This window comes from Felis catus, chromosome X (genome assembly GCF_018350175.1).
Source record: "Felis catus isolate Fca126 chromosome X, F.catus_Fca126_mat1.0, whole genome shotgun sequence".
In the NCBI taxonomy this organism is placed as follows: Eukaryota; Metazoa; Chordata; class Mammalia; order Carnivora; family Felidae; genus Felis; species Felis catus.
Window position 1 is genome coordinate 60368507 of NC_058386.1, and position 265762 is coordinate 60634268.

The following is a 265762-nucleotide window of genomic DNA, read 5'->3' on the forward strand; positions in this document are numbered from 1 at the left end:
ATTTATTTTTGAGAGAGAGAGAGAGAGAGAGAGAGAGAGAGAGAGAGAAATCACTAGTGGCAGGGGTGGCAGAGAAAGAGAGAGAGAGAATCCCAAGCAGGCTCCATGCTGTCAGTGCAGAACCGGCTGTGGGTGCTCGATCCCACGAACTGTGAGATCATGACCTGAGCCGAAACCAAGAGTCAGACGCTTAACTGACTGAGCTACGCAGGCGCCCCAGGCTGAACATTCTCTTTTTCTCTATTAACACTTGCCATCATGTAATATATATTTTCAATATTATGTTGTTTTTCTGTTCCTCTGCCCTGTTATATAAATTCATGAGAGTTGAGATTTTTCTGTGTTTATTGCTTTATCTTTGTGTGTAGAGTAGGCCTGACACCAAGTAGTTACTCACCAATTTTATGCTGAATAATGAATATATTCTTACATATACAGATAAGCTATTTACATAATCATGTATCATGATATCCAAGCTAAATCCAGACTGAAAAAAAGCAGGGTACAGAACAGTATGCATAATATGGTACTTTTTGTGTGGGAGGGCAAAAGAAAAATATATAAAAGAGAAATTTACTTTTGTAAATGCTCAGAAAGTCATTGAGAGGATAAAGAAGAAATTTGACTCAGGGCAGAAGACTTTGATGACTGAAAGAACAGGCATAGTCTACATAGTTTTCATGAAGCATCTCTGCACATTTTGAATTTTGCACCGTTAACATGTATTACTTAGGGGCATGTGGGTGGCTCAGTCAGTTAAGCATCTGATGCTTGATTTTGGCTCAGGTCATGATGTCAGAGTTCATGAGCTCAAGCCCTGCATCAGGCCCCCCGCTTACAGTGCGAAACCTGCTTGGGATTCCCTCTGTCTCTCTCTCTCTTTCTCTGCCTCTCCCGCGTATTCTTTCTTTCTTAAAATAAATAAATAAACTTTACATGAAAAAACCCCAGGTATTACTTAAATGTTTTCATTAAGAATTTAAAGCTTAGAAGAATTTTACCCTCCCCCCCCCATAAAAGCCAACTCATTGGATCATTTCCAATAATCTCAGGTGCTACTGTTTGTCAGATTGCCAGACCCAATTCACATGGGCCTATGTCATGTGATCCCATAATTGCTGTTCTTTTAGGCAATGTATACTTATTTATAAATTATAACTGATAACATGCCCATGTCAAATTGTTATGTTTAAACAGCTAGCTCATATTAGAGGTATATGCCAAACACTTTCAGCTTCAGTAGTTGCAATAGGACCTCATGCTTTCCTACCAAAAGCTTACCAGTCTTTTCCTTTTCTGCAACATGAGGATATGGATGTCTTTGGTGAGATGAACCCTCTAATTCATTGCCTTTGGGAGCACAAATTAGTATGGTTTTTCCTGAAGTTGGTGTATCGATATGTACTAAAGCTTAAAAATATTCATCTTCATGAGCATCCACTTGTAGATACCATAAGGAAAATATTAGAAAAATGCATCATATTTTATACATAAGTATATTTGTCATGGTGTTGTCTACAATGGGAAAATATTTTAAATCATATAAATATCCAGCAAGAGGAAAATGGTATTAAAATAAATTTTGGCAAGGCTGTGTGATAGAATATCATGCAGCCATTAAAAACTATGTTTTCTGGAAAACTGAATTTAATTTTAATGAAGAATGTTTAAGGACGTGGTTAATTATATGTACCAGATACACGGTCAGGAGCAACTGTAGGAATTATGAAAAACAAAATGTCAGAACAAGCCTGGTAAAGCAGAATGCCAGAGTAAGCCTGAAGAATTATGAAAAATAAGACTTAGAATAAGCTCATTGTAACAAGTGATGTAAACTGAGTATCAGTTCATTATTCGCCAAAAGTAAGATGATGTATAACACCTATGGCTTTAATTCCTTATAAATGCAAATGAAAATCCACTAAACATTGTAGTCACTTGCTTGCTACATGCATGCATTCTAGACATTTGCTTTGTTCCATGACAAAATCTGCTAATTCTATATAAACTGGTGCTTTTCTTTGGGTCTTGCTTCCCCTCCCCCAATAATTCAGCAATGAGGATAGGATTTCTTGAATGAGTCCTTCTTCTAGATGAATTTTTCAGAGGATTTGTGGCCACCTTTGATCAGGTGAGACTCTGGCTGTTTGCTAAATAGTCTTCCTTTAATTATTTTAGCTAAGTTTAATTGGGTTCCCGGGGGAAAATTTCAAACCCCTACAGCAAAATTTGAGTTACTATTAAGCAAAATAGGCAATTCAGGTTCTAAGATCCCGTCTGGTTCACCATTAACTCCAATGGTAGAAAAATATGAGAAAACCAAAATGTTGCTGGTAGGTGTCTATATTGAAAGGCTGATTTCACTCTATCATGTTTGGAATGGGGATACTTATGAATACCCTGTATTTCAATGGCCAGAGGAAGGCTTTTTCAAGGTAGATAATTTGCTGTACTTATAAGAATATTTAGAAAAGTTCCACCCAACAAATGTATTATTGAGATGACTACTTCTCAGGAAATAAATGCAAGAATGAATTGGATAGCAATTGGATAAGCAATGAATTAATATACTAGAGGAAAAGATTAAGAGACTGAAAGCTCTTTGTATTTCTCCAGGTTTGCAGTGCTTCCCTACTGTTGCTCCTTCTGCTCCCTCTACTTTTTTTTTACTGTTATTTGCTTCAATCGGAGACCTAGGACAAGGAGGGGGTGATGACCTCTTGGATGGATGGTTCCCATTGGTTATGGGACCCAGAGATGACTTCCTTTGGTAAGGGAAGAATTGCCAGTTTTATTCAAATAAATGTCCTGATATGGGCTACCCAAATCTCAATTTCACTTCTGAGATTCTCTGAAAACCAAACATACAAAACATAGGGAAGCAGAAACAATTAAAAGGAAACAACAGGGAGTCATTGAGACTTTGGATAAGAGACTGTGTCTTACAATGAAGGTGGTGGATTGCAAGACAAAGAATTAAAAAAGCAGTCAGGCTACTAAATGGCCAAATGGGAATGGAAACTACAGTGCCTTTCAAATCTCCTTACTTTTCATCTCAACATGAGGAAAATCAATCCTACCCTCTTGGAGCTCCAAAGACTCGAAGGCCTCTTAGAAGTTATCCAGGACTACTGGGAAGACCAGAAATGGTAAGAGTTCATATGTTCTTTTACCAGCTGATATTACTATCTTAAGAGCTCTTTTACAGTGCTCCAGGAAGATGTGTAAAGTTTTGCTGAGGTCCTCTGCAGAATTTTTTCAGTCTATAGCCTTATTCATGAGGATGTGCCCTGGCTGCTTCATAAACTGTTGCTTCTAGTTGATTTTACTCAACTAATGGAACAAGCACAATGTAGCTGGCTGTATTAGATTCCTAGGGATGTTGTAACAAAGTACCACAAATCAGGTGGCTTCAAACAATAAAAATTTATTCTCTCACATTTCAGGAGGCTAGAAGTATGTAATAAAAGGGTCAGCAGGGTCATGTTCCCCCTGAAACTCTAAGTAAAGTCCTTCCTTGCCTCTTTTTACCTTCTGGTAGTGGCTGTCCTCCCATGGCACTCTTGGCTTGCAGCTGTAGCATTCCAATTTTTGCCTCTGTCCTCACATGTTTTCCCTGTGCGTCTCTGTTTTCGCATGGTGTTTTCCTCTTCTTAAAAGGACACCAACCAGGGCACCTGGGTGGCTCAGTCTGTTGAGAATCTGACTTCTGGGCTCAGATCATGATACTCAGGGTTCGTGAGTTCCAACCCCATATCAGGTTCACTGCTGTCAGCAAAAAGCCTACTTCAGATCCTGTCTCCCACTCTCTCTGCCCCTCCCCTGCTCATGTGCTCTCAAATATAAAAACATTAAAAATAAATAAAATAGACAAATAAATTTAAAAAGGGATACCACTCATATTGAATTAAAGCCTACCCTTTATTTGATGACATCTGCAAAAATTACAATTCCTAAAAGGTCACGTTTTCAAGTGTCATGGATTAGGACTTCAACATATCTTTTTGGGGGACATGATTCAACTCATAACAGGCACCAAGTAACTCATCAGAAAGTGCCATGGCTTCAGGAAGTCTACTGTTTACCTCTTCCAAAACTTAGGCTGCTCTTTGAGCCTTAGAAACTCAATGCAAGGGATTGATTATGGTAATCCTTGAAGCTTTTCTGCAGAGAGTGAGCTGGAAGAAAGTACAATGCTGCACCCAGAAGCTGGTGAATCCTCATTGATTTTCACCGTAGTTTACTAAGGCATTATCTAAATTTACAAGGATGGATCCAGGAGTGGATTATTCTCTACTTTTGTGGTAGCTTTTTGCCTGGAACTCAAGCAAAAGTAAGGGAAACGTAGTTATATTGCAAGGACAATTTATTAGGTATTGGCAATGGCAGCAACTCCATTTCGGAAAAAAAAATGTGGAGACAGATAACAACAAAAAGAAACCCAAGACCTCAGAGTTAACTTCTCAGAATTCTTCATGAAAGGAACAAACCATTATTGAAGCCCTCCACATATACGAGGGAGTCCCCTAATGTAAAGCCTACATGTCACTATTATTAAAAGAATAGGGCATTCGAAAATGTAATGCTAGAAGAGATTGAGGAAGATGGAAGAGATGGACACTAATTCTGAAGCTCAGAAAGATGGAAGGGATGGACACTAATTCTGACTCAAAAAGAGAAACCAGGATAAAGAGTCCTGCAGGAAACCACACAGGAAATAAATGCAAATAGTGCAAACTAGTAAGCAAAATTGGCACAATGGGGGAATCTTGGAGCTGAGAATGATGAAACACTTACATGTCTGTTATTTTTCCCTGCCTTAGTCTTTACCTGACAGTTCTTGTGGATACTGGAGGGATTTTCTGCATTTTATTTTTTATTATCTATCATCTATCTATCATCTATCTTAGTTCCAGTATAGTTAACATACAGTGTTATATTAGTTTCAGGTGTACAGTATAGTGATTAGCAAATAGACTTTATAGAGTGTCCTACTCCATTTGGGTAGGACAGAATATAACAGAATATCACATACTGGGTGTCTTATAAATAACAAAAACATATTTTTCATGGTTCTGGAGTCTAGAAAGTTTAAGATCAAGGTGCTGGCAGATTTAGTTTCAGGCAAAGGTCAAGTTCCTGTTGCATAAATGGCTGTCTTCTTGCCATATCCTTACATGGCAGAAGGGGTGAGAAAGCTCTCTAGGGTCTCTTTTATAAAGGCACTGATCTCATTCATGAGGGCTCTACCTTCATGACCTAATCATCTCCTACAGGCTCTACTTCCAAATACCATAACATTAGTGATTTGGTTTCAACATATCAATTTTTGAGGGAACATATTCAGTCTATAGCATAGAGTTCTCACCTTCAGAAGGTAAGAAGGATTGATTCATATTATTGTATATGATGTCTAGATTGCCAAAAGTGTTCTTAGCAGCTAAAGGAGATATTCAGTGTTTCATGGACTTATTGAATAATATCATCTCAACCTTTGGGATTCCTGAATATCTAGAACCTGATAGGGAAAGTTATTTCATTTCTGTGGTAACTCAGGAGCTCTGTAAAAACCTAAAGATACCAATAATGTACTCTACTCCTTATAATTCTCAGTCTTCTGGACAAGTGAAACAAATTAACCATACTCTAAAGAATTCTTTGGCTAAGTAATATCAAGTCACTGGCTTACAATGGCCCAGAGCTTCACCATTGGCTTTATTAAAAAATAAGGTCAACTTTCCTCTAGCAAGCGTGGTTATTTCTCCTTTTTTGTTATTGTTTGGAAGATTTATGAATTTAGAGTTTAAGCCTGCCTGCTTTAAAAATTCATGAAATTGCATCCAATATCTTCTAGACATAGATAAAACAACCCTGTAGCTATGAAAGAACTCAAGCTGATGCTGCCCATTGATGCTTTCTGACCAAGAGTTTCCTCATCTTGCTGCTTAGTGACACCACCGGCACACATAAACCCCCTCTTCAATTCCACTTTCTCTTGGGAGTTCTGTTGCCCTCTTCCCTTTCTGAGTGGTGGCCGGGTGTGGCTCTCTGGAAGGTTTCATGCTGTGAAGGACTTTTCTCATGCTACCTGTCCAGCTGCCATCCAAGTTACACTTGTTACATGCTACTGTCAACTCATGGTCATACCTTAAAATCTTTGTGCTCACTATGAGTGGTGATGAGAACAGGGTTTTCATTACAATCAAGGAATTGGCATAGGGTACACCCCACCAGTAGGACAAGCAATTGGCAAATTGATTACAGAAACCCTTAGGTGATTGGGACTCAGAATTTGGAATGCTTCTAAGTCAGTTTGACCATGTAATTAAACCATTGGCCATGGCATGAATATATCAATTTGTGGCATTTGGGCTATGACCTCATGTAACTTACTTGTGCTTTCAGGGTATGCTTGATCACAATATTGTATATACCACTTCTTTTTGATAATGGAGTGCTGCTGAACCTGGCCAAATTTGTGGCTTGGTGGGGCAGTTCATGATGGGCAGTTTAGGTTGCATGATTACTTGGTGACCTGTGGTTAAGTATTCCATCTCTACTAAAGTCCATTGGAAAGCCAAAACCTGTTTATTAAAAGAAAAGTAGTTATTCACGGAGGATGTTAGGGTATTGGTCCAAAATCCTAAGATCCAGCAATGCTATTCAGCTCTAGGAACCTCCTAAAGTCTCCAAACAGCATCTCTACCTGCCACTGACATGTCAAATGCCATCAAATTAGTTGGATTATATGGATCAAGTAACAAAGAAGCATTCATGGAAGCCTGAATCTGTAGTAGAGCCTTCTCTTGTTCTAGATCCCACTCAAAATTAGCAGATTTTCAGGTTACTTAGTAGGAAATTGCTATGGCCAATGTCAAAGAGGTTACTGCCTATGTTCTCCTCTAGGATTTTAATGGTTTTCTGTCTCACATTTAGGTCTTTCATCCATCTTGAATGTATTTTTGTGTACAATGTACAATGTAAGAAAGTGGTCCAGTTTCATTCTTTCACATGTTGCTGTCCTGTTTTCCCAATACCATTTGTTGAAGAGACTGTTTTTTCCCATTGGATATTCTTTCCTGCTTTGTGGAAGATTAATTGACCATATAGTCATGGGCTCATTTCTGGGCTTTCTATTCTGTTCCATTGATCTATGTGTCTGTTTTTGTACCAGTACCATACTGTTTTGATCACTACAGCTTTGTAATGTAATTTGAAGTCTGGTATTGTGATGCCTCCTTCTTTGTTTTTCTTTTTGCATGTTGCTTTGACTATTCAAGTTTTTTGTGGTTCCATACAAATTTTAGGATTGCTGGGTGGCTCAGTCAGTTAAGAGTCTGACTTCACTCAGGTCATGATCTTGTGGTCCGTGGGTTCCAGCCCTGCATCGGGCTCTGTGCTGACAGCTCAGAGTCTGAAGTCTGCTTGGGATTCTATGTCTCCCTCTCTATCCTTTCCTCTCTCACGCTTTCTCTCTCTCAAAATGAAATAAACATTAAAAAAATAAAAATAAATTTTAGGATTGCTTGTTCTAGCTCTGTGAAAAATGCTGTTGGTATTTTGATAGGGATTACATTAAATGTGTAGATTGCTTTGGAGAGTATAGACATTTTAACTACATTTGTTCTTCCAATCCATGAGTATGGAATGTCTTTCCCTTTCTTTGTGTCATCTTCAATTTCTTTCATCAATATTTTATAGTTTTCAGAGTACAGGCCTTTCACCTCTTTTATTAGGTTTATTCCTAGGTATGGCCAAGCAGTTTTATTTCAGAACCTGAGGGCATACATATAGGAACAAGCCCTATAGGGCTCTGTTTCCCTAGTAACTTCTCTCAGTTTTCAGTCCTCTGAAAGTGAAGAAAGAAGACAGATCTAAACACAAGAGGAAGTTAAGTTAGTGAAATACAAAGTAGCCTGTTTAATGTGTTTAGTCAAATCAAAATGTGACTAGGCCTGTCACATAGAAATAATTTTAAAATGTTAGCTATTATTGTGGTAATCAGAAGAAGCTGGATGCAGTGGGGCTATGAGCAAAAAGAATAGACTAATTTTTGCGGATAGTTCCTTCAAAGCCATGAAGGAGCCGCTCCATAACAGAATATACCTCAATAGGAACCATGATTTAGGTCTGCCACATATAGCACTCTCCTCACATAGAGCTAATCAACACTGACAAATTCTTGGGTTTGGGCCCTACTTTTAAAAAATTCTATGCAAATTTTCTTTTTGTTATGGAAACACAGCAGTTACCTCATCCCTGTTGATTGTGATGCCTTCCGTTTTGGTTTTCTTCTTCAATATTACTTTGGCTATTTGGGATCTTTTGTGATTCCATACTAATTTAAGGATTACTTGTTCTAGCTTTGAGAAGAATGCTGGTGCAATTTTGATTGGAATTGCATTAAAAGTGTAGATTGCTTTGGGTAGTATCAACATTTTAACAATATGTATTCTTCCAATCCATGAGCATGGAATGTTTTTCCATTTCTTTGTGCCTTTTTCAATTTGCCTCATAAGCTTTCTATAGTTTTCAGCTTACAGATCTTTTACATCTTTGGTTAGATTTATTCCTAGGTATTTTACGGTTCTTGGTGCAATTGTGAATGGGATCAGTTTCTTTATTTCTCTTTCTGGTGCTTCATTATTGGTGTATAAAAATGCAACCAATTTCTGTACATTGATTTTGTACCCTGAGACTTTGCTGAATTCATGTATCAGTTCTAGTAGGCTTTTGGTGGAGTCTGTCAGGTTTTCCATGTAGAGTATCATGTCATCTGCAAAAACGAAAGTTTGACTTCTTTGTTGCCAATTTGGATGCCTTTTATTTTATTTTGTTATCTGATTGCTGAGGCTAGGACTTCCAATACTATGTTAAACAATAGTGGTGAGAGTGGACATCCCTGTGGTGTTCCTGATCTCAGGGGGAAAGCTCTCAGTTTTTCCCCATTGAGGATGATATTAGCTGTGGGCTTTTCATAAATGGCTTTTATGATGTTTAAGTATGTTCCTTCTATCCCGACTTTCTTGAGGGCTATTATTAACAAAGGATGCTGTATTTTGACAAATGCTTTTTCTGCATCTATTGACAGGATCCTATGGTTCTTATCCCTTCTTTTATTAATGTTATTGTATCATATTGACTGATTTGTGAATACCGAACCAACCCTGCAGCCCAGGAATGAATCTCACTTGATCATGGTAAATAATTCTTTTTATACACTGTTGAATTCAATTTGATAATACCTTGTTGAGAATTTTTGCACCCATATTCGCCAGGGATATTGGCCTGTAGTTCTCTTTATTTGCTGGGTCTCTGTCTGGTTTGGGAATCCAAGTAATGTCGGCTTCATAGAATGAGTCTGGAAGTTTTCCTTCCCTTTCTATTTTTTGGAATAGCTTGAGAAGGATAGGTACTATCTCTGCTTTAAATGTCTGGTAGAATTCCCCAGGGAAACCATTTGGTCTAGGACTCTTATTTGTTGGGATATTTTTGATAACTGATTCAATTTCTTCACTAGTTATGGGTCTGGCCAAATTTTCTATTTCTTCCCAGTTGAGTTTTGGTAGTGTGTGGGTGTTTAGGAATTTGTCCAGTTGTTCCAGGTTGTCCAGTTTGTTGGCATATAATTTTTCCTAGTATTCCCTGATAATTGCTTGTATTTCTGAGGGATTGGTTTTAATAATTCTATTTTCATTCATGATTTTATCTATTGGGTCATCTCCCTTTTCTTTTTGAGAAGACTGGCTAGAGGTTTATCCATTTGGTTTATTTTTTCAAAAACCCAACTCTTGGTTTCATTGATATGTTCTACTTTTTTTTTTTTTTTGGATTCTATATTATTTCTGCTCTGATCTTCTCTTCTTCTTCTGGGTTTGGGGTGTCTTTGCTGTTCTGCTTCTATTTCCTTTAGGTGTGCTGTTAGATTTTGTATTTGGGATTTTTCTTGTTTGTTGAGATAGGCCTGGATTGCAATGTATTTTCCTCTCAGGACTGCCTTCACTGCATCCCAAAGCATTGGATTGTTTTATGTTCATTTTAATTTGTTTCCATATGTTTTTAAATTTTTTCTCTAATTGCCTGGTTGACCCATACATTATTTAGTAGGGAATTCTTTAACCTCCATGTTTTTGGAGGTTTTCCAGACTTTTTCCTGTGGTTGGTTTCAAGTTTCATAACATGGTGATCTGAAAGTGTGCATGGTATGATCTCAACTCTTTTATATTTATTGAGGGCTGTCTTGTGACCCAGTATGTGATCTGGGAGAATGTTCCATGTGCACTCGAGAAGAAAATATATTCTGTTGCTTTGGGATGTAGAGTTCTAAATATATCTGTGAAGTCCATCTGATCCAATGTATTGTTCAGGGCCCTTGTTTCTTACTGATTCTCTGTCTAGATGATCTGTCCATTGTTGTAAGTGGAGTATTAAAGTCCTCTGAAATTGCCACATTCTTATCAATAAGGTTGCTTATGTTTGTGATTGTTTTGTATATTTGGGGTATTCTGTGTTTGGAGCATAGACATTTGTAATTGTTAGCTCTTCCTGATGAATAGACCCTATAATTATTATATAATGCCCTTCTTCATCTCTTGTTACAGCCTTTAATTTAAAGTCTAGTTTGTCTGATGTAAGTATGGCTACTCAGGCTTTCTTTTGACTTCCAGTAGTGTGATAGATAATTCTCCATCCCCTCACTTTCAATCCGAAGGTGTCTTCAGGTCTAAAATGAGTGTCTTGTAGACCGGAAAGAGATGGGTCTTGCTTTTTTATCCATTTTGATACCCTATGTCTTTTGATTGGAGCATTTAGTTCATTTACATTCGGTGTTATTATTGAAAGATATAGGTTTAGAGTCATTATGTTATATGTAGGTTTCATGCTTGTAGTGATGTCTCTGGTACTTTGTGGTCCTTGCAACATTTCACTCACAGAGTCCCCCTTAATATCTCTTATAGGGCTGGTTTAGTGGTGATGAATTCCTTCAGTTTTTGTTTGGGAAAACCTTTATCTCTCCTTCTATTCTGAATGACAGACTTTCTGGATAAAGGATTCTCGGCTGCATATTTTTTTTCTGTTCAGCACATTGAAGATTTCCTGCCATTCCTTTCTGGACTGCCAAGTTTCAGTAGATAGGTGTGCTACTACCCTTATGTGTCTACCTTTGTATGTTAAGGCCCATTTGTCCCTAATTGCTTTCAGAATTTTCTCTTTATACCTCTATTTTGCGAGTTTCACTATGATATGTTGTGCAGAAGATCAATTCAAGTTATGTCTGAAGGGAGTAGTTTGTGCCTCTTGGATTTCAATGTCTGTTTCCTTCCCCAGATTGGGGAAGTTCTCAGCTATGATTTGTTCAGGTACACCATCAGCCCCTTTCTCTCTGTCTTCTTCTTCTGGAATTCCTATGATACAGATATTGTTCCATTTGATTGAATCACTTAGTTCTCTAAAATGTAAATAAATAAACCTAACTATACATCAAGTAATATTACTACACTGAAAAAATTACTTGGTGTGATATTATAATACTGAAATCTGTATATCCTCTAAGACAAAGAGGGTATATCTTCTAAGACAAATCTTTAACTTGATCCCATAGTTTCTTAGTAATAATAAGTATTATTATTTAAATACCATTTTAAGTACATTATAAGATAGAGCAAATAAATAATTATGGTACTATCATCAGGAACTGAGATTTTCAATGTAAGAGAAGGGAGATACAAGTAAAAATACTTTCATTTTACATTTTTCCAGTTCTATTGAGATATAATTAACATATAACATTATGTAAGTTTCAAACATTGTTAACAATAGTCACAGGGCCCCTGGATGGCTGAGTCAGTTAAGTGACTCTTCTCTTTTTTTTTTTTTTAATTTTTTAATGTTTATTTTTGAGAGAGAGAGAGAGATAGAGTGGGAGTGGAGAAGGACAGAGAGAGAGGGAGACACAGAATCAGAAGCAGGCCCCAGGCTCCGAGCTGTCAGCACAGAACCTGACGTGGAGCTAGAACACACAGACCACAAGATCATGACCTGAGCCAAGGTTGGACACTTAACCAACTGAGCCACCCAGGAGCCTCTCTTGGTTTTTTAGTGTTTATTTATTTATTTATTTTTAGGTTTTAAAAAATTAATTAATTAAATTTAATTTACATCCAAGTTAGGTAGCATGTAGTGCAGCAATGATTTCAGGAGTAGATTCTTTAATGCCCCTTACCCATTTAGCACACCCCCCCCACCCCTCCAGCAAACATCTGTTTGTTCTCTATATTTGAGTCTCTTATGTTTTGTCCCCCTCCATGTTTTTATATTATTTTTGATTCCCTTACCTTACGTTCATCTGTTTTGTATCTTAAATTCCTCATATGAGTAAAGTCATATGATATATGTCTTTCTGACTAATTTCGCTTAGGATAATATCCTTCAGTTCCACCCACATAGTTGCAAATGGCAAGATTTCATTAGTTTTGATCATTGATAGTCCGTTGCATATATATACCACATCTTCATTATCCATTCATCCATTTATGGACATTTGGGCTCTTTCTATACTTTGGCTATTGTCAATAGTGCTGCATTGGGGTGCATATGCCCCTTCGAAACAGAACACCTGTGTCCCTTGGATAAATACCTAGTACTGCAATTGCTGGGTTGTAGGGTAGTTCTAGTTTTAATTTTTTGAGGAACCTTCATACTGCTTTACAGAGTGACTGATCCAGTTTGCATTCCCACCAGCAGTGCAAAAGAGATCCTCTTTCTCTGTATCTTTGCCAACATCTGTTGTTGCCTGAGTTGTTAATGTTAGCCATTCTGACAGGTGTGAGGTGGTATCTCATCGTGGTTTTGATTTGTATTTCCCTGATGATGAATGATGTTGAGCATTTTTTCATGTCTGTTAGCCATCTGGATGTCTTCTTTGGAGAAGTGTGTATTCATGTCTCTTGCCCATTTCTTCACTGGATTGTTTGTTTTTTGAGTGTTGAGTTTGATAAGTTCTTTATAGATTTGGATACTAACTATCTGATATGTTGTTTGCAAATATCTTCTCCCATTCTGTCAGTTTCCTTTTAGTTTTGCTGATTGTTTCCTTTTGAAGCATTTTTATCATCGCTGCTTTAAAAGTTTTGTCAGATAATTTTAACAATTCTGTCATCTAGGTATTGACATCTATTGGTTGTCTTTTTCATTCACTTTGATTTCTATTTATTTTTTTTTAATTTAATGTTTGTTTATTTGATACATAGAGAGAGAGAGCAAGCCCAAGCAGGGGAGGAGCAGAGGGAAAGAGAGACAGATCTGAAGGAGGGTCCAGGCTCTGAGCTGTCAGCACAGAGCCTGATGTGGAGCTCAAACTCATGAGCCATGAAATCATGAGCTGAGCTGAAGTTGGATGCTTAACTGACTGAGCCACTCAGGTGCCCCAAAATCTTTCTATTTCTTAGTTTGGTGACTCATTTTAATTTGAAATCGACATTTTCACTTTATGTTATGAGACTCTGGATATTATTTAAAGCTTGCTGTTGTAAATCTGGCTTTCTCTGTCATCACTCTTGCACAGGAAGTAAGGAACTGTCTCATTACTTCCAGATGTATGTAAATAGGAGTCCCACTTCCCCACTTGGCCTCCATTGACAGAGAGTGAGGGATATCCTCATTAGTGATAGGTGGTGTTGATTGTTATCCCTCCTCATATCTTCTCTATAAGCGGGTGTTCTTATTACTTCTGGGTTATGATGAAAATCCTGACTCTTTCCTAGCTCTTTTCTGATACCACTCAAAAGGGGAAAGGGGGTAAACAAAAGCTAAAATGAATTATTGGGACTTTATCAAGATAAAAACTTCTGCACAGTGAAGGAAACAATTAACAAAACTAAAAGGCAGCCTACAGAATGGGAGAAGGTATTTGCAAATGACATATCAGGTAAAGGGTTAGTATTCAAAATCTATAAAGAACTTATCAAACTCAACACCCAAAACACAAATAATCAGGTGGAGAAATGGGAAGTAGACATGAATAGACATTTTGCCAAAGATATCCAGTGTCTAACAGACACATGAAATGATGCTCAATATCACTCATCATCAGGGAAATAGAAATCAAAGCCACGATGAGATCCACTTCACACTTGTCAGAATGGCTGAAATTAACAACTCAGGAAACAACAGATGTTGGTGAGGATGTGGAGGAAGGGGAACAGTCTTACACTATTGGTGGGAGTGCAATCTAGTGTAACCACTCTGGAAAACAGTATGCAGTTTCCTCAAGAAGTTAAAAAAAGAACTACCTTACAACCCAGCAGCTGCACTACTAGGTATTTACCCGAAGGACACAAAAATACAGTTTTGAAGGGGTACATGAACTCTGATGTTTATAGCAGCATTGTCAACATTAGCCAAACTATGGAAAAATCCCAAATGCCCATCGACTGATTAATGGATAAAGAATAGGTTGTGTATGTATATATAAATGGAGTATTACCCAGCCTTAAAAAGAATGAAATCTTGCCATTTGCAATGACATGGATGGAGTTAAGTGTATTACGCTAAGCAAAATAAGTCAGAGGAAAACAAATATACCATATGATTTCACTCATATGTGGAATTTAGGAAACAAAACAGATGAACATATGGGAAGGGGAAAAAAGAGAGAGGGAACCAAACCATAAGAGACTATTAACTATAGAGAGCAAACTGAGGGTTGCTGGAGGGGAGGTGGGTGGGGGGTGGGCTAAATCGGTGATGGATACAAGGAGGGCACTTGTGATGAGCACTGGGTGTCATATGAAAGCGATGAATCACTAAATTCTACTCCTGGAAAAAAAAACTGCAAAGCAGGATATAGAACAGTGTGTCTACCTAGAAAACCATACACCAAATGTTATTAGAGGTTATTTCTGGAAGCTGAGATTTGGGGAAATTTTTACTTAATTCTTATACCTTGATATATTGTTTTCAGTTCCTACAATGAGTCTGCAACTTTTTAATGTAAAGTCACAATTGTGATCACATATATTCCTTTTCTAATGTGGCTTTTTTTCCTTTCCATTTTTTCTTTCCATTTTTTTCCCTATCTTCCTCCCTTCCATGGCAGCATGACCTCCACCTTACCATATGTAACCTATATTAAAAATTTGCATACTCTTCCATGTTTTTCTCTATATTCCCCAAATCCTATCTAGATATACACACACATATTTGGGGAGTTTTTTTGATTATTGATTTACCAAAAAAGCAGAGAGGGGAGGACAGTATCCACATTGTCCCCACATATTTCTGTTTTTACTAAGCAATACTTTATGAAATATATCATTTTTATGATCAAAACTAACAATGAAGCTGTTTTCATTAGGAGAAGAAATAAAGTTCCCATTTGCTAACACTGACTAGTTCTAGGATTGCTCCATTGAGAAGTGTTAGGAGAACCTGAAATAATGTCAGAAATGCTCACCTCTCAAGCCAAGAATCCCCTCAGAATGAATCTAAGCCTTCTATTGGTCAAACTCAGAGAAGTTTGGCCTAGCTCAGAAGGAGGGAAGTCTAGTAAGAGAGGTGGTGTTAGTACTTGTGTTAGTCCTTTAAAATCAGCCAGCTCTCCTGAAGGAAGGGTGCAAGCATCACATCTTACCCATTTTATGTAACTGTCCAGGATTTTTCCCTCTTACTTTTCTGGATAATTTCCCTGGTCTTATGTTAGCGTTTCTGCTCTCTGCTTCTGTCCTCTCAGGATAGGTGATCTGTCTGGACTCTCCTCTTTGGATTACTGATCTCCACACTCTCAAATGGCACGTTTTCCAGCTCTAAACGTACCTAACAGATTTGATGAAAATGTCCCTGATCTTTGCAGAGAGAGGATTCTCATACTTCGGTCCTCTAATGGACCTAGTTCCTTGACACCTTTCATCCCAAGTGTCCCAATGTGAACAACCAGGACCCAATGACAGGCTCTGGATTCCAATTTTGCCACAGCAACCTGGAGCGCACAGGCCTCGGCACTAAAATTTGGTCCTCTCTGAAGATGCGCTCCCTCCAGGATGAAGGTCGCACTCCCCACTGCTTTATGACTGGCCTCCTCCTGATCAGATCCACCCAGAAGAACTATGCACTCCTCAGTGTCCGTTTCCTGCTGACCCAGAGCTCAGTCAGATAAAATTAGCCCATTGCTCACGTCTAACAAGTGTCAGAGTCCAGCTGTGGGGAGGGGAGGGTAGAGCTGAGCCCAGCAACACTCTTGCCTGGCCAGTAGGACATGTGGACTGACAGCACCTGTCCAGCGAGTGTCCCCAGCCCAGCGCCTACTTGTTCCCCAGGCCTAACTGCTCCAGGGATTGGAGACTAGAGACAGGCAATTGCTACCATCCTTTTCCCACTGCACACCCACGCTACACTGCCTTCAAAACGACTGGGCCCTGGGATCCGGGAATGGGGGTGCTAACAGGTATCCCTTCCCACCAGGTCTCCATGCCTACCCTACACTCAGGGAGTGCCTGGAGATGGAGATGGGGCTGTGGTCCCGCGGGTCCCGGGCATCGCTTGGTTCTGCCACCGTCCTCTGGCTACACTGGGCGGGAAAGGGCAAGGTTCCTGCCTCCTCCACCCTGTGGCCCTCCATCCACTTCCGCGCCTGGGGAGGGTAAGAACCCGGGAGACGCGCCACAGAGATGTATCTGACCCTGCTATACTCAGATGGGAATCAGGCCCGCCCAGGGGAAGGGGGCGGGAAGAAAGGCGAGAGAACCAAGCGCCAGGTCCTGCCTACTGCTCAGAGAGCCAGATGAATAGACCGCAACCGCCGCGTGTCCCGGGCTGCGCTCCTCCTCCATCCCCCTGCCCCCACTGCCCCGCCCAGACCACCACCACCGGGGACTGCAGTGTCGCTGCCCCCACCTAGCGCTTGGTCCCGAGCCCTGGAGGCGATCCGGGCCGGACCAGCGACAACTCTGTCCTACCTGAGACCCTCTTCTCTCTTCCCCTTACCTGATCTGGCCCCAAGGCCCCAAGGTTAGAGTCAGCCTGCAGCTGGTGAAGGATCTAAGCGGTTCTGCACAAGGGGCTCTCAGAGATGCGGGGACTGGGGGTGGGAATCGCCTCCAGGAAACGCTTGGGTCCAGAGCAGCCATCCCCCTCCGCCTGCCTCTCCAACCTCCAACCCTGGGCAGGGCCTGTGGGGCGCCTCCTCCACGCAAGTCAGCACAATGAGGCTGCTTCTTCCAAAGAATTGACCAACTCCTCAATCCCAAGAGTCCCCCACAATAGCTGTCCCCAGAACTCCTGGGGAGGGGTGGGCAACCACGTGGGTGAGAGCTCCCAGCTCAGGTCTGCTCCCTCACCACATGGTCCCTGGATACCACTCAGGGTGAAGGTGAGCCCCCACCAGCTGCCCTAGGTTCACACAGGTATACTAGTGGGATTTCCTAGGCTTGAGAAACCTCCCCCAAACATGAACGGACCAGATTGACTCTAAGAGCCCCGTCCTCAATTTGCTCCCCATCTGACACTCCTCCACCCTACTCTCCATCAACCTGCTTCCTTCAGCCATTTGCCCAAGTGGGAGTGAAAGAGAGGGAGAGGGTAACCACTCCCACTCCCCTCTCCCACTCAGCCACATACACTCTTCCTCCCCTAGGATGGAGTCTTCTGGGAGGCTCAGCCCTGCAGTTCCATCTACCTCAAAGCCTTGCAAAGGCCAGAGTTTCCTTCTGTCAGTGAGACATCTTTCAACTACTAGCCTCCTCATTCGCCCCACCCCCACCCCTCATGCACAGACACACTTCCTTCTTCCTTTGGCTCCATGAACACACAGAGACTCCCTTCAATGATAACAGGGTGCCCTCACCTTTGGGTGGGCAACTTACAGTTCACAGGTGCTCCAATATCCCTCATCACATTTTATCCACCTCCTGCAACCCTGAGAGGCAGCTGCTCTTATACCTGCTTTACAGATGGGGAAAGGGAGGCCCTGACAGGAACTAAGTGCCAGTTTTCCAGCCCTTCTCCAAGGATCTTTCCACCCTTCCTTACAGAAAGTAGGGAGATAAGTGAATCTCTCATTTCCCTCTGACTTCTCAGAAAGTCTGCTTGCTGCTCCTGGAGTCAGTACCTGCTGCCCCCAGGCCCCCTCTGTCCCCCAAGGAAAACTGGGCAGTAATGGCACCACAGTCCCAAAACGGAGGCATGAAGCCTGCAGAAGCTGAGCCAGAATCCTTGTGCACCCCCCATCCATCCACCCACCCCAGCTTCTCCTATGGAGGGAGAGGAATGAAGAGAGGAGTATGGAAGAATAATTAGGAGTCCCTAATCTGCCTTTCCCTGGGAATACACAACACTGTCTTCTGGGTTACTCTGTGCCTCAAAATGGAGGTAAAACTCCAAAGTGAGTTCTCCTGTGCCTTACTCCCTCAGTCCTCTTATTATTCAATAAAATTATTACCACTGAGGGCTAATTTCCAGGGCTTTGCTTGATGTCCAGAGGCCCTCAAAGTCTCTTTTTCTGGGCTGGTTATTGGAGGGGAAGTCAAAGTTACTCATTTTAAAGTAATTGTTATCACATACCCTCTGTCTGACAGCATGTATTTCCCCAGGTCTCTCATCCTTCCACATCTGGCTTATTGTTAGAACTTACATGACTTGCCCAGTTTCAAAACCATGCCAACTCAGATGTCTCCAAAAGGCTAACCAAACTTCCCAGGATATTTGCATGACTTTCTACTTAGGGGCCTACCTCCACAAAGAAGACCACTATGCATACTCACCTATGAGGGTTTCCTGTTCTCTAACAAGAACATGTGGAATAGATCTTAGACATCCTAAGCTTATATTCTTTGTCATTTATTTGTTCATAAGTTTAGACAGTTACTCTTTGGGCTTTAGTTTATTTCTAAAATTGCGTTAATAATAATTATTCCTCAGTGATAATATAAGACCTCACGCCAGTCAGGGTGGCTAAAATGAACAAATCAGGAGACTATAGATGCTGGAGAGGATGTGGAGAAACGGGAACCCTCTTGCACTGTTGGTGGGAATGCAAACTGGTGCAGCCACTCTGGGAAACAGTGTGGAGATTCCTCAAAAAATTAAAAATAGTTCTACCCTATGGCCCAGCAATAGCACTGCTAGGAATTTACCCAAGGGATACAGGAGTGCTGATGCATAGGGGCACTTGTACCCCAATGTTTGTAGCAGCACTTTCAACAATAGCCAAAGGATGGGAAGAGCCTAAGTGTCCATCAACTGATGATTGGATAAAGAAATTGTGGTTTACATACACAATGGAATACTACTTTGCAATGAGAAAGAATGAAATATGGCCTTTTGTAGCAATATGGATGGAACTGGAGAGTGTCATGCTAAGTGAAATGAGCCATACAGAGAAAGACAGATACCATATGTTTTCACTCTTATGTGTTGTTCCTGAGAAACTTGACAGAAGACTATGGAGGAGGGGAAGGGAAAAAAAAGAGAGAGTGAGGGAGGCAAACCATTAGAAACTCTTAAAAACTGAGAACAAACTGAGGGTTGATGGGGGGTGGGAGGGAGGGGAAAGTGGGTGATGGGCATTGAGGAGGGTACCTGTTGGGATGAGTACTGGTTGTTGTATGGAAACCAATTTGACAATAAATTTCATATTAAAAAAAAAGATCATAAAAGTGAGTCAGTGAATTTATATTGATTGTTCCAAAGTAGATGTGCAATAAATGTTCCTGTAAGGGAGCCCCAAAGCAACCTTTCTACTGTTTGGTTCTAAGACCCTGTCAGGCTTACATTGACTCCTCATGTTAGTTTTCTTTGTTGTAGGCACCAGTACCTTAGCCATTTTCCCTCCTTCTACCTTATGTCATATTCCACTATTTTATGCTCTTCCAGATCACTAGTGCTGGCTAAGTAGCCACACTTTTTTAACCACATGACTCAACCTGTTTTCCCTCCCCCACCACAGTAAATTTTTGTGGTGAGGAAGAAAGAAAGAAAGAAAGAAAGAAAGAAAGAAAGAAAGAGAGAAAGAAAGACGTTTCTATGGGTATAAACTGTCCTGTATGGGCTGCCTTGAAAGAACTAGCTGGGCTAATCAGATACTTCGTTTCTTAACTAAAAAATATGAAATAGAAAACTACAATAACAAAACAAATAGTGAATTATTATAGCTAAAAGATCATAAGGTATAGCTGGGGCTGAAGAAGCTATGATAGGCCTTGTACAGGGAGATTTGTGAGTAATAATGAGTAATTAGAGGCAGTCAAGTGGTGGTGGGATGGAAAGAAGAGCCACTTGGACACTAGAATGAAGACTCTAAACTCTTACTGAAATTCTCTAGGGCTAAATTAAAGCACAACTATCCCCCCACTCTAATCTTGGTGAGGTCTGTTCCTATTAGTGCTTATTCTTGGATTTATGTACTACTTCTATCCTGTTCTACTCATAGCCTTAGAATAAACTTCACTTTATATGAGTTAGCTTAAGTGGGTTTCTTGAAGCCAATTGAGCCTGAGTAAATACTCTGTTCTTTTTTGAATTTCTCATGGATTATAATAGAACATTTTTCCCTGGGATAAAATGACCAAATATAAAAATGGATTTCATTTATATTTAGATGTGTACAAAATAATGATAGATCTTAGTCAGAAGCACAGCTGTGATATATCTATAAATATTTTGCCTGAAAACAGGGATGGAGAGAAATGGAGACCTCTAATAGAATTCAGGATCAGTTGATGTAGGTTGAAGGGCTATTGTGGCAATTACAAAGGAGCTGATCCAAGTCATGTTGATATAATATAGTGGTGGGAGTGTAGTCTTGCAAAAATAATCAGGAAAGCCAAATCACTGCCTTGAAAGCTCTTGGCTCTGCTAGCTATATCAACACAACATGGAGCTACCTGTCTAGTTTGGCTAACCTCCAGATGAGTCAACTGGTTCCTGACTTAGTGCTTTTAGAATGCTCCAGTTTATCTGTAGGACTTTCTACCTCATTTTTCTTCAATCCTGTCACCTTGCCCCTTCACCTTCTTACCTCTTATTTCCCTGACTTGGACTCCCTGTCTTATCTGGTTACTTACTCCTTAGCTCTTCTTGTATTTCTGCCCTCCCTGCCTCAGAAGCAAACCTATGGCCCATAAAGCCATTTGTCTATCATGACAACTTGATGTTGGAAGAATTGACCCAGAGTTCTCTGTTCTGTCCTGAGGTCCCTGGCTGAGATCCTACAGATTGTCTAATAAATGTGTTTCATTCCTCTACTAATCTGGTGTCTATATTCACTCTGGAAGTCTCCATCCTTCCATTTTTCCTGCAACAGTCTCCTAACCCACTCTAAATGTGTATATAAATTATCTACTGCTACAGACTGGAAATAAATGCAGCTACTTTGCTGGTGCGGGCTTGCGACTTGGCTCTGACTCAATCCCTCACCAACAGTAACTAACTTATCTACAGCATGTCAGCCAGTGCAAAGAAAGGGCCTAGAGAATAGACTGAAGCATGGAGGATAGAGGGTGTTCTTAGACGTTGTTCCAGACACAGTGCTAAAAGACAAATTTAAAAAAATTGGTCTAGAGACTTAGGCATGACAACCTGACTAAAGTCTCTATACCAAGATTCTTCAGTTACAGGTAACAGAAACCAATGTATGCTACTTCCAGCAAAATAAGGAAATTTATTATAAGGAATTAGAGGTGTCTAACTAAACCCAAGGTCAAGAATGTTATTGAATTCCAGGAATGGACCAGAACAGGCAACTGAAAAGTCTTTAGAAACTTAGATGTAGACAATATCATTGATCATTCTTTTTAGATGTAGATAATATCGTTTATCGTTCTCTTTATAATTTTTCTTTTTGCTTCACTCTCTCTGATGAGCAGTTTTCTTAGCTCCACAGAAAGTATGGAGAAATACAATTTCCTTACAGAGCCATGGCGTCATTATTTACTTTCTTTTTTTTAATGTTTACTTATTTTTGAGAGAGAGAGTGTGATCAGCAGACAAGCATAGATGGGGGGGGGGGGACAGAGCATCCAAAGCGGGCTTCACGCTGACAGCACCAAGCCCAATGTGGGGCTCGAACTCACGAACTGTGAAATCATGACCTGAGTCAAAGTCGGAGGCTCAACCAACTGAACCACCCAGGTGCCCCTATTGTTTACTTTCTAAGTTTCAACCACAGGGGGAAAACAATCTCTCTCTCTCTCTCTCTCTCTCTCTCTCTCTCTCTCTCTCTTCTCTCTTTCTCTTTCAACTTCAAATTTTTGGGAAGGGCTTCTAAATAGTCAGGTGCTCATCCTTAGGCCAATCAACTTAGGCCTAGGATTGGAACAACATTTATATATCACATTCACTGACAGGATCCCACCCCTATAAGAAAGAAACTGGGAAATGGGGGCAATTTAAGGAGCCATATGAACTGCACAGATACTCCAAAAGGGATTCACCATAATGACCAAGCAGGTTTTTCTTTGAGTTTTTATTTAAATCCCAGTTAGTTATAATGCAGTGTAATATTAGCTTCAGGTGTACAATATAGTGATTCAACACTTCCATACAACACCCAGTGCTTACCATAACAAGTGCACTCCTTAACCCCTATTTAACCCATCCCCACACCCACCTCCCTCCTGGTAACCATCTGTTTGTTCTCTATAGTTAAGATTTCGTTTCTTGGTTTGCCTCTCTCTCTCTTTCCCACCCCCCTTTGCTAGTTTGTTTTGTTTCTTTCTTAAGTCCACATGTTAATGAAATCACATGGACAACATGGCTAAGATGTGAGGTTATCTTCTAGAAGCTGAGAGTCACCTACAACCAACAGCCAGCAATAAAATAAAGCCTCAGTCTTACAGCTGCAAATAAATAAATTCTGCCAACAACTAGTGAGCCTGGAAGAGGACCTCAAGCTCCAGATGACATAACAGTGAATGAGCTTTGATTATTTGTGTCCTTCAAGGAGTTTATCTATTTCATCTAAATTGTTGAATCCATTGTCATAAAGTTGTTCATAATGTTCCTTTTTCATCCTTTTTGCAGAATCTTTAGTGACATCATCACTCTCATTCTTGATATTAGTGATTTGTGTCTTTTCCCAGTTTTCCTGATCAGTCTGGCCAAAATTGTATCAATTGTATTCATGTTCTCAAAAAGAACCAACTTTTGCTTTCACTGATTTTCTCCATTATTTTACTGTTTTCTGTTTCATTTATTTTTACACTTAATCCTTACTATATCTTTCATTCACTTACTTTTGGTTTAGTTTGCTCTCTTTCTATTTCTTTTTTTATGTTTATTTGTTTATTTTGAGAGACACAGAGACAGCATGAGCACAGGAGGGACAGAGAGAGCGAGAGCGAGAGAGAGAGAGCGAGAGAGAGAATTCCAAGCAGGTTCCACACAGTCAGTGCAGAGTCCAACACAGGGCTTGAATCTATGAACCATGAGATCATGACCTGAGCTGAAACCAAGAGTCAGATGATTGACTGAGTCACCCAGGTGCCCCTCTTTCTTTGTAGTTTCTTAAGATGGAAACTGATGTTGAATGGAAATTACTCTTCTTTTCTAAGAAGAATGCACCTTTTCTAAGAATGCACTTCTTTCTGAAGAAGAAGCACCTTTAGTGCTCTAAAATTTCCCCAAGGAAATACTGCTTTAGTGGCATCCCACAAATTTTGTTATGTTGTATTTTTGTTTTCATTTAGCATATAATACATTCTAATTTCCCTTTTGACTTCTTCTTTGATCTTTGAGTTACTTAGAAGTGTGTTATTTAGTTGCCAAATATTTGTTGATTTTCCAGAAATCTTTGGTTATTGATTTCTAATTTAATTCCATTTGGTCAGAGAATATACTTTGTATGACTTTAATCTTTTAAAATTTATTGAGACTAATTTTTCTCATTCTGAGATGTGTGTAGTGATATTTCATTGTAGTCTTAATTTGCATTTTTTGGTTGCTAGTAATGTTGAATATATTTCATGTGCTTATTTGCTATCTATATATCTTCTTTGATAAAGTGTCTCTTCATGTCTTTTGTGCATCTTCTAATTGGGCGATTTGATTTATTACTGTTGACTTTTGAGTATTCTTTATACATTCTAGGTACTAGTCCTTTGTTGGATTTGTTGTTTGCAAATATATTCTTACAATCTGCAGCTTGTCTTTTCAACTTTTCAGCAGAATTTTGAACCGAGCAAAAGTTTTTAATTTGGATGAAGGTAGTATAATTTATCAAGTTTTTTCTTATATAGATTATTTTTTTGTGTGTACAGTCTATGAAGTTTAGTTTTCTCAACTTTATGGAGATATAATTGACATATAACAATGTGTAAGTTTAAGGTATACAATGTGACAATTTGACACAAATGTATATTGTGAAATTATTACCACAATAAGGTTAGTTAATGCCTCCATCACCTCACGTAATTACCATTTCTTTTTGTGGTGAGAACATTTAAGATTTCTCTTAAATTATTAACATATTAAAATAATATGAAAATATGTAGTTTTTAATTAAAACATCACTCATCATACAGTGTCTTCAATAAATGGTGCTGGGAAAACTAAATATCCACATGGAAAAGAATGAAATTGGACCCTTACCTAACAACACATGCAAAAATGAACTCAAGATCCTGCTCTTAATTTTTGTTGGATATATATCCAGAAGTAGGATAATTGGATTATATAATTATTTTTTTTTAATTCTAAATCATCTACACCATTTTACATTCCCACCAACAATACACAAAGGTTACAATTTCTCTGATTCCTCACCAACACTTGTTATTTTCTGTGTTTTCTTTTTCCTTAGTAACAATCTTAATGGATATGAGGTGGTATCTCAATGTAGTTTTATTTTGTATTAATGATTATTGATGTTGAGCACTTTTTCATGTTCTTACTGGCCATTTGTATATCAAATGTAAAAATTTCTGAACATCAAAAAAAGTAATCAGAGTGAAAAGGCAATCTATGGAATGAATAGGAGGAAATATTTATGAATCATACATCTGATAAGGGGTTAATATCCAGGATATATAAAGAATACCTACAACTCAACAACAAAAACCACCCGAACAACCCAATTTAAAAATGGGCAAGGGAGTTGAATAGACATTTCTCCAAAGAAGATATACAAATGGCCCCAAAGTGTATGTGCATCCTTGTGCATAGTTGGAGGGAACATGCAGCCATTATAGAAAACAGTATGGAAGTTCCCGTAAAAAACTAAAAATAGAATTACTATATAATTCAGCAATTCCAATTCTGAATATATATCCAAAGGAATTGAAAACACGATCTCAAAGGGATATTGACACACCCATGTTCATAGTCAAGAAGTGGAAGCAACCCAAATATCCATCAATGAATGAATAAACAAAATGTGATATATACATAAAATAGAGTATTACTCAACTTTAAAAAGAATGAAATCTTGTCACATGCTATAATATGGATGAATCTTGAGGACATTAAAAAAGACAAATACTGTATGAGTACACTTATATGAGCTATCTAAAGTCGTCAAACTCATGTAAACAAAAACTAGAATGGTAGTTGCTGGGAGCTGGGAGAACAAGAAATAGGGAGTTGTAGTTCTATGGGTATGGAGTTTCAGTTTTTCAAGATGAAAATGTTCTAGAGATCTGTTGTACAGCAATATGAATACAGTTAACACTACTGAATTGTACACATTTAAATGGTTAAGATGGCAAATTTTATGTTATTTTTTTTTACCACTATTTAAAACATTCTAATACTTTCAAGTATTGCAGGTTAGTTACATTCTTTGTCTCACATAATTACCATTCTGTTGTCGTTGTATGGTTAAAACATTAAAATTGTACTCAATAGCAACTTTCAAATATACAATATACAATAAAGTATTGTCAGCTATAATCACTATGCTGTACACGAGATCCTGAGAACTTATCATCTTATAACTGATGGTTTGTAATCTTTGTCCAATATCTCCCCATTTCTCCCACCCCTTAGCTCTTGTAAATTGCTGTTCTACCATCTTTTGCTATGAATCCATTGTTTTTAGATTCCACATGAGTGACATCACAGAAATTGTCTTTCTCTGACTTATTTCACTTAGAATAATGGCTTCAAGGTCCACCCATGTTATCACAAATGCCATGATTTTCTTATTTCCATGGCCTAATAATATTCTATTATGTGGAATTCAATACATCACATCTTCTTTATTCATCTGTAGACAGACAATTAGGTTGTTTCCATAGTTTGGCTGTTGTCAACAGTGCTGTAATGAACATGGGAGTGCAGATATCTCCTTAAGATCCTAATTTCATTTCCTTTAAATATATACCCAGAAGTGAGATTGCTAGATCATATATATGATAGTTCTATTTTTATTTATTTATTTATTTATTTATTTATTTATTTATTTATTTATTTTGAGGAAACTCCATGCTGTTTTTTATCGTGGCTGCACTGATTTACATTCCCATCAATGGTATACAAGGGTTCCCTTTTCTCTACATACTTGACAGCAATTCTTATCCTTTGTGTTTTTTTTTTATTATGAAATTTATTGTCAAATTGGTTTCCATACAATACCCAGTGCTCATCCCAACAGGTGCCCTCCTCAATGCCCATCACCCACTTTCCCCTCCTTCCCACCCCCATCAACCCTCAGTTTATTCTCAGTTTTTAAGAGTCCCTTGTGTTTTTAATAACCATTCTAACAGGTGTAAGATAATATCTCATAGTGGTTTTGATTTACATTTTCCTGATGATTAATGATGTTGAACACATTTTCATGTATATGTTGACCATTTGTACGTTTTCTTTGGAAAAATGTCTATTAAGCTCCTCTATTTTGTAATCAGGATTTTTTCTATTTCTGTGAAAAATGACATTGGGATTTTGATACAGATTTTATTGAATGTATAGACACCCAAAGCTTTGGGTAGTATGGACATTTTAATAATATGAATCATTCTGATCCATAAACATGGGCTATCTTTTCATTTGTGTTTTCTTCTGTTTCTTTCATTAGTTTTCAGTGTACAGATTTTTCACCTCCTTGAAAAATGTATTCCTAAATATCTTATTTTTTTGGATCTTATTGTGAATGGGATTGTTTTCACTATTTCTTTTTCAGATGTTTTCTTAGTGTACAAAAGCAATAGATTTCTGTATGCTGATTTTGTATCCTTACAACTTCACTAAATTAATTAATTTGTTCTATCAGTTTTTTGGGGGCTCTTTAGGATTTTCTATATATAAAATCATATCATCTGTAAACAAAGACAATTTTACTTCTACCTTTCTTAACTGGGTGGCTTTTAGGTTTTTTTTCTTGCCTAATTGTTCTGTTTAAGACTTCCAATATGATGTTAAATAAGGATGGTGAGTGTAGGCATGCTTATCTTGTTCCTGATCTTAAAGAAAAAGCTTTCAACCTTTCACCATTGAGTATGATGTTGGGTGTGGGTTTATCATACATGGCCTTTATTGTGTTGAGACCTGTATTTTCTATAATCAACTTGTTGAGGGTCTTTATCATAAAGAGATGTTTAATTTTGTGATTTTTTGCATATATTGGGATGCTCATATGATTTTTATTTTTCATTTTATTTATGTGGTGTATCACATTTATTGATTTGCATATGTTGAACCATCTTGCATCACAGCTATAAATCCAACTTCATCATGGTGTATGAACCTTTTAATGTGCTGTTGAATTCAGATTGCTAGTATTTTTTTTGAACATTTTTGCATCCATGTTAATCAGGAATATTGGTCTGTAATTTTCTTTTCTAGTGATATCCTTGTCTGGCTTTGATGTTGTAATAATGGAAAAACCTAATGTTTCTACCTCTGTATAAGGAAAAACCCAGCTCTTCCCAACAGTCTTTCTTTCCTCTGAGTCACCTTTACTACTAACACAAAACACTTCATTTCTGGTCACCAAATGTGTGGAAGTATTTCCCTATACCACCAAGAAATTCTTAGACACCAGCAAAGAGTCCAAGAATTCAACTCAATTCTGACACTATTTGCTTGAAGATAGCATCATATTCCACTGGTTAAAAGTTCAGTCCTACAAGACTCCCTCCTTCACCAATTCAAATGCCATTTGCAAGCCCAGGTTATCACCTTTGCTTCTGATCAACATACTATATATAGATTGGAGGCTCCAGTGATCTTTTCCTTGTGTTTTACTAATTTGCTAGTGTGGCTCACAAAACTCATAGAATTTTACTTAATAGATCATCAGTTTATTGTAAAATGATATAACCCAGGAACAGCCAAATAGAAGAGATATATAGGGCAAAGTATGGAAAAAGTGTATGCCACTCTCCCAGCACTACCACATGTGCACCAAACTGGAAGATGTCAGAACCCTGTACTTTTGGGATTTTATGGAGGCTCCATCGTGTAAGCATGATTGATCATGAACTCTATTTTCAGCCCTTCTCTCTTCTCAAGAGAATGAGGTAGGAATGAAAATTCTTAGCTTCTATTCATGGCTTGGTCTTTCCAGTGACCAGCCCTCACCTAGAAGCCATCCAGCAGCCTGCCCAGAGCTGCCTCATTAGAACAAAAAAAACACTCCTATTACCCTGGAAATTATAAGAGTTTCAGGGGCTCTGTGAGAGGAACTGGGGTCAAAGACCAAATATTAGAACAAATGATGTTCCTTGTGCTCTTATCACTTAGGAAATTACAAGGGTTTCAGGAGCTCTGCATCAGGAACCAGAGGCAGAGACCAATATATATGTTTCTATTATCTCATAGATGTTAAGATAATGATGGACTTGTAACATAGTTTGGGAGTTTTCCTTCTTCTCTTTTCTTCATTTTTTTTGGGAAGAGTTTGAGAAGGATTGACATTAATTCTGCTTTAAATGTTTGCTAGAATACACCAGTGAAACCATATAGTCCTGGGATTTTCTGTGTTGGGAGGTGTTTGATTACTAATTCAATTGCCTCATTTGTTATTGTTCATTCAGACTTTCCATCTCTTAGTGTTTCAGTCTTGGTAGGATTTTTCCTTTTGATTTGTTTCTGTTTTTATTTAAATTCCAGTTAGTTAACATACAGTGTAATATTACTTTCAGGTGTACAAAACAGTGATTCAACATTTTCATGCAACACCTGGTGCTCATCACTATAAGTACACTCTTTAATCCCCATCACCTATTTAACCCATCCCCACATCTGCTTCCCATCTGGTAACTATCAGTTTGTTCTCTATAGTTAAGAGTCAGTTTCTTGATTTGTTTCTCTCTCTCTCTTTGTCACCCTTTGCTCATTTGTTGTTTCTTAAATTGCATGTATGAATGAAATCATATGCTGTCTTTCTCTAATTTCACTTAGCAGAATACTCTCAGGCTTCAAACACATCATTACAAATGGCAAGAATTCATTCTTCCTTATGACTAATATTCGATTTTATACACACACACACACACACACACACACATATATATATACCATATCTTCTTTATCCATTCATCAACTGATGGACATGTGGGTTGCTTCATTATGTTCGCTATTATAGATAATGCTGTTATAAATACTGGAGTCCGTGTAATCCTTTGAAATAGTATTTTTTGTATTCTTTGGGTAAATACCTAGTAGTGCAATTTCTGGATTGTAGGGTAGTTCTGCTTTTTTTTTTTTTTTAATTTTTTTTCAACGTTTATTTATTTTTGGGACAGAGATGAGACAGAGCATGAACGGGGGAGGGGCAGAGAGAGAGGGAGACACAGAATCGGAAACAGGCTCCAGGCTCTGAGCCATCAGCCCAGAGCCTGACGCGGGGCTCGAACTCCCGGACCGCGAGATCGTGACCTGGCTGAAGTCGGACGCTTAACTGACTGCGCCACCCAGGCGCCCCGGGTAGTTCTGCTTTTAACATTTTGAGGAGCCTCCACACTGTTTTCAAGTTGCTGCACTAGTTTGCATTCACACCAAGACTGCAAGAGGGTTCCCCTTTTTCAGCATACTCACCAATACCTGTTGTTTCTTTTATTATTGATTTTAACCATTCTGACAGGTGTGAGGTGATATCTCATTGGAGTTTTGATTTGTGTTTCCCTGATGATGAGTGAGGTTGAGCAAATTTTCATATGTCTGTTGGCCATCATATGTCTTTTTTAGAAAAATGTCTATTCAGATCTTTGCTGATTTTTTAAGTTGTATTATTTGTTTTTTGAGTGTTGATTTGTATAAGTTCTTTATATATCTTGGATACTATCCCTTTATCAGATATTTCATTAGTGAATATTTTCTCCCATTCCATAAGTTGCTTTATACTTTTGTTGATTGTTTCCTTCGCTGTGCAGAAAGCTTTTTATTTTAAAACAGTCTGAATTATTTATTTTTGCTTTTGTTTTCATTGCCTTGGGAATTTAGAAAGAATTTCCATAAATAATATAGCTGATGTCTAAGAGGTTACCGTCTGTGTTCTCTTCTAGGATTGTTATGGTTTCAGGTCTCATGTATAAGACTTTAATCAATTTTGAATTTATTTTTGTGTATAGGGTCAGAAAGTGGTCCACTTTCATTTTTCTGCATGTTTCTATTCAGTTTTCCCAACTCCATTTGTTGAAGAGACTGTCTTTTTACCATTGGATATTCTTTCCTGCTTTGTTGAAGATTAATTGACTGTATTGTCATGAGAACATTTCTGAGTTTTCTAATCTGTTCCATTGATGTAAGTGTCTATTTTTGTGCCAGCACCATACCGTTTTGCTCACTACAGCTTTATTTTTTTGAAGTAGATATTCGGGTTTATTTTAATTTATTTTATTTTTGATGTACATCCAAATTAGTTAGCATAAGGTGCAACATTGATTTCAGGAGTAGATTCCTTAGTTCCCCTTACCCATTTAGCCCATCCCCCTCCAACACCCCCCTCCAGTAACCCTCTCTTTGTTCTCCATATTTATGAGCCTCTTATGTTTTGCTCTCCTCCCTGTTTTTATATTATTTTTGTTTCCCTTCCCTTATGTTCATCCGTTTTGTCTCTTAAAGTCCTCATATGAGTGAAGTCATATGGTACTTGTCTTTCACTGACTAATTTCACTTAGCATAATACCCTCCAGTTCCATCCACATAGTTGCAAATGGCAAGATTTCATTCCTTTTGATTGCCGAGTAATAATCCATTGTATATATATACCACATCTTCTTTATCCATTCATCCATTGATGGACATTTGGGCTCTTTCCATACTTGGGCTATTGTTGATAGCACTGCTATAAACATTGGGGTGCATGTGTCCCTTCAGAACAGCACACCTGTATCCCTTGGGTAAATACCTAGTAGTGCAATTGCTGGGTCATAGGGCAATTCTATTTTTAGCTCTTTGAAGAACCTCCATACTGTTTTCCAGACTTGCTTTCCCACCAACAATGCAAAAGATATCCTCTTTCTACACATCCTTGCCAACATCTGTTTTTGCCTGAGTTGTTAATGTTAGCCATTCTGACAGGTGTAAGGTGGTATCTCATTGCGGTTTTGATTTGTATTTCCCTGATGATGAGTGATGTTGAGCATTTTTTCATGTGTTGGTTGGCCATCTGGATGTCTTCTTGGAGAAGTGTCTATTCATGTCTTTTTGCCCATTTCTTCACTGGATTATTTGGTTTTTGGGTGTTGAGTTTGATAACGTTATTACTAGATTTTGGATAATAATTCTTTCTCTGCGATGTTGTTTGCAAACCTCTTCTCCCATTCTGTCAGTTGCGTTTTAGTTTTGGTGATTGTTTCCTTTGCTGTGCAGAAGCTTTTTATTTTGATGAGGTCCCAATAATTCATTTTTGCTTTTGTTTCCCTTGCCTCTGGAGACGTGTTGAGTAAGAAGCTGCTGTGGCCAAGATCAAAGAGGTTTTTGCTTGCTTTCTCCTCGAGGATTTTGATGGCTTCCTGTCTTTCATTGAGGTCTTCCCTCCATTTTGAGTTTATTTTTGTGTATGGTGTAAGAAAGTGGTCCAGGTTCATTCTTCTGAATGTCGCTGTCCAGTTTTCCCAGCACCACTTGCTGAAGAGACTGTCTTTATTCCATTGGCTATTCTTTCCTGCTTTGTCAAAGATTAGTTGGCCATACGTTTGTGAGTTCATTTCTTGGTTCTCTATTCTATTCCATTGATCTGAGCATCTGTTCTTGTGCCAGTACCATACTATCTTGTTGATTACAGCTTTGTAGTATAGCTTGAAGGCTGGGATTGTGATGCGTCCTGCTTTGGTTTTCTTCTTCAAAATCACTCTGGCTATTCGGGGTCTTTTCTGGTTCCATACAAATTTTAGGATTATTTTTTCTAGCTCTGTGAGGAATGCTGGTGTTACTTTGATAGGGGTTGCACTGAATATGTAGATTGCTTTGGGTAGTATCGACATTTTAACAATATTTGTTCTTCCTATTCAGGAGCGTGGAATCTTTTTCCATTTTTTGGTGTCTTCTTCAATTTCTTTGATAAGCTTTCTATAGTTTTCAGTGTATAGATTTTTCACCTCTTTGATTAGATTCATTCCTAGGTATTTTGTGTTTTTTTTTTTTTGTGCAACTGTAAATGAGATCGATTCCTTGATGTCTCTTTCTGTCGCTTCATTGTTGGTGTATAGGAATGCAACCGATTTCTGTGCATTGATTTTATATCCTGCAACTTTGCTGAATTCATGAATCAATTCTAGCAGTTTTTTGGTGGAAGTTTTGGGTTTTCCATATAGAGTATCAGGTTATCTGCGAAGAGTGAAAGTTTGACCTCCTCCTGGCCAATTTGGATGCCTTTTATTTCTTTGTGTTGTCTGATTGCCGAGGCTAAGACTTCCAATACTATGTTGAATAACAGTGGTGAGAGTGGACATCCCTGTCTTGTTCCTGACCTTAGGGGGAAAGCTCTCAGTTTTTCCCCATTGAGGATGATAGTAGTGTTGGGTCATTCATATATGGCTTTTATGATCTCGAGGTATGCTCCTTCTATCCCTACTTTCTTGAGGGTTTTTATCAAGAAAGGATGCGGTATTTTGTTGAATGCTTTCTCTGCATCTATTGAGAGGATCATATGGTTCTTGTCCTTTCTTTTATTGATGTGATGAATCACATTAATTGTTTTGCGGATATTGAACCAGCCATGCATCCCAGGCATAAATCCCACTTGGTTGTGGTGAATAATTTTTTTAATGTGTTGCTGGATCCGGTTAGCTAATATCTTGTCGAGGATTTTTGCGTCCATGTTCATCAGGGAAATTGGTCTATAGTTCTCCTTTTTAGTGGTGCCTTTGCTTTTGGAATCAAAATAACACTGGCTTCATAGAAAGAGTTTGGAAGTTTTCCTTCTATTTCTATTTTTTTGGAACAGTTTCAATAGAATAGGTGTTAAATCTTCCTTAAATGTTTGGTAGAATTCCCCTGGAAAGCCATCTGGTCCTGGACTCTCGTGTTTTGGGGGATTTTTATTACTAATTCGATTTCCTGACTGGTTATGGGTCTTTTCAAATTTTCTATTTCTTCCTGTTTCAGTTTTGGTAGTGTATATGTTTCTAGGAATTTGTCCATTTCTTCCAGATTGCCCATTTGATTGGTGTATAATTGCTCATAATATTCTCTTATTATTGTTTTTATTTCTGCTGTGTTGGTTGTGATCTCTTCTCTTTCATTCTTGATTTTATTTATTTGGGTCCTTTCCTTTTTCTTTTTGATCAAACTGGCTAGTGGTTTATCAATTTTGTTAATTCTTTCAAAGAAACAGTTTCTGGTTTCATTGATCTGTTTTGTTTTGTTTTGGTTTGGTTTCAATAGCATTGATATGTGTTCTAATCTTTATTATTTCCTGACTTCTGCTGATTTGGGGGTTTATTTGTTGTTCTTTTTCCAGCTCTTTAAGGCATAAGGTTAGGTTTTGTATCTGAGATCTTTCTTCCTTCTTTAGGAAGGCCTGGATTGCTACATACTTTCCTCTTATGACCGCCTTTTCTGCGTCCCAGAGGTTTTGGGTTGTGGTGTTATCATTTTCTTTGACTTCATATACTTTTTAATTTCTTCTTTAACTGCTTGGTTAGCCCATTTATTCTTGAGTAGGATGTTCTTCAGTCTCCAAGTTTTTGTTACCTTTCCAAATTTTTTCTTGTGGTTGATTTCGAGTTTCATAGCGTTGTGGTCTGAAAATACACATGTTATGATCTCGATCTTTTTGTACTTACTTAGGGCTGATTTATGTCCCAGTATGTGGTCTATTCTGGAGAACATTCCATGTGCACTGGAGAAGAATGTATATTCTGCTGCTCTAGGATGAAATGTTCTGAATATATTTGTTAAGTCCATCTGGTCCAGTGTGTCATTCAAAACCATTGTTTCCTTGTTGATTTTCTGATTATATGATCTGTCCATTGCTGTAAGTGGGATGTTGAAATCCCTTACTATTATGGTATTATTACCAATGAGTTTCTTTATGTTTGTGATTGATTTATATATTTGGGTGTTGCCATATTTGGCACATAAATGTTTACAGTTGTTAGGTCTTCTTGGTGGATAGACTCAATCACGATATAATGCCCTTCTTCATCTCTTGTTACATCTTTATTTTAAAGTCTACATGTCAGATATAAGTATGGCTACTCTGGCTTTCTTTTGTTGACCATTAGCATGATAGATTGTTCTCTGTCCCCTCAATTTCAATCTGAATGTGTCTTTAGGTCTAAAGTGTGTCTCTTGGAGCCAAAGCATAAGAGAGTCTTAAAAACTGAGAACAAACTGAGGGTTGATGGGGGGTGGGAGGGAGGGGAGGGTGGGTGATGGGTATTGAGGAGGGCACCTTTTGGGATGAGCACTGGGTGTTGTATGGAAACCAATTTGACAATAAATGTCATATATTGAAAAAAATAAAGTGTGTCTCTTGTATGGCTTATTTCACTTAGCATCACACTCTCCAGTTCCATCCACGTTGCTACAAAGGGCCATATTTCATTCTTTTCATTGCCACGTAGTACTCCATTATGTATATAACCACAATTTCTTTATGCATTCATCAGTTGATGGACATTTAGGCTTTTTCCACAATTTGGCTATTGTTGAGAGTGCTGCTATAAACATTGGGGTACAAGTGCCCCTATGCATCAGTACTCCTGTATCCCTTGGGTAAATTCCCAGCAGTGCTACTGCTGGGTCATAGGATAGGTCTATTTTTAATTTTTTGAGGAACCTCTTGTAAACAGCATATAGATGGATCTTGTTTTCTTATCCATTCTGTTAACCTATGTCTTTTGATTGGAGCATTGAGTCCTTTGACGTTTAGAGTGAGTACTGAAAGATATGAATTTATTGTCATTATGTTACTTGTAGAGTTGGAGTTTCTGGTGATGTTCTCTGGTCCTTTCTAGTCTTTGTTGCTTTTGGTATGTATGTATGTATGTATGTAGTCTTTTCTCCCCTCCCCTTAAAATTTCTTGCAGGGCTGGTTTAGTGGTCACAAATTCCTTTAATTTTTATTTGTCTAGGAAACTTTTAATCTCTCCTTCTATTTTGAATGACAGCCTTGCTGGATAAAGAATTCTTGGCTGCACATTTTTCTGATTCAGCACATTGAATATATCTTGTTACTCCTTTCTGGCCTGCCAAGTTTTCGTGGATAGGTCTGCTGCAAACCTGATCTGTCTTCCCTTGTAGGTTAAGGACTTTGTTCCCTTGCTACTTTCATGATTGTTTCCTTGCCTGAGTATTTTGTGAATTTGACTATGATATGCATTGTTGATGGTCGGTTTAAGAATTTAATTTCAGTCATATATACAAAAACCCTAATCTTTTACTCCCCCTTTAATGTTTTTGATGTCTCTATATCATTTTGTATTGTGTATCCATTAACAAATTGTTTAGCTACAGGTAATTTTAATACCTTTTTATATTAACCTTTATACTAAAGTTAACACACTGCCATATTACAGTATTAGAGTATTCTAATCTGACTAATCTGACTATATGCTTATCTTTACCAGTATGTTTTATATTTTCAAAAGTGTTCATGTTACCAATGAACATCCTTTTATTTCAGCTTGAAGAACTCTTTCCACCTTTTCTACTTTAATTTCTTAAGGACAACTTTGTGTGTAAAGTGTTCTTGGTTGGCAGTTTCTTTCAGCACTTTAAATATATCATCCCATTTTGTCCTGGTCTGCAAGTTCTCCACTGAGAAATATACTGATAGCATTATGATGATTCCATCACAGGAGAAAAAAATTTTTTTGTCGTTGATTTTAAAATTCTGGATTTGATTTTAGTTTTATTATTATGTGTCTTGGAGAAGATCATTTTAGGTTGAAAATTTGAGGCAACCCATTACATTGATAAATGTGGTTATCCAAATCTCTCTCCAGGTTTGAGGAGTTCTCAGCCATTGTTTCTTTAAATAACATTTATACCCCCTTTTCCTTCCACTCTTCTCTTTCTGGTACTCCAGTGTTGCATACATTATTTCTCTTGATGGTGTCCTATAAGTCCCATAGGCTTTCTTCATTTATTTTCATTATTTTTTTCTTTTTGTTCCTACAATTGGATAATTTCAATTGATTTGTCTTGTAACTCACCAATTCTTTGTTCTGTTTGGTCTAGACTGGTGTTGAACCTTTCTATTAAATTATTTAGCTCACTCATTGTATTCTTCAGCTCCAAAATTTCTGGTTAGGTATTTAAAAAATTTTTTAATGTTTATTTATTATTGAGAGAGAGAGAAAGACAGAGCATGAACATGGGAGGGGCAAAGGAGCAAGGGAGACACAGAATCTGAAGCAAGCTCCAGGCTCTGAGCTCTCAGCACAGAGCCTTACGTGGGGCTCAAACTCACAAACCATGAGATCGTGATAAATTCCTATTGCTCAGTAATAGTGTAATTTTTTGAGGAACTTCCACATTATTTTCCAAAATAGCTGCACCAGTTTGCATTACCACCAACAGTGCAAGTGGGTTCCCACTTCTCCATATCCTTGCCAATATCTGTTCTGTCCTGAGTTGTTAATTTTAGCCACTCTGGTGTGAGGTAGTATCTCAGTGTGGTTTTGATTTGTATTTCCCTGATCATGAGTGATGTTGAGCATTTTTTGATGTGTCTGTGGCCATCCGTATGTCTTCTTTGGAAAAGAGTCTATTCTTCTGCCCATTTCTTCACTGGATTGTTTTTCAGATGTTGAGTTTGGTAATTTCTTTATAGAGTTTGGATACTAACCCTTTATGAGATATGTTATTTGCAAATACCTTCTCCCATTCCATCTGTTGCCTTTTAGTTTTCTTGATTGTTTCCTTTGCATTGTACAAACTTTTTATCTTGGTGAGATCCCAATAGTTCATTTTTGCTTTTTTTTCCCCCTTGCCTTCAGAGCCATGTCGAATAAGAAGATGCTGCAGCTGAGATCAAAGAGGTTGTGGCCTGTTTCCTCCTCTAGGGTTTTGATGGCTTCCTGTCTTATATTTAGGTATTTCATCCATTTTGAGTTTGTTTTTGTGTATGGTGTAAAAAAATGGTCTAGGTTCATTCTTTTGCATGTTGCTGTCCAGTTTTCCCAGCACCATTTGTTAAAGAGAATTTTTTTTCCATTGGATACTCTTTCTTGCTTTGTCAAAGATATGTTGGCCATACTTTTGTGGGTCCAATTCTGAGCTCTCTATTCTATTCCATTGGTCTATGTGTCTGTTTTTGTGCCAATACCATGCTGTCTTGATGATTACAACTTTGTAGTAGAGGCTCAAGTTTGGGATTGTGATGCCTCCCAATTTGGTTTTATTTTTCAACACTATTTTGGCTATTCGGGGCCTTTGGGGTTCCATACAAATTTTAGGATTGTTTGTTCTAGCATTGAGAAGAATGCTGGTGCAATTTTGATTGGGATTGCATTGACCGTATAGATTGCTTTCGGTAGTATTGATATTTTAACAATATTTATTATTACAATCCATGAGCATGGAATGTTTTTCCATTTCTTTGTGTCTTCTTCAATATCTTTCATAAGTTTTCTATAGTTTCTGCATACAGATCTTTTACATCTTTGGTTAGGTTTATTCCAAGCTATTTTATGTTTCTTGGTTCAATCAAAAAGGGGATTGATTTCTTGATTTCTCTTTCTGTTGCTTAATTATTGGTGTATAGAAATGAAACTGATTTCTGTAAATTGATTTTATATCCTGAGACTTTGCCAAATTCATGTATCCTTTCTAGCAGCTTTTTAGTGGAATCTTTCGAGTTTTCCATGTAGAGTATCATGTTATCTGCAAAAAGTGGAAGTTTGACTTCTTTGCCAATTTGGATTCCTTTTATTTCATTATGATGTCTAATTGCTGAGACTAGGACTTCCAACACTCTGTTAGACAACAGTGGTGACAGTGGACATCCCTACTGTGTTCCTGATCTCAGGGGGAAAGCTCTCAGTTTTTCCCCATTGAGGATGATATTAGCTGTGGGCTTTTCATATATGGATTATGACGTTAAGATATGTTCCCTCTATCCAGACTTTTTGAGGGTTTTTATTAAGAAGTTTGCTGTATTTTGTCAAATTCTTTTTCTGCATCTATTGACAGGTTCATATGGTTCTTATCCTTTCTGTTATTAATGTGATTGTATCACTTTGATTGATTTGCTACTATTGAATCAGCCCAGTGGGAATGAATCCCACTTGATCATGGTGAACAATTCTTTTTATACACTGTTGAATTTTATTGGCCAGTATCTTGCTGAGAATTTTTGCATCTAGTTTCCTCAGGAATATGGGACTGTGATTCTCCTTTTTATTGGGATTATTGTCTGGTTTTGTAACCAGGGTAATGCTGGATTTGTAGAATGAGTCTGGACGTTTTCGTTCCATTTCTATTTTTTGGAACAGCTTGAGAAGGCTAGGTATTAACTCTGATTTAAATGTTTGGTAGAGGCTGGAGAGGAAGAAGATGGCCGTGTAGGAGGATGCTGGGCTCACCACGTCCTGCTGATCAGTTAGATTCCACCCACACCTGCCTAAATAACCCAGAAAACCACCAGAAGACTAGCAGAATGGATTCTCTGGAGCCAAGCGTAGATGAGAGGCTCACAGAAGAGAGTAGGAAGGGCGGAGAGGAGGTGCGCGCTACACGGACTGGTGAGAGGGAGTTGGGGTGGAGGGGCAGCCCGCCGGCAAAGCAGAGCCCCTGAGTCTGGCTTGCAAAAATGGAGGGGCAAGCCTGAGTGTGTTCAGAGAACAAGCTGGAATTAACACCTGGAAGGTTATAAGTTAACAGCTCTGCTTGCAGAGCAGGAGGGCTGGAGGACAATGGGAGGGAGAGTTGTTGAGCCCCGGACGACAGAGCTCAGCTTGGTGGGGAACAAAGGCACTTGCTAGCGCCATCTCCCTCACCCATCCCCCAGCCCAAATCCCAAAGGGAACCAGTTCCTGTCAGGGAACTTGCTTGCACCACGCAAACACCAAAGGCTGTGCTTCTGTGGATCCATCCCTCTGGCGGTGGGTCTGACTCTCAGTGCTGCAGGGCCCCTCTGAAGTGGATCACCAAAGAAAAAGTGAGCTGAGCCTGCCCCTCCCGCCCCTGTGCACCTTGCTGATCCACCACAGCTAATACACCAGATCCCCAGCACCACAAGCCTGGCAGTGTGCAAGTAGCCCAGACAGGCCACGCCACTCAACAGTGAATCCCGCCCCCAGGAGAGGGGAAGAGAAGGTACACACCAGTCTGACTGTGGCCCCAGCTGTGGGCTGGGGAAAGATATCAGGTCTGACTGCGGCCCTGCCCACCAACACAAGTTATTCAAGACAGCACAGGGGAAGTGCCCCGCAGTTCCACACCACTCCAGGGACTATCCAAAATGATGAAACGGAAGAATTCCCCCCAAAAGAATCTCCAGGAAGTAACGACAGCTAACGAACTGATCAAAAAGGATTTAAATAATATAACAGAAAGTGAATTTAGAATAATAGTCGTAAAATTAATCGCTGGGCTTGAAAACACTATAAACGACAGCAGAGACTCTCTTGCGACAGAGATCCAGGGGCTAAGGAACAGCCAGGAGGAGCTAAAAAAGGCTATAATTGAGCTGCAAAATAAAATGGAGAGGACCACGGCTCGGATTGAATAGGCAGAGGAGAGAATAAGTGAACTGGAAGATAAAATTATGGAAAAAGAGGAAGCTGAGAAAGAGACATAAAAAATCCAGGAGTATGAGGGGAAAATTAGAGAACTAAGTGATGCACTAAAAAGAAATAATCTATGCATAATTGGTATTCCAGAGAAGGAAGAGAGAGGGGAAGGTGCTGAAGGTGTACTTGAAGAAATAATAGCTGAGAACTTCCTCAATCTGGGGAAGGAAAAAGGCATTGAAATCCAAGAGGCGCAGAGAACTCCCTTCAGACGTAACTTGAATCGATCTCCTGCATGACATATCATAGTGAAACTGGCAAATACAAGGATAAAGAGAAAATTCTGAAAGCAGCTAGGGATAAACGTGCTGTAACATATAAAGGGAGACTGATAAGACTCATGACAGATCTCTCTACTGAAACGTGGCAGGCCAGAAAGGAATGGCAGGAAATCTTCAATGAGATGAACAGAAAAAATATGCAGCCGAGAATCCTCTATCCAGCAAATCTGTTATTTAGAATAGAAGGAGAGATAAAGGTCTTCCCAAACAAACAAAAACTGAAGGAATTTGTCACCACTAAACCAGCCCTACAAGAGATCCTAAGGGGGATCCTGTGAGACAAAGTACCAGGGACATCGCTACAAGCATGAAACCTACAGACATCACAGTGACTCTAAACTCATATCTTTCTATAATAACACTGAATGCAAATGGACTAAATGCACCAACCAAGATACATAGGGTATCAGAATGGATAAAAAAACAAGGCCCATCTATTTGCTGTCTACAAGAGACTCATTTTAGACCTGAGGACACCTTCAGATTGAAAGTGAGGGAATGGAGAACTATTTATCATGCTACTGGAAGTCGAAAGAAAGCTGGAGTAGCCATACTTATATCAGACAAACTAGACTTTAAATTAAAGGCTGGAACAAGAGATGAAGAAGGGCATTATATAATAATTACAGGGTCTATCCATCAGGAAGAGCTAACAAATATAAATGTCTATGCGCTGAATACAGGAGCCCCCAAATATATAAAACAATTACTAACAAACATAAGCAACCTTATTGATAAGAATGTGGTAATTGCAGGGGACTTTAACACCCCACTTACAGAAATGGATGGATTATCTAGACACATGGTCAATAAAGAAACAAGGGCCCTGAATGATACATTGGATCAGATGGACTTGACAGATATATTTAGACCTCTGCATCCCAAAGCAACAGAATATACTTTCTCCTCGAGTGCACATGGAACATTCTCCAAGATAGATCACATATTGGGTCACAAAACAGCCCTTCATAAGTGTACAAGAATTGAGGTCACATCATGCATACTTTCAGACGACAATGCTATGAAGCTTGAAATCAACCACAGGAAAAAGTCTGGAAAACCTCCAAAAGCATGGAGGTTAAAGAACACCCTACTAACGAATGAGTGGGTCAACCAGGCAATTAGAGAAGAAATTAAAAAATATATGGAAACAAACGAAAATGAAAATACAACAATCCAAACACTTTGGGATGCAGCGAAGGCAGTCCTAAGAAGAAAATACATTGCAGTCCAGGCCTATCTCAAGAAACAAGAAAAATCTCAAATACAAAATCTAACAGAACACTTAAAGGAAATGGAAGCAGAACAGCAAAGACACCCCAAACCCAGCAGAAGAAGAGAAATAATAAACATCAGAGCAGAAATAAACAATATAGAATCTAAAAAAACCTGTAGAGCAGATCAATGAAACCAAGAGTTGGTTTTTTGAAAAAATAAACACAATTGATAAACCTCTAGCCAGCCTTCTCAAAAAGAAAAGGGAGATGACCCAAATAGATAAAAATCATGAATGAAAATGGAATTACAACCAATCCCTCAATAATACAAGCAACTATCAGGGAAGCCTATGAAAAATTATATGCCAACAAACTGGACAACCTGGAAGAAATGGAAAAATTCGTAACACCCACACACTTCCAAAACTCAATCAGGAGGAAATAGAAAGGTTGAACAGACCCATAGCCAGTGAAGAAATTGAATCAGTTATCAAAAATCTCCCAACAAATAAGAGTCCAGAACCAGATGGCTTCCCAGGGGAGGTCTACCAGACATTTAAAGCAGAGATAATACCTATTCTTCTCAAGCTATTCCAAAATAGAAAGGGAAGGAAAGCTTCCAGACTCATACTATGAAGCCACCATTACTTTGATCATTAAACCAGACAGAGACCCAGTAAAAAAAGAGAACTACAGGCCAATATCCCTGGTGAATATGGATGCAAAAATTCTCAACAAGATACTAGCAAATTGAATTCAACAGTATATAAAAAGAATTATTCACCATGATCAAGTGGGATTCATTCCTGGGTTTCAGGCTGGGTTCAACATTCTCAAATCAATCAACCTGATACCTCACATTAATAAAAGAAAAGAACCATATGATCCTGTCAATGGATGCAGAAAAATCATTTGACAAAATTCAGCATCCTTTCTTAATAAAAACCCTCGAGAAAGTCGGGATAGAAGGAACATACTGAAACATCATAAAAGCCATTTATGAAAAGCCCACAGCTAACATCATTCGCAATGGGGAAAAACTGAGAGCTTTTTCCCTGAGATCAGGAACACGACAGGGATGCCCACTCTCACTGCTGTTGTTTAACATAGTGCTGGAAGTTCTAGCGTCAGCAATCACACAACAAAAGGAAATCAAAGGCATCAAACTTGACAACGATGAAGTTAAGCTGTCACTTTTTGCAGATGACATGGTATTATACATGGAAAAGCTGGTAGACTCCACCAAAAGTCTCCTAGAACTGATACATGAATTCAGCAAAGTTACAGGATACAAAATCAATGTACAGAAATCAGTTGCATTCTTATACACTAACAATGAAGCAACAGAAAGACAAATAAAGAAACTGATCCCATTCACAATTGCACCAAGAAGCATAAAATACCTAGGAATAAATCCAACCAAAGATGTAAAAGATCTGTATGCTGAAAACTATAGAAAGCTTATGAAGGTAATTGAAGAAGATATAAAGAAATGGAAAAACATTCCGTGCTCATGGGTTGGAAGAGTAAATATTGTTAAAATGTCGATACTACCCAAAGCTATCTACACATTCAATGCAATCCCAATCAAAATTGGACCAGCATTCTTCTCAAAGCTAGAACAAGGATCCTAAAATTCATATGGAACCACAAAAGTCCCCGAATAGCCAAAGTAATATTGAAGAGGAAGACCACAGCGGGCGGTATCACAATCCCAGACTTTAGCCTCTACTGCCAAGCTGTCATCATGAAGACAGCATGGTAATGGCACAAAAACAGACACATAGACAAAAGGAATAGAATAGAAACCCTGGATCTAGACCCACAAAAGTATGGCCAACTAATCTTTGACAAAGCAGGAAAGAATATCCAATGGAAAAAAGAGTCTCTTTAACAAATGGTGCTGGGAGAACTGGACAGCAACATGCAGAAGGTTGAAACTAGATTACTTTCTCACACCATTCACAAAAATAAACTCAAAATGGATAAAGGACCTGAATGTGAGACAGGAAACCATCAAATACCTAGAGGAGAAAGCAGGAAAAGACCTCTCTGTCTTCAGCCGTAGCAATTTCTTACTTGACACATCCCCAAAGGCAAGGGAATTAAAAGCAAAAATGAACTATTGGGACCTCATGAAGATAAAAAGCTTCTGCTCAGCAAAGGAAATCAACAAAACTAAACAAAGGGCTAGTATCCAAAATCTACAAAGAACTGACCAAACTCCACACCCGAAAAACAACCCAGTGAAGAAATGGGCAGAAAACATGAATAGACACTTCTCTAAAGAAGACATACAGATGGCCAACAGACACATGAAAAGATGCTCAATGTCGCTCGTCATCAGGGAAATACAAATCAAAACCACACTCAGATATCACCTCACCCAATCAGAGTGGCCAAAATGAACAAATCAGGAGACTATAGATGCTGGCGCGGATGTGGAGAAATGGGAACCCTCTTGCACTGTTGGTGGGCATGCAAACTGGTGCAGCCACTCTGGAAAACAGTGTGGAGGTTCCTCAAAAAATTAAAAATAGACCTACCCTATGACTCAGCAGTAGCACTGCTAGGAATTTGCCCAAGGGATACAGGAGTGCTGATGGATTGGGGGACTTGTACCCCAATGTTTATAGCAGCACTCTCAACAATAGCCAAATTATGGAAAGAGCCTAAATGTCCATCAACTGATGAATGAATAAAGAAATTGTGGTTTATATACACAATGGAATACTACGTGGCAATGAAAAAGAATGAAATATGGCCCTTTGTAGCAACGTGCATGGAACTGGAGAGTGTGATGGTAAGTGAAATAAGCCATACAGAGAAAGACAGATACCATATGTGTTCACTGTTTTGTGGATCCTGAGAAACTTAACAGGAACCCATGGGGGAGAGGAATTAAAAAAAAATGGTTAGAATGGGAGAGAGCCAAAGCATAAATGACTGTTAAAAACTGAGAACAAACTGAGGGCTGATGCGGGGTGGGAGGCAGGGGAGCGTGTGTGATGGGTATTGAGGAGGACACCTGTTGTGGTGAGCACTGGGTGTTGTATGGAAAGCAATTTGACAATAAATTTCAGATATTAAAAAAAAATTAATAAATGTCTGGTAGAATTCCGCTGGAAAGCCATCTTGCCCAGGACTCAGTTTTGGGAAAATTTTTGATAACTGATTCAAATTCTTTTCTGGTTATGTGTCTGTTCAAGTCTTCTATTTCTTCCCATTTGAGTTTTTGTAGTGTGTGGGTATCTAGGAATTTGTCCATTTCTTCCAGGTTGTCCAGTTCGTTGGCATATAATTTTTCATAGTATTCTCTAAATAATTATGTGTATTTCTTTGGTGTTGGTTGTAATCTCTCCTCTTTCATTTGTTATTTTATCTGTTTGGGTTCTCTCTTCTTTTTGAAAAGTTTGTCTAGGCGTTTAGCAATTTTGTTCATTTTTTCAACAAAAACCAGCTCTTAGAGTTATTGTTGTGTTCTACTTTTTAAAAAATTATATATTGTTTATTTCTTCTCTAATCTTTATTATTTCTCTTCTTCTGCCTGCTTTAGGGTTTCTTTGCTGTTCTGCTTCTAGTTCCTTTAGGTGTGTGGTTGGTTTTGTGTTCAGGATTTTTCTTTCTTTCTTTCTTTTTTTTTTTTAGAGAGGATTGGATTGCAATGTATTTTCCTCTTAGGGCTGCCTTTGCTGCATCCCAAAGTGTTTGGACTGTCGTGTTTTCATTTTCCTTTGCTTCCATATATTTTTAAATTTCTTCTTGAATTGCCTGGTTGACCTGTTTAATCTTTAGTAGGATGTTCTTTAACGTCCATGCATTTGGAGGCTTTCTAAATTTTTCTTGTGGTTGATTTCAAGTTTCATAGCATTGTGATCTGAAAATATCATGGTATGATCTCAATTCTTTTATATTTATTGAGGGCCTTTTTGTGACCCAGTTTGTGACCTAACTTGGGGAATTTTCAATGTGAACTCGAGAATAATGTGTATACTGCTGCTTTTGGATAAAACGTTCTGAATATATGTGTGAAATCCATCTGGTCCAGTGTATCATTCAAGGTAATTGTTTCTTTATTGATTTTCTGCCTAGATGTTGTGTACATTGCTCTAAGTAGAGTATTAAAGTCCCCTGCATTTACTGTATTCTTATCAATAATATTGCTTATGTTTCTGATTAATTGACTCATATATTTGGTTGTTTCAAGTTGAAAACATAAAAATTTACAATTGTTAGCTCTTCTTAATGTCTAGACCCCATAATTATGATATAATGCCCTTCTTCATCTCTTGTTACAGCTTTTAATTTAAAGTCTAGTTTGTCTAATATAAATATGGCTACTGCAGCTTTCTTTTGACTTCCCATAGCATGATGGATGGTTTTCCATCCCCTCACTTTCAATCTGAATATGTCCTCAGGTCGAAAATGAGTCTCTTGTAGACAGCATATAGATGGATCTTGTTCTTTTATGCATTCTAATACCCTATGTGTTTTGATTGGAGCATTTAGTCCATTTATTCAGAGTTATTATTGAAAGATATTGATTTAGTGTCATTGTTTTATCTGTAGGTTTCATATTTGTGGTGATGTCTCTGGTCCTTTGCAGACTTTGTAGCATTGCACTCACAGAATCCCCCTTAGGGTCTCTTGCACGGCTGGTTTAGTGGTCATGAACTCCTTCAGTTTTTGTTTGTTTGGGAAAGGCTTATCTGGCTATTCTGAATGATAGACTTGCTGGGTAAAGGATTGGTGGCTGCATATTTTTCCTATTCAGCACATTGAATATTTCCTGCCACTCCATTCTGGCCTGCCAAGTTTCAGTGGACAGGTCTGTTACTACCCTTATGTGTCTACCCTGGTAGGTTAAGGCCCATTTATCCCTGTTTTCAGAATTCTCTCTTTATATTACTATTTTGCCAATTTCACTATGATGTGTCATGGTGAAGACCTATTTTTGTTAAATCTGATGGGAGTTGTCTGTGTCTTCTGGATTTGGATGTCTGCTTCATTCCCCAGATTAGGGAAGTTCTCAGCTATAATTTGTTCAAGTAAACCTTCTGCCTCTTTCTCTCTTTTCTTCTTCTTCTTCTGGAACTCCTATGATACAGATATTATTAAGTTTAATTGAATCACTTACTTCTCTAATTCTCCCCTTGTTCTATAGTATTTTCTTATCGCTCTTTTTTCTGGGAATAATCATTTTCCATAATTTTATCTTCTATTTCACTTATTCTCCCCTCTGCTTCTTGCATCTTTTCTGCCACTGCATCCAGTTTATTTTGCATCTCATTTACAACATTTCTTAATTCATTGTGACTATTTCTTAGTTCTTTGATCTCTGCAGCAATAGATTCTCTGCTGTCTTCTATGCTTTTTTCAAACCCAGCTATTAATCTTAACACTATTATTCTAAATTATTGATCAAGTATATTGTTTATATCTGTTTGAGCAATTCTCTAGGTGTTATTTCTTCCTGTAATTTCTTTTGGGAATTCTTCCGTTTTGTTATTTTTGCTAGTTTTCTGTCCCTTATGTGTTTTAATACCTTTTATGAGTCCTGAACCTGCGAGCACTACTATATTAAAAACGGTCCCATTCTGTCCATGGCCTGGCCTTTCCACAGGTGTTTTGGCATATGCTTCATGCTCTTTGTTGTCACTCTGGTTGCTTTAACTCCCTATTCATAAGTGGTGGGTTGGACATCCCACCACAGGTGCTTTGTTTTGTTCATTGAAGTAACCCTGGAAAAAATTTTTTAAAAGGGTTGGTGGTAGAAGAAGACTTATCCAATACAAAAAGAAAAATGACAAGTGTGGGGAAAAAGAAAAGAAAATATATTGACCAAGTAGAGAATCAGAGAAACTATATGGCTTAATGCAGAAAGAGAGAGAGAGACAGGAAAATAAAAAACAAGGAGATACATAAGAGGTATAAAAACAATAGATCAAAAATGTCTCCTTAAACAAACCAACAACCAGAATAACCAGAATAGAGAAGGGAAGAAATAAGAGGAAGAAAAGTAAGAGAAAGAATAATAATAATAATATATATACATGAATTGACCGGGGAGGAGCCAAGATGGCAGAACAGCATGGAAGTTTTTTGTGTGTCTTACGTCCATGAAATACAGCCAGACCAACACTAAACCATCCTACACACCTAGAAAACTGATTGGATGATTAACAAAACAATCTGCATAACCTGAACCACAGAATTCAGCAGGTACATGGCTTGGAGAGGTGAATCTGGGGAGCGAGAAGCTGGGGAGGGTAGGGAAATGCTTTTGAGGGCGGAGAGAGGATGGAGACTGGGGAGGGGGGGGAGAATACAGGAAAAGCACCCGTCCCCAAAAGCAGATGGAGAGAAAGTGGAAAATTGGAAACAGCCACAGGGGCTAAACTAAAAAGGGAGAAAGGATAAAGGAGAGGGTTTAAATTCCATTAAGACTGTAAACAAGGGGGGCACAAAGTCTGCAACTCTGCAGCTCGATACCTGGCAGTGCTCTGGTGGGAAGGGCGAATCCCCAGGAACAGAGTGGGGTCTGGGAGGTTCTCAGGCCACACAGGGAAAAGGGGTTCCACTGCTAGAAGGACATTTGGTAGAGGCTGTTGAAGCCCCCTGGTCCCAGCAGACCCCGGAAGGCAGCCACATTCGCTGGTGCTGGGGCAAGGTCGTTAAGAGTGAAGCCCGGTGCCAGATGTATGTTGTGATTTTCCATAATCCCTGAAACGCTGCTGCTACACTGTCTTGCAAACTTTTTCTGGGATGTGCTGGCACCTGGCCACAGTCTCGGGGTACCGGCAGCATCAGGGTCCAGTGGGTTTTCCTGGGTACAGCTGATATTCGGCCATTGCTCATTCAGCCATTGCTCGGTAAGATGCTCCCACAGAAGGGCAGAGTGGGTCAAAGCTGTGGTCCTTTGTAAGTAAGGGGCGGGGAAAACAGCCGCATCTGAGACAAAACTCGGGAGAGAGGTACAGCCTGGGGCCTGGTCATGAAGAGTGAAAAAACAGGGAGTGGATGAGAGCTGAAGAAAGAGGATGGGTGCGTGATTGCTGATCCAGGAGAACAGACTGGGTAGCTGGATGGTGCCATTCTCACCGCTCCCGCACATTTGCGTATGCACCTACGAGCACCGCAACAATCCACCCCAACAGGTTAGCAGCGCCATCTAGTGGAGAGCAGAGCTGTTATACTGAGCCCTGCTCAACTGGGCCAACATCACTCTTCAAGAGCACAAGTCTCACCACCGGCTTAGTTTATAGACTATAAAGTGTTACATAGACTGAATTCTAGGGGAAAACGAAGTAATTTCAGTCCTACTTCAATCTGTTAGCAGGTCCATCTATTCAATTTTCTTTCTTTTTTTTCTTTTTTACACTTCTTTTCTTTTTCTTGAATACAGAAAGAGAAAAAAATTCATTTTCATTTTCAATGTTTATTTAAAATATTTTCTTTAATTTTTATTACTATATTTTTTACTTTTGTGTAATTTTTTTCAAATTCTATTTTACTTCCATCATTTTATTTTAGTCTACTTCAGTGTATTCACCTTTTCAAATATTCAAACAATTTCCTTTTTTTTTTCGTCTTTCCTTTTCTTTTTTCTCTTTTTTGTTTCTTTTCTTTTTCTTGAATGTAGAAAGAAAAAATTCATTTTTACCTTCAATTTCTATTAAACATATTTTAATTTAATTTTCATTACTATATTTTTTGCTTTTATGTAATTTTTTTCAAATTCCATTTTACTTCCATCATTTCATTTAGTCCACTACAGTGTATTCACTTTTTCAAATTTTCAAACAATTTTTTTTCGTTTTTTATCTTTTTCCTTTTTTCACTTCTTTTCTTTTTTCTTGACTACAGAAAAAGAAAAAACATATTTATTTTTTATTTTTATTAAAAATATTTTTCTTTATTTTTTCTACTATATTCTTTACTTTTGTGTATACTTTTCCAAATTCTAATTACTCCCATCATCTCATTTTAGTCTACTTCAGTGTATTCATTTTTTCAAATTCTCAAATGATTTCCCTTTTTCTTTTCTCCCCCGCCTCCTTTTTTCTCAAATCTATCAAACCACTTTCAACACCAGACCAGAACACACCTAGGATCTAGCATCATTTATTCGATTTGTGTGTGTGTGTGTTTAATGACAAAACGAAGGAATTCACCCCAAAAGAAAGAGCACAGAGAAACAACAGCCAGGGATTTAACCAACACAGATACAAGCAAGATGTCTGAACCAGAATTTAGAATCACAATAATAAGAATACTAGCTGGAGTCAAAAATAGATTAGAATCCCTTTCTGCAGAGATAAAAGAACTAAAAATAGTCAGAATGAAATTAAAAATGCTATAACTGAGCTGCAATCACGGATGGATGCAGTGGCAGCAAGGATGGATGAGGCAGAACATAGAATCAGTGATATAGAGGACAAACTTACAGAGAAAAATGAAGCAGAAAAAAAGAGGGTGATTAAGGCAAAAGAGCACAATTTAAGAATTAGAGAAATCAGTGACTCATTAAAAAGGAACAACATCACAATCATAGGGGTCCCAGAAAAGGAAGAGAGAGAACAGGGATAGAAGGGTATGTGAACAAATCATAGCAGAAAACTTTCCTAACCTGGAGAAAGACACAGACATCAAAATCCAGGAAGCATAGAGGACCCCCATTAGATTCAACAAAAACCGACCATCAACAATGCATATCATAGTCAAATTCACAAACTACCCAGGTAAAGAGAGAATCATGAAAGCAGCAAGGGAAAAAAAAGTCCGTAACCTACAAGGGGAGACAGATCAGGTTTGCTGCAGACCTATCCACAGAAACTTGGCAGGCCAAAAAAGGAGTGGCAGAATATATTCAGTGTGCTGAATCAGAAAAATATGCAGCCAAGAATTCTTTTTCCAGTAAGGCTGTCATTCAAAACAGAAGGAGAGATAAAATATTACCCAAACAAAACTTGAAGGACTTTGTGACCACTAAACCAGCCCTGCAAGAAAATTTAAGGTTTAAGGGGGACTCTCTGAGGGGAGAAAAGATGAATATATATATATATATATATATATATATATATATGAATATGAATATATATATATATATATATATATATATATATATATCAAGCATATATAAATACCAAAAGCTACAAAAATTAGAAAGGACCAGAGAACACCACCAGAAACTCCAACTCTACAAGCATCATAATGGCAATAAATTCATATCTTTCACTACTCTCTCTAAACGTCAATGGACTCAATGCTCCAATTAAAAGACATAGGGTAACAGAATGGATAAGAAAACAATATCCATCTATATGCTGTTTACAAGAGACACACATTAGACCTAAAGACACCTTCAGACTGAAAATAAGGGGACGCAGAACCATCTATCATGCTAATGGTCAACCAAGAAAGCTGGAGTAGCCATACTTATATCAGACAATCTACACTTTAAAATAAAGACTGTATCAAGAGATGCAGAAGAGCATTATATCATAATCAAGGTGTCTATTCACCAAGAAGACCTAACAATCGTAAACATTTATGCGCCAAATGTGGCAGCACCCAAATACATAAATCAATTAATCACAAACATAAAGAAACTCATCGATAGTAATACCATAATAGTAGGAGACTTCAACACCCCACTCGCAGCAATAGACAAATCATGTAATAAAAAAAATCAACAAGGAAACAACAGCTTTGAATGACACACTGGACCAGATGGACTTAACAAATATATTCAGAACATTTCATCCTAGAGCAGCAGAATATACATTCTTCTCCAGTGCACATGGAACGTTCTCCAGAATAGACCACATACTGGGACACAAATCATCCCTAAGTAAGTACAAAAAGATCGAGATCATAACGTGTATATTTTCAGACCACAATGCTATGAAACTCGAAATCAACCACAAGAAAAAATTTGGAAAGGTAACAAAAACTTGGAGACTGAAGAACATCCTACTGAAGAATGAATGGGCTAACCAAGCAGTTAAAGAAGAAATTAAAAAGTATATGAAGTCAAAGAAAATGATAACACCACAACCCAAAACCTCTGGGACGCAGAAAAGGCGGTCATAAGAGGAAAGTATGTAGCAATCCAGGCCTTCCTAAAGAAGGAAGAAAGATCTCAGATACAAAACCTAACCTTATGCCTTAAAGAGCTGGAAAAAGAACAACAAATAAACCCCCAAATCAGCAGAAGTCAGGAAATAATAAAGATTAGAACACATATCAATGCTATTGAAACCAAACCAAAACAAAACAAAACAGATCAATGAAACCAGAAACTGTTTCTTTGAAAGAATTAACAAAATTGATAAACCACTAGCCAGTTTGATCAAAAAGAAAAAGGAAAGGACCCAAATAAATAAAATCAAGAATGAAAGAGAAGAGATCACAACCAACACAGCAGAAATAAAAACAATAATAAGAGAATATTATGAGCAATTATACACCAATCAAATGGGCAATCTGGAAGAAATGGACAAATTCCTAGAAACATATACACTACCAAAACTGAAACAGGAAGAAATAGAAAATTTGAAAAGACCCATAACCAGTCAGGAAATCGAATTAGTAATAAAAATCCCCCAAAACACGAGAGTCCAGGACCAGATGGCTTTCCAGGGGAATTCTACCAAACATTTAAGGAAGATTTAACACCTATTCTATTGAAACTGTTCCAAAAAAATAGAAATAGAAGGAAAACTTCCAAACTCTTTCTATGAAGCCAGTGTTATTTTGATTCCAAAAGCAAAGGCACCACTAAAAAGGAGAACTATAGACCAATTTCCCTGATGAACATGGACGCAAAAATCCTCGACAAGATATTAGCTAACCGGATCCAGCAACACATTAAAAAAATTATTCACCACAACCAAGTGGGATTTATGCCTGGGATGCATGGCTGGTTCAATATCCGCAAAACAATTAATGTGATTCATCACATCAATAAAAGAAAGGACAAGAACCATATGATCCTCTCAATAGATGCAGAGAAAGCATTCAACAAAATACCGCATCCTTTCTTGATAAAAACCCTCAAGAAAGTAGGGATAGAAGGAGCATACCTCGAGATCATAAAAGCCATATATGAATGACCCAACACTACTATCATCCTCAATGGGGAAAAACTGAGAGCTTTCCCCCTAAGGTCAGGAACAAGACAGGGATGTCCACTCTCACCACTGTTATTCAACATAGTATTGGAAGTCTTAGCCTCGGCAATCAGACAACACAAAGAAATAAAAGGCATCCAAATTGGCCAGGAGGAGGTCAAACTTTCACTCTTCGCAGATAACCTGATACTCTATATGGAAAACCCAAAACTTCCACCAAAAAACTGCTAGAATTGATTCATGAATTCAGCAAAGTTGCAGGATATAAAATCAATGCACAGAAATCGGTTGCATTCCTATACACCAACAATGAAGCGACAGAAAGAGACATCAAGGAATCGATCTCATTTACAGTTGCACAAAAAAAAAAAAACACAAAATACCTAGGAATGAATCTAATCAAAGAGGTGAAAAATCTATACACTGAAAACTATAGAAAGCTTATCAAAGAAATTGAAGAAGACACCAAAAAATGGAAAAAGATTCCACGCTCCTGAATAGGAAGAACAAATATTGTTAAAATGTCGATACTACCCAAAGCAATCTACATATTCAGTGCAACCCCTATCAAAGTAACACCAGCATTCCTCACAGAGCTAGAAAAAATAATCCTAAAATTTGTATGGAACCAGAAAAGACCCCGAATAGCCAGAGTGATTTTGAAGAAGAAAACCAAAGCAGGACGCATCACAATCCCAGCCTTCAAGCTATACTACAAAGCTGTAATCAACAAGATAGTATGGTACTGGCACAAGAACAGATGCTCAGATCAATGGAATAGAATAGAGAACCAAGAAATGAACTCACAAACGTATGGCCAACTAATCTTTGACAAAGCAGGAAAGAATAGCCAATGGAATAAAGACAGTCTCTTCAGCAAGTGGTGCTGGGAAAACTGGACAGCGACATTCAGAAGAATGAACCTGGACCACTTTCTTACACCATACACAAAAATAAACTCAAAATGGATGAAAGACCTCAATGTGATAAGGGAAGCCATCAAAATCCTCGAGGAGAAAGCAAGCAAAAACCTCTTTGATCTTGGCCACAGCAGCTTCTTACACAACACATCTCCAGAGACAAGGGAAACAAAAGCAAAAATGAATGACTGGGACCTCATCAAAATAAAAAGCTTCTGCACAGCAAAGGAAACAATCAGCAAAACTAAAAGGCAACTGACAGAATGGGAGAAGATATTTGCAAATGACATATCAGATAAAGGGTTAGTATCCAAAATCTATAAAGAACTTATCAAACTCAACACCCAAAATACAAATAATCCAGTGAAGAAGTGGGCAAAAGACATGAATAGACACTTCTCCAAGGAAGACATCCAGATGGTCAACGGACACATGAAAAAATGCTCAACATCACTCATCATCAGGGAAATACAAGTCAAAACCACAATGAGATACCACCTTACACCTGTCATAATGGCTAACATTAACAACTCAGGCAACAAGAGATGTTGGCGAGGATGTGGAGAAAGAGGATCTCTTTTGTATTGTTGGTGGGAATGCAAGCTGGTGCAGCCACTCTGGAAAACAGTATGGAGGTTCCTCAAAAACTAAAAATAGAACTACCTTACGACCCAGCATTTGCACTACTAGGCATTTATCCAAGGGATACAGGTGTGCTGTTTCGAAGGGACACATGCACCCCCATGTCTATAGCAGCACTATCAAAATAGCCAAAGTATGGGAAGAGCCCAAATGTCCATCAATGGATGAATGGATAAAGAAGATGTGGTATATATATACAGTGGAGTATTACTCTGCAATCAAAAAGAATGAAATCTTGCCATTTGCACCTACGTGGATGGAACTGGAGTGAAATTAGTCTAAGTGAATTAGGCTAAGTGAAATTAGTCTGAGAAAGACAAAAATCATATGACTTCACTCATGTGAGGACATTAAGAGACAAAACAGATAAACATAAGGGAAGGGAAACAAAAATAATTAAGATGAGGGAAGGGGACAAAACAGAAGAGACTCATAAATATGGAGAGCAGACTGAGGGTTACTGGAGGGGTTGTGGGAGGGGGGATGGGCTAAATGTGTAACTGGCACTAAGGAATCTACTCCTGAAATCATTGTTGCACTATATGCTGACTAATTTGGATGTAAATTAAAAAAAATAAAATGTAAAATTAAAAAATAAATTATAAAAAGATTTGACCTAGAATCAAATCAGAAAATGCAAAACCACTGGACCGATATCTGACAGTTCCTTGGAACCAGTGGCATTGCTGGTCTAGAGGATGGGCTGTCTGCTTCAATCAGTGTCAATATTGCTCTGTTAGATACGCAGTTACCAGGCACGGAGGGGCGTGGTTTGATGTAGGCAGGTCCTGCCTCCACTGTGGGCCCTTTTCCATTACTTGAATCTCCACTTTGTTGTTGATGGGGAGAAAAATGGTGACACCCCACTCCCCCCTCCCTGGACCAGGTGACCCAAAACACTGGGTTCTGGCCATCCTCCCAGTGCCTTGAAGGCATTAGCGGACCAGTCCGTCCCGCTCCACAGTCTCCCACACCTCCCAGGCACTTGGCTGGGAATCAAACCCCAATGTCATAAAGGATCCTGTTCTGGGAGCCCTGATTCCAGAGTAGTGCCACTCTGCCCAGGCAGCCAACAAAGGGCCCTGGCTGGTGGGAACTTGCAGGGTCTTTTGTTCTTGGAGGAGGTATATGTCTTCTTCCCACAGCATTATAAGGAGGGGATTGCTCTCTCTGCACCTCTGAGCTTGCTACCCAGCCGGGGGCTGGCTCCCTCTTCCCAGATGCATGAACAGGGTGGCCGATCCCAGTCCAGAGAATGCCTCGCAACCCTGGAGCAAGTTAGAAATTGGTTCTTTGCCCTTCTTTTTTTTTTTTTATTCCCCAGTCTGTGGTTTTTCTCTTGTCCAAATACAATCCTAAAGTTCCACAGCCTCTCTTTCTCTTCCTTTTCTCTCTCCACAGAAGGGGATCCCTCCCCTCTCTGCCTATGCCGCCCATTTTATCTCTCCCAATTCGTAATCACACACCTATGGCTCACCAAGTTGTCCCTGTGGTCCCCTAGAGATGTTTCTGTCACTCTGTAGCCCAGATTCCTGGAATTCCAAGTCTTCTGGCTTCAATACTGCTGTATTTGACGGATGAGGGAACTTCAGGTCCCCCTACTTCTCCGTCATGTTAACTCACCTCCCTCTGAGGTGTTTGTGTTAATCTCACCTCTTTCATTCATGATTTTATTTATTAGGGTCCTTTCTCTTTTCTGTTTGATAAGTGTGGCTAGGAGGTTATCAATTTTAGTAATTCTCTCGAAGGACCAGCTCCTGGTTTCCTTAATTTCTTCTATTGGTGTGTGTGTGTGTGTGTGTGTGTGCCTATATCATTTATTTCTGCTGTAATCTTTATTATTTCCCTTCTGCTGGCTTTACACGCTATTTGCCACTCCTTTTCTAGCTCCTTTAGGTATAAAATTAGGTTGTTAATTTCAGATTTCTCTTGCTTCTTGAAGTAGGCCTGTATTTCCAAATACTTACCTCTTATGACTGCTTTTGCTGCATCCCGAAGGTGTTGGATTATCATGTTTTCATTTTCATTTTCTTCCATGCATTTTTTAACTTATTCTTTAATTTCCTGGTTAATCCACTCATTCTTTAGTAAGATGCTCTTTAACATGTATTTGTGGTCTTTCCAAATTTTTCTTGTGGTTGACTTCAATTTTCATAGCGTTGTGGTCTGAAAATATGCATGATATGATTTCAATCTTTTTGTACTTGTTGAGGCCTGATTTGTGACTCAGTATATGATCTATTCTAGAGAATGTTCCATGTGAACTTAAAAAGAATGTGTATTTGGGGCACCTGGGTGGCTCAGTCGGCTAAGTGTCTGACTCTTGATCTTGGCTCAGGTCACGATCTCATGGTTTGTGAGACTGAGCCCCATGTCAAGCCCTGCACTGATAGTGTGGAGCCTGCTTGGGATTCTGTCTGTCTGTCTGTCTGTCTTTCTGCCCCTCCCCTTCTCATGCTGTCTCTCAAAAATAAGTAAACATTAAAAAAAAGAATATGTATTCTGCTGCTTTAGGATGAAATATTCTGAATATATCTACTAAGTCCATATGATCCAGTGTGTTATTCAAAGCCATTATTTCCTTGTTTTTTTTTAATATATGAAATTTATTGTCAAATTGGTTTCCATACAACACCCAGTGCTCATCCCAAAAGGTGCCCTCCTCAATACCCATCACCCACCCTCCCCTCCCTCCCACCCCCCATCAACCCTCAGTTTGTTCTCAGTTTTTACCAGTCTCTTATGCTTTGGCTCTCTCCCACTCTAACCTCTTTATTTTCCTTCCCTTCCCCCATGGGTTTCCGTTAAGTTTCTTAGGATCCACATAAGAGTGAAACCATATGGTATCTGTCTTTCTCTGTATGGCTTATTTCACTTAGCATCACACTCTCCAGTTCCATCCACGTTGCTACAAAAGGCCATATTTCATTTTTTCTCATTGCCACGTAGTATTCCATTGTGTATATAAACCACAGTTTCTTTATCCATTCATCAGTTGATGGACATTTAGGCTCTTTCCATAATTTGGCTATTGTTGAGAGTGCTGCTATAAACATTGGGGTACAAGTGCCGCTATGCATCAGTACTCCTGTATCCCTTGGATAAATTCCTAGCAGTGCTATTGCTGGGTCATAGGGTAGGTCTATTTTTAATTTTCTGAGGAACCTCCACACTGCTTTCCAGAGCGGCTGCACGAATTTGCATTCCCATCAACAGTGCAAGAGGGTTCCCGTTTCTCCACATCCTCTCCAGCATCCATAGTCTCCTGATTTGTTCATTTTGGCCACTCTGACTGGCGTGAGGTGATACCTGAGTGTGGTTTTGATTTGTATTTCCCTGATAAGGAGCGACGCTGAACATCTTTTCATGTGCCTGTTGGCCATCCGGATGTCTTCTTTAGAGAAGTGTCTTTTCATGTTTTCTGCCCATTTCTTCATTGGGTTACTTGTTTTTCAGGTGTGGAGTTTGGTGAGCTCTTTATAGATTTTGGATACTAGCCCTTTGTCCGATATGTCATTTGCAAATATCTTTTCCCATTCCGTTGGTTGCCTTTTAGTTTTGTTGGTTGTTTCCTTTGCTGTGCAGAAGCTTTTTATCTTCATAAGGTCCCAGTAATTCACTTTTGCTTTTAATTCCCTTGCCTTTGGGGATGTGTCGAGTAAGAGATTGCTACGGCTGAGGTCAGAGAGGTCTTTTCCTGCTTTCTCCTCTAAGGTTTTGATGGTTTCCTGTCTCACATTCAGGTCCTTTATCCATTTTGAGTTCATTTGTGTGAATGGTGTGAGAAAGTGGTCTAGCTTCAATCTTCTGCATGTTGCTGTCCAGTTCTCCCAGCACCATTTGTTAAAGAGACTGTCTTTTTTCCATTGGATGTTCTTTCCCGCTTTGTCAAAGATGAGTTGGCCATACGTTTGTGGGTCTAGTTCTGGGGTTTCTATTATATCCCATTGGTCTATGTGTCTGTTTTTGTGCCAATACCATGCTGTCTTGATGATGACAGCTTTGTAGTAGAGGCTAAAGTCTGGGATTGTGATGCCTCCTGCTTTGGTCTTCTTCTTCAAAATTACTTTGGCTATTCGGGGCCTTTTGTGGTTCCATATGAATTTTAGGATTGCTTGGTCTAGTTTCGAGAAGAATGCTGGTGCAATTTTGATTGGGATTGCATTGAATGTGTAGATAGCTTTGGGTAGTATTGACATTTTGACAATATTTATTCTTCCAATCCATGAGAAGGGAATGTCTTTCCATGTCTTATATCTTCTTCAATTTCCTTCATAAGCTTTCTATAGTTTTCAGCATACAGATAGTTTCCATCCTTGGTTAGATTTATTCCTAGGTATTTTATGCTTCTTGGTGCAATTGTGAATGGGATCAGTTTCTTTATTTGTCTTTCTGTTGCTTCACTGTTAGCATATAAGAATGCAACTGATTTCTGTACATTGATTTTGTATCCTGTGACTTTGCTGAATTCATGTATCAGTTCTAGCAGACTTTTGGTGGAGTCTATCGGATTTTCCATGTATAATATCATGTCATCTGCAAAAAGCGAAAGCTTGACTTCATCTTTGCCAATTTTGATGCCTTTGATTTCCTTTTGTTGTCTGATTGCTGATGCTAGCACTTCCAGCACTATGTTAAACAACAGTGGTGAGAGTGGGCATCCCTGTCGTGTTCCTGATCTCAGGGAAAAAGCTCTCAGTTTTTCCCCGTTGAGGATGATGTTAGCTGTGGGCTTTTCATAAATGGCTTTTTTGATCTTTAAGTATGTTCCTTCTATCCTGACTTTCTCAAGGGTTTTTATTAAGAAAGGGTGCTGGATTTTGTCAAAGGCCTTTTCTGCATCGATTGACAGGATCATATGGTTCTTCTCTCTTTTTTTTTTTTTATTAATGTGACGTATCACGTTGATTGATTTGCGAATGTTGAAGCAGCCCTGCATCCCAGGAATGAATCCCACTTGATCATGGTGAATAATTCTTTTTATATGCCGTTGAATTCGCTTTGCTAGTATCTTATTGAGAATTTTTGCATCCATATTCATCAGGGATATTGGCCTGTAGTTCTCTTTTCTTACTGGGTCTCTGTCTGGTTTAGGAATCAAAGGAATACTGGCTTCATAGAATGAGTCTGGAAGTTTTCCTTCCCTTTCTATTTCTTGGAATAGCTTGAGAAGGATAGGTATTATCTCTGCTTTAAACGTCTGGTAGAACTCCCCTGGGAAGCCCTCTGGTCCTGGACTCTTGTTTGTTGGGAGATTTTTGATAACTGATTCAATTTCTTCGCTGGTTATGGGTCTGTTCAAGCTTTCTATTTCCTCCTGATTGAGTTTTGGAAGAGTGTGGGTGTTAGGAATTTGTCCATTTCTTCCAGGTTGTCCAGTTTGTTGGCATATAATTTTTCATAGTATTCCTTGATAATTGTTTGTATCTCTGAGGGATTGGTTGTAATAATTCCATTTTCATTCATGATTTTATCTATTTGGGTCATCTCCCTTTTCTTTTTGAGAAGCCTGGCTAGAGGTTTGTCAATTTTGTTTATTTTTTCAAAAAACCAACTCTTGGTTTCGTTGATCTGCTCTATAGTTGTTTTAGATTCTATATTGCTTATTTCTGCTCTGATCTTTATTATTTCTCTTCTGCTGGGTTTAGGCTGCCTTGGCTGTTCTGCTTCAAGTTCCTTTAGGTGTGCTGTTAGATTTTGTATTTGGGATTTTTCTTGTTTCTTGAGATAGGCCTGGATTGCAATGTATTTTCCTCTCAGGACTGCCTTTGCTGCGTCCCAAAGCGTTTGGATTGTTGTATTTTCATTTTCGTTTGTTTCCATATATTTTTTAATTTCTTCTCTAATTGCCTGGTTGACCCACTCATTCGTTAGTAGGGTGTTCTTTAACCTCCATGCTTTTGGAGGTTTTCCAGACTTTTTTCTGTGGTTGATTTCAAGCTTCATAGCATTGTGGTCTGAAAGTATGCATGGTATAATTTCAATTCTTGTAAACTTATGAAGGGCTGTTTTGTGACCCAGTATATGATCTATCTTGGAGAATGTTCCATGTGCACTCGAGAAGAAAGTATATTCTGTTGCTTTTGGATGTAGAGTTCTAAATATATCTGTCAAGTCCATCTGATCCAATGTGTCATTCAGGGCCCTTGTTTCTTTATTGACCGCGTGTCTAGATGATCTATCCATTTCTGTAAGTGGGGTGTTAAAGTCCCCTGCAATTACCACATTCTTATCAATAAGGTTGCTTATATTTATGAGTAATTGTTTTATATATTTGGGGGCTCCGGTATTCGGCACATAGACATTTATAATTGTTAGCTCTTCCTGATGGATAGACCCTGTAACTATTATATAATGCCCTTCTTCATCTCTTGTTACAGCCTTTAATTTAAAGTCTAGTTTGTCTGATATAAGTATGGCTACTCCAGCTTTCTTTTGGCTTCCAGTAGCATGATAAATAGTACTCCATCCCCTCACTCTCAATCTAAAGGTGTCCTCAGGTCTAAAATGAGTCTCTTGTAGACAGCAAATAGATGGGTCTTGTTTTTTTATCCATTCTGATACCCTATGTCTTTTGGTTGGCGCATTTAATCCATTTACATTGTGTTGTTATAGAAAGATATGGGTTTAGAGTCATTGTGATGTCTGTATGTTTTATGCTTGTAGTGTTGTCTCTTGTACTTTGTCTCACAGGATCCCCCTTAGGATCTCTTGTAGGGCTGGTTTAGTGGTGACAAATTCCTTCAGTTTTTGTTTGTTTGGGAAGACCTTTATCTCTCCTTCTATTCTAAATGACAGACTTGCTGGATAAAGGATTCTCGGCTGCATATTTTTCCTGTTTAGCACACTGAAAATATCGTGCCTATCTTTTCTGGCCTGCCAAGTTTCAAAAGAGAGATCAGTCACGAGTCTTATAGGTCTCCCTTTATATGTGAGGGCACGTTTATCCCTTGCTGCTTTCAGAATTTTCTCTTTATCCTTGTATTTTGCCAGTTTCACTATGATATGTCGTGCAGAAGATCGATTCAAGTTACATCTGAAGGGAGTTCTCTGTGCGTCTTGGATTTCAATGCCTTTTTCCTTCTCCAGTTCAGGGAAGTTCTCAGCTATAATTTCTTCAAGTACCCCTTCAGCACCTTTCCCTCTCTCTTCCTCCTCTGGGATACCAATTATGCGTAGACTATTTCTTTTTAGTGTATCACTTAGTTCTCTAATTTTCCCCTCATACTCCTGGATTTTTTTTTATCTCTCTCTCAGCTTCCTCTTTTTCCATAACTTTATCTTCTAGTTCACCTATTCTCTCCTCTGCCTCTTCAATCCGAGCTGTCGTCATTTCCATTTTGTTTTGCATTTCATTTAAAGCGCTTTTCAGCTCCTCGTGACTGTTTCTTAGTCCCTTGATGTCTGTAGCAAGAGATTCTCTGCTATCCTCTATACTGTTTTCAAGCCCAGCGATTAATTTTATGACTATTATTCTAAATTCACTTTCTGTTATATTATTTAAATCCTTTTTGATCAGTTCCTTAGCTGTTGTTATTTCCTGGAGATTCTTCTGAGGGGAATTCTTCCGTTTGGTCATTTTGGATAGTCCCTGGAGTGGTGATGACCTGCAGGGCACTTCCCCTGTGCTGTGGTGTATAACTGGAGCTGGTGGGCGGGGCCGCAGTCAGTCCTGATGTCTGCCCCCAGCCCACCACTGGGGCCACAGTCAGACTGCTGTGTGCCTTTTCTTCCCCTCTCCTAGGGGCGGGATTCACTATGGGGTGGCGTGGCCTGTCTGGGCTACTTGCACACCGCCAGGCTTGTGGTGCTGGGGATCTGGCTTATTAGCTGGGGTGGGTAGGCAAGGTGCACGGGGGCAGGAGGGGCAGGCTTAGCTAGCTTCTCTTTAGGTGATCCACTTCCGGAGGGGCCCTGTGACAGCGGGAGGGAGTCAGATCCGCTGCCAGAGGTTTGGCTCCGCAGAAGCACAGCGTTGGGTGTTTGTGCGGATCAAGCAATTTCCCTGGCAGGAACTGGTTCCCTTTGGGATTTTGGTTGGGGGATGGGCGAGGGAGATGGCGCAGGCGAGCGCCTTTGTTCCCCACCAAAATGAGCCCTGTCGTCCGGGGGCTCAGCAGCTCTCCCTCCCTTTGTCCTCCAGCCTTCCCGCTTTCTGAGCAGAGCTGTTAACTTATGACCTCCCAGACGCTAAGTCGTGCTTGCTGTGGAACACACTCCATCTGGCTCCTCCGCTTTTGCAAGCCAGACTCAGGGGCTCTGCTTGGTCGGCGAGCCGCCCCTCCACCCCGGTTCCCTCCCGCCAGTCTGTGGAGCGCGCACCGCCTCGCCACCCTTCCTACCCTCTACCGTGGGCCTCTCGTCTGCGCTTGGCTCCGGAGACTCCGTTCTGCTAATCCTCTGGCAGTTTTCTGGGTTATTTAGACAGGTTTAGGTGGAATCTAAGTGATCAGCAGGACGTGCGGTGAGCCCAGTGTCCTCCTACGCTGCCATCGCCTTCCCATTATTTCCTTGTTAATTTTCTGCTTGGACGATCTGTCCTTTGCTGTAAGTGGGGTGTTAAAATTCCCTACCATAATTGTATAATTGTCAATGAATTTCTTTGTTATTAATTTCTTTATATATTTGATAACACCAATTTGGGGTCATAAATATTTACAATTGTTAGATCCTCCTTTTTGATAGACCCCTTTATTATTGTATAGTGCCCTTCTTCATTGTTGTAGTCTTTGGTTGAAAATCTATTTTTTCTGATATAAGTATGGGTACTTTAGCTTTCTTTTGATGTCCATTAGCATGATAAATCCTTCTCCATCTTTTCACTTTCAACCTTCAGGTGTTTTTAGGTGTAAAATGTGACTCTTGTAGGCAGTATACAGATGGGTCTTGTTTTTTTTTTCCCCCCATCCTGATACCCTATGTCTTTTGATTGGAGCATTTAGACCATTTAAATTGAGAGTGATGATTGATACAAATTTAGTGCCTGTTATAGACTTATAACCTGTTAATTTGGTGTTTCTGGAGATTTTCTCTGTTCATTTCTATTCTTTGTTGGTTTTAGTCTTACTTTCCCACTCAAAGAGTCCCCTTTAATATTTCTTTCAGGGCTGGTTTAGTGGTCACAAACTCCTTTAGTCTTTGTTTGTCTGGGAAACTCTTTATCTCTCTTTGTATTCTGAATGACAGCCTTGCTGGGTAAAGTATTCTTGGCTGCATATTTTTCCCATTCAGGATGTTGAATATCATGCCACTCCCTTCTGGCATGCCAACTTTCTGTGAGACATCTGATAACCTTATTTGTTTCCCTGGTAGTTTAGGGATTTCTTTTCCCTTATTGCTTTCAGGATGTTTTCCTTATCTGTATATTTTGCAAATTTTACCATGATATATTTTTTTTGTGTTGGCCTGCTTTTGTTAATTTTGATGGCAGTTCTCTGTGCCTCCTGGATTTGGATGTCTGTTTCCATCCCCTGATTAGGGAAGTTTTCAGCTATAATTTGCTCAAATATACATTCTGCCCTTCTTTTGTCTCTCTTCTTCCTCTGGTACTACTATGATATGAATGTTATTTTGTTTTATGGGGTCATTGAGTTGCCTAAGTCTACACTATGATCCAATATTTTTCTTTCTGTCTTCTTTTCAGATTCATTGTTTTCAAATAATTGTATCTTCTATACCACTTATTCATTTCACTGCTTCTTCCATCCTTGTGGCAATTACATATAGTTGGTATTGCACCTTGGTTATAGCATTTTTTTTTTGGCCTGACTAGATTTTTGTTCTTTTATCTCTGCAGTAAGGACTCCCTGGTGTCTTTTATGCTTTTATCAAGCCCAACTAGTATTCTTATGATCATTATTTTAATTTTTTAACATTTATTTATTTTTGAGAGACAGAGCATGAGCAGGAGAGGTGCAGACAAAGAGGGAGACACAGAGACTGAATCAGGCTCCAGGTTCTGAACTGTCAGCACAGAGCCTGACATGGGGCTCAAACTCATGAACCATGAGATAATGACCTAAGCCAAAGTCAGATGCTTAACCAACCGAGACACCCAGGCACCTCCATTGTTTTAAGTTCTTGTTTAGGCATATTACTTATATTTGTTTTGATTATATCCCTGCTCATGACCTCTTCTCATTCTTTCTTTTGGGATGAATTCTTCCGTCTTGTCATTTTGACTAGGTCTCTGTCTTCTGCATGTTAGGAAAGCTGTTGTTTTCCCTGTTCCTGGGAGTAATGGCTATATTAAGAAGAGGTCACATAGTGTCCAGGGCCTGACACTTCAGGGAGTGTTTCTGGTGTATTCTGTGTGCATTCTGATTTTGTGTTTTGATTTCTCTTTCACTCAGGTAAGTTCTCTGCAGAGTTTCTCCTTGTCTGTCATAGGCATAAGTTTGTATTTTGTCCACTGTGTGGCATGTTTTTTTTTAATGTTTATATGTTTACTTTGAGAGAGAGAGAGGCCATGAGCTGGGGAATCACACACACACACATACACACACACACACACGGGGAGGAATAACAAGCAGACCCCATACTGTTAGTGCAGAGTTTGACACGGGTCGAGCCCACAAACCATAAGATCATGACCTGAGCTAAAATCAAGTTGAACACTCAACCAACTGAGCCACCCAGGCACCCCCACTTTGTGGCACGTTTTAACTAGGTGTGTTTTGATCTGCTCATTATAAGAGGCTAGATCCTATTTCCCTTAGAGCTAAAGCTTTGCAGTACTCTATAGTCAGTAGACTTGGTGGGTGCAGGGGGTTTGTGCTGGTCTTCTGGGGGGAGGGGCCTACTGCTGTTCTGACTCTCAGGCACACTTGCCCTAGCAAAAATGCACCTGCAGATGCTTTTTGCAGGGGTATGGGGCTAGATGAAAGCAGCTCCAGCCTCCACTGTGGGTGCTGTGCTGCTCTGTGAAGTTCGTCCATGCTGATGGGTGGGAGTAAAAATGTGTCAGCCAGCTCTCTTAGCTCAGGAGAGGGGAGTTTGTGCCTGACGCTGTTCAGAAAGTCCTCACAGGAGAGTAAACAATCTCCTTTGGTTTATCCCAGGCTTCCCTCAGATCCCTGCCTTTACCTTGTCTGTGTCAGGGTTGTCTGCCTGCCTAGCATTGCAGTGCACCTATGTTTTATCTCAGGCATAATGGCTGAGTTTTGAAACTCCAAACTTTAGGCACCTGGCATGGTGCTGACCCTCACTGGTCCTCTGGGAGAAGGTCTCACTGTACTGTGACTGGTGCTGTTTTGTCCCAGAAAGGCAGTCGCATGAATGTGCAGGGGATTGGAGTTTATGGTAAAGTGCAGCAAAAACCCTGTGTCCAGGTTAGCTGTCTTCAGCAGGTGTCTCTGCCCTTATGCTAAGGAATGGTGCAGCTCAATGGGGCCTGCTTATTCTTTTGTCCTCAAAGAGGACAGTGCCTCTTCTCCCAAATGCACTCCAAAAGGGGAATTGTCTCTCCCAGTGTGACACAGGGGATTTTCAGATGTTGCTGCTCCTGGGCCTCTGCCCTCATTCTCCACAGGAACACCTCTAAGCCCACCAGACTCCATCCTGGCAATGGTGCTGAATTCTCCAACTTCAGACTTTGAACTCCACTGCTTGTGAAAATTTGGAATTATCAGTCCCTCTCATTCTCCCTGCCAGTAGTTTTGGGGAAGTGTTTTTCTTGTGCAGTGCCCTGTGCCCTGTTCACTCTCTCTCTGTCTCTTTTTTTGTCTCTCTCCTCTCTCCCTGATGAAGGCTCCCTCCCCTCCGCCGCACCATTGATTCATTTCTCCCCCAAATCATGTCTCTGCATCTCCTACCTTCCATGATGTAGCCTAATTTACCCCTCTAGTTGTGCAGTTTGTTCTCTCAGTCCTCAGATTGATTTTCTGCATGTTCAGAATGATTTGATATTTATCTAGCTGTGTTTGAGGGACAAGGCAAGCACAAGGTCTTCCTCCTACTCTGCCATCTTAACTCCTCACTTTCTATCAAAGTTTCTTTATCCATTTGTTTATGAACATTCCGGTTGTTTTTTCAAATGCATACTTCATTCCTCTTAGTGTTTTTTTTATTTCTAGCATTTCTTTTGATTCTTTCTTAGATTATTTTCATTGCTTACATTACCCATCTGTTCTTTCATGCTGCTTACCTTATCCATTAGAGCCCTTAACATAATAATCATAGCTATTTAAATTCCTGGTCCAAAAATTCCAAAATCCCTGCCATATCAGAGTCTGGTTCTGATGCTTCTTATGTCTGGCTTCTCTTGAAATTGTTTTTTTTTTCTTTTAGAATGCCTTGCAATTTTTTTGAAAACAGGACATAATGTACTGGGTAAAAGAAGTGGGGTAAATTGGTCATTGCTCTGGGTTTCTATTGTGGTAAATGTAATTCTCTATCTGCCAGTTTGTGTCTCCAATATTGGGGGCATCACTTTGCCCTGCATCTTCAATTCTTTGATGGATCTACAAAGAGTTGTTGATTTTTTAATTTGTTTAGTTTTTTTTTCCTTGTTGCTAGGATGAAGTGATCATTTCCAAGTTCTTTACATGCTGTACTAGAAAGTGCAAGTCTTTCCTTCATTTTTGAAGGTTAGTTTTGCTAGATACAGGATTCTTGCTTAATGTTTTTTTTTTTTTTCCTAGCACCTTAAATGTCATCTGACTGCCTTCTGGTCTCCATGGTATCTGGCATCTGGCTGTTAACCTTATTGAGAATCCCTTGTACATGTTCAGTCACTTCTCTTTTGCTGCCTTTTTTTTCCTTTTGGCTTGGGACACTTTGAATAAAATGTGTTTCAGTGTAGATCTCTTTAAGTATATCCTTCTTGAAGTTGGCTGAGCTTCTTGGATGTATAGATTTGTGTCTTTTCTCAAATTTGGGGAGTTTATGGTCATTAATTTTTAAAATATTATTTCTGCCTTCCATCTCTCTCCTTTCCTTATGTGAATCCCATTATGTGGATATTAGCACTTTTGATGTTATCCCACAAGTTTCTTAGCCTTTATTCATTTTTCTTCATATTTTTCTCTTTCTACTCTCCAGACTAGATAATCTCAATTGACCTATCATCATGTTCACTGATTCTTTCTTCTGCCTGCTTAAATTGTTGTTAAATCTCCTAATAAATTTTTAATCTCAATGATTGTACTTTTCAGTTCTAGAATTTCTATTTGGTATCATATATATATATATATATATATATATATATATATATATAATTTCTCTATTTGTTTAAATATCATTCTCCTGGCTTCCTTTTTCTGTTAATGGTTTTCTATATATCTTTGAGCATATTAAGATCATAGATTTAAAGTCTTTGTCTAATTTTTCTAAAGAAGACATTCAGATGGCTAACAGACACAGAAAAAAGATGCTCAGCATCATTCATCATCAGGGAAATACAAATCAAAACCACAATGAGATACTACCTCACACCTGTAAGAATGGCTATAATTAACAACACAAGAAACAACAGGTGTTGGTAAGGAGGTGGAGAATAGGGGAACCTTCTTTACACTGTTGGTGGGAATGCAAACTGCTGTAGCTACCCTGGAAAATAGTATGGAGATCCTTCAAAAAGTCAAAAATAGAACCACCCTATGACCCAACAATTGCACTACTAAGTATTTATCCAAAAGACACAATAATACAGCTTTGAAGGGGTACATGCACCCTGATGTTTATAACAGTATTATCAATAATAGCCAAGCTATAGAGAGACCCAAATGTCCATTGACTGATAAATGGATAAGGAAGAGGTGGTATATATCTACAATGGAATATTACTTAGCCATAACAAAGAATGAAATCTTGCCTTTTGCAATTACATGGATGGAGCTAGAGTGTATTATACTAAATGAAATAAGACAGAGAAAGACAAATACCATATTATTTCACTCATATGTGGAATTTAAGAAATAAAACAGATTAACATATTAGAAGTAGGAGAAAAGAAAGAGGGAAACAAATCATAAAAGAGTCTTAAAGATAGAGAACAAACTGAGGGTTGATGGAGGGAGGTGGGTGGGCTAAATAGGTGATGGGTATTAAGAAGGGCACTTGTGTTGAGCACTGGGTGTTATATGTAAGTGATGAATCACTAAATTCTACTCCTGAAAACAATATTACACTATAGGTTAACCAACTAGAATTTAAATAAAAATTTGAAAAACGTAGTATTTGTCTAGTAAGTCAAATTCCTGGGCTTCTTTATAGATAGTTTCTATTTTCTAACCTGTAAATGGACCATATTTTCTTATTTCTTTGCATGCCTCATAATTTTTTATTGAAAACTGTACATTTTGAGTATTCTAATGTGACAACTCTGGAGACCAGATTCTCCCTCCACCCTAAGACTTTTTCCCCCTGCTGCCTATTATGGGTTGTTGTTTGCTTATTTAGTGTCTTTTCTAAACTATTTTTATGAAGTCTGTATTCTTTGTTGTGTATGGCCATTGAAGTCTGTTAACTATTGTTTTGACAGAGTTACTTTAAATGCTTGGAGCCAACAAATGAAAAAGAAAAAAAAGGAAAGGGAAAAGAAAGAAATGCAAAAAAAAAATGCTCTTCTAATCTCTGTCTATTGGTTCTGTGTTTGCGCACCTTTTCAATGTTTAGCTAGGTCATTTATAACCCTGCCTTAGCTTTCACTTCCTACATGTGTCAAGCCTAAAAAACAGCCAGAGGTGAAAGCTAAGGGTCTCCTAAAGCCTTTTCAAGCATGTGTCTTGCCCTGGTTATTGTACACACGGGTTTCTTGATAACTCAGTATACAGAATAACATTTTAAATAACTTATTCCCACATATATTTCCTGTCCAGCCTATTCCTTTCCAGGCTTCTAAATCTGTCTACTGCTTTTATCAAGTGTTGTCCTTTGCCTCAAGCTGCTACAGCCAATACCTATGTCTTTAAATGCTTGTTACAATATCTTGCCTGGAAGCCACCTGAGAGAACTCTGATTCAAAAATAACAAAGAGAAACCTTTATGTCAGTTCTTGAGGGAGCCTCTAGGCAGGTTGAGACCCATAACACAATTCTTTAAGAGTACGGTCCATATTGCTCCCTCTGGCACTAGCAACCTATACCAGTTGAGCCAGCTACTGTCCTCGTAGCTGCTGCTAATCTGAGGTGTGGAGGATGGTAAGTGAATAATTTAAAACAGCACAGCAATCTCTTACTACAAAGCAACACCTTCTTCCTTTGCCAAATCTTGGTGTTGTTGTAAGTGCACTTTTGTTGTAAGTTTTTGACCTGATTCCAGAGTTTTTCCGAATCTGATTCTGATAGTTTTTTTTCCTAGATCATTAGTTCCTTTTGGGGAAGGTTGTGTACCTGGATTTCCCTACTCCATCATTTTCAGTGACTCATATACCCTAATTTTTAAAACACTATGCTTGCCAATATAAACAGTTATGACTGCTATGTGACCCCCAAGGGCTGAAGTGGCTCCAGAATTTCCAAATAGGCACTTTTTAAGGATGGTAGAGGGTACTGGTTGGAGGAGGGGACTAGGGAACTTTTCTTCAAGTTGTGTTTGCAAAGCACATTAATAAATTTGAGAAAACACCAGGTGTCAATATCATAGATGTGTAAGGACTGATGAGAATTATGGAATGAGGTGTTGAATCTTTCCCAGACCCCTCCTGATGCTGCTGAAGTAGCAGATGGTTCTGTTATTGGGAACCTGATTCTGAGACTACATGTAAGGATGGGAAGATGAGCCTGCTCAACCACTAATAGTCACTTCTTGAGAGGAACTTAGGAGTCAAGCAAACTCATCTGAATTTTGGGTTAGGCCCAGAATTTATTGAGCCCTTTTCTATCATTCTGTTCTTGGGCTGGAGGAATTATATAGCCTGATCAGGTGTAAAGGCCAGAGCTGTAAATACTTCTCAGGTTCATCCCCATTACAACGCATTCCCCTCAAATCCACAGTCTGGGAGGCTGTTGAGAACCACTGTGCTCTGGACCTGGATGCTCTGAATGGATGCTTATCCAGGTCAAAAGGAACTCTCTGACCATACATTGATGCCTATGGCCAGTAGGGGGCAGCTGGACTTTAGAGACTATTAACCATCACCTCCCACCCCTTCCTGCCCAAGGCAAGCTTCCATAGCTTCCAATTTTTTTTGCCCCCATAACTTCTCCTTGGAGCCTTAAGTACACTGCAGAAAAGTGGGCAGCTTTTTAAATCACCTGACTTAGACATAGTCATCAAATTACCCCTTGGGCCAGGACAACACTCAAGTCTGGCTATTGTGATTTACAGTCTTTGAATGTCATCACTGGGGGACCCTTGGGGATTACCTTGGGGCCAGGGCTTAGGTTTTATTTTTGTTTTCTTGTTTTTTTTTCTTCAAATTAAAGGTGCAAGTCTTTTGGTTAAAGGGTGGTGATGATGGTTGCTAGTAGGAGGCCTTGGGTTCAACTCTGGCATGAAGAGATGACTCAGAATTCTAGGGCAGTGTTATGCAGCTTTCAGTTCTATCCAGAGCACCTATATTATTTTCGCCATATCTTCCAGCCAGTGCAATAATATTTATTTAATATGTTTCTTTAAATTGACTCACTTTTTTTCTTAAATAAATTCAGTCTTATTCTATGTAATATTATAGCTTTTAATGCTTTAGCCATATTTTTTTTCTAATTCATATTAAAATACATACACAGCTGTTGAAATTTAAGATTTGTTTCTGGTAACACCTAAAATTGTCTCATGTCCTTGTATTACACTCTAGGAAATGACACTCTATGGCACTAAAAAGCACAGTTGGGAAAGTACTCATTTTGCTTCATTCTATTGTCAGGTAAGGACAGTAAAAAACCCAGAATGGGTAAGGAACTCACCCGAAGTCACTCAGTGACAGAGATAGGACTTAAATCGAAGTCTACTGATTCCCAGTCCTTTGTTACTTTCACTGTACCAGATTCCAAGGGCATTAGGAAGCATCTCCACCATCCAGACTCTCCTATAGGAAGGAAGGAAAGAAAGAAAGAAGGGTGGAAGAAGAAAAAAACTATTGGAGTACTGAATCAGGCTTGGTACAGAAACTGCAGCTCAGTAGGGCCAAGACAAATGTGGGGTACAATGATTTCTCTTGTCCCACTGAGCCAAGTACTTTTGAGGGCCCATCTTCCAAAATCTGGTCTCATTTGCTCATATGCACAATGTGAAATTATAGAGCTCTTATCATGTGCCTGAGGACACAAGAAAGGAGCTAACATTCCAGTGGGTGAAACAGCTCAGTAAACAGCTGATTAGAGGGCTGGAATGGTTTTTCTGTCCTCTCAACCATGGGGACTGAGAGGTGTTAAATACCCTTCAAATTCTAGGGCTGGCAACCAATTGCCAGACAAATGCCATGGCCATGGAGTTCTTTGATTTTTTTTCTTTTTTTACTACTGGCATTTGTCACCAGTTTCTCCTCCTTTCCCCTGCTCCTTCATCTCATGTGCAAACACAGAACCCACCATCCAAATAGGAATGAACATATTGAATGTGGCCAGAAACTCAACTCCAAGAACACTGAGCTCTGGGCTATGTCTCTTACCAACCTCCTCCCCTGCCCAGACTTGTTCATAAGGCACTTAAAAAAGGAAGTGTTGGAAATGGGTTTCTAACTGATTATTATCGTCTGATTCAGGTAGCTCTATTTGGCTTTCCCTAGTTGAATGAGAAGTTGGGGCTCACTCCCACCTCCTTCATACACGTAATGCCTCCCCAGAAATCTGAACATAGGGATTTTGTTGTTAATTGGCTGGCAGGGCTCTGAGGCTACTTTTACTACCATCTCTACACCTCAAAATTTCCAAGCCCCTTAAACGAAATCTCCTAGTAGGAAGAAGACTTGAAATATTGTTTCCTTCACAAGTATTCCATGGATTAGATACCTCCCAGACAGAGAAGAGTTCACTTTGAGGGAGCTCCACTGTTGTAGGTAATAGGCTTGGCCTTCCTGCTAAAACTGGGGTTCCTGAGGCAATGAGTAGGGAGAGGGGAAGATATCACCAGACTCATTTTTAGCTCTTTCCCTACCTCTCCTTTCAGTATTCTTCTCCCTGTTTGTAGTTTTCTCTCCGGTTCTTTCTCACTCCATTCACATTCCCAGGGCTCTCAAGTACCCCCACACTTACCAATCTGAGAAATTTATTTTCAGTGGAAAAATTTCTGGATGGATATGAGAAAACCTGGGTTCAAACCTTCGCTTTTTCATTTACCAGTTGAGTAACTTGGGGTAAAATAATTTCACTTCTCTGGGCCTCAATTTTCCCTTTGCAAAATGAGCATGATAATCCCTGACCTGGCCACCTCAGAAAATTGCTGCATAGATCAAAGGGAATACTGGACATGAAGTTGCTTTGTGATGAGCCAATCATAATGCACATGTGAAAGGTTGAGTGAGTCACCTCTCTTTGGGGGCTGGTATTTTGAAAGAACATAACTTGAAGGAAGCAGCCATTGTACAGCATTTAAACATCAGGGAAGTATAGGCTAAAGGGGGGAGGCTCAGGCCACTTTGTTGACCTCCTTATTATCCACAACAACCAATTATTAAACATCAGCTATGTGTTAGACACTCTTCTAGATACTGGAGATATAAATTCATCCCTCCATTAAACTGACATTCTATTAGTATCCAAAATATATAAATAACTTATAAAACTCAACACCCGGAAAACAAATAATCCAATTAAAAATGGGCAGAAAACATGAATAGACATTTTTACAAAGAAGACATACAGATGGCCAACAGACATATGAAAATATGTTCATCATTGCTTACCATCGGGGAAATGCAAATCAAAACTACAATGAGATATCACTTTGCACCTGTCAGGATGGCTAAAATCAACCACACAAGAAACAACAGGTGTTGGCAAGGATGTGGGGAAAAGAGCCCTCTTCACTATTGTTGGGAATGCAAACTGGTGCAGCCACTCTGGAAAACAGTACGGAGATTCCTCAGAAAGTTAAAAATAGAACTACCCTATGATGCAGCAGTTGCACTACTGGGTATTTACCCAAGTAATGCAAAAATACTAATTCAAAGGGTTACATGCACCCCAATGGTTATAGCGCATTATCTGCAATAGCCAAATTATGGAAACAGCCCATGCTGTCCACTGACTGATAAATGGATAAAGAAGATGTGGTATATATATATATATATATATATATATATATATATATATATATACAATGGAATATATTACTCATCAATAAAAAAGAATGAAATCTTGCCATTTGTAATGATGTAGATGGATCTAGAGAGTATTATACTGAACTAAATAAGTCAGAGAAAAACAAATACCATATGATTTCACTCATATGTGGAATTTAAGAGAAAAAACAAATGAGCATAGGGTAAAAAAGAGAGATAGAAGCAAAGCAAGAAATGGACTCTTAACTACAGAGAACAAACTGTTACCAGACAGGAGGTGGGTGTGGGATGGGTTAAACAGATGATGGAGATTAAGGAGTGCACTTGCAGTGATGAGCACTGGGTGTTGTATGAAAGTGTTGAATCATTATATTGTACACCTGAAACTAATATACTGTATAATAGCTGACTAGAATTTAAATAAAAACTAAAAAAAAAAAAAAACAAATAAACTGATATTCCAGGATCATAGCAGGAATCTAAGAAGAAGAGCTCCTATCCCTCCAGCCTAGGAAACTGAATCCAAGGTCTAGTTCTGAGCCTTAGGGCTATGGAAGAACCTTCAGTAACTTGATTTAATTCTTCCCATACAAAATCTGTTTCAGCAGTAATTCAGCAATATAAATCATTTGCTGAGGCCCTGGGTAGATCCAAAGTAATGTATATCATGTATTCAACAACAGGCATTTAATTTTAAAAATGTTATTAAGTGCCTACTATGTGCTTGTCATGCTGTAAGTGTGTGGATAATGAGTGGAAGAGAGTGTATAGAATGAAACAAGGTGGAGTTTCTGCCCCTGGAGAGCCCCCAGCCTAGTGAGGGAGAGAATTAAGAAGTAGGCCACATGACACAAAGCTGGGGTTGCTCTAACAGTTTAACCCAGTAATGGGTGAAAATAGATGCCCAGTAAAAGTGAAATATTATACTTGAGTTAAATGTGCTATGGGAATACTGAGGGAAGCATTTATATGGCCTAGGATATGGAGGTAGCTTCATCAAAGAGGTGATATTAGAGCTGGACCTTGAAGGTAGAATAGATTTTTAGTAAGTAAAAAGGGAAGTAAATCACCCACCAGAACTGTCACAGGTAAAAATATGACAGTTCCGAGAGAATAAACAAATATTTGGTAAACATATGAAAAGTACTTTTAATTAGGGAAATGAAATTAAAATCACAACACCATTTGTACCAGAATAAGTAAAATGAAAAACATAAATAATACCAAGTATTGTCAAAGATGTGGAGCAACTACTAGTGAGGGTATATATTGAAATAATCACTGTTTTACAAGATCTACTAAAATGTGAAGCAATGCATGTCTTCTGACCTAGTGTTTCCATTTCCTAAGTACATATCTAACAGAAATATATACTTATGTGCAACACAAGACATGTTCATAGCAGCACCATTCATTATAGTCAAACACTGGAAACAACCCAAATGTCCATGTCCATGTAGTATATTCATTCAACAAAATAATATGCAGAATGAAAATGAATAAACTATTGCTATACACATGATTACTCTCATAACCATAATATTGAAAGAAGCCAGACACAAAAGAGTACATGATGTATAATTCCATTTATATAAAATGTCAAAATAGGCAAAGTTAATCTATGCTTTTAGACATCAGGATACTTGTTACCATTGCAGCAGAAGGAGAGGTTGTAACGGTAAGTAGGCTCCTAGGATGCTGGTAATGATATGGTTGCTATGATAGGGGTTCTGGTTAAATGAGAGTGTTCCATTTGTGAAAATTCAGTGAGTTTTACATATCCACTTTTCTAAATAAAAGAGCTAACAATGAAAATCAAATTACTTTGGTTCCTTACCAAAGTAATCCAGTGGAGGAAATGGAAATCTTTTCAACAAATGGTACAAGAATAGATATCCATATGAAAAAAAATAACCTTAACCCTTACCTTATACCATATACAAATATTAATGTAAGATGGATGTGTCTAAACATAAAACCTGAAATCATAAAGCTTTTAGAGGAAAACATGAGACTATAATTAGGGGGTGAGCCAATATTTTTAAAACAGGTCACAGAAAACAGTACTCCAACAAGAAAAGAAAGACTAAATTAGACTTCATTAAAATTAAAATGTCTGCCCATCGAAAGACATTGTCAAGAAAATCAATAGGCAAACCATAAAGTGGGAGAAAATTTTGTAAAACATATATCTGACAAAGGACTGGTATCCAAGATGTGTAAAAAAATAAAACTCTTACAACTCAATAACAAAAAATAAATAGCCCAATTAAAAACTGTAGAAAATAGGAGCGCCTGGATGGCTCAGTCAGTTAAGCGTCCGACTTCAGCTCAGGTCATGATCTCATGGTTTGTGGGTTACAGCCCCATGTCAGGTTCTGTGCCAACAGCTCAGAGCCTGGAGCCTGCTTTGGATTCTGTGTCTCCCTCTTTCTCTGCCCCTTCCCTGCTCTCTCTCTCTCTCTCTCTCTCTCTAAAAAAAAAAAACATTAAAAAATTTCAAAAAAATGTACAAAATATTTGAACAAACACTACACAAAATAAGATGTATGATTGGCTAATAGGGACATGAAAAAAATACTCGCCATCATTAGTCATCAGGTAATTGTAAATTAAAACCACTTGTACAGTCACAAGAATGGTTAAAATAATTTTTTAAAATGAAAATACCAAGTATTGGTGAGGATATTGAATAAATAGAACTGTTATATACTGTTGACTGGAGTATGAAATGGAACAACTTCTTTTGAAAGAGTTCTGGCAGTTTTTTATGTAGTAGTTAAATATACACCTTACCCCATGATCTAACAGTTGCACTTCTAGGTATCTGCCTAAAAGAAATGAAAATATGTTCATGAAAAGACTTGTATACAAATGTTCATAAAAACTTTATTCATAGTAGCTCCAAACTAGGAACAACCCAAATGTCCATCAACTGGTGAATACAATACAAATACAATAGAATACTACCCAGCACAACATGACTAAATCTCAAAAGCACTATGTTGTGAAAGACACCATGCTCAAAAGGCTACATACTGTATGATTCCATTTATATGAATCTTTAGAAAAGATACAACTAATCCATGGTGGTTCTCTTAAAAATGAGGTGGGGGTTTGACTGGGAAGGAACATGAGGGAAGTTTCTGGGGTTATGGTAATGCTCTATATCTTGATAAAGGTTTGGGGTATAGAGGTATATGCATTTGTCAAAATACAGCAAATATTACATTAAGATTTACATATTCCACTGTATGTAAATTTTATCTCAAAAGAAAAAAAACTGTAAAAAATTGAACTCTAGTAATACACATGCTTCTGCATATATATACAAATATTTTCTGTATTTGGGGAAAATATGTATTGATGTCTTCAATTTACTTTGAAGTGCATTAAAAAGATGGATTGATGGATCAATGGAGAGTTAGATGGACAAATATGTATTAAAGCAAATATAGTAAAACTGTTAATTGTAGAATCCAGGGGTGGGTATGTGAGTGTTAATGGTAAAATTATTTCAATTTGGAGAAGAAAGGTTGCAAAAAGGGAGACAAGGGCATTTGGGGTCAGTGAGGTAGGAAAGAGCTTTATTCTGCTTGGGTTTAAATCTCATTGTGAGAAGTGGCTCAGGAACTAATGGAGAGTTGAACAAGGTCTGAAAAATGAGGGGCCCAATGTGGCAGCTCAGGAGTTTGGACTTTATTCTTTAGACAGTAGGGAATCATCTGAGATTTTTAAGCAGTTGAATGACATAATAAGTAGTATGGCATGGAGAAATGTCCTCCGGTTAAGGACCTAAGAGACAGGGGTCCTGGTCCCACTCACAGCATTTCTTTAGACAAATAGGTTAAAATCTCCAGGTCTCAGAAAGTTTTAACAAAATACATTCCTCCTCCTTGTTCCTTCCCTCATCCAAAAAGAAGCCCTGGAAAAACTGAGTTTAATCAAGCACAGAAGGAAATCCATAAATATGTACTGGAGGAAAATAAACTGCCTCTTCTTTGTCCTTACCCTCAACTCCCTTGCCCCTACCCCTGCCCCTTGCATCCTTGCCCCTGATCCATTTGAATAATGTTTTCCTGCCCTTTAACTGGCTTTCTTTATCTGCAGGGTCAGCAAGTTGGACTTGAAACTTGGCCCCTGGACCAGAGCATACCAGTCACTCTCCTCTAATTCAGTTGCTGATACCTGGTTCTGGCCTCAAGGCACACCACGGTTTATTTTTTCTGTCTCTTACTCTCCAGAAACTTTCTATACAAGGGTTTTAGGGTCCCTAAAGGCTCTAGGTCTGTGGCTATCTTGGAGTCTGAGAAGTCACCCCCAAAAGAGGTGGACCAGGCAATATCTGGGAGTGCAGAAACACATTGTCTACTCCTAGTTTCCCTCTGCTACACTGAAACACACCCTGCTCCACCCCTCAAGTTTCCCTCACCTTGCTGTCCTATGATCTTTTCAGCAGTTAGTGTTTCCACCACTGACTTGGTGCTTGGGAAGTTATCTTACCATATATATATATATATATATATATATATATATATATATATGACTTACCTCTCTAGCTAGATTGTGAATTCTTAGAGGTCCAAATGGGAGGAGGCAAGCAAAAGATATTGTAAGACCAGAGCACTTCCTAAATTGAACAAAACAAAATACCTACCAAATGTAATTCCCCAAAGTCTTTATTGAAAGAACCTTCTCCATGTGGTGGGAAACTCCTAGTTCTTATCATGCCTCTGATATTGCACTTTCCTCCTGAAGTTTCTCACTAATTATTCTCCTTTAACAACCTAACCCAAGCATGGGCACAGAACTGTTTGCTCCATAGGACAGAGAGACTAAGCTGAAATGTTCAAAAAGACAATAGTAAAGGGAAGGATATTATAGCAAAAGGGAAATGAATATCAACAGTACCGCAGAGCTAGATAACCCAGCTTTAAAGATACAGCCTGTTCTTTAGGGCTAGCAAGTCCTAGTGTATAATAGTTGCTCAATAAATATTTGTTAAATGAATGAATATCTATACACAGCAGAAATAAAACAGTGTCACTCCCTCAAAGAGCTTAGACTCTAGTGGGAAGACATGTTAAATGGGTAGTTTTAATATAATTTTATAAGTTCTGTGATAGAAAATTGTAGTGGTTAAAATAACAGACTCTGGAGCCAGACAGCCACAGTGTGAATCATAAGTCCTTGGACAAATGATGTAATGTTATTCTCTGTCAATTTTAAAATGATGCCCCTATCTTATATGTATACTTATATATCATATTGCCTTCCACCAGGATTTGAGGTAATTGGAAGAAAAATCTTAGATAATTTAGATGGCACCTTAAGTCTTTTTCCTTCTATAGGCTTCAGTTTTCTCATCCGTAAAATGAGGAGTTTGGACTTTGTGGAAGGTCCCTTCCAGCTCTGACAGTCTATGTTTTTTCTACATTTTGGAACTGAACCAATGCCAAATAACATAGTAAATTGTTTTCTTCTTTTTTTTCAGTGAAGGCAATCTTCATCTTGCTGTTAACATTAATTGACCACAAACTACATGTTAACATTTATTGAGTGCCTACTACATGCCAGGTACTATGCTAGGTGCTTCCCGCATTTTATTGCTAATCCTCATGACAAGCCTGAAAGATGAGCCTCATCCTTATTGTGTATGGATTTTGTTAGTTGAAGTAACTAAATTGATTGATTGGTTGATTGCACCTTTTTTGTATCAGGCATCATGTTAAATGTTAAGGATACAAAAATAAATAATGTTGACCCTGTGTTCAGGGAGTTACAATCTATGAAAGGACACTGAGATGCAACACAGGCAAGGTCCACTCTTTTTTTTTTTAATATAATTTATTGTTGAGTTGGCTAACATACAGTGGATACAGTGTGCTCTTGGTTTTGGGACTAGATTCCCGTAATTCATTGCTTACATACAACACCCAGTGCTCATCCCAACAAGTGCCCTCCTCAATTCCAGAAGATGTGGTTTATATATACAATGGAACACTACTTGACAATGAGAAAGAATGGAATCCTGCCATTTACAGCAATGCGGATGGAACTGAAGGGTATTATGCTAAGTGAAATAAGTCAGTCAGAGAAAGACAGATATCATATGTTTCCACTCATATGTGGAACTTGAGAAACTTAACAGAAGACCATGGGGGAAGGGAGGGGGAAAATAGTTACAAACAGAGAGAGAAGGAGGGAGGCAAACCACAAAAGACTCTTAAATACAGAGGACAAACTGAGGGTTGATGATGGGGGGTGGGGGAGAGAGGAAAATGAGTGAAGGCCGACTCTTTACACTGCATTGCAACCATACACCTGAGACACCTCTGTTCCAGCCATACAAGGGTTCCACTTCTCAGGATAGGAAACTTAAAAAAAATTTTTTTTAATTATTTAATGTTTATTTATTTTTGAGAGAGAGACAGAGCACAAGCGGAAGAGGGGCAGCGAGAGAGGGAGACACAGAATCCAAAGCAGGTTCCAGGCTCCAAGCTGTCAGCACAGGCCCCGATGTGTGGCTCAAACTCACAAAATATGATATCATGACCTGAGCTGAAGTCAGAAGCTTAACCGACTGAGCCACATAGGCGCCCCTTAAAATTTTTTTTTTAATGTTTATTTATTGTTGACAGAGAGAGAGAGAGAGAGAGAGAGAGAGAGAGAGAGAACATGAACGGGGGAGGGGTAAAGAGAGAGAGAGAGAGGGAGACACAGAATTTGAAGCAGGCTCCAGGCTCTGAGCTGTTAGCACAGAGCTTCAACTCACCAAACGCTAGATCATGACCTGAGCCAAAGTCAGACGCTTAACAGACTGACCAATCAGGTGCCACAGGACAGGAAACTTTTAAACTAGGGTTTAGCACAATGTTTAGCATCTAGTAGCCTCTCAATAAATATCTCTTGAATGAATAAAAATGAATAAATTAATAAAAGGATTAAAAACCCCATTCCATTTCTCCCTTGGATATAATCAAGAAACTAATCCATTTAATCTTTTCTCTCACTTCAAGCTTTGCTATTCCGTGCTGGCCCTCAAAAGGTTAAGCATTTCCTATCTCATTCTTTCCTGTAATGCTCTGCTGCTACTGTCGTCTTTTCCCCTCTAAGCTTGTTCTAATAATACACCAACCATTGAGCAGAATTGTTTCCTTGGCATTCAGGAAGCAGGATCCATGCATACGGCCAATTGATTTGTTTTTAATGTACCTATTATTATGAATAGCCATTGGCTCAAGCTGAAATCAGGATACATCCAATATCTTTTCCTTTCCAAGCCTCCACTTTGCCCATCAGAATGTGTCAATATTCAAATTCATTTCCCAGTAATATGAGTTCCTATCAGTGGTATAACCTGATTATGGAGAATAAAACCTAAGTCGTCTCTGTTTTTGGATGTCTTTGGCCACTACTAGAGCACCTTGTCTCCTTTTCACAATCAATCTCACTTGGCTCTTGGATTCAAGGTGGTGCTGTGTTATCACAACTCTTAAGTTACCCTCATATGAATGAAGGTATGAGGAGATGAATAAAGGAAAGTGAGTAAAGGAGGAAAAAAATATGTACTCACTTTCTCGAGAAAGCTCTCAAGACATCATCCATTCCCAAGTAGTTAGGATGAGTTAAGCACAGAGGAGGGGGATAATGAGAATGACCTACTGAATTCTGCTCTAGCCAGAAAAATTCTATTTGAGAATAGAAGAGGCCCAAAACAAGGAAATACCTTTGGCCTAAAATAGAGAATGTCAGGGATCAAAGGGCTTTCAAAGGTCATATAGTGTAGTGAATCCCAAGCACTAATCTGCAGATCCATGATAGTCTGACATTTTCATCAGTAGACACATGAGAAAAATTGTTGCCTACTGACATTTCCTGAGATAGTCTTCTTAGTAAAAGACTATGGCCCTTCTAAATTTTCATTATTTCATTATTAAAATATTATTTCATTAATGATATGCTACTGATGATACATGTCCTCACATGGCAACATTGAAAACTGACATCTTTATGTTGGTCCCAAAAGCTTTCTGAGACATTTTACAGAAATTATCCTAGTCTTTGAGATGTAAATTTTGGGTTGCTATTGTTTGGGTCTAGTGGTTTCAAAACGTGCCAGTGCATCTATATTACTGGGAGACTTGTTAAAACCATGAATTCTTGGCTACCACCACCAGATATTCTGATTGAGCAAATGTGGAGTGGGACTGAAGAGTCATTACTGTTATAAAAGTCTCTAGGTGATTCTGATGTGTGACCAAGTCAGAGAACTACTGTTCTGCTTCACCCACTAGTATGAGTAATCAAGGGCATAAGCAATGGGAATCATTCCATATTGGCTTATCTCTGTTAGGGAAAGAAAGAAAGCACATTCTTTCACTTGTATAAACCAGAGAATTTTATTAATATTTCCACTAGAATGTAAGCTCCACAAGGGCAAAGACCATTGTATGTTTCCAGCGCCTGACATAGTAACTGGCACACAATTGTTGCTCAATAACTATTTGTGAAATGAATGACTGAATGGCATAAGAAAAGCAATAGACATGCCTCATTAATTCAAGACTAATCCTCCTATCTGCTTTGATGAACTGAGTCTGGAGATTCAGAAAAGACATAGAATTTCAACTGGAGAATGGTGAGAGGAATGGGTGGTGAGGTTTGAGAGATCAGCAGACAGGTGTCCAGAAGTCACAGAATGGTGGGTAATCCAGTGTGTTTGGCTCCTGGATGGAAGAAAAGAGGGGGGAACAAAGTGACAGAGAATGGTGCTAGACAGGTTGAATATGAGATCTTCAGAAAGAGGCACCAGGTTTTTTGTGTGTGTCCTTGGTATTTAGTACAGATCCTGGCAGATAGAGTCTCTTAGTAAATATTTGCTAAGTGAATAAGGCTGGTCACAAACCATAAAGGACATTTTATGCCTGGCTGAGGAATTTAAACTTGATTCAAATGGAGAATCATTGAAAGTTTTTAGAGGGGCGCCTGGGTGGCTCACTCAGGTAAGCATCTGACTTCAGCTCAGGTCATGATCTCACCTTAAAAAAAAATTAAAAACAGAAAGTTTTTAGAGCAGAGAAATAGCATGATTGAAATTGTATTTTAGAGCTGTAACTGACAGGATTATTCAGAAAGAGAAGTGACCAGAAGTCACAGGCATCTCAGACCTGTGACTCCTAATTCCCAAGCTCCGTTAACACTGTTACCACTCTTTACTAGAAACCAGATCCAAAAATAAATTAAAAGAATTATTCACCATGATCAGGTTGGATTTATTCCTGGGATGCAGGGCTGGTTAAACATCCACAAATCAATCAATGTGATACATCACATTAATGAAAGAAAGGATAAGAACCATATGATCCTCACAATACATTTGACAAAATACAGCGTCCTTTCATACACATAATTTATTGTCAAATTGGTTTCCATACAACACCCAGTGCTCACCCCAACAGGTGCCCTCCTCAATGCCCATCACCCACTTTCCCCTCTCCCCCAAACCCCATCAACCCTCAGTTTGTTCTCAGTGTTTAAGAGTCTGTTATGGTGTGCCTCCTTCCCTCTCTGTAACTTTTTTCCCCCTTCCCCTCCCCGCTGGTCTTCTATTAAGTTTCTCAGGATCCACATGAGTGAAAACATACGGTATCTGTCTTTCTCTGACTGACAATTTTCACTAAGCATAGTACTCTCCAGTTCCATCCACGTTGCTGCAAATGGCCAGATTTCATTCCTTCTCATTGCCATGTAGTATTCCATTGTATATATAAATAATATATTTATCCATTTCTCAGTTGATGGACATTTAGGCTCTTTCCATCATTTGGCTATTGTTGAAAGTGCTGCTATAAACATTGGGGTACAAGTGTCCCTATGCATCAGCACTCCTGGATCCCTTGGGTAGATTCCTAGCAGTGCTATTGCTGAGTCATAGGGTAGCTCTATTACTAATTTTTTGAGGAACCTCCACACTGTTTCCCAGAGCGGCTGCACCAGTTTGCATTCCCACCAAAGTGCAAGAAAGTTCCCATTTCTCCACATCCTTTCCATCATTTATAGTTTCCTGATTTGTTCATTTTAGCCACTGTGTCTGGCATGAGGTGGTATCTCAGAGTGGTTTTGATTTGTATTTCCCTGATGAGGAGTGACTTGAGCATCTTTTCATGTACCTGTTGGCCATCTGGATGACTTCTTTAGAAAAGTGTCTATTCATGTCTTCTGCCCATTTCTTCACTGGATTATTTGTTTTTTTGGGTGTGGATTTGGTGAGTTCTTCATAGATTTTAGATACTAGCCCTTTATCCGATATGTCATTTGCAAAAATCTTTTCCCATTCCATTCGATGCCATTTAGTTTTGATTGTTTCCTTTTCAGTGCAGAAGCTTTTTATCTTAAGGAGATCCCAATAGTTCATTTATGCTTTTAATTCTCTTGCCTTTGAAGATGTGTCGAGCAAGAAATTGCTGCAGCTGAGGTCAGAGAAGTATTTTCCTGCTTTCTCCTCTAGGGTTTAGATGGTTTTCTGTCTCACATTCAGGTCCTTTATCCATTTTGAGTTTATTTTTGTGAATTGTGTGAGAAAGTGGTCTAGTTTCATCCCCCTGCATGTTGCTGTCCAGTTCTCCCAGCAGCATTTGTTAAAGAGACTGTCTTTTTTCCATAGGATACTCTTTCCTGCTTTGTCAAAGATTAGTTGGCCATACATTTGTGGGTCAATTCTGGGTTCTCTATTCTATTCCATTGGTCTATGTGTCTGTTTTTGTGCCATTACCATACTCTCTTGATGATTGCAGCTTTGCAGTAGAGGCTAAAGTCTGGGATTATGATGCCTTCCATTTGGTTTTTCCTCTTCTACATTGGCTATTCAGGATCTTTTATGGTTTCATACAAATTTTGGGATTGTTTGTTCTAGCTTTGAGAATAATGCTGGTGCAATTTTGATTGGGAATCCATTGAATGTGTAGATAGCTTTGGGTAGTATTGACATTTTAACAATATTTATTCTTCCAATCCAGGAGCACAGAATGTTTTTTCCATTTCTTTGTATCTTCTTCAATTTCCTTCATAAGCTTTCTATAGGTTTCAGCACACACATCTTTTACATCCTTGGTTAGGTTTATTCCTAGGTATTTTATGATTTTTGGTGCAATTGAAAATGGGATCAGTTTCTTTATTTGTCTTTCTGTTGCTTCATTATTGGTGTATAAAAATGCAACTGATTTCTGTACATTAATTCTGTATCCTGCGACTTTGCTGAATTCATGTATCAGTTCTAGCAGACTTTTGGTGGAGTCTATCGGGTTTTCCATGTATAGTATCATGTCATCTGCAAAAGCGAAAGCTTAACTTCATCTTTGCCAATTTTGATGTCTTTGATTTCCTTTTGTTGTCTGATTGCTGATGCTAGAACTTCCAACACTGTGTGAAACAACAGCAGTGAGAGTGGACATCTCTGTCGTGTTCCTGATCTCAGGGGGAAAGCTCATTTTTTCCTCATTGAGGATATTAGCTGTGGGCTTTTCATAAATGGCTTTTATGAGTTTAAGTACGTTCCTTCTATCCCGACTTTCTCAAGGGTTTTTATTAAGAAAGGATGCTGAATTTTGTCAAATGCTTGTTCTGCATCGATTGACAGGATCATATGGTTCTTATCTTTTCTTTTATTAATGTGATGTATCACATTGATTGATTTGTGAATGTTGAACCAGCCCTGCATCCCAGGAATGAATCCCACTTGATCAAGGTGTATAATTCTTTTTATATGCTATTGAATTTGATTTGCTAGTGTCTTGTTGATAATTTTTGCATCCATATTAGTCAGGGATATTGGCCTGTAGTTCTTTTTTTTCTTTTTCTTTTTCTGGGTCTCTGTCTGGTTTGGGAGTCCAAATAATGCTGGCTTCATAGAATGAGTCTGGAAGTTTTCCTTCCCTTTCTATTTGTTGGAACAGCTTGAGAAGGATAGGTATCATGTGTGCTTTAATTGTCTGGTAGAATTCCCCAGGGAAGCCATGTGGTCCAGGACTCTTATTGGTTGGGAGATTTTTTGATAAGTGATTCAATTTCTTCACTAGTTATGGATATGTTCCAATTTTCTATTTCTTCCCATTTGAGTTTTGGAAGTGTGTGGGTGTTTAGGAATTTGTCCATTTCTTTCAGGTTGTCCAGTTTTTTGGCACATAATTTTTCATAGTATTCCATGATAATTTCTTGTATTTCTGAGGGATTGGTTGTAATTATTCCATTTTCATTTATGATTTAATCTATTTGCATCATCTACCTTTTATTTTTGAGAAGCCTGGCTAGAGGTTTATCAATTTTGTTTATTTTTTCAAAAAACCAACTCTTGGTTTCATTGATCTGCTTTACAGTCTTTTTTAGATTCTATATTGTTTATTGCTGCTTTGATCTTTATTATTTCTCTTCTTCGGATGGGTTTCAGGTGTCTTTGCTGTTCTGCTTCTATTTCCTTTAGTGTTCTGTTAGATTTTGTCTTTGGGGTTTTTCTTGTTTCTTGAGATAGGCCTGGATTGCAATGTATTTTCCTCTCAGGATTGCCTTTGCTGTATCCCAACGTGTTTGGATGGTTGTATTTTCATTTTCATTTGCTTCCATGTATTTTTAAATTTCTTCTCTAATTGCCTGGTTGACCCATTTGTTCTTTAGTAGGATATTCTTTAACCTCCATGCTTTTGGAGGTTTTCCAGACTTTTTCTTGTGGTTGATTTCAAGTTTCATAGCATTGTGATCTGAAAGTGTGCATGGTATGATATAAATTATTTTAGACTTATTAAAGGCTGTTTTGTGACCCAGTATGTGATCTATCTTGGAGAATGTTCCATGTGCACTCGAGAAGAAAATATATTCTGTTGCTTTGGGATGCAGAATTCTAAATATATCTGTCAAGTCCATCTGATCCAGTGTATCATTCTGGGCCCTTGTTTCTTTATTGATTCTCTGTCTAGATGATCTATCCATTGTTGTAAGTGGAGTATTAAAGTCTCCTGTAATTACCACATTCTTATCAATAAGATTGCTTATGTTTGTGATTAACTGTTTTATATATTTTGCTGCTTTCAAATTTGATGCATAGACATTTATTATTGTTAGCTCTTCCTGATGGATAGACCCTGTAATTATTATATTATGCCCTTCTTCATCTCTTGTTCCAGCCTTTAATTTAAAGTCTAGTTTGTCTGATATAAGTATGGCTACTCCAGCTTTCTTTTGACTTCCAGTAGCATGATAGTTAGTTCCCCATCCCCTCACTTTCAATCTGAAGGTGTCCTCAGGTCTGAAATGAGTCTCTTGTAGACACCAAATTGATGGGTCTTGTTTGTTTATCCATTCTGATACCCTATGTCTTTTGATTGGAGCATTTAGTTCATTTACATTCGGTGTTATTATTGAAAGATATGGCTTTAGAGTCATTGTGTTATATGTAGGTTTCATGCTTGTAGTGATGCCTCTGGTACCTTTTGGTCCTTGCAACATTTCACTCACAGAGTCCCCCTTAGGATCTCTTGTAGGGCTGGCTTAGTGGTGATAAATTCCTTCAGTTTTTGTTTGGAAAAATCTCTGTCTCTCCTTCTATTCTGAATGACAGACTTGCTGGATAAAGGATTCTCAGCTGCATATATTTTTCTGTTCATCACATTGAAGATTTCCTGCCATTCCTTTCTGGACTGCCAAGTTTCAGTAGATGGGTCTGCTACTACTCTTATGTGTCTACCTTTGTATGTTAAGGCCTGTTTATCCCTAACCTCTTTCAGAATTCTCTCTTTATCCTTGTATTTTGCCAGTTTCCTTATGATATGTCATGCAGAAGATTGATTCAAGTTACATCTGCAGGGAGTTCTCTGTGCCTCTTGGATTTCAATGCCTGTTTCCTTCCCCAGCTCGGGGAAGTTCTCAGCTATGATTTGTTCAAGTACACCTTCCGCCCCTTTCTCTCTCTCTTCTCCTTCTGGAATTTCTACGATATGGATATTGTTCCATTTGATTGCATCACTTAGTTCTCTAATTCTCCCCTCATACTATTGGATTTTTTTATCTCTCTTTATCTCAGCTTCCTTTTTTTCCATAATTTTATCTTCTAATTCACCTATTCTCCCCTCTGCCTCTTCAATCCGCACTGTGGCTGCCTCCATTTTATTTTGCACCTTATTTATAGCATTTTTAAATTAATCATGACTATTTTTTAATTCCTTTATCTCTGTAGCAGTAGATTCTCTGCTGTCCTCCATGCTTTTTTTCAAGCCCAGCAATTAATTTTATGACTATTATTCTAAATTCTTGTTCAGTTATATTGCTTAAATTGGTTTTGATCAATTCGTTAGCTGTCACTACTTTCTGGAATTTCTTTTGAGGAGAATTCTTCCGTTTCATCATTTTGGCTAGTTTTCTGTCCCTTATGTGTTTTAAAAGCTTGTTGCATGCTCTGCACCTGCGAGCGCTGCTATATTAAAAGAGGGTCATACACTGTCTGGGACCTGGCCCTTGAGGAGGTGTTTTTCCGGAGATTGTTACTTGCTCTGTGTTGTTGTGACTTTGGTTATTTTATTACCTTATTCATAGTGATATTTTGCACCCTCCACCAGGTGTGCATTGATGTCTTCCTTGGAGTAGCCCTATCTTTTTTCCAGCTTTCCCATTTTCTTCCTAGTAGAATCAGTCTCTTTTTCTCCCAGCCTTTGGTGTTCAAAATCCTTTGGCTTTTATACTTCTTTGTTTGAGAGATGCGGGAAGTATGGATCTCCCTGCTTCTCTGCCATGTTGGCCAGTCTACAGCATCCTTTCTTGATAATACCCCTTAACAAAGTAGAGATAGAAGGGACATAACTCAAGATCATAAAGGCCATACGTGAAAAACCCGCAGCTAATATCCTCAGTGGGGAAAACCTAAGAGCTGTCCCCTAAGGTCAGGAACACACAGGGATGTTCACTCTCACCACTGCTATTCAAAATAGTGTTGTAAGTCCTACCTTCAGCAATCAGACAACATAAAGAAATAAAAGTCTTCCAAATTGGCAAGGAAGAAGTCAAATGTTCACTCTACACAGATGACATGGAAAACCCAAAAGACTCAATCAAAAAACTGCTAGAATTGATACATGAATTCAGCAAAGTTTCAGGATATAAAATCAATGTACAGAAAATTTTTGCTTTTATATACACCAATAATGAAGCAGTGGAAAGAGAAATCAAGGAATAGATCCCATTTACGATTGCACCAAAACCAATAAAATATGTAGGAATAAACCTAATGAAAGAGGTAAAATATCTATACACTGAAAGCTATAGAAATCTTATGAAAGAAATAGAAAAAGACACAACAAAATTGAAAAACATTCCATACTCATGGATTGGAAGAACAAATATTGTTAAAATGTCAATACTACCCTAAGCCATCTACATATTCAATGCAATCCCTATCAAAATAACACCAGCATTCTTCACAGAGCTAGAACAAACAATTCTAAAATATGTATTAAACCAGAAAAGACCCTGAATAGACAAAGCAATGTTGAAAAAGAAAAGCAAAGCTGGAGGCATCACAATTCTGTACTTAAAGTTATATTACAAAGCTATAATCATCAAAGCAGTATGCTAGTGGCACAAAAAGAGACACATAGATTAATGGAACAGAATAGAGAACCCAGAAGTGGACACACAAATGTATGGCCAACTAATATCTGACAAAGCAGGAAAGAATATCCAATGGAGAAAAGAGAGTCTCTTCAGCAAGCGGTGCTGGGAAAACTGGACAGCAACATGCATAAGAATGAAACTAGACCACTTTCTTACACCATACACAAAAAGAAACTCAAAATGGATAAAAGACCTAAATGTAGGACAGGAAGCCATCAAAACCCTAGAGGAGAAAACAGGCAACAACCTCTTTGACCTCGGTTGTATCAACTTCTTACTTGACATGTCTCTGGAGGCAAGGGAAACAAAAGCAAAAATGAACTATTGGAGTCTCATAAATATAAAAAAAAAATCTCTGCACAATGAAGGAAACAATCAACAAAACTAAAAGGCAACAGATGGAATGGGAGAAGATATTTGCAAATGACATATCTCATAAAGAGTTAGTATCCAAAATCTATAAAGAACTTTGAAAACTCAATGCCCCAAAAATAAATTACCCAGTGAAGAAATGGACAGAAAATGTGAATAGACACTTTTCCAAAGAAGACATCCAGATGGCTAACAGACATGAAAATATGCTCAACTTCACTCATCATCAGGGAAATACAAATCAAACCACAATGAGATACCACCTCACACCTGTCAGAATGATTAAAATTAACAACTCAGGAAACAACAGATGTTGGTGAGGATGCAGAGAAAGGGGAATCTTTTTGCACTGTTGGTGGGAATGCAAACTGGTGCAACCACTCTGGAAAACAGTATGTAGGTTCCTCAAAAAATTAAAAATAGAGCTACCCTGTGACCCGGCAATTGCACTAATAGGTATTGATCCAAAGGATACAAAAATCTGACTCAAAGGGGCACATGCACCCCAATGTTTATAGCAGCACTATCAACAATAGCCAAAGTATGGAAAGAGCCCAAATTTCCATTGACTGATAAATGGATAAAGAAGATGTGGCATATATATATATATATATACGCATATATGTATGCATATATATGCATATATATATATACGCATATATGTATGCATATATATATGCATATATATACGCATATATGTATGCATATATATATGCATATATATATATATATGAATATTACTCGGCAATCAAAAAGAATGAAATCTTGCCATTTGCAACAATGTGGATGGAACCAGAGTATATTATGCAAGCAAAATAAGTCAGCCAGAGAAAGACAAATATCATGATTTCACTCATATCTGGAATTTAAGAAATACAATAAATGCACATAATTAACATAGTGGAAGGGAAGCAAAATATGATAAAAAACAGAGAGGGAGGCAAACCATAATAGAGTCTTAAATAGAACAAACTCAGGGTTACTGGAGGTGTGGGTGGGTGGGGGAGTGGGTTAAAGAGGTGATGGATACTAAGGAGGGCACTTGTTGGGATGAGCACTGGGTGTTATATGTAAGTGATGAATCACTAGATGCTACTCCTGAAATCATTATTACACTATATATTAACTAACTTGGATTTAAAATAAATAATAGTTAAAAAAAAGCCACTGTTACCACTCTTTCCTTCACTCAAGCAAAAAATGTCAGCATCATTTTTGCTTCTTCTTTCCCCTCAGTACCCAAATCTGTCAACTCTATTATAATAGTGGTTCATAGTGTCATTTCTTAGTGTTCATCCTCAGTCAGTGCCCTATTTCATACTATCAAAAATTTTTTAACCTTGTTGGTTTCCTTACCTTTTATCTTTTCAAGCCACAGTATCTTTATACACAGTTACCACAATTTTCTTTATAAAATGTAGATTTGAGGGGTGGCTGGGTGGCTCAGTTGGTTAAGCATCCGACTCTTGATTTTGGCTCAGGTCACCATCTCAGGGTCATGGGATCGAGCCCCATGTCTGGCTCTGTGCTGGGCATGGAGCCTGCTTAAAATTCTCTTTATTTCTCTCTCCACCCCTCCCCCACTTGTGTGCTCTCTCTCTCTCCCTCTCTCTCTCTCTCTCTCAAAATAAATAATAAACATTTAAAAAAATAAGATGTAGATTTGATGTTTTCTGCTCAAAAATCTTCAGTGGCTCCCTTGTATATCCAAAATAGTCTACACTTCTCAGCATGCCATTTAATAACTGTGAAGTAGGTATTAGCTCCATTCTGCAATAAAGAAAAGGGAAAACAACTTGCTGAGAACCACACAGGTATGCAAAGGTAGAATCAAGATTGGAATCCAGGTCTTTTTGTGCCAGTACTCTAGCCATTATAAAATACCTTCTAAAGAGGGGAGAAAATCGTAGGTATTACATATGTTGTTACAAGGATGGGATGATGGTTACATGATCCTGTCTTCTAAGAGGGACACATACCTTGGAGCTCACACAAATGAGCAAAGATCCCTGTGCTACCCCTTACTGGCTTTGTAGACTTAAAACAACTGACTTAACCTCTTAGAGCCTCTGTGTCCTCAGTTATAACACAGGAGACTCCATCCCAATCTTATAAGGTTGTTAGGATTATATGAGACAGTGTATGTAGAGGGCTAGAATAGTGCTAGGTTCACAGGAGATTCTCAATGAGTGTTATTACCCACCCTCACCCCCCATTCCAGGGATCTAAAAACCCATTTAAGCAATGAAGAAATTGAATTTAGACAGTAGGGTATGAGATGAGCTGCAAGAATCCAGATCTATTCCTAGATGTGAGGTTGAAAATAACCTTTTTCAGGGTTTTATTCAGGTTCCTGGAAATGGACACCAAGGCTAGTGCCCCTTCGGGCAATACCTGGTCTTGTTTATGGTGAGACCCCTGACAAAAAAACCCAAAAAACAAAACAACCATATCTTAAGCACTAGTGCCCCTTATGTGCATGATTTGTCACTCATGGCTAAAGCACTGTGAATTTTTATTAAAATGCAAATGTTTCCTGGAAAAGGTAACATACATATTAACTTTTTAACCCTGATTAACTTTCACTTACCTCTTTCTATGAGTAGAAGCCTTCTATGCCTTTATGCTTTCTCTCTTTTAGGCAGGGACACCCAACCCCTAGCCCCAGACTGTTAAAATCCTTCTCAATATTCAAGGTCCATCTAGGCCACAACCTCTTCCAGAAACCTACTGAGATTGCTCAGTCAAATCCTGCCTTCCCGCCTCTGCCCCTCTCCCAAAAAGGCAAGCCCTAGACTCCTGTGGCGAAGCTTAGGAAGTGAGGCTTTGATGTATGGAGACCTGCCTTGAATTCCAGCTTGTACTTGATTTATTTCATGACCTTAGGCTAAAAAAATGCCTTGACCTCCTTGAGCCTCAGGTTTTGTTCTTGACTAAAGAGGTGGCAGTGAAGGCGCTCTATTCGCTCAAGCAATGCCTGCTCTGCTCACCAGTATGGCTCTCGCGATTCGTGAATTTGGACAGATTACTTTCATGACAGGCAAGCTTCTTGAAACCCCTCTATTCTTCCGCCCAGTTCGGTCTGCTTTTACGTGCTTAATAACTCTACGTTCGTCTGCATCTGCCAGAGCCATGAGGTGAATTTTCACCCAGCATATAGTCTTTTCACCCAGCAAGAAGGTTAATGAGATGCTGAGTAGAAACCGCTTGGCACTCGCCGGCCTGCTAGTGGAGACCGGAGTAGCTTAGTAACCACACTACGACCTGATGATCAGTGTATAAGACGCGTGGGCCCTCAGCTGACGCAGAACTTCCCAGGATCGCGGGACGGGTCCCAAGGACTGAGGCTGGACACAGCAGCGCACTTTGGCAGGGGGCCAGGCGGCCCACAGGGCAAATCACCCATCCTTGCCTCCTGGGATCCATGCGCTCTCTGGGTACCCAAATCCCTCTTACCCTCGCAGGGCTGGGGCCTTAGTCTGGGACATTTAGTGGGATTCCTACGTCTCTAAGCCTCAGGTAGGCGGACAGGGGCTGTGGGTGCTGGAAAGACACCCTTGGCCCGTGGCTCCGCAGAGTCCTGAGGGCCGGAAGATGCGCGCTTGTCCAAACTGGCGTCTTGACCCGGCCCCGACTCTTCGTTCCCCACTGAGGGACGGAGAGCCAGGAGGAGCCTGAGCTGAGCTTAGGCTCCCGCCCTGCCCGGGCCCGGCCCCCTCCGGTGCCACTGCACCTCCCTCCCTTCCTGGCCCAGCCCCCGAACCAGACCCGGCCCTCTATGGCTCCTCTGGGCTCCAGGTTGGCGCAAACAAAACCCTGATTGACTGCCCAGAGGGGCGGGTTTCGCTGCCGGGCTGTCTCCTCCCATTCGCGTCCCGCCGGGGATTTGCCGGGAAGGGCGGGGGCGAACAGGGAGAGACTGGTGGGGTGGGAGGGGTTGTGCAGGACCGTGGGAGGCTGAGACCCCGGGCTCTAGAAGATTGTGCCCACCATCTGTCCGAAGCCTGGGCTTTCCCCCTCTAGGTCGCTTTTCTCAAGCTCAAGTGGGGGACAAAGGGACTCCCGAGGACAGGGTGGAGTCTCTCAAAGTCCAGGTCTCATCCTGGGGTCCTCAGGACCACTCCAGTTCCAGGATGCGTGTGAGGAAGAAGGGAGTGAGACCAAAAGACAGTGGGGCTTCCCTGGAAATTTTGGGTTGATCACTGTCTGTTTGGAGCCTGTGTGGAGAAGGCACGGGAAACAGGACAGTTTGTGGAAAAACCATTTTAACTCTCCCTCTATTGGGCATATGGACAAAGAAGACAGGATTCAGTAGTTTTGAAAGGAAGTTGAGGTAGGGAGCAGGGCTGAAGTACGCGGGCGAGTATGGGGAGCAGGAAGGGCTAGGGAGAAGAGAGCAAGGTTCTAGCGGCTGCCTGTTGAGGGAGGAAGAGGTGGGGGGGAAAAGAGGAGGGGGAGGAGAGAGATGACATGGGGAGAGCAGAAGGGGGGTTGGACGTGGGAGGAGGAGGAGAGGACTCGAGGGACCGTCTGTCGCGGGACAGGCTGGCCAGCTGGGGCGCGGAGCCGGGAGGAGGAGGCAGCGGCAGCAGCAGTGCTCCGAGGAGCAGCAGCAGCAGCGGCGGCGGCAGAAACAAGTACCAGCCACACAGCGGCTCCTCTCGCCTGAGCAGCCACAGTCCCCCTGCCGAGATGGCGCTGCAAAGCCTGGCGAGCAAGGAAGCCAAGGGGCCCTGGCGGGAGGCAGACCAAAAACAGCAGGAGTGGGTGGGAAGCGCCGAGCCAGAGCCAGAGCCAGAGCCGGTTCCAGTGCCCCCACCAGAACCGCAGCCGGAGCCACAGCCGGAGCCACAGCCGGAGCCACAACCCCTACCGGACCCTGCTCCCCTGCCGGAGTTGGAATTTGAGCCCGAGCCAGTGCATGAACCCAAGTCCACGCCTGCCGTGGAGACCCGCGGCACCGCTCGAGGCTTCCAGCCCCCCGAAGGTGGCTTCGGCTGGATGGTGGTCTTCGCTGCCACCTGGTGCAACGGATCCATCTTTGGCATCCAGAACTCTTTTGGGATCCTCTACTCCATGCTGCTGCAGGAGGAAAGAGAGAAAAATCGCCAAGTAGAGTTCCAAGCAGGTGAGTGGCCCCGCGCACCCCTCCTGGCATTTGGACAAGGGTGTCCTCTGCTCCCACTGCTGCTGACCCCTGACCTCACAGTCGTAGGCGCCCCTTCAGCTTTCCTCTTCTACTCCTCCCCCTTGTCCCTTGCCCACGGCGCTGCTAAGGCGCAAGTTGCGGGGCTCTGGGCACCCTAAGCTGTTGGAGACTAGGCACAAGACGTCCCTTGGGTGGGACCTGGGATATTCATTGATCACATGCAAGGAATGAACTTTTTTGCCCTGGGACAAATCCAGACGCACTTTTTTTTTCTTTTAATATGCTGACCATGTGTAGTGAGAGAAAATATTTGCGGATTTTTTTGGAGGGGGAAGTCACGGAGACAGGAGAGAGTTGGGAGGCAGGGAGGGCTTTGAGAGAAATACTGTACTGTAGATCTTCACAGCAGCCCCTGTTCCCGTACCGGGAGCCGAGGTGTTTTCTGCCAAAAACACTTTAGGAATACTGGTGACTGAGCGGAGTCAAACACAACCAGGCGTGTGTGTCTGCTGGAGACAGAAAGGGAGGGGGGGAGTGCGGGTGGGGTGTGCGCGCACGTCTCTTTGCCAGTGGTGGTTATGGCCCAGCCAGGTCAGGCCATCCTCTGTCACTCTGAGGAATCCAGCATATCTCCGTGCCCTCTGAGCTGAACCCCAAAGCAAGCAGAGAGGCAGTCTCCAAAGTCTCCTGCCAGAGAATTGTAAGGCGACTGGCAGGCTGGGCCCTGAGACTCACTCCACGCCTCCCCCAACCTGAGCCTTGCTCTCCCTGGCACTCTTAGTCTCTCCACTCTCCGCGGGATGCCTGTTTCGGCCTTAGCGGAAATGCTGGCCTTCACCTCTCCGGCTTTCGCTTGGGGCTGACATGGTCTTCTTCCCTAACACAAGCAGGGCCAGGGAGCATAGCCTTAGCTTTCTAGGCCCAGCGGCCGCAAGACTGCAAGTTTGCATTCTCCTCGCATTGAATCTGCCTGTGGGCTGGTGAAGTCAGAGGAGCCATCCTGTTTTCTCAGAAAGCCAACGACGTTGCCCTCTCAGCAGTTCTGATGAGGAGTCTAGGGAAGGAGTGAAGGATTTGGGATGCCCTCTCCCTCAAGGCTCGCTCCTTCTTGTGTCTCCTAGGGACAGCTCCACTAGACTTGCCCAAAGTTTGCCACTCAGAATAGGTGGTTTTTCATAGTGTTGCCCTGGGGCTGAAGGGTTCCCTCTTCTCGCCACCATAACATGTACTTCTGCTGCCCTCTGGGGGGGCCTCGGGATTATTTATTGAACATAGAAACCTTGAATTCTAGGGCATTCACTGGTGGATTCCCTGGGCGTTTGGACAGCTTCTCCTACCACTCTGAACCAAGGACCCATCTTTTTTTGTTGTTGTTTGTTTTGTCATTGTTTTGTTTGTTTGTTTGTTTGCAGCTTCATTGGGCTGCCTTTGAAGAAGAGGTTTGGAGCTATTGGTACCTCTTGTGACCTATTGGCACCGCACAGTGTGGGCCCCACTTGAAAGTTAGACTGTGTATCAATGGCTGTCCAGGGTGGAGACTACCAGGCCACATTGATGCCTGAAAGTAGGGGGTCCCTGGACTGTGTGGAACAACTGGAAAGAAGGTCACTGCCACATTTACTCCTGGGAATACCTTTTCCTTGCTTTGATTCAGTTCAGGGGCTCCTGGGAAGGCAGCCAGGGTAGGGCCTTTTGCTGTTGTCTAGGTTACCTAGGAGGGCACCTGCTGAGCATTGCCCTGTGGTTAAAGGCAGGCTGTTGGCCTTCAGAGTCAGTGGCAAAGTCTGGGTGAAACTTCATGGGAGGTAGTGGGGGATGGGCTGAAGCTAGACCCTGGCATTCATGTCCTGTGAGCAGGCTTGGAGCTGGGCCCTTTGGAGTGTGTAATAAAACTTGGGAAAATCACTACTTTACCAGGAAGAGGTTTACTGCTGGGGAACAAACTTCAAAGTAGGTGATCATAGGGGACTCAGGGGGAGGGCTGGCTGGGACTTTCCGGTCAAGACCTCACAGTGCAGCTGGGAAGGGGGGGGTGCACTGGGCTGTGCAGAGCTGTGGCTGGTGTGTACTCTGACACAGACTAGGTCCATTGAAGGAGTAGGTTTACTGGTTTAAATTATGGTGAGTACAGGTCAAGAAGGGACAGAAAGGAATTTGGTATGTCCCCAGGGTCTCAGAATACTTTGGCTTAGGTCTTTGCTGTGGTGCATCTTGAATTCATGAAAGTTGTTTTTGATACTGAATACTCTTGGGAACACCTCAGTTTTTATTTTGAAGAGGTCAAGAACACCCCACCACATTCTTGAGCTCCTAGAAAATCTCATCCTTAGCACTAACTTTCTTTGGCCCCTCAGCTTTCCCAAGCAACCATTCAGATCCTGAGATTACAAATGTGTCTCTGCCTCCACACGCTTTCTGCAGTTTACTCAACATTTCCCAGCAACCTATGTCACAGCACTAGTGTCTCAAGGGATAGAAAAAGCCAGTAGAAGCTTGCTAAAATGTTTACCAGCCAGTATTTGCCTAATAGCCATTCTGGGGAACTTGGAACATATACTCCTATAGTCAAGGAGGTTGGTGCACTCTCCATTTCCATTAATGTCTGACATGCCTTTCATCTCTAAAAATCTATGAATTTATGGAAGCACCACACAGCCCAGATTCTCTTTGGCTAGGCCTAATATCTTCACAGTCCTAAATCTGCTGCTGATTGGCTTTATGAGTCTGAGGTTCTGCAGATAATTGTGACTGTTATGAGGGAGCCCCAGAGGAAGGTAGTTTTGATCTGTGGGAGCTAACTACACATCAGAGAGGTCTCTGGGCATGGGAAAAAAACCATGGACAGTAGAAGGAAAGTGGAATTCAGGCCATTCTAGAGCATGCAATGTACACTTTTTGTGGACTCTGTGATGTGTACAGTTCTGTGGTGACACTAGCAGTTTATCTTATGCCTTCACCTGTTTTTAAAGGGAAACCAACTTACCCTGGGTCTTATGCCTGGGAAGAATGGCAGGCAATAGGTTCCTGTGATGGAGGCAAGTGACCAAGGTCTGATTTAGGGGAAAAGGAAAAGATCAGGAGAGAAATGAGTCTATACTTTTTGCAGAGCTGGTGGGAAATTTGGGAGTCCTCCTGCCCAGACCAAGCAGCAGACAAAACAGGGAAGCCAGGCAATTTGGTGGAAAGTATAGCATGGCTTCCTGGGTTTAGAGGAGAGACTTTTGGAGGGAAGAGGGTAAAGAGGAACAAGGTAACATTGGTTGCAAGCCTCAAGTCATTATTGGAACCCCAAGTGTGTTAGAGCTGAGGCAGGCTTAGGATTGGGGATCCAGGGGACAAGGTAGACCAAGCCAGAGTTGTTAACAGTGGCTCAAAGCTTAGGTCTTTTTAAATGTGTTTCAGAGTAAACCCATTAGTCTGCACTTTCCACCTTTACTGCCAGTCTACCACTGAGCCATAAAATATGATGGGAGGTATCTTTTATTGGGCAGTTCATAAGCATTTCCCTTGTAGGCTCCTAGGTTGGAGGATTGGGGCTAGGGCTCTCACCATCCATGGAAAGGGACAAGGGTCAGGAGAATTTACTACTGGGCTCAAGATTGTTCAGACTCATGGATCACTCTAATGGAGACAGAATTTTCTAGGCATGGGGAAAATGGGTACACTATGCATTTGTGCAGAGAGTCCCAAGGATGGGTGGGGTCAAAGGTAAGTTAAGCTATCTTTCTCTCATTGCTTCGTTCAATGTCTCATTGGGCTGACCAGTAAATTGCTTAATTTAAGAAGCAGGTATTTTTTGAGCAAGTCTGCCAGGATCTTGTCTTTGGTTGAAGGTTTTGCCTACTGTCCAGATAATCTTGACCAGGTTGGCTTAGAGCCTGCAAGGAGCTTTGGGCCACAGGGTCATTGGCCAGGCATCCTTCAAGTGACTCTTCTGTCTTCTTTCCAATAAACTGGGTCCAAACCTAGGACCTTGACTCATACTGGAAGGGATGAGGAGAAGAGGTTGGGATATTTGGAAAACAACCAGGGGGATGCTTGTTTTAGCTGGAGTAGCTGGTTGAGGCTGGATCCCTGGCTCACTGTCCAGTGGCCTCAAATGCTCATTCTAAATATAAATCTGGACACTAAAGGGCTGGTGATCTCAGTAATACCAGCTAGACAGTGACTAAGAGTTAGACAACTTGTGCCCCTGACTTGCTCTGTGACTTTGAGCAGGTACTTTACCTCTCTGTACTTCAATTTACCTATCTGTAAGATGAGAAGGTTTGAGTAGATGAACTTTATAGCTCTGCCGTTCTATCCTTCTAGAATTATGTTATATTTTATTCTTTACTATTCACTTGACATACATTTTGACTCATTCAGACAAAATGGAAATTTGTTAATCTATCTGCCTGAAGATGCAGACAAGATTAAGAGGCAATTGGGAAAACAATGAAAAACCATGTAGATATTATTTTCCCATGTCATATGAATTAAAAGATTATAGGACTGCTTATATATACACCATTGTGGTTGAAAAGATCCACTACTTTTTATCCGTGTGTAAAGGCAACTCTGGATGTACAACTGCTTCTCCCAGAATGCCCTGCTTAGCATAGAACTGGAGCCCCAAGAGAATTCCCTCAACTTGGCTTGCTGCAGGCTAGTAGGCTAGTAGTAGTAGGTCTGTATGCTGCTGTTTCCAGTATTTGAGCCTGTTCCTAAAAAACATTAAACTATAAGCATTTACTTAAGCTTCAGCTTGGACCCTTCTCCAGAAACTTAATTTCCCACAGCTCACTCTTATTTCTCAGAAATAATGGTTAGTACGACCTTGATTTGCTGTTACTTCAGGGTAGAAGAGTAAACCAAGATTTTAAATGTGACATAGTGGTTTCCTTCAGGGGGCTTCAGACAGAGAATCTTTATAGCTGGCTTAGGGCTACTGCCTGGGTCCCACTGTGGTTGGGTATGGGTATGGGGTTGGGTATGAGGACTGCTGTTTCAATCCTAGAGGAGGCCCTATTGGGTATCCCTGGTCAACTTCACTTTCATTCAGGGCTTAGCTGAGAGTGTGGCTACTGAAGTAGCATGCAGAGAGCTCTCTCTCATTTTCCCCTAAATTTATACTTACTTGTCACTGGAAACATTTCCTCCAGTGCCACAAAGAGTAAACAAGCAGCTGGACTGTCAACATTTGCAGAAATATGTAAAGGATGCCATCTCAACTTTTTGAACAGATCAGTTTCCCAAGACGGTGTGCTGCTTTTACCACCAGCATATTTTTGTTTTGTCTTTTTAAAAGAAAGAATCATTTACTCTTTTCAGATTGTGTAAAAGATGGAGTGGACTTTCTTGCCTTGGAACTGTCTCACTTGTGAGTCAACGAGTAAACCTTAGAGAAAAGGCTTTATTTGTAATACACACACACACACACACACACACACACACACACACACACACACCATATGCCTCACCTGAAGCCATGGATGATGAAAAAAATGATTTTCCCATCTGTTTATGGAATCAGGTTTAACATAACAGAGGCTTCTGTAGGGGTTATGGGAGATTAGCACAAAGGGCCCAGACTGAACAACTTGTTAGGTGAGAGTGATGGAGAGAATATGGCTAGCCTGGGCTGTATCTCTTGTCCTGTACCCCTTTGTAACTCCCCAACACTGTAACTTGGAAACATTTATTATAAGTTCCTTTCTGTTTCCATCCCTCCCCTTATCCTGCATCACTCTCCGTACTCAAAGGTTACTGGGAAGCGGGTTTAGAACACTCCAGCCCTCTCTCATTTTAGGGATGATAGAGGACAAAGCCCAAGAACATTTAATTACCTACCTTGAAGGAGGGTGCTGTGGTTAGTAATATGAAATCATCTGGCACCTATTTGTGGTGGGGAATGTGGCCTGTGTGGGTGGCTTGAGGAAGTACATGTGTCTTCACCCTGGTAGTCTTGCCTATCTCTATCTTCTACTTTGCTCCAGTTTCTGGGGTTGACAGGAGAAGAGTGGATGAAATTGGCTGTCCCAACCATATTTTCTAGGATCCTCCTATTTTCATGGTGCATTTGTACCACCTTTGTTAGATATGTCATCCCCTTTCCTCCCAGTATTGTTATCTCTATTCTCTTTCTTTCTCTTGCTCAATTAATGGAATAACTGGAGTTCAAGATGTGATAGAGGCCCAACTCCAGCATGGATCTTGGCCCATTTCTACATACCCCACAGAAGCATCTCTTCCTTTTTCCCTTTTCTTCCCTCTCTTACTCTTCACTTTCTGGGGGAAAGGTGACTTTCTATGTAGCAGTCAAGAGTGTGGAAGCCATTAGCTCTGGATTTTTGTAATAAGATAGCTACCATGAACTCTCTTTTGTCATTTCCACACTCCTTTTCATAGCCCCAGGACCCCAAACAAGGAGATAGTATTGTAGCAAGTCTTACCCAAGTATATTCAGCAAATGTCCTGGTCAGTTGTACCCCTTTGTCTTCAAATCCTTACTTTCCTTGTTCTGGGGCAACTGAACCTTCAGAGATTTCAGATTGATTTTCAGCAGCTTCGGTGGTTCTTGAAGAACAGAAGTCTTCATTCCATTTTGAGTTTCATCATCTCTCTTCTTGCTAAAAAATACTACAGAATTGGTTGTAGAGGAGTCAGAGAAAGGAGGAGACAGACACTAGGTCCTAACTAGAGTTAAAAGTGCCTTCAGTGATGGTAGAAAGAGAGGAAGTAAAGTTTCCAGGTTAGTTGCTTCCCTGCTTCTATGTAGCTGAAGGGAAAAGAGGAAGGAAAATGTCGCTAAACAAGCAGTCCCTACACAATCTTTTTGCTCAATTTACCTTGTGGATCTACCCACCCACAGAGATCAGCCTCTTATCCAGGCTGAAAGGGTATGTGCATGAACTCATATGTCCAGACATATGTGTATGTGTGTATATCTTGGCATGTGATGTCTGTCTGGGCCAATTAGCACAGTTTCTTAGAACATACACCTATGAGGCTGAGATCACAGGTTCAGTCATTTGTTCAGGTCACTGAGCTTCTCACAAAGAAAAGAGCTCTTTGTCTATTTATCATTCATACTCTTCATGTGGGATTGCCACTAATCCCAAGGTGACTGGGTAAAAGTATGGAGATGACTCTCTATAAGCCCACCCTGCTACTTACTATTATTATTATTAACATTTATTTAGTATTTAGCAAGTAAATTTGTGCCAGGCATTATATTAAACTCTTCACATGTACCAGCTCATTTTAATTCTCAACAACACTAGGAAATAGGTACCATTATTTTCTCCATTTTGTAGATAAAAAGATACAGGCACAGAAGTTAACTAACTTGCTTAAGCTCATATGTCAAGAAATGGCAGAGCCAGGATTTGAACACAGAGAATCTGAGTCCAGAATTCCTGCTTTTATTTATTTATTTATTTATTTATTTATTTATTTATTTATATTTTTTTCAACGTTTATTTATTTTTGGGACAGAGAGAGACAGAGCATGAACGGGGGAGGGGCAGAGAGAGAGGCAGACACAGAATCGGAAACAGGCTCCAGGCTCTGAGCCATCAGCCCAGAGCCTGACGCGGGGCTCGAACTCACGGACCGCGAGATCGTGACCTGGCTGAAGTCGGACGCTTAACCGACTGTGCCACCCAGGCGCCCCAAGAATTCCTGCTTTTAAATATCACCTAATACATAGTAAGGATGGGAATAGGCAGCTACCAAGGGGACTGCTGCCAAGCTTTCCATTCCTGTAGCCTCAGGGCATCCTTTTGACTAATGGATAAAAAAGATGATCAAGAAAAGGTTTAATAGACAAAAGTTTGACAGTCTTCTGATATATGGCATACTCCTCTAACTACCCATCTCACTCTACCCAGAGTCATGATCCTTGGGTACAAAAAGGGCTAGAGAAATGGTCTCTTCTTAATTGGTTAGACTTGAACAAGTCATATAAACTTCCACGTCTTCAGTGTTCTCATCTGCACAATGGAACCAACAGTATTTTATAGGTCTATGAAGGATCCAATGGAATTATGTATATGAAAGGTCTTTGTAAATTGTGAAGGAATTGGTGCTATTTTTATTCTTGTTATCCAGTGACCTGTTCTAGCCCTTAGAAATTGAGTTGCTATACCTTTCTTTAAATGTTTCTGTAAGGAGAATCAACCCTCTTCCCCACCTTCCACCTCCCCATTCAATCTCTTTCTCATATCCCCTCTGTATTATTCTGCAACTTGATCTGGGTGTCCTGTAGCTAAGGACTGGCTGTGTTTTCTTTGTTCCTCAGTTCTCTAAGAGCCCTGAGAAAGGAGGGGCCATATCCCAGGTCATATACATTCAAGGAAACAAGACATGTTAAAATATTTACAGCTCTTGGCAGGAGCTCACAAACCTCCCTACAAGTCAAGGACTGAGTTTTTTAGGAGGAGTTGCTAGGGATTGGGGGGTGGGTGGGTTGAGTGGTGGGTGAAGTTAAGGCGTCACTTCCTCCCGAGGGTCTCTTACAGAGCCTCTGTTCTCCTGCAGGTAGTAAGGAAGAAGGAAAGGGATATTTAGGGTCAGAAGGTCTGGGCCAGGGGATATTAAGCGTAGAAGGGGCCTTGCTCTTTTGTATTCAGTTTTGGAGTGAGCCAATTTCCTTGTGTTCTAAACAGGATAGCCCTGGAGAACAGAGGACGCAGAAGGCCAGAGGCTTGGAGACTGCAATAGTAGTTTTGAACAAGCATTTTAGTGACCCTTAGGGAGCTTCCATCAAGACCATTTAGTAGGCAAATCAGAATGGAAATGTTTCTATTTTTTGTTACAAACAACAAAACAAAATCTCCAAGTCTTTCTTTGAGACTAAGATTTCAATACAGTAGGATTCATCATCTTGATTTGTGGTTATTTTTTTTAATGTTTATTTATTTTTGAGAGGGAGAGGGAGAGAGACAGAGTGCGAGTGGTCGAGGGGGCAGAGAGAGAGAGGGAGACACAGAATCCAAAGCAGGCTCCAGGCTCTGAGCTGTCAACACAGAGCCGGATGCGGGGCTCCAATTTACAAACCGTGAGATCATGACCTAAGCTGAAGTCAGACATCTAACTGACTGAGCTACCCAGGCGCCCCGATTTTTGGTTATTTAAATGTCTGAGCTAGAAGGCATTTTACAGACCACCTCATCCTACCCCATCTGGTGCCTATTTTATAAGTAGAGAACGGAGTTCTGGAAAGATGTGACCTCAATCAACATTATAGTCAGATGATTATAGTGGAGATTGGTTTGTAAGAGGGTTTGGGAAATAGGTGCAAAGGATGGGGTTTTTGTCACCTTAGGGGGTCCTCAATCCAATTCACTGTTGTACTGACCCTTCTTTTCTCCCTGAATTTTTCCAAAGTCAATCCCCAGGCATTACTTTGTGTAGATTGTATTGTGTTTTAACAAATGCGATTTATTTATTTAATATGAAACAAAATCCAAGAGGTACAACACTGTAAAGTCTCTCTCCAACCCCTGTCTCCCAGTTACCTTGTCCCCTCCCTAGAGGCCACCAGTGTTGTCTAGTGTGTCCTTCCAGAGATATTCTGTTTATGTACAAGCAATTGTGTGGTGTGTGTGTGTGTGTGTGTGTGTTGTGTGTGTGCCTACACATTCTATTTCTAAAGCACAAATGGTAGCCCATATTTCATAGTATCTTCCACCTTGCATTTTATACTTTAAAATATATCTTGGATATTATTATGCATTAAATACATAAGCTCACATTCTTTTTTTATAACTGCACCGTATTCCATTATATGGGTATATCATAATTTACTTAATCAACACTTTGCTAATAGGCATTAAAGCTGTTACTAATCTTTGAATATGGGCTTTTGAATCAAACAGCACTATATTCAATTAGTTACCACATGGCTGGCTGTGACAAAGGTTTTAACTTGTTGAAATCTGAGTTTTCTCATGCATAAAATAAGGATAATAATAACATCTTTCATTATTGGTATGGAGATTAAATGAGATGAGGCATACAAAATATGTAGCATATAGTCAGCACATATTTTGTTCAATAAGTGTTATTTTTTTTCATGCTCACAAGCCCTCCCCATACCCTTTACCTCCAATTCAATTAACGTTGGTTCAATTCAAGTCAATAAGTGTTTATTATGTGCAAGGCTAGACATTGGATAAGCCAGAGAAGGAAAAGTGTCCCTCAAGAAGTTTATAATTTCTTTGCAAAGACATAACATACCAAACAATTGCAGATTGTTTTTAAGTAGTAAAAACATGTGTATATATAAAATTGAGTGCAATTTTTGTGTGGTGATGTGGAAAAGGAGAGATGAGTGTGAGGATTCAAGAGGAATCAAAGAAGGTTTGCTGGAAGAGTTGTAACTCAAAATGGGATTTAGCTAAGTGAAGAGGTACCTATGAATTGGGTAGTTGCAGGATGAGTGTGAGAATTAGACACTTTGGTTGTTGCTCAGAGTCTGGGTCTTTGCCCTCTGAGAGTCCAGTGAGTCACTTTTCCCCATTAGGCCCTGACCCAGAAGACAGGGTGGAGTAGAGGGGTAGGAGGAGAGGAAGATACTGAGGACATTTGGAGAAGAGCATGGGGTGGGAGGATGTCTGGGCATTGGGCCACGGAATGAGGCGCCTGCAACTGGCTTGTAGCATAGCCTGCCCAACCTACACCACCCGCTTTTCCATGTCAGCAGCCCAGGCACTTTTTCTGAGGTCCGAGGGGAGGAATAAAGGGCAGGAGAGAAGAGATGGCAACAGCTCTCAGCTCCTTACCCTTATACTGTGAACCCTAGGAAAAGGGAAGACTACTGAATGGTGGCAATCCCTTCTGTATGTGGCACATTGTAATTTATATCTTAGTTGATGTCTATCCTTGCAACAGAGACAGTTATGAAATAAAATACTTAGTTGAATCTCATCATGTGCCACCATCTCAGATCACAAGTGCTATGTTGAGGGGTTCTGGAAAATGGAAAGTCAGTGTGGTTCATATTTAGTTGGGGAAAATTTCACAACAGGGAAGGGTTGTGTAGAGACTTATATTCCCATTTTATAGTTGCAGAAAATGGAAAACACACTGAGAGTAAGTGAGTGGCCTAAGGTCATACACTTAATATTTAGCAGAGGTGAGGCTAGAACCCAGGTATTCCAGTTCCATGGTCAATGGGAATGGATACTAGGAGCTCCCTGAAAGCTAGAATAGAGCTTTCCCTAAATTTGATAGCAGCCTGAAGTTTAAGTGTGTGGATAAGAAGAAGTGTGGTATGATGAAAAACAAACAAACAATTGGGAAGCAAAAAGTTAAGGGAGATGGAAATTAATGTCATGGAAGGAAGGATCTGGGCCTCACTAACTTGCTGGTTGGGATCAAGAAAGGTATTGGATTGGGAATCAGGAGACCTGGGTTCTGCTTTTAGCTCTGTTTACTGTCTTTGTGACCCTGATAAGTCCCTTTCTTTTTTCTTGGCCCCAAGTTCTTCACTAATGCAATGAGAAGGCTGGACCTCCCAGAGACTTAGTGCTTATAACTAGTGACTTATGTAAACCAAAGAGGCCTTGGGGTGCTTCCTGGCAAGGTGATGGGGAATGGTAAGGTAGTAAGAAAACAACTTCTCTGATGAAAATGGAAAACAATTCCTCACAGATTTAAGAAATGATGAATTTTGGAAAGGATAGCTATCCTGTGTTGTCCATCCTGTCTCCTCGGAGAATTCCATCCAAGAGGGGCAAAGAGAGCATGCATGCACAAGTGAACAAGTACCTCAATGCAAAGCAGAAATTTGGTGGGACTGATTATGATATGCTGAGTCAAGATGCCTAGAAATATTTCCTGAATATTCTCCACTTTAAGACCCCTTTCCTAAGATCTTGGCTTTATCTTTAAAAAGGTGGTTGTGTCTTAAGGAAGAAATACAACTGAGAATTCTCCTTTCATGGAGCCTTCTTGAGTGAGCACTAAAGTGGAGCCAAACTGCTTGAGTAAATCCTGGCTTCACCACTTAGCCAGGTCCTTAGGCCACTTAACCTCTCTGTGCTGCTATGTCCTCATTTGTAAGAGGCGGATAGTAAGATTACTTACTATATAGGGTTGTTAAATGAGTTATATATAGCTTGGAAGAGCGTCTGGCACGTGGTAAGTGCTGTATAACCATTTGATATTCTTATTATCTCACTAGTAGGCTAGTGTAACCCCAGGTGAACCCAAGGGAGCTTAGCATTACTCAGTCAGGAATTCTGGGGGGTAAACTTACCTTATCAAGGTACCATCTGGGCTACTCTGCTGTGGGCCATCCTCAAGACCAGATTAAGATCTTTAAAGGCCTTAAAAACTATTTTTCCAAATGCCAACTTCTGAAACAATTCATTAAATCTATACTTTTCTCATTTGAGGGTGGCCCTGCTTCACTGGTGCCCTAAACTCATAACTTTGTCCACATGTTGGGTAATCCTGCACTTGTTACATCTATAAGCTCCTCCCTGAGTTCTTAGGAAACCAATGCCTGTGCGTGGTCTACACATCCACATGCAACAGTTTTGAAACCTGGATAACTCCATCTACAACAGGGTGCTCTGTGTCCCACCTTCTAAGAGCTTGCCAAGATCCTCCCAAGCCTTGTGACCTCTTGCCAGTTGGGACCTCCCATCCTGTTACTTGGAAGGAAGGTTTATCTTTTGGAGCTAGCAGGAGAGGAGGATAAATGCCTGGAAGTCCCAGTGGGGGCCCCTGCAAGAATCTCTGAATGTTGTCAAGTTAAAATTCTCGTGCCCAGTTGGAATGACTGAGCATAATCATAGTACAGCAGAAGAATGATGAAGACCTCCTGCCTTGAGATGACTAGGAGACCATCCCTCTTCCCCTGAACCCTGACTTCTCCAAGGTCTTCAAATCAGTGATCCTGAAACCTTGGAGACATTATCATTATCTCCATTGCCTTGACCAGGTTCTAAGTAGTGAAATGGTAAACAGAACACTGTGTGTTCCAAGAGTCACAGTGTTTTTTTGCCTTGACCTAGATTTTGCCTACTAGTCAAAAGCAAGTTTTCCTTAGATCTATAGTCCAACAAGCTAGAGGGACCTAGTGGCCAGAGTAAGGGAGGCTAGCAGAACCCCAGATGGATTTATTTTCTGTTTTGCCCTGGGATGGCACCATTCACATTCAGGCCTAGCCAGACTGGTGCTACCTGCCCTCCTCATAGGATGTCTCAAACATGAAAGGCTCAGGTAGAATGAATCATATCAGATGTTGGGAGCCTGTGGTTTTTAGTAAGAGGAAGACAGATAGCTAGAGTAGAGAATAGAGAGGGAACAAACCTATTTTCCCAGCTCCTAACTCCAGAAAGTACTCCTAATGGGCTCCAGAGTATCACCAGTGAACATCTGCTCAACAAGACCATGGCTCATCTGTGTCCCATGAGCGAACTTGGCTAATATCTCTAGCCAGGACCAGCAACCTGCATACTACTCTCCAGACCATGGCTCAACAGAGAATAACACTTGCCCTGAGGCCCTCTTTATTTTTCATGGAATTTGTTTTAGCACTAATAGAAAATCTGGCCTTGGAATGGGAGATCATAAAGTAGACCCTGGAGTTCAAATCTCCCTTGCCTCATTTCTTTCTGGGCTGTGTGGTAGGCTCAGGCATGGGATATAACATAAGATAGACCAGAATTAGAATCTTGGATTTGCTGTTTACCTAATCTGAAACCTTGGCCAAATCACTTGGCCTTTCTGAGCCTCACTTTCTTTATCTGTAAAATGCGGGGAAGGAGTAATAATCTCTATCTCACAGTCTTGTAATAAGGCTCAAATGAAAGGATGGATGTGACAACATTTATTTTATTTTTTTTTAAATTTATATCCAAGTTAGTTCGCATATAGTGTAACAATGATTTCAGGAGTAGATTCCTTAATGTCCCTTACCGATTTAGCCCATCCCTCCTCCCACAACCCCTTCAGTAACCCTCTGTTTGTTCTCCATATTTAAGAGTCTCTTATGTTTTCCCCCTCCCTGTTTTTATATTATTTTTGTTTCCCTTCCCTTATGTTCATCTGTTTTGTCTCTTAAAGTACTCATGTGAGTGAAGTCACATAATATTTGTATTTCTCTGACTGACTAATATGTAACAATATTTTGAAAACTGGTTTGAGCCTTATATATAAATTATCATCATGTCTACCAGGTATATAAGTTTATCTGTAGATTTGAACATGTTATCATGCATGTATAGCTGGATTGAGGCATCACCAATGATACACATATGTATAAGTAACCACTTATGTGTACAAAATTATACACATAATCTGACCTAAAGCTTGAACTCATGATGTAGACAATAAAAAGGACACACATTCATAGGCATACACATACACATTTATCTACATGGATAGCCCCTTTTTCTTTGTATCACACACATACCCACACACAGGCAGATGTATATGTATTTATGTGCATGTGTACATATATGTACAGCTCCATAGCTTCACAGGTGAGCATACCATATGCCCCAGCTTCTCCCCAGACTATTCAGTTTTCTCAGGATCTAAGAAAGGCCATGTACATAAATCTCCCCACTTCATACTAATAATGTCCTTTTTGCTCTTGTTGGGGCCTCTTCCCTGCTTCCCCTTATTTGCAGATTAACACAGCTGCTGCCAAAATTCAAGCTGCAGTATGTGTTATCCACATGTCTGGAGAGCATGGATCCTTGTCCAGTTGCTCTGTGAATAGCATTATGAATCGGTTCTGCACAATATATTTATAGCCATGTTTGCAAAGAGCTGACAGAGTTTTCAGATTTTTTCAAAACACAGTTAATCCAGCCACAAAAATAGTCACTAGCTCCCATTCCCTTAGGCTAAAAGAAATTGTGTATAAGACCTAATGAAAATTAGTCATGGAGTCTAAATGAGGTTGAATTTATCTCTCTTTCCCTCCCTCCCTCCCTTTCTTTTCCTCTACCTCTCCTCTCTCACTTTCTTTTTGCCATTTCTTTTTATTCCAAGGATCTCTAAATCTAATGTAGGGTGGGTGGTGGTGGCATGGGGTGTAATTTGCTCCAGAGAGAGTCTGAAGTCATCAGAGCCTAATGTTTTGGGAAGCACAAACAGAAGGAAAAGGAGAAAAATAAAGTTAGGGTGTCCAGGATTATAAGCAGAAAGAACGTATCAGGGGAATTAAATGGGGTAAGAACAAAAGCAGGAAGGTTAATGTCTACCATGAGGCCAACTAGAATGGCAAAGTACCCCAGCCTCCCCTTAATCACTGGGACACGGGCTAGTAAACTGTTTTGCTTAAATGCAAGGTAGGAACACTAAAAAGAATCTCCAGTGATAGAATTGTAAAGTTAAGCATGGTTAAAGAGCAAGCTATTTTCCCAGGAAGACACTAGGCCCAGGCCTGAAGTGATGGGCCCCATCCCTGGTGGCTCAGCCAGGACCCAGGGTGAAAAAAGGTTTAGGTAGGGTTATCAGATAATTTATTATCCAAACTAGGATACTTTTGAGAATGAAAGGAGACACTACTACTATTATGCTGGGACAACAGGCATAAATTAGGTTTGTCCCAGGCAAACCAAGATGTATTTTCATTCTAGATTTAGGCCATACTTCTCCAGCTTGCCAGGAAAAGACAAACTGTAAGGGCTCCTCAAAAGATGACCTAAAAATGTGTGTGTAAGGAGGCACCTGGGTGGCTCAGTCAGTTAAGCGACCAACTTTGGCTCAGGTCATGATTTCACGGTTCATGAGTTCAAGACCCCCTGTCAGGCTCTGTGCTAACAGCTCAGAGCCTGGAGACTGCTTTGGATTCTGTGTCTTCCTCTCTCTCTGCCCCACCCCTGCTTGCACTCTGTCTCTCTGACTTTTAAAAATGAATAAACATTAAAAAAAAGGAAAAAAACGTGTGTGTGGGATTGAGTAGTAGGGATCAAGGCAGGGAGATTAAATCTTTCTCTTGTTGTTGTCCATAAATATATAATGGAACTTCCTTCCAAGTGTTTTTATTTACTGGTAAGCTTCATAAGAGGAGGAGCTATGTGTGTATGTGTGCTTGTGTATATGCAGTTTTGTGCATTGCATGTATATGTTTGTGTTGAGGGTAAACTAGCAATTGTCACAATAATCCTGATTGGGAGTTGACTGTCAATCCATGCATTGGAGTAAAAACCCCAGCTATTTCTTTAAAGTTTCTGATAAAAACAGATACCATATGTTTTCACTCATATGTGGATCCAGAGAAACTTAACAGAAGACCAGGGGAGAGGGGAGGGGGGGAAAAGTTACAGAGAGGGAAGGAGGCAAACCATGAGACTCTTAAATACCGAGAACAAATTGAGGGTTGATGGGGGTTGGGGGAGAGGAGAAAGTGGGTGATGGGCATTGAGGAGGGCACCTCTTGGAATGAGCACTGGGTGTTGTATGGAAACCAATTTGACAATAAATTGTATATATATATATATATATATATATATATATATATATATATATAACTACAATATGATCCAACAATTAAAAAAATAGTTTATGAAAACCAGTGCTTGACAAGTGTGGGAAGAAGCTACTTAAGAGTAAGCTTGAGGTTTCTGTAAAGCCTAGATTTGAGCTCAAGGGGGAAGATTTGACAGCTGGCCAGTTCTCCTAGGCCTGCCCCTCTGAAGCACCCTGCCAGATAGTGGAAAATTTCTGTGCTTTGAACATAATTTAACCCCCTTCCGACCACCACCACTACACACATACACATACACAACCTACAAATGAGGTTTGTATTGTAGACAATCCTGGATAGTAAAGATCCACTAAAAGGCTTTTATATGATGCAGTCCAGATGTAAGCTGAAAGTATTTCCAGGCTTAGCAATAAAAGACAGGAATAAGACAGCAATAAAAGCAGTAAGACATCAGTCCTTGACCTTTCTGCTTCTGCCCTCATCACTTTGGGCTTTGGGCAAGGGAAATGGCTAGAGAGGCCCCAGGAGTGTTAGGGTTGGCTGTTGGAATGGGAATTTATGCCTCCAGGAGAAGAATGGGGAACTACCTCATGAACCTTGGCCTGTTATATCAGTGGCTGAGGAGTTAGCTGTGCAAATGAGCAAGTGCTTAGCTGTGCAAATGAGCAAGTGCAAGCCATGTGTTAACCCAGCACAAATGAAGTCAAAATCCCATACCGTGGTTTAGTACTCATCTGAACAAATTCAGCTTACTTGATGCTCTGTTTAGGCTGTATCCATTTGCCTGACCAGTCACATAAAGGATGAGGCAAAAGAGTATGGGGTGCTATAGCACAACTCTGAGAAAATAGTACAGCTTTCATCTCCTGGTTATATGCCCATTCAAATTCAGCCAATATTTATTGAGAATTTTACTGTGTGAGCACCATGCTCACTTTTACATGTATTAATTACCTCATTGAACCCTCACAACAGCCCTGTAAAGTAAGATTAATCTCATTAATATACACCAAGAGGTAAAATGGCCTTTCAAAGTAAAACAGCTAGAAAAGGGGGAATCAGAATTTAACCACAACTCTGCTTGATTAATGGTATTAAAGCCATTTACATGTCAAAGAAATTATTGACAGCCCACTGCATGCCAGACACTATGCTAAGATTTTTTTCCATGATACAAATCAAAACCACATTGAGATACCATCTCACACCAGTCAGAGTGTCTAAAATTAACACTCAGGAAACAACAGATGTTGGCGAGGTTGTGGAGAAATGGGAACCCTCTTGCACTGTTGGTGGGAAAGCAGCCACTCTGGAAAACAGTGTGGAGGTTCCTCAAAAAATTAAAAATAAAATTACCCTAAGACTCAGCAATAGCACTGTTAGGAATTTATCCAAAGGATACAGGAGTGCTGATTCATAGGAGCACTTGTGCCCCAATGTTTATAGCAGTGCTATCAACAATAGCCAAATTATGGAAAGAGCCCAAATGTCCATCAACTGATGAATGGAAAAGAAGATGTGGTATATATATACACAATGGAATACTACTCAGTGATCAAAATGAATGAAATCTTGCCATTTGCAACATGGATGGAACTAGAAAGTATTATGCTAAGTGAAATAAATTGGTCAGAGAAAGGTAAATATCATGTGATTTCACTCATATTTGGAATTTAAGAACCACAAGAGATGAACATAGGGGAAGGGAAGGAAAAATAAGAGGAAAATACAGAGAGAGAAAAACCAGAAGAGACTCTTAAATACAGAGAACAAACTGAGGGTTGATGGGGGCACTGGGGGGAGGGGAAAAAGGGTGATGGGCATTGAGGAGGGCATTTGTTGGGATGAGCACTGGGTGTTGTATATGAGCAATGAATGATGGAAATCTACCCTTGAAGGCAAGAGCACACTGTATATATTATATGTTAGCTAACTTGACAATAAATTATATTTAAAAAAATTTTTTAATTAAAAAAAATGTTTCCATGGATTATGTCACTTAATCCTCAAAATAGCCCTATGGCTATATTCATACCCCCTCCTTTTTTTTTTCTTTCTTTTTTTTTTTTTTTACAGATAAATGCATTGAGGAACAGAAATGTTAGGTAACTTATCCAAGGTCAAATGCTAGTATAGCACTAGTATAGCCTGTTGATTCCTAGAGTGTCTTTCCTTTGCTCCTCCATGGATATCAGATTCCCTGTCCAGATGATTCCTAAAGCCCCTTCTAGCTTTGACACTCTAAAGATCAGCAACTCTATGATAACCCTTCCCCATGAACTCAGGCAGCCTTGAGTCACTTGACTGTGGAAACTATCATACTTCTCTTCTTACTAGGCTCTCTGTATGTGTGGTACAGGGCAGTAGGCAAGTGCTTCCGCAATAAGCTCAGTCTGAGTTCACTGGGACTCTGACTCAGCTCCCCACTTCTGGCTGGCCCCAGGTACTAGGTGAGGTGGGTTTTGTAATAACTTCTAGAAGCTGCTCTGAGCTCTAGGCCTGGGCCATGTAACTGTTTTCGTTCTGTAAAAACAAAAACAAAAAACAAAAAAACCCCACAAAAAAACACTAGGAAATATCTCCTTAAATTGGCAAATGAGAAAATCCTACAGAAAGGGCCCAGGGAAGCTGCCTCCAAGCCTGGAGTGTTTGTACCTGTGTCTGTATGTGTGTTTCTCTGGGTTCATGGTACAGCCAGGAGTTGCAGACAGAGGTCAACCTTGATTCTGCATTGTCCACAGCCCTCCTTGGGCTAAGACGAATATTTCCTTCCCTACCTACTCCATCAGGCCTTTTCCCCTTAGAAGCTGCTGATGAATTTTTACATCTCTTTCTGAACCTTAAGCAGAAGAAGACTGGCTCACTAAGGGATTAGTCAGGGTCTGGTACCTGGTAGAGGTGGTATTGGTCTACCCCATCAAAGGACTACCCAGATTTGCCTAGTGCCTAGTGTCTGGGTTGAGCCAAGTTGCTTGTGGAGCCAACATCTAGGGAAGGGAGTTTCACTAGGATAGCTCTGAGCAGCACTTGGGAAATTACTATGGGGGAGAGGCTATGGTTCAGATACCTCCTCATTCTCCTTCACCTTCCCTAATCTTGATGCTTTCTGAATTCCTTTTCTGTAATGCCTCCCTCCTCAAACCTTGCTGTTCTTGCACTATATCCTGCCCCTCACTCCTTTACCCTTGTTATTTGGTACAGAGTGAAGGAGCACACCACAAGGAATGAAAAAATGTGGATTCTACCACAATCTTCAATTTTTTAAATTTTATTATTTATTTATTTACTTACAGAGCATGTGTGGGGAGGGGGGGAGAGGGAGAGAGAGAAAGAAAGAGAGAGAGAGAGAGAGAGAGAGAGAATCCTAAGCAGGCTCTGCACCATCAGTGCAGAACCCGATGCAGGGCTTGATCTCACAAACTGTGAGATCATGACCTGAGCTGAAACCAAGAGTCAAATGCTTAACTGACTGGGCCACCCAGATGCCCCATGCAAATTTTACCACTATTACCCTGTGTGACTTTGAGGAAGGTACTTTACTGCCCTGAACTTCAGTTCCCTCATTTGTAAAACAGGCAAAGAATAGACTATTTTTAAGATTTGACTCATAATTTAAATGAAAAAAAAATATGCAAAAACATCTAGGACAATTCTATTGCTTGTTTTGAAGATCAAATGACAGAATAATCTGGAAATACTTAGTGAGCTCTAAAGTGCTGCTCATACAGGAGAAGTTGCTATTGTTTATACTCCCTGTTCCCTGACTGCCTTTCCATACAAGTAATAATTCAAATTTACCCAGCTTGGCTAATGTCCTGTTTACCTCCAGTGTTTGTTCCGAAGCCTAGGTAGTCATCTGTTTCTGGAATCTCTATGTCTATGGTGGAAAATCACAAGGTTCCCACAGGGTCCTCTTTCTTCTCCCAGGGACAAACTTAGCTGGGCTTTTGTGTACATAAAAGCTTTGTCATTTCACCCACAGAAGCAGTGGCAATCTTGTCAATACAATGAGTAGGAAAGATCTATATGGAAAGATGAGGCTTGACTTAGGATATTATTATCAGCCCATTCTTGCAGATGAGAAAACTGAAGCTCAGAGAAGTGAAGGGCACGTAGATAACAAGTGGCAGGTTCTAAGTTGTGTGTGCGTGTGTGTGCATGTATGTGTGCGTCTGTGTTGGTGTGGGTAGGAAGCTAATCTTGAAGCATATGAAAGGTGAGAAGTCTGCATTAGCTATTAAGATAACCATAGGTCTCCAGGAATTAAATAAAACCAGGCAGCACACCTAATAAAAATTAGGTAGTGAACCAAAAAGATACTGACTGTGTACAACCTTTCCATCTCCTTCTCTATTTGGCTTGAATTCCTGAAAGAAGACTCCTTTTATTTCACTACATATATCAAATTTTGCTAGTTTCTATGATTGAAGCGTCAAGGGGAGATAGAGAACTAAGTCTTATGTCTTATGTCAGTACGAACAGATATACAATTAAGTACAGTGTTTTATAAGGAGAGGCATAGTGTTCCAACTCCTAACACAATGCACTATATATAACAAGTGTTTAATAAATGTGTACCAAAAGAAATGAAGGCCAAAGGTAAGAGAACAGGGGCATGTTTGGGGAAAAGTTAATGCATTGTGGGCAAAAAAGCCCAAGTGTTTCATGCCTCTCACTCTAGGCATCCTAGCCAAAGCCAGAATCCACTGCTGATTTCTGAGGCCTTATTTGCAAGGCTGTTCTATTTTTTAATTGTTATTTTTAATGTTTATTTATTTGAGAAAGAGACAGAGTATGAGTGGGGGAGGTGCAGAGAGAGAGGGAGACACAGAATCTGAAGCAGGCTCCAGACTCTGAGCTATCAGCACAGATCTTGACGTGGGGCTTAAACTCATGAACCACGAAATCACGACCTGCTTCGAAGTTGGATGCCCAGCCGACTGAGCCACCCAGGTGCCCCATGCAAGGCTGCTTTAAAGTTGTGATGTGTTCGGATTTGTTTTCCAGATCATTCTTTTTAACCAACAAGGTTAGAGTTTTAGGCTTTTCCTTTGACTGCTGACCTAAGAAATCCATAAGAATCTTCAAGCTTCACTTTGCTCCTGACAAATGACTCTCCCATTTCTTTGCCTTGTGTATGGACTCTGATTTTTTAAGTTTATTTATTTACTGAGAGAGAGAGAGAGAGAGAGAGAGAGAGAGAGAGAGAGAGAGAAAGAGAGAACATGAGCGGGGGAGGGGCAGAGTGGGAAAGAGAGAGAATCCCAAACAGGCTCCACACTCTATGCTGAGCCTGACACAGGGCTTGATCTCACAACCATGAGATCATGACCTGAACAGAAATCAAGAGTCAGACACTTAACCAACTGAGTAACCCAGGCAACCCTGGACTCTGATTTTTCATTGTGGGGATGAAAATTCCCTCCCTCTTTACCCTGGAACCAATCAGGTTTCCGAATTCCAGAGTAGAGCCACACTCTCACCCATCCTATGGCTGAATCTGGAATTCTCAAATCATGCCTTGTCTGCATTCCAGGTGCAGCTGGACAGGGTAAATATCCTGGACATCTGCCTTTTTCTTCCCTGGGCAGCCTGGCATCCCTAACCCCAGTTTCCAGACTCAACCTAAGTCAATTCTCTGATTACTTCCCCCTTTATGAGAAAATCTGGCAGGGAAAACAGGATCCTCCTCTGTCACCAGCTCAGTGATAACCTTTGGATGGAGCAAGATTGCATCCCAGGTTTGAGTGGATTCTGGCACAGAATTATCCAGGGATTGATAACTTAAGCTTGCTTGCCTCTCATACAAAGACCAGAGTATTGGTGAAGTAAACTTGCAGCAGAAGCAAACCAATCTAGAATAAAGAACTTGTCAACTTTGAGAATTTTAAGACATTGTTACAGATACAGTTCTCCCTAAGCCCTTGGATTCAGACTCTTGCCTCCAGTAATGCCAGAATGATGAAGATCTCTGTCGTTTTCTTACTGTCGGAAGTTCAGATTTTGGCTTAGGGCCTGGGTGAAGATGAGGATGACAGAATGACAGAGTTACCTAACTGCAACAGAGAATGCATTCCTCCCCACCTGGTCCTGCCCCAACATGTAATTGAATAACTCTCCCTTTGCCACCCCTCAATAGGCTTTTGCCTTTCTCTTCCTAAATAAGGTTTTTAACTTACTGACTTACTTATTCAAATAAAAGATCCAATGTTCAAATGACAATAGGTATGTCCTCTGAGTATGAACATATGGTCAATTTCAATTTTTGTGAGTTTTCAGAGAGGTACACAAACTCCCTGTGTGAAGTGCCTAAATCTGAGTCATGTGAAGGTAGTTGCATGATAATGGCTTTCTGGATGGTGACATTGATTATTGTGATAAAACACTTCATCCAAACTTGACTTAGATTCATAGAAGTTTGGAGCTAGAAAGTCCTCAGTGGTCATCTAGTCCAGTGGTTCCTCACCAAGACTGACCACCAAAATCATCTAGGGAGTGCGTTAAAAATATAGCTTCTTTATGTGACACACACACACACACACACACACAGAGGAATATTACTCAGCCATAAAAAGGAAAAAATCTTGCCATTTGCAACGACATAGATAGAGCTAGAGAGTATTATGCTAAGCAAAATAAATCAGTCATAGAAAGACAAATACAATATAATTTCACTCATACATAGAATTTAAGAAACAAGACAAATGAGTAAAGGGAGAAAAGAGAGAGAGAGAGAGAGAGAGAGAGAGAGAGAGAGAGAGAGAGGAAAACCAAGAAACAGACTCTTAGCTACAGAGAACTGATGGTTACCAGAGGGGAGGTGGGTGGGAGGATGGGTTAAGCAGGTGATATGGATTAAACAGTGCACTTGTTGTGATGAGCATTGGGTGTTGTATGGAAGTGTTGAATCACTGTATTGTGCACCTGAAGCTAACATTACACTGTATGTTAAGTAATTGGAGTTTAAATAAAAGCTAAAAAAATACAGCTTCTTTGTGGCCCATGATAAACCATCTAGATCAGTTTCTGAGGTGGAGCTTCAAAATCTGTATTTTAAGTAATCTCATCAGGTAATTCTGATTAATAGGCCTGTTTTGAGACCTGCTTGGTTGAATTCTTTGATTTTTTTTAGATGAGGAACTGAGGCTCAGAGGGGCAGTGGCAGCAATGTGGACAGATAAGAAAATAAGGACAGAGCCTTTCTGCCTTTGTTATCACCATCCTGTCTTTGCATAGAACACGTTACTTTCCCTCATTCTGCCATTACTTATCTTTCCATGCCTCCAGGGCTGTGAGTACCTTAATGGTGGAGTCATGTCAGATCCATCTCTGAGGGCTTTATGTCCTTGAGCTTAATCCTTGAATCCAGGCTGCCAACTTAGTGGGCACATTCTTATCTCCTGTACTTCCATTTTTTCTGGAGATAGAGGGCTGGGGCTGGAGTATAGTACTCCCTTCCTTTAAAAAGCAGGGTTGTCTTCAAAATTTCAATATTTTGTGCCGCCAGAGATCTGTCCAGAGCTGTGTAGGACCCAGGAACCCAATTCTTGTGCTGAGGGAGCCAGAATGTCTAGTGGCAGCAGGTTACCTGAAGCTCAGTCTGGGGCTGAGTGTCTATTTGTTTATCTTGGGGAATTTTGGCTTTATTCCCATCACATTATTGCCAACAGTAACCTTAAGTGCAAGGATAATAACATGCTTTGAAAAATGCTTAAAACGTCACTTACCCAGCATTGAGAAAACCTCTGGGAGTTGTTCCTTCATGTCCACATCTTAAGCTGTGCTTATCATTCTCATAGCACTGTGTTTCACCCTGCATAAATCTGGAGGACTGCCCACAGCTTTGCCTTGCTGTTTTTCAGGGCCAAGGTAGGAAGTAGAATGGAAAGATGGCTGGAGAGAGGCAAGGCAGGGCTGGTCTGTAGTCTGCATTTTGGTGCATTGAGAAGAGCTCAGAGCCAAGCTGGGTAGGGGAGTATGGTAGAAGGAGTACTGTCATTAGACCTTGGTTTTAGCCTAATGACTGTTGTGTTCACTCACTGTGTGACTGTGAAGTAGGCCTTCACCCCTCTAAGCCTCAGTTTCCCTGCCAGCACAATGAAGAGGTTGAACTCAGAGCCTTTCAGTTCTGATTGAATGGAAATAATTCAAGAGCAAAGCTGTAGGGTCAGGGAGGGGTCACCTAATGGATGATTCTTATTCCCTAACCTCATGGTGCCCTATTCATCTTAGATCTTGAGTTAACGCTTGGAAAATATGTGTTATTACCCCAGTTTCAAAATGTGACCTCAAAAGCAACTTGCATTTGTTCATCCCCCACTGTGCTATCTTCAGTGGGCCTCAACTGGGTAATATCTTAGTGCAGCCTGGCTCCACTGCACTCTGGATATTTCAGCTTCTTGAAGGCAGCCAGGAGCAACAGAAAACTGCTTTTCCCACTGGATATGGGTGCCTGAAGATATAGTTAACTCTACTTTTTAAGATCCCCTCTTCATTCTCTGTTGCCTGCTTGCAACATCTGTGGGGCTTTTTAGCACATTGACTCCCTCAAGCCACACACCCCTCTAACTAGGTCACCTGCTGGCACTGAGTACCAGCAGCCTGTGGTTTCTCTGTCTGGAAAGGCCTTGCTTCATCCTGTTGTGAGGAACTCTTCTATTTGGAAGTTTTGCTCTGGGGATTTCTCCTCTGCTTAACCCTTCTCCTAACAATTCTCCCTCCTTCCCCCTTCTCCTCACCCCCTGCCCCAATCAATCCCTTAGGGATAATTGGATGGTCTTTGTCCTGGAACAGAACGCTATGGTATACCAGGAATGTCCACCTTTTATCTACCACCAGTGATAGCAACAAAGGCTAGCTTGGGTGAAACTTTAGCATGCCCCAAATCCATGACTAATAAACCAATAATCTAAGCAAAACTCATGTGCTTGCTATGCAAGTAAGCATTGAGACAAGTCCTCCAGTCACCTCCTTCCAACAAATTGCTTTCTTTATGCCCTTCCTTTTGAGAAATTATGCCCCCCACCTTGTACCAAGAAATAGACTCTTAATTGTAGAGAACAAATTAATGGTTACCAGAGGGGAGGGGAGAGGGTGATGGATTAAATAGGTGATGGAGATTAAGGAGTGCACTTGTTGTGATGAGCACTGGGTGATGTATGGAATTGTTGAATCACTATATTGTACACCTGAAACTAATATAATGCTGTATGTTAACTATACTGGAATTGAAAATAAATTTAAAAATTCCACATAAGAAAAGTGTAGGGTGGGGCACCTGGGTGGCTCAGCCTGTTTAAGTGTCTGACTTTGGCTCAGGTCACAGTCTCATGGTTTGTGGGCTTGAGCCCCACATTGGGCTCTGTGCTGACAGCTCAGAGCCTGGATCCTGCTTTGGATTCTGTCTCCTCTATCTCTCTGCCCCTTCCCCCCGACTCATGCTCTCTCTTGCTCTCTCAAAAATAAATACATAATTAAAATCATTAAAAATTGTGGGCTCCTCAACCACAACAGCCCTCCAGGTATAGTCTGCCTAGGGCAAAGGAAAGCATAACTGTCTCTTCCTTTGTTCTGATCAGTACATTTTGGACAATTCAGCTCAAAATTTCCAATAAGGCAGCACATTATACCTTTGAAACTTATTGAAATTATAATTATGTAAAACCCCTAGATTCATACATGTTTCTACTAAATCATAGCTCCTTTATTATACAGTTGTTTAGGGTGCTTTTTATTTTATTGAAGGATAACTGACATATAATGCTATATTAGTTTTAGGTGTACAAAACAGTGATTTGACATTTATATGCACTATGAAAGCATCACCATGAGTCTAGTTATCATCTGTCAACATACAAAATTAATACAATATTATTGTCTATATTGCCCATGTTGTACATTACATTTTCATCCCTCATTTATTTTATTACTGGAAGTTTGTATCTCTTGATTCCCTTCAGCCATTTTACCCAACTTCCAAATCTCCCTCTCTGCTGACTGTCCATCTGTTCTCTGTATCTATGAATCTGGTTTTGCCTTGTTTTTTTTTTTTGTTTGTTTTCACATATAAGTGAAATCACATGGTATTTGTCTTTTTCTGTCTGACTTGTATCACTTACCATAATATACTTCAGATCCATTCATGTTGTTGCAAATGGCGATATTTCATTCATTTTTATGGCTAAGTAATAATTCCATTGTGTGTATCCATTGTGTGTATCTTTATCCATTCATGTATTGATGCACAGTTGGGTTGCCTCCATATCTTGTCTGTTGTAAATACTGGTGTAATGAACTTAGGGAGTGCATATATCTTTTTCAGTTAGTGTTTTCATTTTCTTTGGGTAAATACCCAGAAGTGGAAAAGCTGGACCAAACCTCCACACTGTTTTCCATAGTGACTGCACCAATTTACATTCCCACCAATGGTGTATGAGAGTTCCCTTTTCTATGTATCTTTGCCAACATTTGTTATTTCTTTTTATTTTTTGAAAATATCTATACTGACAGATGTGAAGTGATATCTCATTGTTGTTTTCATTTGCAATTCCCTGATGATGAGTGATGTTGAGCATCTTTTCATGTACCTATTGGCCATCTGTATTTCTTCTTTGGAGAATATTTATTCAGATCTTTGGCTGATTTTTAAATTGGATTGTTTTAAACTGTTGACTTGTGGAGAAGACGGCAGCATAGGAAGACACTGGGCTCACCTCGTCCTGCTGATTGCTTGGATCCCACCCACATCTGCCTATACAACCCAGAAAACTGCCAGAAGGTTAGCAGAATGGACTCTCCAAAGCCAAGCATAGACAAGAGGCCCATAGAAGAGGGTAGGAAGGCTAGGAAGGGCGGAGAGGCAGTTTGTGCTACGTGGACTGGTGGGAGTGAGCCGGGGCAGTGGAGGGGCAGCCCACCAGGCAAAGAAGAGCCCCCAAATCGGGCTTGCAAAAGTGGAGACACCAGATTCTGAGTTCTGACAGCCAGTGGGACTTAACATCTGGAATGTTAAAAGTCAACAGCTCTGCTCTCGGAGAGTGGGGATGGCCGGAGAACACCAGGGGGAGAGCTGTTGAGTCCCGGAAGGACAGAGTTCAGTGGGGGAACAAAAGCCTTGGCAAGGGCCATCTCTCTCTCCCATCCCCCAGCCAAAATTCCAAAGGGAACCAGTTCCGGTCACCAAACTTGCTTGCACCGCTCAAACACCCAACACTGTGCTTCTGTGGATCCATCCCTCCTATAGGCCTGCCTCCCTCCCGGTGCTGCAGGGCCCCTCCTGCAGGGGACCACTGATGGCAAAGCTACCTAAGCCAGCCCCTCTTGCCCCTGTGCACCTTGCAGATCCACCCCATCTAATACGCCCTTGGCCAGATCACATCAAAGCAGCACAACAAACATGGCAGTGTGCAAGCAGCCCAGATAGGAGCCATACCACTCCACAGTGAGCCCTGCCTCTGGGAGAAGGGAAGACAAGATACACACCAGTCTGACTGTGGCCCAATAGGTGGGCTGGTGGCAGACATCTGGTCTGACTGTGGCCCCGCCCACCAACAAGTTTCTCCAGATGGCCACAGGGGAAGTGACCTGCAGTTTGGAGCTACTGCAGGGACTACCAAAAATGACAAAATGGAAGAATTCTCCGCAACAGAAATTCCAGAAAGTAGTGACAGCTAATGAATTGATCAAAACCAATTTAAGCAATATAACAGAACACGAATTTAGAATAATAGTCATAAAATTAATTGCTGGGCTTGAAAAAAGCATAGAGGACAGCAGAGAATCTATTGCTAGAGATCAAGGGACTAAAAAATAGTTATGAAGAACTAAAAAATGCTATAAATGAGGTGCAAAATAAAATGGAGGCGGCCATAGCACGGATTGAAGAGGCAGAGGAGAGAATAGGTGAACTGGAAGATAAAATTATGGAAAAAGAGGAAGCTGAGATAAAGAGAGATAAAAAAAATCCAATAGTATGAGGAGAGAATTAGAGAACTAAGTGATGCAATCAAATGGAACAATATCCGTATCGTAGAAATTCCAGAAGAAGAAGAAGAGAGAGAAATGGGCGGAAGGTGTACTTGAACAAATCATAGCTGAGAACTTCCCCGAGCTGGGGAAGGAAACAGGCATTGAAATCCAAGAGGCACAGAGAACTCCCTGCAGATGTAACTTGAATCAATCTTCTGCATGACATATCATAAGGAAACTGGCAAAATACAAGGATAAAGAGAGAATTCTGAAAGAGGCTAGGGATAAACAGGCCTTAACATATAAAGGTAGACACATAAGAGTAGTAGCAGACCTATCTACTGAAACTTGGCAGTCCAGAAAGGAATGGCAGGAAATCTTCAATGTGATGAACAGAAAAATATATGCAGCTGAGAATCCTTTATCCAGCAAGTCTGCCATTCAGAATAGAAGGAGAGATAAAGGTTTTCCCAAACAAACAAAAACTGAAGGAATTCATCACCACTAAGCCAACCCTACAAGAGATCCTAAGGGGAACTCTGTGAGTGAAATGTTGCAAGGACCACAAAGTACCAGAGACATCACTACAAGCATGAAACCTACATATAACACAATGACTCTAAAGCCATATCTTTCAATACTAACACTGAAGGTAAATGGACTAAATGCTCCAATCAAAAGACATAGGGTATCAGAATGGATAAACAAGCAAGACCCATCAATTTGATGTCTACAAGAGACTCATTTTAGACCTGAGAACAACTTCATATTGAAAGTGAGGGGATAGGGAACTATCTATCATGCTACTGGAAGTCAAAAGAAAGCCTGAGTAGCCATACTTATATCAGACAAACTAGACTTTAAATTAAAGGTGGGGGGGGGAGGGGAGGGTGAGTTCAGTATTGAGGAAGGCAATTTTTGGGATGAGCACTGGGTGTTGTATGGAAACCAATTTGACAATAAATTTTACATAAAAAATAATAAAATTACCCTTTATCTGTAAAAAAAATAAATTTATTATTGGAAGAAAAAAAAATAAAGGCTTGAACAAGAGATGAAGAAGGGCATTATATAATAATTACAGGTTCTATCCATCAGGAAGAGCTAACAATTACAAATGTGTATGTGCTGAATACAGGAGCCCCCAAATATATAAAACAATAAATCACAAACATAAGCAACTTTATTTATAAGAATGTGGCAATTGCAGGGGACTTTAATACCCCACTTACAACAATGGACAGATCTAGACAGAGAATCAGTAAGAAACAAGGGCCCTGAACAATACATTGGACCAGATGGACTTGACAGATACATTTAGAACTCTACATCACAAAGCAGTAGAATATACTTTCTTCTCGAGTGCAAATGGAACATTCTCCCAGATCATATACTGGGTCACAAAACAGCTCTCAATAAGTATAAAAGAATTGAGATCATACCATGCGCACTTTCACACCACAATGTTATGAAGCTTGAAATCAACCACAGGAAAAGTCTGGAAAACCTCCAAAAGCATGGAGGTTAAAGAACATCCTACTAAAGAACAAATGGGTCAACCAGGCAATTAGAGAAGAAATTTAAAAATACATGGAATCAAATAAAAATAAAATACAACAATCCAAACCCTTTGGGATGCAGCGAAGGCAGGCCTGAGAGTACAGGACATTGCAATCCAGGCCTATCTCAAGAAACAAGAAAAATCCCAAATACAAAATCTAACAGCATACCTAAAGGATCTAGAAGCAGAACAGCAAAGGCACCCCAAACCCAGAAGAAGAAGAGAAATAATAAAGATTAGAGAAGAAATAGACAATATAGAATCTAAAATAACAGTAGAGAAGATCAATGAAACCAAGAGTTGGTTTTTTGAAAAAATAAACAAAATTGATAAACCTCTAGCCAGGCTTCTCAAAAAGAAAAGGGAGATGACCCAAATAGATAAAATTACGAATGAAATTGGAATTATTACAACCAATCCCTCAGAAATACAATCAGGGAATACTATGAAAAATTATATGCCAACAATCTGGACAACCTGGAGGAAATGGACAAATTCCTAAACACCCACAAACTTCCAAAACTCAAACGGGAAGAAATAGAAAATTTGAATAGATCCATAACTAGTGAAGAAATTGAATCAGTTATCAAAGAATCTCCCAACAAATAAGTCCTGGACCACATAGCTTCCCAGGGGAATTCTACCAGAAATTTAAAGCAAACATAATACCTACCCTTCTCAAGTTGTTCCAAAAAAGAGAAAGGGAAGGAAAACTTCCAGACTCATTCTATGAAGCCAGCATTACTTGGATTCCCAAACCAGACAGAGACCCAGCAAAAAAAGAGAACTACAGGCCAACATCTCTGACGAATATGGATGCAAAAATTCTCACCAAGGCACTAGCAAATGGAATTCAACAGCATATAAAAAGAATTATACACCTTGATCAAGTGGGATTCATTCCTGGACTGCAGGGCTGGTTCAATATTTGCAAATCAAACAGTGTGATATGTCACATTAATAAAAGAAAAGATAAGAACCATATGATCCTGTCAATGGATGCAGAAAAAGCATTTGACAAAATTCAGCATCCTTTCTTAATAAAGACGCTTGACAAAGTCAGAATAGAAGGAACATACTTAAACATCATCAAAGCCATTTATGAGAAGCCCACAGTTAGTATCCTCAATGGGGAAAAACTGAGTGCTTTCCCCCTGAGATCAGGAGCACGACAGGGATGTCCACTCTCACCGCTGTTTTTTAACATAGTGTTGGAAGTGCTAGTATCAGCAATCAGACAACAAAAGAAAATCAAAGGCATCAAAATTGGCAAGGATGAAGTCAAGCTTTCAATTTTTGCAGATGACATGATACTATACATGGAAAACCCTATAGACTCCACCAAAAGTCTGCTAGAACTGATACATGAATTCAGCAAAGTCACAGGATACAAAATCAATGTACAGAAATCAGTTACATTTTTATACACCAATAATGAAGCAACAGAAAGACAAATAAAGAAACTGATCCCATTCACAATTGCAACCAAGAATTATAAAATACCTAGGACTAAACCTAACCAAGGATGTAAAAGATGTGTATGCTGAAACCTATAGAAAGCTTATGAAGGAAATTGAAGAAGATACAAAGAAATGGAAAAACATTCCGTGCTCATGGAGTGGAAGAAAAAATATTGTTAAAATGTCAATAATACCCAAAGCAATCTACACATTCAATGCATTCCCAATCAAAATTGCACCAGCATTCTTCTCGAAGCTAGAACAAGCAATCCTAAAATTTGTAAGGAAACACAAAAGATCCCGAATAGCCAAAGTAATATTGAAGAGGAAGACCACAGCGGGAGGTATCACAATCCCAGACTTTAGTCTCTACTACAAAGCTGTAATCATCAAGACAGCATGGTATTGGCACAAAAACAGACACATAGACCAATGGAATAGAATAGAAACCCCAGAACTAGATTCACAAAAGTATGGCCAACTAATCTTTGACAAAACAGGAAAGAATATCCAATGCAAAAAAAAAAAAAACAGTCTCTTTAATAAATGGTGCTGGGAGAACTGGACAGCAACATGCAGGGGGATGAAACTAGACCACTTTCTGACACCACTCACAAAAATAAATTCAAAATGGATGCAGGACCTGAATGTGACACAGGAAACCATCAAAACCCTAGAGGAGAAAGCAGGAAAAGACCTCTCTGACCTCAGCCGCAGCAATTTCTTACTTGACACATCTCCAAAGGCAAGAGAATTAAAAGCAATAATGAACTATTGGGACCTCATGAAGATAAAAAGCTTCTGCACTGCAAAGGAAACAATCAACAAAAGTAAAATGCAACTGACAGAATGGGAAAAGAAAGATATTTGCAATTGATATATCGGACAAAGGGCTAGTATCCAAAATCTATAAAGAACTCACCAAATTCCACACCTGAAAAACAAATAATCCAGTAAAGAAGTGGGCAGAAAACATGAACAGACACTTCTCTAAAGAAGACATCCAGATGGCCAACAGGCTCATGAAAAGATGCTCAACGTCACTGCTTATCAGGGAAATACAAATCAAAACCATACTGACATATCACCCCACGCCAGTCAGAGTGGCCAAAATGAACAAATCAGGAGACTATAGATGCTGGAGAGGATGTGGAGAAACGGGAACCCTCTTGTACTGTTGGTGGAAAGGCAAACTGGTGCAGCTACTCTGGAAAACAGTGTGGAGGTTCCTCAAAAAATTAAAAATAGATCTACCCTATGACCCAGCAATAGCTCTGCTAGGAATTTACCCAAGGGATACAGAAGTGCTGATACATAGGGACATGTGTACCCCAATATTTATAGCAGCACTTTCAACAATAGCCCAAGTATGGAAAGAGCCCAAATATCCATCAACTGATGAATGGATAAAGAAATTGTGGTTTATATACACAGTGGAATACTACTTGGCAATGAGTAAGAATGAAATATGGCCTTTTGTAGCAACGTGGATGGAACTGGAGAGTGTTATGCTAAGTGAAATAAGTCATACAAATACAGATACCATATGTTTTCACTCTTATGTGTATCCTGAGAAACTTAACAGAAGACCATGGGGAGGGAAAAGGGAAAAAAACAAGTTAGAGAGGGAGGGAAGCAAACCATAAGAGACTCTTAAAAACTGAGAATAAACTGAGGGTTGATGGGGGGTGAGAAGGAGGGGAAAGTGGGTAATGGGCATTGAGGAGGGCACCTGTTGGGATGAGCACTGGGTGTTGTATGGAAACCAATTTGACAATAAATTTCATATTTAAATAAGTAAATAAATAAATAACTGTTGACTTCTATGCATTCTTTACATATTTTGGTTATAAGCCTCCTTATGAGATATATGATTTGCAAATATTTTCTCATTGCCTTTTCGTTTTGTGGATAGCTTCCTTCACTGTGCAAAAGCTTTTTATTTTTTAATTATTTTTTTATTTAAAAAAATTTTAGTGTTTATTTATTTTTGAGAGAGAGAGAGAGAGAGAGATCAGGGGAGGGGCAGAGAGAGAAGGAGACACAGAATCCAAAGCAGGCTCTAGGTTCTAAGTTGTCAGCACAAAACCCAATGAGGGCTCAATCTCAGGAGCTGTGAAATCATGATCTGCGCTGAAGTCAGAGGCTTTTAACTGACTGAGCCACCCAGGTACCCCTGTGCAGAAGCTTTTCAGATTGATGTAGTTTCATTTGTTTATTTTTGTTTTTCTTGCTAGTGGTATCAGATCCCCAAAATATCATTAAGATTGATGTCAAGGAGTTTACTTTCTAATTTTCTTCTAGGAATTTCATGGTTTCAGGTCTTACATTCAAGTCATCAATCCATTATGAGTTAATTTTTACGTATGGTGTAAGATATTGGTCCAGTTTCTTTCTTTCTTTCTTTCTTTCTTTCTTTCTTTCTTTCTTTCTTTCTTTCTTTCTTTCTTTCTTTCTTCTTTCTTTCTTCTTTCTTTCTTTCTCTTTCTTTTTTTCTTCTTTCTTTCTTTTCTTTCTTTCTTTCCTTCTTTTTTTTTTGCATCTAGCTGTAACGTCATTTATTGAAGAGAGTATCTTTTTCCCATTGTATATTCTTACCTCCTTCATCATAGATTATTTGACCATTTAGGGGTGGGTATATGTTTGGGCTATCCTGTTCCTTTGATCTATGTGTTACCATGTGCTAGTAACATACCATTTTGGTTACTATAGCTTTGTAGTATGGTGAGATCTCAGAGTGTGATACCTCCAGGTTTGTTCTTTCTTAAGATTGTTTTGTTTTTTGGGGGTCTTTCGGTGTTCTATACAAATTTCAGGATTAATTGTCCCAGTCCTATGAAGAACGCTATTGGTGTTTTGATAAGGATCGCATTGAATCTGTAGATTGCTTTGGGTAGTATGGACATTTTAAAAATATTAATTCTACAATCCATGAGAATGGTATATATTTCCATTTATTTGCATCTTGTTCAATTTCCTTCATCAATGTCTTACAGTTTTCAGAGTATGGGTCTTTCACTTTCTTGGTTAAATTTATTCCTTGGCATTTTATTCTTTTTGATGCAATTGCAAATGGGATTGTTTTATTAATTTATCTTCTTGATAGTTTGTTATTAGTGTACAGATATGCAGCAGATTTATGAATATTAATTTTATATCCTTCACCTTCACTGAATTCATTTATTAGTTCTAAAGCTTTTTGGTAGAATCTGCAGCATTTTCCACATATAGTACTATGTCATCTGCAAATAGTGACAGTTTTATTTCTTTCTTTTGAGTTTAGATGCCTTTTAAATCTCTTTTTCTTGCATATTGCTGTGGCTGGAACTTCCAATACAGTGTTGAATAAAAGTGGTGAGAGTGGGCATCCTTATCTTCTTCCTGATCTTAGAGGAAAACCTTTCAGCTTTTCACCACTATAATGTTAGCTGAGAGTTTTTCATATATGACCTTTATTAGGTTGAAGTACATTCCCTCTATACCTACTTTGTTGAGAGCTTTCATCATAAAAGGTTGTTGAATTTTGTCAAATTCTTTTTCTGCATTTAAAATCCCATTTGATCATAGTGAATGATCCTTTTAATGTATTGTTGAATTTGGTTTGCTAATATTGTTTTAAGGATTTTTGCATTTGTTCATCTGATATATTGATCTATTATTTTCTTTTTTTGTGGCAGCTTTGCTTGCTTTTGGTATCAGGGTAATGCTGGCTTCATAAAATGAATTTGTGAGGGTTTCTCTTCTTGAATTGTTCAGAATAGTTTGAGAAGAATAGATATGAAACATTTGAATGTTGAGTAAAATTCACCAATGGAGTTATTTGGTCCTGGACTTTCATTGGAAGGTTTTGATTGCTGATTCAGTATCATTACTAGTAATTGGTCTACACAGATTTTCTATTTCTTCATGATTTAGTGTTGCAAGATTGTGTGCTTCTGTAATTCTTTCATTTCTTCTAAGTTGTCCAATTCATTGGTATATAATTGCTCATGGTGATCCTTATAATCCTGTGTATTTTTGTGGTATTGGTTGTAACTTCTGTTTTATCTCTGATTTTATTTGGGCACTCTTTCTTTTTCTTGATGAGTCAACCTAAAGGGTTGTCAATTTTATTTATCTTTTCAAGGACCCAGCTCTTTTATTAGTTTTTTAAAATTGTTTTTTAGTCTTTATTTTCTTTCTTTCCACTCTTATCTTTATTATTTCCTTTCTTCTCTTAACATTAGGATTTGTTCTTTTTTTTCTAGTTCCTTTAGGTGCAAAATTGGATTTTTTGAGATTTTTTTTGTTTCTTTTTTTTGATGACTATCATAGTGTTTATTTTCTCTTCTTTTAAAATAACTTCTTTTTTTAGTTTTTGAAAAAAATTTTAATGTTTATTTATTTTTGAGAGAGAGAGACAGATTGCAAGTGGGTGAGGGGCAGAGAGAGAGAGGGAGACACAGAATTTGAAGCAGGCTCCAGGATCTGAGCTATTATCACAGAGCCTGACATGGGGCTTGAACTCACAAACTGCAAGATCATGACCTGAACTGAAGTCGAATGCTTAACCAACTGAGCCACCCAGGTGCCCCTAGGTTTTTATTTTAATTCCAGTTACTTAACATACAGTGTTATATTAGCTTTAGGATACAATATAGTGGTTCAATAATTCCACACATCACCCAGTGCTCATCACAAGAAGTGAAATCCTCAGTGCTCATCACTAATTTAACCCAACCACCCTCCCTTCCCATCCAGTAATGGTCAGTTTGTTCTCTTTAATTAAGAGTCCATTTCCTGGTTTGTCCTTTTCTTTCCCTTTTTTCCCCTTTGCTCATTAGTTTCTTATATTCTATATATGAGTGAAATCATATGGTATTTGTCTTTCTCTGACTGACTTATTTTGCTTAGCATAATACTCTCTAGCTCCATCCATGTTGTTGTAAATAGCAAGATTTCATTCATTTTTATAGATGAATAATATTCCATTCTATATATATACACACCACATTTTATTTCTTTATTCATCAATCAGTGGACACTTGAGCTGCTTCCATACTATGGCTATTGTAAATAATGGTACTACAAACATAAGGGTGCATGTATCCCTTTGAATTAATGTTCTTGTATTCTTTGGGTAAATATTCAGTAGTGTCATTGCTGGATCATAGGGTAGTTCTATTTTTAACTTTTTGGGGAAACTCCATAATGTTTCCCCCACTGGCTGCACAATTTTGCATTCCCAACAGCAGTGCACAAGTGTTCCTTTTCTACACCTGCCTCACCAACACCTGTTGTTTCTTGTGTTGTTGATTTTAGCCATTCTGACAGCTGTGAGTTGATATCTCATTGTAGTTTTGATTTACATTGCCCTGATGGTAAGTGATGATGAATCTCTTTTCATGTGTCTGTTGGCCATCTCGATTTTTTTTTTTTTTGGAGAAGTGTCTGTTCATGTATTTGGCCCATTTTTAATTGGATCATTTGTTCTATGGGTGTTGAGTTAAGTTGTTTATGTATTTTAGATACTAACCCTTTATTAGATATGTCATTTGCAAATATCTTCTCCCATTCCATAGGTTGCCTTTCAGTTCTGTTGATTGTTTCCTTCACTGTGCAGAAGCTTTTTAATTTGATGAAGTCCCAATAGTTTACTTTTGCTTTTTTTCCCTTGACTCAGGAGACATATCTAGAAAAAAGTTGCTGGATCAGATGTTGGATTCAGTTTGCTAGTGTTTTTTTGAGGATTTTTGCATCCGTTCATCAGGGATTTGGCCTGTAGTTCTCTTTTGTAATAATGTCTTTATCTGGTTTTGCTATTAGAGTAATGCTGGCTTCATGAATGAAATTAGAAGTTTTCCTTTATTTTCTATTTTTTTTTTTTTGGAATAGTTTGAGAAGAATAGGTATTGCCTCTTCTTTAAATGTTTGTAGAATTTACCCATGAAGCCGTCTGGTCCTGGACTTTTGTTTGTTGGGAGTGTTTTGATTACTGATTCAATTTCTTTGCAGGTTATTGGTCTGTGCAAATTTTCTATTTGTTCCTATTTCAGTTTTGGTATTTTATATGTTTATCCATTTCTTCCATGTTGTCTAATTTGATAGCATATATTTTTCATAATATTATTTTATAATTGTATTTCTGTGATGATGGTTATTATTTCTCCTCTCTCATTTGTGAATTAATTAATTTATGAGTTCTTTCTCTTTTTTCTTGATAAATCTGACTAGGCATTTATCAATTTTATTCATTTTTTTCAAAGAACAAACTCCTTGTTTCATTGATCTATGCTATTGGGTGTTTTTTTAGGTCCTATATCATTTATTTCTGCTCTAAGCCTTATTATTTCTTTCTCTTTGCTAGTTTTGGGTTTTGTTTGTTGTTATTTTTCTAGATCCTTTAGTTGTAAGGTTAGGTTTTTTATTTGAGATTTTTCTTGCTTCTTGAGGTAGTCCTGTATTGCTATAAACTTCTGTTTTAGAACCAATTTTGCTGCATCAGTTTTGGACCAATTTGTTTCATTTTCATTTGTTTCCATGTACCTTTTTATTTCTTCTTTTATTTTCTGGTTGAGCCATTCATAGTTTAGTAGCATGTTATTTAACCTCCATATATTTATGGTCTTTCCATTTTTTTTCCATAGCATTGTGATCAGAAAAGTTGCATGATGGGGCTCCTGGGTGGCTCAGTCAGTTGAGTGTCTGATTTCTGTTCAGGCCATGATCTCACAGTTCATAAGTTTGAGCCCCGCATTGGTCTCACTGCTGTCAGCACAGAGCCCACTTCAGATCCTCTGTCCCCCTCTCTCTGCCCCTCCACCTCCTGTTCTCTCTCTCAAAAATAAATAAACATTAAAAAAAAAATAAAAGTTGCATGGTATGACTTTGATCTTCTTGAATCTGTTTAGGCTGGCTTTGTGGGCTAATATGTGGTCTATTCTGGAGAATTTTCCATGTCCACTTGAAAAGAATGTGTATTCTTCTGTTTTAAGATGGAATGTCCTGGATATAGCTATTAAATCCATTTGTTCTAGTGTGTCATTTAAAGCCATTTTTTTGTTGACTTTTTGTTTAGATGATCTTTCCACTGATGTAAGTAGCATGTTAAAGACCCCGAGTATTGTTGTATTATTATTGATTATTCATTTATGATTGTTATTAACTGTTTTATGTATTTGAGCACTCCTATGTTGGATGCCTAAACATTTACAATTGTTAGATATTATTTTTGGATTGTCCCCTTTATGATTATATAGTGTCTTAGTCTCTTGTTACAGTCTTTGTTTCAAATCTATTTTGTCTGATATAAATATTGCTACTCTGGCTTTCTTTGAATATTCATTTGCATGATAGATGTTTCTCTCTCCCCTCACTTTCAATCTGCAAGTGTCTTTCAGTCTAAAATGATTCTCTTGTAGGCAGTATATACATGGGTCTTATTTATTCTTTTTATCCATTCTGTCACCTTATTTTTTTTATTGGAGCATTTAGTTCATTTGCATTCAAAGTAACTATGCGTAGATATGTATTTATTGCCATTTTGTTACCTGTTTTGTGGTTATTTCTGAAGTTTTATGTGATCCTTTCTTTTCTTTCTCTCTTTTATGGTTTGTTTATTTTCTTTAGTGATATATTTGGATTTCTTCCTCTTAATTCTTTGCATGTTTGTTAGTGGTTTTTGATATGTGGTTAACATCAGGTTTATATATAACCTTTTCTGCATATAGCAGTCTATATTAAATTGATGGTCATTTAAGTTTGAACTCATTCTTTTCTCCTCTCCTTCCTACCTTTTAGGCATATGTCGTCATATTTTATATCCTTTTATTTTGTGAGTTCCTCGACTGATTTTTTAAAAAAATTTTAAAATGTTTGTTTATTTTTAAGAGAGAGATTAAAAGTGCAAGCAGGGGAGGGGCAGAGAGATAGGGAGACACAGAATCTGAAGCAGACTCCAGGCTCCAATTTGTCAGCATAGAGTCCGATGTGGGGCTCGAACTCACGAAACGTGAGATCATGACCTAAGCCAAAGTCGGAAGCTTAACTGACTGAACAACCTAGGCGCCCCCCCCCCACCCTTGACTGATTTTTTTACTGAAATATTCATTTTCACTGCTTTGGTGTTTCCTACCTTTGTACTGTCACTTTTGGTCTCTCCTTTCTATGCAAAGAGTCCCCCTTAATATATCTTGAAGGGCTGGTTTAATGGTCACAAACTCCTTTTGTTTATGTTTATCTATGAAACCTTTTTATCTCTTCTTTTATTATGAATGATAGTCTTGTTGGAGACAGTATTCTTGGCTGCAGATTTTTCTCATTTAGCACTTTGAATATATCATATTACTCCCTTCTGGCTTGCCAAGTTTCTGTTGAAAAGTCTCCTGCTAGCCTTATGGGTATTCCCATAGGGAACAGTAAGTTACTGATTTCTTTTGTCTTGCTGCTTTTGACTTTTTTCTTTATCACTGTATTTTACAAATTTAATTACAATATGTCTTGGTGTGAGTATGCTTGTGTTGATTTTGATGGGAGTTCTCTATGCCTCTTGAATCTGGTTCTCTGTTTCTTTCCCCAGGTTAGGGGGGTTTTCAGCTATTTCTTCAAATAAATTGTCTGCCCTCTTTTCTCTCTCCCTTCTTCTGGGACTCCTATTATACAAATGTTAATACATTTGATGGAATCACCGAGTTCCCTAAGTCTATTCTCATATTGTGTAATTCTTTTTTCTCTCTATTGTTCAGCTTGATTACTTTCCATTACTCCATCTTCTAGGTCACTGTTTCATCCCTCTTATTCTTCCATCCTACTACTCATTCCATCAACCATGTTTCTGACTTCATTTATCAAGCCCTTTATCTCTGCTTTGTTATTTCTTATCTTTGTTTTAACAGTCTCACTCATGTCTTCCACTTTTTTCTCAAATCCAGTGAGTATCCTTATGATCGTTGCTTTAAATTTTCTATTAGTAATGTTACTTAAATCTGTTTTACTTAGATCTCTGGCCATGACCTTGTCCTTTTCTTTAATTTGGGATAAATTTCTCTATCTTCTCATTTTGTCTGCCTCTGCGAGTCTGTTTCTTTGTGTTAGAAAAGTCAGCTATGTCTTCTGTTCTTGAAAGTAGTGAATTTATGAAGGGGAAGTCCTGGAGTGCCCTGCAGTGCAGTGTCCCATGTGCTACCACAATGTGGCACTTCAGGAGAGTATCCTATGTGTGTTGCTTATGCCCTGTTGTTGTGTCTGTGTCACTTTTCCTTTCAGTGCAGTTGTCTGCACTGACTCTCTGCCTACTGTGGTTGCTGTCTATGGTGTTATTGGGGCCGAGACAGGACAGCTCTGAGGGGCCTTGCCTATTGGGGAACTTGGGAGCAGGGCATCAGTATAAGAAAACAATGCACTGGGCCACTAGTCCTATGCTGGATCTTCTAAAGTGCTGTGGTGTCTGAGGGCTTTGTGGTGCAATAATGGCTGGGTTTGGCTGCACCCAGCTTCTGACAGTTGCTTGGGGGGCATACAGTGCAGTGGCTGGTTGCAATGTGTGGTGGCAACTGTGCACTTGGCATCTGGGTGTGGTGTGCAATGGTGGCTGGGTGTGCATGTCTGAGTACACTGTGGCTGGGTGGGGCACATATACGGCTTTAACAAAATTTCCCCTGAGCCCTTGGCCAGGCTACCACTGACAGTGCAGCCATACCTCCCACAGGTGGCTCTACGTTTATGCTCTGGGTTGGGGGAAGAAAATGGTGCCTGCCAGGTTCCACATTTTCAACAAAGTCTCCCAACATTCTCTAAAATCAGCATGAACAGATCTGTCTCCCATTTGACCCTGGCGCTGTGTAAACTGATGTTTTTATGTTGTTTTGCTTTGTAGGCTGCTGTCTCTTTACGGGCATTGACCTAGCTCTCATTGGCCTTCCTGGCTCACCCAGTGCTAAGTTAGCTGACTTTTAAAACTCTAGGCTCCAAGTCCCACTGGTTTTATAAACAGGGAATTTAGCTTTTCTGATTTTTCAAACCCAAACATTATGGGAATTAGTCTTCCCTGTGTGAGCTCCCTGGTGTGAGGGCCCACTTCTCTGCCCTCTCTGCATGCAGCTTCCTCCTTCCTGTGGGTAGCCTCTCTCCACCTTTCTGACTTTCCTAACCTTTCAGATGCAGCTTATTCTTTATATTTAGTTGTGGAGTTTGTTTTGTCAGTCTTCAGATCATTCTCTAGTGTATTGACTTGGATGTGGAGGATATCTAGTTGTAAACGTGGGATAGGGTGAGCTCAGGGTCCTCCCACTCCACCATCTTCCCCCTACACCTTGTCTCTTGTTTCTTGAGGTAGGCCTGTATTGCCATGAACTTCCCTCCTTGATTGCCTTTGTTGCATCCCATAGATGTGGGATGTTGTATTTTTATTTTCATTTGTGTCAAGTTATTTTTTTGTGTTTCCCTTTTGGCCCACTTATTGTTTAGTAGCATATTGTTTAGCCTCCAAGTGTTTGTGTTTTTTTCCCCAATTTTCTTCTTGTAATTGATTTATAGTTTCATACCATTATGGTTGCAAAAAAACCTCATTTTCTTAGGAGAAAGTTACATAAAGGGCTTTAGAGATATTAGCAATCTATTCTTTTTTATTAAAGTATAGCTGACACACAATGTTATATTAGTTTCAAGTGTACAACATAGTGATTTGACAACTCTATATGTTATGCTATACTTACCACAAGTGTAGCTACCAGCTGTCACCATATAATGCTATTACAATACCATTGACTATATTCTCTATGCTATACCTTTTATCCCTGTGACTTATACTTTCCATAACTGGAAACCTGTATTCCCACCCCCCTTCACCCATTTTGCCAATTCCTCCACATGGAAAAGATTCTTGATATAATGTACATTTTCTTAAATTTATTGAGACTTGTTTCGTGGTCTAACATAAGATCTATCCTGGAGAATGTTCCATGTGCACTTGAAAAGAATGTGTAGTCTGCTGTTTTATGATGGAATATTCTGAAAATATCTATTAAGTCCATCTGGTCTAATGTGTCCTTTAAGGTTGGTATTTTCTTATTTATTTTCTGTCTGAATGAGCTATACACTGATATAAGTAGGGTATTAAAGGTCTCTACTATTATTGTATTTTTGTCAATTCTTTTATGTCTATTGATATTTACTTTATATATTTAGGTGTTTCTATGTTGGGTGCATAAATATTTACAAACATCCTATTGTTGAATTGACCCCTTTGCCATTATATAATGCCTTTATTTGTCTAGTGTTCTATTTGAAAATATTATTTTCTCTGATACAAGTATTGCTACCTCAGCTTTCTTTTTGTTTCAATTTGCATGGAATATCTTTTCCCACTCATTCACTTTCAATTTGTGTGTGTCTTTAGATCTGAAGTGAGTCTCTTGTAGGCATGATATAGGTGGGTCTTTTTAAAAAATCTTTTAAAACTTTTTAATTGTAAAATTTAGTCCATTTACATTTAAGGTAATTATTGGTAAGTTTGCACTTATTACATTTTGTTAATTGTCTTCTGGTTGTTTTTATTGTTCTCTGTTCGTTTCTTCTTCTCATGCTTTCTTCTCTTGTGGTTTGATGACTTTCTTTAGTTTAAATGTTAAATGTTTAAATTACTTTCTCATTGTATTTTGTTTATCTAGTATAGGTTTTTGGCTCATGGTTATCATGAGGTTCATATATAATAACCTTTATACATAACAGTCTATTTTAACTTGATAGTCACTTAAGTGTGACTATATTCTAAAAACATTATATCCCCTGAGCCTGCATCTTATGTTTTGGATGTCATATTTTACATCTTTTAATTTTATCTCTTACCTAATTATTGTAGTTATAGTTAATTTCACTACTTTTGTCTATTAATATTCATAGTAGCCTTAAAAGTGGTTGAATCACTACCTTTACTGTATATTTGCTTTTATTTTTAAAAATTTTTTAAATGTTTATTTATTTTTGAGATGGGGGAGAGAGAGACACAGAGTGTGAGCAGGGGAGGGACAGAGAGAGAGGAAGACACAGAATCTGAAGCAGGCTCCAGGCTCTGAGCTGTCAGCACAGAGCCTGATGAGGGGCTCAAACCCACAAACCGTGAGATCATGACCTGAGCCAAAGTCAGACACTTAACCGACTGAGCCACCTAGGTGCCTCTATATTTGCTTTTATTGATGAAATTTTTCTTGGGGCACCTGGGTGGCTCAGTAGGTTGAGCCACTGACTCAGCTCAGGTCACGATCTCATAGTTCATGAGTTCAAGCCCCGCATTGGGCTCTCTGCTATTAGCGCAGAGCCTGCTTTGGATACTCTGTACCCCCCACCCCCTCTCTACACCTCCCTTCTCACAAAAATAAACATTTAAAAAAAAGAAATTTTTCTTTTCATGTATTTTCTTATTTCTATTTATGACCTTTTAAGCTTAAAGGAGTCCCATTAACAATTATTGTAAAGCCAGTTTAGTGGTGATAAATTCCCTCAGGTTTTGCTTGTCTGAGAAAATCTTTATTTTTCCTTCAATTCTGATCGATAACTTTGCGAGGTAGACTATTGATTTGAAATGTTTCCTTTCAGAATTTTGGATATAGTAAGTCACTCCTTTCTGACCTGCAAAGTTTCTGTTAAAAAATTAGTTTATGGTCTTATGGTGTTTTCCATGTATACAACTAGTTGTTTTTCTCTTGCTGCTGTTAAGATTCTCTTATCTTTTAAACTTTTGGCATTTCAATTATAATGTGTCTTGGTGTGGATAGCTTGGGGTTCATCTTGTTTGGGAATCCCTGTGCTTCTCAGACCTTGTTTTCTCTTTCCTTCACCAGGTTAAGAAATTTTTCCACCATTATTTCTTCAAATAAACATTCTGTCCCTTTCTCTCTCCCTCTTCTCCTTCTGGGACCCCTGAAAAGCCAGTGTTAGTATACTTCATATTGTCCCACAGATCCCTTAAGCTATCCTCATTTAAAAAAAATCTTTTTTCTTTTGCTGTTCTGTTTGGGAGAATTCTACTATTCTGTCTTCCATGTCACCAATCTGTTCTGTATCATCTAGTCTGCTGTTGATTACCTCTAGTGTATTTTTCAGCTCAATTATTATATTCTCAAACTCCATGAGTTCAGTTTGGTGCTTTCTAACATTTTCTGTCTCTTCGTTGAAGTTCTTGATGTATTCATCCATTCTTCCTAGTTCAGGGAGCATCTTTATGACTGCTACTTAGAACTCCTTATCAGGTAAATTATGTATCTTCATTTCATTAAGGTTTTTTTCTGAAGTTTTATCTTGTTCTTAATTGGAACATGTTCCTCTGTGTCCTCACTTTGGTTGGCTCTCTGTGTTTCTGTGTATTATGTAAAACAGCTATCTCTCCCTGTTTTGAAGGAGTTGCAATGTCTTAGTGTGCTTCTTCTATTCTTTGTTGTGGAGCAGGTGTTCAGCTAGTTCTCAGGTTCTTTTCAGAGGAAATTATTCCGTATATAGCTGCATATTTGTTGTTGCTGTGAGAGGTAGTGAATTCAGGTCTTCCTATGCCTCCATCTTGAGCTACCTCTGTACAAGTTGCTTTTTAGTTCAAGTGCAATAACTGTCATTTATCTCTGTTACAGTTTACCTTTCACCTTGACTCACATTTTTAAATCTACTTACTTATCCCATCCCTGACCATCTTCATGCATATTTAAATTTGGTTTAGTGGTGTCTGGCTGGCTCAGCTGGTAGAGCATGTGACTCTTGATCTCAGGGTTGTGAGTTTGAGCCTCATGTTGGGTGTAGAGATTAATTTTAAAAATCTTTTTAAAAATAAAATAAATTTTGTTTAATTGGATCAGAGAGAGCTATATTTAAACTCACACAGCTCTTGCTCAGCATCTCATTTTTTCCAAAGACCCTCCCTTTTACTGCTAATCTATTTTTTTCTGTCTAACTACCATGATGTTCCCACTCAATCCAAGCCAGAATCCTCATTGTTTACCTCCCTACACCCCAGACATACTTCTGTCTCTGGGCTTTTGACTACACTAAGCCCTCATATTATGATGCTTCTCTTGTTCTAATCCTTCTTTCATGACGCAACTTAAGTCACTACATCTTCCAAGATGCTTTACTCAGCAGCTTTAAATCACATTTATCTCTCTCTGAATTTTTACATCTGTTTTGCATTTCCTGTATATTGCTTCACACAATATTATATAAGAATATGCATATTATATTCATATATATATATATATATATATATATAATTGCCTGCATTGGTGGTGTATGACTGAGTCATAGAAGTGGGAACTCCAATACCAGACTGCCTCAGTTCCAACCCAGTTCTACAGCTTACTAGTTGTGTGTCCTTGTGTACATTACTTAATGTCTCTGTGTGTCTCAGTGTCCTCAAAATCAGGTTAAAAATTGTATGCATTACATATGGTTGCTTGGTTAAGTGAATTGATATATATGAACTAGTTAGAATGGTGTCTGGTCCATATAAAGTACCTATTAAATATTAAATATTATGATTATATACATATGCTTTCACATATTTTCTCATTTTATTTGGGAAGAGGTCAAAACATGGATTGTCATCTCCATTTTACAGATGAGTAACTAAAGTTTGAGAGGTTAAGTGACTTGTTGAAAGTCACACAAGTAAGCTGTCTTAGGGTTATGGGAGATTAACTATGAAGTAGAGTAGAAAATGCTAAGGTCCATGAGAGAGGGAAGTAAAAGACCCCTGAAAATTTAAAAGTTCTTCTGGCTGGAGGAGAAAGGAAGGCTTGCTGATGGTGATAAGTAAGCAATGAGGAAGGAGTAAGATAGGATTGGTCTTGATAAGAGTCTATTGAGCTATTCCAGACAGAGGGGGCCCAAATGGGGTGGGGGTAGATGAGGTGGGGTGTTGTTCCTTATACACTTATACTTGTGATATAGGGGACTTGGGTGGGAGGATAATGGACTTGAAGAGGAGACACCAGGGCATGACAGTCATGTGGGGATCAGGCAGGAGTAGTTCTGTGGTATAGGGAGGGTTATACTGTGTGGGAGAGGGAGGATGAGAGTCTGCACTGGCAAGTCAAAGCTTTGGACCTATTTTCCAAAATACCTACTTTAAAAATCCATTAATATTTGGCTACTTCATTGAGTTCTTACAACCCTTGATTGATCAGACCTGGCAACTTTATCAGATGAACCAACTGGCCTCTTGTGAAAGGTATGCAGTGTCTGCTCAGTTCTGTTTTAAGCTGTAGGGGACTAAGGAGAAAGAGGAATCAAAATTTTTTTCCTAAGGAACTTCCAGTCTAAGTAATTGACTTACATGTAATTTGTGGCTGTTGCATGGTGAAATTGTTATTTAATTGATTGTGTTCTATAACTCATGATTGGGGCTATGGGGGAGAGGTAAGAAATGGATGAAGAAACTGCCAAGGGGCATCGGGGCACTGGCTGGGAAAGGTGGTTCAGAAAAAAAGAGGTTAGGATTTTGATTGGTCTGGGGGAGAGCCAGTACATCAGTAATTTTTAAAGCTTCCCAGGGCATTTTTATGGGCTATAAACCCTTCCCAACTGAAAACCCATCCATAATTAGAGTCCAATGTATGTGCTGAGAATATTGGCTAGACTTTAACTTGGAAAACAGTGACTTGAAGTATGAATTACCATGTACACTTCTACCTCAGCTTCCTGGGCCTTTGTTTCCCCAGTGTGGAGATAATAGGAATGAAGAAGAGAGTTCAGCTGAAGTAGTTTCAGCTCCTTGGGATGCTGCCGTGGACACATTTGAGCTGTCATTATGAAATGGTAAAGCTGGATGTCAAATTAAAATCACTACTATTACCACTACTAATACAACAAATAAGAATATTAATAAACGTGTATGATGCCACCAGGGGGAGTCTGAACTTGGGCACTGTCCTTGCCTTGTGGGCTCACAATTGAAGAGGATCTAAGGACAGTTTCCATGCCTTTCAATATGGGCTCTGGATAGGCAGTTTCCTGGGACTAACCCTTCTCAGTGGGCTGGGTTAGCAGTGCTCTTTTGCACCCCCTTGCACACCATGCAGCATCAGCAAATATCTGCACCTCTCCCAGCCAACCCCATTCCCTTCTCCTGCCTGGTAAATTTCTAGAATGTTGAAGAAGTCAGAAGGATCCTTAGAAGCCACAAGTCCAACTCCTTTGTTGTATTGAGGGAAATGGGGGCCTCAGAGAGAGATGGGTACTTCACCAGGGTCACACTGGTATAGTCAGGCAAAAACAGGCTGGCTCATATAGGCCAGTGTGTGTTCTTTCCATTGCATCTGCCTCTTACTACTTTCTATCTCCACCAACTCCTGTTACCTAAGAGAGCATCTGACTGAGACTATGCGTTTCCTCCAGAGCAGTGATTCTCAGTATCAGCAGACCATCAAAATCCCCTGGGGACCTTAAAAAATACTGATGTACTGGATCTACCTCAGACCAATTGAATCAGCATCTCTGGGGGGTGGGGCAGTATTTTAAAAGGCTCCCTAGGTGATTCTAATGTGAAGTCAAGATAAAATAAAACAAGCAAACACTGTTCTAGAGAAAACAAGCCTCATATATGTGAGATCTAAAGGACAGATGCCCAACAAAGCAGGCTTCCCAACCACTGCTCCCTTGATTCTGGGCCATTGTGTCCTTCAGCAAACCCCTAAACCCTGGTATGTGGAGGGCCTAGAAGTTTGGGAATCTGAGTTTCAGAGCCACCCATGCTGCCTTGAGCTCCATTGACCCTCTTGTCATCACCTTTCCCCCTCATCCTAGGCCAGAGGTATTTTATTTCCAGCCTTCTTATTCTTTCTTTACCTATCACAAAAACCTCTGAAGAGACTGCCTGCCTCCAATGGGAAGTCCACTAACAATCTGCCTATTTCTGACTTTTTTTTTGAAGACCTTCACACATAAGGCATATATCTTCTCTGGCTCCCTCCAAGGTGCTTGTGTTATCTAGAGCCATCCTCCTGGCTACCACCCCATCTGCTTACAGTTCTCACACATAAGCCTACTTCTTAAACACTAGACTTTTAGGGACAGTCGGTACAGAATAGAGAAATAAGAGACACTGAGCACTGGGACCCCTGATGTCTGTTCAGCTTTTTGCCTATTATCTTGCTGGCTCTGGACTAGTAGTTATGTGTAAGTTTGACTTGCCTGGGGATGAGAAGATAGAGATGTATATCTTTTCACACACCACGAAGCAGTTTTTCTTTCTTCAGAAAAGTAAGATTTTGAAATAGTCCAGTAGTAAAGCTAAACATTAGTAAAATGAAATTGACAAAACATCATCTTGCACATACCACATACACTTATTTTCAAATAATCAGGTTGGAAGGGATTATCAATAATTGTTTGGCAACATAGGCATTTTGCTATGTTGTGGTCTTTTAATGCCCTCCCTTAGTCAGATTTCTGCTCCCTCCTCTACCTCCTCCCACCTATGACTCAGTGTCCAGGAATGTGCTTGTTAAATCTCCTGGACTGTTGTTTTGTGAGATTTTTAAATGTAAAATCAAAGCTAGAGAGCAATAAAGAAATCCCTTTGGGCCATTGTTGTGGGAGGATAGCATATTCTGTTTACTGCAGTGGGTGGTGGGTGGACTGGGGTACTCAGAAAGCCCAGCTAGGCTCCAATACCTGCCATACCAGAGCCTTTCCTGGATTGCTTCAAGCCAGTTACAGACCTCTGGTCTGGCCTTTGTCTATAACTGAGCCTGACTCTGGTCTTAATCCAGAGTTTCCCCCGACTCCTATCAAGGTCAGAAGCTGAGAGGTATTCTGGGAAGAAGACACTGAGACAGTGGCCTCTGAGTGGCTGGAGCTGAGTTGAACGCATGGCAATCAGCAGACAGAAATGCAGATTAGTGATGGCCTCCAGTAGAAGCATTTTGCAGAGAGGGATGTGCCCCTGTCAGTTCCTAGTGTTCTAGAAGAGGAAAAACTCACTGAACGTAAAGTCTGTGTCCCCTTCTTACTGGGATTCAGGTTAATTGTGAATTTAGGTGTTCTGCTACTTAGAGCTGTGTGACCATAGGCAAGCAGCTTATATGTATCTTCAGTTTTTTCATCCATCTAGCAGGTACACTAATACCTATCAGTGCAGGTATGTGGAATAATGCAGGTTAGGCATAATGGTGTGGGGAGGTCAACAAAATGTTAGTTTCCTAGTCTTTCCCTATCCTGATTCCAGTAGTCACATCCACTGTTAGAAGAAAACAATTGCTTGTGACACTGTCCAACTCTCACCCCATCTCCTTGGCCATTCTGTTTTTCTCTGTGTTCTCTAGACTTGGGTGATTAGGAGGCTAGAGAAAGCAAAGATAGGGGGTGTCTGAAACAATAAGAGGTTTGTATATTCAGGGCACTTAGAAGGGTGGTTTTGCTTGACAGCTAGCATGGATGGTATGAACATGTTAGCTCATGACAGATGGCAGGGTCATGGAAGGAAAGAGCCACACCTCAAGTAGGTGTGACTTTAGTGCTTCAGGCAGAGGGTCTCTGGTCTGTCACTTCCTATTTTTCCTCTCTAGAGATTCAAGGCCCTAGCTGGGCGTATGGGTATGGGAAAGCACCTGCAGCTGGGCAAAGAAGGGATATAGTAGAAGCTAAAGGTGCAGTTCTGTAGCACCCAAGAGAATGTGCCTTGCAGACCTCCAACTACAAAGAGCACAACTGACCAATTGAGCATAATTGAGCCTTGGCTGCTATGCTCTGAAATTCATCCCAGAATTTGCACTGAGGCATCTACTACAAGAGACAGTAAGGTAGGCCCATTCCTGGGAGACAAAGAAATCCCCTGACAACTGCTTTTGGCCTCATCAATCCCTGTTGGCCTTACCAAACGTTCCTTAGAGTGCAAGGCAGACTAGGACACTTTCACCCAGCCTTCCCTCCCTCTCTCTTTTGTTCAGAGTCAAACTGATATAGTCTCACAGCTCTCCTAATCTTCCCAGACTCCTTCTCCATTTACTTTCATTTTCCTTAATAAATCCTTGCATATTTAATCCCATTTTATTGTCTAATATTTGGAGGACCCAGACTAACACAAGTTCTGAGCAATGTGAAATCTAATACATTGTCCTGGAGTCTGGACCTATCCATACCCAAGGTCCTGTGTAATGAGAAGCCATGGGCTATCCTTAGATATGTTTCTAAACAGCATGTTTCTAAACATTGGAGAAAAATTCCTAGGGTTTAGAGATACTTTGTGAGTGATTGAAATTTATTACCTTGCTTTAATCCAGTATTTCAGATAATTTTCTCTCTTTGTTTTCAGTGTTCTCTGTGTCTTATATGTCTTCATATGGAAGAGGATCTTTCTTTTTTATTGAGGTTTAATTGACATAACATTATATTAGTTTCAGGTGCACATGTAATGATTTAATACATTGCAAAATAATCACCATAATAAGTCCAGTTAGCATCCATTACAATACATAGTTACAATTTTTTTTCTTATTGTGAGAATTCAAGATCTACTCTTCTAGCTCCTTTCAAATATTCAATACAGTATTATTAACTACAGTCACCATGCTGTATAGTACATCCCCATAGCTTATTTATTTTATAATTGGAAATTTGTACCTTGTGATCCTATTCACCCATTTTGCCCACCTCCACCTCAGGCAACCACCAGTCTGTTCTCTATATTCATGAGCTTGGGGGGTTTGTTCATTTTTTTGAGATTCCACATATAAGTTAGGTCATATGGTATTTATCTTTTTCTGTGTGACTTATTTCACTTGCATAATACCCTCAAGGTCCATCCATTTTGTCACAAATGGCAAGATTTTGCAGAAAGATTTTCTTTAGTATAGGTATCGTGTTGCCTAAGAGGCATTCATTTCATCTTGATCTCCACTGACACTGACAAATTGTATTACCTTGGACAAGTCCCTACACTCTCTATGATCTTCCCTTTCTGGGCCTCAGTTCTTATTTTTTGTGACTTCTACTTTTTTTTTTTCTGTTTACTCAGACTTTTCTTATCCAAATTGTGGTGTTCAGGTTCTAAAGAACAACAATGTGTTGGAAAAGGAGTGTGTGTGTGTGTGTGTGTGTGTGGCAGAGGTGGGAGAAGACATCTCCTTCTTGCAGCTTGTTTCCAGCTTTTCTTGGCAATTCCTTCGAATGCAGTGCTAAGCAACACACATGGTGACCTACTTTTGTAAGAAGCCTGTTTTTGGAGTTACAATCTTCTTTACCTTGCTGCTTGGCCTGGGTTGGGTCTGCAATAAATGTCAGGTACAGATGTATGGAACATAGGATGTGTGGCTCTGGTATCATCAACAAATTAAAGAAATTATAAGATTGAAAGGCATCTGGCTCTCCGCTATATGTTGCTAGAAACCACCCCAGAAATTTGAAACTTAATCACCTCTAACTCCTTCTATGAGAGATTCAGTCTTAATCTCATCTCCGGCTTTTTCTGGAGAGGCTATGATGGTTTGTTCCAAGCTCCTGATTTCCCTAAATCTTACCTTGTCCCCTACAGTGGCCTTTCTTCTCTCCTACCCTCAGTAGAGTGTCTCTTCCTGAGCCCTTCAGCCCAGTCCAGGCCAGCTCCTTTTATAGCTACTGCTTCCCCTTGAATTCCCTCTTCCTGTCTCCTCTTCCCCCTAGTGGAAGAAACCCCACCTCTGTTGACCCAGTATCTTTGAAGAGGGTCTGGAGCTGCCCCTCTGAGTTTGGGTGGAGCCCCTTGTTGGCATCCAGAGAACGAATGGGAATCAAGATTGTTTGTGTTTTCTAGTTCCCAGGCTCTTTGGGGGCTTGAAGTTCTCTTCATCGGTGGTGGTACTTGTACTGAGGTACTGGTTTCCTGTGTTGCCTCCTTACTGCTAGTGTTTCACCAAGAGCTTTTGATTCAAATTTGGTGTCCTTATCCCAGCATGTCACAGCTTCACCACTGAGTGAGGCTGCTGCTTATCTGTTGAGAATGAACTGCTTCAGGAGGCAGAGGGAAGGTCCACAGGCTTGGAAGATGCTGACCAAAGAGAAATAGGACTAAACAGGGGACAGGGAAGCTGTTGTGCTTGGGAATAGTGTAGCAGGAATTCATTAAGGGTTCAAGACACTTGAAAGATACTGAAGAGAAAATCCCATCAAAATAAAAGCCATTCAGAAACACCACCCACAGGCACAATACAAGGACCTATCTTAGTACTCCCCAAATACTTGGAACACCAACTTCTGCTTCTGTGAGACCATGTGCAGTTCTCTTCACCTCTTCATGGCTCAATTTCCCCACCTATCAAATGAAAGGATTGTGCTCTATCATCTTTTAGGACAGATAGTAAGAAAGTAGCTAACCTGGGAAAGAGGACATCTGTACAACTCCAGAGATTATTTAGTGCCCTTTAGGGACTATAGCAGAAAGAGAAGATAAATGAAAAATAACAGTGGAGGCTCCAGTATCATGGCAAGCACCCACATAATATCAGTGCATCCCTGCTTTTATATGATTTATATAATGTGTTCCAGTGTAAGATTGCAATTGGAAAGGAAAAGTGGTTCCATGAATTTAGAAACACTTTAAACTTTCTAACTTCTAGCTCTGAGTCTGGAAAAGCAAGCATTTAGTGTTTGTAGCTTCTGTAATGGTGACAGAAATAGAGAAGAGAATTGGATATTGAGTTAGCCCAACAGCATTTGGTATAATTAATTTTTGCTCTAAATCTAATTAATTTTTTTACAGCTTATAAAGGTGTAATTGACGTACGATTAACTACACATATTTAAAGTGTATAATTTGGTAAATTCTGACACATGTACATATTCATGAAGTCATTGCAATAATTTAGGTAATGAACCTATCACTCTCAAAAGGTTCTTCATGCCCTTGTGCAGTACATCTCTTTCCACCACTATCTCCAAGCAACCACCGATCTATGCTCTGTTACTATAGATTAGTTGGCAATTTTTAGAGTTTTATATAAGTTGAATTATACACCAGTCGTTGCCAAAAGGAAGGGGGATGGAAAGATAGGTAAAATGGTGAAGGGAATTAAGCAGTATAAACTTCCAGTTATAAAATAAATGAGTTATGGGGACAAAAAGTACAGCATAAGGAATATAGTCGATAATATTGGAATATACTTATTGTGGTGAACATTCTGTAATGTATATAATTGTTGAATTCCTATATTGTATACCTGAAACTAATTTAATATGTCAACTATACTTTAATTAAAAATTTTAAAATAAATAAATAACAGAGTCATGCAGTATGTGTTCTTTTTGTCTAGAGATTCTTCCACTCATCATAATTATTTCAAGATTCAAAATAGGGGTGCCTGGGTGGCTGAGTTTGTTGAGTGTCTGACTCTTGATTTCTGCTCAGATCATGATCTTACGTTCATGGGATCAAGCCCTACATCGGGCTCTGTGCTGACAGCATGGAGCCTGCTTGGGATTCTTTCTCTCCCTCTGCCCCTTCCCTGCTCTCTCTCTCTCTCTCTCTCTCTCAAAATAAATAAATAAACATTAAAAAAATAAAGTGTGTGTAAATATATTGTTACTTTTTACTGCCGAGTAGTATTCCATTGTATGGATATAATAACACAGTTTGCTTATTCTTTCACTTGTTAATGGATATTTTGGTTGTTTTCAATTTTAGATTTATAAATAAAGCTGTTATGAACAGTTATGTATAAGTCATTTACAAGTACTTTTTAATTTAATTCAGGACTTTCATTTTCAGAATATTTTTTTAAGAAACTGACTTGGCAAATGTTGCATTTGTGTTTCTCTTTTGTACTCAAGGTTATTTTTGGCATTTTTGTTGTTGTTGATGTTTTACATCCTTTTGATATTATTACACATTGTTGACCCTACAATAACACTTCCCCAAGCATAGGGAATGGGTGTCTGAAAACCCACACAGGGAGAATTTCAGTTGAAAACTTAAGACTCTTGTATAAAAAGGTTTCTTGGGGAAAATGAGAGGCAAAGCCCTTGTAAATATTTTATATTTAGTAAAACAAACCAATAAATATAACACCAAATAAAGACAGTACTAATTCCTTTTTAAACCCACTGGCCTAGACAAAGCTTAGGGTCTTCACTCATATAGGAGAGACTGGATATCCATGAATGGAACAGGGCACAGTATCCTAAAATAGTGTCAGACCTATTGCTCTGCCATTGAGCCAGAAAATATGGCAACACAGACGACACTGGCCTTCAGGGCTTGGCTGGCACATGGCCAGCAAGCAGCTGTTGTTCAGGAAAGGGGTTTGGAGATGAATTACATGATGTGCATCTGTTAACAGGACAGGATATGAGGTCTATCTCATGTCTTCCTTCCAGGCCTCCCCAAAGAAATGGCCACACTTTTATTTCATCCCTATTTTATTTTAGTTTATATTTCCTTAATAAAATTTAAAATGCACACATGGAACTATTTGGAAACCAACAGTGACTCTCAGGCCCAGAAATAGTGTGACTTAAGGAGATTTCGCCACAGTGTGGGCAGTCTGGAGTGGGGAATCCAAGCACAAAATCTTTGCCCTAGAGTCTGGAGTCCCTTCATATGTCCTTGAGAATGAATTACTGCAAAGAAAGACAAGAGCAAAACCCTTCAGAAAGCATTGACTCATCAGCTGCTGCAACTCCACAGGTTCTTGCTGCCCTTGCCACCCTTCAGATTCTTCCCCTGGGCCTTGAGACCACTCAGGTCAGCTTGAACAGTATTTCACTATGCTGGGCTGCCAAGAAGGCTGGGGGTGGAACTCAGCCCATCCTGTAGGTTGGAGTTAGTGTTTCAGCACCAGGGCAGTCCCCACTGCCAGACAGGAAAGGGCTGGAGAAAGACCTAGTGAAGAACACACTGCAGTTTTCTTCCTCAGCCAACCCCTATCTTTTAGTGACAATTCCACAGAGACGGGATGCATTGTTCTTGGCTTGCTGCAAGATTCTGGGCAACGAACAAAGCAATCAGGAGGCAGGATAAAGATGCGGAGGGGACTGAAGGGAAGGTAGTGAAAGATATCTGGACCAGGAGCCCCAGGGCTGCCCAGGCGACTGACTGATCTGCTTACAAACATTAGAACTTCCCCTCTCCGGCCCTCCCAGACCCCAGGGAATGTGGACTGCTTTGCTTTCCCAGATCAAGAAGAACATTATGTCCTTATCTTGTGGGAGAGGGCTGGTCAATACCACCTCCAAGGAAAGATGAGAAAGGAACCAAGAGAACCACAAACTCAGCAGGCAATGCCCTTGAGGGAAACCTAGGAAGAAGAGTACAGGCTCCATCCAGAGCCCCAGGGTTCCAGGAGTCCGGATGGGTGGTGGATGTCGACTCCATACTCTCTCATCAATGTTCATAGCCCTGGTGTTTAGGGCTAGTGTGAACTTTAACTTTCATTATCTTTATGATCTTTCTCTAGACCTGGCTCCTCAAAAGCTATGAAAAAGCTGCTCAGGTGACAGAATTCTTCACCCCTTTCCCTGACTCCCCACTTGTCACCTGAATGTGTTTTATCTGTAGACCCATGCTTATTCTAGGGCTCTCATGCTTTGTGCCTCTTTTTGCCACAGAGAAATTGATCTATTATGCCTATTGAAAACAAAGTTGCCCTTCCCTGAATTACTTTACCAAGCTCCATCCCATCCATAGTTGCTCTTATTGCCAGTTCAATGACTTTAGGGGTACAATAAAACTCTCACCTGGTTAAAGGCATCTTGGAGTTTTGACACTTGTGGTTTGGGTTGAGACCGTGATGTCCCAATCTAAGTTACAGTTGCCATAAGTTTAACATGGTCCAGAAACCCATGGCTTTGTCATAATACTCAGTAATTAGTGATGTGGCCTTAGAGAGGTTTTAGACTTTTTAGCCCTGGTTCTAGTTTGGTTTTTTTTTTTTTTTTTGGCCCAATTCTGTCAACCCAGATCACTTTAAGTCCACATAACAAATCAAGCCAGACACTTTCCTGGCAACGGATGGATTTCTTTCAATTCAACAAATCTTTCCTAAGTACTTTATTGTGGGGGAACAGGCAATCCTGGAGAGAAGTGGAGTAGAGAAAACAGGGTTCTGGCTAGTACTTAGGAGACCTAGGCTCAAGATCTGACAGAACCAAACTCACTATGTGACGTCAGACAAGTTACTACTATTCCTTGGATCTCTGTTTCCTCATGAGTAAAATTAAATGTTTGGATTCTGTCAGCAGTTCCCAAATTTTTTACCCTTTAAAATATTTCCCCTCCTGAGCCATGTATTTATCAAGATTTTGTTTACTAATAAATATATTGATTACATGATAATTCATTTCCTCATCTTATTAGCCTAAGTCATAACTGCCAACCAGAACTTCTGACCAATAAAGATAATGACTGTTATAGCCCAAAAAACCCTTCACAATTTAGTGAGCATGTGCCACATGTCACCTTATCCTGGGTCAATTTAAAATTTCTTTAAGGGTTTGGGATTTATTCAAAGACTTCTCTCTTTCTACTCTGTTTTTACTACCTTCTACCACTCTTAGAAGCTGCTGGAGTACATGCTCACTATGCTCCCATCAGCCCTATGGATGCCCCAGGGAATCAACCCCTGCTTCCTTTGCCTGATCCACCCCTACTTACTGTCTCCAAACTTGGACCCTCAGCTTCTGTGACACTGCCATACTAGCCTTCTAAACCATAGCTCTTTTGTGGAGTGGTAAGCCTACTTTTCTGGGTTATTTCTCCTCAATTTTAAGGCCTCTATGAAGTACGGATAGGAATCCAGAAACCTCTTAAAGATAAGCACAAAGGACCAAGACAAGGATCCTCACTATAGTTTTACCATGCCTGAACTCCAAGGCCCTTTTGGTCTGACTGGCATCTTCAGTGGACTGTTCAGATTGTTAATGAAGGGTATGCTTCCTAGTGGTTCTTGTCTGAGCCCAAAACAATATGTTCTCCTGAGATTTGAAGACACAGAGAGCACTGGAAAATATGAAGTACATTTTGGATTTGAAAGTTGAAAAAAAAAGAAAGTGGAATGTTCCTAAGGGGAGATGGGGACAGTTCCCACCTTTCTCAGGCTGAACTAGATCACTATATACCCAGGTAGCTCCCAGCCAGAGATAGAGGTCTAAGGCCCTCTGAGGGTCTATCCCTCTTCTTTGTCTTCCTGCACCCCTCTATCTTTGCCCCTTCTCTTAATTTAATTTAAAGGGAGCTAAGCTGGAAAGTGATAAGGACCCTTAGAGAAATTCTTTTCATAACTCTTCATGATATAGATGGAGAAATGGGGACGCGGAAGAGTAAGGGACTTGATTTAGGCCACATAGCAGATTAGTGGTAGAGCTGGGAACTGGAGTCTAGGGCTAAGGGTGTAAGGGAAGTTTCCAAAACAAAGAGGATATCTTAAATTATGTGGAGGGTGGCATGCAGGAAGGAGGTCAAGACCTATAACCTGGACTTTATGGCCACCTCTAGGGTTGGTTTGTTGTTTACCTGGTAAGCTTCCAGCACAGGAACCGAGGTATCTCTCAGAAACAAAAATGCTACCTCTGAGTAATTATTTTGGAGCTTGAAGACTGTGCACATGTAACTTTTCAAAAATAAAATCCTAGTATAGACAAGACACTGTGGGAACAAGGCTCAGGGCAAGCCCTCAAGGAGGCAGCTCAGACAAGACAATTGAGAAAGTCCCCAGTGATAGCCTTTGCAGGCAACAGTTTGCAAAATCCTAGCTGGTATTCTTGCCTCCTTTCATATATTCTACAGGTTGATTATTGTCGGAGCATGTTCCATAAAATGGAAATCTGATTTTTTCAGTCCCCAGCACAAAACTACTCATGAATCCCCATTAACTTGGTGAGATTAGATCCAAACTCCTGAGTATATCATTCAAGTTCCCAGGTTACTTCCCCAGGCTCATCTTCCACCTAACACCTATCTATACCACCCACACCTGCCTTCTTCATTCACATCATATCATTCATATTTCACACCATATTATTAATATTTTGTTCATGCTTTTTCGTTAGCTTAAACTGCCTTTCTTTATTTTGTGATTCTTTGATTATTCTTCATGGATCTACCCAAAGATTATCTTTTGTTCTGTTAAGCTTTTAAAAATAACAACTTGAGACAAAATTCATATGCCATATATTCAGCCCACTTAAAGTATAGAATTCAGTGTTTTTTAGTACATTTACAGAATTGTGCAACCATCACCACAATCAATTTTAGAACATTGTTATCTCCCAAAAACAAACTTATGCCCTTTAGCTATTACCCCCCAATTTTCTCATTCCCCCCATTCCAGCCCTAGGCAACACTAATCTACTCTTTGTCCATATGTCTTTACATGTTCTAAAACATTTCATATAAATGTAAAAGATGTGGTCCTTTTTTTTACTGGCTTATTTCACTTGGCAAAATGTTTTTTCTTTAAGTTTATTTATTTTAAGAGATAGAGCAAACATGAGTGGGGTAGGGGCAGAGAGAGAGGGAGAGAGAGAGAATCCCAAGCAGGCTCCACACTGTTAGCATGGAGCCTCACACCAGGTCAATCCCATGAACTGTGAGATCATGACTTGAGCCAAAATAAAGAGTCTGAGCCACCCAGGTGCCCCTGGTAAAATGTTTTTCAGATTTTTCTATGTTGTAGCATTTATTACTTTTTGTGGTAAAATAATATTCCACAGTATGGTTATATCACATTCTGTTTATTCATTCATCAGTTTATGTACATTTGGGTTGTTTCTACTTTTTGGCTATGAACATTTGTATTCCATCTTGTTTTGTTTTGTTTTGCTTTTGTTTTTTGGAGACATATGTTTTCATTTGTCTTGGGTATATACCTAGGAGTACAATTGTTGGATTATATGGTAACTCTATGTTTGACACTTTAAGGAACTGCCAAAATATTTTCCGAAGAAACTGAACCATTTTACATCCCCACCAGCAAAGCACGACGATTTCAATTTCTCCACATCCTCACCAACATTTGTTATTTTCTTTTTAAATTATTTTTTACACTCTAAATTTTATTTATATTTTTTATTTTCCTTTTTAACTGTTATTATTATTACTATTACTATTATTATTATTATAACCATCCTAGTGGGTGTGAAGTGCCATCTCATTTTGATTTTGATTTGCAGTTCCCTAATGATGTTTGGCATCTTTTCATATGCTTACTGATGTCGGGCATCTTTTCAAATACTTATTGTCCTTTCACATATCTTCTTTGGAGAAATGTTTATTCAAATATTTTGTCTGACTTAAAAAAAAAGCTATTTTTTGAGCAGTTTTGGGTTCATAGCAAAATTGAGTGGAAGATACAGAAATATCTCATATTTTTCCTGCTCTACCATATGCATAGCCTCCCCTGCTATGAACATCCCAAAGTGATACATTTCAAGGAACAATCAATGAACCTACACTAACACATTATTATCAGTCAAAGTCCATATTTTACATTAGGTTCACTCTTCATGTTGTACATTCTATGAGCTCTGACAAATATCAAACTCCACCGTTATAATATCCCCCCTTATACAGAATATTTTCACAGCCTTAAAAATCCTCTGTGCTCTCTACCTATTCCTCCTTCCCTCCCTCTGAACCCTGGCGAAACCTGATCATTTTACTGTCTGCACAGTTTTGCCTTTTGCAGAATGTCACATAGTTGGAATTATATGGTATATAGCTATTTCAGATTGGCTTCTTTCACTTAGTAATATGCATTTCACTTAGCAACATGTCTTGATAGCTAAATTCCTTTTTAGTGTTGAATGATATTCCATTATCTGAATGTACAACAGTTTGTCAGTTCACCTGCTACAGGACATCTTGGTTGGTTCCAAGTTTAGGCAATTATGAATAAAGCTGCTATTAAAAATTGTGTGCATGGGGCACCTGGGTGCCTCAGTCGGTTGAGCCTCTGACTTTGGCTCAGGTCATGATTTCACAGTTTGTGGGTTTGAGCCCCGCATCAGGCTCTGTGCTGACTGCTTGCTCAGAGCCTGGAGACTGCTTCAGATTCTGTGTCTCCTTCTCTCTCTGCCCCTCCCCCGCTCACGCTTTGTCTCACTCTGTTTCTCAAAAATAAATAAATGTAAAATAATTGTGTGCAGATTTTTGTTCAGACATAGACTTTTTGACTCATGTGGCTAAATACAAGGAGCTTAATTGGGGGATCATATGGTTAGATGATATAGTTGTGTAGGAAACTGCTAAAATGTCTTCCAAAGTGGCTATACCATTTTGCATTCCCACCAGTAGTGTATGAGAATTCCTAATGCTCCACATCCTCACCAGCATTTGGTGTTGTCAGTGTTTTGGATTTGGGCCATTCTTACAGAAGTGTAGAGGTATTTCATTGTTGTTTTCATTTGCAATTCACTAATGATACACGATGTGGAGCATCTTTCCATATGCTTATTTGCCATCTGTATATCTTCTTTGGTGAGGTGTCCATTAAGATCTTTTGCCCATTTTTAAAGACATGAATAGACACTTCCCCAAGGAAGACATCCGGATGGCCAACAGACACATGAAAAAATGCTCAATATCACTCATCATCAGGGAAATACAAATCAAAACCACAATGAGATACCACCTCACACCTGTCAGAATGACTAATATTAACAACTCAGGCAACAACAGATGTTGATGAGGATGCAGAGAAAGGGAAACACTTTTGTACTGCTGGTGGGAATGCAAACTGGTACAGCCACTCTGAAAAGTAGTGTAGATGTTCCTCAAAGAGTTAAAAATAGAACTACCCTACAACCCAGCAATTACACTACTAGGTATTTGTCCAAAGGATACAGGAATGCTGATTTGAATGGGGCACATGTGCCCCAATGTTTATAGCAGCACTATTAACAATAGCCAAAGTATGGAAAGAGCTCAAATGTCTATTGATGGATGAATGGAAAAAGATGTGGTGTATACACACACACACACACACACACACACACACACACAATGGAGTTTTAATTCAGCAATCAAAAAGAATGAAATCTTGCCATTTGCAACTATGTGGATGGAACTAGAGGGTATTATGCAAAGCAAAATTAGTCAGTCAGAGAAAGACAAATATCATATGACTTCACTCATATGAGGACTTTAAGATACAAAACAGATGAACATAAGGGAAGGGAAACAAAAATAATATAAAAACAGGGAGGGGGACAAAAACTCTTAAATACAGAGAACAGAGGATTTCTGGAAAGGTGGGAGGGGAATGTACTAAATGGGTAAGGGGAATTAAGGAATCTACTCCTAGAATCATTGTTGCACTATATGCTAACTAACTTGGATGTAAATTTTAAAAAATAAATAAATAAAGTGCGAAAAAAAGATCTTTTGCCCATTTTTTAAATTGGGTTTATTTTCTTATTTCTGATATGTCTTCTACAAATATTTTCTCCCAGTCTGTGACTTGTTTTCTCATTCTTGTGAATGTCTTTTGCAGATTAGAACTTTTTTAATTGTAATGAAGTACAGTTTATCAATTCTTTTATGGATCATAACTAAAAAGCCATTACCATACCTAAGGACATCTAAATTTCCTTCTATGTTATTTTCTAGGAGTTTAAGAATTTTGCATTTTGCATTTAAGTCTGTGATTAATTTTAAGTTAATTTTTGTGAGGAATGTAAGGTCTGTGTCTAGATTCATCTTTTTTTGCATACGGATGTCCAGCTGTTCTAGCATCATTTGTTAATAAGACTATCTTTGATCCATTGTATTGTCTCTGCTTCTTTGTCAAAGATCAGTTGACTATACTTAGGTGGGCCTATTTCAGGGCTCTGCTGATCAATTTGTATGTTCTTTCACCAATACCATACTGTCTTGATTACTGTAGCTTAATAGTAAGTAAGCTTTGAAGTTGGGTAGTGTCAATCCTCCAACTTTGTTCTTTTCCATCAATATTGCTTTTAAAAGATAAAAAAAATAATTTTATTATTGAATAAGTATTAAACAAGACTATGATGCCTGCATCACAGGCAATTGACTAAGAGACTGAAAAGACAGAAAGAAAAATTGTTCTTTTATATAGCCAAGCAGATACAACCATTATATGCTTTTTCTCAAGATAATAATTAGTCCTCAAATAAGAGGACTTGACAACACCATTTGTGACACAGAGTTCTTCCAAACTTTTCTTGGCAATTGGGGTATACTCGTTCATATTATATTGGCTATTTGGGGTCTTTTGCCTCTCCATATAAACCTCAGAGTCATTTTGTCAATAAACAACAAAATAACTTGCTGGGATTTTAATTGAAACTGTGTTGATCAAGTTGGAAGAATTGACATCTTGACAATATTGAGTGTTCCTATCCATGAACATGGAATATCTCTCCATTTGTATAATTATTTTACTTCTTTCATCAGTTTCATAGTTTTCCTTATATAGCTCTTATACATGTTTTTTAGATTTATACCTAGGTATTGCATTTTGAGGGGTGATAAAGTGAATGAGATTGGGCTTTAATTTCAATTTCATTTGTTAATTTCAGTATATAGGAAAGTGATTGATTTTGTATATTAACTTAGTACCCTGAAACATTGCTCTAATTTGTTATTAATTCCAGGAATTGTTTTTAGGCCACTTTTTTTCATTTTTATTTAAATTACAGTTAGGTAACATACAGTATAATATTAGTTTCAGGTATAGAATTTAGTGATTCATCACTTACATACAACACCTGGTGCTCATCACAGTAAGTGCCCCCTTAATACCCATCACCCATTTAACCCATCCCCATCCCCACCTCCTTCTAGCAACTCTCAGTTTGTCCTCTACATTTAAGAGTCTGTTTTATGGTCTCACTCTCTTTCTCCCCACCCCCATGTTTAACTGTTTTGTTTATTTAATTCTACTTATGAGAAATCATGGTATTTTTCTCTGACTTATTTCACTTAGCATGATACTCTCCATCTCCATCCACATTGTTGCTAATGGGAAGATTTCATTTTTTTATGGCTGATATATGATATATATCCATTCACCAGTCAATGGACATTTGGGCTCTTTCCATAATTTGGTTATTGTTGGTAATGCTGCTAAAACATAAGGGTACATGTTTCCCTTCGAATCTGTTTTTTTTTTTTTATCTTTGGAGTAAATATCTAGCAGTGTAATTTCTGGATCTTATGGCAGTTCTATTTTTTTTTCTTTTTTAACTTTTAGAGGAACCTCCATACTGTTTTCCAAAGTGGCTGCACCAGTTTGTATTCCCACCAACTATGTAAGAGGGTTCCCCTTTCTACACATCCTCACCAACATCTGTTTCCTGAGTTAATTTTAGTCATTCTAACAGGTGTGAGGTGGTATCTCATTAAAGTTTTGATATGTATTTCCCTGATGATGAGTGATATTGAGCATCTTTTCATGTGTCTGTTAGCCATCTGGATGTCTTCTTTGGGAAAGTGTCTATTCATGACTTCTTCCCATTTCTTCACTGGATTATTTATTTTTTGGGTGTTGAGTTTGCTAAGTTCTTTATAGATTTTGGTTACTAACCCCTTATGAGATATGGCATTTGCAAATATCTTCTCCCGTTCTGTAGATTGCTTTTTAGTTTTGTTGATTATTTCCTTCACTGTGCAGAACTTTTTACCTTGATGAAGTCCCGATAGTTTTATTTTTCCTTTTGTTTCCTTTGCCTCAGGAGACATATCTAGTAAGGAGTTTCTATGGCCAATGTGAAAGAGGTTATTGCCTGTGTTCTCTTCTAGGATTTTGATGGTTTCCTGTCTCACATTTAGGTATTTCATCAATTTTGAATTTATTTTTGTGTATGGCGCAAGAAAGTGGTTCAGTTTCATTTTTTTGCATGTTGCTGTCTAGTTTTCCCAGCACCATTTGCTGAAGAAACTGTCTTTTTTCTGTTGAATATTCTTTCCTGCCTTGTCGAAGATTGATTGAACATATAGTTGTGGGTTCATTTCTGGGTTTTCTATTCTGTTCCATTGATCTATATGTCTACATTTGTGTCAGTACCATACTGTGTTGATCACTACATCCTTGTAATAAAATTTGAATTCTGGAATCGTGATGCTTTCAGCTTTGCTTTGTTTTTCAGGATTGCTTTGGCTATTTGGGGTCTTTTGGGGTTCCATAAAAATTTTAGGATTGTTTTTTCTATCTCTGTGAAAAATGCTGGTGGTATTTTGATAGGGATTGCATTAAATGTGTAGATTGCTTTGGGTAGAATAGATATTTTAACAATATTTGTTCTTCCAACCCATGAGCATGGAATGTCTTTCCATTTCTTTGTGTCATCTTCAATTTTTTTTATCAGTGTTCTACAGTTTTCAGAGTACAGGTATTTCACCTCTTTGGCTCAGTTTATTCCTAGGTATCTTATGGTTTTTGCTGCAATTATAAATGGGACTTATTCCTTGGTTTATCTTTATGCTGCTTCATTATTGGTGTATAGAAATGCAACAGATTTCTATACATTGGTTCTATGTCCTGAGACTTTACTGAATTCACTTATCAGTTTTAGTAGTTTTTTGGTGGAGTCTTTCAGGTTTTCTATATACAGGGTCATGTCATCTGCAAGTAATGAAAGTTTTACTTCCTTCTTGCTGATTTGGATGAAATTTTTTTTGTGTTTTGTTTGTCTGATTGCTATGGCTAGGACTTCCAGTACTATGTTAAATAAGAGTGGTGGGAGTGGACATCCCTGTCTTGTTCCTGACTGTAGAGGAAAAGCTCCCAGTTTTTCCCCATTGAGGATTATGTTAGCTATAGATTTTTCATATGTGGCCTTTACTATTTTGAGTTATATTCCTTGTAAACCTGCTTTGTTGTGGCCTAAAAAAAGGTTTATTTATTTTGAGAGAGAGCAGGAGAGCAGCAGAGAGAAAGAGAATCCCAAGCAGGCTCTGCACTGTCAAGTGCAGAGTCCAATGAGGGACTTGATATCATGAAAATGAGATCATGACCTGAGAAAAAAATCAAGAGTCAGATGGATGTTCAATTGATTGAGCCACCCAGGTGCCCTGTGGATTTTTATCATGAATGGATATTGTGCTTTGTCAAATGCTTCTCTGCATCTGTTGAAATGATCACATGTCCTTATTCTTTTATTAATGTGGTATAACACATTAATTGATTTGTGAATATTTGCAACCCAGGAATAAATCCCACTTCATTGTGGTGAATGAGTTTTTTAATGTATTGTTGGATTCAGTTTGCTAGCATTTTATTGAGAACTTTTGCATCCATGTTCATCAAGGATATTGGCCTGTAGTTCTTTTTTTTTTTAATTATGTCTTTATCTGGTTCTGATATCAGGGTAATGCTGGCCTCATAAAATAAATTTAGAAGTTTTACTTCCTGTTCTATTTTTTGAATAGTTTGAGAAAAATAGGTATTAAGTCTTCTTTAACTGTTTGGTAGAATTAACCTGAGAAGCTATCTTCACCTGGACTTTTGTATGTTGGGAGATTTTTGATTACCAATTCAATTTCTTTGTAAATTACATGTCCATTCAAGTTTTCTATTTCTTCCTCTTTCAGTTTTGGTAGTTTATATGTTTCTAGGAATTTATCCACTTTTTCCAGGTTGTCCAATTTGTTGGCATATAGTTTTTCATAATATTATCTTATAATTGTTTGGGTTTCTGTGGTATTGTTTGTTCTCTCTCTCCCTTCTCATTTGTGATTTCATTATTTTGGGTCCTTTCTCTTTTCTTTTTGATAAGTCTGGTTAGTGGTTTATCAATTTTATTGTTTTTGAAGAACCAGCTCCTGGTTTCTTTGACTTGTTCTATTGTTTTCTTAGTTTCTTTATCATTTATTTCTGCTCTCATATTTATTATTTCCTTCCTTCTGCTGCCTTTAGGTTTCATTTAATGTTATTTTTCTAGCTTCTTTAGGTGTAAGGTTAGATTGTTTATTTGAGACTTTTCTTGTTTCTTGTTGTAGGCCTGTATTGTTCTACACTTCTCTCTTAGGACCACTTTGCTATATCCCAAATGTTTTGGACCATTGTGTTTTCATTTTCATTTGTTTCCATGTATTTTTTTAATTTATTCTTTGATTTCCTGTTTGATCCATTCATTGTGTAGTAGCATGTTGCTTAAACTACATGTATTTGTGGTCTTTCCAAAATTTTCTTGTGGTTTTCTTCTAGTTCCTTAGTGTTGTGGTCAGAAAAGTTGCATAGTATGTCTTCAGTCTTTTTGTATTTGTTGAGGCCTGTTTTGTGACCTAATATGTGATCTTTTCTTGAGAATGTCCCATGTGCACTTGAAAAGAATGTGTATTCTTCTGGTTCTGGATGGAATGTTCTGAATATATCTGTTTACTCCATCTGGTCCAGTATGCCATTCAAAGTCATTTTTTCCTTGTTGATTTTCTATTTAGATGATCTGTCTATTGATGTAAGTGGAATGTCAAAGTTCTCTACCATTATTGTATTATCAATTAGTTCCTTTATGTTTGTCATTGATTGTTTTATATATTTGGGTGTTCCATATTGGGTGCATAAATATTTACAATTGGTAGATCTTCTTTTTGAATTTCTCCTTCATGATTACATAGTACCCTATTTTTGTCTCTTGTTACAGTCCTTGTTTTAAAGTCTAGTTTGCCTGATATAAGTATTGGTACTCTGGCTTTCTTTTGACATAGTTACAGGATTTTTTTTTTGTCGATTCTTTCAGATTATCTACATTGACAATCATGTAATCTGAGAACAAAGATATTTTTATTTCTTCCTTTCCGATCTGTATACCTTTTCTTGTTTTCTCTTATTTCATTAGCTACTACTTCCAGTTTGAGATGGAAAGGAGTGATGAGAAAATATCTCCCTTCCTTGTTCCTAATCTTAGTAAGAAATCCTCTAATTTCTCACTATTAAGTATTGATGTTAGCTATAGGGTTTCTTTTACATGCTCTTTACCAAGTTGAGGATGTTCCTCTCTATTCATAGTTCACTCAGAGTTTTTATCAAAATGGGTGATGGATTTTGTCAAATGTTTTTTTTTCTGTGTGTAGTGATATGCTCTTAAATACAGAGACAGGGAGTTGTTGAAGGGGAGATGGGTGAGAGGATGGATTGGGTGGATAATGGGCACTGGGGAGGGCACTTTTAGGGATGAGCACTGGATATCATATGTAGGGGATGAGTCACTGGGTTCTACTCCTGAGGCCAGGACTACACTGTAGGTTAACTAACTTGAATTTAAATTTAAAAAATCATAAGGGAAAAAAATGTTCAGTAGAATTAACTCAACAGGGAGGTGCCTGTGTGCCGAAGTCAAGTATCCAACTCTTGATCTAGGCTCAGGTCATGATCTCACGTTTCATGAGTTCAAGCCCCACATTGGGCTTTGCGCTGATGGTGCAGAGCCTGCTTGGGATTTTCTCTCTCCTTCTTTCTGCCCCTCCCCCACTTGTGCTCATGCTCTCTCAAAATAAATAAATAAACTTAAAAATTAAAAAAAAAGATTCAAGAGGGGCAAGCCAGATGTTCAAAGGCAAAGAGACTTCTGGGAATATGGCGGTGTAGGAGAATGCTGGGCTCACCACGTCCTGGATCACTTAGATTCCACCCACACCTGTCCAAATAACCTAGAAAATTGCCAGAACACTAGCAGAATGGATTCTCTGGAGCCAAGCATAGACAAGAGGTCCACGGCAGAGGGTAGGAAGGGTGGAGAGGCAGTGGGCAATACACGACCTGGCAGGAGGGAGCCGGGGCAGAGGGGCAGCCTGCTGGCAAAGCAGAGCCCCCGAGTCTGGCTTGCAAACACGGAGGGGCCGGATGCAGTGTGTTCTTACAGCAAGCGGGACTTAACATCTGGAAGGTTATAAGTTAACAGATCTGCTCAGAGTGGGAGGGCTGAAGGACAATGGGAGGGAGAGTTGTTGAGCCCTGATGACAGAGTTCAGGTTGGTGGGGAACAAAGGCGCTCGCCAGTACCATCTCCCTTGCCCATCACCCAGCAGAAACCACAAAGGGAACCAGTTCCTGTCAGGGAACTTGCTTGCACCGCTCAAACACCCAAGGCTGTGCTTCTGCGGATCCATCCCTGCAGTGGGTTTGACTCCCTCCTGGTGCCGCAGGGCCCCTCCCCAAGTGGATCTCCGAAGGAAAAGTGCGCTGAGCCTGCCCCTCCCGCCCCTGTGCACCTTGCTGATCCACCCCAGCTAATACGCCAGATCCCCAGCACCACAAGCCTGGCAGTGTGCAAGTACCCAGAAGGGCCACGCCTCCCCACAGTGAATCCCACCCCTAGGAGAGGGGAAGAGAAGGTACACATCAGTCTGACTGTGGCCCCAGCGGTGGGCTGGGGGCAGACATCAGGTCTGAATGCGGCCCCGACCACCAACGCAAGTTATTCAAGACAGCATAGGGAAAGTGCCCTGCAGCTCCGCACCACTCCAGGGACTATCCAAAATGAGGAAACAAAAGAATTCCCCTCAAAAAAACCTCCAGGAAATAACGACAGCTAATGAACTGATCAAAAATGATTTAAACAATATAACAGAAAGTGAATTTAGAATAATAGTCATAAAATTAATCGCTGGGCTTGAAAACGGTATACAGGACAGCAGAGAATCTCTTGCTACAGAGATCCAGGGACTAAGGAACAGCCAGGAGGAGCTAAAAAATGCTATTAATGAACTGAAAATAAAATGGACATGACCACAGCTGGGATTGAAGCAGCAGAGAGAATAGGTGAACTAGAAGACAAAATTATGGAAAAAGAAGCTGAGAAAAAGAGAGATAAAAAATCCAGAAGTATGAGGGGAAAATGAGAGAACTAAGTGATGCACTAAAGAGAAATAATCTACGTATAATTGGTATTCCAGAGGAAGAAGAGAGAGGGAAAGGTGCTGAAGGTGTACTTAAAGAAATAATAGCTGACAACTTCCCTTATCTGGGGAAGGAAAAAGGCATTGAAATCCAAGAGGCACAGAGAACACCCTTCAGACGTAACTTGAATCGATCTTCTGCACGACATATCATAGTGAAACTGGCAAAATACAAGGATAAAGAGAAAATTCTGAAAGCAGCAAGGGGTAAACGTGCCCTCACATATAAAGGGAGACCTATAAGACTCGTGACTGATCTCTCTTTTGAAACTTGGCAGGCCAGAAAGAATTGGCATGAGATTTTCAGGGTGCTAGACAGAAAAAATATGCAGCCAAGAATCCTTTATCCAGCAAGTCTGTCATTTAGAATAGAAGGAGAGATAAAGGTCTTCCCAAACAGACAAAAACTGAAGGAATTTGTCACCACTAAACCAGCCCTACAAGAGATCCTAAGGGGGACCCTGTGAGACAAAGTACCAGGGACATCGCTACAAGCATGAAACCTACGGACATCACAATGACTCTAAACCCATATCTTTCTATAATAACACTGAATGTAAATGGACTAAATGTGCCAACCAAAAGACATAGGGTATCAGAATGGATAAAAAAACAAGACCCATCTATTTGCTGTCTACAAGAGACTCATTTTAGACCTGAGGACACCTTCAGATTGAAAGTGAGGGGGTGGAGAACTATTTATCATGCTACTGGAAGTCAAAAGAAAGCTGGAGTAGGCATCCTTATAACAGACAAACTAGACTTTAAATTAAAGGCTGTAGCAAGAGATAAAGAAGGGCATTATATAATAATTACAGAGTCTATCCATCAAGAAGAACTAACAATAATAAATGTTTATGCACCAAATAGAGGAGCCCCCAAATATATAAAACAATTACTCACAAACATATTGACAATAATGTGCTAATTGCAGGGGACTTTAATACCCCACGTACAACAATGGATAGATCATCTAGACACATGGTCAATAAAGAAACAAGGGCCCTAAATGATACATTGGATCAGATGGACTTGACAGATGTATTTAGAACTCTGCATCCCAAAGCAACAGAATATACTTTCTTCTCGAGTGCACATGGAACATTCTCCAAGATAAATCACATACTGGGTCACAAAACAGCCCTTCATAAGTATACAAGAATTGAGATCATACCATGCATACTTTCAGACCACAATGCTATGAAGCTTGAAATCAACCACAGGAAAAAGTCTGGAAAACCTCCAAAAGCATAGAGGTTAAAGAACACCCTACTGAAGAATGAGTGGGTCAACCAGGCAATTAGAGAAGAAATTAAGAAATATATGGAAACAAAGGAAAATGAAAATACAACAATGCAAACGCTTTGGGATGCAGCGAAGGCAGTCCTGAGAGGAAAATACATTGCAATCCAGCCCTATCTCAAGAAACAAGAAAAGTCCCAAACACAAAATCTAACAGCACACCTAAAGGAAATAGAAGCAGAGCAGCAAAGAGAGCCTAAACCCAGCAGAAGTAGAGAAATAATAAAGATCAGAGCAGAAATAAACAATATAGAATCTAAAAAAACTGTAGAGCAGATCAATGAAACCAAGAGTTGTTTTTTTGAAAAAATAAACAAAATTGAGAAACCTCTAGCCAGGCTTCTCAAAAAGAAAAGGGAGATGACCCAAATAGATAAAATCATGAATGAAAATGGAATTATTACAACCAATCCCTCAGAAATACAAGCAGTTATCAGGGAATACTATGAAAAATTATATGCCAACAACCTGGACAACCTGGAAGAATGGACAAATTCCTAAACACCCACACTCCTCCAAAACTCAAACTAGAGGAAATATAAAGCTTGAACAGTCCCATAACCAGCAAAGAAATTGAATCAGTTATCAAAAATCTCCCAACAAATAGGAGTCCAGGACCAGGTGGCTTCCCTGGGGAATTGCACCAGACATTTAAGCAGAGATAATACCTACCCTTCTCAAGTTGTTCCAAAAAATAGAAAGGGAAGAAAAACTTCCAGACTCATTCTATGAAGCCAGCATTACTTGGACTCCCAAACCAGACAGAGACCCAGTAAAAAAAGAGAACTACAGGCCAGTATCCCTGATGAATATGGATGCAAAAATTCTCAATATATACTACCAAATCAAATTCAACAGCATATAAAAAGAATTATTCACCATGATCAAGTGGGATTCATTCCTGGGATGCAGGGCTGGTTCAACATTGGCAAATCAATCAACGTGATACATCACATTAATAAAAGAAAACATAAGAACCATAAGATCCTGTCAATGGATGCAGAAAAAGCATTTGACAAAATTCAGCATCCTTTCTTAATAAAAACCCTCGAGAATGTCAGGATAGAAGGAACATACTTAAACATCATAAAAGACATTTATAAAAGCCCACAGCTAATATCATCCTCTTGGGGAAAAACTGAGAGCTTTCCCCCGAGATCATGAACACGACAGGGATGTCCACTCTCACCGCTGTTGTTTCACATAGTGTTGGAAGTGCTATCATCAGCAATCAGACAACAAAAGGAAATCAAAGACATCAAAATTGGCAAAGACGAAATTAAGCTTTCACTTTTTCCAGATGGCATGATATTATACACGGAAAATCCGATAGACTCCACCAGAAGTCTGCTAGAACTGATACATGAATTCAGCAAAGTTGCAGGATACAAAATCAATGTACAGAAGTCAGTTGCATTCTTATACACTAATAATGAAGCAACAGAAAGGCAAATAAAGAAACTGATCCCATTCGCAATTACACCAAGAAGCATAAAATACCTAGGAATAAATCTAACCAAAGATGTAAAAGATCTGTATGCTGACAACTCTAGAAAGCTTATGAAGGAAATTGAAGAAGATTTAAAGAAATGGGAAAACATTCCGTGCTCATGGAGTGGAAGAATAAATATTGTTAAAATGTCAATAGTATCCAAAGCTATCTACACATTGAATGCAATCCCAATCAAAATTGCACCAGCATTCTTCTTGAAACTAGAACAAGCAATCCTAAAATTCATATGGAACCACAAAAGGCCCCGAATAGCCAAAGTAATTTTGAAGAAGACCAAAGCAGGAGGCATCACAATCCCAGACTTTAGCCTCTACTACAAAGCTGTCATCATCAAGACAGCATGGTATTGGCACAAAAACAGACACATAGACCAATGGAAGAGAATAGAAACCCCAGAACTAGACCCACAAACGTATGGCCAACTCATCTTTGACAAAGCAGGAAAGAATATGCAATGGAAAAAAGACAGTCTCTTTAACAAATGGTGCTGGCAGAACTGGACAGCAACATGCAGAAGAATGAAACTAGACCACTTTCTTACACCATTCACAAAAATAAACTCAAAATGGATAAGGGACCTGAATTTGAGACAGGAAACCATCAAAACACTAGAGACGAAAGCAGGAAAAGACCTCTCTGACCTCAGCCGCAGCAATTTCTTACTTGACACATCCCCAAAGACAAGGGAATTAAAAGCAAAAATGAACTATTGGGACCTCATGATGATAAAAAGCTTCTGCACAGCAAAGCAAATCAACAAAAGTAAAAGGCAACCAATGGAATGGGAAAAGATGTTTGCAAATGACATATCGGACAAAGGGCTAGTATCCAAAATCTATAAAGAGCTCACCAAACTCCACACCCGAAAAACAAATAACCCAGTGAAGAAATGGGCAGAAAACATGAATAGACACTTCTCTAAAGAAGACATCTGGATGGCCAACAGGCACATGAAAAGATGGTGAACATCACTTCTCATCAGGGAAATACAAATCAAAACCACACTCAGGTATCACCTCACGCCAGTCAGAGTGGCCAAAATGAACAAATCAGGAGACTATAGATGCTGGAGAGGATGTGGAGAAACAGGAACCCTCTTGCACTGTTGGTGGGAATGCAAACTGGTTCAGCCACTCTGGAAAACAGTGTGGAGGTTCCTCAAAAAATTAAAAATAGACCTACCCTATGACCCAGCAGTAGCACTGCTAGGAATTTACCCAAGGGATACAGGAGTACTGATGCATAGGGGCACTTGTACCCCAATGTTTATAGCAGCACTCTCAACAATAGCCAAATTATGGAAAGAGCCTAAATGTCCATCAACTGATGAATGGATAAAGAAATTGTGGTTTATATACACAATGGAATACTATGTGGCAATGAGAAAGAATGAAATATGGCCCTCTGTAGCAACGTGGATGGAACTGGAGAGTGTGATGCTAAGTGAAATAAGCCATACAGAGAAAGACAGATACCATATGGTTTCACTCTTATGTGGATCCTGAGAAACTTAACAGAAACCCATGGGGGAGGGGAAGGAAAAAAAAAAGAGGTTAGAGTGGGAGAGAGCCAAAGCATAAGAGACTCTTAAAAACTGAAAACAAACTGAGGGTTGATAGGGAGTGGGAGGGAGGGTAGGGTAGGTGATGGGCATTGAAGAGGGCATCTTTTGGGATGAGCACTGGGTGTTGTATGAAAACCAATTTGACAATAAATTTCATATATTAAAAAAATTTAAAAAAAGATTAAACACATCACTAAAGGGATTTGTTTTGTTTTGTTTTGTTTTTGAGAAGGGGAAGAGTGTTTTAATTACTAATTAAATTTCTTGCTTTATCTCTATTCAGTTTTTTTTGTTTCTTCTTGCATCAATTTTGGTAGTTCATGGTTTTGTAGAAATTTGTCCATTTTATGTAAATTTAGTTGTTCATAGTATTCTCTTGCTCTCCTTTTATTTCTGTAAATTTGTAGATATCCCATACTTATTCTTAATTTTACTAATTTGAATCTTTCTTTCCTTCTTTCTTTCTTTCTTTGTTTCTTTTTTTTTTGGTCAATCTAGTTAAAGGTTGTCAGTTTTGTAAATCTTTTTAAAAAACCAACTTATGGTTTTATTGTCTCCATTGTTTTTTATTGTCTATTTTATTTATATATCTTTTAGTCTTAATTATTGCCCTTCTACTTACTTTGGGTTTAGTTTGATCTTCTATTTCTAATTTCTTTAGCTGGAAAGTTAGGTTAGTGACTTGGAATCTTTGTTTTTAATTTTTTATTGAGATAAAACTCACAATTTTTCCCATATATTTTTTTTTAATTTTTTTTCAACGTTTATTTATTTTTGGGACAGAGAGAGAGACAGAGCATGAACAGGGGAGCGGCAGAGAGAGAGGGAGACACAGAATCGGAAACAGGCTCCAGGCTCTGAGCCATCAGCCCAGAGCCTGACGCGGGGCTCGAACTCACGGACCGCGAGATCGTGACCTGGCTGAAGTCGGACGCTTAACCGACTGCGCCACCCAGGCGCCCCGCTTTTCCCATATATTTTTAATGTTTTCCAACCATTACCATTATCTAATTCCATAACATTTTTATTACCCCAAAAATATTGTATTTAGTAGCAGTCTCTCCCCTAGCTCCCCATCCCCCTGCCCCTGATGAAGAATAATCTACTTTCTGTCTCTATGGATCGTGGACATTTCATAGAAAAGATTTTTAGCTGACAGTTTTTTCCTTTAACCACTTTGAATATGTCAATCCCCTGCCTTCCACCCTCTATTCTTTTTAGTAAAGGTCAGCCATTAATCATATTGAAGTTTTCTTGTCCATGCTGAGTCTTTTTTTCTCTTGCTGCATTCAAGATTTCCATTTGTTTTTGGCATTCTACATTTTGACTGTGGTGTGTCTGGGGAGTCTCTCCTTGTTTTTTCCTACTTGTTTTTGTAGGGCTTTTTGGATGTGTAGAATAATGTTTTATTCAAATTTGAGGAACTTTCATTATTTTTTTCTGTCCCTCCCTTTCTTCTCTTCCTGGAATCTCCATTGCATGTTTATTGGTGTTTTTCATGGTGTCCCATATTTCTCTGAGGCTTTGTTCATTTTTCTTCATTCTATGTTATCAATCTTTTTTCAATTTGAATAATATGTATTGATATACCTTTAAGTTTGTTGATTTTTTCTTCTGCTGCCCCAAATTACATTGAGCTCCTTTTTACATTTTTTAATTCACTTATTGTACTTTTCAATTCTAAAATTTCCATTTCGTTTTTTTTAATTGGTTTTTCTTTATTGATATTCTCTATGTGATGAGACATTGTCATTATGCATTGTTTTAATTCTTTAAGCATGATTTCCTTTAGTTCTTTGAATATATTTGTACTAGCTGCTTTTCTTCTAATACCAACATCTGGCCTCCTCAAGACAGTTTCTATTGCCTGCTTTCCCCCCCTGTTTATGGATTATACTTTCCTGTTTTTTGCATGTTTCATAATTTTTTGTTGAAAGCTGGACATATTTCAGATAATATATTGTAGCAATTCTGGATACTGTTACTGACTTTTCTGAGCTTGTTTGATGAAGTATATTCCTTGAAGTATATGGCCTTTATGTTGTTCCTCAGAAGTTACAGCCTTGGACATATACACAGCATCACCACCAACTGTGGTTTTATCTGACCCTTGCGTTTTTTCACTGAGATCCCCATCTAGCTTCTGGCTAATCTGTCTCCAGTGGTATCACTCCCAGCTATTAGCCTCCATTAATTGTTACTTAATTCCACTATTGTGTTTTTAATGATGCCTGTGGGCACAAATTGTTCCACAATCTGTTCCAATTAACTTTGTACTCCATTGCCAGGGTAGGGTGTTATCAGTCTTTGAGGTTTGCTTAAACCCTAGAATAGTACTTCTTATTTCTTTCCATGGGTTTTTTCTGTTAAATTTCTAGCTGGTCTACCACTCTTGAGTTGCTCCTAGAATCATAGAGAACTTCATTGTTTCTGACAGTACCTTCAGAGAAGAACTTTTCCACTTTCTTTTCCAAATAATTTAGTCCATTTAAGGAGAACTAAAGTGTTCTCCATTCTTTATTCTGCCTTTCCTCTGGGAAGAATTTCTGCTTCACTGCACTTAACCTGGAAGTGGGGATAGCAACCAACATTTTCCAGAGTGGCACCCCTACTCTGTGAATAGGGTGGTAGAAACAATAATAGCTACTGCATTTCTCATCTTGTTTTAACCTAGCATGGAAGCTGCACCTTATGAGGGAGCTGAGGCAGAGAGGTAAACAGTGACACAATATTCTTGGCCAACCACACTAGGAGAAGTTGGGTGGTAGAAAAGTCTTTCCAGTCCTCTTGGCCCCACCAGTCTGGAACAAAGCTTTTACAACACAGAACTAGAGGGTAGGGATGAGATTCTAGCACCCTAACTTACCATGATTCAACGGTAGTTCAAAATTAGAATATTGAGTTCCCTGTCACACAGAATAGAGCTTCTATCACACTGAGCTGGAAGTGGACAGGGATGGGATGGGAACAAGTCATGGTGAAATGCCATAGACTCTTCCTGTTCTTACGAAGGTTTATTAGATTCTTGAAAAAATACTGCTTCATTATCTCTATGACATTAGGACAACTTCTAATAAATATAATACTTTTTCACCAACTATGGTTCCTGCATTAGAAAATAGGTTTACAGAGCTGGTTGCATCCCCATTCCAAAACTGGAAATCTCTCTGTTAGGTTTATAAATACTCCCCACAATGACTTATTTCCCTCTATTCTAAGACTGCCCCAGGCCGGGAGGTCTCCACCTGAGCAGGGCACTGCAAAAAGCCTGGAATCTGGGGCAGAAATTGGATCCAGGACCTCTGTAAATTTGTCCACCCTAATGGCCTGCCCTTTAAGGAGGCTAACGATCAGGCTGAGGGGGAGGACCAGAGGGCACCAGTCATGGTAAGGCTTCCACCAACGCTGTCTCCCAAGAAGTGGCAAGAGGTGGGGGTGCAGGGCTCACAAAAGAGAGACACTACAGGTCCCTATAGCAAGGCAGATTGGACTAGCTCCCTTAGCCCTTGAGGGAAAGAGCCACAGTGAGACTGACTTGGGCTACAAAGGGACAAGGCACTTTCTAAGGGTAAAGTACAGAAAGGGCTTCCCCAGGAAGAAGTAAGCTCCCTGTCATCCTGAGGTTATTATCTAAGCAGAGAGCAGAGGGCCACATGCAGAGGAGCCTCTGGCAATCAGCAAGGGGTTGGACCCCAGGACCCTTGAGGGTCCATGGACCCTAAAATGCTCCATTTTTGAAGGACAAACCCTGCCCAGTCCTGTCTGGCCCAGTCAGGTGGTTCAGAAGCACCCCAGGGACTGCAGCCCTTTCCTGAAGTTTCAAAAAAGGAGCAGCATTAGCATTCAGTAGTGCTCTAAGCGGCATTTTAATTGCCAGTCTCACTGTCTGCCTTTTAGTTTTTACAGTGAGTACCTGGTGCATACTCCTCTCCCTATTCCTCCCACCCTCTTTCTCCCTAGGGATCAGCTAAGAGTTGCACCTCACCTTCCTTTCACCCACTACCCACATCTCCCATCAAAGCCTGGAGGCTGGAATGAGCTTCTCCAGGGCATCTGCATTGCACTTTCTCTCCCTCCCCCTGCCAGTGAGCTCAGAAAATTGGTTTTAATCCACCAGGCTCCAGTTGCTTAGCAACAGAAAGGCCTGCTCCTAGCAACCAGAAGCCACAAAGATGCTGCAGAAAGAGGGGGTTGTCTGGGCCCTGCTCTCGCTCAGCTCCTGACTGCTGGCCTCCCTGATGTTTTTCTCATCGAGTACACACACCCTTCCTTTCTCAGATGCCAGGTCTTGAAAGCCTGATCTCTGGGGAAGGTGCCTTGATTTCAGCCCCCACCCATTCTTCCTGCCTGGAGCCTCTCTGAATCTTACCTCCAAGACCAGCAGGAGCTCATGATCACAGCAGGGTGGCTCTAGGCAGTGCCCTCACCTTCCAGTGACCAGTGACAGAGATCACTGGCTGTATAGGCTCCTCCAGTCTGACTGGTGGGTGGGCCAGGCTCCTTTAACTCTGGGTGAGAGCAATTCCTGCCCTGGATGTAGGGGACTGTGCATTATAATCCCAGTCCACCTGAGCCTGAAGGGAGGCAAGGGATAAATCCCCACTTCTACAGGTCAAAAAACTGAGAATCAGATGGGCTCAGACCCACACAACATTTCAGTGACAGCTGGGTCTGAACCCAACACAGTCAGCATCCATGACACTGCCAGGCCACTGTGCAGTTCCAAAGGCTTCTGCTTCCACTCCCCAAAAGACAGTGAGCACGGGGTTCTGCACCACAAAGAAGAAGCCTTCTGCCCTCCTGCATTTTGGCATGGCCCCAGCTCAGGGTGATCATTGGTGCAGACTTCACATTTGATGAGCTGCTTTCCTATATATTTTTTTAACTTAATAAGAGTTCAGGAGTGTCCCCCAGGAGAGGCTGGATCAGAATTCTGACTCTATGAATGGGGGCTGCTGGTATCTTAATCTCAGATCTCACTGGACTTCACAGGAGGTGCACGTGGGTGCATTCCTCCACCTCTGCTGTAGGGCCTCAGGTCTGACAACAGGGCTGCCCCCTAGAAATAAACCATGGAAAGTGGGGGCTGTGGGAAACTGACATCTAACAAGTGACCCCATCCCCATCTCTCACCCTGAGTCAGGCCCCTAGGCAGGGACAAGCCTTTCCCTGGGCAACTTCTCTCTACCCTTCCCCCCACTCCCAGCTTCTTGCTTCTCCCTCCCTTTCCTCCTTTCTCCTTCCCAAGACAAGGGCTTCTGGCTTCCATTGCCTGGCAACCAAAGGACTGCCACAGGCTGGGAAGAGCAGCACAGATGCTGCCTAATGAGGGGGATGAAATGAGGGGCAAAATCTCTGTCTCCAGTCATAAGCCTCTGCCAGCAATGCTGCTGGTGCTCACAAATGACACATTTTCTTAAACTTTCAATCACTATGCTCTATGATGAAAAGCCTTTCAAAATCACACAAATAACCCACATGTGGATAAATACCTCCTTGATCCACCCTTCTCTATTTCATATTTATAACCTCTTGTTATGGAAAATTTCAAGCCCACACACAAAGTAGGATGGCATAATAAGCCCTCCTGTGCACACCGCCCAGCATCAGCAATTATTAACTCCTGGTCAGATACCACATCATTGTATCTGCAAGTATTCAGTATGTGGCTCTGGCTCTGGAACATTAGAATTATCATTTTAACATAACTAAAAAGTTTTTTATTTTATTTATTTTATTTTTTTTAGAAATTTATTGTCAAATTGGTTTCCATACAACACCCAGTGCTCATCCCAACAGGTGCCCTCCTCAATACCCATCACCCACCCCCCATCAACCCTCAGTTTGTTTTCAGTTTTTAAAAGTCTCTTATGTTTTGGCTCCCTCCCTCTCTAACTTTTTTTTCCCTTCCCCTCCCCCATGGTCTTCTGTCAACTTTCTCAGGATCCACATAAGAGTGAAAACATATGGTATCTCTCTTGCTCTGTACGACTTATTTCACTTAGCATAACACTCTCCAGTTCCATCCATGTTGCTACAAAGGGCCATATTTCATTTTTTCTCATTGCCAAGTAGTATTCCATCGTATATATAAACCACAACTTCTTTATCCATTCATCATTTGATGGAAATGTAGGCTCTTTCCATACTTGGGCTATTGTTGAAAGTGCTGCTATAAACATTGGGTACATGTGCCCCTATGCACCAGCACTCCTGTATCCCTTGGGTAAATTCCTAGCAGTGCTATTGCTGGGCCATAGGGTAGGTCTATTTTTAATTTTTTGAGGAACCTCCACACTGTTTTCCAGAGTGGCTGCACCAGTTTGCATTCCCACCAACAGTGCAAGAGGGTTCCCGTTTCTCCACATCCGCGCCAGCATCTATAGTCTCCTGATTTGTTCATTTTAGCTACTCTGACTGGTGTGAGGTGACATCTCAGTATGGTTTTGATTTGTATTTCCCTGATAAGCAGTGACGTTGAGCATCTTGTCATGTGCCTATTGGCCATCTGGATGTCTTCTTTAGAGAAGTGTCTATTCATGTTTTCTGCCCATTTCTTCACTGGATTATTTGTTTTTCGAGTATGGAGTTTGGTGAGTTCTTTATAGATTTTGGATACTAGCCCTTTGTCTGATATGTCATTTGCAAATATCTTTTCCCATTCTGTGGGTTGTCTTTTAGTTTTGTTGATTGTTTCCTTTGCAGTCCAGAAGCTTTTTATCTTCATGAGGTCCCAATAGTTCATTTTTGCTTTTAATTCCCTTGCCTTTGGGGATGTGTCAAGTAAGAAATTGCTGCGGCTGAAGTCAGAGAGGTTTTTTTTTCCTGCTTTCTCCTCTAGGCTTTTGATGGTTTCCTGTCTCACATTTAGGTCCTTTATCCATTTTGAGTTTACTTTTGTGAGTGGTGTCAGAAAGTGGTTTAGTTTCATTCTTCTGCATATTGCTGTCCACTTCTGCCAGCACCATTTGTTAAAGAGACTGTCCTTTTTCATTGGATACTCTTTCCTGCTTTGTCAAAGATTAGTTGGCCATACATTTGTGGGTCAATTCTGGGTTCTCTATTGTATTCCATTGGTCTATGTGTCTGTTTTTGTGCCAATACCATGCTGTCTTGATGATTGCAGTTTTGTAGTAGAGGCTAAGGTCTGGGATTGTGATGCCTCCCGCTTTGGTGTTCTTCTTCAATATTACTTTGGCTTCAGCATCCTTTCTTAATAAAAACCCTCAAGAAAGCCAGGATAGAAGGAGCATACTTAAACATCATAAAAGCCATTTATGAAAAGCCCACAGCTAACATCACCCTCAATGGGGAAAAACTGAGAACTTTCCCCCTGAGATCAGGAACACCACAGGGATGTCCACTCTCACCGCTGTTGTTTCACATAGTGTTGGAAGTGCTAGCATCAGCAATCAGACAACAAAAGGAAATCAAAGGCATCAAAATTGACAAGATGAAGTCAAGCTGTCACTTTTTGCAGATGGCATGATACTATACATGGAAAACCCGATAGACTCCACCAAAAGTCTGCTAGAACTGATAAATGAATTCAGCAAAGTCGCAGGATACAAAATTAGTGTACAGAAATCAGTTGCATTTTTATACACTAATAATGAAGCAACAGAAAGACAAATAAAGAAACTGATCCCATTCACAATTGCAACCAAGAATCATAAAGTACCTAGGAATAAACGTAACCAAGGATATAAAAGATCTGTATGCTGAAAACTATAGAAAGCTTACGAAGGAAATTGAAGAAGATATAAAGAAATGGAAAAGCATTCCATGCTCCTGGATTGGAAGAATAAATATTGTTAAAATGTCAATACTACCCAAGGCAATCTACACATTCAATGCAATCCAAATCAAAATTGCACCAGCATTCTTCTCGAAGCTAGAACAAGCAATCCTAAAATTTGTATGGAACTACAATGTTATTTTAAAGTAATTAACAGTAATTCCATAATATCATCAAATACCCCGTTGGTGTTCAAATTTTAAATGTCTCATCAGTATCATGAAGGGTTGGTCTTTTTTTTTTAACAGTTTATTTGGGTCAGGATCTAAATGAAGTCTACACATTAATTTATGGATTCCACTTCCTGAATATTGTAAGGGAGGGAAAACTTTGCCTCTAGTCTCTTAAGCTCAGTAACTGAGATGTGTAAATTGAGCTGATAAAACACAGACTAACAGGAGGGGAAAACCAGCATTTCTTTAAATGTGCAACCTCCATATACATGGCAGAACTCAGTGATGATAACTCAAAGGAGTGATTGGCATTTGGGGCTTATATACCATCTTAATAGGTGAGGGCTGGGAGAGAAAGGCACTTCCTGGAAAACAAATGCCTTTTTGGAAAGATAAATGGGTTTTCAGGAGAACAAACAGTTGATAGGAAAGTTTGTGATAATGTTTGTCTCTACAGGTGTGAGTGGTCTTTCTGTCTCTTTCAGGGCCACAAAACCCTCCTGGAGAAGAGATTTGAGGTAAATTTTACTCACGGTCTACCTTCCGGGAGTAGATGGCCTGAGAAGGAATTTATAACCACCTCATTTCCCAGAAGTTGCTGCTTTTAGTCAGATAAGGGAAGCTCCAAGAAGGCTTTTTTCCCCCTTGTTATCTGTTTAATTGCATATGTCTTCAGCTTAAACTAATCTTTATAGCAACTCTAGGGTTCCAAGAGGGTGCCCATAATATAGTGACATAACAAGGAATTGAAATTACCCTGGAAACCACTGACCCCTGGGCTCTTCATAGAATTCCTGTGAGCTCTACTGTGAGCTGTGTGAGGCATTATTAGTTCCAAATCTTAAGATGAGGAGACTGAGATTCAAAGTGGTGAAATGAACAGCTCAAGGTCCCCCAGCTAATGAGGCTCTGGGCCAGGCCAGTAACTCATGTCAGGAGTCCAAACTCCTAACTGTGTGAGTCCTGGCAACCATACTCTGCCCACACCACCCCCCCCCAACCTGTCCTGCCACCAAATAGGTAAAAGAAGGCTTTAAGAAGGAGTCAGGGAAGGCCTCTTCTGACCACCTCTTAGTCCAGGTCCTACCCAACATCTGTGAAAGACCCATGCAATCCCACCTCTTCTGACTGCCCTGGACCATTTCTTTCCTCCCGAGTATCTGCCTTTGGATGCATGTGCATCAGTCTCCCACTCACTCAGAACTCCCTGAGTGCAAGGAACTTGGCTCTGGATGTTGGTGACCCGCCCCACCTGAGGCTCACCCAGAGGCATTTGGATGATGCTCCCCAAATGGGGGGCCTACTCACTGACTGCCTGAGTCAGGGGCCTTCTGGAGGGTGGGTGTGCTGGAAAGACAGTTGAGTCTTCGGGAGGAGAGTTCCTGGACCCCAGGAAGGAGCAACCATCAGACACTGCAGAGTGAAAGCAGTCTCTCGTGTCCTCAGAAGAAGCAAGGAAGTGTCCAGGAAGTAGCCAGACATCCTGAGGACAGGGGCCTTTGGCCTCACCCCTCCCTTTTATAGACCATTTACCCTGTGAAGGCATCAGGGAGTCCTCATCTGTGCAGCAAAGACACTCCAGAGAATCGGCTGGGCTGTCTTATGGTTGAAGGAGCCCTCTCAGCTTGGAGCAATAAAATGTGCTCTGGCTGGAGAGCCCTGATGTCAGATCTGGGTCTCTGCTCTTTCATTATGCTGCTCGGTGACCCTGGGCAGGCAATTTCCTCCCTGTGGGTCTCAGTTTCCTTATCTATACAATGAAGGGATTGGACCAGATGATCTCTAGGGGCCCACTAGCTTCCACATTTCTCTGACCTCCAGGAAAGGGAGACCCACAACATTTCTTGGTAAATTGTTACTGTTCTTAACTATCTTTACAGTCAGGAGGGTCTTCCTGCCTGTTTCCTACTGCCTTTGAGCTTGTTTTCTCCTGCCAAGACCCACGTCTGGATAAGCATGTTCATTGTCCCAGAAGTACCTGGGTGGGCAATAGGCATTTTCATGGACTAGAATGCACAACTCAAGTCACAATGGTGGGAGAGTGGGGCTGAAGCCCTGCAGTCCCTGCTCTCAATCCCAGAGGTGATCAGGAGGCAGCAGTGTTCAGACATCATGGAGATGAACAATTGTGACACTGATCAGCTCCTTGCCCTCCATGTAGCCCAACTTCCCCATTTTCCAGACAAGGAAACACGGACTTGTCCAAGGTCACAAAACTAAACTAAAACCAGTTTACAAAACCCACCATCAGGGAGCTCCCAGGTTCTCCTGGGGGAACACACACACACACACACACACACACACCCCACAGCAGAAGAGGTCACAAACATTTCTGACTACCAAGTGCCTGAGCTGGGGCTCTAACTTGGCCACCCCACCAGGGGCCACTGAGTCTCCCAGGTACTCTATTTATTCAACAAATAGTGACTAAGTTACTGGGAACCGAACTGTGAACAAGTGGGATGTGGTTCCTGCCCTCTCAGAGTTTGCAACCTAGCTAGGCAAGCAAGTGCTCAAGAGGAGATTCCAACCCAGGGAATTACTCCCAGGCTAAAGGAAGCCAGCAGCTGTGGGAACCCAGTGGAGCCTATCTCAGGGGCTCAGGTGTAGTCCTATGCTACAGGCACTGCCATGGCTGTGCCCATTTCTGGAGGAGTCAGTTCTGGTTGGTTGGGAAGGTAGCTGTGGGAAGCAATTGGTCTCCCTTCTTCAGGTCAGGCAGGCATAGTCAAGGATATGGATGACCCTCAGGAACTTTTTGTTATCTCAGCAAGAACTGGGAAATTTCTGGGGCTTGGAGGAGAGGTGAGGCTCCCCTTCTATAGACAAGGGTTCTTGAAGTATTGGTTGGGATCCTCAAGATCACTGTTGAGTGTTCAGTGGCTCTTCTGAGCAGACATTGCATATGAACTTGGCCCCTTTTTCTTGCTGGTTATGGTGATGTGAAGTGTGGGTTGTGGGGACTCAAAAAGTGTCAGAAGTTAAATTGTTCTGAAAAACAAATTCCCCTACTCATTCAGAGGGTCGTTTTCTTCTTCAAACCTCTGTTTGTGATTTAGCTTCCATTGATCTTGACAATTAATATAAAGGGCACCTGAGCAAGGGCACTGAGCAAGGCTGCCCCTTTTCTCCATCCTTGCTGCTCTTCTCCTATGTGTGTGGTGGGAAGTGACACAGGAAACAAGGGGGCAGGTATGAAAAGTGTCTTGTGGATTCTATATTTACTGATCCCAGTGACATGTAGAGATGTTTAAGTGACACTTTCGGGGAAAAATATAAGGAAATGTCTTGTTTTAGCTGCCTCGTCATTCCTATTGTTTGGTTTCTGAGTCTATTTGCTTCCAGGCTCTTTGTAAGTGCTGAGCTATTAAGGAGCTGCATGTTTTCTTGGATCATAAACGGAAGGGCCCTCTTGTCCCTTGGGCCTTTCCTACCCAAGACTCTCCATCCATTTGTAAGCGCTCCCTTTTTGCCATTGGCCCTGATGTGGGGCCTGTACCCATGGAAAACAGTGGGTCCCCAGTCTTTTGGGGCCCAGGATGTCACCTTCCTTTTTTCTCCCATGCTGAGTTCCACCCGTGTCAGTCTTTGAATCAGAAAGGAACACAGGTGTGATGATATGTAGCACCTTCTTGCTAAGAGCTGGGATTCAAAGCCTAGAGAACACAGAGTACCTGCCTTTGTCCCAGGAATCAGAAAAGGTGTAAACCTCTATTTCACTTAGTTGTTAGGAATTTAAAGTAATGCTTACTGCAGAGCTGTATTCTGGAATAGAATGCACAATCCTGATGTATCTCTAAGAAACAATTACCAACCTCATTGTAATTCTGAGCCTATCCCTTATGCCTTATGTACTCTGTTTCTCAGACTCACTGAATTTCAGAGAAGGGAAGTCATTTGCTCAAAGCTCCATGGCAATCAACTATAGAACTAAAACTCAGGTTGGGGCCTCTGGGTGTCTCAGTCAGTTGAGTCTGACTCGACTCAGGTCATGATCTAGTGGTCTGTGAGTTCAAGACCTGTGTCAGGCTCTGTGTTGATAGCTCAGAGCCTGGAGCCTGCTTCAGATTCTGTGTCTCCCTCTCTCTCTGTCCCTCCTTTTCTCATGCTCTGTCTCTCTCTCTCTCTCTCTCTCTCTCTCTCTCAAAAACAAAGATTTTAATTAAAAAAAAAAGAACTGAAACTCAAGTTTCTTAATAATAGTATAATTTGTTTCTTAATAATAATTTTAGTTTCTTAACTAATAATAATTAAGTTTCCTAATAATAATATAAATTGAATAACTGGAAGTCCCAGTTTATGAATATTGTTGCATTTTAATTATTAGAAGCAAAAGTCCCTGTATACTTTGGCATGATTTGGATGATAAATTATGTTCTCCCCCTATCTAAATGCCATTCATTTTAATTTGTATGCATTATTTTATATTATCCTTACAATAAGTTTATTATATGACTACTATTCCTTCATTTTATTTATTTATTTGTTTTATATATGAAATTTATTGACAAATTGGTTTCCATACAACACCCAGTGCTCATCCCAAAAGGTGCCCTCCTCAATACCCATCACCCACCCTCTCCTCCCTCCCACCCCCCATCAACCCTCACTTTGTTCTCAGTTTTTAACAGTCTCTTATGCTTTGGCTCTCTCCCACTCTAACCTCTTTTTTTTCTTTTCTTTTTCCCCCTCCCCCATGGGTTCCTGTTAAGTTTCTCAGGATCCACATAAGAGTGAAACCATATGGTATCTGTCTTTCTCTGTATGGCTTATTTCACTTAGCATCACACTCTCCAGTTCCATCCACGTTGCCACAAAAGGCCATATTTCATTTTTTCTCATTGCCACGTAGTATTCCATTGTGTATATAAACCACAATTTCTTTATCCATTCATCAGTTGATGGACATTTAGGCTCTTTCCATAATTTGGCTATTGTTGAGAGTGCTGCTATGAACATTGGGGTACAAGTGGCCCTATGCATCAGTACTCCTGTATCCCTTGGATAAACCCCTAGCAGTGCTATTGCTGGGTCATAGGGTAGGTCTATTTTTAATTTTCTGAGGAACCTCCACACTGCTTTCCAGAGCGGCTGCACCAATTTGCATTCCCACCAACAGTGCAAGAGGGTTCCCGTTTCTCCACATCCTCTCCAGCATCTATAGTCTCCTGATTTGTTCATTTTGGCCACTCTGACTGGCGTGAGGTGATACCTGAGTGTGGTTTTGACTTGTATTTCCCTGATAAGGAGCGACGCTGAACATCTTTTCATGTGCCTGTTGGCCATCCGGATGTCTTCTTTAGAGAAGTGTCTATTCATGTTTTCTGCCCATTTCTTCACTGGGTTATTTGTTTTTTGGGTGTGAAGTTTGGTGAGCTCTTTATAGATTTTGGAGACTAGCCCTTTGTCCGATATGTCATCTGCGAATATCTTTTCCCATTCCGTTGGGTGCCTTTTAGTTTTGTTGGTTGTTTCCTTTGCTGTGCAGAAGCTTTTTATCTTCATAAGGTCCCAGTAATTCACTTTTGCTTTTAATTCCCTTGCCTTTGGGGATGTGTCGAGTAAGAGGTTGCTACGGCTGAGGTCAGAGAGGTCTTTTCCTGCTTTCTCCTCTAAGGTTTTGATGGTTTCCTGTCTCACATTTAGGTCCTTTATCCATTTTGAGTTTATTTTTGTGAATGGTGTGAGAAAGTGGTCTAGTTTCAACCTTCTGCATGTTGCTGTCCAGTTCTCCCAGCACCATTTGTTAAAGAGGCTGTCTTTTTTCCATTGGATGTTCTTTCCTGCTTTGTCAAAGATGAGTTGGCCATACGTTTGTGGGTCTAGTTCTGGGGTTTCTATTCTATTCCATTGGTCTATGTGTCTGTTTTTCTGCCAATACCATGCTGTCTTGACGATGACAGCTTTGTAGTAGAGGCTAAAGTCTGGGATTGTGATGCCTCCTGCTTTGGTCTTCTTCTTCAAAATTCCTTTGGCTATTCGGGGCCTTTTGTGGTTCCATATGAATTTTAGGATTGCTTGTTCTAGTTTCGAGAAGAATGCTGGTGCAATTTTGATTGGGATTGCATTGAACGTGTAGATAGCTTTGGGGAGTATTGACATTTTGACAATATTTATTCTTCCAATCCATGAGCAGGGAATGTCTTTCCATTTCTTTAAATCTTCTTCAATTTCCTTCATAAGCTTTCTATAGTTTTCAGCATACAGATCCTTTACATCTTTGGTTAGATTTATTCCTAGGTATTTTATGCTTCTTGGTGCAATTGTGAATGGGATCAGTTTCTTTATTTGTCTTTCTGTTGCTTCATTGTTAGTGTATAAGAATGCAACTGATTTCTGTACATTGATTTTGTATCCTGCAACTTTGCTGAATTCCCGTATCAGTTCTAGCAGACTTTTGGTGGAGTCTATCGGATTTTCCATGTATAATATCATGTCATCTGCAAAAAGCGAAAGCTTGACTTCATCTTTGCCAATTTTGATGCCTTTGATTTCCTTTTGTTGTCTGATTGCTGATGCTAGAACTTCCAACTCTATGTTAAACAGAAGCGGTGAGAGTGGACATCCTTGTCGTGTTCCTGATCTCAGGGAAAAAGCTCTCAGTTTTTCCCCGTTGAGGATGATGTTAGCTGTGGGCTTTTCATAAATGGCTTTTATGATCTTTAAGTATGTTCCTTCTATCCCGACTTTCTCAAGGGTTTTTATTAAGAAAGGGTGCTGAATTTTGTCAAAAGCCTTTTCTGCATCGATTGACAGGATCATATGGTTCTTCTCTTTTTTTTTTTGTTAATGTGATGTATCACGTTGATTGATTTGCCAATGTTGAACCAGCCCTGCATCCCACGAATGAATCCCACTTGATCATGGTGAATAATTCTTTTTATATGCCGTTGAATTCGATTTGCTAGTATCTTATTGAGAATTTTTGCATCCATATTCATCAGGGATATTGGCCTGTAGTTCTCTTTTTTTACTGGGTCTCTGTCTGGTTTAGGAATCAAAGTAATACGGGCTTCATAGAATGAGTCTGGAAGTTTTCCTTCCCTTTCTATTTCTTGGAATAGCTTGAGAAGGACAGGTATTATCTCTGCTTTAAACGTCTGGTAGAACTCCCCTGGGAAGCCATCTGGTCCTGGACTCTTATTTGTTGGGAGATTTTTGATTACCGATTCAATTTCTTCGCTGGTTATGGGTCTGTTCAAGCTTTCTATTTCCTCCTGATTGAGTTTTGGAAGAGTGTGGGTGTTCAGGAATTTGTCCATTTCTTCCAGGTTGTCCAATTTGTTGGCATATAATTTTTCATAGTATTCCTTGATAATTGTTTGTATCTCTGAGGGATTGGTTGTAATAATTCCATTTTCATTCATGATTTTATCTATTTGGGTCATCTCCCTTTTCTTTTTGAGAAGCCTGGCTAGAGGTTTGTCAATTTTGTTTATTTTTTCAAAAAACCAACTCTTGGTTTCGTTGATCTGCTCTACAGTTTTTTTAGATTCTATATTGTTTATTTCTGCTCTGATCTTTATTATTTCTCTTCTTCTGCTGGGTTTAGGCTGCCTTTGCTGTTCTGCTTCTAGTTCCTTTAGGTGTGCTGTTAGATTTTCTATTTGGGATTTTTCTTGTTTCTTGAGATAGGGCTGGATTGCAATGTATTTTCCTCTCAGGACTGCCTTCGCTGCGTCCCAAAGCATTTGGATTGTTGTATTTTCATTTTCGTTTGTTTCCATATATTTTTTAATTTCTTCTCTAATTGCCTGGTTGACCCACTCATTCCTTAGTAGGGTGTTCTTTAACCTCCATGCTTTTGGAGGTTTTCCAGACTTTTTTCTGTGGTTATTTTAAGCTTCATAGCATTGTGGTCTGAAAGTATGCATGGTATAATTTCAATTCTTGTAAACTTATGAAGGGCTGTTTTGTGACCCAGTATATGATCTATCTTGGAGAATGTTCCATGTGCACTCGAGAAGAAAGTATATTCTGTTGCTTTTGGATGTAGAGTTCTAAATATATCTGTCAAGTCCATCTGATCCAATGTCTCATTCAGGGCCCTTGTTTCTTTATTGACCGTGTGTCTAGATGATCTATCCATTTCTGTAAGTGGGGTGTTAAAGTCCCCTGCAATTACCACATTCTTATCAATAAGGTTGCTTATTTTATGAGTAATTGTTTTATATATTTGGGGGCTCCGGTATTCGGCGCATAGACATTTATAATTGTTAGCTCTTCCTGATGAATAGACCCTGTAACTATTATATAATGTCCTTCTTCATCTCTATTACAGCCTTTAATTTAAAGTCTAGTTTGTCTGATATAAGTATGGCTACTCCAGCTTTCTTTTGGCTTCCAGTCGCATGATAAATAGTTCTCCATCCCCTCACTCTCAATCTAAAGGTGTCCTCAGGTCTAAAATGAGTCTCTTGTAGACAGCAAATAGATGGGTCTTGTTTTTTTATCCATTCTGATACCCTATGTCTTTTGGTTGGCGCATTTAATCCATTTACATTCAGTGTTATTATAGAAAGATATGGGTTTAGAGTCATTGTGATGTCTGTATGTTTTATGCTGGTAGTGATGTCTCTGGGACTTTGTCTCACAGGGTCCCCATTAGGATCTCTTGTAGGGCTGGTTTAGTGGTGACAAATTCCTTCAGTTTTTGTTTGTTTGGGAAGACCTTTATCTCTCCTTCTATTCTAAATGACAGACTTGCTGGATAAAGGATTCTCGGCTGCATATTTTTTCTGTCTAGCACCCTGAAAATCTCGTGCCAATTCTTTCTGGCCTGCCAAGTTTCAAAAGAGAGATCAGTCACGAGTCTTATAGGTCTCCCTTTATATGTGAGGGCACGTTTATCCCTTGCTGCTTTCAGAATTTTCTCTTTATCCTTGTATTTTGCCAGTTTCACTATGATATGTCGTGCAGAAGATCGATTCAAGTTAAGTCTGAAGGGAGTTCTCTGTGCCTCTTGGATTTCAATGCCTTTTTCCTTCCCCAGTTCAGGGAAGTTCTCAGCTATTATTTCTTCAAGTACCCCTTCAGCACCTTTCGCTCTCTCTTCCTCCTCTGGGATACCAATTATGCGTATATTATTTCTTTTTAGTGTATCACTTAGTTCTCTAATTTTCCCCTCATACTCCTGGATTTTTTTATCTCTCTTTTTCTCAGCTTCCTCTTTTTCCATAACTTTATCTTCTAGTTCACGTATTCTCTCCTCTGCCTCTTCAAGCCGAGCTGTGGTGGTTTCCATTTTGTTATGCATTTCGTTTAAAGCGTTTTTCAGCTCCTCGTGACTGTTCCTTAGACCCTTGATCTCTGTAGCAAGAGATTCTCTGCTGTCCTGTATACTGTTTTCAAGCCCAGCGATTAATTTTATGACTATTATTCTAAATTCACTTTCTGTTATATTATTTAAATCCTTTTTGATCAGCTCATTAGCTGTTGTTATTTCCTGGAGATTCTTCTGAGGGGAATTCTTCCGAGGGGAATTCTTCTGCTTGGTCATTTTGGATAGTCCCTGGTGTGAGGACCTGCAGGGCACTTCCCCTGTGCTGTGGTGTATAACTGGAGTTGGTGGGCGGGGCCGCAGTCCGACCTGATGTCTGCCCCCAGCCCACCACTGGGGCCACAGTCAGACTGGTGTGTGCCTTCTCTTCCTCTCTCCTAGGGGTGGGATTCACTGTGGGGTGGCGTGGCCCGTCTGGGCTACTTGCACACTGCCAGGCTTGTGATGCTGGGGATCTGGCATATTAGCTGGGGTGGGTAGGCAAGGTGCACGGGGGCAGGAGGGGCAGGCTTAGCTCGCTTCTCCTCAGGTGATCCACTTCAGGAGGGGCCCTGTGGCAGCGGGAGGGAGTCAGATCCGCTGCCGGAGGTTTGGCTCTGCAGAAGCACAGAGTTGGGTGTTTGCTCGGAGGGAGCAAGTTCCCTGGCAGGAACTGGTTCTCTTTGGGATTTTGGCTGGGGGATGGGCGGGGGAGATGGCGCTGGCGAGCGCCTCTGTTCCCCACCAAACTGAGCTCTGTCATCAGGGGGCTCAGCAGCTCTCCCTCCCTTTGTCCTCCAGCCTTCCCGCTTTTGGAGCAGAGCTGTTAACTTATGACCTCCCAGACGCTAAGTCGCGCTTGTTGTGGGAACACAGTCCGTCAGGCCCCTCTGCCTTTGCAAGCCAGACTCGGGGGGCTCTGCTTGGCCAGCCAGCCGCCCCTCCGCCCCGGCTCCCTCCCGCCAGTCCGTGGAGCGCGCACCACCTCGCCGCCCTTCCTACCCTCTTCCGTGGGCCTCTCGTCTGCGTTTGGCTCCGGCGACTCCGTTCTGCTAATCCTCTGGCGGTTTTCTGGGTTATTTAGGCAGGTGTAGGTGGAATCTAAGTGATCAGCAGGACGTGCGGTGAGCCCAGCGTCCTCCTAAGCCGCCATCTTGCAAACCTCTCCTATTCCTTCATTTTATAGAGCAAGAAAATTAATTTGAAGGGGTTGTGTTACTTGTCTGAAGGTATATAGAAGGCAAATGATGAAGCTAGGGCTGTGCATTCAATTGTCAAGATTATTGTTTAGTGTCTCCAGACCAAACTCTCACCAGAGAGGCCTGGGGCTATGTACAGAACAAGTGCTTGGTTTCAACTTATGCTTTTTTAGAGATGTATTAACCTGAGCTGGGCAGATAATGCATAGATCAAGCAGCTCAGAGTAGGAGGGGGCAGAGCGATACTATCCCCAGGCCTGGTGGTGAAGAACACTTTTAGTGGCAGCTGATGACAATAGCATGAGTCAGTTGAGTAGGGTTGTTGGCGAGGGTGCAGCTGTAGCCCCTTGAACAAGGAAGGCAAGGAGCAAGAAACCAATGCTGCTACTGTTATCTCTGGTGGGCCCATCTCTGCTTCAGCTCCCTTTGATTTTAGTTCACAGTAGAACTAACTTTGTAAAACTATTTCCCCATAGATAAATGTCACTTCCTAGCCAGAGGGGACTGCTGAGGGGTACTGGAGACACCCACTTCCCACTCTGCCCTGTCATGTTCCCTTTCTGAAGCCTGGCACTGAAGACTACAAAAGTTCATCCTGGACAGAGCCAGTTCTCTCTTTCTAAACCTTAAACTCCAAACCCATAATTAGTCTTTTGTGTACAATATTTATTTCCGAAGGAGTTTGTCTTGGCATGGAGGCCACCTCCTCCAAAAAGCATATGTCTCAACAAACAGCTCCTGCTTTTCTTCACCTTAGTGTTTGCTAGCTTGTTCACTCTGCTCCCACCCTGGCCCTTGGGGAATGCCACCCACAGAGAAGAATGGAATAGGCTGCAGTGGTTGCTTAACAGCCTGGTTTTTACTGGTATCTGCTGCTCCACCAAAACCCACCAGGCTGAGATCCTTAGCCAGAGCTCAGACTGGCACCTGGCCCACTGCATGGAAAGAGCCCCTGGAGTCTTCCATACACCCCAGCCTTGAACCTAAGGGTAAAGCTTCAGCCATTCTCTATGAAGTTTCCCTGAAATCTTGGCCATCCTCCAGGGTGGGAGAGCCCAAGGAACATCTTCACATCCTGTGTCCAGGCACTATCTGAAATGCAGGTAAATGCTTGAAATTTTTTAGTCTTTCTCAGTTTTCTCTTCCCCCCTCTCCAGGAAGAGTCCTGTCTCTTTTTAATATCTCAAGTGTTTGTGTACTAGAAAAATAAAATGTGTTTCTATAGGCTCTGGCAGTAACAGATTAGTGACTAGGTGATATACTTTAATTTCTCTGGGCCTCAGTGCATAAAATGAGGATGTTGACTTAGACAAGTACTAATTGTTGTTATTCCAAACTCTTGTGTTATGTGGTTCAAACTTAAGTCTGCTCCCATTGGCAGGTCCCCAGTCCAGACTCTCTCTTACTCTCCCTGATACCAGCCTCCTCAATGGTGGCTTCTAATCCTAAGTTCATACCCTTATGAACACAATGACCACAATTATCTAACATTCTAATGGAACCATGTGTGGGCTCTCTAGTACCTAAGGATCCAGGTCCTTTTCCTGACCCTGTCATTCAAAACCCTCCACATTCAAAGTTGGAGAAAGGCTCAGGACACATCCATTTTGTGAGGATTTCTGGATATTTTAAAATGAAAAAAAAATTCAAAATATGTGATCAGAAATTGTGGTAATTTTTAAATATTTACCTTTAACAGCTAAACATTTTAATACACATCACACAAATAAAATGCAACCATAATTACTGGATTAATAAGGTCTGTATTGGAGACGTTTTCGGATTGAGAGCTCTAGCCTAATGGTTCGTCTGATCTCTTCCTCCTGATCTCTCTACATCCCACAATGGATCTTGACAATGGGCAATACTAGTTGAGCCAATCCAGAGCTTCCCAAACTTGGCAGGCCCCTTGAATTACCCTAGATAGTCTCCAGGCTGGCATTTGGGATCACTGGACAGGCTCCCTTTACACATGTGTTAGCCTCCTGCTGGGACTGGCTATACCTTTGGCTTTGCATTGCTCCATAGCCACCTCAGTCCTTGGTGTCAGGCCAAAATGCTGGCAGGTTATTGGTCAGTATTGGTTTCATTGCTGAAGACCAACCAGGGTAGAAATGCATTTACAACTTGCTCCTCACTCACTTCTGGGATGCTACATAGCCTCTACAAAAAGACACACTATGCCTTCAAGACCTTGACATTACCTTCCTTCTACCTCTACCCAAATTATATGATTTTTCAAACCTCTCTTGTCCTATCCCTGCAGGCCCCCGACCTTTCAGCCACGCCACTTCTGTGTTAGCTCCCTTTGGCCCTGTCCTGAGGGCTTCACAGACCCAATTTTTAAAAGACAGAGAGTATACTGGGTTTCTTTTGTCTGATTTTATTTTGACCTACAGCTTTCTTTGCTGCCTGTGGGTACATGCATAGGTATTCAAGTGAAACAAGCCCAGACTTGAGATGAGAGTTAAGAACTTCAAGGAATTTCTCTGCTCCTTGTACAGCACAGATCCTGGGGGTAAGCTGTTTGCCTTCTTTGCACCTTGGTTACTTTACCTATAGAACAGGTATCATAAATAATGAAAGATTAAACTCTGTCCTTGCTGGAAGATGGCATATTTATCTGATCTCTGGTGTTCCAAGTGCATGGTGACCACAGCTCCCTTGGAGCATAGTACTAATGGGTGGGAAGTCATGCCAGTGATAGAAATAAGGTAAGGAACACTAGACTAAGGGCCAGAGGCCGAAAGTTAGGCCTCCTTCTGGTACTAGCTTGCTTTGCATCCTAAGGCAAGCCACTCAAGCTCTCTGGCTTTATTTTCTTCTTTTGCAAAATAGGGTATGTATAGCATAGTAGCTAAGAACAAGGGCTTTAAAGTCAGACAGACCTGGGTTGGAGTCCCAGCTATACCACTTACTAGCTGTGTGACCTAATCTAATCACCAAATCCCTCTTGGTTTGTTTACTAATTTGAGGGAATGTAAATGGGACACTAATTCTATTTATTATATTGTTATAGGTATTAAATGAGATAACATAGATAATATAAAGAATTTAACGTAGTGCCTGTCACATAGTAAATGCTATGTAAGTGTCAGCTATTACTACAACTACTACTATGAAGAAAAGGAAGACCTGGGGGAGGACATTTGCTGGCCTATCTATCTTACACAGTCGCTATGAAGATCAAATGAGATAAGTGCTAGAAAAGGCTTTGGAAGATAAAATGACTCTTAAAATGTGAGATGGGATTGAAATTAAAAGATAAAGGTATTGGGACCTTCCCCCTTGCTGCCAAGAGGTTTATTATCTTGAGCCTATGGGCTCTGGCTTGCTTAGTGCTGGCATGAGTGGCTATGGCCTTCCTTCCCACTGACATATCTTTGCATTCATGATGATTTACTCCTCCTGACAGATTGAATTAGAAGAGGGGATTTGAAACCTTGACCTCCATCCCTCTGCCACTCTTACTGCAGAGGAACCTATCAGATAAGTAGCCAGTGCCCAGGCCACACCCAGACAGCACTTCAAATTTGCCCTACTAAAGGTCTGGCTCCTAGTTGCCAATGGCCAGCCTTCCTGATTCATTTCAGATTTTGAGGTGTGTTGGAGCCTATGGAGTGCCATGAGGACTCACCACTCTGAACACAAAAACATACTGTTGCATAATGGTCATTCAACAAACCTGGACTAACTAAAAGAGAAGGGTGTCTGTTTGTGGGTGTAGGGTTTCCTTCAGTAGAAGCTTGAGAGGAGTGACTGTCTTCATCTGTATGCATTCCCCAGGACAGTATTTAATTTCTACATGCCAAGTCTCTTATATTACCTTATTTAATCTTCACAAAACAAAGATTTAGTTGGTGCTTTTATGATACCCATTTTCCACATGAGGAAACTGAGGCTTAGAGATCTGATGTAAGTGGCTCTAGGTCAAACAGCAAGTAAGAAGATCTTGTTCTTAAACCCATGTCTTTCTGACTGCAGAGCCTACACTTTTAACCTATACATTGTAGAAAGACTAATCCATCCCAGAACCTTCTTGTGGTGGTATAAGTCCCAACCTGATTCCATAATGGCCATGCTGAAGTTTAAGGAAATTTCTTGGTTGCCACCACTGCAATATCCTCTGGCCTGCAGGAACTTTTGATTTCCTTTCTCTGCTCTTTCTTTCATTTCCCCCATCTACAACAGAAAACGCTTAACAGAAAGAGTTATCCCTGGAAAAAGCATTTTAGATAGAAAAGTGAGGTCTGCCCATGTTTTCCCAGTCCCTCACTCTACCCTCTTTTCCCTACCTCTATTCCTCCATTCTGACAAAGAATGCAGGAGTTCTAGGGAGTGTAGTAAGAAGATTCCTATTTAGAGGCAGGAACATAGTCTAATCTCAAGAGTGAGATTTACTCTGGCTTGGACATTTCATGAAGCCATAGCAAGAGGCCCCTAACTGTTAAATCAACATTAATGTTTCTCTAAGCTCTGAGAATGAAATCCTTGATCCTGGCAGCCAGTCTTCCCTGAATTGATTACCTTGTTGTTTGTCCTAGACCAACCACCCAAGGTTTCCTTCCTAATGCTGGACTGCAAGTGTGGGGAGAGCCACTTCTGGAGACAGTGACCACCTGTCTCCTTCTATTGCCTCAAACTTGAGGGCAGTTGAGAACATTTTTGAGCTAAGAAGGTGGCCAGTTTCAGTCTCAGGACAGGAAGGGGCTCATCACTGCAGCATTTGTTTTATTGTTCTTGTTCTGCAAAGGCCCTGATGCTTCCTGAAAGCAGATCTTAGAAAATTAGCCATCTGACTTCTGCTCTTCCCTGGTGGTTGGACAGATCATTGGAGGCCTGTCAGGCATCATGTTACAGTGGAAGGAATACTATATTAGGAGTCCAGGGAAGAAGGTTTTAGTCCTGACTGAGCAATGGACTTGAGTAGTTTGTATCCTCTCTGAGACTCCATTTCCCCTATCTATGAACCTTTAAAACTTTATCAAGGTATAATTAACATAAAATAAACCACACACATTTCAAGTGTATTATTTGATGAGTTTGACATGTACACACTGATGAAACCATCACTGCAATCAAAGTAAAGGACATATCACCCCCAAAAGTTGCCTCTGTCTCTTTATAATTCCTCCCTCCCACCTTACTCCTTGCCCCTCCCCACACCCAGGAAACCAGTAATATGCTTTCTGTCACTATAGATTAGTTTGTATTTTTCAAGAGTTTTACAGAGCTGAAGTCATACAGTATGTATTTTCTGGTAGGCTCTGGCTTCTTTTACTCATTATAATTATTTTGAGATTCATCCATGTTGTTGCATGTATCAATTGCTCATGCTCCTTCCTTCCTTACTTCTTCCCTCCCTCCCTCCTTCTCTTCCCTCCTTCCTCACTTTATTTCATTTTATCAAATTGGGGAGGTGGTATTGAATTTTATTAACATGGAAAGGTCTCTGAAACATGAAAAAAAATTTTAAAGCATATTATAAGTGATATGTGCTATATATTTTGTCTTTGACAAAACTATAACTATAACTAACTATAACTATATATGTATATATACACATATAAATACTTTTACAAATTTATATATTTAAATATAAATTAAATACAAAATTTATTTATTTATATATATAAATCCAGATGAATACATACCAAGGTAAAAATACTTGTCTCCAAGTGAGTGGAATTGTGGAGATTTTTTTTGCCATACTTTTCTCCATTTTCTAATTTTTCAATTGTGAAAATATATAGCTCTGTTTAAAAATAAGAAAATGCTACTATTTTTTAAACAGCTTTCTTAAAGTATAATTGACATACATTAAACAGCTCATATTTAAAGTATATACTATAAGTTTTGATATATGCATATATCATGAAGCCATCACCATATTGAAGATAAATGAGCATATTTATCATCCTCAAAAGTTCGCTCCCTATCCATAGGCAACCATTGCTTTTCTTTTTGTCACTACAAGTTAGTTTGCATTTTCTAGAATTTTATATAAATGGAATAAAAAGTGGGTCTTTTTTTAGTCTGGCTTCCTTCATATACCACAATTGTTTGAGATTCATCCAAATTATCGCATATATCAAGAGTTAATTCTTTTTATTGCCAAATACCATTTATTGGTATGGATGTGTTTATTATTTACATATTGAGGGACACTTGGGTTGTTTCTAGTTTTTTACTATTACAAATATAGTTTCTATGAACATTAATGTACACATTTTGATGTGAACAGATGCTTTCATTTCTTTTGAGTTGCTGGGTCATATGTTTAACCATTTGAAGAACTTCCAAACTGTTTTCCAAAGCAATTGCACTATTTTACATTCTGAGCTGCTGTGCACCCGGAGCTAAAAGTTCCAGTTTTTCCAAATCCTTGTCAATAGTTTCCATGGTCAGTTTTGCTTAGTTTTAAATGTTTTATTTTTTTTCAATATATGAAGTTTATTGTCAAATCGGTTTCCATACAACAACCAGTGCTCATCCCAAAAGGTGCCCTCCTCAATACCCATCACCCACCATCCCCTCCCTCCCACCCCCCATCAACCCTCAGTTTCTTCTCGGTTTTTAAGAGTCTCTTATGCTCTAGCTCTCTTCCACTCTAACCTCATTTTTTTTTTCTTACCCTCCCCCATGGGTTTCTGTTAAGTTTCTCAGGATCCACGTAAGAGTGAAACGATATGGTATCTGTCTTTCTCTGTATGGCTTATTTCACTTAGCATTACACTCTCCAGTTCCATTCATGTTGCTACAAAGGGTCATATTTCATTCTTTCTCATTGCCACATAGTACTCCATTGTGTATATAAACCACAATTTCTTTATCCATTCTTCAGTTGATGGACATTTAGGCTCTTTCCATAATTTGGCTATTGTTGAGAGTGCTGCTATAAACATTGGGGTACAAGTGCCGCTATGCATCAGTACTCCTGCAACCCTTGGGTAAATTCCTAGCAGTGCTATTGCTGGGTCATAGGGTAGGTCTATTTTTAATTTTCTGAGGAACCTCCACACTGTTTCCAGAATGGCTGCACCAGTTTGCAATCCCACCAACAGTGCAAGAAGGTTCCCATTTCTCCACATCCTCTCCAGCATCTATAGTCTCCTGATTTGTTCATTTTGGCCACTCTGACTGGCGTGAGGTGATACCTGAGTGTGGTTTTGATTTGTATTTCCCTGATAAGGAGTGATGTTCACCATCTTTTCATGTGCCTGTTGGCCATCTGGATGTCTTCTTTAGAGAAGTGTCTATTCATGTTTTCTGCCCATTTCTTCACTGGGTTATTTGTTTTTCGGGTGTGGAGTTTGGTGAGCTCTTTATAGATTTTGGATACTAGCCCTTTGTCCGATATGTCATTTGCAAATATCTTTTCCCATTCCGTTGGTTGCCTTTTAGTTTTGTTGGTTGTTTCCTTTGCAGTGCAGAAGCTTTTTATCTTCATAAGGCCCCAGTAGTTCATTTTTGCTTTTAATTCCCTTGCCTTTGGGGATGTGTCGAGTAAGAAATTGCGGCTGAGGTCAGAGAGGTCTTTTCCTGCTTTCTCCTCTAGTGTTTTGATGGTTTCCTGTCTCACATTCAGGTACTTTATCCATTTTGAGTTCACTTTTGTGAATGTTGTGAGAAAGTGGTCTGGTTTCAATCTTCTGCATGTTGCTGTCCAGTTCTGCCAGCACCATTTGTTAAAGAGGCTGTCTTTTTTCCATTGGATGTTCTTTCCTGCTTTGTCAAAGATGAGTTGGCCATACGTTTGTGGGTCTAGTTCTGGGGTTTCTATTCTCTTCCATTGGTCTATGTGTCTGTTTTTGTGCCAATACCATGCTGTCTTGATGATGACAGGTTTGTAGTAGAGGCTAAAGTCTGGGATTGTGATGCCTCCTGCTTTGGTCTTCTTCAAAATTACTTTGACTATTCAGGGCCTTTTGTGGTTCCATATGAATTTTAGGATTGCTTGTTCTAGTTTCAAGAAGAATGCTGGTGCAATTTTGATTGGGATTGCATTCAATGTGTAGATAGCTTTGGGTACTATTGACATTTTGACAATATTTATTCTTCCAAACCATGAGCACGGAATGTTTTTCCATTTCTTTATATCTTCTTCAATTTCCTTCATAAGCTTTCTATAGTTTTGAGCATACAGATCCTTTACATCTTTGGTTAGATTTATTCCTAGGTATTTTATGCTTCTTGGTGCAATTGTGAATGGAATCAGTTTCTTTATTTGTTTTTTTGTTGCTTCATTATTAGTGTATAAGAATGCAACTGATTTCTGGACATTGATTTTGTATCCTGAAACTTTGCTAAATTCATGTATCAGTTCTAGCAGACTTTTGGTGGAGTCTATCGGATTTTCCATGTATAATATCATGTCATCTGCAAAAAGCGAAAGCTTAATTTCATCTTTGCCAATTTTGATGCCTTTGATTTCCTTTTGTTGTCTGATTGCTGATACTAGAACTTCCAACTCTATGTTAAACAACAGCGGTGAGAGTGGGCATCCCTGTCGTGTTCCTGATCTCAGGGAAAAAGTCTCAGTTTTTCCCCATTGAGGATGATGTTAGCTGTGGGCTTTTCATACATGGCTTTTATGATCTTTAAGTATGTTCCTTCTATCCCGACTTTCTCAAGGGTTTTTATTAAGAAAGGGTGCTGAATTTTGTCAAAAGCCTTTTCTGCATCGATTGACAGGATCATATGGTTCTTTTGTTTTCTTTTATTAATGTGATGTATCACGTTGGTTGATTTGTGAATATTGAACCAGCCCTGCATCCCAGGAATGAATCCCACTTGATCATGGTGAATAATTCTTTTTATATGCCGTTGAATTCGATTTGCTAGTATCTTACTGAGAATTTTTCCATCCATGTTCATCATGGATATTGGCCTGTAGTTCTCTTCTTTTTTCCTGGGTGTCTCTGCTTTAGGAATCAAAGTAATACTGGCTTCATAGAATGAGTCTGGAAGTTTTCCTTCCCTTTCTATTTCTTGGAATAGCTTGAGAAGGATAGGTATTATCTCTGCTTTAAACGTCTGGTAGAACTCCCCTGGGAAGCCATCTGGTCCTGGACTCTTATATGTTGGGAGATTTTTGATAACTGATTCAATTTCTTCGCTGGTTATGGGTCTGTTAAAGCTTTCTATTTCCTCCTGATTGAGTTTTGGAAGCGTGTGGGTGTTTAGGATTTTGTCCATTTTTTCCAGGTTGTCCAGTTTGTTGGCATATAGTTTTTCATAGTATTCCCTGATAACTGCTTGTATCTCTGAGGGATTGGTTGTAATAATTTCATTTTCATTCATGATTTTATCTATTTGGGTCATCTCCCTTTTCTTTTTGAGAAGCCTGGCTAGAGGTTTCTCAATTTTGTTTATTTTTTCAAAAACCAACTCTTGGTTTCGTTGATCTGCTCTACAGGTTTTTTTTTTAATTCTATATTGTTTATTTCTGCTCTGATCTTTATTATTTCTCTTCTTCTGCTGGATTTAGGCTGTCTTTGCTGTCCTGCTTCTAGTTCCTTTAGGTGTGCTGTTAGATTTTCTATTTGGGATTTTTCTTGTTTCTTGAGATAGGGCTGGATTGCAATGTATTTTCCTCTCAGGACTGCCTTCACTGCATCCCAAAGCGTTTGCATTGTTGTATTTTCATTTTCATTTGTTTCCATATATTTTTTAATTTCTTCTCTAATTGCCTGGTTGACCCATTCATTCTTTAGGAGGGTGTTCTTTAACCTCCATGCTTTTGGAGGTTTTCCAGACTTTTTCCTGTGGTTGATTTCAAGCTTCATCGCACTGTGGTCTGAAAGTATGCATGGTATGATTTCAATTCTTGTATACTTATGAAGGGCTGTTTTGTGACCCAGTATATGATCTATCTTGGAGAATGTTCCATGTGCACTCGAGAAGAAAGTATATTCTGTTGCTTTGGGATGCAGAGTTCTAAATATATCTGTCAAGTCCATCTGATCCAATGTATCATTCAGGGTCCTTGTTTCTTTATTGACCGTGTGTCTCGATGATCTATCCATTTCTGTAAGCGGAGTGTTAAAGTCCCCTACAATTACCACATTCTTATCAATAAGGTTGCTTATGTTTGTAATTGTTATATATATATATATATATATATATATATATATATATATATATTTCCATATATATATTTATATATTTGGGGCTCCTGTAGTCAGCCCATAGACATTTTTAATTGTTACCTCTTCCTGATGGATAGACCCTGTGATTATTATATAATGCCCTTCTTCATCTCTTGTTCCAGCCTTTAATGTAAAGTCTAGTTTGTCTGATATAAGTATGGCTACTCCAGCTTTCTTTGGACTTCCAGTGGCATGATAAATAGTTCCCCATCCCCTCACTTTCAATCTGAAGGTGTCCTCAGGTCTAAAATGAGTCTCTTGTAGACAGCAAATAGATGGGCCTTGTTTTTTTATCCATTCTGATACCCTATGTCTTTTGGTTGGCGCATTTAGTCCATTTACATTCAGTGTTATTATAGAAAGATATGGGTTTAGAATCATTGTGATGTCTGTAGGTTTCATGCTTGTAGCGATGTCCCTGGTCCTTTGTCTCACAGGATCCCCCTTAGGATCTCTTGTAGGGCTGGTTTAGTGGTGATGAATTCCTTCAGTTTTTGTTTGTTTGGGAAGACCTTTATCTCTCCTTCTATTCTAAATTACAGATTTGCTGGATAGAGGATTCTAGGCTGTATATTTTTTCTGTTCATCACATTGAAGATCTCCTGCCATTCCTTTCTGGCCTGCCAAGTTTCAGTAGAGAAATCGGTCACGAGTCTTATAGGTCTCCCTTCATATGTTAGAGCACGTTTATCCCTAGCTGCTTTCAGAATTTTCTCTTTATCCTTGTATTTTGCCAGTTTCACTATGATATGTTGTGCAGAAGATCGATTCAAGTTATGTCTGAAGGAAGTTCTCTATGCCTCTTGGATTTCAATGCCTTTTTCCTTCCCCAGATCGGGGAAGTTCTCAGCTATGATTTCTTCAAGTATACCTTCAACACCTTTCCCTCTTTCTTCCTCCTCTGAAATACCATATTTGCATAGATTATTTATCTTTAGTGCATCACTTAGTTCTCTCATTTTCCCCTCATACTCCTGGATTTTTTATCTCTCTTTTCGTCAGCTTCTTCTTTTTCCATAATTTTATCTTCACCTATTCTCTCCTCTGCCTCTTCAATCCGAGCCATAGTTTTCTCCATTTTATTTTGCAACTCGTTGATAGCATTTTTTAGCTCCTCCTGGCTGTTCCTTAGTCCCTTGATCTCTGTAGCAAGAGATTCTCTGCTGTCCTTTATACTGTTTTCAAGCCCAGCGATTAATTTTATGAATATTATGCTAAATTCACTTTCTGTTGTATTGTTTAAATCATTTTTGATCAGTTTGTTAACTGTTGTTATTTCCTGGACATTTTTCTGATGGGAATTCTTCCGTTTCATCATTTTGGGTAGTCCCTGGAGTGGTGTGGGACTGCGGGGCACTTCTCCTGTGCTGTCTTGAATAACTTGTGTTGGTGTGAGGGGCTGCATTCAGACCTGATGTCTGCCCCCAGCCCACCTGGGGCCACAGTGACACTGGTATGTGCCTTCTCTTCCCCTCTCCTAGGGGCGGGATTCACTGTGGGGTGGCCTGGCCTGTCTGGGCTACTTGCACACTGCCAGGCTTGTGGTGCTGTGGATCTGGCGTATTAGCTGGGGTGGATTAGCAAGGTGCACAAGGGCGCGAGGTGCAGACTCAGCTTGCTTTTCCTTCAGAGATCTGCTTCGGGAGGGGCCCTGCGGCACCAGGAGGGAGTCAGATCCACTGGAGGGATGGATCCGCAGAAGCACAGCCTTAGGTGTTTGAGAGGTGCAAGCAAGTTCCCTGGCAGGAACTGGTTCCCTTTGGGATTTTGGCTGGGGGATGGGCAAGGGAGATGGTGCTGGCGAGCGCCTTTGTTCCCCGCCAAGCTGAGCTCTGTCTTTCTGGGGCCAGCAACTCTCCCTCCCTTTGTCCTCCAGCCTTTCCGCTTTCCGATCAGAGCTGTTAGCTTATAAACTTCCAGATGTCAAGTCCCTCTTGCTGTTGGAATACACTCGGCCGGGCTCCTCTGCTTTTGCAAGCTAGACTCGGGGGCTCTGCTTGGCCGGCTGGCTGCCCCTCTGCCCCAGCTCCCTCCCGCCAGTCCTTGGAGCATGCACTGCCTCTCTGCTCTTCCTACCCTCTTCTGCAGGCCTCTCATCTGCGCTTGGCTCCAGAGACTGCGTTCTGCTAGTCTTCTGGCGGTTTTCTGGGTTATTTAGGCAGGTGTAGGTGGAATCTAAGTGATCAGCAGGACGCGCGGTGAGCCCAGTGCCCTCCTACGCCACCATCTTCCCAGGATCCCCCTCATTTTAAATCTTTTAATAGGTGTGTAGTTGCATCACACTGGGCTTTCGTTTGCATTTCCTTAATGACTGATGATGTTGAGCATCTTTTCATGTATTTGTTTACCATCTAAATATCTTCTCTGATGAAGTGTAAGTGCATGTATTTTGTCTGTTTCAGTTGGATTTATTTTCCTATTTTTCAGTTTTGAGAATGCACACACACACACACACACACACACACACAGGATATGAGTCCTCCTTTATCCAATATTTTTTTTTTTTTTTTAACATTTTTTTTCAACGTTTATTTATTTTTGGGACAGAGAGAGACAGAGCATGAACAGGGGAGGGGCAGAGAGAGAGGGAGACACAGAATCGGAAACAGGCTCCAGGCTCTGAGCCATCAGCCCAGAGCCCGACGCGGGGCTCGAACTCACAGACCGCGAGATCGTGACCTGGCTGAAGTCGGACGCTTAACCGACTGCGCCACCCAGGCGCCCCTCCTTTATCCAATATTTAATTGGCAGATATTTCCTCAGTTTGTAGCTTGTGTTTTAATTCTCTTAAAAATGTATTAAGGAGTAAATTTTTAAATCTTGAAGTAAATTTTATGTTCCTTTTTTTAATTCTTTTGTTCTTTGTGTTCTATTTAAGAAATCTTTACCTCACCCAAGCCCACTGTGATTTTCTCCTGTTTTATAGAAGTTTTATAGTTTTAGTTTCTACATTTAGGTATATACTCCATTTTGAGTTAATTTTAGAATATGGCATGAGGTAGCAGTTCAAATTCACTCTTCTCCATGTGGATATCCAGTTAACACAGCACTATTTGTTGAAAAATATTACTCTTTCTCTATTGAATTTTTGTGATACTTTTGTTGAAAATCAACTAGTCATAGATGTGAGGGCCCATTTCTAGACTATTTTTTTTCCATTGATCTATACATTTATATTTATGCCAATACCATAATGTCTTGATTGCTATAACTTTATAGTAAGTATTGAATTCATGTCACTATATGTCCTCCAACTTTGCTCTTTATTGTCAAAATTATTTTCATAATTCTTTTTTTAAATGTTTATTTATTTTTAGAGAAAGAGAGCAGAGGAGGGGCAGAGAGAGGGGGAGAGAGAATCCCCAGCAGGCTCCGCACCCTCAGTGCAGAGCCCGACGTGGGCCCCATCTGACAAACAATGAAATCATAACCTGAGCCAAAACCAAGAGTCAGATGGTTAACTGACTGAGCCACCCACTCGCCCCTTTCACAATTTTATATCCTTTTCATTTACACATAAATTTGAGAATCAGCTTGCCACATTTTACAAAAATACCTTTCTGGGATTTTGATTGGGATTGCATTGTATCTATGGAACAATTTGGGGAGAATTGATAGCTTAACAATAATGAGCCTTCTGACCCATGAACAAGGTATATCCCTCCATTTATTTAGGTCTTCCTTAATTTCTCTCATCAACACTTTGTAATTTTCAGTGTAGAGGTTTTACACATATTTTTAATCAAATTTATCTTCAAGTATTTTAAATTTCTGATGATATTATAAATGGTATTTTAATTCTACTTTTAATTATTCATTGCTAGTATATAAAAATACAATTGGGGTTTGAATGTTGGCAATATATCTTGTGAGCTTGTTTAACTCACTTATTAGTTCTGGTAACTTTTTGTTGTTTTTTAAAAAATGTTTATTTATTTATTTTGAGAGAGAGAGAGCACGTGTGCACATGAGTGGGGGAAAGAGGGAGAGAGAGAAAGAGAGAAGGAGAGAGAGAGAGAGAGAGAGAGAGAGAATCCCAAGCAGGCTCTCTGCAGTGTCAATATAGAGCCTGACATGGGGATCAATCTCACCAAACATGAGATCATGACCTGAGCTGAAATCAAGAGTCAGATGCTTGCTTGACTGAGCCTCAGGTGCCCCACCAGTAGCTTTTTTGTAGTCTTTGAAATTTTCTAGATAGATAATTGTGGGAGGTACAGGAGACAAGCATCAAAGGAAAAGACTTCAAAAGGGAAGGGCTGGAGAAGGTGCAAGGACTTAGGACATGTTTACACAGCTGAACACTGCTGCGGCTCATAAGGAATGTCTCTCTTTCTGTCTCCTTATTTCTTATCTGTCTGTCTCTGCCTCCTCCCTCTTGCCCATACCTTCTATCAGGTGAATGACAATCTGAGTCTGTAGGTTCTCGCTAGCCTGCTCAGAGAAAGCTGAGGAAATTGTTTCAATTCATTGTTCCTCTAAGCACTGATGGTTTTGGTTCAAGAACCACCTGTAATATACCTTAGTTGCTAATGTAGACAACTGACTATTGTCCTAAATCAGTGGTTGCCAAATCAGTGGGCCATAGGCCATTAGGTAGAGCCCAGTCACCCATGAAAGACTGGGGCAGTAGTTAGAGGGACTGCACTTTCAGATGCAGTCTCTCTGGGCCTCATTCAGACTACCTATAATATTAGGAACTGGATTTCTAGATTGTCTGATTCCAAAAATGGAAGTAAGTAAACAATAACAGCAGAAAGAATAAGGCCAAATGACTTAAGGGGGTAATAAGACAACTTATGTTTTCAGTGATTATTTACTTTATAAGTTTTGATACTCAAAAGTAGATAGACCATTAAAGTTGGCATGTGTTTGGGCAAAGTGTGGAAAGTTAAAAATGGGATTTGTTTAGATACTGAATGCTTAGAAAAGAATGTTTTCCAGTATTGCTGTGCCAACCCAGAAAAACACCACCACATTCTAATGAAGAAAAGAATTAAATACTGGCAGGATAAATGCCAGGGTAAATATAAAAATACTTTTGGAATTTTAAAATAAAGCCTTGCTACAAATTTGTAGAATTCTAGACACAATTAATGGATGTTGAGTAGCTACCAAAGTAAATGGATTTAGAGAAGCTGAAAACTGGAAGAAAGAGCTTCTCAACTTAAGTGTTGGTCAGAAAATGAAAAAAAAAAGTTTATAATTAGCTTTCCTGAACAAAAGATTTTCGTTAGGTGGAAAAATAACTACCTAGCACTTAACTTTGGGTCCTGTACAAAGCTAAATAAATAATTAATAAATTAAGCTCAGCTGGACGTCACTCTCCGGTCAGGCACAGAAAGAAAGGGGGTCAGGGCTCTTCCATCTCAGTCCCTAAGGAAGACCAGGGTGTTGCATTTCTCCCCTCTGGAGCTCTCTAGCTAACCACTAAAGTGCCTTTACTTTCCTCCTCTTAACTGTTCCACAATGCTTTCAGTCATCTGACTAGTATTTGATGACCACCTGACCCAATGTACTATCATACTATCAGCCTATCCTGAGCTTCCTGCCACCTATCCCACATGGTACCCATGCCCTAGTTATGCCATTATGACCACCCTCATTTGTCCCAAGTAGGTTTCATCTCTTTACTATAACCTGGGGACTCTGAAGAGGGATAGAGATGAGGCAGAAACAGGGAAATACTTTTGGAAACAGAGACACTAAACTAATTCATAGTGTCTCTTTTTCCCACTTACCATTAGGTACAACAGTTGGATAGCTAAGACTCAAAACATTACCTTCTAATCCTATTTGCTATTCTTTCATTAAATTGTACACCTTGTCAGGAAGTGGGGGGGGGGCTCCTGAATAGAGCCATCTCTGTTTCCATGCCAGCCCCCCTTCACCTCTCTGATCTAACTTTTTCCCCAACTTTGCCCATTCTTTGGCTTTGTTCCATCATTCCCTCATTTGAGCTTTAGTTAGTTCCCCCACAACAACAGGAATTTGTAAAAGCCTGTAATTTATTTTGAGAGTTTGGCTCTTACACTTTCGTCCTTTGCAACTCAGAGGGAGAGCTCAGAAAGGTTGGCTTTTGGCAGACAAGGAATGAAGAATCTGGTCTTGCATTTGAGTTCTTTTCTGAGAAGTCTCCTGGTTCATCAAAGGCATTTGCCTGTGGTAAGGATCCAGGACACTAATTGGGCACTTGACTGAAAAGACTTTAAGCATAAGGAATCTTGATGACCAGTAGGCTCAGGATGAAGCTGGAAAGGCCAGCTCATGTTATCACAATAACATGAGTCAAGTGATTTTTGTGGTTTCCCAGTACATATAAAAGTTATGTTTACACTATACTGTAATCTGTTAACCATGAAATAGCATTATGTCTAAAAAAATTTATATACTTTAATTTAAAAATACTTTATTGCTAAAAAAAATACTAATCATCACCTGAGCTTTTAGTGAGTTGTATTCTTTTTACTGGTGGGGAGTCTTGCCTAGATGTTGATGGCTGCTGACTGATCAAGATGATGTTTGCTGAAGGTTGGGGTGGCTGTGGCAATTTCTTAAAATAAGACAACAATGAAGTTTGTCACATCGATTGGCTCTTCCTTTCACAAACAATTTCTCTGTAGTATAAGATGCTGTTTGAGAGAGTTTTACCCACAGAATATCTTTCAAAATTGGAGTCAATCCCCTTAAACCCTGCTGCTGCTTTATCATATAATTTATGTAATAGTCTAAATCCTTTGTTGTCATTTCAACAATCTTCACAGCATCTTCACCAGGAGTAGATTCTATCTTAAGAAACCACTTTCTTTGGCTATCCAAAAGAAGCAACTCTTCATCCATTAAAGCTTTATCATGATTGCAGCAATTCAGTCTCATCTTCAGGGTCCACTTCTAATTCTAGTTATCTTGCTATTTCTACTACATCTGTAGTTACTTCCTTCATTGAAGTCTCAAACCCTTCAAAGTCATTCATGATGGTTGAAATCAACTTCAAAACTCCTGTTAATGTTGGTGTTTTGACCTCTTCCTATGAATCAAATATTATTCTTTAAAAATATTTTTTACTATTTACTTATTTTTGAGAGAGAGAGAGAGAGAGCATGAGCAGGGGAGGGGTAGAGAGAGAGAGGGACAGAATCTGAAGCAGGCTACAGGCTCTGAGTTGTCAGCACAGAGCCCAACACAGGGCTTGAACTTGCAAACCACAAGATCATGACCTAAGCTGAAGTCAGACGCTTAACCAACTGAGCCACCCAGGTGCCCCTCAAATATTCTTAATGATAACAAGAATGAAGAATCCTTTCCAGAAGGTTTTCAACTTACTTTGCTGGGATCTACCAGAGGAATAACTGTCTACAAAATGTATTTCTTAAATAAGAAGACTTAAAAGTCAAAATTACTCCTTGATCCACAGGCTGCAGAATGGATGTTGTGTTAGGGGACATGAAAACAATGTTAATATCACTGTACATTTCTAATGTACAGAAGTCTTGGGTAACCAGGTGCATTATAAATGAGCAATATATTAAGAAGAATCTCGATTTTTTTTAGCAGTAGGTCTCAACAATGCTTCAGATATTCAATAAACCCTGTTGCCAACAGATGTGCTGTCATCTAGGCCTTATTGTTCAATTTATAGAGCACAGGCAGAGTAGATTTGGCATAATTCTTAAGGGACCTAGAATTTTTGGAATGGTAAATGATCATTGACTTCAACTTAGTGTCACCAGCTGCATTACCCCTTAACAAGAGAGTCAGCCTGTCCTTTTGAAGCTCCAAAGATAGGCATTAACTTCTCTCCAATTATAAAAGTCCTAGATGGTATCTTCTTCCAATAGAAGGCTATTTTATCTACATTGAAAATTGGTTGTTTAGTGTAGCCATCTGCATCAGCTAGTTCTTCTGGATAATTTGCTGCAAGTTCTACATCAGTACTTGCTGCTCCACAAACTTGCACTTTTATGTTATGGAGATGGTGCCTTTCCTTAAACCTTATTAGTCAACCTCTGCTATATTCAAACTTTTCTTGATGGCTACTGAATGATCAGAGTGGTTGTTGCTGTTGTTTGGGTAGCTGTAGAAATTTCTTAAAACAAGACAGCAATGAAGTTTGCATGCATTGATTGATTCTTCCTTTCACAAATGATTTCTCTGTAGCTACCCACAGTAGAACTTCTTACAAAATTGGAGTCAATCCTCTCAAACCCTGCTGCTGCTTTATCAACTAAGTTTTTGTAATATTCTAAGTCCTTTGTTGTCATTTCAACAATCTTCACAGCATTTTCACCAGGAGTAGATTTCATCTCAAGAAACCACTTTCTTTGCTCATCCCTAGCACTTTATCCATTCAAGTTTTATCATGAGATTACAAAAATTCAGTTGCATCATTAGGCTTCACTTCTAATTCTATTTCCCTATTTCCACCATATATGCAATTACTTCCTCCACTGTAGTCTTTAATCCCTCAAAGTCATCCATGAGGTTTGGAATCAACTTCTTCCAAACTCCTGTTAATGTTGGTATTTTGACTTCTTCCCCTGAATCACAAATGTTCTTAATCCCATCTATAATAGTATATGATTTCCTGAAGGTTTTCAATTTATTTGTCCAGATCCATCCCTGGACATGGAGCTATGTAGAATGGAGCTATAGCCTTATGAAATTAATTTCTTAAAGAATAAGACTTGGAAGTCAAAATTATTTATCCATGGGCCACAGAATGGATATTGTGTTAGCAGGAATTAAAAACATTAATCTTATTGCACATTTCCACCAGAGTTCTTGAATGACCAGATGAATTGTAGATGAGTAGTAATATTTTGAAAGGTATTTTTTCCAGAGCAGTAGGTCTCAACAGTCTTAAAATACAGTAAGCCATGATGTAAACAAATAGGCCATCATCCAGGCTTTGTTGTTCCACCTATAGAGCACAGAGTAGGTTTAGCCTAATCCTAAAGGGCTTAGGATTTTCAAAATGGTAAATGAGGATTGGCTTCAGCGTAAAGTCATCAACTACATTAGCCCCTAACAAGAGAGTCAGCCTGTCCTTTGAAGCTTTGAAGCCAGGTATTTGCTTCTTTTCTCTAGCTATGAAAGTCCTAGATGGCATTTCTTCCAACAGAAGGCTGCATCTTCTACACTGAGAATCTGTTGTTTAGTGTAGCCACCTTCAATCAATCCATCTTAGATGTATTCTCTGGAAAACTTGTTACAGCTTCTACATCAACATTGGTGCTTCACCTTGCAGTTTTATGGTATGCAGGTGCCTTATTTTCCTCAGTTTCATGAACTAACCCCTGCTAGCTTCAAACTTTTCTTCTTCACCTTCCTCACCTCTCTTAGCCTTCATAGAATTAGAGTTAAGGCCTTGGTATGGACTAGGCTTTGGCTTAAGGGAATATTGGGGCTGGCTTGATCTTCTATCCAGACCACTAAAACTTTCTCCATATCATCAATAAAGCTGTTTCACTTTCTTATCATTTGTGTGTTCACTGCAGTAGCACCTTTAATTTCCTTCAATAACTTTTCCTTTATATTCACGACCTGACTGTTTAGTAGAAAAAGCCTAGCTTTCAGCCTCTCAGCTTTTAACATGCCTTCCTCACTAAACACAATACATTCTAGCTTTTGATTTAAAGTGAAAGACATGCAACTCTTCATTTCACTTGAATACTTAAAAGCCATTGTACGGTTATTAACTGGCCTAATTTCAATATTGTTGTGTCTCAGAGAATAAAGAGGCCTGAGGAGGGGGAGAGAGATGGTTGGTGGAGCAATCAGAGCACACACAACATGTATCCATTAAGTTTGCAATCTTATATGGACACAGTTCATGGTGCCCCAATTACAATAGTTAACATCAAAGGTCACCGATCACAAATTATCATAACAAATACAATAATAATTAAAAATTTTGAAATATTGCAAGAATTCCCAAAATGTGACACACAGGCATAATGTGAGCAAATCTTTTTGAAGAAATGACGCCAATAGACTTGTTCACTGAAGGGTTGCCACAAACCTCCAACTTGTAAGAAAAATCCCTCAATGTCTGTGAAGCACAATAAAGTGAAGCACAATGAAATAAGGTATACCTATACTTTTCATGTTTCACAACCGTCGCAGGTGTCAGTTGCTTCATTGAAATCTCTTTGTCTTATACATGAGCAAGAGTAATATGGGGAACATAAAAATTCCCTAGCTTTGAGTCCAAGTACTATCAAAAGTTCTAGAAAACCTTTGCCCATGCTTCATATTTGCCAAAAAAGGAAACTGAGTTCAAAGAAGATAAAGGATAACCAATAGCATCCAATCATCATCATTATTATAATGATTATGGGTTCTTTTTTAAATATAGTCACCCCTTGATTATTTTTCTTTTTCTAAGTTTCTTCTGAAAAACCTTTACTTCTATCAATCCTTCGAATACATATCTCTTATACTATTCTTTTTCAGTTATTAATCTAGCTATTAGATTACCTTTCTTTCCCTTAATATAGCAATTTTTCTTTCACTTGGAATGTCTGACTTGCCTGAAAATCTATAAATAGAAATTTTTACTCTAGTCTTGAACCATGGACTTTATATTTTGTAATGCCTTATTTTTTTTTAAATGTTCCCTATTCTACAGTGAGATCCTTGAAGGCAAGAACCATATGTCACTCATTTATCAATCTCAGTGTCCTTATAGCCATGTGTTTGTGCCAGAGAGGATGTTAAATAACTGTTGAATACATGAATATCATATATGGATGGCTTAATTTTTTATAATATACATTTAGCATTAAAAACGATATCAAGGTACTTTTCCATATTCCTCCCATGAAGTATGGCTAAAAACACTGGGCACTGTATACAAAGCAAATATAAAAGGCTGAAAGGTAGAGAGAAGTTGATGGGCCAGGGACCTCAGGACCCAAGGAACAACACAGCAGTGAATGAAACAGTTTTTATTTTGCCACATATATCTTAGACCTGGAACTGAAAAAGCCAACAACCCAGAAGTACCAATGGATAAGCCGCTAGAAAATCCTGATTTTTCTAGCTAAACGACCAGGAAAGGGGTAGCACAGCAAGACAGAACACTTTTATTTTAATTTATTTATTTATTTATTTATTTATTTATTTATTTATTTATTTTAGAACACTTTTAAATAACCACTCTGCTCCAGCCAAACACCATGGGGAAAAAAATTCATCTGACTTTTGTGAGCAAAGTCCTAGTGGGGAGCCTAGACTTCTACACTCACCCAATTGTAACAAGGTGCCCCAAACTACCCCCACCATGCTTAAGTAGTATCAAAGAAAACCGAGTGGAGAGCTAAGAATTTCATTCCATCTCAGTGGCAAGAAGGCCTACTCCTCCCCCATTGCATCAATAGAGGGAGCCTGGACTTTCATCCTTCCAGACTTTAACCTTTGACTCTCTTCCCACTCCTGGAGAGATGCCAAGGTGTGTCAGTGAAGGCCTATCTTTTAACAATGTTCATTATAGCATCAGTTAAAGCAATGTGGGAAATAATGAGCAATCACTACCCCTCTTATCCAGGAAAATATCAGAGGAGGTCCAGTGGGGATCTTGAACACCAACCCCTGCTCAGCAGTAACAAGGCATCCATCCTTCACAGGGTATCAATGGAGGCTAAACAAGAAACCTAGACTTCCACCCCCATCTTTTCTACCCCATCTAGCAATAATGAAGTGGTGCCTTACTGGCACAGTGTCATAGTAAGCTTGCTAAAACACAAGATTTAAATAAGATCCAGAGTCTTATAATATCCAAAATGTCTAGGAGAGAAAACCACTTGTCACAGCAAAGTCCGGGGAAATCTCAACTTCAATGAGAAAAGATAGTTAACTAACGCCAGCACCAAGGTGACACAGATGTTGGAATTATTTGACAAGGATATATAAAGCAACCATCTTAAAAATGCTTCAATGAGCAACTACAATACTTGAAACAAATGAAAAAAATACTGTCTCAGCAAATAAATATAAATATAAAGAAGAAACAAATGGACATTTTAGAATGAAAAAATACAACAACTGAAATAATGATAATAAGAGCCTCATTGGATAGGCTCCATGAAAGAATAGAGAGGACAGAGGAAATAATCAGTGAACTTGAAGATAGAATGAATGATAAAAATTATCAAGTCTGAACAACAGAGAGAAAAAAAAACTGAAAAAAAAAATGAACAGAGCCTCAAGGAACTGTGGGACTCTAACAAAAAATGCAACATTCCTGTCATCAGAGGAGTCCTGGATGGAAAGGAGAAAGGAGATGGGGCTGAAAAAGTACTCAAAGAAGTAGTGACTAAAAATTTTCCAAATTAGGAAAAGACAAACCTACAGTATCAAGAAGTTGAGTGAATCCCAAAGAGAATGAACTCAAAGAAATTTATGCTAAGATATATCATAATCAAACTTCTTAAATCTAAACACACAAAATACTCTTGAAAACAGTGAAAGAGAAATGACACCTTAACCAAGGAGGAAAAACATTCAAATGACAGTGGATTTCTTATCAGAAACCATAAAGGGCAGAAGGAAGAAGTGGCACATGTTTCAAGTGCTGAAAGAAAAAATTTGTAAACCCAGAATTGCATATCTAATGAAAATATCATTTAGGAATGAAGGGGAAATCAAGATATTCTTAGATGAATGAAACTAAGAGAATTTGTCACTAGCAAACTGACCCTAAATGAATGGCCAAAGGAAGTTCTTTAAATAGAAAGGAAACAATAAAAGAAGGAGCTTTGAAACATGAAGAAGGGCGAGAAAACAAAAAGTAAAATTATGGATACATACAATAGACTTTCCTTCTTTGGTGTTATCTAAATTATGTTTAACAGTTGACCCCAAAATTATATTGATTCCTGATGTGGTTATCAATGTATATAAAACAAATATTTAAGATAATTTTGTTATAAATGAGGGCAAGTGAAAGGACATGAAGGAAGTTAGGTTATTACATTCCACTCAAACTTGTGAAATGTCAACATCAGTAAACTGATAAGGTATATACATGTAATATAATAGCTAGAGCAACCACTGAAATATATACAAAAGGAGACACTCAAAAGCACTATAGATAAATCAAAATGGAATTCTAAAAACTGTTAAAAGAAACTTCAGGCAGGTGGGGAAAAGGGAAATAGAGGAAGGGAAAACAGAGGGAACAGAAAACAAAAATTAAATGACTGTACATATCAATGATTATGTCCATTGTGAATGTTCTAAACACATCAAGTAAAAGACAGAGATTAGTAGAGTGGATAGAAAAAACAAAAAACATGTCCGAACTATATGCTGTTTACAAAAAACTCACTGCAAATATGTATCTCCAGGGAATTATACTGGGTGAAAAAAAGGCAATTTTCAGAGGTCATACACTTTATGAGTCTATTTATGTAACTTTATTAAAATAATATTATAGAGATGTGAAACAAATTGGTGGTTGCCCAGGAATAGTAGGAAAGTGGACTGAGTGTGACTATGAAGGAGTAGCACAAAGGAGATGTTTGTGGTGATGGAACAGTTCTGCATCTTGATTGAAGTGGTGGTTACATGAATCTACACGTATAATAAAATGACATAAAACTATACACATATAATGTACCAATGTAAATTTCCTGGTTTTGATATTTTAGTATAGTTACATAAGATGTAACCATTGGGGGGCATTGGGTGAAGTATCCACAAGAGTTCTCTGGATTATCTTGGCTATTTCCTGTGAATTTATAATTATTTAAAAATTTAAAAGTTTAAAAGAAATCAAAACAAACTTATCTTTTAAAAATCTGTATTAAAAAACCTACAGCTAACATCATACTTAATGATGATAAACTTGAAGCTTTCCTACTAAGATCAGGTAAGGCAAAGGTATCACCTCTTACCACTCTCATTCAATATCATACTGGAAGTTCTAGCTAATGTAATAATGCAAGAAAAGGAAATAACAGGAATATAGATTAAGAAAGAAGATATAAGAGTGCCTGGGTGGCTCAGTCAGTTGGGCATCCGACTTTGGCTCAGGTCATGATCTCTCCATTCCTGAGTTTGAGCCTCACATTGGGCTCTGTGCTGCCAGCTTGGAGCCTGGAGCCTGCCTCAGATTCTGAGTCTCCCTCTCTCTCTGCCCCTCCCCCACTTGCACTCTCTCTCTGATAAAAAAAAAACATGTTTTTTAAAAAGAAAGAAGACATAAAACTGTCTTTGTTCACAGATGGCATGATAATCTATGTAGAAAATCTGAAAGAACCAACAAAAAACTCCTGTAACTAATAAGTGATTATAGCAAGTTTGCAGGATACAAAGTTAATATACAAAAGTCAATTGCTTTCCTATATATCAGTAATGAACAAGCAGAATTTGAGATTTAAAAATTATTACCATTTAGGGGCATCTGGGTGGTTCAGTCAGTTAAGCATCCAACTCTTGATCTTGGCTCAGGTCATGATCTCACGATTCATGGGTTTAAGCCCTGCATCAGGCTCTGTGCTGACAGCATGACCCCTGGTTGGGATTCTGTCTCTCCCTCTCTCTGCCCCTTCCCTGCTCGCTCTCGCTCTCTCTCTCTCTCAAAATAAATAAATAAATTTCGAAAAAGTGAATATATTTATATTAGAACCCCCAAAATGAAATAGGTATAAATCTAACAAAATACATACAAAGTGTATAAGATGAAAACTACAAAACTCTGAATAATGAAATAAAAAAAGAACTAAATAAATGTTCATGCATAGGAAGACTCAATTCTTCCCAAATTGATATATAGATTCAACACAATCCCAATAAAAATTCAAGTTAGGTATTTTGTGGATATCAACAAAATGAACTTAAACTTTACATGGAGAAGCAAAATATTCCAAATAGCCAATGCAATAATAGAGGAAGTGAACAAAGTTAGAGGATGTCACTATCCAACTTCAAGGATTACTTTAAAGCTACAATATTCAAGACACTGTAGGATTGATGAAAGAATATACAAATAGATCGGTGGAAGAGAATAGAGAGCACAGAAATAGATCCACATAAATATAGCCAACTAAGACAAAGAAGCAAGGGCAATACAATAGAACAAAGACAGTTTTCTTTTTCAACAAATGGTGCTGGAACAACTGGGCATCCACATGTAAAAAATGAATCTAGACACAGACTTTACAACCTTCAAAAATTAACTCAGAATGGATCACAGACCTAAATATAAAATACAACACTATAAATCTCCTAGAAAATAGCGTATGAAAAAAACCTAAAAGACCTTGGGTAGGACAATGACTTCTTAGAAATGACACCAAAGGTACAATCCATGAATAATTCATAATGTGAACTTCATTAAATTAAAACCTTCTGTTCTGTGAGAGAAAATGGTAAAGGAATGAGAAAGTAAGCCACAGACTGGGAGAAAATATTTGCAAAATATATACCTGATAAAAGACTATTATTCAAAATATAAAAATTACTCTTAAAACTCAACAATAAGAAAATGAACAACCAAACTAAAAAATGGGCCAAAGATAAACAGAAACTATCAAAGAAAACACACAGATCTCACAGGTTAATGGTGGTGGAATAGGCAGCCCTCGGTTCACCTTGTCCCATGAACACAACTAAATAACTATCAAATTACCCTAAATTCCTCAGAAATTGACCTGAAGACCAAAAGAAAGAACTCCACAACTTAAGGAAGAGAAGAGGCCACACTGAAGAAGGTAGGAAGTGTGGAAATGTGGTTTAGAGGAGAAATGGATCACAGATGCTGAGAGGGAGGGAGCCATGGTCATAGAGAAAAGCGAGAAAGAGAGGCGCAGACAAGGGAATGCACAAGGAGAATGTTTCCCCAAAGCCATTGTCATGGAAAAAAGGGGCTGAATTTTGTAAGTCTCTGCAGTCAGTGGGACTTAAAGTCTGGAGTTTTAAGCTGAGCCAATGGACTCGGCTAAGATAGAGCAAGGAGGGCAATGCACTGCTCCTGAAGAGAAGGCAGGCAAACAACTGGGGATAGGCAGTGTGGAAATAGCAATCTGAAGAGTGCCTGGGGTACACAGTGGGGAGACTATTCACTCTTCTTGGAACAGTCCCTGAGAGGCAGCATTCATGGAGACACCTAAGGAGCTAGTAAGTTACTCCCTCTCCTGCCCCTCAGATTAAACACAGAGCCACCTGTGGGAAACAGCACCATGCTGACACTGGCTGCCAAACTTGCATACACCAAGCCCCACCACCAGTGTGCTCTGGTGGGATTGCCCTTGTCAGTCACACTTGCCTCAGTCCCAGTGTAGCAGGCCACTTCCCCAGAAGACTAGCACAAACCCCTGCCCACACTATGTCTCTTTTTTTTTATATGAAATTTATTGACAAATTGGTTTCCATACAACACCGAGTGCTCATCCCAAAAGGTGCCCTCCTCAATACCCATCACCCACCCTCTCCTCCCTCCCACCCCCCATCAACCCTCAGTTTGTTCTCAGTTTTTAACAGTCTCTTATGCTTTGGCTCTCTCCCACTCTAACCTCTTTTTTTTTTTCCTTCCCCTCCCCCATGGGTTCCTGTTAAGTTTCTCAGGATCCACATAAGAGTGAAACCATATGGTATCTGTCTTTCTCTGTATGGCTTATTTCACTTAGCATCACACTCTCCAGTTCCATCCACGTTGCTACAAAAGGCCATATTTCATTTTTTCTCATTGCCACGTAGTATTCCATTGTGTATATAAACCACAATTTCTTTATGCATTCATCAGTTGATGGACATTTAGGCTCTTTCCATAATTTGGCTATTGTTGAGAGTGCTGCTATGAACATTGGGGTACAAGTGGCCCTATGCATCAGTGCTCCTGTATCCCTTGGATAAATTCCTAGCAGTGCTATTGCTGGGTCATAGGGTAGGTCTATTTTTAATTTTCTGAGGAACCTCCACACTGCTTTCCAGAGCGGCTGCACCAATTTGCATTCCCACCAACAGTGCAAGAGGGTTCCCGTTTCTCCACATCCTCTCCAGCATCTATAGTCTCCTGATTTGTTCATTTTGGCCACTCTGACTGGCGTGAGGTGATACCTGAGTGTGGTTTTGACTTGTATTTCCCTGATAAGGAGCGACGCTGAACATCTTTTCATGTGCCTGTTGGCCATCCGGATGTCTTCTTTAGAGAAGTGTCTATTCATGTTTTCTGCCCATTTCTTCACTGGGTTATTTGTTTTTCGGGTGTGGAGTTGGGTGAGCTCTTTATAGATTTTGGATACTAGCCCTTTGTCCGATATGTCATTTGCGAATATCTTTTCCCATTCCGTTGGTTGCCTTTTAGTTTTGTTGGTTGTTTCCTTTGCTGTGCAGAAGCTTTTTATCTTCATAAGGTCCCAGTAATTCACTTTTGCTTTTAATTCCCTTGCCTTTGGGGATGTGTCGAGTAAGAGATTGCTACGGCTGAGGTCAGAGAGGTCTTTTCCTGCTTTCTCCTCTAAGGTTTTGATGGTTTCCTGTCTCACATTTAGGTCCTTTATCCATTTTGAGTTTATTTTTCTGAATGGTGTGAGAAAGTGGTCTAGTTTCAACCTTCTGCATGTTGCTGTCCAGTTCTCCCAGCACCATTTGTTAAAGAGGCTGTCTTTTTTCCATTGGATGTTCTTTCCTGCTTTGTCAAAGATGAGTTGGCCATACGTTTGTGGGTCTAGTTCTGGGGTTTCTATTCTATTCCATTGGTCTATGTGTCTGTTTTTCTGCCAATACCATGCTGTCTTGATGATGACAGCTTTGTAGTAGAGGCTAAAGTCTGGGATTGTGATGCCTCCTGCTTTGGTCTTCTTCTTCAAAATTCCTTTGGCTATTCGGGGCCTTTTGTGGTTCCATATGAATTTTAGGATTGCTTGTTCTAGTTTCAAGAAGAATGCTGGTGCAATTTTGATTGGGATTGCATTGAATGTGTAGATAGCTTTGGGTAGTATTGACATTTTGACAATATTTATGCTTCCAATCCATGAGCAGGGAATGTCTTTCCATTTCTTTATATCTTCTTCAACTTCCTTCATAAGCTTTCTATAGTTTTGAGCATACAGATCCTTTACATCTTTGGTTAGATTTATTCCTAGGTATTTTATGCTTCTTGGTGCAATTGTGAATGGGATCAGTTTCTTTATTTGTCTTTCTGTTGCTTCATTGTTAGTGTATAAGAATGCAACTGATTTCTGTACATTGATTTTGTATCCTGCAACTTTGCTGAATTCCTGTATCAGTTCTAGCAGACATTTGGTGGAGTCTATCGGATTTTCCATGTATAATTTCATGTCATCTGCAAAAAGCGAAAGCTTGACTTCATCTTTGCCAATTTTGATGCCTTTGATTTCCTTTTGTTGTCTGATTGCTGATGCTAGAACTTCCAGCACTATGTTAAACAGCAGCGGTGAGAGTGGGCATCCTTGTCGTGTTCCTGATCTCAGGGAAAAAGCTCTCAGTTTTTCCCCGTTGAGGATGATGTTAGCTGTGGGCTTTTCATAAATGGCTTTTATGATCTTTAAGTATGTTCCTTCTATCCCGACTTTCTCAAGGGTTTTTATTAAGAAAGGGTGCTGGATTTTGTCAAAGGCCTTTTCTGCATCGATTGACAGGATCATATGGTTCTTCTCTTTTTTTTTTTGTTAATGTGATGTGTCACGTTGATTGATTTGCGAATGTTGAACCAGCCCTGCATCCCACGAATGAATCCCACTTGATCATGGTGAATAATTCTTTTTATATGCCGTTGAATTCGATTTGCTAGTATCTTCTTGAGAATTTTTGCATCCATATTTATCAGGGATATTGGCCTGTAGTTCTCTTTTTTTACTGAGTCTCTGTCTGGTTTAGGAATCAAAGGAATACTGGCTTCATAGAATGAGTCTGGAAGTTTTCCTTCCCTTTCTATTTCTTGGAATAGCTTGAGAAGGATAGGTATTATCTCTGCTTTAAACGTCTGGTAGAACTCCCCTGGGAAGCCATCTGGTCCTGGACTATTATTTGTTGGGAGATTTTTGATAACCGATTCAATTTCTTCGCTGGTTATGGGTCTGTTCAAGCTTTCTATTTCCTCCTGATTGAGTTTTGGAAGCGTGTGGGTGTTCAGGAATTTGTCCATTTCTTCCAGGTTGTCCAATTTGTTGGCATATAATTTTTCATAGTATTCCCTGATAATTGTTTGTATCTCTGAGGGATTGGTTGTAATAATTCCATTTTCATTCATGATTTTATCTATTTGGGTCATCTCCCTTTTCTTTTTGAGAAGCCTGGCTAGAGGTTTGTCAATTTTGTTTATTTTTTCAAAAAACCAACTCTCGGTTTCGTTGATCTGCTCTACAGTTTTTTTAGATTCTATATTGTTTATTTCTGCTCTGATCTTTATTATTTCTCTTCTTCTGCTGGGTTTAGACTGCCTTTGCTGTTCTGCTTCTAGTTCCTTTAGGTGTGCTGTTAGATTTTCTATTTGGGATTTTTCTTGTTTCTTGAGATAGGCCTGGATTGCAATGTATTTTCCTCTCAGGACTGCCTTCGCTGCATCCCAAAGCATTTGGATTGTTGTATTTTCATTTTCATTTGTTTCCATATATTTTTTAATTTCTTCTCTAATTGCATGGTTGACCCACTCATTCGTTAGTAGGGTGTTCTTTAACCTCCATGCTTTTGGAGGTTTTCCAGACTTTTTTCTGTGGTTGATATCAAGCTTCATACCACTTTGGTCTGAAAGTATGCATGGTATAATTTCAATTCTTGTAAACTTATGAAGGGCTGTTTTGTGACCCAGTATATGATCTATCTTGGAGAATGTTCCATGTGCACTTGAGAAGAAAGTATATTCTGTTGCTTTGGGATGTAGAGTTCTAAATACATCTGTCAAGTCCATCTGATCCAATGTCTCATTCAGGGTCCTTGTTTCTTTATTGACCGTGTGTCTAGATGATCTATCCATTTCTGTAAGTGGGGTGTTAAAGTCCCCTGCAATTACCACATTCTTATCAATAAGGTTGCTTATGTTTATGAGTAATTGTTTTATATATTTGGGGGCTCCGGTATTCAGCACATAGACATTTATAATTGTTAGCTCTTCCTGATGGATAGAGCCTGTAACTATTATATAATGTCCTTCTTCATCTCTTGTTACAGTCTTTAATTTAAAGTCTAGTTTGTCTGATATAAGTATGGCTACTCCACCTTTCTTTTGGCTTCCAGTAGCATGATAAATAGTTCTCCATCCCCTCACTCTCAGTCTAAAGGTGTCCTCAGGTCTAAAATGAGTCTCTTGTAGACAGCCAATAGATGGGTCTTGTTTTTTTATCCATTCTGATACCCTATGTCTTTTGGTTGGCGCATTTAATCCATTTACATTCAGAGTTATTATAGAAAGATACGGGTTTAGAGTCATTGTGAGGTCTGTATGTTTTTATGCTTGTAGTGATGTCTCTGGGACTTTGTCTCACAGGGTCCCCCTTAGGATCTCTTGTAGGGCTGGTTTAGTGGTGACAAATTCCTTCAGTTTTTGTTTGTTTGGGAAGACCTTTATCTCTCCTTCTATTCTAAATGACAGACTTGCTGGATAAAGGATTCTCGGCTGCATATTTTTTCTGTCTAGCACCCTGAAAATCTCGTGCCAATTCTTTCTGGCCTGCCAAGTTTCAAAAGAGAGATCAGTCACGAGTCTTATAGGTCTCCCTTTAAATGTGAGGGCACGTTTACCCCTTGCTGCTTTCAGAATTTTCTCTTTATCCTTGTATTTTGCCAGTTTCACTATGATATGTCGTGCAGAAGATCAAGTTACGTCTGAAGGGAGTTCTCTGTGCCTCTTGGATTTCAATGCCTTTTTCCTTCCCCAGTTCAGGGAAGTTCTCAGCTATTATTTCTTCAAGTACCCCCTTCAGCACCTTTCCCTCTCTCTTCCTCCTCTGGGATACCAATTATGCATATATTATTTCTTTTTAGTGTATCACTTAGTTCTCTAATTTTCCCCTCATACTCCTGGATTTTTTTATCTCTCTTTTTCTCAGCTTCCTCTTTTTCCATAACTTTATCTTCTAGTTCACCTATTCTCTCCTCTGCCTCTTCAAGCCGAGCTGTGGTGGTTTCCATTTTGTTATGCATTTCGTTTAAAGCGTTTTTCAGCTCCTCGTGACTGTTCCTTAGTCCCTTGATCTCTGTAGCAAGAGATTCTCTGCTGTCCTGTATACTGTTTTCAAGCCCAGCGATTAATTTTATGACTATTATTCTAAATTTACTTTCTGTTATATTATTTAAATCCTTTTTGATCAGCTCATTAGCTGTTGTTATTTCCTGGAGATTCTTCTGAGGGGAATTCTTCCGCTTGGTCATTTTGGATAGTCCCTGGCGTGGTGAGGACCTGCAGGGCACTTCCCCTGTGCTGTGGTGTATAACTGGAGCTGGTGGGCGGGGCCGCAGTCCGACCTGATGTCTGCCCCCAGCCCACCACTGGGGCCACAGTCAGACTGGTGTGTGCCTTCTCTTCCCCTCTCCTAGGGGCGGGATTCACTGTGGGGTGGCGTGGCCTGTCTGGGCTACTTGCACACTGCCAAGCTTGTGATGCTGGGGATCTGGCGTATTAGCTGGGGTGGGTAGGCAAGGTGCACGGGGGCAGGAGGGGCAGGCTTAGATCGCTTCTCCTTAGGTGATCCACTTCAGGAGGGGCCCTGTGGCAGCGGGAGGGAGTCAGATCCGCTGCCGGAGGTTTGGCTCTGCAGAAGCACAGAGTTGGGTGTTTGCTCGGAGGGAGCAAGTTCCCTGGCAGGAACTGGTTCTCTTTGGGATTTTGGCTGGGGGAATGGGCGGGGGAGATGGCGCTGGCGAGTGCCTCTGTTCCCCACCAAACTGAGCTCTGTCGTCAGGGGCTCAGCAACTATCCCTCCCTTTGTCCTCCAGCCTTCCCGCTTTTGGAGCAGAGCTGTTAACTTATGACCTCCCAGACGCTAAGTCGCGCTTGTTGTGGGAACACAGTCCGTCAGGCCCCTCTGCTTTTGCAAGCCAGACTCGGGGGCTCTGCTTGGCCGGGGAGCCGCCCCTCCGCCCCGGCTCCCTCCCGCCAGTCCGTGGAGCGCGCACCGCCTCGCCACCCTTCCTACCCTCTTCCGTGGGCCTCTCGTCTGCGTTTGGCTCCGGCGACTCCGTTCTGCTAATCCTCTGGCGGTTTTCTGGGTTATTTAGGCAGGTGTAGGTGGAATCTAAGTGATCAGCAGGACGTGCGGTGAGCCCAGCGTCCTCCTAAGCCGCCATCTTGCAAACCTCTCCACACTATGTCTCTTAACCAGAGAGTTTTGCAGGGCCTCAGTTCTGGTAGAGGAAGTGTCCGGTCTAATATCACAAGCCGACCAGAGGGCATCTAGTTAAAACGTGCCACGTTCAGGCCAGAGACCAAATACTGCCCACAACAGGCAAGGAGAACCTCTGCAGATGACTGGCCTGAGGACAGAGCAGTCAAAACACAACAGCAGAGGGTATGCAGTGTACACCAGAGACACTTCCTGAAGCGCCAGGTCCTGGGAACGAATGACCTTCATAAGGCCATTAATTTCAGAAATAGGAGACATAACTGCCTTTTCTAATATAGAGAAGAAGGCGGAGATTTTGACAAAATGCAAGGAAAGAGGGATTTATCCCAAATGAAAGAACAAATGAGTCTACAGACAGAAATCTAAGTGAAAGAGATATAAGTAACCTTCCTGATGGAGAATTTAAAGCAACAATCACAAGGATACTCACTGGGCTTGAGAAAATAGTAGAAGATATCAATGAGACCCTTACCACAGAGATAAAAGAGTTAAAAAGAATCTGAGATGAAGAGTGCAATAAATGAGATTGGAAACAGGCTTTATGCAATGAACAGTAGGCTGGAAGAAGCAGAAGAATGAATTAGTGACCTAGACGACAAAGTAATGGAAAGTGAGGAATCTAAACCAAAGAGAGAAAGAAGAATTATGCAACACAAGAATAGACCTAGGCAACTCAGTGACTCCATCAAAAGTAATAACATTTGTATTATAGGATCTCAGAAGAAAAAGAGAAAAGGGGGCAGACAATTTATTTGAAGAAATAATAGCTGAAAACTCCCCTAATCTAGGGAAGGAAACAGATGTCCAGGTCAAGGAGGCACAGAGGACTCCCATCAAAAAAAAAAAAAAAAAAGCAGGCCAACACCAAGACATATTGTAATTAAATTGGCAAAATATCGTGGTAAAGAAAAATCCTAAAAGCAGCAGGAAAAAAGGCCTTAATTTACAACACAGAACCCATAAGGCTAGCTAGGGACTTCTCAACAGACTCTTGGCAAGTCAGAAGGGAGTGGCATGATATATTCGAAATGCTGAATGGGAAAAATCTGCAGCCAAAAATACTCTATCCAGCAAGGATATCATCCAGAAGAGGAGAGATAAAGAGTCTCCCACATAAATAAAAACTAAAAGAGTTTGTGACCACTAAACCAGTCATGCAAGAAATATTAAAAGGGACTCTTTGAAGGTAAAAGAAAAACCAAAAGTGACAAAGGCAAGAAAGGATCAGAGAAAATCTTAGGAAAAAAAAACAAGAAAACAAGTAATAAAATGGCAATAAATATGTATCTATCAATAATTACTGTGGATATAAGTGGACTAAACACTTAAATCAAAAGACATAGGGTGTCAGAATGGATAAAAAAAAAAGACCATCTCTACACTGCCTACAAGAGACTCATTTCAGAGCTAAAGACACCTGCTGAATGAAAGTGAGGGGATAGAGAAAAATTTATCAAACGAAAGGAGGTTAAAAGAAAGCCAGAATAGCAATACTTATATCTAATAAACTAGACTTTAAAACAAAGAATGTAATGAGCACCTGGGTAGCTCTGTTGGTTAAATGCCCGACTCTTGACTTCAACTCAGGTCATGATCTCATGGTTCATGGGATCGAGATGTGTCAGGGCTCCACACTGACAGCATGGAACCTGCTTGAGATTCTCTCTCTCCTTCTCTCTCTGCCCCTTCCCTACTCACACTCTTTCTCAAAATAAATAAACTTAATACAAAGAAAAGTAGCATTAAAACAAAGACTGTATCAAGAGACAGAGAAGGGCACTATGTCATCATAAAGTGGACAATCCAAAAAGATCTAACAACTGTAAATATTTATGCACCCAACATGGAGCACTCAAATATATAAAACAATTAATGAGAAACACAAAAGAACTAATTGATAATAATACAAAAATTATAGGGGGCTTTGATACCCCACATACCTCAAAGGACAGATAATCTAAACAGAAAATAAACAAGGAAACAATGGTTTGAAATGACACACTGGACCAGATGGATTTAACAGATGCATTCAAAACCTTTCATCCTAAAACAGCAGAACACACATTTTTTTCAAGTGCACATGGAACATTATCCAGAATAGATCACATATTAGGCCCCAAGACAGGTTTCAAAAAATATAAGAAGATTGAAGTTGCACCATGCAACTTTTCTGACCACAACACGGTGACTTCTAGAACCACAAGAAAAATCTGGAAAGACCATAAATACATGGTGGTTAAACAATATGCTACTAAAAAATGAATGGATCAACCAGGAAATCAAAGAAGAAATTAAAAAAATACATGGAGGGGCGCCTGGGTGGTGCAGTCGGTTAAGCGTCCGACTTCAGCCAGGTCACGATCTCGCGGTCTGTGAGTTCGAGCCCCGCGTCGGGCTCTGGGCTGATGGCTCAGAGCCTGGAGCCTGTTTCCGATTCTGTGTCTCCCTCTCTCTCTGCCCCTCCCCCATTCATGCTCTGTCTCTCTCTGTCCCAAAAATAAATAAACGTTGAAAAAAATTAAAAAAAAAAATACATGGAAACAAATGAAAAGGAAAACAAAATGGTCCAAAACCTTTGGGATGTAGCAAAAGTGGTCCTAAGAGGGAAGTGTATAGCAATACAGGCCTATAACAAGAAACAAGAAAAGTCTCAAATAAACAATCTAACCTTACACCTAAAGAAGCTAGAAAAATAACATTAAATGAAGCCTAAAGGCAGCAGAAGGAAGGAAATAATAAATACGAGAGCAGAAATAAATGATAAAGAGACTAAGAAAACAATAGAACAGGTCAAAGAAATCAGGAACTGGTTCTTTGAAAACATTGATAAAATTGATAAATCCCTAGCAAGACTTATCAAAAAAGAAAAGAGAAAGGACCCAAATTAATAAGATCACAAATGAGAGAGGAGAAAGAACAACCAACAACACAGAAATCCAAACAATTATAAGAGAATATTATGAAAAACTGTATGCCGACAAATTAAACAACCTGAAAGAAATGGATAAATTCCTAGGAACATATAAACTACCAAAGCTGAAAGAGGAAGAAAAATAAAAAAACTTGAAGAAACCAATAACCTGAAAAGAAATTGAATCAGTCATCAAAATCTCTCAACAAAAAGTCCAGGACCAGATGGTTTCACAGGTGAATTCTACCAAACATTTAAAGAAGAGTTAATACATGTTCTTCTCAAACTATTCCAAAAAATAGAACCGGAAGTAAAACTTCTAGATTTATTCCATGAGGCCAGCATTACCTGATACCAAAATCAGATAAAGACATGGATAAAAAAGAGAACTACAGGCCAATATCCCTGAACATGGATGCAAAAATCCTCAATAAAATACTAGCAAACTAAATCCAACAACACTGAAGGAATCATTCACCATGACAAAGTGGGATTTATTTCTGGGTTTCAAAGGTGGTTCAATATTCACACATCAACGTGATACAGCACATTAATAAGAGAAAGGATAAGTACCATGTGATGATTTTAATAGATGCAGAAATGGCATTTGATAAAGTACAACATCCATTCATGATAAAAACACTCAACAAAGTAGATTTAGAGGGAGCATATCTTAACATAACAAAGGTCATATATGAAAACCCCACAGCTAACATAATCCTCAATGGGGAAAAAGTGAAAGTTTTTCCTCTATGGTCAGGAAGAAGACAGGGATGTCCATTCTCACCACTCTTTTTTTTTTTCATCCCCACCGCTCTTATTTAAAACAGTACTGGATAGGGGCACCTGGGTGGTTCAGTCGGTTAAGTATCTGACTTCAGCATAGGTCATGATCTCACAGTTCATGGGTTCAAGCCCCACATCAGGCTCTGTGCTGACACAGAGCCTGGAGCCTGCTTTGGATTCTGTATCTCCCTCACTCTGCCCCTCACCCACTCATGCTGTCTCTCTCTCAAAAATAAACATTAAAAAAAATTGAACATGATCTAGCAATTGTGTTCCCTAGTATTTAACCAAATGTGTCAAAAATGTTTGTCCACACAAAAATTTGCACACAAATGTTTATAGCAGATTTATTCATAATTGCCAAAATGTGGAAGCAAGCAAGTTGTCCTTCTGTAGGTGAGTTGATAAACTTTGGCACATCCAGACAATGGAATATTATTCAGTGCTAAAAAGAAATGAGATATTAAGCCATGAAAAGACATGGAGGAAGCTTAGATGCAAATTACTAAGTGAAAGAAGCCAATCTGAAAAGGCTACACACTATATGGCTCCAACTATATAACATTCTGGAAAATGCAAAACTATGAAGACAGTAAAAAGGTCAGTGGTTGCCAGAGGTTGGAAGGGTGAGGCAGGATGAATAGGCGGAGTACAGGATTTGTAGTGAAAATATTCTGTATGATACCATAATTATGGATACATGTCATTAACCAAAAAATTCTGTATCAAATATAATTTAAATTTTCTTTGTACAAAAGTTACCTTCAAGCCCAATCATCAGTTTTAGTTGTACTGTAAATATTCAGAAAGGTCAAACAATGGTGAATAATGGTGAGTTCTAGTTGGTTAAATGTCAGCAAGATGATTTGGTGACTATACATAATTTTTTCCTCTTTGACAATATACTTGAACTATGCTTTTTGGGAAAATCCTGCCAGAATAAAATACATACATCATAAATGAGACCTCCCATTGGCACTTTCTTCTCTGCCCCCTCTCCTTTTTTTTTTATAACATCAGATTTATTGAGCTATAATTTACATATGGTAATATTCACTCTTTTTATATGCTCAGTTCTATGAATTTTGACAAAAGAATATCATCACCACATTAAGATATATAACATTTCATCACTCCAGAAAGTTCCCTCCTGCTCTCCTGTAATGAATCCTCTCCCTACACCCATCCTTCCTCCTGGTACCCACTGATCTGTTTTTCTGTCCCCATAATTTTGTCTTTTCCAGAATTTTATGTAAATAAAATCTTTTGTGTCTAGCTTCTTTCACTTACTGTAATGTCTTTGAGAATTGTTGAAGTTGTTACTGGTATCAGTAGTTCATTCCTGTTTATTGCAAAGTTGTATTCCACTGTATTAATGTATTACCCACTTATTTATCCATTTACCAGTTGAAGTATATTTTGAGTTATTGCCAAGTTTTGGCAGTTATAAAAAAGGCTACCATAAACATCTAGGCATAGGTTTCTCTGTGGACATAAGTTTTCATTTATTTTGGGTAAATACCTAGGAGTGGTATTTCAAGCTTATGTGGCAATTGCATGTTTAACTTTATAAGAATCTTCCAAACTGTTTTCCAAAGTTGGTATACCATTCTGCATTCCCACCAGCAGTGCATGAGATTTCCAGTTCCTCTACATCCTCCCCAGTACTAGGTATTGCAATTTCTTAAAAGCCTTTTTAGTGGGTATGTAGCGGTATCTCACTGTGGCTTTAATATGCATTTCTTGAATGATTAATGATATTGAGCATATTTTCACGTGCTTAATTGACATTCATTGTGTGTGTGTGTGTGTGTGTGTGTGTGTGTGTGTGTGTGTTTATATGTGTGAAATGTCTGTTGAAATCTTTCCCTCATGTTTTAACCTGGATTGCTTGCTTTATTGTTGAGTTGTGAGAGTCAACACTGTGTTCTGGATACCAGTCTCTTATCATATCTATGTGCTGTAAATATTTTCCCCAGCCTGTGGCTTGCTTTTTACACTTTGATAACAGTATTTATCAGAAGTTTTAAATTTTGATAAAGTCTGATGTATCAATGTTTTTCTTTTATGGATCATACTTTTTGTTAATATCTGTGAAATCTTTGCCTAATTAAAGGTCAGAAAGATTTTCTCCTATACTTTGTTCTGTAAGTTTTTTAGTTTTAAGTTTTACATATAAGCCTATGATCCATTTGTATTAATTTTTGTATATGGTGTGACTATTGGTATTTATAAAGCTCTCTTAAATATGATTATCTCTGATTATTATTTATTTTTGTTAATATTCATTTATTTTTGAGAGAGAGAAAGAGAGACGGAGCATGAGCAAGGGAGGGGCAGTGAGACAGGGAGACACAGAATCCAAAGCAGGCTCCAGGCTCTGAGCTGTCAGCACAGAGCCCGTTGCGGGGTTCGAACCCACAAACCGTCAGATCATGGCCTGAGTTGAAGTTGGATGCTCAACCGACTGAGCCATCCAGGTGCCCCACCTCTGATTATTATTTAAAAGAAAACTTGGGGACGCCTGGGTGGCTCAGTCAGTTAAGTGCCCAACTTTGGCTCAGGTCATAATCTCACAGTTCGTGGGTTCAAGCCCTGCGTTGGGCTCTGTGCTGACAGCTTGGAACCTGGAGCCTGCTTCAGATTTTGTGACTCCCTCTCTCTCTGCTCCTCCCCTGTTTGTGCTCTGTCTCTCTCTCTCAAGAATAAATAAGCATTTAGCATTACACTCTCCAGTTCCATCCACGTTGCTACAAAAGGCCATATTTCATTCTTTCTCATTGCCACGTAGTACTCCATTGTGTATATAAACCACAATTTCTTTATCCATTCATCAGTTGATGGACATTTAGGCTCTTTCCATAATTTGGCTATTGTTGAGAGTGCTGCTATAAACATTGGGGTACAAGTGCCCCTATGCATCAGTACTCCTGTATCCCTTGGGTAAATTCCTAGCAGTGCTACTGCTGGGTCATAGGGTAGATATGCTAAGTGAAATAAGCCATACAGAGAAAGACAGATACCATATGTTTTCACTCTTATGTGGATCCTGAGAAACTTAACAGAAACACATGGGGGAAGGGAAGGGAAAAAAAAGAGGTTAGAGTGGGAGAGAGCCAAAGCATAAGAGACTCTTAAAAACTGAGAACAAACTGAGGGTTGATGTGGGTGGGAGGGAGGGGAGGGTGGGTGATGGGTATTGAAGAGGGCATATTTTGGGATGAGCAGTGGGTGTTCTATGGAAACCAATTTGACAATTTCATATATTGAAAAAGAAGAATAAGTAAGCATTTAAAAAAAAAAAAAAGAAAACTCAGGGGGCGCCTGGGTGGCGCAGTCAGTTAAGCGTCCGACTTCAGCTCAGGTCACGATCTCGCCATCCACGAGTTCGAGCCCCACGTCGGGCTCTGGGCTGACGGCTCAGAGCCTGGAGTCTGCTTCCGATTCTGTGTCTCCCTCTCTCTCTGCCCCTCCCCCGTTCATGCTCTGTCTCAAAAATAAACATTAAAAAAAATTAAAAAAAAAAAAGAAAACTTGGAGGAAGGCACATGGGGAATTTTAATCCTTATTTTGCAGATGAGAAAACTGAGGATTAGAGAAGTGCTGTGTGACTTGCTCAAGGTCCCACAGCTGATAAGAAGTGAAATTGCACAGCAAGAGGTAAAATTGTGATGAGAGACTTCAGGTTTCCTGCTGTCCCAGGCCGGTACTTTTGAAGCCAGGCAGCTAGGACTCACGTTAGTGCCCTGGAAAGCAAAGATTCCCAATGGAAATCTGAGCAACCAATTAGGCACTGAGATAAGAGAAACAGATGTTGAACTAGCCCTGACCAAACTCAGACTGCACTTCTCTGACTGACTTGGGGTTATACAACTGAAGACAGCCAGAAGCTGGCCTGGCACCATGCTCAGGTGATACTCAATGAATGGTTGTTTTTTTATTTTTTGTTTTGAGAGAGAGAGAGAGAGAGAGAGAGAGAGAGAGAGAGTTGGGGAGAGGGGAAGAGGAAGAGAGAATCAAGCAGGCTCCATACCCAGTGCAGAGCCCAATGCAGGGCTCAATTCCACAACCCTGGGATCATGACCTGAGCCAAAGTCAAGAGTTGGGTGCTCAACTGACTGAATCACCCAGGCTCTCCTCAATGAATGCTTTTTAGATGATGATGATGATGATTTGGAAAATGGTCAGACGAGAGCTCTGAAAGTAATTACAGAGTTAGAAATAGAAGCTAAGGGAAGAAATTAAGGAAACTAATATTACTTAGACTAGAAAAGAGACCAAAGAAGAAACTTGATAACAGCTTTAAAAGAAAAAAAAAAAACCTTGAGCTTTCCGAGGGCCAAGCAAAGGGAAGTGGACTAGAAGAATCTAAGTAAAAGGGTAAATTTCTTCCTTCCTTTTGAGGATTGTTATGGACACTTGAGAGCATTTATAAACATAATAAACTCTTTTTATTTGAGCTTAGAGTCAGGGATTTGCCAAACATGGGCTCTGATGAAGGATTTCAGCACGAGGGTTGCATGACCTCTTGCACAGTGTCCTTAGAAATCTCTGGGTGGCTCCTAAATCTGCCCTATGTCCTCATACAATTTGAGGAGGCCTTTGTGGACTTCCCTGCTCCTTAGTCTTAGCATCTTTACAGGACTGTTCCAATGCCCAACACAAGCCTTACTTTAGCTCCTCAAGGCTTAATTAATTCCTATACTCCTTGGCCCTGAAGCCAAGTGGAACAATGCTCAAGGCTATAAATTTGGCTCAGCATGCCCAGAAGGGCCTAAAATGCTGGCTAGTCCAAATATGATACCAATTCTTAAATCCCCTGTTTTATATCTAGCATCTGCTTGCACACCTCCAATTATGGGAAGCTTCATTCATCCCCATAGAAGACATAATACAATGAACTTTGGACTAGGAATGAGGAGAGTTGGGTTTGAGTCCCAGATCTGCCACTAACTTGCTGTGTGATTTTTGTCAAGTCCCTTCACATTTATGGGCCTATTTCTTTATCAGTAAAATGGTAGTGGAGGAATCTCTTTGTTTTAGTTTATGTTGGTTTCATTGCTGTAACAAATGGCCCTCAAAAATTCAGTGACAAGAAGTTTGTTTCTTTTTAAAATTTTTTATTTAAAAAATTTTTAATGTTTATTTATTTTTGAGACAGAAAGAGAGAAAGAGCATGAGTGTGGGAGGGACAGAGAGTGAGGGAAACACAGAATCTGAATCAGGCTCCAGGCTCTGAGCTATCAGCACAGAGCCTGATGCAGGGCTCAAACTCATGGACCATTAGATCATGACCTGAGCCTAAGTCAGACACTTAACCAACTGAGCCACCCAGACACCCCTGTTTATTTCCTATGCAATATTCATGGAAGGGGTTCCAGATTAGAGAGAGAATTTTGCTCCATGTAATTATCTAGGGACCCAGACAGAACTGATGGCAGTTCTTCCAGTCTTAATACATGGCTTGCAAGATGACTTTGCAGTTGTAGCTCACAGGAAAGCAGAAATATCATGGGAGTTTTTTTATGGTCCAGGCCTGGAAGTGGTGTGTATCACTTTTATCCATACTGTATTGGTCAGAATTCAGTCATATGGTTATACCAAAGTGTTTGACCAAAGTGGTGGAGAAATGGAGTGCAGCCATATGGTGGCTAGCTAGAAGGTCCCACCATAGACTTGATGATCTCTAAAGGCCCTCTGCCCCAGCTCTGAAACTCTGGGTATGTTTATTAACTAGACTCCTGGTTCCCACATTGCCCTGCTACAAGTGCTTTGAAAATCACCTAACTTCTCTGACCATTAGGGACTAGAAAGATGGCAATGAGGCCAATGCAATGACCCCTGTGAAAGGTCAGAGAAGAACTGAGATACCAGCTGCACCACCAGGTACCACATTAAGTTAAGTTGTCTTTGTGCTTCTTTTCTCTGCAGCCTGGGTAGGAGCCCTCTCAATGGGCATGATCTTCTTCTGTTCTCCCATTGTGAGTATATTCACTGATCGTTTGGGCTGCCGAATCACAGCAACTGCAGGGGCTGCTGTCGCTTTCATAGGCCTCCATACCAGCTCCTTCACCAGGTAAGGCTAGGAGTTGCTGGCCATTTGCCCAAGGCTGAAGGTTGGCTTCTTTCTGGGCTTCAACTAGGGATACTCATTGAACAATCCTCTGTGGTCCTTTCCATATAGAGTTCTCAAGACTCTGCTCCTGAGAATCATTGTACAATGGGATTCATCTAGGTAGGTTCTCCAAGACACATTGATATATAATATCCCCAAAAGAGGACCCAAGAGTTCCAAAGTGGTAGGTGGAGCCTAAGCTTGAGAGTTCATGAAACTGGGCCTAAGTCCACTTTGGGCCACTAAATGGCTATGGAACAATATATTAGTACCATTCCCCTATCTGGGCCTCAGTTTCTATATCTGTAACATGAGGGAGTTAGACCAGATGGTCTTTTCAGGTCTCTTCCAGCTCTGCCATTCTATTCCCCCTTCCATGTGCCACACAACGCATGACCTCACTTGCCTTCCTGGAAATGAGCTTCTGGAGTGAATCCATGTGAAACACCTACCATTACAGGATTCCTGAGGGAATCTTATATTGAAAAAGAAGTCAGCTGAGCCCAAGGCTGTTTAGCATTTCTGGCTCCTTTCCAGGTATTTTTGGCTGCCAATGTATGGATAATTTGGGAAAGAAAAAAAAATCATGTCTTGGGCATAAGAAAGGATGTTTAGCAGCATCTCCCACTGGGGTATAGACCTAGCACCCAGCTACCCAGCTAGGCCTATGCTAACCTCAAATTCCAGTGCAGTTGGTCCTACTGGAAAAACTTGGTAGTATCAGGCAAGAAGCAGGCTATAAGTTAATGTTCTGGTTTTTTTCTGCCAATCCTGAAGGATCATGTCTGCAGGCGAGGGGAGAAGTAAAAACCCTCCACCATGGCCTGAGGAATATGGAATTCCTAAAGAAGTCTGTTGGCTTTCAGCCAAAGATGCTTTGGAAGTTATTATACCTCCTACTTCCAATCTGCCTGGGCTGGTATATGAAAATGCTGGCCTGGAGACATGGGTAACTTGTCAGAGACTTGTTTTCTGAGCTTGGCTCACCAGAGAAGGTTATGCTCTCTAGGCCTAAGGTTCCACTCAGAGTGGAGAATGATAATTGTGTTCTGCCACAACTGGGCCCTCTGAGGGGGATCCAGATTTCCTTATGACTTGAGCATTTCTGGCTACTCAGCCTACCCTCCAGCAGAGCTTGTATATGACCTACAATGATTTCTTGGCTTCATCCCATCCAATTGGGACAGAGGAGGGGAAAACCATGTTCTGCTTGGAATGTGCTCAGCCCTCCTATGGCAGCAGCTCCAAGCCCTTTCAGGATCCCTCTGGTGGTTGGCCTCATTTGCCCTCAGTAAGCTGGTGCCTGGCCCCTTGAGGGAAGGAGCTAGGCCTCAGAAGTGGCTCCAGTCTCGGCACTACACAGCAGAGGTCTGTTTTTTAAGGTTGAGCTGAGCAAAGTATAAACAAATTAGCAACATACGGATTCCACTTCTCTTCCAATACACGTGAGCTCGGTTATAGGAGGGGAAAGAGCTTAGATGTATTTTTTTCTGGCATTCTTCTTTAGGCACATTGGAGTAGGCATTCTGTTTTCCAGCCCCTAAGCCCTTCCCCACCCCCTTTGCCTTTTCTGTAAGAACATCTTTAGAGCCAAGAATCTTTCTGAATGGCTTCATGTCTGTTGGGAAAGTGGTTCTGCTTGTGACTAGAGCTCCAAGTCATCCCTCCTGTTGTCTGAATTCGGGCTCTGAGTTCCATTGGATGACATGAGGTGGGACAGAGTACAGTCAGGGCTGGAGATGCCTTGTCAAGCCTATTCAGGGGCTTCCTTCCTTGAGGCCCAGCTAGAAACAGATCCATCAGATAGCACTCTGAACCAAATCCCATGTTTTTCCCCCACTTTCCCTCTCCTTGAAGGTCTACTTTAGACCTTCCTAACTCCTCTCCCTTACACAAGGTCCCCAGACCAAGCCAATCCCAAAAAATCTGACAGAAGAGGAGCAGTTTAGCTATGTATTCCAAGTGGAGGCAACACTTCTGAAACCAAAGCTTTTGCTCATATCCAGTGAATGTAAGCAGATGAGAAACAACCTTGCCATTTGTAATGACACGGTTGGAACTAGAGAATACTATGCTAAGTGAAATAAGTCAGTCAGAGAAAGACAAATACCATATGATTTCACCCATATGTGGAATTTAAGAAACAAAAAAAACATGAGCAAAGGTGGGAAAAAAAGAGGGAGAGACACAAACCAAGAAACAGACTCTAAACTACAGAGACCAAATTGATGGTTACTAGAGGAGAAGTTGTTCAGGGGATCAGTTAAATAGGTGATGATTAAGGAATGCATTTGTTGTTATGAGCATTCGGTGTTATATGGAAGTGTTGAATCACTATATTGTACACCCAAAACTAATATTATACTGTTAACTGGAATTTAAATAAAAACTTAAAAACAAAGAAAAGCAATGGTGATGCAGTTGTCTTACAACTGTTGAGTGTTAATACATCATCTCTGCAGCATAGACCTAGTGCTTTAGTATAAGGACTGGGTCCATCTACGGGGACCAACTGCTTGACCATAGAGAGTATTAGTTAATTAAGCGGTCAGATAAGATCTGTTGTAAAATATGTGGAGTCTTCAAAAAGAAAACAAAATTCTTCATTAGGTTGTGCGAATATTGTCTAAGGGCAGATGGCTGGCCAAGGTAACCTTCCCATGGCCTTTACTCTTTTGAAACTTTGCCTTCTGTTACAGAGGCTTATGGCCACAGCAGAACATAAGAGTTTTAAGCCAGAACCTATCTTACTTGGCCAGGCCCACAACTTCTTTGAGGCTCCACTTCCCATCAAGCAACTAGGCTACTCTGAGAGGCTAATCCATATCATGTCCAGCAACAGGAACAAGGCTCTGGAAGTTAAAGGGACTCCTTACTTCAGGATCCCCAGGGAGATCATCTAGGACCTATAGTAAAGGGTCATGGGATATCCAGACCTTGGGCAGGGTTGGAGATAAGGTGTCTCTCAGCCACTTTCTGAAATATTAAGGGCCCCTACCATGGAAAAAGGTAGTAGAGTCCCATGGAGGATCTTGACTTTCCAGGATCTTGGCTTCTTGCAGACTTTTGTTACTTGGGATAAAGCTTTGGCTATCAGCTTACCCATGGTGTCTAGGTGAGCAGTAGGTGAAACTGTTCTAAGGCCCTGTCTTACTCCTTATAGTCTCTTATCAAGCCATTGCATAGGTTGATTCTGGCATTCTTTTCAACGATTCTCTCTGATTGGGTACTATGATTCAAACTAGAGTCATACAGACAAAGAGTCAAGTCCAAGTTTCCTGATCCTGTTATGCTACATTGGGTGAATTAGTTCTCTGAGCCTCTGTCTCCCTATCTGCATTATTATTAAGTCCTGTTCCTTGTCTTTTCTGAGGGTAAGTGGTAAGTGGGGCTGTGGATTAAGGGTGGGGGTATGCAGATCTCAGGAGGGTGAAGGGAAAGGGCAGACAGATTCCTGGTCAGGCTGCTGAGAATAGTTCTTGGTGTTTCTCCCACAGCTCATTAAGCCTGCGTTATTTCACCTATGGGATTCTCTTTGGTTGTGGCTGTTCCTTCGCCTTTCAGCCATCTCTCGTCATCCTCGGCCACTACTTCCAACGCCGCCTGGGTTTGGCCAATGGTGTGGTGTCTGCTGGAAGTAGCATCTTCTCCATATCCTTTCCTCTTCTCATCAAAACACTGGGGGCTAAGATCAAGCTCGCCCAAACCTTCCAGGTGCTGAGTACCTTCATGTTTATTCTTACCCTGCTTTCACTCACCTACCGGCCACTCCTACCCAGTTCTCAGGACACCCCAAACAAGAGAGGTGTCCACACCCTGTGCCAACGCATCCTGGCTCAGCTTAGAAAGTACTTCAACATGCGAGTGTTCCGCCAACGTACCTACCGCATCTGGGCCTTCGGGATTGCTGCTGCTGCCCTTGGCTACTTCGTTCCCTATGTACACCTGGTAAGGAATATTAGGGTGGGCCCACCTTACCTCTAGGAAGCTGCCCTTGGCCTGCCTGAAGTCCAGAGAATAGAGGTGGAGGACACTAGAAGGGCAGAGCTGGGACCTTCGGTAAAAGAGACCAAACAGTGTTTGAAGAGACCCAAAGTGGGAAAGAACACAGACTGAGGGAAGATCTCAATGGGAAATGGGTAGAATTCATAAAGGGAAAGTCCATGCCTGTTTCCCCCTTGATAAATCTAGATAGATTTTTCCCCCTTGATAAATCTAGATAGATTTTCAAGAGAAGATAAGCATCATTGGGATTGAGAAGACTGGCTGAGATGACCCAAGGGCAGGGTTTTCTAAGAGTGTGTTCTGTGGAATGCTGGTCTTTGTGGTCAAATGATTTGTTTAGGAAACAACGTATAATCAATCTCTCTAGCTTCGTATTGTCACAATCTTTTAAAGGTACCAAAAAATCAAGCAGTAAAAGAAACCCACTTAGCTTCATTTAACCATTATCCACCCAAATTATACTACCATAGAACTGTTGGTTATAGTCCAGCTATTATCTTCCATAGATCTTGTGTTTCTTAAAACACATGTCTGGAAATTTTACATGGAAGTTAGTTCTCTCCCATGGTGACCTGCTGTTGCCCCAGGGTATCAATTCTGGGTCAGGGAATGGGGAGGTTTGGGGGGAGCCCTTGGGTTTTCTTAGTTGTTAAGGCTGTATTCTGTCCCTCAAGCCAGGGCTTGGAGATACCCACTCCCCTTCGCTGTTGCTCAGAAGCCCAGAATCCAAAAAGCCAAGGGATATTAAGCCTTTTAAGCAATTAGAAGTATCCAGAAAGCTTGTTCTGGATCTAGGGCTACAAAGGAGGGGGTTGAAGGGAAGGGAGCTCTTGCTGTGGTCCAGGAAAGCAAGCAGTAGAGTGTTCTGGATATACCAACAGTTAACCAGTCAGCTCCTTTTCTTCCCCCTGTCCTTGGGGGTCCTGGTGTTATGCTTTTCAGATGAAATATGTGGAAGAGGAATTCTTGGAAATCAAGCAGACCTGGGTGCTCTTGGTGTGTATTGGGGCTACCTCAGGCCTTGGGCGTCTTGTGTCGGGCCGTGTCAGTGACTCCATTCCTGGACTTAAGAAGATCTACTTGCAGGTGAGTGTTACCACCTTGCCCTGATCAGAGTGGTGTGGGGAGGAAAAGTCTGCCAGAGATGCTAGGTTACCCCCAGCCTTTGGGATAAAATGGTAGGTTGTATCATTACTATGCCCTGGGCGCCAGCTCTGACACAAGCTTGTTGTTCAGCATGGGAAAGTCAATCAAATTCTCCAAGCCTCAGTTTTCTTGGCTTTCAAATGAAGACAGTCATCTTTGTTCTGCCTCCTTCATCAAGATGGAATAAGTATCCAGTGAGAGCACTGTGTAAATAGAACCTATAAGAACACTTACAAGAAAGCGTTTATTAATAATGGTTCTTCCATCTGAAATAGGAAACCTGAGGCTAGGAGTTAGATGCTGACTCCCATTGAGGACTGATCTCCTTGCTACTCCATACTCTCTTGGAAGGTCTTGGGCATCTATAGTACTCTGTGGCCCAGTGTTTCTCTCCTCTAAGCCAGCAGGACCAAGTCAATCACTTCTTACATTTCCAGAGTTACTTGCACCAAGCATTGGCTCTCAAACATTATCCTCTTGATGGACGCAAAAATAGTGCCAGAAAACACAACCTTTCTTCCCCTCTCTGGGCCTCACTTTCCTCATTTGTACAATAAGAATAATTCTTGCCCTTTCTCTCTTACCTTACAGAGGAGGATCAAAAGAAATATAGGTGTAACCAGGATTTGGGAAGTAAAAAGCTGTTATAGCCATGCAAGATTTTAATCCTTTGGACAGTAACACAGTGCATCATATTGCGGGCAGTTTCTGTGTGAACTGAGCTCTGGTCTTGCTTGGGACTACTGCTCAAGCTGTCTGTCTTTGTCTACCTGGCAGCACTAATGCCTCTCTGACCCTTGCTCATGCTTTTTGCTCCTGTGGCTTGGTTTACCACAATGTTTTCCACAAATGTGGAACCCTGTGAAGGGACAACATCAGCTCTTCAAAACATGTGGTCACAAATAATCCATTAAGAAGGTGGTTGAATTCTGACTCTCCTGGAGAAGCCCTAAAAGCACTTCCAAGGGGCCCTGACTATTCTCATAGTAGGGATTTTTCTGTCTTCTGACAGCTTCAAGTGTTTTCCTAAATATTCTAAGATGTCTTAGACAAGAATATGATTAAGGATTTCTGTTGTGTTTAACTCTGTGTTAGATTTGCAAAAGCTGGTGAATCTTCTTTGTCAGAGCTGGGGGTGACCTTGTGGTTTATCCAGTCCAACCTCTCATTACACAGAAACTGAGAAAAAGACATACAGACAGTCATGGCAAAGTTGAATTCATATGTAGCACTTTTCTCATATTTCACTTTATACTGATGGGTGGCAGAGCCATGTTCTAGAGATAAGTAACTTGACCAAAGTCAACTCAAAAGACTGTGATTGAGATAAACCAGTTATGAAATTTTGAATTCCAGGGAAAATATCAGGAATTGCCTTATCTGGGTGGCTTTTTGTATAGGAGAATGTATGTCTTTTTCAGCTTCTTCCACATGCCACCCCTGTATGTCTTCCCTGTCAGTATCAGCAGCTCCAAGATGCTAACAGTGCTGGCATTGGGCCAGGACTTTATCTTGAGGAAAAGAGCAGCCCCTGTCTAGCCATATAGCTCATTTCTCATTACAGTCCCTAGGAGAGAAGTAGGGCCCAAGCAGCTTTTGCTGTCTATTGTGTAGAGAAAGTTCCAAGGGAGGTGGAGGCATTAACTAGTCAGAGGCAGAACTAGGCTTAGGACCCAGTGCTTCTGCTGATCACTTCCCCTACCCACCCAACATTCTCTCCCCTTTTCCAGTCTTACTTGACCCAACTTTGCCACTTAGAGTAATATAAAATAATCTTAGAATGCTATAGCTGAAATATATCTTTATCAATTATAGTCCAACAGCCTCATTTTACAAATTGAGGAACTGAGACCTAGAAAGGGAAAGATGAGTCCAAACTCATCTTTCTGGCAAATGTCTCAGGCTAAGAACACAAGACAATGGATAAACTCCTCTTGAGCTGCTCAAGATACTCCATCACAGGAATTTGCCTCCCTTTCTCCCTGGGTCAGATACAGGAGTATAGGCTTGGGAGAGGAAAGGAGTGTACATAACTTCAGGTTCTGAAGAGATACCCACTAGACCCTGTAGTTCCTACTATTGGAAAAGACAGGCACATGTATCTGATATACAGACTTCCCCTTGACAGTCTGCTAGAAAAGAAATGGTGACAGCCTGCAGGACAACCTCACTTTGGGCCAATTCTTGAGGTCTGATTCTCAGTTTAAAGAGAGATTTTTAATTTCTGAACTTTTCAAGGCCTCATGGAGGATGTTAAGCAGCAGCTAGATACAATAGGTAGTAACTGGAGATGACAGAAATCAGTTAATGGGATCCTCTGTGTTGTATAACGCTATTAACTCTTAGTTGCCATACCATTATGGCTTGGTTGATAGGTGGATCTGGTTTTATCTTCTAGTTGTGCATGAATCTCCTAGAGGACGAGCTGGAATATCAGGGTTCTCATTCCTAGATTCCACCTAGCTATCCCAAAACAGCCTAGGCAAAGTTCAAAAAGTTTTCTAGCAAAGAGACTTCCTCACATGGCATGTCCAGGACATTTCTTATCCTCTCTGAAAACCAACCAATCAACCTAACAAACCCACTGCCAGTACAACACAAAATCTTTAGGGCTTGAAACAGCCTTGACCCTCCTATCCCATCTATGTGGTGATTTGGTGATTTACCCTTACTCTGTGGTCACTTACACTTCCTGGGTAAGTTTACCCTCCTGTGTGAAGCATTAGAAGATCCTGGGTCCTGTTAAGGCTTTGGTAAACAGATCAGGTCTTACCCCTGACCCTGCGATGACCTGGCTCTGCTGGCTACAGTGGGTGAGAGGAGGGGGTTTATTTCCCTGCCTGCAGCCCAGGTCTTCAGTCTGGCTCACTGACACAGGTTGCAGATGACCTTAATCAAAAGACCAACTGTGTTTCCAGTTTCTCTTCTCTCTTTTGAGTGGGAAAAACCAGCCTCTGGAAAGGCAGCTTCTTTGTTTTAGAGTCATTTTGCTCAGCCCAAAGAAAGCCCAGTGGCTAGTCAGTGCCCCTGAACTTGTTTCAGCTCCCTAGACCCCCTCCTAGTGTCTTGGTTCTCCTTAAAGTCCCCTTTGTTGTCTTTGCATGGTACCCAACCAAGTCCAGAGGACCCCACAGCCATGCTGAGATGGGTGGTGTGTCTCATGTCCTAAATCATAAGGAACCTGGGTGAACCTCCCAATGGTCTTCTTCATGCCAAGGTGTTTTCTAAAAGTGGCCACCCAATAAATGAGCGCTGCGTCCTTTCTTATTTCAGAAAGCTCTGCCTTCCATTCATGCCCCCATCTAATCATCATTCAAGTTATCCTCATTTCCTTCTCTTCCTCTTCTCAGACCTTACTTGGATCTGAGAACACCAGCATGATCTGATCCCAGACCCTAATACCTGGGCAGCCAAACACAAGATCAGAACAACAGCAATTTCTTTTAGCTTAGAGTCCAGTGAAAAGACAACTTCTTAAGGGTGGGGCCATGCCCCTTACCTTTTTAAAAAATGTTGATGGAATCACAGTTAAGTAGGGACTGTCTTAAAAACTTCGAATCTTTCAGTGCAGGACTTAGAAAGGGCCTACATAATTATTTAGCCCAACTGCTTTCTCTGCTGACACTCCCTGTCCTAATTTATAGATGGTAGAAATGAAACCCTGAGAAAGGAGATATGATTTGCTATGTGGTCTTGACTGACAAGCACAACATGACCTAAGGTCCTTGCTCCTCCAGGTCATCTCCTTCCTGCTCCTGGGCCTGATGTCCATGATGATTCCCCTGTGCCGGGGCTTTGGGGGCCTCATCGTTGTCTGCCTCTTCCTGGGCCTGTGTGATGGCTTCTTCATCACCATCATGGCCCCCATCGCATTTGAGCTGGTGGGCCCAATGCAGGCCTCACAGGCAATTGGCTACCTCCTTGGCATGATGGCCCTGCCGATGATTGCTGGGCCCCCCATTGCAGGTGAGGCTGATACTACAGGGAGGGCATGAGTGTGGGAGTCCTGTCTTCCCTGGGCCCTAGCAATCCTGAGTACCTCTGCTGTAAGTCCTTTTTTTACTCTTATTCTCTATTTAAGCAGCCTTGTCAAAGTGTATGAAACCTCTTACCTCTATTAGTGGAAGAGGTTAACTACAGTATATGTGCATGGATTCATTTTTTGGGAATGGGGAATAGATGCTCTCTATCTGTTTCAGTGGAGTTTATTTTAGACAGCCTGGATGATTCCAGGAGGGTAAAGAGAGAAATGGGTTTGGCTTTTTGATCATTCTATTGGTTCAGTGTCTTCTATCTTTCTCTTTATAAGTAAATAATTATTTGCAAGGTAGTTGGGCAGAAAGAGAAGAGAAAGTGGACCCTGGCTTCATTAAGACTTAGAGATGCTCTCCCTCCTTCTCTATTGGCTTCTGAACTAAGCCTGTAGAAGAGACTTTGATTAAAACCAAATCCTAGGACTGGGCCAGTGAGGCTTACTTCTAGCAGGTAGTAGGCAAAGTGTTGGCTTGCTGTCTTTCAGTATTCTCAGTTTCCTTCTCCACTCTCCCAAAAGAGCATTGTTGATACCCCAGGGGACATAGGAAACAAGGAAAACCAATGAAAAGAGAACTCCATCTCTTTTCTTTAGGATTTAATGCAAATATTGATTTGTGGGTTAGCCTTCCTGGGCTATCCAACTGGGCTAACTCAACAAATATCCCTTGAACACCAATTGTGTGCAAGGTGTTGTAAGGGCATGTCATGCTGTGTGACAGTGACAAAAGCTTCCACCCACGCCCTTGTACAACAGCCATGGGGCTCACTGAAGGAGGGGAGCCTCTACCCAGCCCCCAGTCCCAGAGGTGGATCCCAGAATCCACATCTCTTTCCATTTTGCTTACCATCTAAGCAGCCCAAGGGCCTTTCTTTTCCTCAGTAGTGTTTCTGTGATCATCTTTCCTGTGAGGTGCCCCATGTTAGCTTCTGAAGGTAAGCAGGGGAATACTTGCATACCATGCCAAACATATCCATGTTATTAGCAACCTATAGAAACCCAGAGGGGCCAACCATATCTATAACCGGATGAAGGATATACAAACAGCCTTCCCTTAGGGTGAATGGGAACTTCAGAGAAAGGGCACTTAAGAGAAAGAGAAAACAGAAACTTAGCTGAATTGTTCCATAAGAACACTCTAGCCTAAGTTGGGGGTGGAGGGTATATCACTATAAATCAAGTCAAGACTTGGCCATCTGTGGAACTCTTTTGAACTAGCTTCCCTCCTAAGTCCATACCTAGGAGTGACTGGAAGTCAAGCTGTAGCTTCATGAAAGTAAAAAATGGAGAACTTCAAGAGAAGCTTCATTAGCCTCTTTCATAATAAGCATTAACCTCAAGGGCCTGCAACTCCATTACCTCAGAGAGGAGCCACCTGAATTTGTAACAGAGGTTTTATTTTTTTCATTGAGAATGTTTAAATTGAGGGGATCCTGGGTAAAGGTAGTGCAGGCCAAGATCCACTGGATAGGCATTGTGATGGCCCCTAAAAGAGGCAGATAGCACCTTTGGGCAAAAGGGCAAAGCTGAACTTGACTTGTCTCTCTTATTTCAGGCCTCCTCCGCAACTGTTTTGGGGACTACCATGTGGCCTTCTACTTTGCTGGTGTGCCCCCAATCATTGGGGCTATAATCCTCTTCTTCGTCCCTCTGATGCATCAAAGGATGTTCAAGAAAGAGCAAAGGGATTCCAGCAAGGATAAAATGTTGGCCCCTGATGCAGACCCTAATGGGGAGCTGCTGCCTGGCTCCCCCATCCCTGAGGAACCAATCTAATGTGTTTTCCTTGCCATTGTGTGCTTCTCCCCAACCCTTTCCCTTCACTCCACCCTGCTCAGCTTTTACATTTTTGCCATCAGCACACTTGTTCTCAAACATGCACACACAGCAGTTCAGACACCTGACCATCCCCTTGGAGCCAAAGCTCCTGTTAAACTCAACCAAATTCTCCCTGTTAATGCCTTTAAATTTGCCAGGGTCTTTCTCCCAGGAGCTAGAAAAGCTTGGGATCCCCCTGGCCTTTGGAACATCTCCATATACTTTCTAACACCTGGAGATGGTACCTCCTGGCCCCAGATTGCTAGTCACCCACTAAAAGCAACTTCCAAAGGTGCTACTGTGTCCCTCGGAGCCTGGTGGGAAGACCCAAGCCTCTGTGTGCTCAGGATTTCCTTGTCATCTGTCCTTGGAAACCATTGGTAAAGGGGAAGAGAAAGGGCAGAGAGGTAAAATCAGACAATGAGCCTTGCTTAATCTCAGAGCCTCTGAGGGCTGTGGCTTCCCAAGAGCTGTGGGTGACATCACTTTACAAGTGTACAAATAGTTTCCCCATCATACAGTTGGTTAACAGTCCGCTTCTTTCTTCCCTTCATTTATTTCCTTTACTGCTTCTTCTCCCTTCTCTTCCCCCTCTATTTCTTTTTATGACTGTCATAGATGCATGGGTGCTTGAAGACAGGAGGGATCTAGAGCTTGTGCCAATCAGCCTCACCTTGGCCCAGCCCACCCCTAACATGTCATTAATTCCACTCATCTCAGGCTGAGCCACATCTTACTTTTTAGCTCAAGCTTCTATAATTATAAACTGGAAGAGTAGAATATCACATAGGGAAAGGGATCTTAAACACCATAAAGCTCCACTCACTGATTTTTAGAGTTTCCAGGCCAGTGCAGTAACTTGCAGGCACTACCAGCTCCCCATCCTTATATTCATCTGTCAAAATGTGAAGAAATTCCTTTCATTTCAGCATGCAGAGGAGGACTGATGATGGGGGAGGGCATGATTGGGGGAGAGGCAATAGTTATTGACCTGGCAAAGGACCAACTCCTCCATCTCTCATTATTCATGATAGGTTAATATTACCATCTGGGTCAGGGCAGGAAAGGGACTGTTTTAGGGAAAATCCCATTCCCAACCTGGATGCCCCAAGGGTAGAGGCAGCAGCTGCATGTAGTGTTGAACAATTTCTCTTAGGAAGAAGGAAGCCTCCTAGCCTTTATCACTGAATGTGTCTCCCATGCTGGGCATTCTGAGCCATTCTGCTTAGCAGGCATTAAAGGTGCCAGGAAAGGTAGCGTCTGGACCATCTTAATCCCTCTGAAATAGGTGCCAGATGTTCCCCTATGCCCAGATTCTGGGCAACACCCTTGCTGAAGAGCATTCCCAGCCAGGCTGTGCCCAAGCTAGCACAACTCACCCCCTTAGGAGCTCAGTTTCTCTCCTTACTTGGTCTCTTTGTGTCTCTTTCTCCCTATTCTGGGCATTTGTCTGTTGTGCTCCTGTTACTCTAATCTTTCATCACCTTCTTGTCAGGCATCCTTGGTCGTTACTAGGAGCTAACAGTGACTTGCCACCCTAAGACAGGGCCATCCCAGGGACAGAAGGATGAGGTTGCCTGTGAGGAGCTCCAAAGAAAACAGTGGTCCCCACCCATAACATTTTCCGCTACAAACAGGCAGCTGTGGCATGGTGGGCCTATGATGGCTTCATTCAAGTCCAAAGTCCTGTATGCCCTCCGTTGGTCCTAGTCCAGCTTTTATCAACCCCCCCAAAGGAAAACCCACTGGCTCTTAGACCTGTGGATAGGAAGGGGCCTAATTACTATCCTGTTGGCTCCAAAAGCAGTGGAACAGGGGGAGCTGGGCCCCAGAAGCCTTGTAACTGACCACTGAAAATGTTGGAGCAACAAACCCCTGCTCTCATTCTTCCTGTCCTTCCCCTACCAAGTCACTAAAGGGCAGTTCTGTAGGGCCTCAAGGTGAAGGCCTTGAGGTGAGCATCTTTTGTTGCTCAAGGTGAAGATAGCTCTTAAAAACCAGGTGCCAACTACTTCTCTCCAGATGAAGGAAAGACATTCACAGGTCGCAAATCTGCCCTATCAGTTGTCACATGACATAGTGGGATATCAGTTTATTTCTTCCACATATGTGCATGTACATGTGTGAGCTTGTGTGCTTTTGGAGAGAATGCTGGTTGGTGAAAGCAGCTCAGTATTAATATTTTGGGTAGGATGCAGCCTCTAATGCACCACAGTTAAATCTAGGAAAACGAACAAAATTTGGGAGCTTGAGATCTGGGACATTTAAATCCTCAAAAGGTTTGGAACAAAATAAACATATCTAAAAATCTAGATTTGGTATGTGTGTTGCCTACAAGGGTGAAATACTCAACCTAGTTAACAGCAAGAAGTTTGGCTTCAGAACTGAAATTTCGTTTCAAATAAAATTTCTGCCAGGGTCTATACTCTCTGTGAGAGCAGAAATTGGCAAAGGAGCTATATAGGGGGTTTGGAGCTGGGTGGATTATAATCGAATCTAATCTATTCAGGATTAGATTTTTAGGAGCTCTAAAGTAGAAAAGCAGTCACGTTACAAAATGAGAACACAATTAGTGGCTGAGGCTCAGTGGAGGCCCGACCAAGGCTACCGCCTTGGGACTTACATGCCATGTTGAAAATGGACATAGACCTTAGCAACAATCCAATTTAATCCTCTCCCTTGTTATTGATGGAGAACCTGAAGGGACTGGTATAGCTGGGTTACACAGTCAGAACAGCAACAGACCCTGGAATTGAGGGTGATGCAAAAGAGAGACCTACAACAATGACAAAAGATGGGAGTAACTTGAGTCTCCCTTGTCCACGTTCTGCATTGAATTTAAGTGAGGAAACCTGAGGCCTAGCGATAGTAAGCGATAGTAAGTTCATCAGTGACAGAGCCTACTGAGACTCGGACTCAGGTAATAGACTTCCAGTCCAGTCCAAATCCCTTATTTTACAGATGAGGAAACGAACTCAAGAAGGGGGAAATAATTTGTGTACTTCATTTAACAACTTATGTAGTGAGCTCATTTCCCAAAGGATGTCAAAAGGACCAGCTCCAAGCAAAAAAGAAATCTGAACAGTTTGATTTTAGCATATCACGTCTTTTCAAGATTACCCTCACCCTCAACCAACACATGCATTTGGTGTTCTCTCTTCCTAAGCACTCAAAACCTTCATGCAGCCTTGCCCTTGGAAAGCTGGCCCCACTTACTGCTCTTCCATCTCCAGTAACCCAAGAGGTACAAATAAAGTCCATCTCTCTGTGGCCATACACTGAACAGGGGAGGGGTAATGAGAGGGGGATGGTTTCCTCTAAAAGAGGGTGGTTTACCATTCAGCTCTTGGCAATTGTCATTTCTCCCCTGACTTAGTGCAGACATCTGTAGGCTACCAGACTCCTCATCTCCTCCCACTGAGACTAATTACTCTGTCCTGCTGCCCAGCCCCAGGCTCTCCCACCCAAGTTATACTGCCTCCTCTATCCCCTCCTCCAGTAGCCCCAAGGCCCCAGTCTGTGTTTGATCACTCAGATCATTAGATTTCAAAGCTGTGGAATCCCATAAATTTTATGAGCACATGCTTTCCTCCAGGGCCTTTTCAGGTCTGAAGAGGGAGCCAGCAGCTGCCTGCCACTTCTTCACAGCAACAGAACAGGCCAGCTGGCAGGGATTACAGGTGCCCCCCAGCAAATCCCTGATGTCTGACAGCTGGCACCTAGATAGGGTGGATGCTGGTTTGAACCAGAACCCTTGAAGGGAGTTTTGAAATTTTAATGAGCTGAAATGTACAGGAGACTCCAGAGGCATAAGGAAAGGGATTAGATACCACTCCTGTAAGGGTTGAGGAGGTTTTGCTTCAGAAGGCCCTTCAATTCCTGCCTTCCAACTCTCCCTAGTGGTCACCAGAAGCAGAGTTCCATGACTGATTTTCAAGTCATTCAGAAATATTTTCTAGGGACCTGCTATATGTCAGGCATTCTGCTAGAACTCAGGGATTTCACAATGAAAGAAGCAGAGGTGGAGAAAACAAAGAGAAAAACACAAAAAGGAATTTATACTATTTTTTTTCTGAGATACATTTTTCTCTTCTGGATCCCAACAGCCCCACAGCTTACAGACCTCAGAGCTTTGGGATGGGAATAGGAACCACCATGGCCCTTCCAGGATGGAGGCCCCAGCATTTCCACCTTACTGTCTGGCCTCCCTCTGGCCAAAGCCACCTGGGAGAACTATTGGCTCCTCAACATTGGTTTCCTGCTAAGCCAGAGCCCAGCCAGATAAAAGTAACCACTGCTCACATCTAACAAGTGTCAGAGCTTAGCCCAGCAGCACTCTTGCCTGGCCAGTAGGACTCATAGACTGACAGTACCTGTAGAGCGCCCCCAGCCATACCTGCTTCAGGGATGAGAGACTAGAGACAGGCAATTGCTACCATCCTTTTCCCACTGCACACCCACGCTACACTGCCTTCAAAACGACTGGGCCCTGGGATCCGGGAATGGGGGTGCTAACAGGTATCCCTTCCCACCAGGTCTCCATGCCTACCCTACACTCAGGGAGTGCCTGGAGATGGAGATGGGGCTGTGGTCCCGCGGGTCCCGGGCATCGCTTGGTTCTGCCACCGTCCTCTGGCTACACTGGGCGGGAAAGGGCAAGGTTCCTGCCTCCTCCACCCTGTGGCCCTCCATCCACTTCCGCGCCTGGGGAGGGTAAGAACCCGGGAGACGCGCCACAGAGATGTATCTGACCCTGCTATACTCAGATGGGAATCAGGCCCGCCCAGGGGAAGGGGGCGGGAAGAAAGGCGAGAGAACCAAGCGCCAGGTCCTGCCTACTGCTCAGAGAGCCAGATGAATAGACCGCAACCGCCGCGTGTCCCGGGCTGCGCTCCTCCTCCATCCCCCTGCCCCCACTGCCCCGCCCAGACCACCACCACCGGGGACTGCAGTGTCGCTGCCCCCACCTAGCGCTTGGTCCCGAGCCCTGGAGGCGATCCGGGCCGGACCAGCGACAACTCTGTCCTACCTGAGACCCTCTTCTCTCTTCCCCTTACCTGATCTGGCCCCAAGGCCCCAAGGTTAGAGTCAGCCTGCAGCTGGTGAAGGATCTAAGCGGTTCTGCACAAGGGGCTCTCAGAGATGCGGGGACTGGGGGTGGGAATCGCCTCCAGGAAACGCTTGGGTCCAGAGCAGCCATCCCCCTCCGCCTGCCTCTCCAACCTCCAACCCTGGGCAGGGCCTGTGGGGCGCCTCCTCCACGCAAGTCAGCACAATGAGGCTGCTTCTTCCAAAGAATTGACCAACTCCTCAATCCCAAGAGTCCCCCACAATAGCTGTCCCCAGAACTCCTGGGGAGGGGTGGGCAACCACGTGGGTGAGAGCTCCCAGCTCAGGTCTGCTCCCTCACCACATGGTCCCTGGATACCACTCAGGGTGAAGGTGAGCCCCCACCAGCTGCCCTAGGTTCACACAGGTATACTAGTGGGATTTCCTAGGCTTGAGAAACCTCCCCCAAACATGAACGGACCAGATTGACTCTAAGAGCCCCGTCCTCAATTTGCTCCCCATCTGACACTCCTCCACCCTACTCTCCATCAACCTGCTTCCTTCAGCCATTTGCCCAAGTGGGAGTGAAAGAGAGGGAGAGGGTAACCACTCCCACTCCCCTCTCCCACTCAGCCACATACACTCTTCCTCCCCTAGGATGGAGTCTTCTGGGAGGCTCAGCCCTGCAGTTCCATCTACCTCAAAGCCTTGCAAAGGCCAGAGTTTCCTTCTGTCAGTGAGACATCTTTCAACTACTAGCCTCCTCATTCGCCCCACCCCCACCCCTCATGCACAGACACACTTCCTTCTTCCTTTGGCTCCATGAACACACAGAGACTCCCTTCAATGATAACAGGGTGCCCTCACCTTTGGGTGGGCAACTTACAGTTCACAGGTGCTCCAATATCCCTCATCACATTTTATCCACCTCCTGCAACCCTGAGAGGCAGCTGCTCTTATACCTGCTTTACAGATGGGGAAAGGGAGGCCCTGACAGGAACTAAGTGCCAGTTTTCCAGCCCTTCTCCAAGGATCTTTCCACCCTTCCTTACAGAAAGTAGGGAGATAAGTGAATCTCTCATTTCCCTCTGACTTCTCAGAAAGTCTGCTTGCTGCTCCTGGAGTCAGTACCTGCTGCCCCCAGGCCCCCTCTGTCCCCCAAGGAAAACTGGGCAGTAATGGCACCACAGTCCCAAAACGGAGGCATGAAGCCTGCAGAAGCTGAGCCAGAATCCTTGTGCACCCCCCATCCATCCACCCACCCCAGCTTCTCCTATGGAGGGAGAGGAATGAAGAGAGGAGTATGGAAGAATAATTAGGAGTCCCTAATCTGCCTTTCCCTGGGAATACACAACACTGTCTTCTGGGTTACTCTGTGCCTCAAAATGGAGGTAAAACTCCAAAGTGAGTTCTCCTGTGCCTTACTCCCTCAGTCCTCTTATTATTCAATAAAATTATTACCACTGAGGGCTAATATTCAGGTCCTTGTTTAATGCCCAGAGACCCTGCAAAGGCCCTTCTGTCTAATTTGGGTTATTGGGTGGAGAAAGAACAGTTCCTGAGCGGACCTACTTTTATGGGAAAGGATTTGTGTGTCCAAGTAGTCAACATAGCTAGCTCAAAGGATTTCTCTCTTTTAGACTTCCAGTGCTTTGCTAAGCTTCAGAGAGGAGATGGGAAAGAGTAGCAAATATTATGCAGTTAAAGGTAGGGGAGCTCCTAAGCCAGGAGCTATGGAAAGGAAAAGTGGAGAACATGCCTAAACTTTTGCCCATACACCTCAGTGAGGTAGACTTTTCCTGTCTGTGACTCTCAGCAGTTGTGGCCATTGCCTTCCTCCTCGTTTCTTCTACTCCCAGGTGAAAGATTCCCTATATTTACAGGGGAGGTTGGTCATCTAGCAGTCCCCACCATTCAGTACCACATTGTTTGGTAGGCTCTAAATTCCCTGATCCCAGTAAGACCTAGATTAAGCCTTTCCTTTAGGATGAACAGCTTCAAGCATCCAAGTGGGGTCCCTTCAAGGTTAGGACTCATCTGTCAACCATGCTGGGCCTGGAAAGCAGGGGCAGCCAGGTTTCAGGGAAAGTCGAGTTCTAGGCAAAGCCAGTTCTAGTTCAGTAGCTTTGTAAATAGTTATAACTAGTGAACTCTAGGAGCACTTTAAATATTATATTGACAGAGCACAGGGGCTACAAACAAACTTACCTTGATGCCCTTTTTTCTAGCCAGCTGACCCCTGTCTTCATAATCATTGGTCAATACAATTAAGGGCTGTCATACGAGGAGGAAATCAAAGATCCAAAGAAGGTCGGGGTTGAAATAGTGGAGAGGTTCAGATCCAGTAGTTTTCACACTGTATTCTGTGACTTTTTAGGGGATTTACAGAAGTACCTCAAAGTCATTGAAATTTCTGTGACTGGTTTTTACTTATTCAAAATTCACATGAACAACAGATAAAAATTCTGAATATTATATGAAAAACAAATTTTAAAAAACTCTGAAAGGTGGAGATAAGAAGGTAGACCAGCTAGGGACCTCAGAACCTGAGGAGTGACTTCCTTGAGGTGAGTGCTCTAGGTTTTTACCTTGTATATCCCAGACTTGGTGTTGGAGAAGCCAAAAACCCAAAAATGCCAATGGGTACTGACACAAAAAGCCAAAGAAAATATTTTCCTCTCTATCCAATCAGAAATTGTCAGCCTAGAAAGATAGAAAACTTTTACACAATAACCACTTTACTTTAGTCAAACACCATGGAAACAACTGTTGTTCCAGCCCCACCCCAGCCAGCAAAGCAAAGTGGAGAGCCTAGATTTTCACTTTCATCATGTTATAGTAATTAACCTCTCCCCCCTTCATCACTATGGTGCTGTCACAGAAGACCAAGTATGGAGCCCAAACTTTCACCCCAGTCAGGCAGAAACACCTACTATCCCTGTCCCTTGCATCCCTTGTGGTATCAAAGGAAATCCAGTGGTGTGCCTTAACTGCCACGCCCACAAAGCAGTAATGAGGAGCCCCTCAACAATGGGGTGTCAATGGTGGACCAGTGAGGAATCTTAACTTGACAGTAATGAGTAATGAGGTAGTGTGCCCTTTCTTCCACTGGCATGCTGTCAGAGGGGCCTGCTAAAACAGATTTTTTAAAAACCCACAGTTCGACTAAAAACCCACATACAACTAAAATGTCCAAGTTTCTATAAAAAATCATTCATGATACAAGGACATCATACCAGACCCAAGAAAATATCAATTTGAGTTTAAAACAAAATAATAATGACAATAACGAGATGGCACAGATGTTAGCATCATCTGACAAGGAACTTGAAGCAGTCATCATAAAAATGCTTCAATTTGTGAACATGCTTGAAATAATTCAAAAATTAGAAAGTCTCAGCAAATAAATAGAAGATATAAAGAAGACCAAGTGGAAGTTTTGGAACTGAAAAATACAATAACTGAAATAAAAAACTCAGTGGAGAGGCTCAACAGCAGAATGAAGAAGAAAGAGGAAATAGAGAACTTGAAAAAAAAGCCAATATAAATTATCTTGTCTAAATGAGAGAAAAGAGGGTGCCTGGCTGGCTCGGTTGGTAGGGCATGCAACTCTTGATCTCGGGGTCATGAGTTCAAGCCCCACATTGGTCGTGGAGCCTACTTAAAAAAACAAGCAAGAGAAAGGAAATAAACTAAAAAAAATTAACAGAACCTCATGGAGCTGTGGGACTACAACAGAAAAAAATTACTAATAATGTCATCAGAGTTCCAGGAGAAAAGAAAGAAGGTGTGACTGAGAACATATTCAAAGAAATAATGGCAAAAGAGATCTTGAAAGCAGTAAGAGAGAAATAACACCTTAATTATAGGGAAAAAGCAATTAGAATGATAATGGATTTCTCATCAGAAACCATGGAGGGGAAAAAGGAAGAAGTCATAAATGTTTCAAGTACTGAAAAAAAAAAGAACTGTTATCTCAGAATTGTATATCCAGTGAAAATATCCTTAAGGAATGAAGAGGAAATCAAGACATTCTCCAATAATGGAAAACTAAGAGAATTTGTTGCCAGCAGACCTATCCTAAAATAATGGCTAAAGGAAGTTCTACAAACAGTAAAGAAATGACAAAAGAAGGAATCTTAGAACATCAGGAAAGAAAAAAAGTACAATGAAAAGAGTAGAAATATGAGTAAAACAACATATTTTCCTTATCCTCTTTAGTTTTGTAAGGTATGTTTGACAATTGAAGCAAACTTTATAACAATGTCTGATGTGGCTTTCAATGTATGTAGAGGAATCATTTAAGACAATATTATAAGTGGGGGACAGTGAAGTGACAATAAAGGAGGTAAGGTTTCTATATTTCACTGAGGCTGGCAAAATATCAACACCAATAGACTGCAGTACATTATGTACATAAAATGTAACACTTAGATCAACAACTAAAGAAGCTATGTAAAAAGATACCTTCAAAAACACTATAGATAAATAAAATAGAATTCTAAAAAAAGTTAAAAAGAAAACCTATAGGAAGGCAGGAATAAAGCCAGAAATGAAGAACAGAGGCAACAAACAGAAAACAAATAATAAAATGTCAGACCTAGGCCCTAACTTATCAATAATTACACTAAATGTAAATGACATAAATACATTATTACAGAGATTAGCAGAGTGGTTTAACTAATGACACAAGTATATGTTGTGTATGGGAAATTCACCTCAAATATATAATGATAGGCAGGTGGAAAGTAAAAGAATGGGAAAAGTATGCCATATATACATTAATAAAAAGAAATGAGAGTGGCTGTATTAAGTTTTGATACACTAGAGACTTCAGAGCAAACAAAACTACCAGAAAGACAAAAGGACAGAACATAATGATAAAATGTTTAGGCTACCAGGAAGATATAACAGTCATAAACAGTACTTCAAAATAACTGAAGCAAGAACAGGAAACAAAGGGGAAATAGACAATTCCACAATATAGAGACTTCAACAATATATCTCAAAAGTTGATGGAAAAACTAGAGAGAAAAAATAAATAAGGACATAGAACCATCAACCAGTAAGATCTAATCAACATTTAAGGAGCACTCTACCTCACAACAGCATAATAAACATTCTTTTCAAGCACCCATGAGATATACACTAAGATGGGCCATATCCTGAGCTATAAAACCAACTTTAACAAATTTAAAATAATTGAAACCATAAATAATGTGTCTTCTCAGTATAATGATATCAAATGAAAAATCAAAACCAGAAAGACAAGAGCAAAGTCTCTAAATAAGTGGCAATTAACACACTTCTTAACAATGCACAGATCAAAGAGAAAGTCTCAAAGGAAACTTAAAAATACAGGCAGTTGGGGGCATCTAGATGGTTCAGTTCATTGAGTGTCCAACTCTTGATTTCCATTCAGGTCATGATCCCAGAGTCATGGGATTGAGCCCCATGTTGGGCTCTGTGCTGAGCATGGGGCCTCTTAAGATTCTCTCTCTCCCCCCTCTGCCCTTCTCCCTGATCATGCTCTCTCAAGCTTTCTCTCTAACAAACAAACAAAACACAAAAGTAAAGGCAACTGAATGAAAACCAAAATGCAACATACGAAAATATGTGGGACAGAGCTAAAGCAATATTGAGAAGGAAGTTTATAACACTAAATGCTTACATTATAGATTAGGAATGATTTAAAATCAATAATCTAAGTTCCTACTTCAAGAACTACGAAAAAGAAGCAAAATAAACTCAAAGCAAGCAGAAGGAAGTAAATAATAAAAGGCATTAATGAAAGAAAGAGAAAATAAGAAAACAATAGAAAAATCAATGAAAAAAAGCTCTTTGTTTTTTAATTTTTTTTTCAACGTTTATATATTTTTGGGACAGAGAGAGACAGAGCATGAATGGGGGAGGGGCAGAGAGAGAGGGAGACACAGAATCGGAAACAGGCTCCAGGCTCTGACCATCATCCCAGAGCCTGACGCAGGGCTCGAACTCACAGACTGCGAGATCGTGACCTGGCTGAAGTCGGACGCTTAACCGACTGCGCCACCCAGGCGCCCCTCTTTGTTTTTTTTTAATGTTTATTTATTTTTGAGAGAGAGAGATAGAGCATGAGCAGGGGAGGGGCAGAGATGGAGGGAGACACAGAATCCCAAGCAGGCTCCAGATGCTGAGCCATTAGCACAGAGCCTGACATGGGGCTCAAACTCACGAACCTTGAGATCATGACCTGAGTTGAAGTCAGATGCTTAACCAACTGAGCCACCCAGGCACCCCTGAAAGTTAGTTCTTTGAAAAAATCACTAATATTTATAAACTTTTAGTAAGACAGAATAAAAGGAGAGAAGACCCAAACCACCAATAGCTGTAATGAAACAGGAGATAATGTTATAGATCCTGCAGCCATTAAAAAGATAATAAGAGAGGATCCTGGGAAGATGGCAGCGTAGGAGGACGCTGGGCTCACCGCCCGTCCTGCTGATCACTTAGATTCCACCTACACCTGCCTAACTAACCCAGAAAACCACCAGAAGACTAGCAGAACGGAGACTCCGGAGCCAAGCGCAGACGAGAGGCTCACCGAAGAGGGTAGGAAGGGCGGAGAGGCAGTGCGCACTCCACGGACTGGCGGGAGGGAGCCGGGGTGGAGGGGCGGCCCGCCGGCCAAGCAGAGTCCCCGAGTCTGGCTTGCAAAAGCGGAGGGGCCGGAGGGAGTGTGTTCCAACAGCAAGCGGGACTTGACATCTGGAAGGTTATAAGCTAACAGCTCTGCCCGGAGAACGGGAGGGCTGGAGGACAACTGGAGGGAGAGTTGTTGAGCCCCAGACAACAGAGCTCAGCTTGGTGGGGAACAAAGGTGCTCACCAGCACCATCTCCCTCGCCCATCCCCCAGCCAAAATCAAAAAGGGAACCAGTTCCTGCCAGGGAACTTGCTCGCTCCGCGCAAACACCCAACGCTGTGCTTCTGTGGATCCATCCCTCCGACGGGTCTGACTCCCTCCAGGTGCCACAGGGCCCCTCCCAAGGCAGATCTCCAAAGGAAAAGCGAGCTGAGCCTGCCCCTCCCACCCCTGTGCACCTTGCCGATCCATCCCAGCTAATATGCCAGATCCCCAGCACCACAAGCCTGGCAGTGTGAAAGTAGCCCAGACGGGCCTCGCCACACCATAGTGAATCCTGCCCCTAGGAGAGGGGAAGAGAAGGCACACACCAGTCTCACTGTGGCCCCAGCAGAGGGCTGGGGGTAGACATCAGATCTGAATGCGGCCCTGCCGACCAATGCAAGTTATTCAAGACAGCACAGGAGAAGTGCCCCGCAGTCCCACACCACTCCAGGGACTATCCAAAATGGTGAAACAGAAGAATTCCCCTCAAAAGAATCTCCAGGAAATAACAACAGCTAACGAACTGATCAAAAATGATTTAAACAATATAACAAAAAGTAAATTTAGCATAACACTCATAAAATTAATCGCTGGGCTTGAAAACAGTATAAAAGACAGCAGAGAATCTCTTGCTACAGAGATCCAGGACTAAAGAAGAGCCAGGCGGAGCTAAAAAATGCTACCAACGAGCGGCAAAATAAAATGGAGACAACTACAGCTCAGATTGAAGAGGCAGAGGAGAGAAAAGGTGAACTAGCAGATAAAATTATGGAAAAAGAGGAAGCTGAGAAAAAGAGAGATAAAAAATATCCAGGAGTATGAGGGGAAAATGAGAGAACTAAGTGATGCACTAAAGAGAAATAATATACGCATAATTGGTATTCCAGAGGAGGAAGAGAGAGGGAAAGGTGCTGAAGGGGTACTTGAAGAAATAATAGCTGAGAATATGCGGACCTGGGAAAGGAAAAAGGCATTGAAATCCAAGAGGCACAGAGAACTCCCTTCAGACTTAACTTGAATCGATCTTCTGCACAACATATCATAGTGAAACTGGCAAAATACAAGGATAAAGAGAAAATTCTGAAAGCAGCTAGAGATAAACGTGCTCTAACATATAAAGGGAGACCTATAAGACTCGTGACCGATCTCTCTACTGAAACATGGCAGGCCAGAAAGGAATGGCAGGAGATCTTCAATGTGATCAACAGAAAAAACATACAGCCGAGAACCCTTTATCCAGAAAGTCTGTCATTTAGAATAGAAGGAGAGATGAAGGTCTTCCCAAACAAACAAAAATTGAAGGAATTTGTCACCACTAAACCAGCCCTACAAGAGATCCTAAGGGGGATCCTGTGAGACAAAGTACCAGAGACATCGCTACAAGCATGAAACCTATGGACATCACAATGACTCTAAACCCATATCTTTATATAATAACACTGAATGCAAATGGACTAAATGCGCCAACCAAAAGATATAGGGTATCAGAATGGATAAAAACACAAGACCCATCTATTTGCTGTCTACAAGAGTCTCATTTTAGACCTGAGGACACCTTCAGATTCAGAGTGAGGGGATGGAGAACTGTTTATCATGCCACTGGAAGTCCAAAGAAAGCTGGAGTAGCCATACTTATATCAGACAAACTAGACTTTAAATTAGAGGCTGTAACAAGAGATGAAGAAGGACATTATATAATAATCACAGGGTCTATCCATCAGGAAGAGGTAACATTTATAAATGTCTATGCGCCGAATACAGGAGCCCCCAAATATATACAAAATTACTCACAAACATAAGCAACCTTATTGATAAGAATGTGGTAACTGCAGGGGACTTTAACACTCCACTTACAGAAATGGATAGATCATCTAGACACACGGTCAATAAAGAAACAAGGGCCCTGAATGAGACATTGGATCAGATGGACTTGACAGATATATTTAGAACTCTGCATCCCAAAGCAACAGAATATACTTTCTTCTGGATAGCACATGGAACATTCTCCAAGACAGATCCCATACTGGGTCACAAAATAGCCCTTCATAAGTATACAAGAATTGAAATCATACCACGCATACTTTCAGACCACAATGCGATGAAGCTTGAAATCAACCACAGGAAAAAGTCTGGAAAACCTCCAAAAGCATGGAGGTTAAAGAACACCCTCCTAAAGAATGAATGGGTCAAACAGGCAACTAGAGAAAAAATTTTAAAATATATGGAAACAAACGAAAATGAAAATACAACAATGCAAACGCTTTGGGATGCAGCGAAGGCAGTCCTGAGAGGAAAATACATTGCAATCCAGGCCTATCTCAAGAAACAAGAAAAATCCCAAATACAAAATCTAACAGCACACCTAAAGGAAACAGAAGCAGAACAGCAAAGACAGCCTAAATCCAGCAGAAGAGAAATAATAAAGATCAGAGCAGAAATAAACAATATAGAATCTAAAAACACTGTAGAGCACATCAACGAAACCAAGAGTTGGTTTTTGAAAAAAAAAATAAACAAAATTGACAAACCTCTATCCAGGCTTCTCAAAATGAAAAGGGAGATGACCCAAATAGATAAAATCATGAATGAAAATGGAATTATTACAACCAATCCCTCAGAGATACAAACAATTATCAGGGAATACTATGAAAAATTATATGCCAACAAACTGGACAACCTGGAAGAAATGGACAAATTCCTAACACCCACACGCTTCCAAAACTCAATTAGGAGGAAACTGAACAGACGCATAACCAGCGAAGAAATTGAATCAGTCATCAAAAATCTCCCAACAAATAAGAGTCCAGGACCAGATGGCTTCCCAGGGGAGTTCTACCAGACAATTAAAGCAGAGATAATACCTATCCTTCTCAAGCTATTCCAAACAATAGAAAGGGAAGGAAAACTTCCAGACTCATTCTATGAAGCCAGTATTCCTTTGATTCCTAAACCAGACAGAGACACAGTAAAAAAGAGAAGTACAGGCCAATATCCCTGATGAATATGGATGCAAAAATTCTCAGTAAGATACTAGCAAATCGAATTCAACGGCATATAAAAAGAATGATTCACCATGATCAAGTGGGATTCATTCGTGGGATGCAGGGCTGGTTCAACATTCGCAAATCAATCAACGTGATACATCACATTAATAAAAGAAAAGATAAGAACCATATTATCCTGTCAATTGATGCAGAAAAGGCCTTTGACAAAATTCAGCAACGTTTCTTAATAAAAACCCTCGAGAAAGTCGGGATAGAAGGAACATACTTAAAGATCATAAAAGCCATTTATGAAAAGCCCACAGCTAACATCATCCTCAATGGGGAAAAACTGAGAGCTTTTGCCCTGAGATCAGGAACACGACAGGGATGCCCACTCTCACCGCTGTTGTTTCACATAATGTTGGAAGTTCTAGCATCAGCAATCAGACAACAAAAGGAAATCAAAGGCATCAAAATTGGCAAAGATGAAGTTAAGCTTTCACTTTTTTTTTAACATGGATAAATGTCGTTTCCATTTTGTTTTGCATTTCGTTTAAAGAGTTTTTCAGCTCCTCCTGACTATTCCTTAGTCCCTTGATCTCTGTAGCAAGAGATTCTCTGTGTCCTCTATACTGTTTTCAAGCCTGGCGATTAATTTTATGACTATTATTCTAAATTCACTTTCTCTTATATTATTTAAGTCCTTTTTGATCAGTTCATTAGCTGTCGTTATTTCCTGGAGATTCTTCTGAGGGGAATTCTTCCGCTTGGTCATTTTGGATAGTCCCTGGAGTGGTGAAGACCTGCAGGGCACTTCCCCTGTGCTGTGGTGTATAACTGGAGTTGGTGGGCGGAGCTGCAGTCAGACCGATGTCTGCCCCCAGTCCACTGCTGGGGCCACATTCAGACTGGTGTGTGCCTTCTCTTCCCCTCTCCTAGGGGCGGGATTCACTGTGGGGTGGTGTGGCCGTCTGGGGTACTTGCACACTGCCAGGCTTGTGGTGCTGGGGATCTGGCGTATTAGCTTGGGTGGGTAGGCAAGGTGCACAGGGGCAGGAGGGGCAGGCTTAGCTCCCTTCTCCTTAGGTGATCCACTTCAGGAGGGGCCCTGTGGCAGCAGGAGGGAGTCAGACTCGCTGCTGGAGGTTTGGCTCTGCAGAAGCACAGCGTTGGGTGTTTGGGTGGAGCGAGCAAGTTCCCTGGCAGGAACTGGTTCCCTTTGGGATTTTGGCTGGGGGATGGGCGAGGGAAATGGCGCTGGCGAGTGCCTTTGTTCCCCACCAGACAGCTCCGTCGTCCAGGGGCTCAGCAACTCTCCCTCCCTTTGTCCTCCAGCCTTCTGGCTTTCTGAGCAGAGCTGTTAACTTATGACCTCCCAGATGCTAAGTCGCGCTTGCTGTCCGAACACACTCCGTCTTGGCCCCTCCGCTTTTGCCAGCCAGACTCGGGGTCTCTGCTTGGTCGGCAGGCTGCCCCTCCACCCCAGCTCCCTCCTGCCATTCCATGGAGCGCGCACCGCCTCTCCGCCCTTCCTAACCTCTTCCATGTGCCTCTCGTCTGCGCTTGGCTCCGGAGACTCCGTTCTGCTAGTCTTCTGGTGGTTTTCTGGGTTATTTAGGCAGCTGTAGGTGGAATCTAAGTGATCAGCAGGATGCGCAGTGACCCCAGCATCCTCCTATGCCGCCATCTTCCCCAACCAAGCTTACACTTTTTGCAGATGACATGATATTTTACATGGAAAATCTGATAGACTCCACCAGAAGTCTGCTAGAACTGATACATGAATTTAGCAAAGTTGCAGGATACAAAATCAATGTACAGAACTCAGTTGCATTCTTATACACTAATAATGAAGCAACAGAAGGACAAATAAAGAAACTGATCCCATTCACAATTGCACCAAGAAGCATAAAATACCTAGGAATAAATCTAACCAAAGATGTAAAAGATCTGTATGCTGAAAACTATAGAAAGCTTATGAAGGTAATTGAAGAAGATATAAAGAAATGGAAAAAACATTCCGTGCTCATGGATTGGAAGCATAAATATTGTCAAAATGTCAATACTACCCAAAGCTATCTACACGTTCAATGCAATCCTAATCAAAATTGCACCAGCATTCTTCTCAAAACTAGAACAAGCAATCCTAAAATTCATATGGAACCACAAAAGGCCCCGAATAGCCAAAGTAATTTTGAAGGAGAAGACCAAAGCAGGAAGCCTCACAATCCCAGACTTTAGCCTCTACTACAAAGCTGTCATCATCAAGACAGCATGGTATTGGCACAAAAACAGACACATAGACCAATGGAATAGAATAGAAACCCCAGAACTAGACCCACAAACGTATGGCCAACTAATCTTTGACAAAGCAGGAAAGAACATCCAATGGAAAAAAGACAGTCTCTTTAACAAATGGTGCTGGGAGAACTGGACAGCAACACGCAGAAGATTGAAACTAGACCACTTTCTCACAACATTCACAAAAATGAACTCAAAATGGATAAAGGACCTGAATGTGAGACAGGAAACCATCAAAACCCTAGAGGAGAAAACAGGAAAAGACCTCTCTGACCTCAGCCACAGCAATTTCTTACTTGACACATCCCCAAAGGCAAGGGAATTAAAAGCAAAAATGAACTACTGGGACCTTATGAAGATAAGAAGCTTCTGCACAGCAAAGGAAACAATCACCAAAACTAAAAGTCAACCTACAGAATGGGAAAAGATATTTGCAAATGACATATCGGACAAAGGGCTAGTATCCAAAATCTATAAAGAACTCACCAAACTCCACACCTGAAAAACAAATAACCCAGTGAAGAAATGGGCAGAAAACATGAATAGACACTTCTCTAAAGAAGACATCCGGATGGCCAACAGGCACATGTAAAGATGCTCAACGTCGCTCCTCATCAGGGAAATACAAATGAAAACCACACTCAGACATCACCTCACGCCAGTCAGAGTGGCCAAAATGAACAAATCAGGAGACTATAGATGCTGGAGAGGATGTGGAGAAACGGGAACCCTCTTGCACTGTTGGTGGGAATGCAAACTGGTTCAGCCACTCTGGAAAACAGTGTGGAGGTTCCTCAGAAAATTAAAAATAGACTTACCTTATGACCCAGCAATAGCACTGCTAGGAATTTACCCAAGGGATACAGGAGTACTGATGCATAGCGGCACTTGTACCCCAATGTTTATAGCAGCACTCTCAACAATAGCCAAATTATGGAAAGAGCCTAAATGTCCACCAACTGATGAATGGATAAAGAAATTGTGGTTTATATACACAATGGAGTACTATGTGGCAATGAGAAAGAATGAAATATGGCCATTTGTAGCAACATGGATGGAACTGGAGAGTGTTATGCCAAGTGAAATAAGCCATACAGAGAAAGACAGATTGCATATGGTTTCACTCTTATGTGCATCCTGAGAAACTTAACAGAAACTTCACAGAAACCCATGGGGGAGGGGAAGATAAAAAAAAAGAGGTTAGAGTGGAAGAGAGCCAAAGCATAAGAGACTCTTAAAAACTGAAAACAAACTGAGGGTTGATGGGGGCTGGGAGGGTGGGGAGGGTGGGTGATGGGTATTGAGGAGGGCACCTTTTGAGATAAGCACTGTGTGTTGTATGGAATCCAATTTGACAATAAACTTCATATATTGAAAAAAAAGAAAAAAAATAAAAAGATAATAAGAGACTACTACAAACAACTTTACATACATAAACTTAATAAGTAAAGAAAAATTGGATAAATTCATCAAAACCCACAAACTACAAGAACTCAATCAAGAGGAAACATATTACATGAATAGTCCTAAATTAGGACTAAAAGAAATTGAATTTATAATTTAAAAGCTTCACTCAAAGAAAAGCCTATATGGATTCATTGGAAAATTTTACCAAACTTCCTTCCAAAGAAGAATTAACAGCAATTTTACACAATATTTTCCAGAAAACCTAAGATGAAGAAACACTTCCCAACTGATTCTGTGAGGTCAGCATTAAAACCAAAGACAATACAGAAAGTAAAAGAAAAAGGAAATTATAGAGCAATATCTTATGTGAATATAGATGCAAAATCCCTCTAAAAATATTAGCAAACCAAATCCAGTAATGTATAAAATGAATTATGCACCGTGTCAAAATTAGATTTATTCCAGGTATGTGAGGCTGTATCAATATTTGAAAATCCATTAATGTAATGTACCATGTCAGCAAGTTAAAGATGAAAAGTCATATGATACTATGAATTGGTACAGAAAGAGCATTTGACAAAATCTAATACTACTTATGATTAAAAACTCTCAGCAAGTTAGGAATAGAGGGCAACTGCTTCAATCTGATAAATAACGTCTTTAGAATCTACATCTAATGTCATACTTTATGGGGAAATACTCTGTTTTCTTGCTAAGATCAGGAACCAGGCAAAGATCCCCATTTTCACCACTCTTGTTTAAAATACTAATGGAAATTCTAGCCACTGCAATAAGTTAAGGAAAATAAATAAAATGTATGCAGATTGGAAAGGAAGAAATAACACTGTATTTGCAGATGCCAGAATTATCTACATAGAAAATCCCAAGGAATCTACAAAAACTTTATAAAACTAAAAGCGAGTTTAGCAACATTGAATTATACAAGATTAACACACAAAAATCAAACACATTTCTATATAGTATTAACAAACATGAAGAAACTGAAGTTGAAAATACAGTAACATTTATAATCATTACAAAGAAAATGACACAAAAAACCATAAAATACCTAGGAATAAATCTAACCAAAGAGGTGAAAAATCTATACGCTGAAAACTATAGAAAGCTTATGAAAGAAACTGAAGAAGACACAAAAAAATGGAGAAAGATTCCATGCCCCTGGATAGGAAGAACAAATATTGTTAAAAGGTCAATAGTACCCAAAGCAATCCACATATTCAATGCAATATCTATCAAAATAATACCGCATTCTTCACAGAGCTAGAACAAATAATCTTAAAATTTGTATGGAACTGGAAAAGACCCCAAATTGCCAAAGCAATCTTGAAAAAGAAAACCAAAGCAGGAGGCATCACAATCCCAGCCTTCAAGCTATACTACAAAGCTGTAATCATCAAGACAGTATGGTACTGCCACCAGAACAGACCCTCAGATCAATGGAACAAAATAGAGAACCCAGAAATGGACCCACAAACATATGGCCAACTAATCTTTGACAAAGCAGGAAAGAACAGCCAATGGAATAAAGACAGTCTCTGAAGCAAGTGGTGCTGGGAAAAGTGGACAGCGACATGATGAAGAATGAACCTGGACCACTTTCTTACACCATACACAAAATAAACTCAAAATGGATGAAACACCTAAATGTAAGACAGGAAGCCATCAAAATCCTCGAGGAGAAAGCAGGCAAAAACCTCTTTGATCTTGGCCGCAGCAACTTCTTACTCAACACATCTCTGGAGGTAAGGGACACAAAAGCAAAAATGAACTATTGGGACCTCATCAAAATAAAAAGGAAACAACCAGCAAAACTAAAAGGCAACCAACAGAATGGGAGAAGACATTTGCAAATGACATATCAGATAAAAGGTTAGTATCCAAAATCTAAAAATAAACTTACCAAGCTCAATACCCAAAAAACAAATACTCCACTGAAGAAATGGGTAACGACATGAATAGACGCTTCTCTAAAGAAAATATCCAGATGACTAACAGACACATGAAAAAATGCTCAACATCACTGATCTCTAGGGAAATACAAAGCAAAACCACTATGAGATACCACCTCACACCTGTCAGTGACTAAAATTAACAACTCAGGCAACAACAGATGTTGGTGAGGATGTGGAGAAAGGGAACCCTTTTACACTGCCGGTGGGAATGCAAACTGATGCAGTTACTCTGGAGAACAGTCAAGAGGTTCCTCAGGAAACTACAAATAGAACTACCCTATGACCCAGCAATTGCATACTAGGTATTTGTCCAAGGGATACAGGTATGCTGTTTTGAAGAGACACATGCACCCCAATGTTTATAGCAGCACTATCAACAATAGCCAAAGTATGGAAAGAGCCCAAATGTCCATCTATGGATGAATGGATAAAGAAGATATGGTATATATATACAATGGAGTATTACTCGGCAGTCAAAAAGAATGAAATCTTGCCATTTGCAAGCATGTGGATGGAACTGGAGGGTATTATGCTAAGTGAAATTAGTCAGAGAAAGACAAATATATGACTTCACTCATATGAGGACTTTAAGAGACAAAAGAGATGAACATAAGGAAGGGAAACAAAAATAATATAAAAACAGGGAGGGGGACAAAACATAAGAGACTCATAAATATGGAGAACAAACTGAGGGTTACTGGAGGGGTTGTGGGAGGGGGGATGGGCTAAATGGGTAAGGGGCACTAAGGAATCTACTCCTGAAACCATTGTGGAACTATATGCTAACTAATTTTGATGTAAATTTTAAAAAGTGAAAAATAAAATAAAATGAAATACTTAGTTATACACTGTTAAAACATGTACTAGATCTGTATGCTAAAAATGTCAAAGTGCTGGTGAAAGAAATCAAGGAAGATCCAAATAAGTGGAAAGACATGCTGTGTTCATGGGCTAGAAGATTCAACATTGTAAAGATGTCTATTTTCCCCTAACTCATACAGTTTTAATTCAATTCCTATCAAAATATTAACAAGGTTTTTTTATAAATATGGACAAGATTATTCTAAAAGTTATATGGAAAGATAAAGGAATTAGAATAACTGAAACAATTTTTAACAAGAATGAATGAGAGGAATCACTCCATCTGACTTCAAGACTTATTATATAGTTATAGTAATCAAGACTGTGATATTGGTAGAGAGATAGATATATAGAACAATGGAACAGAATAGAGACCCTTGACATAGTCTCATACAAGTATGATTGACTTTTTTACAATGGTACAAAAATAATTTAAGGGAGAAATTATAATCTCTTTAACAATGCTGGAGAAATTGGATATTCATAAGGAAAAAGGAAAAAAACTCAAAATGTATCATAGATTTAAATGTAAAATGTAAAACTGTAACACTTAAAGCAGGAGAAAATCTTCAGGACTAATGGTTTTTTAGATATGACACCAAAAGCACCATCCATAGGGGGGAAGAATCAATCAATAAATTGGATGTCATTAAACTAAAAAAATTGCTCTGCAAAAGACTCTGTTAATAGGATGAAGTGAGAAGCTATACTCTGGAAGAAAATATTTACAAACCACATACACAACAAAGGACTAGTATCCAGAATGTATAAATTAAACTCAACGGAAAAAAAAAAAAACCCAAACAATCCAATTGGAAAACAGGCAAAATATATGAAGAGACATTTTACCAAAAAGGATATATGTATGGAAAATAATCACATGAAAAGATGTTCAACATTACTTGCACTGGGGAAATGCAAACTAAGATCATGATGAGATGACATTATATATTTACCATAACAGCTAAAATAATAAATGGTGACAATGCTAAAACCTGGAAGGATGTGGAGAAAATAAATCTCTCATATGGGAATATAAAATGTTACAGCCCCTCTAGAAAATAAGTTGGCAATTTCTTTAAAAGCTAATCATACATTTTTACCATGAGATCCAACAATTACACTCTTGGATATTTATCCCTGAAAAATGAAAATTTATGTCCACACAAAATCTCTACACAGTTGTTCACAGCATATTTGTAATAGTCCAAATTTGAAAGCAAACAACATAACCTACAATAGATTAGTGGTCAAACTGTGGTACATCCATACAATGAAATACTACTCAGCAATAAAAAGGAACAAACTACTGATACATGTGACAACCTAGATGGATCTCAATGGGATTATGCTGAATGACAAAAAGCCAATTTTAAAAGGTCACATACTATGTGATTCTATTTCTGTAACATTCTCCAAATGACTAAATTATAGAGATGAAAAAGATTGACTGCCAGGGATTAGAGATGGTGGGGGCAGGGGAAAGTAGGTGTAAACTGGTAGCATGAGGGAGATCTTTGAGTTGATGGAATAGTTCTATATCTTGATAGTTGTGGTGGCTATATGAATCTATATATGATAAAAGGACATAGAACTACACATTTGCATTGTACCAATATAAATTTCTTGGTTTTGATATTGTACTATATTACTTACGATGTAGTCAATGGGGGAAAATGAGTGAAGGGCATACAGTACCTCTAATTTCCTGTGGATTTATAATTATTTCAAAATAAAAAGTTAGAAATTGAATTATCTGGGAAAAATTATCCAAATTCCCTGTTTTACAAATAAGGAAACTGAGATGCCAAAAGGGCAGGTAACTGGCCCAATATTTCACAACTGTCAGTGCAGCACCGACACTTTGCAACTTTTATTACTTTCCTGAAACGTAACCTCTCAAAACTAATTAATTTTCACCAGTGTACTTTCCAGCATCAACTTGTCCATACTTCCATCATATTTTCTTGTACCAAATTTCTTCTAGTTCTTCTTGCTGGTCAGATTTCCCTCAGAAGTCTTCCTGCATACTGGCATTTCCCCTCTAGAAGGCTTAGACTTTTTTTTTTGACAGCCATACACTTAAATATACATTGCTAAGGTAGATTTTCTAATCTTCACTCCTAACTCTTTACACTAATCCTTAGGATCTGGCTCAATAATGTTCAAGATTTCTTAGAAGCTTCTTGCCTGCTTCATGATCTTTTTCGTTGAGAAATGGCTCACTCATTAGCTAGACCTAGCAGTTCAAGTCCAGTGCCAATCACTACATGGTTCCACCTACTGAAATAGGAGAAGGACATTCCACAAGTCTAAAGTACCTGTAAAATATTCAGGTTGAGATGCCCAGCAAACAACTGGAGGAAAAAAAGTATCTAAAGTTCCAAGGAGAGGTCAGGCCTAGAGATACAGATTTATGAATTGTTGGGGCATGGATAATAGACCATGAGAAAATTTATTCTGTAATAGGAAGATAATTCTTACATAAAGGAGCAATACCATGGGGGTGGATAAAATCAAAAAGTGTTAATTAACTAGAGAAGAATGAAGGGTCCAATTGTGCTTTTTTCTCTGAGCAATTATCTCAGGTGGTTGAAGCCTTGAACTGTTCTGAGCATATTGAGGAAAGTATCAGGGCTTTGTGCGATGGATGGGGTAATGTAAGGAGAGATTTCCTCTAGATGAATTGTCTCAGTGTTTTTTTTGCAGGCTGTTCATTCCTTTTAGAAGAACAAAGGAAAATCTCAGTTCAACTCAGACCTGGGGATGCTGATTACAAACAGAAGACTGCTGGATATAGTGTATAAAATGTTGGTAAGGGGTATCTGAAGTCTGCTGTTCCTAGTGAAGAGGACCCCAAATTGTAAGAGAAAGGGAAACAGGAAAAATTCTAGGTAAGATTCTGGGAGTCACTGCTTTCTGACAAAAGCTTTCCCTGGCCTAAGATCCACACTTTCCACATTTCTTTCTTTTCCTTATCAATATTTTCCAACTCTATCAAAGATTTTTTTTTTAGCATCACTCCACATGTGTGGAATCTTTGTTGAACCACATGCAAGTTTTAAAAGAACCACTGTAAGATGCTTCTTTTTGGCATTTAACAGATTTGTGTGTGTGTTTAGCTTTTTTTTTTTTACCTGGCATATCTAATTATTTGCCTATCTAGCTACAGTTGTTGTAGCCTCTAAACAGTTGGCTATATGCTGAGCAAAAAGAAAAAATAAGGTTGCCATAGCAACAAATCTTCAGCCACTGATTTGTTGTTTCACAGGCAATTAAGTATAATTCTAGTTTACCTGGTAAAGCAGGAACCTGTTACATGGGCTTTTATTTTTTTTAACTGTCTCAATGGACAGGTCCCAACTTATTCTCCAACAACTGTGTCTGTCATCCTGCCTATCTCCTTCACACACACCTACTAGGCTTCCTTGGGCATCCACAGAATATTGTTCAGATGCATTCATATTTATTGAAACTTGTTTCCCAGACTACATGCTCAGTGTTCTTTGTCTCAAAATCAGATGTGCAGATTTCACAGCCATTAGAGGTTGGTTCGGCCACCTTTCCCACATTGGGCAATACTGCTTTCCTATTTTACTAATATCTTAATAGACTATCTCTCCCATGAAAGTGCTAGGGAATTTACCTATGTGATCTCTACTCTTCCCAACAAAGTAGCCATCATTATTCCTGCTTTGCAAAAAGGAAAACTACGACTCAGAGAAGTGTCATTTAAAACTACACAGCTTGTCAGAGGCATTATGAATCTGAGTCTGATTGGTTCTTAAACCTATATTCTTCTCACTGCATTTTTAGGTCTCTAAACAACCTCTCCAATGGGCCATTTGCTCAATAGAATAATTGTTGCTCATTACTGTTAAGGTTATATTGCCTCTCCAGGTGAATATTGGATCTCCAGGTGAATAGATTCTTCTGAAGGAAGAAAGATGGAAGTTTCGGGGAGGGGGAAGCCAACTGTCTTACACAGGAATAGCATCCGTATCAGATATGCTATTTGCAGAGCTCTTTGTCATAATAACTTAGTAATATAGTAACTTAGTTTCCACAACCACTGAACTAGGGCCTCTTCCCAAAATTTGTTGCTTAGCCTGAGAGATCTCTGCAAATGAGTCAGGCTCCAGGTGCACTCACCTGAAGCCCTAGAAATCCCAGGGCTGGGGATCCAGAGGGAATGTGGTTATGAAATCACCACCAGACCCATCCCAACAGTTAGTGGTGGCATGGCAGAGGGATGAGGTTAAGACTGCAACATGAACCTACCTACTAGACTAAGGAAGCAATATATGCCATCATGATAAGCAGAAAAGGAGCCAACATGCATGTCGCTGTCCTGATT

The 265762-nt window shown here is 40.2% G+C and overlaps 1 protein-coding gene across 1 annotated transcript; it reads left to right on the forward strand.

The window, feature by feature from the left end:
- The first annotated feature begins 93987 nt into the window (after nt 1–93987).
- SLC16A2 (solute carrier family 16 member 2) lies at nt 93988–242254 on the forward strand. Its single transcript, XM_004000653.6, has 6 exons — nt 93988–94629; nt 228757–228901; nt 232438–232888; nt 233888–234031; nt 237829–238057; nt 239680–242254. The coding sequence occupies exons 1-6, from the start codon at nt 94194–94196 to the stop codon at nt 239898–239900; spliced, it is 1626 nt and encodes a 541-aa protein (XP_004000702.4). The 5' UTR covers nt 93988–94193; the 3' UTR covers nt 239901–242254.
- The last annotated feature ends 23508 nt before the right edge of the window (nt 242255–265762 follow it).

Coding starts and splice junctions, on each gene's coding strand:
- SLC16A2 (XM_004000653.6), top strand. CDS start 94,194: ATGGCGCTGCAAAGCCTGGCGAGCAAGGAAGCCAAGGGGCCCTGGCGG. Junction 94,630..228,756: donor CCAAGTAGAGTTCCAAGCAG/GTGAGTGGCCCC, acceptor TTTTCTCTGCAG/CCTGGGTAGGAGCCCTCTCA. Junction 234,032..237,828: donor TTAAGAAGATCTACTTGCAG/GTGAGTGTTACC, acceptor TTGCTCCTCCAG/GTCATCTCCTTCCTGCTCCT.